At 40.2% G+C, this 261,719-nt stretch overlaps 4 protein-coding genes, 1 long non-coding RNA gene and 1 other non-coding gene across 20 annotated transcripts; 5 read left to right on the top strand and 1 right to left on the bottom strand.

Moving 5' to 3' along the window:
* Positions 1 to 18,384: 18,384 nt before the first annotated feature.
* Positions 18,385 to 132,139, top strand: LOC131245687 (uncharacterized). Its single transcript, XM_058245298.1, has 12 exons — positions 18,385 to 18,507; positions 18,995 to 19,076; positions 19,333 to 19,432; positions 79,853 to 80,212; positions 80,299 to 81,012; positions 83,196 to 83,327; positions 83,903 to 84,103; positions 84,197 to 84,252; positions 84,339 to 84,432; positions 85,697 to 85,787; positions 98,946 to 99,053; positions 131,653 to 132,139. Exons 1-12 carry the CDS (start codon positions 18,385 to 18,387, stop codon positions 132,055 to 132,057), a joined length of 2,466 nt encoding a protein of 821 aa, XP_058101281.1. The 3' UTR covers positions 132,058 to 132,139.
* A 22,863-nt stretch (positions 132,140 to 155,002) lies between these two features.
* Positions 155,003 to 155,947, top strand: LOC131245694 (uncharacterized). Its single transcript, XM_058245311.1, has one exon. It carries the CDS (start codon positions 155,003 to 155,005, stop codon positions 155,945 to 155,947), a length of 945 nt encoding a protein of 314 aa, XP_058101294.1.
* Positions 155,948 to 164,825: 8,878 nt separating this feature from the next.
* On the top strand, positions 164,826 to 170,085 carry LOC131246742 (probable ubiquitin-like-specific protease 2B). Of its 14 annotated transcripts, none has more exons than XR_009171492.1 (4): positions 164,958 to 165,319; positions 167,313 to 167,728; positions 167,815 to 169,300; positions 169,425 to 170,085. XR_009171492.1 is itself a non-coding variant. In XM_058247125.1 (4 exons), the coding sequence occupies exons 2-4, from the start codon at positions 168,434 to 168,436 to the stop codon at positions 169,627 to 169,629; spliced, it is 426 nt and encodes a 141-aa protein (XP_058103108.1). In that variant the 5' UTR covers positions 167,336 to 167,355; positions 167,815 to 168,433; the 3' UTR covers positions 169,630 to 170,085. The 14 variants fall into 14 exon arrangements, 1 of the variants encoding a protein (XP_058103108.1); XR_009171495.1 differs by having other exon boundaries at positions 164,959 to 165,414; positions 167,313 to 167,400; positions 167,572 to 169,300; XR_009171498.1 differs by having other exon boundaries at positions 164,959 to 165,414; positions 167,313 to 167,355; positions 167,572 to 169,300.
* Positions 170,086 to 213,046: 42,961 nt separating this feature from the next.
* LOC131222830 (small nucleolar RNA R71) lies at positions 213,047 to 213,153 on the bottom strand. Its single transcript, XR_009160197.1, has one exon. It is a non-coding gene; the product is annotated as a small nucleolar RNA R71 (small nucleolar RNA).
* A 22,788-nt stretch (positions 213,154 to 235,941) lies between these two features.
* Positions 235,942 to 238,745, top strand: LOC131240982 (uncharacterized). 2 transcript variants are annotated; one of them, XR_009168918.1, is made up of 4 exons: positions 235,942 to 236,097; positions 236,446 to 236,483; positions 236,849 to 236,994; positions 238,162 to 238,745. It is a non-coding gene; the product is annotated as an uncharacterized LOC131240982 (long non-coding RNA). The 2 variants fall into 2 exon arrangements; XR_009168929.1 differs by having other exon boundaries at positions 236,866 to 236,994.
* A 1,291-nt stretch (positions 238,746 to 240,036) lies between these two features.
* Positions 240,037 to 242,815, top strand: LOC131245775 (kinesin-like protein KIN-12E). Its single transcript, XM_058245462.1, has 8 exons — positions 240,037 to 240,159; positions 240,237 to 240,356; positions 240,481 to 240,594; positions 240,688 to 240,780; positions 240,874 to 241,001; positions 241,444 to 241,598; positions 242,362 to 242,441; positions 242,553 to 242,815. The coding sequence occupies exons 1-8, from the start codon at positions 240,037 to 240,039 to the stop codon at positions 242,634 to 242,636; spliced, it is 897 nt and encodes a 298-aa protein (XP_058101445.1). The 3' UTR covers positions 242,637 to 242,815.
* The last annotated feature ends 18,904 nt before the right edge of the window (positions 242,816 to 261,719 follow it).

The following is a 261,719-nucleotide window of genomic DNA, read 5'->3' on the forward strand; positions in this document are numbered from 1 at the left end:
AGGTTGGATGCAAATAAACATTTTGGTGGGCCCCTGGTCCATGTGACCTCTTAAACAGGTTGGGTGTAAATAAACATTTCCATGGGCCCCAGGTCTGTATGACCTTATCAATAGGATTGGGTGGAAAATAAACATTGTGATGGGCCCCACGTGGGACCCACTGATGTGTGTGCTCCACACCTTCCATCAATGTGGTCCCTACCATGAGGTATGTGTATTATCTATGTTATCCATCCCTATCGGACCCACCATAATGCATGTGTTGCATCCAACCTGTCCAACCATTTGAAAGCTCATTTTAAGGCTTGAAATTAAAAATAAGGTAGATCTAGGATTAGGTGGGTAACATTTCAGGAAAGCAGTGGATTTAAACGTCCATTATTAAACCCTTGGAAATTCTAATGGTGGAAATCCTTATTATCACTCATTTTTTGGTGTGGCTCATTTGATATACGTGTGGCCTATGTGATGTGGCCCACTTACCTTAATTATGGACCATGTTATTTGATGAGGATTGGTATACTTGAGTTGCATCTCACATCGCATGGTCTTGACATGGCTGATAGCATTCATATCTTGCACCGCATAGCCTTGGTACGGCTGCTTGCATTCATGTACTCATCAGCATGATTCCGCATTACTCTGACCTTGCATTCTGAGCACGCTTATATTGCGCACACACTTACACCACCCTCTAAGCTTTCTATAAGCTTATGCACGATTGATGTGTGCAGGTAACGCCAGGACGCAGCCATAGTCTCGCCGTACTTGGAGCATGCAGCCGAGTCTCTGGAGTTTTTGTTACTTTCATTATATTGTATTTCCCTTTTATACGCACTGTATTTAAAAGTTTTTGATCATAGTGGATTTTATAATGATGTTCTTGTGGTTATTGTTTGTGGGTTATGCTTGTGGTTATGCTCATTACGAATCAGATTGATGATTAGAAATTCTCCTTGTAGTATCCCAGGCTCAAAACCTGGTGTATGGGTGCCAGGAGCCAAGAATGGGGTACTATGGAGGCTGTTGGCGCTGGATTCGGTGATCGAGAATTTTGTGAGCCGGTTTCCAAGTTCGAGGCGTGACAAAAGTTGATAACAGATCATAACTTGGGAATAACAGAGAACGGCATCACATGTTTGTTATGAGTTTAGGATGATTAGGTTCCGAGTGCGAAACCTTCCAATTGAGTTCTCTAACGTGCGATTCTCAAGGTTGATTGGTATCATTGTTCTTTCTTATAGGACATGCCGCCCAGGAGAACGACTCGAGCGCACCCCGCTCCACCACCTGAGGCTCCAGCTTTACCACCTGTCTCTCCCGTTCTACCGCGAGGCCAAACCTGTCATATGGCTCTACACGAGCCAAGCTAGCTCGAAAAGCTCACTCGGCTTGGCTCAATTTAGCTTAGCTTGACTTGATTTAAACGGCGACTCGAGGCGAGGCAAGCGTCCAGCTGTTTCTCTAGCCCAGGCCAAGTAGGAGCACACGAGCGCCCTTCTCCATGAGTTTAGACAACTCGATCCTCCGCGTTTCCAGGGCGAGCTAGATCCGACTGCAGCCGAGAGATGGCACTCTGATGTGGAGAAGATTTTTGATACTATGGCATGTACGACCAAGCAACAAGTTCGGTTAGTAGTATTTCTTTTCCAGGGCGAGGCCGAGCACTGGTGGACCTCTGTTACCCGTATTGCAGGACCTGATTATATCTGGACATGGGAGGACTTTATCGATCGATTCGAAGAGCAGTACTTCCCTAACCACGTTCGATGTCAGAGAGCACTGGAGTTCGAGACTCTGGTGCAGGGGGGCATGACCGTGACGCAGTACACGGCCCATGTTGTGGCGTTATTGAGGTCCACACCATATTTGGTTGATGATGAGGGGCAGAAGGCCTGCCATTTCAAGAACGGCTTACGTTACGGTCTTCAAGGTCGCGTTATTGAGCATAAGATCCCGACTTTCTAGGCGGTAGTACGGAGGGCTCAGATTTATGAGAGCGAGTGGGCCGGCATGCAGGCCGATCAAGATTAGAGGAGGGTTCAGAAGAGGCAGGCCCCCTCTAGTAGCTCTCAGCAGCAGCGACGACCACAGAGGTACAGGAGCCACCTACCGACTAGAGCACCAGCAGCCCCAGCAACACCTCCAACACCACTGCAGCAGCCATTTGTAGGGACTTATTTTGGATGTGGTGGGATAGGGCACCACCTGTCTGAGTGCCCTTGCCCTCATCTGCAGCAGTCGAGAGGGCCACAACAGCCTTCAGCGCAGCAGCAACCTCAGCAACAGCCTCCAACACAGCAGCGACCACAGCCACCTCAGCCGTCGAGGCCCCAACAGCAGCAGAGACAGTAGCACAGGTCACCGCAGAGGTAGCAGTAGCACCAGGGACCTAAGAGGGGACAGGCACCTCCCCAACCAGCTCAGGCTAGGTTCTACACGGCTCAGCAGGATCCGCAGTCATCTGGAGGAGTCATTAAGGGTATCCTTTCCGTCTCTGTATGTATCGCACGTATACTATTTGATTCCGGTGCATCGCATTCATTCATGTCCGAGGATTTTTGTTATTCGACTGGATTGTTGATAAAGTGTGCTTGCGAGGGGTTGACCGTATTGACGCCCTTGGGGAAGACTACAGTGTTGGGTCGTTTCTGTTCATCTTACCCGATTCTGGTTGGTGATATCTTTTTGCCCGCCGATTTATTTGTGCTACCGATGTCAGATTTTGACGTCATCCTAGCCATGGATTGGCTTGCCGAGTACCATACCATGTTGGACTGTTCCGTGAGGACTGTCATATTCTTTATACCCAGCTTGCCACAGTTTTAGTTCGTCACCGAGCCTAGAGGAGAGCCGATGTCATGTTTGATGTCCTGCGCCGTTGAGGAGCCTATTGCAGCATGTATTGACCAGTTATCGATTGTCTGTGACTTTCTCGATGTATTCCAGGAGATTCTGGGATTGCCGTCGCGCCGTCATATTGAGTTCCAGATTAACCTTGTGCATGGTACCGCATCTATCTCGAAAGCCCCATACCGTATGACACCGATGGAGTTACGTGAGCTACAGCGACAGTTGGACGAGTTGCGTGAGTTGGGATTTATTCGTCTGAATAGCTCTCTGTGGGGAGCACCAGTACTCTTCGTCAGGAAGAAGGATGGCTCGTTGAGGCTCTGCGTGGACTGTCATGAGCTCAACAAGGTCACGATTAAGAACAAGTACCCACTCGCGAGGATAAATGATTTATTTGATCAGCTACAAGGTGCAAGTTCTTTTCAAAGATTAACCAACGTTCCAGTTATCATTAGATTCGTGTCCGAGAGGAGGACATCCCGAAGACGGCTTTCAGGATGCGTTACGGTCATTTTCAGTTTCAAATTATGCCCTTTGGACTGACCAATGCACCCGCGGTCTTCATACAGTTGATGAATGAGGTCTTCCGTCCATATCTCGATCAGTTTGTTGTGGTCTTCATCAACGACATCCTGATATATTCGAGGACCTGTGAGGATCATATGCAGCATCTAGAGATCGCCTTATAGACCCTCCGTGCTCACCAGTTGTATGCGAAGCTGGAGAAGTGCAAGTTCTGGTAGGAGGTGAAGTTCCTTGGTCATGTGGTGACAAGGGAGGGTGTCACAGTGGACCCCTTGAAGGTTGAGGTAGTGCATCAGCGGGGCCAGCTCACGACTGCGTCTGAGATCCGTAATTTCCTTGGTTTAGCGAGATACTATTGGCATTTCATTGAGGGGTTCTCCCGTATTGCAGCCCCGTTGATCAGGTTGACTCGGAAGGGCGTAGATTTTATCTGGACTGACGCATGTGAGCAGGCATTCATGGAGCTAAAGGACCATCTGACGTCCGCTCCTTTCCTCACTCTTCCCTCTGGGAGTGATGAATTTATTGTATTTATCGATGCCTCACGTATTGGTAGGTGTTGTCCTGATGCAGCACGGTAGGCCTGTAGCCTTCACGTCCCGTCAGCTCAAGGTCCATGAGCTGAATTACCCCACGCATGATTTCGAGCTTGCAGCAGTCATCTTCGCACTGAAGGTGTGGAGACACTATCTCTATAGGGTCAGGTTCAAGCTCTTCTCTGACCACAAGAGCTTGAAGTATCTATTCTCTCAGTCCAAGCTGAACATGAGACAGAGACGCTGGATGGAGCTTCTGAAGGATTATGATTTTGATCTCCAGTACCACCCAGGCAAGGCGAATATGGTGGCAGATGCCCTCAGCCGTCAGCCACGAGGCCTGGTGGCACACATGATGATTCAGGAGTGGAGGATGCTCAAGGATATAGCAAAGTATGACTTCGATTTTGGTCTGCAGTCTTCTATCGTTTAACTATCGAGCCTGTTGATTCAACCCTCTCTTGTCGTAAGGGTGATTGAGGCTCAGCAGGCAGACGAGTCGTTGCAGGATTACCGAGCAGAGGTAGCATCTGAGAGTCAGACGGATTGGCAGATTAGTTCTGATGGTGGACTTCGCTTCAGAGGCCGATTATATGTGCCAGATATTTCTGAGTTGCACAAAGATCTTATGACTGAGTTACATCGATCGTGGTTTTCTATTCACCCTGGCTCGACGAAGATGCATCGTGATATGAGGAGACAGTATTTTTGGGCGGGGTTGAAGCACTGGATTGCCAATTTTGTGACCGAGTGTGACACACGCCAACGTGTCAAGGCCAATCATCAGAGACCCCCTGGTCTATTGCAGCCGTTGAGTGTCCCGACGTGGAAGTGGGAGTACGTATCTACCGATTTTATCATGGGTTTACCGAGGACTCAGCGTGGTCATGACGCCATCTGGGTTGTCATGGACCATCTGACGAAGTCGGCACATTTTCTTACGATTTGTGCAACTTGGCCTTTGGACCGGCTTGCGAGGTTATTCATTGAGGAGATTGTGAGACTACACGGTGTTCCAGTCTTGATCGTTTCTGACCAAGACCTGAGGTTCACGTCTCAGTTTTGGAGGAGCTTTCAGAGAGTGATGGGCACTGATTTACAGCTCAGCATCATATCCTTGAGGACATGCTTCGAGCCTGCGTGATTGACTTCAGGGGTAGCTGGGATGAGCATCTGCGATTGGCTGAGTTCGCATATAACAACTGCTATCAAGCGACCATTATCATGGCTCCTTTTAAGGCATTGTATGGCAGACCGTGCAGATCTCCGAGTTGTTGGACCGAGGTCGGAGAGCGGCGTCTCCTAGGTCCTGAGCTTATGCAACAGACGTCAGAGGTTATCGATATCATCAGGCAGAGGATGCGCACAGCTCAAAGCTGGCAGAAGAGTTTTGCTAATCGCTAGCGTTGTCCCTTGAAGTTTGATGTACGGGATCATGTGTATCTCAAGGTCTCACCCATGAAGGGCGTAGTTCGATTTGGAGCGAAGGGTAAGCTTGCCTCGAGATTCATAGGACCTTTCGAGATCACTGAGTGCATTGGCGCTATAGCATATCGGCTTGTCTTGCCATCTCTGTTGTCTGGCGTCCACAACATTTTCCACATCTCTATGTTGAGGAAGTGTAGGTCAGACATCGTTCCTGTTAATGATTGACAGCCGTTGGAGGTTCGTGAGGACGCTTCTTACATTGAGTAGCCAGATCGTATCCTTGATTGGAAGGAGCAGGTTCTCCGGACCAAGGTCATTCCCTTGGTGAAGGTTCAGTGGAGTCATCATTCTGTTGATGAGGCATCTTGGGAGCGCAAGGCCAAAATTCGAGAGCATTATCCTCATCTCTTTGATGATTGATGATATGTTGTATCTTAATGTTGTCTCCGATTTTATATGATGATACTATGATTCATCTTCCATCATGAGTTATGTTTACTTGCAAAGATCGTATAAATTTCGAGGATAAAATTTTTATTTGGAGGGGAGAGTTGTAAGACCTGTATCATAGTCTGTACCGTTTCATGGACTTTTGCGGTCTCCCGGTCAAATTTCGGTAACCCACGACCTGTATCCGACGTTTGCACGCAAACCTAAGCCGAGTCCTACATACCGAAGTCAGCTCGACCTGAAATTTATACCTTAGCGACCGCGCCGTCGCCGTGGTTCTAATGCCATGACTCGCATACCGAACTGATACCCAGGCCAAGAGATGTGGGTTCGTGTTCAATTCGAAGAAAACATCACGTGTTGCGAATTTCGAGAGAATCTCTACAACATGTCCCATCAATCAATCAATCACTCATCTCAAGTACAAGTCAAGTCACACCTTACCCCAAGTACAACCAACCCATCCCTCCTTTTCCCTTAAGTCAACTCTCTCTCCCCTCACCATCCCTCTTTTACAAAAAAAATCAAACAAACCCATACCTCTTCATTACAACCACCACATCACTCATCCCTTTAATATTTTTTTCTCTCTTTCCCTCATCCTATCTCTACTCTCCCAAGCTCCATACGTCCAAGCCTTCCCAAGCAATTCCAAGAGCAACAAGTGTGCCCCATTTTTTCACCCTCTCATCCCTCATCCCCACCATCAAAATCCCATCATCCACCATCAAAGGTTAAGCATAGGAGCTAAGGAGGCTAGCGGAGCAAGAAGGAGGCTTAGAGGTGGGTGATCCACCGTTGATTTCTATTTTAAGGACTCACTTATTGTGCGACCCACAATGATGTATGTAATGTAGTGAGGGGCCCATAGTGGCGGGGTCCCTCTATCTCACCGGTTCTCTCTCTCTCTCTCTCTCTCTCTCATTCTTTGGTGTGATGGCTTGTAGCCACCAAGTGCAGAGATCTTGGCCGCCCGATCGTGAGGCCCACCTTGCAGCGGGTCTATTGGACGGTCAAGATGAAGGAATAACACCAGTATCAGATTAGTTCCAATTAGGTGTGCCACGTTCATGTGGGACCCACCTTGATGTGTGGGCCACGTCCATGTGGGACCCACCATAATGCATGTGTTTATCCATGACCGTCCAGCATCTAGACGGGTGTGGCTAACATGGAGGCATGTGCTGACATGGGTGTGTACTAACAGCTATAAAAAAAATTAGCTTTTTAAAGATTGGGATGGGCTGCTTATCCAGGCCGCACCTTGATGTATGTAGATAATCCACGCCATCCATTCTGTTGCTTAGCCCATTTTAGGAGTTGAGCCGAAATTTGAGACCAACCTGATAATCAAGCGGGTCATACCATAAGAAATAGTAATGTTTACAGTTAAAACCCACCTGATGATTCTACACACCGAAACATACCCAATATTGGGCTTGTTTTTGTCAGTATTGAGCCATGGAATGCAATGGCCAGGGCGGATTTCCCTGATGAGGGCCCCACCTAGGAAATTCCTTAGAAAAATGCATTTTTCTTTAAAAAAATTTGCATGTGTAGCAGCTGACACTGCTACTGTCAGAACACACCGAGGCAGCGCCTACGCGCTGACGTGCGGACAGTCGTGGCAAGGATGCACGGTCCCAGCCGTGGGCCCCACCATGATGTGTGTGGGACATCCACTCCATGCATCGGGTGGGCCCCTAGGGCCGTGGCCCCCCTCCCAGAAATCAGCCCCTCCAGGAACTCAAGTGGCCCATGCCACAGGGAACAGTGAGGATTGACGCCTACCATTGAGACCCTTTTTGGGGTCAGAAGTTTTGGATCAATGTGAAATTTATTTTTCCTCTTCAATCCAGGTCCACGTGACCTTATGAACAGTTTGGATGGCAAATAAATATTTCGGTGTGCCCAAGGTCCACGTGACCTTATCAACAGATTGGAGGAAAATAAACATTTTGGTGGGCCCCTGGTCCGTGTGACCTCATAAACAGGTTAGATGTAAATAAACATTTTGGTGGGCCCCTGGTCCGTGTGACCTCTTAAACAGGTTGGGTGTAAATAAACATTTCCATGGGCCCCAGGTCTGTATAACCTTATCAACAGGATTGGGTGGAAAATAAACATTGTGATGGGCCCCATGCGGGACCCACTGATGTGTGTGCTCCACACCTTCCATCAGTGTGGTCCCCACCATAAGGTATGTGTATTATCTATGCTATCCATCCCTATCGGACCCACCATAATGCATGTGTTCCATCCAACCCGTCCAACCATTTGAAAGCTCATTTTAAGGCTTGAAATTAAAAATAAGGCAGATCTAGGATTAGGTGGGCCACATTTCAGGAAAGTAGTGGGTTTGAACGTCTACCATTAAACCCTTGGAAATTCTAATGGTGAAAATCCTTATCATCACTCATTTTTGGGTGTGGCTCATTTGATATACGTGTGGCCCATGTGATGTGGCCCACTTACCTTTATATATGGCTCATGTTATAAGGCCCATTGTGATGTATGCAAGGCCCACGGGCTATGGCCCATTGCAATGTATGTAAGGCCCAATTAGGATGGCCTATTCGATAAATATATATATATATATATATATGAGAGGCCCTCGTGAGGCAGCCCATTTGATATATTTGAAGCCCTTGGGTTGAGGCCCAATGAGATGTACATAAGGCCCATTGCAATGTGTGATTCCACCATGGTTTATGTGATGATGCCCTAGGAGCAATGTTGGTTTGACGTCCACATTGTAGGATGATGTTGGTTAAATGTCCGCATTGTCACTCTCACTAAGGCCCATTGTTAGGCCCATACTGATAGTGTAGGCCGTCTAGGCCCATCTTCATTATGAACAGAGCCCATCACCACATAACATGTTTAGTATAGATCCACGATTCATGATCATACGCATCATATGTATGCCTGATGTAAGTAGTGACTGATCATAGCATATTCCTTCGGGCGGATCGTTTATGGGCTCCCTGATAGGTGGAGTTGCCCTACATGAGCGCACGGTACGCGCAGGGTTGTTGCATGACTGGTAGTATGATTCATGCACTTGTATTTGTGTGATTGTGATTATTATATGCCCTAACAACATCAGGGCCATAGCCTCCACAGACACATCGTGGATGGCTGGGTTGGATATCGGAAATACTGCTTCTAACATCGGAGCGTCATAGATGTCCCTGGGTGAAAATCTCTAAACCCGATGGTACCAGAGGATGACTCCAACGTCGAGACAGAGTGGATATATGAGCACACGAGTGCTGAATACCAGAAGCCGTGTCTCCCACTGTGTCGTGGTCGGTTGGAAAGGGGTGTGGCCTTACTCGCCCGAGAGTAGGGGTTAATACTAGGCTGAGTTTGACCAGCTCGTGAATGGGTCCGCTATCAACGTGCCGGATAGGTATTAGCAGACTATTGGCCAGGCGGATAGTGAGGTTTCTTACGCTCACTTGGACTGTGCAGCAAGGAGAGCGACAATGCCAATTGGAGTGTACTAAACCCCGGTGATTATCAAGAATGAGAACTGTACTAATATTTGATGTGGATTGGTATACTTGAGTTGCATCTCGCATCGCATGGTCTTGACATGGCCGATAACATTCATATCTTGCACCGCATAGCCTTGGTACGGCTGCTTGCACTCATGTACTCATTAGCATGATTTCGCATTACTCTGACCTTGCATTCTGAGCACGCTTATATTACGCACACACTTACACCACCCTATAAGCTTTCTATAAGCTTATGCACGATTGATGCGTGCAAGTGACGCCAGGACACAGCCATAGTCTCATCGTAGTTGGAGCGTATAATCGAGCTTCTGGAGTTTTTGTTACTTTCATTATATTGTATTTCCCTTTCATACGCACTGTATTCAAAAGTTTTTGATCATAGTGGATTTTGTGATGGTGTTTTTGTAGTTATTGTTCGTGGGTTATGCTTGTGGTTATGCTCATTACGAATCAGATTGATGATTAGAAATCCTCCTTGTAGCATCCCATGATCGAAACCTGGTGTATGGGTGCCGGGAGCCAAGAATGGGGTACTATGAAGGCTGTCGGCGCCGGATTCGGTGATTGGGAATTTTGTGAGCCTGGTTTCCGAGTTCGGAGCATGACAGGATTCCTTTAAGCTTACCTTAATTCAAGTAGATATAATTTATCCTATCTTTTATATACCTTGTTATAATGCTACTATGATTCTCTTCCTGCGATAGTTTTATTTACCACTAACAACTATTTATTCTTTAGGAATGATGGTTAAGGCCTGAGTTTAATTATGTGTACCTTTATTAATGTAGGTGATGGATACAAGCCTTGCCCTTGGCTTTACCAATTTTGTGAGTTAGCCATTACTACTCTCCTCTTTGTTATGTTAGCCATTGCTACATTCCTCTTTGTTAAGTTAGCCATTGCTACTCTCCTCTTGTTGAGTTAGCCATTGCTACTCTCCTCCATATTTGTTAGCCTTCCGCTATCTACCTTTATGGCTTAGGCAGGTGTCTTGGAATTTCAAAACTCCCATGATTCAATTTATTTTCCCTTTAGTGTAAGTGATGTGTTAAAGGTATCACAACTAGTGACTCAAATATTTTATCATGGACGTAATGCGCTATGGGTAGAGACCCTCTTAGTCGACGCGTAATTCTATAGGTTTGGGTAGTGTGCACAAATCGATGTAAGTAATTCGCAATGGGTGTTATATCACTTCGAGGATTGGATGTCGCAAATAGTCGCTCCATGAACAAATTTGTCATGTAATTCATCGGACTTATATGTTGTGCTGCCTCGATGTGTTCACGTAAATCCACAGTAGCGTTGGACATGTCGGCGAATCTCCGTAGTGTGAGAATGCGGGGCTTGCCGGGTTTACTATGAATATTATTCCACATTGCGATGATCACAACTTATGATGAGCCACACACACTTTGCTAGGCATGCAATCATATATATATTGGTCACGCATACTGATACCTCACGTAGTGGAGTACGTGACATATCAAAACCCTTACATTACTTTTATGAATCTCTTAAATTATTGTTAATCTTAAAGGATAACCATCACTATGAGTAGGGCGTTGACCCTCTCCAACCGTACAGATGATGCAGGTGACGTACAGGTTGATGAACCAGAGGACCATCTCCTAATGGAAAATTATGTTGAATAAATAGGAAAATAGTTTATGATTTATTTTTTTATTCATACTTCTACTGCGAACTTAATTGATGTAATAAGCTCTCATTGTGAGAGCATTAGAAGTTTTGAACTTATATTTCACTCTTATGAAATAATGAAATTAGTTAATTTTCATTCTCATAAATACCCAACCTTATGAATGAGGAATGGCCATTGGTTATAAATTAAATGGTTTAAAGTAAAGGGTGCAAGGGAATTGACATCCGAGATCTCCATGCCATACGTTAGACTCATGTCATGGAAATTTCGGGATGTTACACTATCTGCATTAGAGGAAAAAGTGGAGTCTTTGCATGTATCGCAGGCTTCATTGACCCAAACCCAACAGTCTACAATGAAGTACATGAAAAAGTACTTCCATCACATCAACCGGAGTTTACGGCTAAATGATCCCTCGATACATGCTCCTTCTTCCTCTGGGTCGAATTAAGCTAGATTTATTTATTTTTCAGACTTACGCTGGTTATGTACTTAAAACTTATTTTCATACTTGTCTTAACACTTTGGATGCTTTGATGATGTGGTTGCTGACAATTGCCTTTTTAGATAATATTGTTGACTGTTTCATATGCTTATTTTGACTTTCTTCCTACATGCTCCTTCTACTTATATTATTTCTTCTATTCTTCCTTTGTCAAATTGTGACAAAAAGGGGAGAGAATGATTAGTTAGTAATATGCAATGTTATATAGTATGAGGGAGAGAATGTATAGATGCTATATGTGCATGGAATGTTATATGTGTATTCCATAGGGGGAGTGTTAGTTGAGCATCATTAGTTGTGAGCTGAAGATTACAAGCTTCAAAGCTTCAAGGGTAGCTTCAAATATCTAAAGATGTGTATGATTGATCTTATAGCAGAATGCGTATTTGTAATACTAAGTGTTTTGTCACGAAATTGACAAAGGGGGAGATTGTAAGTGCTAGGATGTTGAGCACACATAGGTTGTCAAATTTCGTAAGACAAAACTACTTCAATGTAGATCCTCAAGATCGGTTTATGTTCAAGAGAAAATCAAGCTCAAGATCAGTCTATGTTCAAGAGAAGATTAAGCTCAAGATCGGCTTATGTTCAAGAAAAGATCAAGCTCAAATTCAAGATGAAGTTCGAGACAAAGTTCAAGCTAAAGTGAATCAGATATTCAATATATCTCAGGTGGCATAAACCCTAGAACGACCTTAGGACTAGGTGCTTTCAAAAATGTTTAATCATATGTTTTTACAATTATTTTTGCCTGGAATTCATCCAGCTTAACTTCTAGTTCGGCCAGCCTAACCTTCCTCGGTCAGCCCAACTTCAAGCCTAATGCAAATAACAACTTTTGTTGCAAATTCGGCTAGCCTGAGTTTTGGTTCAACTAGCCCAAGCTTGAAATTCGGCCAACCTGAGAAAGTTCGGGTCATCTCCGCCATCCAATCTACACCAAAGAAGGATCCGACCCCAACCAATAACACCGAAAATGTTGGGAGAGTTCCACGATTCTAGGAAACAGAGAGTTCCTCCACAAGCTGCAGGAAAAATGGACATGCGCAATGTCACAGGACCCACCAACCTGACAAATCCGAGCCCTTGTTTATAAGAATCCTGAGATTTTTCGGTAAATCCAGATCACCCACGAGGAATCTCTCGAATGAACGCAAAACAGAGGACGTTCATCTCCCTCATCCAAGACAGCGATCTAGGTGGTGATCGCGGACTCAACCAGAAGATCTGAGAAGCCTATATGATGGCCCGTCTAGATCCAATGGGATCTACGGAGGAAAGAGGAAAAGATCTGGAAGAAGAACCGCTAGTCACAAACAGCAATTATGTCATTTCATTTTTTTATTACGAAAACAGAGGCTGCGTAAAGAAATCCTCCGTGTTCTTGGCTGCGTAATAGGGGTTGCGTCAGGTGTTCACAAGAAGAGTCTTGAGACTTATGCCCCTATAAATTTCCTCCCGTCCGACGATTAGAGAAAACATAACAAGAAAGAGAGAGAGAGAGAGAGAGAGAGAGAGAGAGGAAGAAAAGAGAGAAGGAGTGAAGACCCTCGACTTTGGTTCAACTCCACACTACAACAAAATACGGTTTAGCCGACTGATGGGCTTAACCTTTGCCCGCAGCCCGTTTTAACAACTGCGGGTAAAGGGTCCCTTGCTATTAAAAAAAAAACCCTAAAGCCGTATCTCCCTCTTTCTCTGCCTCTCCCTTGTGCCGTATCTCCCTCTCCCTGCCTCTCCCTCTCCACTGCATCTCGCTCTCCTTCCCTCTCCCTCTCCCTATCGCACGCTCTCCTTCTCCCTCTCCCTCTCACTCTCGCGTGCTCTCCCTCTCCATCTCCCTCCTTCTCTCTGCCTCTCCGGCCCACTCCCTCTTGCGCGCTCTCCCTCTCCCTCTCCCTCTCCTTCTCCGCTCGCTGTCCTCTCACTCTTTGAAGTTTCAAGTGTTCCTTCATCTCCACGGCGGAGATCGGAGGAGTTGGTAAAAAACAAAAAAAAAACCCTAGATCTCTTTCGCTCGCTTTCTGTGAGATCTCGATCTTCCTTCGATTCCATCGTAAGCAGGTGATTTTCCCATCTCTGCCCTAATTTTTCTATTTTCTGCACTGGATCTTCTGTAGATGCGTTTTCTTGATGCGATTTCCAACTTGAGGCTATTTTCTATGCACTGAGGGTTTCTGTATTTGATTTTGCAGAATTGACAACTGGAAACGTGAACATATACGGCAGTTCCTGAGAGAGAAGGTGAAGCTGGTGCATCAGCAAGCTACGATTTGAATCTCAGGTTCTGTTTCTCCTCTGTTAATTGCTATATAGGAGTCTCTATCCTATTTGATTTAGTTTCAATAATTAGATTTACTCAAAATTTCAAATTTGCAATAATTAGATTGTTGACTTGAAAGATGTGTTGCTGTAGGGGAATAATCTCCGACTATTGATTCTTTTCTCGTGTAAAGACTCTGCTAGTTTTGGTTTTGATTTGGCTATTCTCGTTGTGTGGGAATTCTCTTTGGACAAAAAAACAAAGTCTTAAAATTTTAGGTGTCGGGTCTTGGTTGCCAGACCTGCAACCTCTTGATTGATGCGGCTTCCTTCATACAAGACAGCGCCTTGGAGATTTGCTTCTCCCTGACATACCCTTCAATCTGGCCGAGTCAAGGTATTTTTTCCTTTTGGGCAATGCTCATGTGTCTTCTTGTTTGTAGTTTTTGATGCTATCTCAACGCCTCTTTAATGAAGCTTGTTGTTATGTTTCAAAAAAAAAAAAAAAAAAATGGAAAAGGTTTAATAATTGCTCTGGGAAGGCCATGTTCCTACTGTAATTTAGATTTAGCTCTACCAAGCATTGCCTAAAATAAAAGCCATTGTGGGCTTCTATCCTTCAATCCTTCAGCTCATGGGAGTGAATTTGGTGGTTCTATGCTTGTCATGAGCAGTGGGTTTTAACTGGGTTTAATGGTTCCTCTGTTTTTTTTTTTTTTTTTTTCATGCTTCTTAACTGGTACTTCTGTATGTAATAAGTGATGAAATTTGGACAAAATTCTCATCATCTGATATGTAACCGAAGTTGAATTTTGGAAGTATTGCATTTATGTAGAGCAATAGATGACTATTCCCAGGGATCTTTTAGGGTTATATTCCTTTTTGCCTTCTCATTGCATCTATCAGTTGGCATTGATGTTTTGTTTGGAGCTGAACCTTTCTGATTGTCTTGCATTAGTGTGGATCTGATACTTGATGCGGTAGGAAAGTCCATAATAATGATTTAAATGATTGAGTGATTGAACTGATATTTGGAATAAAATGTCTATGAACTTGTGCACATTTGATGAACTTGTGCACATTTGATGTAACAAGACCGTCCAGTGTATAGACTGCTCATTGTGAAAATTAATTTCTGCAGTTCATTTTCCATTGGATCAGCTCTTTTTTTTTCTGAAAGATCCAATGGATCAGCTCTTATTTTATTTTATTTTTCCTGAAAGATCCAATGGATCGACTCATTCTCTTCCTTTTTATTAAAACTTCCCAGATCGGATGATTCTAACCCTTGAATCAGTGGCCAACAAATAAATTGCTAGGGATAACAATGGTACAAAATAAAATCCATGGATGAGCTGGATGGGATTGTCTAATATGTAAAATCTGAGGGTCATTATCTTTCCACGGTAGGTCCATCTTATCAACTGTTTGGATCATTTGAGGTTCATTTGCATGAAGATGCTGATATGGGGCTAGAAAAGTTTTGGATCCCTTCGTCCAGGTCTGTTTGACCTAATCAATAGGTTGGATGGCAAATAAAGATTACAGTGGGCCCTAATCTCAAGATGCCTTTGTCTACTACTTGTCTAAACCATATTAAACCTGAACTTTCCATTCGCTGAATTTTGGTGTTTCTATTATTTTACCATTCTCAATGACTTGCAATGGTCATCCTTTAATCACCCATTATGAAGGATGGGTCACTTTAGTTCGTGATAGAAACAGAAAAAGGCCTATAATTAAATAACGGCTATTATTTTCAAAACGATGTCCACTTTTTCCTCAATGGTGACTTTTATGTTATGGAACAATGCCCTGTTTTTCACCATTGTTTGGAAATCATGAATTGGCTTCACATATTCGCCTTGCTTAGTCTTGTAAACTAAGCAAGTTATGGTTGTGCCAGCTCACACCATGCAAACTAAAATTTCCGTCTCATAAAGAATTGCCACTGCTACCGCTACCCTTGCTAGAACCAACGGCAAGTGAATGCACGACGTACGCATGCCATGAGCTTGTTAGCTTCGGCCCATGATCTAAAAGGAAATAGTAACAAGATAAAGAACTATCTTATAAGGAAAACCTCATACAAAAATTTTATATGTTGTAGGCAATTAATTCAAACTAAACCATTCTCAATGACTTGCAACAATTTAGAAAAAATAGAAAACAAAAATCAACTTCCCCCTCCAGTCTGATCATCTTTGTTTCGGGATGCTTTGGATATTTTTGATATTAGACACTGATTATTTCTGTTGTTGGTTTGGTTGATTTTGAAATCTGGGTTTTTTTAGGGGAATGAGAGGGGAAACTGGCTTCAGAACCTCAAATATGGTGTTTTTGGGCTTGGAAACAGGCAGTATGAGCATTTTAATAAGGTTCGGGGAAAAAAAAAAGACATTAAATATTACGGGCTTTTAGTCAACACTTCTTTTACCTTTTGGCTTCTGCTGACATTTGGTTTATGCTGTGTTTTAAAAAATAGATAGCTAAGGTGGTGGATGACTTGATTGCAGAACAGGGTATGTGTTTTGGATAGCCTGATTCCCTTTTCTTTTTCTTTATTATTTTTTTCTACATTTGGACGATATGGGCTTGTTGAGGTCATTGAAATTGATTAAGTGATATGTGACTTTGTCATCTTTGTATGCATTGCTAAATACCTACCTATTTCCATGAATTAGTTACAAAATCCCATCTTAACCAATGAACTTGCCTCTATCAATGGTATCTGCCTTACATTTGCTGGATTAATTTTATGGTTTACTTCAATTGATGAATTCATGACCCATTGTAATTGGTTGGAAACTTTGTGTCCTTTTCTGTTGAAATAAAAATTGCAGCACTGATTCAATTGGGATTTTGATCAATTTAGTGATTTGTTAAAGATTAATAAATATGATTTGTATTAAGTGCCATTCATTTCTCCTCATTATGTTACCTGTTAACGTCATGAGGAAAATGTGTCTTTTTAACCGATATAGGGCAGGGTCTTGTTCATTAGCTTCGTATTTTTTTGTTTTTAATATTATGTTTACTGAGTTTTGGTGATGCTGCTATGCTCACCCCTCTCCAGATGCACCTTTATGTGCAGCACGTGTGCTAAAAAATTAGGATTCAGTATGGTGCATTCATATTGGTCCACAATTATATGTTGAATGGGCACTTTGGCAAGTGTATTTTTAGCCATACAATCCTTATGTTGTATGCATTCATCTGCATGGTGGGGATCACCTTATGCATTGTTGGATATCCCATGCACTTGCCAGGTTGGCACTTGTGCTGTGTAAAGATGTGTTTGCAGGTGATTTTGCTTGCTCATTGATATTTTAAGTTAGATAGTCTTTAAAATGTTTCTGTATAATGTGCATAACAGTACATTCAAATTACACTACAAAAGAGGTGTTGTATTTATGGAGTTCTAGAAAGCTTGACCATTATCTAGAAACAATTGCATGTGAAATATGTGAGTGCTCATGTGAGTCACAATAGGAAAATTTATGCAAATCCAGTGCTCATGTGAGTCACAATAGGAAAATACAAATTTGGGCGGTATGCTTTATATGTATTACATTTTTTTTCTTAAATTATTATTGTGACTTGTTAATTTATAATTGTGACTTGTGATTGTGATTTGTAAGTTAGATAATTAGTTACCCGTTTGAGGATTTCTATGTGGCCATACATAGATATGGTGTGTTTTCTATGTGGCCATACATTGTAATTTCAGGTCATTCAATTGACCTTGGTGTTTTGAAAACCTTAGATTGATTATCTACTTGGTAGTTTGGTTTGATGTTTGTGTTTTACTGGTCCTTCAATTTAACAATGTTAGAATTGTCTACAGTCTATTTAATATTGATTAATATCGTGTTCTCCAAACATTGTGGATCTCATGTTGAAAGCTATCTATCAGGTGGATGGTAACTTATGATCGGATGCCATCATTTCTCATACACATAAGCACATGTACACACATGTATATTGAAAATGATCAAGTGCAAACATTTTCAATACCACAAACTTAGGTACAAATGACTTGTGTAACATTACTTCGGGAATTTGGCATGCAACCCAATTTCAATTTGTTCCTTGCTACAATACCTTGTTTTGGCATGCAACCCTTTGGCACTTAGCAAACTAGATTTCTGAAAAAGACAAATACGAGTAAAGACTTGCAGTTACTCTTTTGTTCAGCTGAGAAAACTGAAAGGGCATTTATTCAGCTGAAAAAACTGAAAGGGCATTTATTCATCAATTGTTAGGGACTGCCAATTCCAGCACTAGTAAAGACTTGCAGTTACTCTATTGATAATTTATCTTCCGAGATTTTGATTGTTTTGGATCTTCCAGTTTCACATTTTAGATAACTAGCCTGGTTTTTGGGATAGGTTATCTACAATGGGGCCAACTGATTTTCGTATGTTCCACATCCTCATCTGCATGTGAAGATGTACATGTGAGCTAGCAAACATCCACTATTTTTTTTTTATCTTTAAGCAGTTCTAAGTTCTTTTTTGTTATCTTCTCCACATGTTTCATTTACTACAATTTGCAAGCAGGTATTGTATTTATCGAGCTTTTCATTTCTTTCAGAGCTGTCCCGCATCTATTTCAAAGCTAGTCAGCGAGTGCATGGGGAGCCCATTGGAAGATGTCAGTGGCATGGTGTCTTCTTTGTTGTCATTTGGGGCATATGGAATGAGAAAAATAAGAGAAAATTTCAAGGGAAACAATTCCCAGTCTGTGGCATCCTTTGTAGGATCAATGGAGGCCTAGATTGGGCGACGACCATCCAGCACTTTAGAGGATTCTCAAGGAGGATGATCTATCAGGGCATGCACTAGCAATGGTAAGCAATTTTATTAGGTGGTAATTATTTAGACATTATAGGGAACTATACTATGAAACTATTATGTTCCTTAGTGTTGTATTGTTATTCGTGAATTGTAGGTGTTCTTCTTTCTTACTTTCCATAGAAACCAAAATCAAGCCTATCCAAAACATGGAGGGCCACAAGGATGCCTAAGTAGAGTATCTTAATATCACATGGTGGACTAACCAATTGCCAAAATGTCTAAGTTAATATCTGAATGCCAATGGCCTTTTGAGGAAGGGAAAAAAAATTTGAGTTGAATTGAGTTTTTTCTCCAGCTTTTCCTGTTTGTGTTTTTGTATATTGAGTTGAAGTGATTTGATCATTCCTCAATGCCGGGGTATTGAACATGCTAACTCTTTTAAACAGGCCCAGAAGAAGCTGTCGGCGATTGGATCGTGGGAGAACACAAAGAAGGCTTCTGTGGAAGCTCAGTTGAAAAAGATAAGAGGTAAGAAAGTTATGCTTTTGCATTAGATGTAGAGGAATGATCCAATACTAAACATTCATAGCTAAGTAAGTTAATCAAGCCTTCAATCTTCTTACTCGAGGGGCACTTGTACAAGATCTGGGCCATTCATTTATTTTGACCCAATGCAGATGGGCCATGTCGCTGAAAAACAGTCCAATTTCACTTTTATGCATTTATGATCTTCTTCTTTTATTTTTCATTTTCTTTCTTTCATTTCTTTCTTTTTAATCTGTAGATGGGAAATGCTGCAGCTGCATTTGGTGGAGGCTTGCCTCTTGGAATGACAAGAGTGAGAGAGGCAATGAGAAACAGAGGAGTTCAGAAACCAGAGCCAGGTAACAGCCTCATCGAGCTACATCCAACAATTTAGCTTGAATCAGAATTTTCAAGGACTGTTGTGGATGCATTTCTTTCTTGTGTAGCAGATTTTCTATATATGTTGTTAGACTTCCCTCTTCTCTTTCTGTACTTTTCTCTCCCAACTTTTCTTTTCTTTTCTTTTATTTTTTTCATTTTCTTTCTCCACCTGATTTGAAAATAGAAAGGGAATTCATATATATTACTCTCCTTCCACTGATAGACAATTCACTTTCTAGAATAAAATGGTAAATTCAATAGAGCTATTGCATCTATTTGTTTTTTTTTTTTGGCACCATTTAAAAATTGGCAGTGACTCATCCACCTTACATATCAGATTGATTTACAGCTATACACACCATCCATATTGTGGATCTCATTGTTGATGGAGCATTTCTAAAATCAGACATTTCTAAATTACACTGATCAAGCAATCCTAACCATCCAATTAATGTATATCATATGGATAGATGGTTAAAAATAAAAGTGAATGGTCCAAATTTGGAAGGACAAATCTGATGGTTAATGTTATCTTCTCAGTGAAGATTTTTTATTATGCACTTGTGCTCCATCCATAGATTTGGATGGTCTGGATTGCCATACAAGCATGCCATGTGTATGTCTAAAGTCTCACCACCAATTTCTAAATGGTGCAAAACTAACTCTTGACTCCCCTTGCTCAAGACCTGACCGATGACTCTCTTTTTTTTCTTTTTAAATTTATGGGCAGTGAAAATTATAATGATGGAGAAATTCCAAGTATCGCATGGTAGCTTATGCTCTGAGGGTTAAAATATTTCAATGGAGACGTATCCTATGGCAGTAGGATTGCGCCTACAACTAACCGACCGGTAAAAAATGGAAACAAATCTGTTGGGATAGTGCCCTTCATGGTGATGCTAGTTTTTTGAATTGGCCACTTGGATTCTGATTCACCCTAAGCAGAGTAGCAGACCTCCTTGAGTAGTAAACCTTGATGATGGTGATGCTGGTTCTAATTGAAAATAAGTTGGTCCATTTGTTCCACTCAAACATCTTTCTTTGGCAGTCCAGCAGACTATGAAACCGAACCTTTTCTGGGTCAAACAATTTGAGCTTGTTTTAGTTCTTTCATTTAAGCAGAGCAAGTTCGATTGGATCTTGCTTGCAGCCAGATGAATGCATAATATTTCTCAATTGGTTTTGATTAAATTATTGTTTGGTTTTATCTGAATTTTGCTGGATCTGAATTGGCATCAACCAATTCTCATTTTACCTTTGATTTGTTGTAGGAAAAATCAATGAACTGGAATTATCAAATGATAATGCTGAGAGTTCAGCGGATTTTTGTTCCGTAGACTCGGATTGGTCTTCTCCTGATAAGAGATCCATTTCATCAACTAATGTGTATAAGGTGAACTCCCAAGGAAGCTCAACAAGAACTCCAAATTCCGAGTTGTCTACAAGGTGGAGGCATACCCGCAATTTCTCACCCGCTGCAAGCCAATTAACACTCTACAAGGTAGAGAATCTCTTACAGCCTGTTTGAAGGCAAGTAGAGTGAACCTCAATGGCAGCTACACAGCTCACCAAAGATCGACAGAAGAAACCAGTCCCTTGGAAACAATGGCAATCATTGGCAATGAGGAGATCATTGACATTAACCAAGGTATTAGCTGCTTAGATTGGTGTATAATTAAAAAAAAAAAAAACTAGGATACATGTGGGTCACCTTTTCTTTTTTTTAGTACTTTTTTTTAATACTTTTTGATAAGAAAGATTTTCTCTATTGCTACGGATTTTAGGTAGCCGTGATCTCTATAGCTACGGATTTAAACCGTAACAAGATTTAAAGGGGTGAGATCCCATGGCTACGGTCGTACTGTGAGATAGTCATCTTTAGCTACGGATTTTATCCGTAGCTTTTGACCTATAGTCTGGTAGTGTAGCAAAAAACTGATAATTTAGCGGCGTCCAGCACAACTGTCAGTAAAGGTCCTGACCGCCGGTAAAGCCTTTACCGGCTGTTAACTAACCGCGGGCAAAGGATTTGCCCGCAGTTTTCTGGGCCTTTACCGGCGGTTTTGACCGCCGGCAAAGGCCAGTTTTCTTGTAGTGCCAATAGAGAAAGAAAGAGGAGACTGGGTGTTAGCTACACGCCGAGCTACCACCTAAAGCCTGGTTCCAATTCTAACTTTCCTTTTTCTTTCCTTCCCTTCTCTTTTTCCAATCGATCCCTAAACAATAGAATTCTGTTACATCTAACCAAGTCGATGCGATGTTTGGATGGGCCTAAACATGATAAGTTAGAACTTATCAACTTAGGCAACACGTAACTTATCTAAAGCATAATCTAAGTCGAGTTTCCTCAACCCTAATCTAACATCTAACTTCACCAAATCAGGTGGATTAGAGTAGAACCTGATCTTAAAATATGCCTTTGAGCATTCAACTTAGTAAATGACGACACCATAACCTAAGGTGAGGGATTCATTTAAGCTTACCCTGATTCAAGTAGATATAATTTATCTTGTCTTTTATAGACCTTGTTATCATGCTATTATGATTCTCTTCCTGCGATAGTTTTATTTACCACCAACAACTATTTGTTCTTTAGGAATGATGGTTAAGGCCTGAGTTTAATTATGTATACCTTTATTAATGTGGGTGATGGATACAAGCCTTGCCCTTACCTTTACCAATTTTATGAGTTCGCCATTGTAAATGCTATATTGTAAATCTAGCACCCAGTGTTATCAAATTTTGTTATGCCAAATCATTTAAAATATGTATCATGTATTGATAAGATGAATAGATCCACTTCATGCATTTTAAAGTTGTCTAAGTCTTCAATGAACTTCTCTATGTATTCAAGTTGAAGAAGCATTGTCGAAGTTCAAGATTTCAAGCTCTAGTACAAGTACAAGTTCAAGGCTCAAGTTCAAGTTTAATCTTCAAGTTCAGTACTTTAAAGACTCAAGAACTCAAGTCTTTACTCAAGCTCAAGTTCAAGATTTAAAGACAAGCTTCAAGTATTTCAAGTGTATGAATTAGCAGAGCAAACGATGTTTCAATTGTTCAAACTCACAAACAAGGCATGGATGACCCTAAATTGACATAGGTTAGGTCATATTCATTGCATATGCTATGTGGGTCATTTCATAAGTTTATAGGTCATTTCCTCAACCAGTCCTAGTCTTTATTCGACTAGTCCAAGCTCTGGCTCGACCAGTCCAAGATTTGTTGCAAATTTTTAGAATTTTCTGTTGAAACCTCGACCAATCATGGAGACTACTCGACCAGTCGAGTGAACAGTGCTCGACCAGTCGTGCAGGCTCGACTCAAAGTCCAGCAAGGTTTTTTAGTCTCACTCAACCAGTTGAGTGCATTGCTCGACCAGTCGAGTAACGACCTTATCTTATCACGCCAAAAATTTTGAAATTTGGTTGGTCCTTCAACCCGTCGAACTGACCCTTAGACCAGTCGAGAGAACAGTATTTTCACCTATAAATAGAGGACTAATCTCAGAGTTTTTCATTCATTCCAAGCGATATCAAACCATCACCCTGAGAGATAAGTTTCTGCACTTCTTAAGCTATATTGTGTTCATTTTAAATTCTCTTAAATAGCTTTTTGTATTTGATTTTGTGATCTCCATTCAACTCTATTTATTTAAAAAAGGGAATTGTGATTTTACCCTCTTTGAGATCAAAATCAAATCAATCTAGCCGACGCTGAATTAATTTAAAAAACATTTAGATCTAGAACCTTTCATTTGTGAGACTGGACATTGAACGCCTTCGTCTACATCAGATTGGTTCTACCGGGCTTCTTCAAGAAGGAGAATTTTCCAGACAAGTACCATTTATTTTTTGTGTATCTTTTATGGTTTGTGAGGTTGTGCATGAAAATTTCATTTTTAGTTTTGTCTGAGGTGATCTAGAAAATCTCAGAGTGTGGGATTTTTGTAATTGTGTAAGCCCATCTAAAGACACAATTGTGAAGGTTTTAATGTGAACCTTGGAAAACCTTTTTCATAGTGACAGTTAATATCCCGAGGGTTTGGATATTAGGAGTGGAGTAGTTGTGTGGTTGTTTTTCTAACAGTTGGTGTACACACAAACGAACCACTATAATTCCTGGATTTATGGTGGATGATTAAATTTGGTTGTGTGTGAATGTTGTAATTTACTTTATACACTTATGGTGAATGGTGTAATTTACTTTATGCATTTGTGGTGAATGTTGTAATAACTTAGTTTATTTCCTTTATCTTTTTATTAGTTTGGGTTTTTTATACTTACAAATGTTCTAGTAAGGTTGTCCTACCATAAGCCTTTGGTTTTTGGTGTTAGATTATCCTTAGAACTAAGTTTGTATCAACCTCCCAAGACTAGTACATTTGAGGTTGCTATTTACTTATATTATTTTATTATTTGATTGTACTATCTATCTTTGTATTCTGCATTTTTTTAAAATTTAGCATAGTCCTATTCACCCCCACCCCCAACTTTAAACTCGGCCTTTTCACATGGTATCAGAGCCTAATAACTCCTTTTTATTTGAATTCATTTTCTGAGCTAACCGATCTGAGCTTATAAGATGTGAATTTTTGATAGCCTCTCAATTACTAGGCCTCCACCTTTTAATGGCTCCACTTATGCCTATTGGAAAGCTAAAATGAAGATCTTTTGAAGGTCCATATATGAGAGCGTGTGGCAAGCCACAGTGACTAGATGGACCCCTCCTACCACTAAAGTTCTAGGCACTAATGGAACTAAATCTATTAAAGTTACACCTTATTTTTCATAGACCACACTTCAAAAAAATGAGAGTAGTGCCAATGCAAAGGCTTTAAATGCAATCACTTGTACACTATCACCGAATGAATTCAAAAGAATTATATCTTGTGATACTGCAAAGCAAGCCTGAAACATTCTAAAAATGACACACGAGGGTACGTGTAAGACCCACATTATAGTCTGTACCATTCCTTAGATTTCCGCGATCCTCCCTGTCGAATTCCGGCGACCCATGACCTGTAACCGGCATTTGTGCCCGACCTTGAGTCACACGTGTCAACCAAAGTCAACTCAACCAGAGATTTGTACCCTAGCGATCGTGCCATCACCGCGATTCCGATGCCGCATCTCGAGCGTCGAGGCAATACCCAGGCCTGGAGATGTGGGCCCGCGTTCAATTCGAGGAAAACACTGCGCGTTGCAAAACCCAAGAGAATCTCTACCCAAATGTCACCTCAATCAATCAATAAATCCCATCAAAGGTCAAGTCCATGTCAAGTACACACATCACCCAACACATCACTCAACCCATCACAACCCATACCTCTCTTACACAAGTAACCTCAAAAGTCAACAAATTTCTTACACAACCCATCCCTCTCTCCCATCCATCACTCCATCCTATCTCCTCTCTCTCTTATTTCTCCCTTCTCTTCCAAGCAACCCAAGCTCCTACGTATGAACTTTCCAAGCTCTCATGGAGAAGCTCTAGTGTGACCCACTTCCTACCCTCTCATCTCCCATCTCAACCATCATAACTTCATCATCTTCCGTTAAGATCGAAGCCAAGGAGACTACTTTTCCTAGGAGCCAAGAAGAAGAAGATGGTGGGTGAATCTTGGGTTTACACTTTGAGTTTTTTGTGATTCAAGGGCCCACATATGGTGGGACCCATCTAGATGTATGCCTTGTATTAAAGAGGGGCCTATAGTGGTGAGGTCCCTCCATTGCCATACAATCTCTCTCTCTCTCTCTCTCTCTCTCTCTCTCTCTCTCTCTCTCTCTCTCTTCCTTTTCTTTTGTATGTATGGTGATGATGATGAAGAGGTGTATGGCCCACCTGATGTGTTTATGTGTGGCCCACCAACATGCGTTATATCCATGCCATCTAACCGCGGAGCCCACCTTGTTGTACTGTCCAACAGACGGGCTTGCTATCGTCCATCTGGACAGTCCCAGACGAAGGGAAATACAATATCAGCTTGATCTTATTAGCTGGTGGGTCCCACATGTGTGGACCCACCTTTAAATACATATGTTGTATATCTGCACCATCCATCAGGACAGTGCCATGTGGGCCCTTTTATGTATGAAATAACATCCAGACCATGGAAGGCCTGGACGTAGGTAGTTAAATAAATAAATAAATAAATAACATATATATAAAATATAATATATATATATATAATATTTTTTATATATATATATACCATATATATATGGTGGGCCCCACATGGGACCCACTTGTATGAGAGAAGTGGAGTGGGTGGTGAGTCTCACAGTAGCTCTTCAGCTGTTGTTTGACGTCACCAAGTTCTGTGGACCCACCATATATTTATGGATCTTATCCACACCATCCATTTGTCCAGATGGTGGGACCCACTTCAACACATGTATTCTCCATCACCACCGTTCAGAATGTTTGGATGGTGCAGTGGGCTCTAACATGATGTATGTGCCTCAAATCCACACCGTCCAGACCTCTGGATGGTGGGCTGATCACGAGGTATGCGTTATATCTAAACCGTCCACCCATTTTTTTACTAGTGGGCCACCTTGAGGTATGTGCGGTGGGCCCCACATAGGACTCATCTTCCTAAGCTAGATTAGCTAGAGTACCCTCGCACCAGCTAATAGCTGCTGTAATTACGACAGTAGGTCATAGGCCACGCCTTGTTGTACACATTGTGGCCCACACTGTCCAGATGGCTAGACAGTGGGCCACGCCGTGATGTATATGTTATATCCTACCATCTATCAGGTGGACCACACTGCAAAAATCAATGGGATTGAATTCTTATAGAAGCATTTGGGGCCACAGATGTCTTGGATTAATATGAAATTTATTTTTCATCTTAATTCAGGTCTTTACAACCTTATGAACAGATTGGGTGGGAAATGAACATTAGGGTGGGCCCTATGAGCTTTAAACAATGAAAATCATTATTCCCACTGCTATTTATAGTGTAGCCTATATGATGTAGCCCACTTGTTATATATGAGGCCCAGCGTCAAGGCCCATGGACGAGGCCAATGTGATGTATTCGAGGCCCATGAGCGCGGGCAATGTGATGTATTCGAGGCCCATGGGCGAGGCCAATGTGATGTATTCAAGGCCCATGAGCGAGGCCAATGTGATGTATTCAAGGCCCATAGGGTGTGGCCATCGTGTTATATGTGAGGCCCATGAATGAGGCACAATACGATGTATGTGGGGCCCGTTGCATTGTATATGAATCCCTTGTGTGAGGCCATGGGCTCACTATACGTGTGGCTCTATGTGGGCCACTCCTTGGGAGCAATGTTAATTAGATGTCCACATTAATGGGCAATGATGGTTAGATGTCCTCATTATGACCTTCCCTTAGGCCTTGTTAGGCCCATTAGCATCATTCTCTAAGTGGGTTGACCTTAATTATTGGGCCCCATTTACATGCTCCATCTATTCTCATTGGGCTAACCCAAGATGTTGGCCCCCATTAGTTGTTGCTGGGATTACTTCTTTTATTTTGGAGTCCATCTAGGACTCATATGGGTGCCCTAGGGCATCTAGCAGGCCATGCAATAGTATGGTGAAGGAACCCTTTCTGGATCCCTAGGATTGTGGGTAAGCTGCTTAGGTTCAACATTGATATAAGGGGAAATACATGTTCATCATATAATATGCTTAGTATAGCTCCATGATTCATGCCCATACGCATCATATGTGTGCTTGATATGAGGGATGATTAATCATAGTACATGTCATTTGCAGATTATTATGGGACTCCCTGATAAGGGGAGTTGCCTACATGAGCGCGTGATACGCGCTAGATTGCTGCATGACTAGATAGTGTAATTCATGCATCTCGCATTGTGTAACATGACTACTGTACGCCATAGCGTCATCAGGGTCGTAGCCTCTATAGACATATCGTGGTTGGCAGGATTGGACACCAAAAATCTTATTCTACATGGGGTGCTATAGATGTCCCTAGGTCAAATTTTCTAAACCCTTATGGTACCAGGAGCTTGCTCCAATGTTTAGACCAAGTGGATGCATGAGCATCAAGTGCCAATTACTAGAAGGTCATGCTTTTCACTGTGCCATGGTCAGTTGGAATGGGGTGCGGCCTTACCCGCCCGAGAGGAGGGGGTAAAGCTAGGCTGAGTTTGACCAACTCGAGGAACGGGTCCGCTATCGACAAGCTGATCCCGATATTGGCAAGCGAATAGTGATGTCTCTTCCACTCACCTTATTGCATGCGATGGGCCAGCAATCTATTTTAAAGTGTACTAGACCCCGGTGATATTTCAGAATTGAGCTATATTGATATGTGGACTTAGATGAGGATTGGTATTCTTGAGTTGCATCTCGCATCGCATGGCCTTGGTATGGCCGACATCATTCATGCCTTGCATCACATAGCCTTGATACGGCTAATAGTATTCATGCATTCATCAGCATATTCAGCATTACTCTGATACTGCATAATTATATTACTACCTTGCGCACACACTTTCACCACCCTCTAAGCTTTCCATAAGCTTATGCATAACTGTTGCGTGCAAGTGACATTGGATCGCAGCAGCGCTGAGGTAGGAGCACATAGTAGATCATCTTAGAGCTTTTGTCTATCATCATTGTATTTCCCTTTATGCACACTGTACTTATAAGTTTTTAATCATAGTGAAAATATGATGGAGTGTTTGGTTGTTGTTTGTGGGTTATGTCTTTGATTATGCTTATTACGAATTAAACGGATGTTGAAAATCATCCTTGTAGGATCTCAGGATTAAAACCTAGTAAATAGGTACCAGGATCCGAGAATGGGGTACTACGGAGGCTGTCGGTGTCGGATTCGGCAATCGAGAATTCTGTGAGTCCGGTTTCTGAGTTTAGGACGTGACAGTACGACTATTGTCAAGAAATCTAAACTTCAAATCCTCACCACTTGGTTTGAGTAGATACATATGGAAGAAAGTGAAACTTTCATAGAGTTCTATACTAAGTTAAATGACATAGTCAACTCTATGTGAGGTCTTGGTGATAATATCCCAGAAAATAAAGTCTGTGCAAAGATATTGCGCTCATTGCCGGATAGGTTCAATTCTAAGGTCACTGCCATTCAGGAACTTCGTGCTACAGATAATATGAGGGTTGAAGAGCTTGTTGGTTCTTTACAAACCTACGAGTTAAATTTTAAGGCTCCTAAAGGTAAATCCATAGCCCTTAAGTCTACTAAAAATATTTCTCAAAATAATACTGGTAATTCTGTTTGTGAAACTTCGGAAGATGATATGGCACTATTAGCCAAGAAGTTTTATAAAATTTTCAAAAGCAAAAAAGAGGGTAGATTTTCAAAAACCTTTTGAAAAGAAAAGGACTAGATCTAGAAATTGGAAATCTATTAAAGACTGCCAATGTTTCAACTGCCAAGAATACGGGCATTTAGCAAACAAATGTCCAAAAAGGGACAAACCTAAGAAGAAAGGTATGATGGCCACATGGGATGAGTCATCTTGCTCTGAAGCTTCTTCTGAGTCAGATGATTCTAAACCCGAGTCTACTAATGAGGTCAAGGCCTTAATGACTCTAGCCAGAGTAACTTCCTCAGGCAGTTGTAATTTAACTTATGATAAAAATCTAAGAAGCAACCCTGAAAATGATGATGATTTACAAGATGCCTATAATGCCCTATACAGGGAAAGTTGCAAGATAGTTATAAAACTAAAACTTCAAAAAGAAATTTTTTTAAAGTTAATAGAAGATTTTGATAACCTAGTTGTAGAAAAATCATATTTTTTTGATTATTTTAAAAAAGCTATGTGTAATTTAGATTTCAAAACATCCCAAGTTGAAAATCTTAAATCAGAAAATGAAATATTAAAACTAAAAGTCTCTTCTCTCTTAAGTTTGAAGGATACTTGGAGGTATGCCTAGGGTGATCCTAAACTAGAAAGACTGCTAACCGGATCAAGGAAATGTGGCGATAGATCTAGTCTGGGCTATGATAAGAATACACCTCCTAAAAGTAAGTCCACTCCACCTAAGTTTGTTAAAGGGGAGTCCTCTAACTCAAAAGGGAAAATTCTGAATCAAAATAGTTTCAAAAATCCTAAAACTTTTCAGGCTATGAAATTTAAAAGCAACCATATCAATTATAGAAATCAGAATCATAACCCCCTTAGCTGAGAAAATTGTAGATTTACTCAAGGAGCTTCTAAAATCTAACTTGAATGGTAGAATATATAACAATTACAAGCGTGGAAAAACCAACTATGCTCTAACCCAAAACAGTAATGAAATGGGTCCCTAAGGTTGCTTGTCTGGTTTCCCACACCACTTTCAAGGCTTCAAGTCAATCACAGTGGTACCTAGACAGTGGTTGTTCTAAACACATGACAGGTGACAAAGATTTGTTCACCAATCTTAAAGATGTGACTGATGGCTTAATCACATTCGGTGATGGTAGCAACTGCAGAATTGTTGGTCAAGGTACGGTTCAACTCTTTAATCTTCCTCCATTTGAGAATGTTTTGTTTGAAGAGGGCCTTAAGCATAATCTCTTAAGCATTTCTCAAATTTGTGATAATAAACATAGCGTCAAATTTACCAACCAAGGGTGTGAGATTTCTAATAAGAATGGTTCTGTGATATTAACTAGTCGCAGAACATCTGAGAACTACTATATAGTCAGTGATTCAAGCTCGTGTAAGTTATCGAGTTACATGGTCCAAACCAATGAGACCGAACTATGGCATAAACGCCTAGGACATGTACACTACTGTAATCTTTATAGACTGAGTAAAGGTGAAGTAATAAGAGGTCTACCCAAGTTAAAGAAAATGGATAAAATTTGTGGCGAATGTTAGATTAGAAAACAAATTAAGAGTGCTCACAAGAAAGTGAACTCCAATGCCACATCCAAATCCCTTGAACTCCTCCACATGGATCTCGTTGGACCTACTAGAACGGAGAGTCGAGGCAGTAAGAAATATATTCTGGTAATAGTAGATGATTTTACCAACTATACATGGGTATTTTCATAAGAGAGAAATCTGAAACTCTCGATGAACTGAAAAGGGTACTCAAGCGTATCTAAACTGAGAATGAATCACACGTCTCTAAAATCCGTAGTGATCATGGTTCTGAAATTGACAATAGTAGTTTTAAGAAGTTCTGTAGCAATCATGATATATCGCATGAATTTTCTGCTCCTAAGACACCTCAACAAAATGGGGTTGTTGAAAGAAAAAATTATGTGCTTCAAGAAATGGCTAATGTGATATTAAACAGCATGAAACTTCCTAAAAAATTTTGGGCTGAAGCAGTGAACACGACTTGTTATAATATTAACTGTGTTTATACTAGAGAGTCAATAATAAGACTGCATATGAACTGTGGTTAGAAGAAGCCAATAGTCAAATACTTTCTAGTTTTTGGCAGCAAATGTTATATTCTACGTGACCAAAAAAATCTGGAAAAATTCGACACTAAAAGTGACGAGGATATTTTCCTAAAATATGCACTAAATAGTCGAGCGTATCATGTTCTCAACAAGAGGACTGGTGTAATTCAGGATCCATTAATGTGGTTATAGATGATCACCTGAATACACCTGTCTTGAGTTCAGAAGATGATAAAGTCTCTTTGTTTGATAAACCAGACTCTTCATCCAATCAAAATAATACTGAACTGCGGTTAGTTAAAGACCATCTAACTAATCAAATTCTGAGGAACCCTCTCACTAGTGTGCGCACTCGTAAACAATTAAAAAACATTTGTAATTATGTGTGCTTCATATCCTAGATTGAGCCAGCCAATGTAAAAGAAGCACTTACTGATGAAAACTGGATAGTGGCTATGCAAGATGAACTTAATCAATTCATAAGGAATGATGTATGGTACTTAGTTCCTAAACCTAATGATAAACATATTATTATAACTAAATGGATCTTGAAAAATAAGTCTAATGAATTAGGTAATATTATAAGAAACAAGGCTAGACTGGTTGTACAAGGGTACACTCAGATAGAAGGCAATGATTATGATGAAACCTTTACCCCAGTAGCTCGTCTTGAATCTATCAGAGTGTTCATTTTCATTGCTTGTTAAAAAAAATTTTAAATCTATTAAATGGATGTCAAGAGTGCTTTTTTGAACAATAATCTGAATGAGGAAGTATATGTAGAACAACCTACTAGTTTTGAAGATCCTAAACATACTGATCGTGTTTATCGCCTGAAAAAGGTACTCCTTGGATTAAAACAAGCTCCCAGAGTGTGGAACGAGAAATTGACTAAGTTTCTACTAAGTCATAACTTTGTAATGGGGAGTGTTGATAAGACACTGTTTGTAAAGAAACACAATAATCACATATTGATAGTACAGATATATGTTGATGACATTATTTATGGATCTACTTGTTCTAACATGTCTATTGAGTTTGCAAATTTGATGACGTCCAAGTTCGAAATGAGCATGGTTGGAAAACTGAATTATTTTTTAGGTCTACAAGTGAAACAACTTGTAGACAGGATCTTTATTTCTCAAACCAAGTATGCTCTAAACTTAGTGAAAAAGTTTGGATTTGAGAGCGGTAAAAACTTCAATACTCTTATGAGTACAACACTTAAGCTCTCTAAGGATTTAACAGGTAAAAGTGTAGATCCTAAGTTGTATCGCAATATGATAGGTAGTTTATTATATTTAACTGTGAGCCGACCTGATATTACATTTAGCATAGGAATCAGTGCTAGATATCAATCTAACCTTAAAGAATCCCACCTGATTGTTGTTAAGCATATTTTGAGATATGTCGCAAGTACGACCAATCTTGGTCTTTGGTATCCTCATGATACTAATGTTCAATTAGCTGGTTATACGAATGCTGATTAGGCTGGTAATATTGATGACCGCAAGTCTACCAGCGGTGGATGTTTTTATGTTGGGAACTGTCTTGTTTCATGGCATAATAAGAAACAGAGCTCCGTATCGCTTTCCACAATTGAGGCTGAGTATATTGCAGCCGGTAATGTATGCACTCAGCTTGTGAGGATGAAGAGAAAGTTAAATGATTACGGATTTGCGCAAGATTCTATGGTTCAGTATTGAGATAATTCTAGTGCAATCAACATTTCTAAAAATCTGATCCAGCATTCACGAACTAAGCATATTGACATTAGATATCATTATATTCATGAATTAGTGGAAGATAAGATTATTTCATTGGATTATATTCAAATAGAAAATCAACTTATAGACATTTTCATAAAACCACTTGACAGAAACAGGTTTGCTAAATTGAAATTAGATATTGGTATGTGTAATGTGATCTGAGTTAATTATGTTTGCTTGTACTATATTGTATGTGTTTATTTTTTTAAAATAAAAAATTGCTGAAAAAATGGACATTTTAAAGGTTGCACGACCAGTCGAGTAGCTCAGGTTTGGGGGTTTTAAATGTGCAAAAAGTAACTTTTTCTTCATTTCTCTCCTCTTCTCCAACAAACCCTTCCACGACCGATCGAACCCACCTTCGATTGATACTTGGTTAGTGCATCTTTTCTATTTTCCTTTTGGATTTAGGATCTTTGCACTTCTATTTTCTTGATTTTGTGGTTTATTTCAAGTTTTCTTGTAGTTTCTTTGGTTTTTTAGCATAAAATTTGATTTGGGAGAAATCCTCCATTCTTTTCTTATATTCCTTTTGTACATTGTGTAATGGAGAGTAGATACAAGAAGAGATCCTCTCGTGATCCCTCTTCTTCCCGTTCCGCATCGATTACGGTGCATACTCTTTGACCACCCAAAGAGGACCCCGAATATGTGCAAGATATTTGTCTCCGTAATGTAATTATTGAGTGGATAGTTAACTCCAATCATTTGATTCCTTTCAATATCGTTCCCCTCCTCGAAGCTATAGGATGCTCTAACATTTTGAATTGGGGTGGTCCTGCATACCGGTCCATTACACAAGCCATGTTTGCTTATATAAGTGACTTCTCTATTGAAAATTTAACTTTTACTATGATAACTAGAGAAGGTCCAGTTGATGTAGACCATCACTCGATATCTCGTTTGATGGATATTCCTGTGAATGATGAAGGAATACCTATCTCTACGTTAGTTGTGAGACCGTTTGAATCTGAAAAACGTATGCTAACTAGAGTGTTATGCAACATGAATGCGGAATGGAACTCTGGTATTGTGCTCGGTTTCAAAAATATGTTACCCAGATACAGGATTCTTCATCATATTTTCATTTCTAATGTGTATCCTCGATCTGGTAACAAAACTAAGTTAACTTCTTTCATGGCTTGCATACTTCAATCAATTGATTCTAGTGTTCAAATATGTCTTCCTTCTCTTATTTGTTATATCATTATTTAGTTTCGTCTCCATCCTAGCCATAGTGATATGCCCTTTGCATATCTGATGACCACGCTAGCTATTCATAGTCTTGTGGTTATGCCTGTTGGAGAAGCTCATATTTCTCATCTACCCTTCAACAATTCCAACATTAATAAGATGAATCTAAGGTAGGTACCCGGCCAAGTTGATAGGGATGATGTAGGAGCTGGTAAAGAAGCTGGAGATGAAGATGCTTTACCTGCTAATGATGTAAACATGGATGATTTATTTAATGAGTTAGAATCTGATTTGAGGCTGATCCTGATGAGCGGTTGAGAACCCTAGAGGAGGAGGTGGAAGGTTTGCATGTATCCCAAGAAACTTAATTCAAATATATGTGCAAATACGTTGGGCGCATTAACAAAAGATTACATCAGATTGATCCTTCTATCCCTGCTCCTTCTTCTAGTTCTGATTAGACTCTTTTCATTTTGGGCATGTATTAATTTTTAACTTTTATTTGCGCTTGGATAGTATTTGAGCATGTGAACATGACTTTATGTTTCCTGAATATATTTTACTGATCGTGTTTATGTTATTTACTTTCTTATTTCTTACACTTCTCATATCTCTTTGATTATATCATCTGATTGTATTTCTTTCCTTTGTCATATTATGACAAAAAGGGGGAGAAAATGTCGTATTAATGCTTTATAATGATTGGGGATGTGTGATTGTAGATATGGTGTATTTTTCTAGATTGGACATGTATTTAATTTATACAGGTTCTACATATGTGAGGGAGATTATTCGTTACACATTTGGTGCACGATTCTTTATTTAGTTTTGTCACAAATTTGACAAAGGGGGAGATTGTAAATGCTATATTGTAAATCTAGCACCTAGTGTTGTCAAATTTTGTTATGCCAAATCATTTAAAATCTATATCATGTATTAATGAGAAGAATAGATCAGCTTCGTGCATTTTAAAGTTGTCCAAGTCTTCATCGAACTTCTCTATGTATTCAAGTTGAAGAAGCGTTGTCGAAGTTCAAGATTTCAAGCTCAAGTACAAGACAAGTTCAAGGCTCAAGTTCAAGTTTAATCTTCAAGTTCAGTACTTTATAGACTCAAGAACTCCAGTCTTTACTCAAGCTGAAGTTCAAGAATTGAAGATAAGCTTCAAGTATTTCAAGTGTATGAATTAGCAGAGTGAACGATGTTTCAATTGTTCAAACTCACAAACAAGGTATAGATGATCTTAGATTGACCATAGGTTAGGTCATATTCATTACATATGCTATGTGGGCCATTTCATAAGTTTATAGGTCATTTCCTCGACCAGTCATAGTCTTTGTTCAACTAGTCCAAGCTTTGGCTCGACCAGTCCAACATTTGTTGTAAATTTTTAGAATTTTCTGTTAGACCCTTGACTAGACAACGAGACTACTCGACCAGTCAAGTGAACAGTGTTTAACCAATTGTGCAGGCTTGACTCAAAGTCTAGTAAGGTTTTTTGGTCCCACTCGACCAGTCGAGTGCATTGCTCGACCAGTCGAGTAGGCCACTCGACCAGGTGAGCAAGCAACTCAACCAATCGAGTAACGACCTTATCATATCACGCCAGAATTTTTCAAATTTGGTTGGTCCTTCAACCAGTCGAACCGACCCTTAGACCAGTCAATAGAACAGTATTTTTACTTATAAATAGAGGACGAATCTTAGAGTTTTTCATTCATTCCAAGCGATATCAAACCATCGCTCTGAGGGATAAGTTCCTGAACTTCTTAAGCTATATTCTATTCATTTTAAATTCTCTTAAATAGCTTTTTGTATTTAATTTTGTGATCTCCATTCAACTCTATTTCTTTAAAGAAGGGAATTGTGATTTTACCCTCTTTGAGATCAAAATCAAATCAAGCTAGCCCAGGCTGAATTAATCTAAAAATCATTTAGATCTAGAACCTTTCATTTGTGAGACTGGACATTGAACATATTCGTTTACATCGGATTAGTTCTACCGGGCTTCTTCAAGAAGGAGAATTTTCCAAATATTGTATATCTTTTGTGGTTTGTGAGGTTATGCTAGAAAATCTCATTTTTAGTTTTGTCTGAGGTGATCCAGAAAATCGCAGAGTGTGGGGTTTTTGTAATTGTGTAAGCCCATCTAAAGACACAATTATGAAGGTTTTAAGGTGAACCTTGGAAAGCCTTTTTCATAATGAAAGCCAATAACCCAAGGGAGTGCATATTAGGAGTGGAGTAGTTGTGTGGCTATTTTTCTAACAATTAGTGTACACACAAATGAACCACTATAATTCCTGGAGTTGTGGTGGATGATTGAATTTGGTTATATGTGTGAATGTTGTAATTTACTTTATGCACTTGTGGTAAATGGTGTAATTTACTTTATGCATTTGTGGTGAATGTTGTAATAACTTAGTTTATTTCCTTTACCTCTGTAAGACCCGTATCCTAAACCGTACCGTTCCGTAGGTTTCCGCGGTCCTCCCGATCGAATTTCGGCAACCTGCGATTTGTCACCGGTATTTGCACATGATCCTGAATTGTGTCCCGTATATCTGAGTCGACTCAACCCGAGACTTGTACCAGTGCGACCGCGCCATTACCACGGTTCTGATGCCGCGTCTCGCACGCCGAGGCGATACCTCGGCTAGAAAATATGGGCCCGCGTGCAGTTCAAGGATAAATACTGCACGTTGCAATCCCTAGAAAATATCCCATCAATCTCATCAATCACATCAATCAAGTACACATCACTCCCATCACTCACACCCATCATCAAGTACAACCACCCCCCTTAAAGTCAACTCTTCTCTTACACAAGTACTCCCATCACTCACTCACCCATCACTCACATTTCTCACCTATCACCTCTCTCTCTCTCACTCTCATTTCTCTCTCATTTCCTCCTAAGCTCCATGAGAGCAACCCACGTCCAAGTTCCATGGGAGTAAGCTAGTGTGGCCCACCTTTCTACAACCTGATCCCACCATCCTAAGCCCATCTCAACCGTTGAAATTGTCCCATTGGGACTCTATCATGCATTGGCGGAAGAAGGAAGAAAGAGATCTCAAGGTGGGTGATATTATGATTTTCTATTATTAATTTTGTGATTTGAGGGCCCACATGTGGTGGGACCCATCTTGATGCATGCATTGTATCAAAGAGGGGCCCATGGTGGCAGGGTCCCTCCATCATCATCTGATTTCTCTCTCTCTCTCTCTCTCTCTCTCTCTCTCTCTCTATTGTGATGAGTGTGGCCCACTTGATCCATGCTGTACAGAGATATATGGGCCCACCTGATGTATGCTTTTCATCCATGCCTTAGGCGGTGGGGCCTTGATTTGTGTTCCATCCATGCTGCCCATCTTGGATGCTGGATGAAGGGAAAAAATATAAATGGCAGCTTGATCCTTGACGTGGGGCCCACTCTTATGCCGTGCTGCATCCGGCACGTGGGACCCACCCTACTGTAGTGATTGCACCCACCACCGTCCAGTCTCTGGACAGTGGGACTGGCCTTGATGTATATGTTCTATCCCCACCGTCCATTGCTAGGACGTGGGGCCACCTCGAAGTCTGTGTATGTTGATGGTGGGCCACGTGTATGTGTACCCCACCTTGATGGACGTACGGTATACACCGTACAGTCGTGGATCGTCTAACAGCTGAGGCTGCTAGACTACATGAAAGGAAAACACAAATGTCAACTGATCCATTACAGGTGGGCCATATCCACGTGGAACCCACCAGATATATAGCTGATGTTGACATCAGCAAGTGCTGTGGGTTTCATCCACACTGTCCATCTATGAGGACCCCGTGAAGCATGTGTTCTTCTAGCCGTCCCTTTGCAACGGTCCAGATCATCAGCACTGTGATACGTGTATTCATCAACACCGTCTATGTGGTACCCACACGTGGGGCCAGTAACATCCAAACCATCCAGTTATTGGATGTCTAGCAGCAGATGCTGCTAGACTGTACACAGGGAAAACACAAGTAGCAGCTTGATGCTGTAGCTGGTGGGCCACTCACGTGGACCCCACCTTGCTGTACGTGCGTACCCCACACCGTCCATTTGTTTTGGCAGCATCTGGACGGTGCTGTGGGACCCACCTTGATAGGTGTTTTATTTAAACCGTCCATCTGTATGGACTTCAGCAAGTCCATGGATGCTGATGCTGTCTTGATAAAAGAAAAAAAAGAAAGGAATAAAATATAATAATATAATATATATTATATACAGATATATATATATCATTGTGGTGGGCCCAATGTGGGAACCCACCTTACTGTATGTTTCCGTATCCTCACTGTCTACTATCTGGGACGGTGGGACTCACCTCACCATGATGTATGGTTTTTATCCATAGCATCCATTTTTGGGACGTGCAGACCCACTGCCACGTGGGCTCCTCTGTGATGTACGTGCAGATCCTCACCGTCCAGCAGATCTGGAAGTGGACCACATCTGAATGTATGAGTTTTATCTTTGTTGTCCACCTATCTGGCTATTATACTAGCTGCTGCTTAGACGCAGCATGTTCCGTGGGTCCCACCAGATGTAACCATCCAGCCATTCATTTGTTGTGGGACGCCACCGTGATGTAGTGTTTTATCCTTGCGGCAGCACATGTGGCCACACCCATGTGGGACGCACCTCGCTGAAACGTATCCATGCCGTCCACTATGTGGGACAGTGTGACCCACTGTGATGTACTTGTCTTATATCCACCGTCCAGTGATCTGGACGGTGGACACCTCCATGATGTATTTTTTTCATCCACACCATCCACAATGTTTGGATAGTGCTGGCAATGTTGGGACGGTGCTGACAATGTTTGGACAGTGCTGGACAATGCCTGAATGATGCTGATTTGCATGGATAATGTTTGGATGGTGCTAAATCACCTAGACGATGTTTGGACGGAGCTGATCATTATTAGTGGGCCATGTGCCTCATGGAATGATAGTGTACAATGATACACATGTTACACCTACAACCATTGAAATAATTTTGGTGCGGTCCAACCCAATTGAAGCCCATTGGTGTGGTCCATCCATGAGACCCATCATGATGCATTTTTGGCCCATGTGCGGGACCCACTTTTTGTATTTTTGGCACATGTGATGGGGCCCACTTATGATGTATATTTGAGGCCCACTTATGATGTATATTTGAGGCCCACCTATTTGAATCTGAGGCCCATGGGCAAGGCCCATTGTGATGTATTCAAGGCATATGGGTAAGGCCCATTGTAATGTATTCATGGCCTATGAGGCAAGGCCCATTGTGATATGTATTAGGCCCATGATGTGTGGCCCCTTTTGATGTATACGAGGCCCAGATACGTGGCCCATTTGATGCATATGAGACCCATGTGTAGGACCCACATGTTATGTATTTGAGGCCCATGAGCAGGGCCTACCTGTTATATATATGAAGCCAATTGGTGCGGCCCGTGGATGTGATCCACTTGATGCAATTGATGGCCCATGGGTTGAGGCCCAATGTGATGGATATAAGGGCCATGAGTAAGGCCCAATGAGATGTATATGGGGCCTTTGTATGGGGCCAAATGTGATGTATATGAGGTCCATTGCGATATGTGATTACTCTATGATGTATGTAATGATGATTATGGCAGGCCATGCCTTGGGAGTAATGATGGTTTAATGTCCACATTAATGGGCAATGATGGTTGGATGTCCGCATTGTGACCTTCCCTTAGGCCTTATTAGGCCCATTCTCATAATTCTCTTATGGGTTAACCCAGATAAGTGGGCCCCATTTGCCATAAACGGATGGTTTCGCGCTATCGGATTTGATATAACCTCGGCCGAGGGCCAATCCTTATATTATGGTTGATCGTTTGTTCCTCTATGACACCGCCTTATTTACATACTGATTATCGATGCCGATTATCGATGCTTATTGTCGGTGCCGATTATCGACGCTGATTGTCAGTGCCGATCATTGGTGCCAATTATCGATCATTGGTGCTGATTATCGAGGCCGATTTCGATTGTCAAGGCTGATTGTTGAGGCCGATTCCGATTCTGATTTTGATTGTCGAGGCCTATTGTTGAGGCCAATTCCGATTCTGATTATCGAGGCCGATTGCTGAGGCCGGTTCTGATTACCGATTCCGTTAGTTGAGGCTGATTCCGTTAGCCGAGGCCGATTGTCGAGGGTAATTCTGATTGCCGATTTCGATTATCGAGGCCGATTCCGATTGTCGAGGCCGAGTCCGATTGACGAGGCCAATTCCATTAGTCGAGGCCGATTCCGATTGTCAAGGCTGATTTTGATTGCTAAGGCCAATTGTTAAGACCCATGTGATGTATGTCCAATCCGTGTTTGAGGCCCAATGTGATCTATATGCGGCCCGTGTTTGAGGCCCAATGTGAGGTATATGCGGCTCGTATTTGAAGCCCATTGGGATGTGTATTCAACCCGTATTTAAGGCTTAATGTGATGAATGTGAGGTCTATGTGAGAGGCCCATCGTGATGTGTATTAAGCTCTTGAGTAAGGCAAGGCCCATGATGTTGTATATTAGGCCCTTATGCGAGGCCATGGGTCCACTATATGTTAGGCTCTATATGGGCCATTCCTTGGGGGCAATATTGGTTAAATGACCATAGTGTCAAGGCCGATTGTTGATAACGGTTATTAATACCAATTATAAGTATGTAATAACATAGCATCATAATACATGCCCATACGCATCATCTGCATGTTTGTTACGAGATGTGGTTGACCATTGCATATGTCATTGGGTAGGTTATTATAAGACCCCCTGATAGGTGGAGGTTATCTCACATGAGCGCACGATATACACAGGATTGATGCATGACTGGATCATATGACTCATGCACCTTGCATTGTGCGTTGTGACTACTATACGCCCTATCGATTTCAGGGTCATAGCCTCCACAGGCATATATGTGGATGGCTAGATGGGACACCGAAAATGTTTGGTTCTAACATACGGGCGTCATAAATGTCCCTGGGTGAAAATTTCTAAACCTCCATGGCCAGGAGACGCTCCAACATCGAGACCGAGTGTATATTTATGAGTGCATGAGGGTCGAATACCAGGAGGCCGCGTCTCCCACTGTGTCGTGGTCAGTTGAGAGGGGGAGTGACCTTACCCGCCTGAGTGAGGGGGCAATGTCTAGATTGAATTTGACCAGCTTGAGAAATGGGTTCACTATCGACGAGCTGGGCCCGATATTGGTAAGCAGATAGTGAGGTCTCTTCCACTTACCCAGTTGTGCGCTCGGATAGGGGCGGTAAGCTAGCGTAGAGTGTAATAGACCCCGGTGATGATCCCAAAGATGAACTGTACTGATATGTGGACTTATTGAGTAGAAGTTACATACTCATTCATTCACTATCGACTGGGCTGGTGGTACGTACTATTTAATATGTGTACCTTCGTAATGGCCAGAATTTCGGTTGGGGCACGCGACTAACCTGAGATTAGGAGTTTACCACATTGAGTCTAACTATCCAAATTTAGGTATGGGACTGGTTTGGATAGAAGTCCCTTGTGATGGACCCCATAGCCTGCGATACTATGTACTATCATCCTGACTTCACACTTCAGCATGGTCATTCCATTCGCACTGCATATTGCATTACATCCACAGCATATTGCATTTTGGGTTACTGTGTTTCTGCATTTATATGGTCTAGATACGACTGATGGTATTCGTGAACTCATCAGAAATTGTATATTACATTGCATCCTCGGCATCTGATATTTGGCTCTTTATGACTCCTCATTTGCATAGCTGATCTACATTGCTTCCTAAGTATATGATATTGGTTTATTATGTTTTTGCATCGCATAGCCTGGATAAGGCTGATGGTATTTATGGGCCTATCAGCATGTTTTCGCATTATTCTGATATTGTATGATTTATAGGCCTGTCAGTATTTCCGCTTACTCTAATTACTTTGATATTGTTTACTTGGTACTTACCTTATACACACACTTTCACCACCCACTAAGCTTTCTATAAGCTTATGCATGATAGATGCGTGCATGTGGTATTAAGTTAAAGCAGCATTGAGCTTGGAGCATGCAGCGGACTTATGGAGCTTTGATTGTGACATATGTATTTCCCTTCAGCACTGTACTTAACTGTTTATATTAGTGGATATGTGATGATGATGTTGCCTTTATGATTTTGATATACTTGTGGTTATGCTTATTACAAGATAAATATAAAAAAAAAATCCTCCTTGTAGGATCGTAGGATCGGAATCTGGCGTATAGGCGCTAGGAGCCGAGAATGGGGTACTATAGAGGCTGTCGGCACCAGATTCGGCGATCGAAAATTTTGTGAGCCCGGTTTCTGAGTTCGGGGCGTGACAACCTCTTTATTGGTTTGGGTTTTTGATACATACAAATGTTCTAGTAAGGTTGTCCTGCCATAAGCCTTTAGTTTTTGGTGTTAGGTTATCCTTAGAATTAAGTTTGTATCAACCTCTCAAGACTAGTACATTTGAGGTTGCTATTTACTTGTGTTATTTTATTATTTGATTGTGCTATCTATCTTTGTATTCCGCATTTTTTTTAAATTTGGCATAGTCCTATTCACCCCCCCCCCCCCCCCACACACACACACAGGACTTTAAGCTCAGCCTTTTCAGCCATTACTACTCTCCTCTTTATTATGTCAGTCATTGCTACTCTCCTCTTTGTTAAGTTAGCCATTGCTACTCTCCTCTTGTTGAGTTAGTCATTGCTACTCTCCTCCCTATTTGTTAACCTTACGCTATCTACCTTTATGGCTTGGGCAGGTGTCTTGGAATTCCAAAACTCCCATGATTCAATTTATTTTTCCTTTGGTGCAAATGATGTGTTAAAGGTATCAAAACTAGTGATTCAAATATTTAATCATCGACGTAATGTGCTTTGGGTAGAGACCCTCTTGGTCGATACGTGATTCTATGAGTTCGAGTAATGGTGCACAAATTGATGTAAGTAATTAGCAATGTGTGTTATATCATTTCCAGGATTGGATGTCGCAAATAGTCACTCCATGAATAAATCATGTCATGTAATTCATCCGACTTATATGTTGTGCCGCCTCGAGGTATTCACATAAATCCACGATAGCATTGGACATGCCGGCGAATCTCCACAGTGTGAGAATGCGGGGCTAACTAGGTTTGCTATGAATTATATTCCATACTGTGATGATCACAACATATAATAAGCCGCACACACTTTGTTAGGCATGCATTCATATATATATTGGTCGCGCATACTAATACCTCGTGTCACGCCCGGAACTCGGAAACCGGGCTCACAAAATTCCCGATTGCCGAATCCGGCGCCGACAGCCTCCGTAGAACCCCATTTTCGGATCTCGGCACCCAATCACCAGGTTCCGATCCTGGGATACTACAAGGAGGATTTCAAATCATCAGTCTGATTCATAATGAGCATAACAAAAGCATAACCCACAAACAATAACCACAAGAACACCACCACAAAATCCATTATGATCAAAAACTTTTTAGTACAATGCGACAGAAAGGGAAAATACAACGTAGTAAAAGAAACAAAACTCCAGAAGCTCGGCTGCACGCTCCAACTACAGCGAGACTATGGCTGCGACTGCGTCCTAGCGTCACCTGCACGCATCAATCGTGCATAAGCTTATAGAAAGCTTAGAGGGTGGTGTAAGTATGTGCGCAATATAAGCGTGCTCAAAATGCAAGGTAAGAGTAATGCGGAATCATGGCGATGAGTACATGAATGCAATCAGCCGTACCAAGGCTATGCGGTGCAATATATGAATGTTATCGGCCATAATACGGCCATGCGATGCGAGATGCAACTCAAGCATGCCAATCCTCATCATGTATCAGTACAGTTCTCATTCTGGATAATCACCGGGGTTCAATACACTCCAAATGGCACTGTCGCTCTCCTAGCCGCACAGTCCAAGTGAGCGTAAGAAACCTCATTATCCACCTGACCAATAGTCTGCCAATACCTATCCGGCACGTCGATAGCGGACCCATTCGCGAGCTGGTCAAACTCAGCCTAGTATTGCCCCCTACCCTCGGGCGAGTAAGGCCACACTCCTTTCCAACCGACCACGACACAGTGGGAGACGCGGCCTCCTGGTATTCGGCCCTCATGCGCTCATATATCCACTCGGTCTCGACGTTGGAGTCATCCTCTGGTACCATCGGGTTTAGGGATTTTCACCCAGGGACATCTATGGCGCCCGTATGCTAGAACTAAATATTTTCGGTATCCAACCCAGCCATCCACGATGTGTCTATGGAGGCTATGGCCCTGATGTCGCTAGGGCATATAGTAACTACAATCACACAAATGCAAGTGCATGAGTCACACTATCAGTCATGCAACAGTCCTGTATATACCATGCACTTATATGAGGCAACTCCGCCTATCAGGGAGCCCATAAGCAGTCTGTCCAAAGGCATATGATATGATCGGTCACTCCTCATATCAGGCATACATATGATGCGAATGATCACGAATCATGGATCTATAATAAACATGTATAAAGAGGTGGGCTCTGATCAACATGAAGATAGGCCTAGACGGCCTATATACTACAGACATGGGCCTATTAATGGGCCTTAGGGAGAGTCGTAATGCGGACATTTAACCAACATTAACCTTACAATGTGGACATCAAACCATCATTGCTCCCAAGGCACTGCCGCTATAAGGGTCAACACATAAATCATGGTATGGGCCTCATGTACATCCCATTGGGCCTCTAATACATCAAGTGGGCCTCATGCATGGGTCTCGTATACATATATCTAGGTAGGCCTCAATGACTGGCCACAAATGCATCCACATGGGCCTAGTCATATGGGCCTTGCATACATCACAATGGGCCTCATAAAATGGGCCTTAAATTATCTTCAAAATAGTTGGACAGTCGGATGAAACACATGCATCATGATGGAGCCCACTCTAATGGAGGGTATGGTTTACAGCACATACATAAGTGGAGCCCACCATAATGCTTATTTTCCACCCAGCCTAGGGTCCAATAAAATGTTTACTTCCACCCAACTTAGGGCCCAACATAATATTTATTTTCCATCCAACTGTTCATAAAGCCATGTGGACCAAGGTAGGGCCCACTGGACTGGGGCCCACTGCACTGTTTATATGACCCCAAACAGTTCATGAGGCCACTCAAACCTAGGGCCCGCTGTACTATTTATTTGACATCCAAACTATTCACAAGGTCACGTGGGCCTAGATAGGGCCCACTGTAGTATTTACTTGCCGTCCAAACGGACAGGACCCACGGTGATATATATTTATTTTTTTTAATATTATTATTATTATTATATTCATGTCGACAGGGAGTCCACTGGAAGGTGGTCCCCAAATCTAGTCCACTCATTATGTGTGTCCCACTGGACTGATGGTTCAGACCAAGATTCAGTCGCATTCAAATTACAGGTAGGCCCCACAAGTGATTTCATATGTTTTTGGCATGTCTTCTCATGATTTTAGATGGTATGGCCCACATGAGTTCCGTATAAGGCTGATTTTTTGAATGGCCCAGGGCCAGGGAGGGGGTCAGCGAATGGACGGTGTGGATGTGCAAAATACACATCATGGTGGGGCCCACGGCTGGACGTGGATTCAGCCCGTCCGCCCGCCCTCTGGCGTCCCTGACAATGGCAGCAGCAGGCGCTGCTGCCTAAACTTGTCTTTTTTTTTTTTGAAGAAAATCACTTTTTTTGCAAAATCTCTTATGTGGGGCCCGCATCGGATGAATCCACTCCAGCCATCGGATTCCACGGTCCAAGACCGATCAAATGAGTCTAATATACGGCCTGTTTTTGGCGAATAAAGGGATCTAGGTGGTTTTCAAGGGTGATACTGCTTTTTCCTATGGTATGGCCCGCTTGAGAACTGGATTGGTTCCAGAATTTGGCTCAACGTCTAAAATAATCCAAGGAAGAGGATAGACGGATTGGATCAAATACTTGAATCAAGGTGGGGCCTATATGAAGGGTCCACCTTAAAAGTAACTTTTTCCCCTTTTTTTTGTGTTTGCTAGTACACATCCACGTCAGTGTACAAACTTCACTTTCCAACGTCCAGCGTCCCCTGGACGCTGGACGACACTCCTAAACACATTGCTATGGTGGGTCCCACGTAGATGTGGCCCACCATCATATATGTATATAATATATATTATGTTATATATATGATACATATTATATTATATATATATATTATATAAAATATAACATATATGTATATACATATATATATATTTTTTAAAAAAATGCATTGGGCCATCCAAACAATGGATGGTGTGGATCATCACCTGCAATAGAGTGGGCCACACCGTCTGATGTAGATGGACGGGGTAGATGTAACACATATTGGTGGGATCCACACCATTACAAAGAAAGAGAGAGAGAGAGAGAGAGAGAGAGAGAGAGAGATACGGTGAGATAGAGGAACCCCGCCACTATGGGCCCTCTTGATTAAATCACATACATCCAGATGGGTCCCACCAACAAGTGGGCCCTGAAATTTAAAATAATGACAAAGCACCCACCTTATCTTCCTTCTCCTTGCTCCCTTGGACTCCTTAGCTCCTTACCTTCACTTTTAATGGAGGTTGATGAAAGATGAATGGTTGAGATTGGAGATGAGAGGGTGGGCCACACTTGAAGTTGAGAGAGTGTGTTGGATGTGTGAAATTTCTCATGGGATTTGAAAAAATTGCTAGAGAATGAGAGGGAGAGATAGAAATAATGGATGGAGGGATGGGTGGAGTGATGGTTGTAAGAAAGGAGTGATGAGAGGTATGGTTTAGTTTGAAATTGGTGGAGAAGAGAGATGGTTGTGGTTGAAAATGAGAAAAAGAGGAATGGTGAGGTGGAAAGATGGCGGACTTTTGAAAAAAGAGGGAATGGGTGAAGTACTTGATGTATGGGATGCATTAATGGTTGATTGATGGGACTAATTGTGTAGAGATTTCCTCGAAATCCGCAACGCGCGGTGTTTCTTCGGAATAAACGCAGATCGGCATCTTCTTGCCTGGGTATCAGTTCGGTGCGCAAGTCACGGCGTTGGAACCGCGGCGACGACGCGGTCGCTATGATACAACTTTCAGATCAAGCCGACGTCGGTGCCCAGGACCTGGCTTAGGATCGTGCGCAAACACCGAATACGGTGCGAAGGTTGCTGAAGTTTGACCGAAAGGACCGCGGAAGCTAACGGAACAGTACGGATTAGGACACGGGTCTTACAGCTCGCGTAGTGGTGGAGTACATGACGTATCAGAACCCTTATATTACTTTTATGAATCTCTTGAATTATTGTTAACCTTAAAGGATAACCATTACTATGAGTAAGGCGTTGACCCTCTCCAACCGTACAGATGATGTAGGTGATGTACAGGTTAACAAACCAGAGGACCATCTCACAATGGAAGATTATGCTGAATAAATAGGAAAATACTTAATGATTTATTTTTTTAATTTATACTTCCGCTGCAAACTTAATGTGTAATAAGCTCCCATTGTGAGAGCATTAAAAGTTTTAAACTTACATTTTACTCTTTTAAAATAATGAAACTAGTTAATTTTCATTCTCATGAATACCCAACCTTATGAATGAGGAATGGCCATTGGTTATAAAATAAACAGTTTAAAGTAAAGGGTGCTAGTGAATTGACATCCGGGATCTCCATGCCATTAGACTCATGCCATGGAAATTTTAGGATGTTACACTGTTTACATTGGAAGAGAAAGTGGAGTCTTTGCATGTATCGTAGGCTACATTGGCCCAAACCCAACAGTCTACAATGAAGTACATGAAAAAGTACTTCCATCGCATCAACTAGAGTTTACGGCTAAATGATCCCTCGATACCTGCTCCTTCTTCCACTGGGTCGGATTAAGCTAGATTTATTTATTTTTTAGATTTACGCTGGTTATGTACTTAAAACTTATTTTCATACTTATCTTGATACTTTGGATGCTTTGATGATGTGGTTGCTGATAATTGCCTTTTTAGATAATATTGTTGACTATTTCATATGCTTACTTTGATTTTCTTCCTACATGCTCCTTTTATTTATATTATTTCTTCTATTCTTCCTTTGTCAAATTGTGACAAAAAGGGGAAGAGAATGATTAGGTAGTAATATGCAATGCTATATAGTATGAGGGAGAGAATGTATGGATGTTATATGTGCATGGAATGTTATATGTGTATTTCATAGGGGGAGTGTCAGTTGAGCATCATCAGCTGTGAGCTGAAGATTACAAGCTTCAAAGCTTCAAGGGCAGCTTCAAATATCTAAAGATATGTATGATTGATCTTATAATAGAATGTGTATTTGTAATACTAAGTATTTTGTCACAAAATTGACAAAGGGGGAGATTGTAAGTGCTAGGATGTTGAGCACACATAGGTTGTCAAATTTCGTAAGACAAAACTACCTCAATGTATATCCTCACGATCGGTCTATGTTCAAGAGAAGATCAAGCTCAAGATAAGTCTATGTTCAAGAGAAGATCAAGCTCAAGATCGGCTTATGTTTAAGAAAAGATCAAGCTCAAATTCAAGATGAAGTCTGAGACAAAGTTCAAGTCAAAGTGAATCAGATATTTGATATATCTCAGGTGGTATAAACCTTAGAAAGACCTTAGGACTAGGTGCTTTTAAAAATGTTTAATCATATGTTTTTATAATTGTTTTTGCCTAGAATTCGGCCAGCCTAACTTCTGGTTCGGCCAGCTTAACCTTCCTCGGCCAGCCCAATTTCAAGCCCAACGGAAATAAAAACTTTTGTTGCAAATTCGGCTAGCCCGAGTTTTGGTTCAGCTAACCTGAACTTAAACTTCGACCAGCCTGAGAAAGTTCGGGTTAAATTCTAGCAACATCGACTTTTGGATTTCATAGGAATTCGTCTAACCGAAGGGCAAGTTCGGCTAGCCGAATTGTGCTGTTCAGCCAGCCGAACTTGACCTCGGGCAAGCCAAATTTTGAATAATTCTTATCTCGCGCAATCCAAAATTCGTTGAACTCAGGCCAGTCAAAGCCTATCTCGAGCTGGCCAAAGTTCTAACTTCTTTGCCTATAAATTGAGGTTTTCTCTCATTCCGAATTACACAATTTAATTATCAGAATTCTTCTGCAAGAGAGAAAGAAGCTTAAGTCATTGGCAAGCTATTGGTTGGTATTTATAATTTCTTTTAATAGCTTATTCAATTTCCTTTAGTCTCAGATCTTTTATGTTTAATTAAAGAGAGTAAACTATACTCCTCTTTGAAATCTAAGCGAATTGAATTAAGTAGCATTTAGGTTTAACAAAATTAAAATCTATAGAACCCTAGACCCTTTCTATTTGACTGAACACGGCGCCATCTACATTCAAGAAAGAAGTCCCTCTGCTACAAGCTTCCGTTACGTTTTCTACAATTGAAGATAAGTATACCTTCTAAAACTCTTTTTAGGTTTTTCTGAGATTACCTGTGAAAATCTCAGTTAAGGTTTTGTCTGAGATAGCCTGTGAAAATCTCAGTTTGTGTTTTTATTGTGATAGCCCATGAAAATCACAAGGAACTATATCAGGTTATTAAGGTGACCCTTTGAAAACCTTTTTATAGTGAAAGCCAAAATTACGAGGGAAGTAATTTTAGGAGTAGAGTAGGTGTGGTTGTTTTTAAAGCACCGAACCGCTATAATTCTTTGTGCCACGTGATAAATGCCTAATTTTTATTTTTGGTGGATTAGATGTATTTAATTATTTCAGTTGTGTGGTGAATGTCATAATTCTTTAATTTACTCATACTAGTTTGAAGTTATGATTTTGAAAACATTCGTGAAATAAGGTTGTTCTGGCTAAAATTTTAGGTGAAGGTTGTCTTACAAATTATTTATAATCCAGGTTTTAATACTCAAGCAATTGAGATCTCTGTATTATTTACATATTCAGCATTTATCTCAATTATTTTTCATTGTCCTATTCAACCCCCTCCCCCCCCCCCCCCAAAGTTCTAGGAAGTCGTAAGCTCTCCTTTTCAAGTGGTATTAGAGCGGGTTGCTCATTTTATTTTTTGGATTTACCTCCTAGAGCTACATTCAGAGCTTTAATATGTCAAATTTCGAAAGCCTATCCATTACCATGCCACATCCTTTTGATGGCTCTAATTATTCATACTGGAAAGTTTAAGCTAAAGTGAATCAGATATTTGATATATCTTAGGTGGTATAAACCATAGAATGTAACACCTTGTACTTTTCAATACTCAAGTGTTACCATGAAGACTTAAATTAGTATAAACACAAATTTAACTTAGTTGAGTGTTCACCCACATCTGGCTTAAGTCTAACCATTGTAAGTAATCTCCATCCATTGGTCAAGCTATCCATCCATTGCTTTTCAAGATGAATTATCAAACCATCAGATCCACCACTCATCGGGTTTACATCGGTCTATCCTTTGAAAACACACATCAGATTATCTGGTTTCATACTCAACTCACAGATCTCACTTAAACATTCTTAAAATTCCTAGGATTATTAATGGCTAAATACGGGTCAATCCAACCTTTACATCGTTTAAACAACCAAGAAGTTGAAATTGGTAACTATACGTTCATGTGTTGTGGCCCACTAAATAGTTAAAATACTTTAAGAATTAAGCACACAACTCATAGATGTTGATCTACTACATGGGCAGCTCTGTTTAGAAGTAGACCCTACAATTTTAAAATTGTTAATAATAATGGGAATAAGATTGTAATAATGATAATTAACATTACAAATACGTATTGAGTCATCTAATCCCCAATAAATCAGTTGATTCTTAGCTAAGTGGACCCTTGGACCCTTTTTAACCGTTGATATGAAAATTGGGAATGATCTGACCATCAGACCAAAAGAAATCCACAATTTGAGTTAAAAGTTAGAAGTATGGACCACCTTATTGATAGATCTGCCCCATCTATGAACCGGGACCCTAATAGGACTAGTAAGAGCCACTGAATGGAATGGATCTCTCAACACATCATTGTGGACCCCACACTGATGATGTGAGTGTACACCAATGGGTGCACACACGCGACACACCAGTTTGCAGACCCAGTCAAGCGAATGCTGACCCGATGGGTTTTTTTTTAAGAGGACTTCTCCTCTCTCTCCTGTATTTCTACTGCGTGCGTATAAAATGGAGACCGTCCATTGTCTTGTTTAGTGGACAACCATCATGGTCGATCAGACCAATCCAGACTGTCCATCATGTGAGGACAGGAGTTTCAACCAAAACCCAATCTATATCTCGCCTAGTGGCTCGTTCACATGCACACAAACACGAGTGGAATTCGAACGAACAACATCCCTTTTTGATCAGCTGTAGCCCATCATTCGTTTACGTCTGGAAGATCCAAACCATCCATCTTGTAGAACTCTCGATTTTAAACAGAAAACAACTCCCCTTGCACGTTGAAACACGGGTATGTGTTCATGAATCCAAGCGCAAACAGAGGTAGTGTGCATAATTTTTTCGGGAATGGAAAACGTTCTTGTTGCCACGCTGGCAATCTGAGTCAGGATTCTTTACATTATCTCAACCCTTCATTTAGGAATATCCTAGCCTTTCATTTGTTTCCTTTAAGGGTTCTTTTCTTTAACTAGAAGAAAAGACAGAAAGAATCTTTCTGTTAAAGGGAAGAACCAATCCCAACCGCTGGGACGTTTCTAAAAGGCGCTCCAAATGCATCGGGAGCATCCGTTTTAGGGCAAGCAATGTCCCTATCTAGTGGGATGAGAAGTTTCCACGAGAAACTCTCCCTTGCATGAGAAATTGCCACGACCGAAAATATTAAGATCCCTCATTAGTGCGGGGATAGTGGCAACAAAAGATAGGTCCCACAAGCTCTTTAGGACAAATCAAGACCCTCCAAATGCCTCAGATCTAAGGATGACCCATTAAACCAAGGATCACCATAACCAACTGGGTCATCTCCACTGTTGACTGAAAGAATCCATCACTTGGTGATGGGGCCCATTCTCTGATCAGGGTCGTCCATCTGGGGACCATGATGCTTGAAGATCATCCATAACCGTAGATTGTAGCCATGTAAGTTGAATTCGCTAATATCCTCATTAAAACTTAACAAATTACACCACTAAAACCATAACTAATCTGACAATTAGTTGGGTTCGAACCATCTAAAAAGGGGTTAATAAAACTTATAAAAGGCCACCCATTTAGGGCAACCCTTCCCAAAAATATAAATTTACAGAGAAAAGGAAATGGTGCCGTCAACTATGCCACACAAGGTTGAGTCAATTCAGTTCGAGTTGTCGCGGGTCGAGCCAAGCCGTGCTCAGTCCAGTTGCCAGACATGAATTGCAGAAGGGAGAAGATGGAGAGAAAGTAGAGAAGAAAGAAAAGGAGGGAGAGAGAGAGAGAGAGAGAGAGAGAGAGAGAGATTAACCGTGTCACACTGAGTCAACACAGTTTAGCCGAGTCGAGATGCTAATCTACCCAGATCTATAGCTGGATGGTCGTGGAAGAAAAAGAAAAGAAAAGAAGAAAGCAGATAGAGAGAGATGGAAATGGAGGGAGAAGGTAGAAGGGAAGAAGCATGATATCACATTGGGCCCTTCACTGAGTCTACCAAGTTTGGTCGGGTTTCCTTTGCATCGACCGAGTTTGGCCCAGGCTGATCTACAGGTTGGTCGAGTCCTAACTCTATTAAGTCGGATTGTGGGAGGAAGAAGAGAGGACGGCGAGAGAAGGTGGGATCTAGCGCGAAATCAGTCTCACCATTCATCTCCGGGATGAGTCAAAATTACATGAAATCCCAACTTACTAAGTCATGCAGTGTTGAGATTTGACTCAGGTCCAGATCTGATCCGTCCCTCAATTGGAAGGAGGAGGAAAAGAAGAAAAGCTGAGACAAGGAACGAAGTCATCCATGCTGCGTCACTCCCGACTCGACTCAGCTCGACAAAGGCCGAGTAAGTGTTTAGATGGGTCCAAATTTTACTAGATTTTGGACTGTTCGAGTTAACTCGGCCTAGTCAATATAAATCTTTACATCGTATTGATGGGTCATTATTAATTGCACGCCCTACCCCTGACCAGTTCTTATCTAATGTAAATGGATATTTTAGTTTGTAATCGGACCCTTGTTGAAAAGGCCATGCCTCCAGCAGGTTTGGGGTGAAACTCGCATTAAGTTTATGTTGCATCTAAGTCTAGTGATAGATCTGATCTATATTTGGTCACTCCTTTTTAACAGACTAGGTATGGGTTAAAAGTTAGTTCCAGTTATATCAAAATTTGAGAATTCCATCATGTCTCTGAATTCATATTGCATTTATTTGAGTCGAGCTCAAGTTTTTGTAATTAAATTATGGCGGCTCAAATACGGAGGTGAGTCAAGCCCTTAGGCTCTTATTGAAGTTTGGAATAAAATCTAATTTACTTTCATTAATTAGTCTTAAGTGATGTAGGAAATTTGGTTATCTCTAATTCAACTTTTAAATCCATTTGTGTTGAATTGAATTAGACGATTTAAGTGAGCAATTTAGAATTGACAAAGTTATTTTACTTTAGGGATGTTTGATTCTAAATTTCTAGTTTAAATATAGGAAATAGAGCTTTCCCAAAAGTTCCACATTTAGTTCCTTGGTCAAGCAAGGCTTAAATCTATGCAAGTTCAATATCATAAGGTGAGGATTACCTTCAAGCTTTTCTACATTATGATAATTACCTTAGTTCATTTATTTCACTAATCCCTTAATTTAATATTCAGTAAACATGATGATGAATGCTAGTTTATGTTTGAGTGAATTCTTCCTAAATGACTAATCATTGGATTTACATTCAAGTATCTGAACATGTTATACATCGCAAAATCTCTATCTCGCTTTAAATGAAACATTTCATATGGATTAGTGTTATTGAAATTTTTCGTGGCTTCTTTCACCACTTGTGATTACTGTATGGATGCTTGGAGAACCTCATACTAATGGCCATATTGACTAATAAATTAAATGGAGTTTTTGTTGTGGACTTACCATCTTATGGACCATTTGTTGCCTATGCGGCTTTTGAAAAATCTATTTTTATCACATCCTTGGGATGGACTGTTTGCCCTATGTGGCTTAATATAATAATTGCCCTATGTGGCTCAAATGAACCGTCTTTATCTAACTTTGCAATGGTAAGTTCCACTTATAGAACCATAATTGGCCACTAGTTTAGTAAGTTACCTTTAAACATCCTATTTGTTAGTCTCATAAGCTAGGGATGGTGGAATGGGACACTATACCTAAGCTGTCAGCCTATGCTAGGTGACAAACCCCCTATAGTGACCTTTGAGCTTCCTTAAAATAGTCATTTGAAATTGGAATAATCATGGTTGGGCTAATCATGCATCTTCATGGCATATGGACTTTACCGAGTGGTCGATATAAGATGCGGAGTTTTCTTGGGTCACTATGGGCTGTACCGTAGTGTATTTTTCCTGGTAATCCTAAGTTTTCGTTATGCGCATTCGACTACCATGGGTTGTCCTTTTCGCATGGACTTTTTTGGGTATCTAGTTTCCTTGGACGTATCACAAAATACTCTTCCACGAAGCTAGCTTACCTTGGGTGTCCTCGTTGCAAGGTCTTTTTCGGGTGGCTAGTTGTAACACCCCATACTTTTTAGTAATCGTGTGTTACCATATAACCTAAGTATAAATACAAACATATCCTATTTGAACATTTTCTTTCATTCTAATCTAAATTTGACCATTAAAAGTTATCTTCATCTGGAGAATTGACGATGAATCTGAAGAATGGACCATGCTTCTATATCATAGCGACTAAAGATCTCAAAAGAGACTCGATCCACATCTATAGGAGATCTAACTGCTCAATTAAACGTATTATAAATATCCACCTCAAGTCAATAAACATGGAAGTAAGTTTATACTGTAAGACCTGTATCCTAGCCCGTACTGTTCCGTAGGCTTCCATGGTCCTCCCGGTCGGATTCTGGCGACCCATGACACGTAGATAGCATTTGCGCGCAACCCTGAGTCGTATCTCATATTTTAGAGTCGGCTCGACCTAAGACTTGTACCCTTGCGACCCCGTCGTCACCGCGGTTCCAATGCCACGTCCTGCACGCCAAGGTGATACCCAAGCCAGGAGATGTGGGCCCGCGTTCAGTTCGAGAAAACGCTGCACTTTGCAAAACCCAAGAGAACCTTTTAAATCAATCACATCACATCCCATCAATCAAGTACATGTCTCATCCCCAAAAGCAACTCCTAAAGTCAACTCTCTCTCTCTCTCCACCCATACATGTTAAGTACACAACCATCACTTCCCATCACTCCATCACTCACTCACACCCATCGCTCTCTCTCTTACACCTCTCTCTCTCTCATTCTCTAAAGCAACCCCAAAGGAGAGAACCGTCCAAGCTCTCCATGAGAAGAGTTAGTGTAGCCCACCTTCCAACCATCCAATCCCACCCTCTATGATCAATCTCAACCATTTAATCATGTTCCATTGGAGATAAAGATGAGGAGAAGTCCAAGAAGAAGCAAACGATGGGTGTTCATATTATTTGATCTCATTTTTTTATTTAGGGTCCACATGGTTGGACCCATCTTGATGTATGCCTTATATTTGGGGGCCTATAGTGGCAGGTTCCCTCCGTTACTCCGATCTCCCGCTCTCCTTCTCTCTCTCTCTCTCTCTCTCTCTCTCTCTCTCTCTCTCTCTCTTGATGTGTGTGGCCCACCCTCATGCACCCCACCATGAAGTATGTAATATATCCATGCCATCCATATGGGGCCCACCTTACTGGACCGTCTAGTGGCAGGCCCGCTGGCCTATCCGTCTAGACAGGACCAGATGAAGAGAAACCACAAATATTTGCTTGATCCAAAACTGTTGGTGGGTCCCACACGTGTGGACCCACGTCATGCATATATGTCATATCTGGGTCGTCCATCTGTTAGATGGCCAACAGCCTACAGCTACTGAATTGACGCAGCAAGTTCTGTAGGTCCACCTCAATGTATGTATTCCTCCATGCCATCCTACAATCCATTCATTTGGCAGTTGTGGGCCCACCCCACATGTGCTGCACTTGTGAGGGGTGGGGTCCACATTGTCTGCATACATGTTATGTCCAGACCATCCAAACGTCTGGACGTGGTCTTAGACCACTATGATGTATGTATATTATATTCAAACCGTCCATCCATTAGATGTGGATCCCACCATGGCATCGTGTGGGGCCCACCTTGTATTCATATATGTGTTTCATCCAGCCATTCATCACTGGAAATCGTCCAGGCCATCCAACGTGGCCACCTTGATTTATGTATTTACCTCCACCGTCCAGATCTGCTGGACGATGGTGCCTACCTTGATGTCTTTTACCTGCACCGTCCAAGGTGTGGACAGTATTACGGTAACCACCTGGTCCAAATGCTGCCTCCATCACGTGGGGCCCACTTAATGATGTGTGTGTGAAAATCCACCTGATGCAATCTGTGTGCTTTATTCACGTCATCTACCTATGTGGGCCACACCCGGTGAATAACTGATGTGTTGACGTCAGCAAGAGGGGTCTGATCATCGAAACCGTCCATCTATGTGGACCCCACCTCCTGCTGCTGATGTACAGCGACAACAAGTTCTGTGGGCCACCTGGATGTATTTGAATCCAAACATCCAGCAGTGGGTCCCACTGCAGGACCTCAGCAAGTTCTGTGGCCACACCTTGATGTATTTATTCTATATCCATCCACCCATCTGTCCAGATCAGTGAGCCCCACATGATATATATGTTATATCCACACCATCCAGATTGTGATGGATGGTGCTAGACAATGTTTAGACAGTGCTGATTTACATAGACAATGTTTGGATAGTGTTGATCATCATTAGTGAGCCATGTGCCCCATAGAATGATAGTGTATAGTGATACACATGTTGCACCTGCAACTATTCAAATCATTTTTAGATGTAATCCAAGCTCCCGCTTGAGGCCCTTTGTAGTGGATATAAGGCCCATTGGTGTGGTCCATTGATGCGGCCCACTTGATTTAAGGCTCATGGTTTGCGGCCTATTGTGATGTACTAAGGTCCATAGGTCATGGCCCATTGAGATGTATTAATGGCCCATGTGCAGGGCTCACCTGTTATGTATTTGAAGCATGTGCGATGAGGTCCATGTGACGTATTTAAGGCCCATGTGTAGGGTCCACCTATTGTGTATTTGATAAGGCCCAATGAGTTGTATTTTCAGCCTAGGTATGTGGCCTGTTGTGATGTATTTGTGGCCCAGTTGATAAGGCCCATTGTGATGTATTTGTGGCCCGTATGGCGAGGCCTAATGTGGTGTGTATGTGGCCATTTGATGAGGCCTGATGCGATGAATGTGCGGACCGATGTAATGTGTGATTTCACTATAATATATGTAATGATGTTTATGTGGGCCACTGCTTGGGAGCGATGTTGGTTAAATGTCCACATTGATGGGCAATGATGGTTAGATGTCCACATTGTGACCTTCCCTTAGGCCCATTGTGAGGCTCATTCTTGTTATGAGTAGGCTGTCTAGGCCCATCCTTGATAAGAGGAGAGTACACTATCATCATATAACATGCTTAGTAAAGCTTCACGATCCATGCCCATGCGCATTATATGTATGCTTGATATGAGGAATGATTGATCATAACACATGCCATTGGGTGGATTATTATAGGACTCCCTGATAGGAGTTGTTCACTTGAGCGTGTAGTACGCGCAGGCTTGATGCATGAATGGATGGTATGACTCATGCATATCGCATTTTGTGATATGACCACCATACGCCCTAGCGACATCAGGTCGTAGCCTCCATGGGCATATCATGGATGGCTAGATGGGACACCAGAAATCTGTTCTACATGGGGTGTTATAGATATCCCTGGGTGAAATTTCCTAAACCCTCTTGTTCTAGAGGTTGCTCCAACGTCTAGACCGAGTGGATGCATGAGCGCATGAGGGCCATATACCGTTAGGCCGCATCTCCCACTGTATTGTGGTCGTTTGGAAGGGGGTACGGCCTTACCTACCCGAGATGAGGGGGCAAAGCTAGGTTATGTTTGACCAGCTCGAGGAATGGGTGAGCTATCGACGAGCCGGGCCCGATATTGGCAGGCGGATAGTGAGGTCTCTTCCACTCACCTTGTTGCACACGATGGGGTGACAATCTGGTTTGGAGTGTACTAGACCCTGGTGATGATCCCAAAGATGTACGGTACTGATATGTGGACTTACTGAGCAGGAGTGGTATACTCAGCATTTTACTCTTTCATTCATTCATTCACTATCCACTCGGGCTAGTGGTGCGCAACTAATTGTTATGTGTACCTTCGTAATGGCCAGGATTTCGGTTAGGGCGCGTAACAACCTGAGATCAGGAGTTTACCACATTGTGTTTGACTATCCAAATTTAGGTATGGGACTGGTTTGGATAGAATTCCCTTGTGATGGACCCCATGCCTATGATACTACCTACTATCATCCCGACTTCACTCCAGCTTGGTCATTTCATTCACATCGCATATTACATTACATCCACGGCATATAGCATTTTGGGTTGCTATGTTTCTGCACTTATATGGCCTAAACGGACTTAGCAGGATTTGCACATTGCATTGCATCTGCAATATATGATATTTGGCTCATTATGATCTGCATTGTGTACTCTGATATGATATGACTCGTGGACTTACCAATATGTTTCCGCTTACTCTGATATCGTATGATTCATGATCTTGCCAGTATTTTCGACATTATATGATTACGGCGTTGTATTTGTGTGCTTGGCACTTATCTTGTGCACACACTTTCACCACCCTCTAAGCTTTCTATAAGCTTATACATAATAGATGCGTACAGGTAGCATTAGGTTGCAGCAACGTTGAGCTTGGAGCGTGCAGCTGACTTCTGAAGTTTTGATTTCGATATATGTATTTCCCTTTCAGCACTGTATTCAACTGTTTATATTAGTGGATATTTGATGATGATGTTGCCTTTGTGATTTGGGTAAACTTATGGTTATGCTTTTTACGAGATAAATGTACATTGAAAAATCCTCCTTGTAGGATCCCAGGATCAGAATCTGGCGTATGCATACTGGGAGCCAAGAATGGGGTACTACGGAGGCTGTCGGCACTGGATTCAGCGATCGGAAATTTTAAGAGCCTCGTTTCTGGGTTTGGGGCGTGATATACATGGTCCAAATGTTCCTAACCATCGGATCGAGATCGATCTAATAATTCTTAAACCTGATCCTCACCATTGAGTCATATGGCCCTAAATCATTATAGACTATCACTAAAAACGGAGCTTAGAATACCTTGGAGCGTTGATGTTTAGCTTCAGTTCGATCTGACCGTTAAAACTGTTAGTAAATGTTAATAAAAATTACAAAAGTAAGTAGTGTGGCCCACTTGAGCTTCTTACCCCCTTAATCTTTGGTTAGATGGCGCAATAAGGCTGGTAGAACCTGATTGATGGTGCAGATCTCATCAAGAAGTACTATGGGCCCCACAAACATGGTGTGCGTGCACCAAGGTCCCTTGCACTCGCTGTGTACCTGACCAGGGAGCCTGATCAACAAGGGTTGACCTGATCCCTCCCCGAAAAAGAGAGTTTTCTCCCTCCTTTCTTTCTTTTCCCGCCAGCGATGAACGGAATCTGTCCATTTGAATTTAAGCCCACCATCAGGTTCTAAATCGATGATCCAAACGTCTATCATGCTCAGCCCTTAAATCCACCAAAAACTAAGTTTTCCCCGCACGTTGAAAGGCACATACGTGCTTACAACCACTAACACTAAACGGGCGTGCGTTCAGCATTTTCTAAAAATGGAAATTCCGTTTCTTAGACGAGCTGGCAATTCACATATAGCTGTCACAGGCAATCACAGCCCTCCATTTTGAGAGATCCCTACCCTCCATGCATTTCGCATTTTAGGGCATCCACAATTATAAAAGAACAGAAAGAATCTTTTCATTTCCGTTGCTGGCACGATCTCAGCCGCTGGGATCCTTCTAGAAATAATCCTGGATCATCCCAGGCATCGAAACTAGGGCCTTAGGAAACCCTTTTCGCTCATGTGCGGAAATCTCGGGAGAGAAATTGTCGGCCCGAGAAAACGACATTCGAAATGAGAAAATTTCACGTTATCGCTAAAACACCTAGCCGTCCATCTAAACGTGAGCTTCACAATGATCTGTGGGTCCATCTAGACTGATCAGAAGGCTTCGATTGAAGGGTGATACCTTAGATCAAGATCCACCATGAATAGGGTGGTCATCTTCCTCGATTTGGCCGAAAACTGCACATCTTGGGTAGGGCCTCATTTCGTTGATCTACATCATCCATTAGATGGACCAACAGGTTAGAAGTGCATCTGTAAGGTTAGTTTAAAACCATACTGATAAGAACCCGAGTTTAATAACCTAAGCTCGTTGATTAGATTAACGAGTAAAGCCACCGATTAGTTGGATAGAAGCTTCTATAATAAGTTAGTAAGGCTTATAAAAGGCGCCCTTTTAGGGCAACACTTTCCATAGGAGGAAAGCGAGAAAAGAAAGAGAGGAAAGAGAGAGTATGAGGGCAATAGCAGCGCCGCAGCTCGAGTGGTTATGTTATGACTTGGTTCGAGTCGCGGCCGAGTCCAAAGTCTATCTGGATGAATGGTGAGAGTGAGAGAGAAACAGAGGAGTAGAAGGCAAAAGAAGAGAAAACGAAGAAGAAGGAAATCAGAGTAAAGAAGAAAAAGTTGGGACGAGTCACGAAGTCGACTCGTTTCCCTGATAAACGGTGAACTCCAGCGCCATTGCTGGCTTGTTGAGTTCGGGGGAGAGAGAAGAAAAGGGGAAAGAAAGGAAGATACAGAGAGAGAGAGAGAGACTTGATTGCTGCACCGATGCCAAATCGGCTTGACTCAATGGAGTCGCTGCCGAGTCAAGCTCGTGACTCGTTGGTTCGAGTTACTGCCAAGTCGGGGCTCGAATCCAGACTTGGGTCTGGTCCGTGTGATACAGAAATCCCAGTAAAGAAAGAGAAGGAAAAGAAGAAGAATATGAGAGAAAGAAGAAAGAAAGAAGGAAACATGGAGGAGAGTTTGTGCTGCTAGGCCGCTGAGTCGACTCAGTCCAGCCGAATCGAGTCCTGGACTGAGTGGTAGTCAAATATAGGTGTTGTCAGGCAGGGCAGCGGAAAGAGAAAGATAAAGAAAGAGGAGGAGGAGGAGAAGATTTGGGGGAGAGATACTGCAACTAGTTCAATTGGTGTCGTTGAGTCAACTCGGTGAGTTTTACCGAGTTCAGCCCGATTCTTAACTTTTGGGGACGTTTCATTCAGCGACTCAGGGAGGTCTTGCTAGAGGGATCTCAACTTCACCAGGTTAAAGAGAACTCGACTCAAGTTATGTCAATCCAATTCACCACCTCCTTGCATTGAGTCAACTGAGTCTAGCCAAGCCATCGACTAGGTGAGTCACTTTCTCCAATTCATTCCATTGAAGTTTAATTCAATCTTAATCTAAACCTATTGATCCTCTTAAATCTAAATTGATATGTAGAAAATTAGACTTTCCCAATCACTTCATTTGGTTTTGCCTCGATTTGGCTCGAGTCGAAACCAAGACGAATCAGTCTGGTGAGGTGAGGCTATCCCTCAAGTTTGTTATTAGAAATTAGATTAGTGATTAACTGAGGTTTAATCAATTTTTATCACTAATATAGGGAATTGGAATCTTCAATCATCCACACTCACACTCGAATATAAGATAAGTTGAATTAGGCGATCCGATCTAGAGGTGAGGATTACCTTCAAGCTTTTCTACATCATTATATTTATCTTAGTGCATTTATTTCGTCAATTGCTTAATTTAATCTTCAGTCAAAATGATTATGAATGCTAGTTTGTACTTAAGTGAATTCTTCATAAATGATTGGTCATTGTATTTATAATCAAGTATCTGAGCATACTATGAATCGTTAATGTCTCTATCCTAGTTTAAATGAAACATCTTATAAAGTGCTATTGACATTGTACATGACTTGTTTTACCATTTATGATTACTTTACAGCGTATTTAGAGGTCTTCAAATTAGTGGCCATTTGTGTAATGAATTAAATGAAATTATATAGTGGACTTACCATCTTATGGACCATTTATTGCCTAAGTAGCTTTTGAGATAATATTCTTTTATTACATCCTTAGGATGGATTATTTACCCTTTTGCGGCTTGTATTTGCCCTTTGTGGCTTTGATTGGCTATTTGCCCTTGTGGTTTTGCTTGGTTATTTGCCCTTATGCCTTCGATGAATTATTATTAAATAGTCCTTTGATGGTAAGTTTCACTCGTCAAACTACAATTGGCCACTAGTTGAAGAGGTTACCCTTAAAACATCATAATTGTTAGACTCATGAGCCAAGGATGATAAAATGGGACATTATGCCTGAGTTGTCGGCCTATGATAGGTGACAAACCCTCCATAGTGACCTTTGAGCTTTTTTAAAATGATTGTTTGAAATAGGAATAATAATGGTTGAGTTAATCATGCATTTTCATGGCATATGGTCTTTTTCAGGTGGTTAGTTCTCCTTGGGCATACTTTTGTGTACTTTTCCTGGTGACTAATTCTCCTTGGGCGATCTATAGTACATGGTCTTTTTCAGGTGGTTAGTTCTCCTTGGGTGTACCTTTGTGTACTTTTTCGGGTGACTAATTCTCCTTAGGCAATTTATTACATGGTCTTTTCCGAGTGGTTAGTTCTCCTTGGGCATACCTTTGTGTACTTTTCCGGATGACTAATTCTCCTTGGACAATCTATATTATATGGTCTTTTCTGGGTGGCTAGTTCTCCTTGGGCGACTTTTTACCAGCTGGATGTGCATCCTCAGGTCTGTGAGCATGTGCATGCGTTTATGCATTTAAACAAGATTATCTTTGTATGATTTATTTAATGAATGCATATCTGATGAACCTTATCTGATTTCCATGATAATCATTGTGTAATATTTGTTATACACTATCTCTGATGACTATGCTTAATTATCTTGATGATACGATAAATCTTGGGGGTTATACCTCACTAGATAGCCATCGACGCTATCAAACCGTATTTCGTGTGCAGGAGACGCATATGATGCGTATGCTGGTGTTCAGTGGAATGGGAGGAGCTAAATGATCTTACGACTCTCCATTCCTGACTTCACTTGTATTTAACTTAAACTGTTATATTTTTGTAATAGTTAGGACATTGGTTTGTATAAGTTTTTGGGTAACCACTTGAAATCTTGATTAGGTATATTTGGACTCCCTCTTGTATTTGAATTGCTCATATTCCGTTAGTTTATTAACTCTGATAAAAAGAAGAAAAAAAAGATGTACGTGGAATTTAGGTGTTTTCAAAGGTTAACGCTTGGGTTTTGGGAACCAGGGTGTTACACTAGTTCTCCTTGGGCATATCTTTGAGTACTTTTCCAAGTGGCTAGTTCTCCTTGAGTGGCTTTTTTACCAGCTGGATGTGCATCCTCAAGTCTATGAGCATATGCATGCATTCATGCATTTTAATAAGATTATCTTGGTGGAATTTATTCAATATATGCTTATTTGATGAACCTTATCTAATTACTATAATAATCATAATAAAATATTTGTTATACACTGTTCTTGACCACTGCGCTTAATTATCTTGATGATACAATAAATCTTGGGGGTTATATCTCACTGGGATAGCCATTAACGCTATCAAACCATAATCAGTGTGCAAAAGATGCAGAGGATATGCATGCTGGTGTTCATGTGGAATAGGAGGAGCCAGACTACCTTGCGACTCTCTATTCCTGATTTCATTCGTATTTAATTTGTACTGTTATGTACTGTAAATAAAAAAATAATAATAAATTAAGACATTGATTTGTACAAGTTTTCGGGTAACCGCTTGAAATATTTGATTTTGTATATTTGGACTCCCTCTTATACTTGATTCACTTCTATTCCACTAAAATTGTTAACTCTGATAAAGAAAAAAATGTATGTGAAATTTGAGCCATCATTAAAGGTTAACACCCGGGTTTTTGAAAAACGAGTAGTGTACTTGGGTTTTGAGAACCAGGGTGTTATATAGAAAGACATTAAGACTAGGTGCTTTCAAAAATATTTAATCATGGGTTTTTACAATTATTTTTTTCTGGAATTCGGCCAGCCTAAGCTTCCTCAGCCAGCCCAACTTCAAGCCCGAAGCAAATAACAACTTTTGTTGCAAATTCAGCTAGCCCGAGTTTTAGTTCGACTAACCCGAGCTTGAAATTAGGACAGCCCGAGAAAGTTCAAGTCAAATTCCAACAACATCGACTTTTGAAATTCGCGAGAATTTGACCAGCCGAAGGGCAAATTCGGCTAGCCGAATTTTGTTGTTCGACCAACCGAACTTGACCTCGAGCCAGCCAAATTTTAGATAATTCTTATGCCGTGCAATCCGAAATCCATTGATTAGAATCCGCTGAACTGGAGCTAATCGAAGTCTATCTCGGGCTAGCCGAAGTTCTAACTTCTTTGCCTATAAATTGGGTTTTTCTCTTATTCTGAATTACACAATTTAATTATCAGAATTCTTCTGCAGGAGAGAGAGAGAAGATCAAGTCATTGGCAAGCTATTGGTTGGTATTTATAATTTATTTTAATAGCTTATTAAATTCCCTTTAGTCTCAGATCTTTTAAGTTTAATCTAAGAGAGTAAACTATACTCCTCTTTGAGATATAAGAGAATTGAATTAAGTAGCATTTGGGTTTAACAAAATTAAAATCTATAGAACCCTAGACCCTTTCTATTTAACTGAACACAGCGTCATTTACATTTAAGAAAGAGGTCTCTCTGGTACAAGCTTCTACTACATCTTCTACGATTGATGATAAGTATACCTTCTAAAACTCTTTTTAAGTTTTTTTGAGATCTCCTGTGAAAATCTCAATTAAGGTTTTGTGTGAGATATCCTGTGAAAATCTCAATTTAGGTTTTTATTGTGATAGCCCGTGAAAATCACAAAGAACTATATCAGGTTATTAAGGTGACCCTGTGAAAACCTTTTTATAATAAAAGCTAAAATTACGAGGGAAATAATTTTGGGAGTGGAGTAGGTGTGGATGTTTTTAAAGCACCGAACCACTATAATTCTTTGTACCATGTGGTAAATGCCTTTTTTTATTTTTGGTGGATTAGATGTATTTAATTATTTCAGTTGTGTGGTGAATATTGTAATTCTTTAATTTACTCTTGCTAGTTTGAAGTTTTGATTTTAAAAACATTAATGAAATAAAGTTGTCATACCTAAAATTTTAGGTGAAGGTTGTACTATGAATTATTTGGAATCAAGGTTTCAATACTCAAGCAATTGAGATCTTTATATTATTTACATTTTAGCATTTATCTCGATTATTTGGCACTGTCCTATTCCCCCCCCCCCCCTCTCTCTCTCTCTCTCTCTCTCTCTCTCTCTCTCTCTCTCTCTAAGACATTGCAAGCTCTCCTTTTAAAATAAACCAGGCCCGACTCCAACTAGCCAGTCGGACCAAGCCAGAACACTCCCATGCTTAACAGCCCACAAGAGGCCTTAGTTTGATGCTCAGTCAGTCTACACACTACCCCCTCCCTCACCAAGACCGAATCCCTTAGCTACGGTTCGTACCTACTTGTAATGTGGCAAGATTAGCCACTCGATCCCGTAAGATGCAGGACAATGGCATCACTCCCCCTCAACAAGCAAATCATTCGCAACAACAAGCCATCACGGTTCCTCTACTACAAATGATGTGCCCTCCACAACAAACAGGTCATCCTCCTTTACACCCAAATCACCTAGTTTAAAGACTGGTTGCCACGGGGACAAACAGGGTGCAACAAACAAGAGTGCACGCGCTATTGGCGCAGGAGTCGGCTATGGTTGAACCTCTTCCATCGACATTTGAAGATACGACATTCATCCAAGGCATTCCAGTATACTTGTTGATATATACAGGATACACTGCATCATTTATTTCTTACGGGCTTGTAAAGCACTTGAAGTTGGACACAATAACCATACCAAGTAGGATAGTGCTAGCTGCTACAGGGGAGAGTTCAGATACAAATAAGATGTGTCCCCGATGTCCTATCACTCTGGGGGCAGGGAGTTTTGAATTGATTTGTTGGTTGGGACAATCTACCACTTCAACGTCATCATTGGTATGGACTGGCTGACCCCGATGAAGGCCAAAATCAATTGTGACACAAGGATCGTCACTATGTAAATAGAAGGGGAGCCCCCTTTCACTTTCTCAATAAATGTGAGATTAAAACACCATGAATTTATATATGTTATTCGTGAGTAAGAATGTGATAGACCAATATTATCCAAAACACCGTTAGTGAATGAATACGAATATATTTTCAAACCCATATCGGGTTTGTCGCCTTAACGCGAGATTGAGTTTATGATCAACCTCATGCTAGGTGTGATGCCTGTTGCATAACTGTCACACTAGATGCCTCCAAGTGAAATGGAGAAGTTGAGGTCTTAGATCGATGGTTATTGGGCTATGGATTTGTCTAGCCCAGTGTGTACCGTTGAGCTCTCGTCCTGTTTGTGAGCAAGAAAGATGGTTCTTTGTGGTTGTGTATCAATTACCGCAAGTTGAATAATCTAACAGTGAAGAATAAGCATCCGCTGCTAAGGATAGACGGCTTGTTTGACCAACTCCAAGGTGCCTATTACTTCTCCAAGATAGACTTACAATTGAGATATCATCAACTACGCGTCAAGGAGGACGTACAAAAGACCACATTCAAGACGAACTTCGAGCACTATAAGTTCCTTATAATGCCATTTGGTCTTACGAACGCCCCAGCGATATTCATGGATCTTATGAATAGGGTTTTCAGGCTATACTTATATCAATTCGTTATGGTGTTCATCGATGATATTTTGGTGTACTCAAAGAGTCGCGAGGACCATAGGGAACGTCACGGTGGATCGTGCCAAGGTCGCAGCTATGTGAGATTGGGAACAACCTGCCTCGATTATCGAGGTGAGAAGTTTCCTAGGTATGGTTGGGTATTACCATTGTTTCATGAAAGACTTCTCCAAGATAGCACGGCCCATTTCTCAGCTAACCCACAAAGATATTAAGTTCACTTTGAATGAAAAAGTGGAGGTGGCATTCCAAGAGTTGAAGGATAAGCTGACATCTGCCCCTGTACTAGTTATGCTCAAGAAAGGAATTAAATGCACGATATACACGGACACATCACATGTTGATTTGGGTGCATCCTCATGCAAGAAGATAAGGTGATTGAGTACACTTCCCAACAGATGAGGAAACATGAAGGGAACTACCCCACTCACAACCTCGAGTTGTTGGTTGTCATCTTCGCATTGAAACTTTGTAGGAACTAACTCTAATGGGAAGAGTTTGAGTTGTTTTGTGACCACAAGAGCCTCAAATACATCTTCACTCAACGAGATTTGAATATGTGGCAATGGTGTTGGATAGAAACACTGAAGGACTTCAAGTTTAACGTGTCCAGCCACCCAGGCAGAGTAAATCTGGTGATAGACACTTTGAGCCGCAAGAAGGCCCATGAATTAATCGCACCCCTGATGCTTAGGGAATGGAACATGTTGGAGTTCATTAAAGACATCGAGTTAAAGCTCAAGGTCGAGGAACCGTATGAGAAGATAGCCCATCTCTGCCTAGCTGGCCATTACGGTCAAATCATTACATCTCAAAGCCAAGATGAGCTATTAATAAAGATGAAAGTAAAAGCAACTGAGGAAGAGAACTCTGAATGGAAGATTGGCACTGATGGGGGATTATGTTTCTGTGGGCTCTTGTGCGTTTCAAGCATGCACGATCTTAAAACGAGAGTCCTAGATGAGGTGTGTCAGTCGAAGATGACAATTCACCCTGGTAGTACCAAAATGTATCAAGATATCAACTGCACGTATTGGTGGGACAACACGAAGAGTGGGATCACAAATTACATGTCAAGATGTCTTAAGTGCTAAGAGGTGAAAGTCAAGCATCACATACTGCCAGGACTGTTACAGCCGATTGCTGAGTGAAAATGGAATTTCATTTCTGGTTTGCCAAAAAATAGGAAGGAACACGACTCCATTTGGGTGATTGTGGATCATTTGACAAAAACAACCCACTTTCTACCCATCCATGTGACAACCTCCATGAAAGACTTAGCCAAGATGTACATCAAGGAAATCGTCCGACTGCATGGCGTTACACTAGAGTTCGTGTCAAACCGGGACACCAAATTCACGTTTATTTTTTGGTCATGTGTTCACAACCTCAAGTGTAGGGTCGCGATGTAATAATAATCTCGATAAGACCGAGGTCGAATCCATAGGGACTAAACTCGTGTGTATTCTGAAAGTAACTAGAAGTAGAACTAGAAGAAGATATAAACCTAATTCTGGTAGTGTAGAGAGAGTAATTGTGATTAAAGTAATTAAAACTAATAAATTTAAAGGTGGGAACTAGGGTTTCCAAGGATCCACTTGTAGTGATCAGGGAGATACTATATTTGATTCAAGGACATAACTGGAATCGAAGTCCTATCTTATCCAGTTAGAAGATATAGTAATAAAACCAAATCTGAACTTTCTTTGACCTAATTCTTAATGAATGAGAGTTGTGAGGATTGGAAGTGATTCCATCACTTAGCCATGCCCAAGAGACGATGGCTCACAATAAGATATACCAATTCCACAACCAAACATAAGAGAATCATGAAGATTAGAAGGGATTCCATCACCCAATCATGCCTAAGGGATGCTGGTGAACAACAGGATTTCCATACTCAAAGCTATTCCAGATTTATTGTAATTTGAGTCACAACAAACCATTAAAAACTGAAATTATTCCTTATAATCAAAGTAAAATCGAAGTAAGTTCAACATAAACATGAATCAAAGCAATGAAAACATCCCATCATACTACAAGCTTCACCTCTTAGCCCTAACCAAGAGGTTTAGCCAACCATAAACATGATTAAATCTAAAACCCTAGAAGAAAACATTAAAACTAAGGAAGAAAGGAAAAAAATGCTTGGCGATGGCTCTCCACCCTTGTGCTTCGCTCCTCCAAACCCTATATTGATTGCCTAGGAGTGCCCTAGAGACTCCTATTTATAGTTGAGCAACACCTCCTTTCGCACCGACTTGGAAAAATCCGAAAACCGCCTCAAATTTACGCACTTCTTGTAACTCTGCATAACTTCGCGCGATTCATTTGATGACATTGAATGGGCTTCGATGGCATCAAATTCGCCTTTTTTTACGTGCTTTTTCTATGATTTTATAGCTTCATCCGGACTTTGTTACCTTCTATTCTTCAAACCCACCTTCGATGTCATCGAAAGTGTCTTTGATGTCATCGAGCATTATTCGAGGAATCGAGAATGCGTCCAAAATAGTCCATCGAGCTTTTCCAAAAATTTCTAAAAAATTCAATGTCATCGAAGGGGTCTTCGAGTAATCGAATAGGTCTTCAATGTCATTGAGGAGAGCTTCAAGTAGTCAAACATTGTGCCCAAGATGTCCAACGAGTTTAGTCAAAAATTCAGAAAATTCGATGTCATCGAGCAGAGCTTCCAAGTCATCGAACAAGTCTTCGATGTCATCAAGCCAGTCTTCAAGTCATCGAGCAATGTCTTCAATTTGTCCAGCGACCAACTTGATTTTCATGTATAAATTCGATGTCATCGACTTGTGTTCGATGTCATCGAACAGTAACTTCGATGTCATCAAACGGTGGTCGATGACACAGTCAGTGTGAATTCTGCACTTGTTCTTTTGACTTCATTCCTTCTCCACTTGGTTTTCTTAAATCTTGGGACCTTGAAATCTTCAATCTTTGTCTCCTAAGATTCATTCTTTGCCTTAGTGACTTTGGAGCATTAAATCCATGCTTTTAACATTGTTTTCAATCTAAGCTCTTAAATTCACCTTGCAATACAAATATGAGTAAAATATAATATTAAGGATTATCATGTTCATTAAACCAAGAAATAAATGGGGTTCAATATGCAATATTTGACCCTCAACATCATGCATCTAACTCTATAACTATAGTGCGATATTTCACCCTTAGACCCATGGTTAGACCGAGTAGGAGAATAAGGTTTTAGAGAATATGTTGTGGGCTTGTGCATTGGATTTTAAAGACAGTTGGGATGACCGTCTTCCATATGCTAAGTTTGCATATAACAACAGCTTTCAGGCCAGTATTGGCAGGGCGCCCTACGAAGTTTTGTATGGATGTCTGTGTCGCACTCCATAGTGTTAGACTGAGGTTGGAGAACAGATAGTGATTGGATTGGAGTTAGTCCAGCTAACATCAGACAAGATCGACGTCATTAGACAACGCCTCTTAACAGATCAGAGTCAGCAAAAGAGCTATGCAAACAAATGGAGGAGACACTTGGAGTTTGTGGTGGGAGACCACGTGTTTCTAAAGGTCTCCCCCATGAAGGGATTGCTTGGGTTTGACAAGAAAGGGAAGCCAACTACACGATTCATAAGCCCGTTACAAATTCTAGATCGTGTCGGTGCCATCACGTACTACCTAGTCCTCCTAACATCACTTTCGAGTGTGCACAACGTGTTTCACATGTCTATGCTAAAGAAGTATGTGCCAGATCCATCACACATTATCAAATGGGAGCAAGTGGAGCTACATGAGGATGCCACCTACAAGCTCCGACCAAGACACGTTCTAGACAAGAAGGAGCAAGTCCTACGCATCAAAGTTATCACATTAGTAAAGGTGTTGTCCGACATGCATTCTGGATAAGAAGAAGCATGTCCTATGCATCAAAGTCATCCTATTAGTAAAGGTGTTGTGGACCCACTACACCGAGGAGGAAGCTAAGTGGGAGACCGAGACCGAAGCGGGCAAGAACTACTCATAGATACTTGAGTAGTATAAGTAGGTACAAATTTTGAGGATGAATTTTTCATTTAAGAAGGGTAGATTGTAACGTTATATAAAATTCCATACAGAAACCCCAGTATGTACGTGAGCGGAACTGTCAGTGGGTTGTACTAGTACAACTAGGTATCCTAATTATACTAGAAATAATGGATTTAAGGAAATTAGAGTCAAATACTCGTTCCTGTGTATCACGAATGGGTAGGGTCATGAACTTAGACAAGTTCAACACTAGTTGACACCTACGAGAAGTCTCGAGGGTTAACATATCCCATAAATGCCCCAGTTAACCAAATTAGGGCTAGTCTGCATGTTCTAAGTCCATTAAACTCGAAACTATAGATAAATGTTTGTCTTTCCGAGCTTAATGTCCATTGCAGATATTGAGCCAAGGTGGTACCTTGGATCGCTCAAATTTAGCCTGCAATCTGAGCGCATGGGATGTGTGAGTGCCTTAGTTGATAACCTGAACTTAACTGAAATGATCACCCTGCGCTCTTTGCCGAAGTTGTGACTTTCAGACCGTTGGATTATGATCAAACTTAAGACACTGACTTAAGACATTTCCCTACACATATCTGTAAAGCCACGCCCCCGATTGACCATCGGTGATTGTTAAACTAGATTAGGACCATATCCGTTGATCTACATGTCTAACCATCAGATGGTTATATCCAAACATAGATCTCCTGGTGAGGCACATATCCCCTAACTTAGATTGACCCGTGCACCTCCCTATGGGCCTTAATGGTTGGAAACAACCTCCCATAAGGTTAGCATAATGAAAACTTAGTCTTTAAGGCCATCTACACACATTGGATCCTTCGTCAGATCTCCTTCATCAACAATTGAAGGTAGACTTCGAGGCAAATTTCCTAAATTTAGATATTTAGGGTTGAGTTATCTCAAACCTTACAAAAGGCTTATTTGAATTGTTTAGGTTTCAGTGATCCTTCCCTAAACCCTAACCCTATAAGCAATCTAAGTCGGGCGAACTATCACAAGGTGCAGAATATTCTCTTAGGTTGCTGTTTATCAACCCTTAAGGGTGGTACACTATGATCTCTTCTGATTTAGTAGGAACCCTTAAGTCAATTATGCCCTAAATGCTTTTCCCTAAAAATCCTTAATTTTGTTAGTATTGGTAGCTAACATGTATGACGAAATGCATGCTCATTTTAATGCTTACCTTGTTAGTGATTGATTAGGGTTTGCAATGATAATGGTAGATTTCAAGGGTGTTTACTGTACATTTATAGCCTTGGGCATGTTCTTTGCATATTTTGTTGTGACTTGAATATGGGTACTTGTAAATTCCGATTAATGTTTGCATTGAGATACATTGCTTGGTTAGAGTTAAGTTGGAGGTCCCTGTTAATGTCAAGTAAATGTTATATCACTTATTACTCATATTCTATAAATTAGGTTATGATAGAAAGAGGTTGAGCTCTGCCTTACCTTGAAACATGGATGGTTGTCGAATTCGGCCATCCTAACTCATGTGGCTGACCGAGGTGAAACTCGGCCGATCGACAATAGTTGGAACTATATGGGATGCTTGCACTCAATGTCGGTCTGTCCAGGGTTCCCCCTTGGCCAATCGGATCAATCCTTTCAGCGACTTGATCACATATATGACCAATGTTTGCGACATAATATGGAATCCGAGATATCCTGTTTACCAAGGAATGAGGTTCATTTATAATCATTAGCACGAAATGATTTGTCGAGACCCGAGGGTCGGACATAGTGGTATGAGACACCATGTCCGAGCTGTCGGTCTATGCTGGGGTGACAGGCTTGTCACATTGGAAAAATATTGAGTGACGAGCCCGCCATGTTGGTAAAACACTAGGTGATGAGCTTCCCCGTAGTTGACTACCAAGCACATAGGAAGGCCGTGACCATATCATGATGATGATGATATGGGTGGTGTGCCTTCTCCACACTGGGGTCGGGTGACAAACTTTACCCTAGTAGTGGTCGTCCCTAGGTGATTAGCCCTACTATAAATCTAATTAAGTATAAGGGCTTAAGGGTAATGAAACTTAAAGTGGATCAAGGAATACTGGTGAGGAGTTGCCTAGTGCCGTAAAGAACCATGTGATCCGAATAGAGACCCGAGATTAGACGACAATATCCTTGCTTTGCCAATCGGCTGTTTGACCGAACATTAATAAATACTCTACTAATCATGCATTCCATAGCATTTGTTGGGTTGTGATGTGGGTCAACCATTGCACATATGTTGACGTCCTCACTAGCGATAGCCTTGATGTGGTTTTATATTGGTATCATTGATCCCGGGCTATGCATATGCATTTCATGTCATTTATGCATTTAAAGAACCAAATATAGAGTTTTTGTGTTTTGATATGCCATCATCACCTATGTCTATATCTGTTTAACAACATATGAAACTTCGATTAATAGTAGCATTGAGTTGATCACTTACTCCCACCTGTGATGGTGTTTTAGCACCAATCAGATGATTTCATCGATGCATGTGCTTTAAAAGAGGATACACCTATTCGGGAGTACATGGACCCTACAAAGGAGTTCTCATATTTCAAGTGTGCAGACGATTAGTTGTAGCTTTGTGCCTTCGAACTGCCGCTTTGTATTTCTTTTAAGTAGGGCTGTACACGAACCGAGTTAACTCAGTTTGCTTCCTTGACTCGACTTGAAAAAGCTCGATTTGACTCAGTTCGAAACTGAGTTTAAGCCGAGTCAAGCTGACTTTTTGAGCTCAAAAAAATTTCGAACCGAGTTCAAGCTTGGTCGAGCTCGACTCGACTCAAATCGAACTTGAATCGAACTAGTTCGGTGACTCGGTTACTTTGATATTGATGTTGCTCACCAAGTGTTTGATGAAATAACTCAACGAAGTGTGGCTAGTGGCAAGGAAGGTATGCATATGAAACAAATACCCTTTTTTTCTTAATTTTTATATTGCTTACAAGGTGTTTAATGAAATACTTGTAAAACCACTGCTGCTATTTTACATACAGTGAGATTTTGAAGGTACAGTCCATGTGTTTGTGAAAATGCTGCATAGGCGAACTCGACTCAATCTTGGCTTGAACTCAGCTCGAACTGGCCCGAGCTGCACCGAACCGAGACAAGCTGGCCAGTCAGGCTCGAGGACCAAGCCGAGCCGAGTTTGAGTTGGGGTATCTTGCTGGCCGAGTCGAGCCAAGATGGGCAAAGATCTACTCGGATCAACTCATGTACACCTCTACTTTTAAGGATAGGGATGCACCTTACATTGTATTTTTGGAAATGTATATTAAGTCTCCAGCTGAGTAGACTCTATAACCTATTTGTATGTATGGTCATGGATGTATGTTTGGAACTTCTCTTTTTGTACACTTTGATAATAATTATATACACTATTTAGTTTACCTATTACGCATGCTTATGATATACTTGGTAACCGCTTAACTGAATCATGATTCCGCAAGGCATAAGTAACACCCGAAATATCGGGGGAACGAGTAATTGCTCGACCCCTGAAATTTAGGGCGTTACAGGACCATACACAGTGACTTCTAAGTGAAGGAAGTTTAATCAATGGGCTCTCCGTCTACAGTCGAGTTAGAAAATTTATGAGTAGTCTTGTATCATCACAAACTATGGATGTGAATGCTCCAAACATGTTTGTGCAAGAGCCACACTTTGATTAGAATGTCGATGTTGATTCTAACACGCCCCCGGCTAGGATAATGCGTGAATGTAGGTTATCTAAATTTCAATCTGGGAGTGATCCAACTCCATCCTAAAATCCATGGACTTGATTCAGAAAGTTCATATCTACATCTCCAAGAATTTAATGAGATTGTAGCAACCTTGCATTACAATAACGTATCTCAAGACGTCATTAGACCCAAGTTGTTTTCCTTCTCTTTAGAGGAAAGAGCCATGCCATGGCTCCATTCTTTCAGACTGAGATCTATAGGTACATGATCACCTAAGATGACCCATGAGTTCCTTAAAAAGTTCATCTCGGTTCAAAAGACGAACTCATTGAGGCGTGGCATTATGAATTTCTTCCAAAAAGAAGATGAGACATTTCTTGAATGTTGGGAGAGATTTAAGAAACTTTTACTCCCATGTCCACACCATGGTTATGAAATATGACATGTAATTAGTTTCTTCTATGATAAATTAAACTAGAATATGCATGAATTTGTGGAGATGATATGTAATGGCGAGTTCATGACCAAGGATTTTGAAGATGCATGAGATTACTTTGACGGGTTGGCTAAAAATACACAATTATGGGACAACATCAACAAATCAAGCAATACCAAGCCTATGCCTAAAGAGAAAAGGGGATATATGTTTCTAAGGAAGATGACGATGTAAATGCTAAGATTGGTCTCACTTGAAAAGTTGAAGCCATGGAATTGAGGAAGGTAGAAGCAATCCAATAAACGAATGCAGCCATTAAGAGTGCTTGTGGTATATGTGAGAGCAATGCACACCTTACAAATGATTGTCCCATAATCCTAGCTTTTTTAGGATGTGTTGCAAGCTTAAGTGAATGCCATAACGCTTATCAACGCCCATTTAGTGCGCCTAACTCCAATACGTACAATTGTTGTTGGCATAATCATCCCAACTTTAGTTGGGAAAATGGGTCAACCACTAATGCGAGCACTGCTCCCCAAGGGTCTCCCCTTGCACCTCAAAGTGCACCATAAGTGCAACCATAAAAGTGGACCCTTGAAGATACGTTGCAAGCATTCATGCAAGCCCAAATGTAATTTAACCAAACTATCATATAGGCCATAAGTGATCTTAAAACGTTTGTTTCTAGAATTGAATCACACTTGACTATTAGGGAGAATGGGACCTTTCTGGCCCAACCTCAACTTAATCCAAAAGGATAATATGAGGTGAGTGATTCGAATCCTTATAATTCATATGTGAAACAAGCTAAATCTCTATCAGCACTCTTAGAAGTGGAAAAGAGATTGACAAGACTATTCCGACAAAAGCCGACCCGGTTAAGGATTCGAATAAATCAAAGTCTATGAAAGTGGTTGGTCTAGATGGACTGACTATAAAAAGGTATGGTCACTTTTGAGTTCTCACCACGGGGCCACCTTTGATCGCCTATCACCAACGAGAAGCACTTTATCTAAGATTCTAAACATATGTTCAATGATAGGAAAATAGACTGTCCATATTGATTATACAGGAAAAAGGCTCACTGGTTTACATATTCCATCCACCATGCATCCCCACCATTAGTTGCGCAGGTCAAATTGATGCAATGATTCAGGCTAACCGCTCAATGGCCAAGGAAAAATATTCAATCGGGGGTGCTCGTCCCCTGCCAATCCCCTTAACCCCCTCCAGTACCAAGGTCTGATCGGTGCTGTTGGGTTTTCTATTTAATTGTATGAGCTAAAAAAATAAGACAGATCCAAATCTCAGTTGAACAAGGTAAAAAAAAAAACAGATGATTGAACACCCATCATTAAAACCTTATTAGGGCCACAAAAGTTTTGAATCAAGCTGATATTTGTGTTTTACCTTCATTTTGGTCCTTGTGACCTAATCAATAAGTTGGATGGCAAACAAACATTACAGTGGGCCGTACGAAGCTATTAATTGTAAGTGTTCAATCGCCACTGCATTGTCTACTTGAGATTTAGATTTTCCTCATTTTTAGGAAAAAAAGGGCAGCATGGATAAAACACATACAGTGGGGCCCACAGATCATGGACTAGTACTGACCTGATTATTCAATGGGTTACTACCGAATCCGAATTGGGTTCCGTGGGTCCATGATGTGGCCGTCCACCATTTTTGTTAGCGCATGGCTTAGTGGAGACTGACAAGAGTTTCAATACTAAGGTTATGATGGGTTGAGTACCCATTGTGGTTGCAAGGATATGTACCGTAATTTTTTAAAAAATTAATGGAAAAAAGAAAAAAAACAAACTCATTTTAAGAGATGATCTCATTTTTCTAAATCCAAAGTGGACCCACCACGGAAACGGTGGTGATTAAACTCCCATTATTAAAAACTACTTAGGCTCCACTAAATGTTTATTTGTCAGATTGGGTTACGTAAGGTCACGTAATCCTGGATGAAGGGGAGACACAAATATCACCTTGATACAAAACTTCCATAACCCCCTTTAGTTTTCAACGGAATCATCATTGTTTTCTATAGTGTAATTCACCTGAGAATTAAATCTACCTCATTACTCGGCTCGTGCGCTAAAATGAGCTGGCAAAATGGATGGATGGCGTGGCGTGGATAAAACTCGGACACGGATTAGATAGTTGAGTAGTGAGACCCACTAAAGTGACATCACCAAGTTCTGTGGGACCTGCCATGATGTATGTGTTGTATCGACACTGTCCATTCATTTGGAGAGATCATTTTAGGGCATAAGACAAAGAAGGAGTCAGATCCAAATATGGAGTGGACCCCACCACAGAAAAAAGTGGGGAGAGTGACACCCACGGTTGAAACCTTCCTAAGATCCACTAAGATGTTTATCTAAGATCCAACATGTTTATAAGTTAACACAGGCGTTAAAGAAGGGAAAACACAAATTTCGGCTTGATCCAAAACTTTTGCAGCCCTTAGAAAATTTTAATGGTAGGCATCACTTTCTCCATTGTTTTCTGTGGGGGGGGTACACTAGAGCTTTGGATCCGACGCAGGCCCTGAAATGATATCTCTAAATGGATGGACGGTGTGGATACAACACATACATTATGGCGGTTCCACATAACTAGGTGACGTCACTTCAGCAGCGAGTCTCGCTACTCAACATGTCAGTATCCAATCCGCGTCCATGAAACACATGCATCATGGTGGGGCATACACCTTTGACACTAGCTCGCTCGTTGCTGTTGGAGTCACCCGACAAACCGCGTCCTAAGAAAAAAAGCACTTGCGCTCCTTTTCTTAGTTCCTCTCGACTATTTTTCAACGCGGAAACTTTGGTGAATGCACGATTCCCAGTTGGTCTGATAACCCATCTTGCGAACTAAAGGCCGGAAAGATTTTGAATCACTCTTGGCGATCCCAAGGATTCCATTTCCACGGGAAAAGGTACGGACATTTCTTTCTCCTGTTTCCCTTATTTCTTTCTTGGTATTGTTTCGCGTTCTCTCCTACTTTATTTGAGCTGAATTCTTCATTTTGAGGTAACACCGGATGATCTTTGATGCAGTACCCCTCTCTCAATTGAGGGTTTTACTTGTGTGTGTGTGTGTGTGTGTGTGTGTTTTCCACAAGAAAGGTGGGGCACACCACCTATATTCCATAGATAGGAGCAAAAGATAATACATACATGGGAAGATGATTTGCCTAAAAGAAAGGAAGCTATAAAACACACCTCAAACGAAAAGCCATTAGGACCAGAGAGGGCTGCTACAAAATGCCCTCCCTAAACATAACACACCCAAACCAAACTCAAGAAATCCGAAGCTCCCTTCTCTAGCGTGAATTTAGAGTGTGTTTTTTTTTTTGGTGTGTGTGTGTGTGGTTGTCTGTTGTTTTCTATGGTCTAACCCACTTAATGATTTGATAAGCCTGATTTTAAAGTGTATCTTATCGTCATGGTGGAATCGCTTAATGCACGGGTTTGATGGCATGCACACAACATGGTGGGCTCCACATGAAGGTAAATAAGCAGGTGAATAACCTTTTACATGCAGGTGAATCCCTTGATGGTCTATGGTTCAAAAATAAAAATAACTGGTGATCTTAATTCTGAAGCCATCCTAACAATGATCTTCGATGCCCCTCCCCCCATTTAATTTCATGGAACCGTCAATTTGGGGAGACTCCCACAGTTTTTTAAACCTTTTTCTGTTTTTGCATCTATTGATGGTTCTCTGGAAAATTGGAATTAGATCTAAGCCATTCTGCTTGAAATCTGAGATCCGATTTCTCCCATTCTATATCTGAATTGTATGGTTTGTTCCATTGCATCCTTGCTCTAAGGACATGGATATTGTATCGTTCTTCAATTCGTATAAGTAGCCTCATGGATGGATCTTGTTTTGAAGTCTCAATTGGATGATCATGACCCCTTGATTGGTGATCCCAGTGGTCAGGCCAGGGTCCTAAGATGTGATGGATACTTGAAAACCTGATCAAATTCAGGTCTGGGTTGTTAAAAGATGGTACCTAAACCTGCAACGGTCCTGATAGGACCCTGACCCGCCCCCTTGACAATGCTACTCCCATTGAATTATCTTCTTCATAATATAGGTGACCCTTTTCTTAATGTGGAACACTGGAAAATTTATGAATATGGAGTTTACTGGTTGCAACAATTAAAATCATTCGATAGAAGTGATTGTCATAGCAGAACCTACTCATGATGGCCCACCATAGTGGTGAAAGGTGGGTCGAACCTGCATGTTCTGCTTCATCGAGAATCATGTGATACTTGCATTTGGAGGGTTTTGGGACAATAGCATGTGCAGTAACCTGGAACGCTCTCACTGTACAAGCGGGGACCATGGTTCGTGATTAAGACTCATGGTTTTGGCCAGCTATATTGGACCATGCTCCAAATATCTTCAGGATGGGAGAAATTCTAACTCTTCAATATGTGGCTTGTGAGTAGACAATAATGGAAAAGGAATGCAGCATGCACCCTGCTCAATAGGAAAACAACTAAACGTTGGAATGATAGGATTTTCTAATCTGGGCAAAATTTAGGGCATGTTTCATCCACTATGGGGCCCATGAGGTCCTTGTCCTCGAAAACCAAATCATGCTCTTTGCTTGTTCAAATAAGTACACAGGGAAACTATGATATAATTACAATGGAAGTGAGGTTAGATAAAAAGTAAACAAATAAGTAGACAATAATTTAGGTCTTTTCTTTTCTAAACATCCATGTAAAAATTGTTGTTCTTGAGCTTCTTAATCATGACAACATTTATCTTGTTGTGAGATTTCAGTTCATTACAACATACCCAAATGATGTCTACGAACAAGGTGCGGCTACTCTGTAGATTTGGGGGCAACTTCATTTGTGAATCAAATAAGGTTTACTACAAGGGAGGCACGAACCGCATTGTTCCTGTCGATCGAGCAATCGATTACCTCAATCTTTTATCCAAAGTGCGCGGGATTTGCAAGTTGACCTATGTTAGCAGCATAAAGTACAAATATCCTAGTCTAGATCTGGATTCACTTGTATCGATTGAGAATGATGATGACGTGTCCAATATGATGGAAGCTTTTCCTCAAACTAGTGAGCTTATTCACCTTTATGTTTTTTGTGCCCAAAACCTTTCAATCCCCATTCCAAGTCCCAGGTATTACTTCAATACAAATTTGTTTGTGTTCTCATTTATGTAGTTTACTGATTATTTCTCACTTGTTTTTGTCTTTGTTTCTTCAGTAATCTGATGCAGAATGCTGATACTAGAAAGGTTCAAGCATCGTTGCGATATTTACGTGGAAGTAATGAATCACTTGCACCTTTCTCACACGATGCTAATGCCAATAACAATGATGTTCTAAGTGCATCAAATGACTTGCGCGAAACGGACCGCTTGTTGCTAGATAGTTGTGTCAATGACATGCCAAAAACGATGTCAATTTTAAAACAAGACCAAGAATTTGAAGATGCAAATGCTTTCGACAAGGCTTTAAGAGAGTACGCCATACATTCGAATTTCCAGTACAAGCGAACCAGGTCCAGTGGTGGCCATTATCAGGCGAAATGCATAAAATGCGATTGCTCATGGCGCATACATGCATGCAAGCTTCCTGACAAGCCCACATTCAAGATAAAATCCTTGAAGGGAAACCATACTTGTAATGCTGCGAATGAGTCAACAATGCCAAACACAACAACGCATCGACAAGCTGGTAGGAAACGGACTGTTGCTTCGGTCAAGGATCGACTCCAGAAAAATTTGCGCAGTACACCCAAGGATATTGTTGATGAGATTAATCGAGAACATGAGATCAAAGTAAGTAATGATAAAGCTTGGAGGGGTAAAGAATTGGCAGTAAAAGAGATTCACAATGAACAATCCATTACAACTCTTGTGATGATTTGTGACGAAATACCGACAACAAAAACAAGAAGCACGACAAATCTTAGCAGGTCATTAGACGACTCCTTGAGACTTTTTTTTTTTTGTGCATATAAGGCTGGCATTTGTGGTCTCAAGCAAGCATGCCGACCACCTGTGATGCTTGATTGTATAAAGATAGAATGAGAATGCCTAGGTGTGTGGCTCTTTGCCCTGGCCTTAGATGCGGAAAACAACGGGTTCGTAGTCTCATGTCCATTTGTTAAATTGAAGAAGTAGGGGGTTGGAAATGGTTATGTGGTGAGTTGGCTCAAGTCCTGGGATGCATACCTAAATTAACATTTACATCAAATAGGCGGGAAGGGATTCTTGAAGTGGTTAGTGGTATCTTTCCATATGCATGCCATCAAAATATATGGTTGGGCATGTTTGTCGAAATGCCTAGCTGTGAGGTATAATTTAGCATTTCACATTAGAGCCAACTCTACACAGATTTTGGTAGTCTGCTTCCTTTCATTTTCCCCCTTCCCATTAGAGCTTGGGTTATTGATGCGATCTTTTTTTTTTTTTTGAAATGTTATAGAGACTTTCATTGAGAAGAAAAAAGAAGCGCTGAGATGGCGTTAGCTGCAACCCAAACAAAAACATACACAAACCAGAAAGAGAAAAATAAAATTAAAACTTTTCAAAGCAACCCAGGCCCACAGCCCATTCAATTACAAGAAACATTGCTCTACTAGCGACCCACTCCTCCTGATTGCTTTCACTTCAGAAGCACCTTCCATTTCTTTCTCCCTAAATCGTCCACGAGCCAGCCAATAAGCGAAGTCTCCATAAGACTTACTTCCTTGTGAAAAGACACACCACACCAAGCCAATAAAAGATTCTGATATCAAAAGGCATAGACCAAGCAAAATTGAATCTTCTAAGGATAGTGGACCGCACTCGGCTTGCGAAAGGACAATGGATGAATAGATGATTGATTGATTTGGCATTAGACATGCACATGAGGTAGATATTGATTCGAAAGGACAATGGATGAATAGATGATCGATTGATTCAGCGTTAGACATGCACTTGATGCAATCATGATCCTGTGTGGTGAAACCGTGTGAAGCATGAATCGGTTAATGAATTATGTGATAGATGTCCCTACATAAATCATAATCAAGGAAATGACCTATGTGATAGATGATCGACTATTTTGGGGATTTCCATTTGCTTCAGAGGCTTTTTTATTAGTTGGATGATTAGTAATCAATTAATGATATCGAGGGCCCCTCATGGGTTCTTCAAGGTATATTGGCAGCTATAATTAAAATATGGAAAGCTGGCCCATTTAAGAAGCATGGAAATACACTCTAGAAGGTGCTTCTCATGGCTGTCTTATAGGATTTATGAAAAGAAAAGAAGCAGCATTTTTGAGAAAAAAAACAAATCGAGGTTGCTTGAAACTTTCGTGGAGAACATTGGGGGGCAATGTAGCCACTGGGTTCTCGTTTGCAAAGAGTTAACTGATCTTTTGATCATGGAAATTCTATCGAAGTGGTCGTAGTGGCCTTTTCAGGATCTTTATATATCATCTTACTTTGGGTTGTTGATTCTTTTTTATGGCCTTTGGATCCCCTTGAGGTTTAGCAGCTCATTGTCCTCAAGGCTTGAGCTATTGCAGCCAGAGACATTCATCAAACAACACTATGATGATCAAATTTTCTTGTGATTATTGTTTGTGACTGTTGTCGATGTAATTTTTAGTGAATCTGGTGTTGCAAATCTGGCACATATTTGTTAACACGATGTCCTTGGTCATTGTGTTTTGTTGTCTTTGTGTATCTCTGATCCTTTCTGGCCTTTCGTTTTAATGAATTTTACTCATCCATAAAAAATCTTTTATATTCTCTTAATTCTCCATAGATTCATTTTCCACTGATGAAAATGCATATGTAATGGTACATCACTTTTCATTAGGTTTTATATATATATATATATATATATATATATATATATATATATATATATATATATATATATATATATATATTCAGTATTCTCTGGATCTTTACCCAATCATGTATGAAAACATATCTAGGTATTTAACCAGCTTGCATCATGATTCATTGTTAGTTTCACTTTCGCTAATTATTTCCCATTTTAAAGGCTGATAATGACATCATATTTCAAATTTTAATAGGAACTTCTGGTTTGCCCATTATTCTTTTCATAGTCAATACACTGACTAATTTTAAAATTACAGTATGGATGAGCCTCTTGAAGATGTTATCTATCCAAAAGGAGATCCTGACGCTGTTTCAATTAGTAAGAGAGACGTTGAGCTATTGCAACCAGGGACATTCATCAATGACACTATCATTGACTTTTATCTTAAGTAAGTTGAAATGCAGGAACTTCCATGTCTCTTCTAGTTGAGGACTAAAACACTTGTTTTCCACATCCACTGTTCCTTTTTAAAGTTATTTCTTATTACTATGGAGCAAAAATTGATCCTTGCTAGGTGACAAAGGTTTGTCTATGAAGTTTCATTTGTATACATCATGCTTGTTCATTCCATTTAATCACTATTCAGACAGTGCATTCTTCAGTTTTACCATTATCAGACACACTGTAAGTATGTGTTTCTCTTTCAAGCCTGATATTTTACCCATGTTGCGGCTGCCACATTGCTTCATGATTTGTGCAACTATAGGATGACTATATGTGAGAAATGGGCTTATTTTGATGGAAGGAGAAAGAGGATCATAAATTAAAGAAATTTTGACTGCATTCCTCGTTCAATCTGGTCTCTCTTTTGTTCCTCGAAGTTTTCTAATCATACCCATTTTGCTGTGTATGCATACTGTGAGCTTTTTCTTTTTTTTCTTTTTTTTTTATTATAATTATTACATGAGTGCTTCAATTCAACTTTCCAGAGATGTTGCTTATGATAGTTTACTTGAATGGCAGATACTTGAAGAATAAAATGCAACATGAGGACAAGCATAGGTTCCATTTTTTCAACTGTTTTTTCTTCCGCAAGCTAGCTGATCTAGACAATGATCCAGGAAGTGCAAAAGAAGGGAAGGCAGCTTTCCTACGTGTTCGTAAATGGACACGGAGAGTAGATATATTTTTAAAGGATTACATCTTCATACCTGTAAATTTCGAGTAAGAAAAGTTTCGCTTGATGCATATTTTCCGCTTATGAATAAGTTAACTTTGATAGTCCAAATTTGTGAATTGGTGTATGTTGAATGACAGTCTTCATTGGAGTTTGATGGTTATTTGTCATCCTGGAGAAGTAGCTTATTTTAAAGGCAAGCGTCCAGTATTTGCAGAATCTCCATTTCTTTCTCAAGCATGAATGTCTCTCTATCGCTCATGCTATATTTTTGTCTTTCAGATGAAGAAATTGAAAAGGCACCTAAAGTACCATGCATATTGCACATGAATTCTAGAAAAGGAACGCATGGAGGTTTAGAAAATCTTATGCGAAGGTGAATGGTCTCCTTCAATTTCTGTCCTAGTTTATGTAGGGTTTCTTATCCTTTTATTTAAGGATGGGTTTTTTTTAATCCATTGCCTTGACGGATACTTGTAATCTTTAAGCTTGTTCTAATAAAATTGCTTCTGCCAATCACCATCACTATCACTATCAAAGCCTTATCCTAACTAAGTTACCATTGGCAGTTTTTTTTTTTTTTTTAAAAAAAAAAGAAGAAGAAAACAATCTGTCTGATCTGGATGATAGGTTCCTAAAAAGTTTCTGTAGAAACACCTGTTTCCATATAAAAAATGCAGTATATGTTTTCCTTGTATGAAAACTGTTTTAGAAAGTAAATGCATATGGAACTTCCAGAATCAATGTTTTCTCCATATGGTTTCTAATCCATGTTTTGATTCCCAGCGTAAATGCTTAGAAGGCAATTTTCAAAACAGTTAGTAGATTATGATTTCTTTATGTGATGGAGGTTTCTCCTTGGCCAAGGCTTTTATCATTTGTGAATTTTCCACTTAGGCAGTTTGATGTTTCATGCAATAGTGATTCTTTTCTATGCCACATGATTCATTTGGTTGATATCATTTTAGCTAATGCCTGAAAATTCTATTACCAACTGCTCAGGCATATCTATTCTGGATTGGAAATAGATCTTCATGTTGTTTGTCATTTTGTAGTGGTTCAAAGTGAAGTTGCAGCAAAACTTCTAGTATCACATTGTATACTTAATGGTAGCCAGCATTTCATCCAATTTGGGTTTTCAAGCTAGATTTGGTCTCAATTTCAAATCATCTTTCACTTCTCTTCCGATTTTCAGGAGTCAAACCTTTCTGATTTTGCTCTATGCTACAGCAACCAGATATGATGCAAGCACATAATTAGGTCATGAGTATGGATTTTACACCTAAAATTGAAGAGTAGGACACAATATTATATGAATATGTTAACCATTTTGAAGTATTTGTATCGTAGGTTATATGACATGGACCCTTTTTTCATGATTGACGATCACCATTTTTGTTCTAAAGATAAATCTTGTTTGATAAATTATATATTTTGTTGTGTTTAAAGTTTCTAAGAACTATTGTTTACTTTCAGTTCTTTATCTTGAGAGGATAGTTGTGTATTAGTCCTCTTTTGCATTATCAATGATCACCATTTTTGTTCGATAAATAAATCTTGTTTATTACTTGTATCTTTTGTGGTGTTTAAAGTTTCTAAGGATTAGAGTTGACTTTGACTTCTTCATCTTGGGAGGATAGTTATCTATGGGAGGAGTGGAAAGAACGACAAGGGGAGTCATCCAAAGATGTTTCTTTAAAATTCTCAAACCTGCAATTTGTCCCTCCAAAGGTTTGTCTCTCTTTTTTGGTCAGTATCTTAACTCCTTATAATTATATTTGTTGATCAGGGAGAATCGCCGTATGACTTGATTGTAAATATTTTCTTTTCCTTTTTCTATGCTCTTTTTTTTTTTTTTCTTTTCGTTTCTTTTCTTTTAAGGAAATGAAAGACAGTACTAAATATATTACAAATGCGGGGATTGGCCAATATTGAGTGAACCTCTTGTTTCTCTGATTTTGACTAGGGCATGCCATCCTTCTATCGTAACAATGGAGAACTGATTTCCAAATTTGTCCAACAAGACCTTCAATTCAGCTATACAAGGAGCTAGGCACCAAGGGCCTTGCCAAGACTCCGTTACCCACCGAAAAATTGCTTGATAATCTCCCTCCACAATAAGATTCCTGGAGAAAAAATGTGGGAACCTCTAAGAGCGTGTATGTTTGCAGATATTGAATCCTCTGCACTACAAGGACCTAAGAAGGCCAGTACTAAACATTTATCATTTCTCACCACTCCAATCTAAGCTGGACCACAACTATCAAAGACAACTACCATGTTCAACTTTAGTTGTGCCTGCGGCAACAGGTTTCATGCAACCGTCATTTTTTCAGCCCTTCCCTCCTAAACTTAGATCTGGAGCCTGAGACTTCCACTAAGCTTATGATACTTAAACACAACATTCCTTTGAATTCCAATCTAGTGGCAGCCCATTCTGTCATCATGGTAGAAATTTGCCAGATAATTAGATTTATTAAGGCGGGTTTTGTGGTATCTTGTGTCGACTATCTTCCTTGGATGTGGGTGTCACTCTTGACATTGAAATGTTAATAATTTGTGATCTCAAAACTGTGGTAATCTTGTCCTAGCTTTTTTGGACCCATTAGGACACCAATAGGGTTTCTCTTTATCTTATTGAGAAGATCCATGGGGGCCAATATCATGTTTATCTCTACAACAACCTGTGGGTAGGATTGACAGAGCACAAATAAATTCTCTATAAATGCATTTGAAAATGTTGGCATGTAAACCAATATGGAAGCATATTCAGTTTTATGGAGAGAGAACTCCTTGAAGGTTATTAAAGTCAGTCATAGAGCAAAATGATTAAATATTGGGATAGCTTTTTGGTTTTGTAAAGTCAAATTAGGAAATTTTGGATTTCTGTTTTGCATGGATTGAGAAAAAGCTGGCTACTTCATCATCATCATCATCATCTAAGCCTTATCCCAACTAATTGGGGGCAGCTACGTGAATCGTGTTCCTTCCGCTTGTTGATTGTAATGAATCTATGCAGTAGACTATTAGATAGCACTTGATTGCAATCAACCTATGTGATAGTCTACTGCGTAGTGCCTATGTCCAAGCCCAGATAAAGGTGGGTGCGTCAGGTTGGCAGTTGGCAACATACTTTTGCCATATATAATGAATCCAGATAAACTGACTACCTGGAAAAGAAATTACCTGTTCTTGGGGGATAAAATAGCTTTAATTAAGGCAATTCCGTCAAATCTTTTGGTCTACTATTTCTCTCTTCCAAATGCCTATGGCAGTGGCTAGAACAATTGAGTGATTGCGAAGAAACTTCCTTCTAGAAAGAAGGGGCAGCTGCCATGCATTTTAGATTCTCAATTGGCTTGATGTCTGGCAATTAAAAAATGAAGGTGGGATAGGCATTGAGAGAGTTTTGAAAGAATTGGACCCTGCTTGGCAAATGGTGGTGGTGGAGATTCGGGGAAAATCCAAAAGATCTGCAAAATGTTATGTTGAGAAAATATGGAGTATCTAATGGAGGTTGGTTCCCTGGCTTGCCTCCTAGAAGATTCAGACAAATGTCTTGACTCTTGAGAGCTATTAATTAGATTGGAAGGAGTCAAGAAATCCAAATTCTCGTATCGGTAGTGTTATATCCAAATTCATTACTGAGTTCTGTATAGGTTGGCAGTGTATGAAGGAACATCAGTGCAAAAACATATCACTACAGTGGGAGGTCAAACGGTTTAGAATGATGGCTTGAGAATAAACCTTAGGGAGGAAGAGATCGGGGATTTTACGCCCCCTCCTTGCAATGGCTTAAAGTGTTTTCATACCCAGGGATGGTATTGACAGATGTAGATTGGCCTTAGAAATGCATAAGAATTCTTGTTGAGATCTTTCTATGCTCTCCGCGAGGGTACGAGCTCCAATGTGAGTTATACAACTAGAATATGGAAGATTTTGGAGCCTTATATGGGATTGGTTTTCTGTTTTATGGCGGGCCTTGACACAATCCTAACTGTTGATCATCTTCATCACAAAAACAGCTTTTTTATATTTACAGAAAGATGGGAGCACGCCACCCATAGCTTTCTTAAATCAAAATTGCTTGTACATTCATTTGGGCAGGCTCCACAAAAGGAAAATGGGCCTCACCTATCGTATATTGCCCCTATACGGCACAGAAATTATACAAACAAAACATCACATGACATACTTGGGATCTAGTCAGTTCACTGTAACACAACCATCCGAAATCCCAGTAGCACCCATAGATAGAGAAGGCACCCAACATCATCTAGCTATTTCCCCAGCCATATGAACAGATAAAAGGATCTCAGCCACCTTGGCTTCTAAGGTACCCAACCAGTGACTGGGAAAAGGCAGCCCAAGCAGGACCAGAGCCTCGTTCCTGCACTAAACTGCTAAGGGTCCTGTATTAAAAGCGCCTCGCAACTTCAAGTGGCAACTGCCCCAACTCAACCTAGTTTCTCACCCTCCAAGCCAGCAAGCTTTTGCTGAAGCTGTGTCGCTGATCATGTCTTAGCAACTGAAGCTCAGGCTGTAAGTTGCCACCATAGCTTATGTTACTATGGACAGGAATCAGACCAATCTTCACTTCTGCCTCAAGACAAACACACTGCCACCACAGCAGGCCGCCTACATTGTGACCAAAAGTCGCCTACAACATATACTCTTCCACCGCAGCAGGCCCAGGCCAGAAGCATCCTGTGCTCAGAATACCAAAAGGAACTGCCAATAAACACCGCTAATCAATCTGCCTTCTAAGAAAAGCCCAACCAGGTCAACCTAACCAATCCAATCCCACATCGACTGGTAAAGAGTCTCCAGCCAATGCCACGCATGACAAGCTAGAATGGAGAACAGAAGCAAAGCTGCGGGGAAAAGCTCCACTAAGACGGACAAACTTCTGAGACTCTCCAGCATACTGCCGCATACAAACTGCAACCAGAAGATATGCAGCGTTCAGCACAACAGAGAGGAGAACCGGAATGACAGGATTCACCAGAATTTGCCAGAGAGCTCCAACCACTACATTTGAATCTCTAGTAGCCATTGCAACAAAGACCGCACATAGCTCCTTTACCCTCACTCGTGCGCGTAGAGCTAGCATCTGATCGCCTCACTCCAAGCCAACAACTCCAATAGGAGAACCAACTCGCTTCCTCATCTGGGCCTCTACACAAATGACTCCCACAAACTATACAGAGCTCTTACAGAGTTGGCAGCACCGAAGGAAACCTTCCCAATTCCCTCACCGACTGCTTCTGGAGATCAGTATGTCTTTTATTTGAGAGACTAAACCCCCCACTGAGGTTGCAATAGCAAAGAATACACCCAGGAGAACTGAACTAACTGAAGTTGCAATGCTGGTGCTGTTGATATTCAGAAGCCTGGTGCTGCTATAGCTGATGAGACTGTTGAAGGTGATAGCCATATCCCGCATGCGAGGCCCTACACACAGCATCCAAACCTCCGACAGAAGCCAATCAACACCCCGTGGCCAAACTCCCTCACAGATCCACACAGAAGCAGGCACCATGCACCACAGATCAGCTCGAAGACACCTGAAAGCAGAGAAGAGTGGACTTGGGCAAAGATCTGAAGTAGGGGCTAGCAGAATCCTGGACTGAGATGGCGCGAATTGCAAACATCCAACCAGGATAGAACTTTGAATCCCAAACAGCAAGCTCAGAACTGGCCAGCCATCAAACAATGCAATCTTCATCCACCCCCCATGAAGAGCCTACCATCTGATAGAGCTGAGGCCCCTACAACAAGGAGGGTGGATTTTCCACCTCTGAACTACTATCCTCAAAGGGCTTTAAGTCTGCTCCTCACCCGGATATTTGCTAGGCCTACTTGATCTAGAGTCAACGCTCCCCGTACCAATTTTGGAACGTCCTCTTTATTATGGATGATCCTATTTCCTCTGTTTCTGCTGGCAATCCTGGTGAGACTGCCTGCTACCGAATTGCTTTATCTTGGGATATGGGATGTCATAAAGGAGACGGTTTCCAATTCCTGTTTTAATTCCCCCAAAATGTACCAAATCTTCCATGATGGATCTCCTTTCTAACATAGTCCACGATGATTTGGGAGTCGAGCTCCAACATAACATTTCGTAGTCCGCAGATTTACGGAGCTTGATCCTATCGAGAAGAGCTAACTTTTGTGACATTGTTGGAGAGACCTTGTCATATTGATTGTAGAACGTGAATAATAGGTTCGTTCCCCTCATGATCTCGGTATATGCCACCTTTGACCCCATCTGTTGGGTCCCCTCTTGCTAAGCTGTCTGTGTTTAGTTTCACCCAGGCTATTGGCTGCTTCTTCCATCTAGAGATAAACACTTCCCTTTTCTGATAAGCCTGGGCCCTGCTTATTCCTTGCAATTGCTTGGAGTCCCACAAGTTCACTGAAGTTGATATGGTTATCCTGTGGCATTCATCTTGAGATTTCCTTTAACCGGATCTTGACTCTAGAGATGATGCAACCCACTGAAGCAGTTTTTTCCTTCATACATTTTGCAATTTCAGGCCATTCATAATTCCCACACAATAAAGTTGGGAATGATTCCCCAAAATGTTTTGAAAAATGATGATTTCCTTCCCAAGCTGGTCCATTGCTGAATTCTTTAGGCTATGAATTGATTAGGAATACACTGGACGTCTAAAATTAGGCTGAAATGACTCCATGCCTTCAAGGTGAGGTGACTTCTACAGAAAAGGCCATTTATGAACTCTACTACATAAGAATCCTGATCTGGAGGCCTTGGTTGCCTTTTTATGGGGGAGCTGGGGCTGAATTGGGGTCCACTGGGGCATTTTCTGCTTGGAAATGAGTGTGATGGCTGGGAGGATGTCTATTTAAGTCTTCTTGCTAAGCGTGGTCTGATCTGTCCAAAGATTGCGAGTCTGAGGCTTGGCTGTGGATTGGGGCTTGCACTCTGGTTTCACCCCCAGCTCTGTCCTCACCCCCACTTAATCTTCCTTCAGGATTTTGTGGAGCCACAATCATGCCATTACCTCCTTAAGCAATCATCTGATTTCCTTGCTCTCTATTATCTGCATTTTCTGATTATGGGCCACAGTACGAGCACTTTGAAGCCGGATGTACACCGACCTTTTGGACAGCCGTGCCCACTGGGACCATGCAATTGAGAACTTTCCAAGTCATAATCGATATCTTCAGAGTAACGTATTTGTTCCAAATCCATTGCGCCCATTGTTTTTTTTGCTTCATTTGCTTCTAAGGAGATTCTAAGCGAATTTGGTAGTGAAGTTCCCTGATGGGGATGCTGACTAGATTAGCTTATCTTCTCTATTGCTGACCTTGATTTTGCTGCCTCTAACTCGGGATAACAGTTCTCTTGGAAGTTGGAACCAGCCCCCTTCATACTTGTCAGGTCCCAATCACCTTTGTCAGTCCTTAGACTAGCCACCGTAGCAGAACGGAGATCCTCCGGTATGCAAGCTCCCTCCATTTCGTTGAGCATGCCCTCTCCTGTCCAGTTATGGCTCCATAAGTTCAATTGGCCCCTGCCAATCAGCCATCTGGAATACTGAATAGTCAAAGGGAAATAACACAAAGGGCTACTCCACAAAAGCCCTTTGGAGGTTGTAGCCTGTCTTCGGGAGGAATTTCGCCTTCATAAATTTAGCCCATAGAGATTTTCCAAGGATTACAGAGAAACATATTTTAATCCTAAGACTTTTCATAATCTCCCTCATACGCCTAATTCCTAAGCCTCCTTCCACTGGAACACATAATTTTTTCCATGCTACCCAATGGCTTTTGGTTTTGCCTTCATATTCCCCCCAAAAGAATTTTGCAAGGGCCGCATCATCTTGTTGATGGTTTGCATTGGAATATTGAGGGTGGCATAGTATGGATGGGGTAGGTAGAAAGAACATGTTTGATGAACATTTGCCTCCCGGCTGGAGAAAGAAGCTTCCATTTCCATCCCTCATTTTTTTCCGGTCACTTTTTAGGCGAGATGCTAAAAGAAGGTTACCCTCTTCCTGCCTTTAATTAATGGGACTCCAAGATACATGAGACGAGTCGTCTGCTTTAGGCCCGTAGCCCTCTCTATTTTTATTTTTTTTTTCCACTTGCTCCCTAGATATCTTAGCTGAAGATAGGAAGCAAGTCCTAGCCAAGATTATCCGCTGTCCCAAAGCTTTTTCATACGTGCAAAAATTCTTCCGTCTTCTCGATGGACAATTTCCTACCATTCAAGCGTGTTACAATATCAGCAACAAATAATAGATGGGAAATGGTAGGGCACGAGCGAGGAAGGTGGAACTTTTGGCGTTCCCCTAATTCCATGAGTCTTCTAATTCTACGACTTAGGGATTCTAGCGCAAGTATGAAAAATCCTGGGGATAGTGGTTCCCCTTGGCGAAGCCCCTTCGATGGCTTGAAGAATCCTAAAATCCTCCCATTGAACATGATTGACAACCAGCAACAATCCCAACATCTTCGAAGGATCAAGGCTGTTAACCCAAGAGATGGAAAAACCAAATCTAGCCAACACCTGGAAGATAAAATTCCACTCCATTTTGTCATAGGCCTTTTCCATGTCCAATTTGACTATTATGTTGCCACCCCTAACTTTCTGATCGATTTCCACTATCATTTCCTTTGCTAGCGCCATTTTCTCTGCTATATTCCTTCCACTCATGAAAGCCCCTTGTTCTTCTAATATTAGTGTTGGGAGAATTGCGGACAGTTGGTTAGCGACTATTTTCGAGAAGACTTGATAAATGCAGTTACACAGGCTAATGGGTCTGAAATCAGTCTTCTTTTCGGGATTTGCCCTCTTTGGAATCATTTACACTATAATGCTTCTGATTGCCCTCGAAATTTGTTCCCTTGAGAAGAACTCGTAGGTGGCTCTGTGCACATCTTCTTCAACAATGTCCCAACAAGCCGAGAAGAAGCATGTAGAAAATTCATCCGGGCCCAGCGCACTATCACTCGGAATGGAGATAATCGTTTCCTTAATTTTGTCAATTTCTGGAGGGTGAAGTAGTTCCTCATTATCCTATGTTGTGACTAAAGCTGGAATGCAATCTAGGAAATAATGCGGGGTGGAATTTCCTTAAGATGAAAATAACGCCTTGTAGAATCTTTCCACCTCCTCTACCATTTCCTCATGAGTTTCTAAGGTAGCCCCCAATTCTGTTTTAATGCTTGTCATGGTGGTTCTCTGATATCTTTCTTGCACCAAATCGTGAAAGAATTCGGTGCTCCTATCCCCCTCCTCAAGCCACTGATTTCTTGACTTTTGTTTCCAGAAGATTTCTTCTTGTAGGAGCACATTTGCTAGAATGGACCTAGCTTCCTCAAGGGCTGAGATTCCTTGGTTGATGGGGAAGATAATTAGTCGTTTTCTACCTTCAGGACCTCATCCTCTACTTGCTTAACCTTCTAGAATATATTGCTAAATTCCTTCTTATTGCATTCCCTTAGGGCAAATTTGAGCCTCGGGTTAACCAATACCAAGTTCATTAGGGTGGTGATGCAGGACATGGAAAATTAAATATGATATACAAGATTTCAGGCTTAGATCCTACCAATTTAGAAACAATCAAACAAATTCCACGTCCCACATGAAAATCCAAACATTTAATTAAAAAGGAGAATCTATGCGGGTCCAAGCCGACACAGGCTAGGACTGGACCAATAAAAATTATAAACCAAACGATGTCAAAGGGAAATAAAATCAACTACTCATGTATAAAAATCAGTCCCTAATCCAAGGGATTCTCTAATTTCAATTCAAGGAACCCTAAGGTGATAAAAAGGGGCAAATCAATTAGGGATTATGTAACCTAGGGTTAGGATTCATGAAAAACGGCTATGAGAGGATAAAAGAGGATAAAAACCTGAGCCAAAAGATGATCCCGCATGTGGACAGCAACAATGGCCCAAACGGACGTGCGTGTGATCCTGGCCGCACGTGTGTGGGGCCCACTATTCAGAAAAAGGCTACCTTGGCCCTGGTCGGCCAGGGATGGACTCCAAAACCCCAAAATCTCAGCTCGATCCGATGTACGGTTTGTGCGTAGTGCTCCGCCGAAGTTTCAGCTCGCCTGCGGGCCGAAATCTGAAAACCTGCTGTAATGAAGAAATCTGATGCAACAAAAGGACAAATTCGAAGTACGGATGGTGGGGGAAGATGGAAAAAAAGATGATGGAAGATGGGGGTGAATTAGGATCGATGTGGCTTCGCACCGCGGTAGTTAGCCCTTCGAAAAGGGAGGGCTTCGCACCCACTTTTGAATTCTTTCACAACTCACGAAGAGAGCAGAAAAATAAAGCAGGAATTTTTTATTAACTTCAATCAATCAAAAGAACTACAAAGGGTGCCTATTTATAGGGAAAATCCTATACTCCAAAACTCGCACCATGTGCACAACCTATTACTTGGCGATGAAGTAAGCTAAAATAAAAACCAAACAGAGAAATCTAAAGCGTTCACATTGTTCTAAATAATAACAATAAGCAAAACCTAAAATATGAAATCAATCTGACGAGTGGGCCACAATCATGAGATCCCATTATAGGATTTTCTTGACTATCGGGCCCACTTTTCTGAACCAAAACTTGTCTTCTAGCTAGGAGGCGCTCTCTGGACGTCGTCATCGAGCCAGATCGATGGCGGGGTCCTCCTTTTGCGTACGTACGTGCGTAGGGGTGGTGGTGTGCGGGCGTGCGTGTGCACGATGTCCTCATCAGGTGGCCTCCACATCTTGGGTCCACCTTTTTCGTACTGTTTCCAAAAACGTTTCGTGCGTGGTTGACATTCTCTGGAACATGAAAGACTTAGGGATATTGTCCTTGGCTTCATTAATAGATAGAAGAATGGAAGAGTGATCAGAGTGTCGTCGATTAAGGTGGGTTGCTTTGAACAATGGGAATTCCCTTAAGCAAGACATATTTGTTAAGATCCTCTCTAGCCTCGCCTAAATCCTAGATTGAGCCTGCCTGTTGTTGCACCAAGTATATTTTGAGCCTTCATAACCCGCATCAATCAAACCTGCATTGTTTATCACGTTTGAGAAATCTGCAATCGCCATTGCATCCAGATCATGTCCTTCCAATCTTTCACTTGGGTCGATAACTGTGTTGAAGTCTCTGCAGACTAGCCATGGGCCATTGACTTGGGACTCTACCTGGCATGATTTCTCCCAAAGCTGATCCCTTTCTCTTCGGTCACATCTCACATATACCGCCGATATGAAGGTGACCTTATTTCTACCCTGCAATACAATTTTAAGAGACACACTGCTGTAATGCCCCAACCACCCTTGACTGCACTACATCCTTGTGCATGATCCAGATTTTCCCTTCTGTAATATTATCATAAATGGTTGTTTTGAGTCCCAGACTTCTTTTGACCCTTGGTAGGTTAGATGCTTCTAACATAGGTTCTTGTATCACCACCATACTTGCTTTATGCTCTTTAATCATCTTCTTAACATACCTAACTGATGGGGCATTGCCTAGTCTCCTGGCGTTCCCATAAATGAGACTAATCATCGGTAACCCCACTTGGTTGCCCAGCCTGAAGGCGACGCTGCTCGACTTCCAGTTTTTTTTTTCTGGATCAGCAGCCCCTTGTCCTTGTTTGCCTTCGCTCTGCTTCTCAATGTCATGCCCCTTTCCTTGTCCGCTTTGCTCATAAAGTGATAAGAACCGTACGCAACTGAATCCAGCTCTCCTCTCAAGTCTACCCATAGAATTGGGTTTTCTGCTATGACATCGTCGACCAGAGTGTTTTCATCATGGTCCAAATGATCAGCTGGGAGTTCTTTGGAGTCCATGTTCTCAGCAGTCCATAGAGCTTGTAGTCCACTATCCACTGATCTAGAACTACACATACTCAATAGAGTTCTATTTTCCCGCATTATACCAATCTGCCTTAGTACCTCTTCCTCAAGATTGGGTGGCTGAATAAGCTTTGAAACCCCTATTAGCAGGTTTCTGTTTGACTCTTCGTCGTATAAGTTTTGAACAGGTTCCAGGCTGTTTTTCCGGTTAGCTAAGCTTCCACAATGAAGCTTACTTTGTTGCCCTTCATTCCCAGACTATCTGTATTTCTCGGATCCTGTTGATTTTGCTGTGAAATTCTTTTGATTGCAACTATTGCTATGGGTTTTTGCCTCCCTACCAGGATCAACTTGCTTGTTCCACTCTTGGGATGTGTCTGGGCAAATGGATTCCAGCTCGCACCCCTTCAAGTGGTGGATGGGCCGGCCCTTGAGGAATTCACAAAGTTATTTCCACTATCATCGGTTGCCAGGATTTCAACTGACTTGCTAGGTTCAGTCTTACTGGCATTTTGTTGAGCACCAGGACTGCTCTCGTTGGGCTCCCATGATTTCACCTGTTGAGTTGAGTTTTTATCCTCTGGGACATTACTACGAACGTTTGTCTTACCATGCACTGTTGCCCAGCTGGTGCTTTCATCTAATTCTCACCTTCTTTTCCTCTCGCCCTTGGTATAGGAGCATTGCCTGCCACAATCATCAAGGGTTGTTCCATGAAGACGCAGATTGGGAAGGATAGCCCGTCAACTTCTTGATTGACTGCGATAGAAAGGGGAGAACTGGGGTTCGGGATTACTCTAGCTCTAGCAAACATCAGGAATGATTTGTCTCTGCATTGGTCTCCTAATTCCACTACCGTTCCTATTCTTGCTTCGATTTGGGTGGTAGTTTCATCGCTCCGGGCATGGATCAGGATTTGACAGTTTTATCATATTTGTGGAGAAGGGAATTCAAAAGCAGACTCCCAGTTTTGAAGAAGATCCCCTAACTAATGAGTCCTTGGATCCTCTCCTTGTAGGTCTAGCCTCTCCCTATTGTAGTTTCTTATGCTTTTTTAATAAATAAAAGTGTTGTCTTTTGAAAACATTCATGAAACTCTTTGACCCTGGAATGCCCTTTTGTTAATGTTTTTAATATTGTTATTGTCAAGAATTGGAAATATCATGGGATACATTGGGAAATATCATGTAAAGTTTTATAGTGTGAGGGAAACTTAAGGAAAATGGGGGATTTTTTTGGGGTGAAATTTCAGGAAATGTTAAAAGAGACATGATTACCCACTTGAACTCAAAGCATTCCGAAGAAAAAAGAAAGAAAGAAAGAAAGAAAAAAGAAAGGAAGACTTTGGTCAATCTGTACTTTTTTCTACTCTTTATATAACAATTTTGAAGGGTGAATGAAAACTGAAGAAACTCGGATTTACCCAATTCTTCTGTTTTCACCTTGAAAATCCAAATTGCTTGCTTGAAATCCATTTCAAGGCATCAAAGTTAGCATATGCATGGATTTCAAGACATTTTGTTGCTAATTTGTTGGAAGAAAGAACAAATTTAAAAACATGATTTTCTCACCTTTGGGGTTCCGTCCCAAAATCCCACTCCAATCACTTTCTCCACCAAATATGTGTTCTAATGCAAATTGTCTCAAGTGTTGTTGTTAGAACCAATGTTTGAAATGTCGGTATCGCGTTACGTATCGCATCCTTGGGATACAGATACGTATCGGTTATCGCACGGAATATATCGTTTGTATCAGGTAATTTATCGCACTTTTTGGGAAACATGGGAAAACATTGAAAAAATGGTTATATTTTTCAATGAAACTTTAGGGATTGTTTAAAAAGACCTTAATACACACTTTTAAATCATAACATCTCAAAAAAGAAGTGCACATAATAGGTTTCCTTTGTATGGGGTCCTAAGCTATGTGTTGTCTGATTGAAATAATGCAACTATATTCAAATTGAATGTATAACATTTAGAGTGTATGTGATGATCATTTCATCTAAGTTCAAATACTACAAAATACTTCGAAATTAGTCTCAATTGATAGCTAGTTGAAGGGAATTAAAAATAATAATAATAATAATATTTCAATAAATTTTTATTAATTATTAAATAAAAAATGATTTTATTTAAAAAAAATTAATAAGGACTTAACAAATCAGTATATCAGCCCTCAGACATGCTTGATTCCATATTTGGAGTGCAACGTTGTAAGCAATTTATGAGAAATAGGGAAATTTTGTTTTTTTCCCAATTTTCCTCAAATCGGACCACCTACTCTCAAAATTTGAAATTAGAGTGTATGTGATGATCATTTCATCAAATACTCCAAGTACTTCGAAATTAGTCTCAATTGACAGTTGGTTGAAGGAAATTTTTGAAATAAATAAATAAATAAAATGGAGAACATGAAGAACCAGTGGATATCGAAATCAAAGCTTCAACTTCATGATTTTTCATGCAAAACATGAACCAATGGATTTATAACCATTTGATACTGATTTAACATGATTTCAAAAACAAAAAAAAAGATTTTAAATTAAAAATGCTCAATGGATCGAACATGTGGGATATATCAGCACTACCTGTGCATTTCGTATCGCACAAGTGGGATACAAGATATATCGTGGGATATATCAGCCGATATCATCGATATTTAAAACATTGGTTAGAACACAACCACAAATGGAATCCCTAAAAAATTTTGGCAAAAAGTTTTTCTTTCTTTGATTTTTTCTAATTTATGCTTATTTATGCTATTCCGGTTGAAACAATGTTATTGTTGTCATATTGTAGAATATCTATTCCAATCATCAATTGTATCGCATCTATTGGAGAAGCGATATATCGGCCAATATCGTGGATATTTAAAGCACACCCTTTTGTTCATAATGTGGGGAATGGAGCATGGTTTTCTTATTCGATTTCTTTTTCAAACTTCTCTATAATTATTTCTACTTTATTCTAGTTAAATCATTTCTTTTCTTTTGTTCATTGAAAATGCATGGAATATTTACACGTTATCATTTTCCCATGTATTTCAGCTGCCACAACAAGAAAATCCTTTTGATTGTGGTCTCTTTTTGCTCCACTATGTGGAACTGTTTTTGAAGGAAGCTCCAGTTAACTTCAGCCCAAAATTCTCAGAATTTGTAAGTGATCCTTTCTCATTCTACAAAATTTATGATGTTTTAGTTTTACTATCTCCCATGTGTAGGACCTGATGACCGTGGTGTTCCATGTTCTGGTTTTTTCTTGAAGTTAAATTAATTTTCTCGCTGTATATTTAGTTTCAATAATGCTAAGTGCGCGGTGTGCTCAAGGTAACGCCATTGTTTGGCTCTCACCTCTCAAGAAAGATCCAAGCCGGTCACCAAGTCCCATACTGTAGTCAGGCTAAGCTAATCATCAGGAGGGCTACATGTGTCCAAAAGAAATTTGTGATTAAGAGAAATTGATCATTGGTCCACATTCAGTGTACACTTGTGGCCCACCTGATGATCAGATCGGCATATTTCCCAGATAGGCATCTAGATAGTAGGGCCAACACAATCAGCAGATTCGATCTTTCACACTTGTGAGAGGCCTGGTGTCAGTGCGGTTGCCATTCCTCAGTGTTCTATAAACACCAACATCATCTAAGCCTTATCCCAATTATTATTCCTCAGTGTTCCATGAACGTCATCATCCTCATCTAAGTCTTATCCCAATTATTATTCTTTAGTGTTCTATAAACCTAATGGACTGATTATATCTATGCATATTCCATTGAAACAACCTCTTGTTGGTGTCACACACTTAATTGAAAATGCTGATCCTCTTGTCAAGATTCATGGTATCTAGGATTTTTCATTGACTTGTTGTAGCTTTTAGGCTTTTTCCATGAAATTTGAGGGAAATTAGACGAATTTTCATTGAACTGTTGTAGCTTTTAAGCTATTGACAACTTACGAAAAAGGGGGACGGTGTTATCAAATCTTCCTTGTTTGAAGAATGAAGAATCAATGGAGCATCATTTTATTCACTTGCCCTTTTGTGAAGGGGGCTTGGGACAGTGTTCTCCCTGTTTTAAATGTTCCTTAGGTTATGCCTAAGTCTGTGGAAGAGTTGTTTCTATCTTGGCATGAAGGAGTTCCTCGTGCCAAAGAAAGGTCCAAGCATCTTGCATTGCTCATGGTCATATGATCAATCTGGTTGGAGAGGAATAGGTGTTTAGGAGTGAATCTATTCCTATTGTTGTAAGAAAGGTGTCATCTCTTATCAAGGAGCTGAATCATAAGTCCCAACATCTATGAGGAAACTTGATTATTGATTCAAATGAGCTCATTGACCTCCCACTAGGTGGGGGAAGCTTCATGTGGACGAATAAACAAGATCGGCAAGTCATGTGCAAGTTGGACAGGTTCATTATCTCAATGGACTGGGAAAGCCACTTCATGGGTGTGTCAATTAGTGTTGCCAAGACAGGCATCGGATCATGTCCCTATCTGCATCGAGTTGAGGGGTATTGTGTGTGAGCCAATTCCTTTCCAATTCCAGTATTGGTGAGTAAAGCAAGGAGATGGTGGCAGAGTGGTGGAATGGATGTGTGGTAGAGGGGTGGGCTGGATATATATCATTGCAGAAACTTGAATTCGTTAGGATTAAGCTGAAAGAGTGGAACAAATCTAAATTTGGAGTTGATAGGTTGAGGAAAGAGGAGTTGCTTGGCAAGATTAGTGACGTTGATGGAAAAAGAGTGAGTAGTGTGTTTAATGATCGAAGACACTTGGAGAAAGATGCCCTTGTATCATCTCATCAAGCAATCCAAGCTAGAGAAGAAGCTATGTCGAGACAAGCTTGGGGCAATTTGGTTGAAAGAGAGATAGAAATACCTCTTTCTTACATAAGATCACAGATGGGAGTTGGAGAAACCAAATTCATAAGATCCATCGTCATAATATTTGTGGGAGGATCCCACATGTATTGAAATAATTGTTGACTTTATAAGTGCCCCTATGCGAAAGAAGATTGCATAAGACCAAGATTGGATGATGTAGGTTAGGAAAGTTGTTTGAGAGATGGATGCAAACGAGGCGACGGGTCTATATGACTTCTCCTTTACTTTCATCTAAGAATGTTGGGAAACTATAACAGAGAAGTTATGTATTCAATGAAGGAGTATCATGTCAGAGCTATCCTGAGCAAGGGTATGAATTCATCTTTTATTTCCCTTATTCCAAAGATTGAGAACATATTGATCGTGAAGACTTTAATCTTACAAGTTTCATTAGGTGAGTCTACAAGATCTTGGCTAAGACATTGTCCTTAAGACTAAGAGAGGTGCCAGAGTCAATTACATCCTCACTACAAGGAGCTTTTGTGAAGAAGAGAGATTGGACGGTATTTTAGTAGTGAATGAAGCAATTGATTCTAGAAAGAGGAGGGAGGAGACTGGATTATCATGCAAAGTGGACATGGAAAAGGCCTACAACCTTGTGGATCGGGACTTTTTGATGCATGCTCTCAAAAGGATGGGGTTTGGTTTACTATGGATGAAATGCATAAAAAAATGCATCAGTGCTTCTCTCTATCTTGTTAACGGTTCTCCCTCAGGCTTCGTTTTATAGTTTGAGATGGCTAAAGCAAGGGGATCTATTGTCCCCCACTCTTCACAATCGTGGCGGAAGGGTTGTGTATGCTGATGAGAAAGGCTATTTCTTTGACTTTGGCTGAAGGATTTAGGGTTGGAAGACCGGAGATGATTGTTTCTTACTTGCAATTGGCTAATGATATGCTCATATTATGTGAGGCTTTGAGAAATTAATTAAAAATCATTAAAGGGGTGTTAGGATTTAAAGTGGTCTTGGGCCTAAGAGTAAATTTAAGAAAAGGTGTGGTGACAGGGGAGCTATGGAAGGTAATTTAATGGCCTCTTTCGCAAAGGTCTTGGGGTGTAAGGTGTAGAGCCTTCCAGTGACATATCTTAGGCTCCTTTAGAAGGAATGCTAACATTGCATCTTTGTGAGACACGGTTGTAGAGAAGATTGAAAAGCATCCTTATAATCTCAGCCCTCTCTAACCTCCTGGTCTCCTTCCTATTCATGTTTAACATGTCAGTTGGAGTTACCAAAAGGATTGTAAAAAATCCAAAGGGACTTCTTGTGGGAAGATAGGGCAGAGGGTCATAAATTCCACCTTGTGTGTTGGAAAGATGTCCAAAAGAAAAGATCGGAAGGTGGCCTTTGTTTGGGACGGCTAAGGGGTCATTTGGATGCCTATAAAGTTTTAAGTTGTAAACACTTTACACTTGAAAAGAGTTTTAGGTGTAAACTGCTTACATGCTTTTTTTAAGGTAAGAAATGAAACTCTCTTATTACCAACCAGGTCAGAAGCCCAAAAAAAAAAAGAAAGAAGAGGAAACCCCCAACACACGAGGAAGAAAGAGAACACTAACACCCTAGGTCAAGGAAAAAACCTACAACCCGGTTTAGGGAAAGCCCACACCTTGGGCCAGGGGCAGGAGCTGCCCACACTCGGGCTAGAAAGAAAAAGCCTACAAGAAAATAGGAGAATCAGCTAAAGACAAGAACCGCACATGAGGCCCACAATATGAGACGTGGGCAAGCTTCTCCATGGCGTTCCTACGCAAAGAGGCAATAAAAGAAATTGAAGCTTGAGCTTTGGAGAACAGATTGCTTGTAAATTTAGCATCTAGATGCAACTTCCAAGGGGAATCCGAAGGAATCAAAATGATCTTTTGCAAATCTGGAGTGGGCACCTCCACCCAAATACTTGAAAGATCAATTTCAAGGAGCCTCATCAAACCAAGAGAAATGGAAGGCAAAAAAGAACTAGTGATATCCTTCCTTCCAGCTTCTGAAATGATTCCCCAGCAAAGAATGGGGGAGCATCACAAAGGAAACAGTTACTAGAAAAATGAGAGTTGTTAGAAACTACAACCCTTTCCTGATCAGAGTAGGGATAGTAGGAGGAATATCATGATAGTGGGCAAGTTACTACCAATCCTCAAGAATAAGATGTGCCTCCTAATATCCTCAATAATGAGATTAAACAAGAATTTCTTACCAACTCTTCTTTAAGAGAAAATACAAGAATTTCTTTCCATCCAAATATGCCACACAAGTGCAAGAAAACAAAGCTTAGCAATAACAAAACAACCATAGGTAGATGGCACAGAGTTAATAAGAAAAGTAACAACATCAAATACATTAGAGTGAGTCGGATTACCAACATCAAGCTCAATATGTAAAATTTTCCAAATCCAATAGGCATATTCATAGTCAGAAAACATATGCTTGTTTGATGCAATTATATCAGGACAAAATCTCGACAAGCGGCAAGGATGGAGGCAAAAGAGGGCTTCCCAATAGATTTGGGCTTCCATATGATTTCATCATCAAATTGATAAATCTTTAATGCTCTAATTTCACTAATAATTTGAGCTAAACCCCTCGAAGAACTGTTAGGGAGATTCTAATTTTCATTTAAGATGAGGTCATTAACCTTAGTATTTTCCCAAATGCCAAGACCATAAACCACCCTTCTGCCAAAGCAGTTAATAAGGCTACCATTGTCTAGCTAGGGATCATACTAGAAATTAATAGACTCACCATTCCTAATAAGAAATTTAGTATTTCCCAAAGCAAGAAGACGAACTGAGAGAATACTTCTCCAAGCCCAAGAAGCAATTGAGGGATCTTCAGGGACCAAATGGATCTATCATGAATATAAATTGAACCCAGGATCCCCAAAGACTTTACTCTTTAGTGAGGATTTTTCAAATTTGCTTTAAGAGATGAGCCTGACTAGAGAGCTCAGGAGAAGTGACTCTATGGCAAGGTGTTCTATATCTGTTATGATACGACTGTAAAGGCCAATACGTATAGGTAACAACCATGACAGTTACGCGATATGGGGGCGAAACGGGGTAGTTGGTTTTATGGGACTGTATCAGTCATTACAGGGGCCGTAATGGCCATTACAGAGCACATCTACTGTTAACCTCGTAATGATCGAAAAAAGACCACTTGTTTTATATTTAAATCCATGTTTCTCCTCGTTTTTCCACTTTTCTCATTCTAAAAACTTTCCTAGATTATTCTACAATAGATTTTTTACTACTCTTACTATAGTTTTTAGGATTAAAGTCGTATATTGAAGCAATTTGGGTGAATGAAAGCTTCGAGGGCCATTTTCAAAAAAATAGTAAAATGTGGTATTTATGCATTTTTTTTTTTCAATTTCTAATTCTAATGCTTGATTGTGATGTGTAAATATTAGAGACCCATAACCATGTTCATAAATTCACCAAACAACCAGATACAACACTCTTACAAAAGAGTGGACCGTTACACTGCCATAAACATGTTAAAAGTAAAAAATGAATACATATTTGGAATATTTACATTGTTCTACATTTTCTAAATTTTTTTTTCAAAATTTTTCAGGCAAAAAATAAAATCAAGCTTTACGAAGGTCATAATGGAAGTTACGCTCCCATATCGGCCGTTACGGTCAATACCCGCATCGGTAACGGTGGTGATTATCATGGCCATTGTTACCGACATGGAATACCTTGCTCCAAGGCCACCCTTCCATTTGGTCTTATAAACAACTCCCACCCACCCCACAGAGTTGACTTTGAGTCCGGCCCAAAGAAATTGCCTCATTCGCTTTTCCATAAGAGATACCTTTGGGCAACAGAAAGAAATTACTCCAAAAAAGATGCAAGCTAGATGTGGTAAATTTAGTAAGATCAAGATGCCCTGCAAAGGAGAGGAGCCATTTTCCAACCTCTTAGCCTCTCATTCAACCTGTTATTAAGAGGCTAGCAGTCTCTCAAATGAAGCCTCGTGGAAACCAAGAGAGGTCATAGATATCTGATTGGAAGTTCACCCCTTTTAATAGAGAGAATAGAAGATATATAAGCTCCTTTCAATCACAAGAGTTTGAAAAGATGATTTCACTCTCATCTAAATTAATTTGTAATCCTGATTGAAGACTGAAATTATCAAGCATCTCTTTGATATTCACGGCAATGACGGGATCAAGATTAGAAGATATCGTTAAATCATCAACAAAAAGAAGATGGGAAATGGTCACCACTCCTTTAGAAAAGGGAGACCTAATAAAACCATTGTTATGGCATTTGGAAAGCAAAGCAAAAAATATTTCCATAACAATAGAGAAAAGAAAGGGAGATAAAGGATCTCCTTGACGAAGACCCTAATTACTTTTAAAGAAATCACAAGCTTCTCCATTAACTAAAACAGGAAAAGAAGGATATGAAATGCAAAATCCACTTTATCCATTGAATATGAACTTCCATAGCTTCAAGGGATTTGAAAGAAACTCCCAACTAACATTATCAAAGGCCTTATGAAGTTCAACTTTAATGCACATCCCAACGGGCCCTTAATCGAGCTGAATCCTATAAATAAGATCATGACTGAGAAGGATATTATTTGAGATATCCCTCTCATGGATTAAAGTGGATTGGGAATGGCAAATGATATGAGGCATAATAGATTTCATTCTACCCACAAGGATTGTTAAAATTTTTTTACAGAGTTCATTTATAAGCGATATGGGCCTAAGATCATTGATGCTTCAATTTTATCAGACTTGAGAATAACCGCAATGAGTGTTTTTCACTTGACTAAGAAGAGACAAAGATGAGAAGAAATTGGATATCGCTTCGTAGACATCAAGTCCTATGATTGGCCGACACACTTTATAAAAGTGAGCATTAAAACTGTCAGAACTAGGCACCTAACCCATTCAATTTCCTATTCAATTTCCTCTTTGGAGATAGTCCCACAAAGGGAAGCCCCTTGCTCATTAGAAATTTTAAAGAGATTTTCCATGGAGTTAAAATCAATCTTCGAATAGGGATAATTAGGGGTAAGAATTTTGTGGAAATAGTCAATCAGAGCATCTTTAATTTGACTTTGATCATAACATAGATGACCATTCAAATTAGAGATCTCTCAGATTCTGGAGGACGATTGCTTGGCCTTAATCATAGTATATAAAAAAAACTTAAAATTTTAATTTTTAAGATTAAGGTTTCAAGAGCAGGCTTTTTACTTAAGAGTGAACATCACAAGAGATTAGAGATGGACAAGATGATTCTTAGCATCCCTCTCACTAACCAGATTGGAAGCAGAGGAATCCTATTGAATAATAGTCTGGACGTTCTTAAGAGAGATTTTAGCATTCTGAATTTGAATATTGATTAACAGTTTTGCCCTAAGCCAATTCTTAAGAGCGGTCTTCACACACCTAAGCTTGGAAACCACCACATACATGGGAGTCCCCACAACTCTACAATTCCAAGCACTCTCAACCACCAAGAAAAAATTATCCATTTTGCACTAGTGGTTGAAGAATCTAAAGGGAGATGTAGGACTAAATTGGCAATTGACAAGATCAATGAAGATAGGAGAATGGTCTGTGAGACCTAGATTAAGATCAAAAGCCTTGAAAGATGGAAAAGATGTGAGGAAGGTTGAATTACCCATAACCCTATCTAATCTACAACTGATTCTATCTTTACCAATACTTGAGTTAGACCAAGAGATTGTTTCCACTACTAGCAATATCATCAATAGCTGTCATATTATGGCATTCATTAAGTTCCTCAATCTGGGTCATTTTTGGAGGGGCACCACCTTGCTTATCGCCAATAAATCAAATGCAGTTTAAATCACCTGCAATAAGCCAAGGATGATTGGTAATACCCCAGATTTCCTCCGGTGCCGGTAGAGTATTCGTACATTGGACCCGACAACCCGTGCGTAGGCCCTCGTACCCATTCTAGTGTCTCGATATCTTACATCTAGTTTTCGTGCGCACGCGTGCATTTTCGGTCTTCCTAATAAGACCCTGACTGGCCGTGCACAATACGCGCCTATATGACCTGAACCTCAAGACCTCAGAACCCCCGTCATATCGACCGACCCATCGTTGCGGTTGCAGAGGTACCTTTCGTTTGCCCATGCGGCACTTGGTTTAAGTGTTATACCGCAAAGAACATTGGACCACGCATGAGCGCAAAGAATCGCGCACCGCACCCTTAATGGGCTTGGGCCCATGAAAGCCTTAGTGTAGAATGTCAACATCCTCCACTCACCATGAATTAATGGGAATGACAACATCCTCCACCCATTTAACCATGATGTCATCGTCCACTCATCCCTCATGCTCTCTCTCCATGTGACCTCACCTGCTCATGCATCATGTAAGAATGACACCTCACCTTAGCTTCTCTCTCCATATAACACCTCACCCTAGCCTCTCTCCTCATGACACCTCGCACAAAACCCATCTAACCATCCATGGCTAGTCATTTCTAATTAGAAATTCTAGAGAATAAGAGAGAGAGAGAGAGAGAGAGAGAGAGAGAGAGAGAGAGAGAGGTAGGCCACCTTTGGAGAGGAGATCCAAGCCATTCATCCAAGGTGGTTAGATCTATCCCTTTAGTTCTTCCTTTCTTTTCTTTTTGTGGACCCTGCCATGAGATTATGGTGGTATTTGGGTGGCCCCAAACCACATCCAAGTGGGCCACCCCTTTAAGAATTTATGGGAATGAAATCCCTTTGAGGAAGTATGGGAATCCAACATTGAATCTCATGATGCCCACTTTCGTGCATGTGTTTCTACATCATTCTAATTTATTTTGATTATGTTTTTTAGGTCCGAATTTTCTAAGATGATGGTATACGTGTTGAATATTGTATGTACCAAATTTAGGGTCAATCTGATTTGTCTAACCTATTCATCTAATTTATGCAATCTGGACCATGTTTGATGTCCAGGTAGTGGTCAGCACTGGTGCCCTTCTGAACGGCCTAGATTTATGATGTCTCCACAAATATCTAATGGGGCACAAAATTTGTGTTATGATAGTATACTTAATGAGGAATGTATGTACCAAATTTGGAGTTAATTCGATCTGTATAACCCATTCATCCAATTTATACAACTTGGGCCATGTTTACTGTCTAGATTTAAGGTATCCAAAGAGATCTAATTGGGCCCAAAATTTGTGTGATTATAGTATACTTGATGAAGAATGTATGTATCAAATTTGGGGTCAATCTAATCTATATAAGCTATTCATCCAATTTATGAAATTTGGGTCATGTTTGCTATCCAGTGCAGTGGTTAGCACTGCCATAGTTTTGAACGGTCCAGATTTAAGGTGTCTAAAGAGATCTAATTGGGCCCAAAATTTGTGTGATGATAGTACACTTGATGAAAAATGTATGTACCAAATTTGGAGTCAATCTGATTTGTCTAACCACTTCATTTGATTGATATAACTTAGACCAGATTTGTTGTCTGGTGCATTAGTCAACACTAACACCCCTCAAAACAGACCAGATTGTGGGTCCCACAAATATATGATAGATTCCAAATTTTGTATGATAGACGTAAACTTGATAAAATAAAAATAAAATGTATGTATCAAATTTGAAGCTAGTTTTTTATGTATAACTCCTGATGGGGGGCCCACCACGATTTTTTTGCAATTCAACCCATCCAAATGGACACAGACCCGGACGAAGGACCACACAAATATCAGCTTGTCCTAGAACCTTTTTGTGGGACCCACCGTGATGTTCATATGCCACCCGAACATTCACATGGGTTATATCTACTAAGCCAGACTTGAAACAAAAATATTAGTTTGATCCAAAACTTAGTGGGTGACACCGTAGAACCCATTTGATATATACGTTGCATTATTACGATAGTTGGTTTGACCATGGGCCCCACCTTGATGACTATGCTTGGGTAGGGAGGCCCACATTCATATATGTGATTATATTTGTGCAGCCCATAACCGTGGGCCCTTTGGATACGAGTGTTGGGCGACGATAATGTTAGGTTACATTGATGTATGGTTATGATGATGTGTGGCTATGATGATGATGGTTGTGATTTTATAGTTCATTCGGCTCATTAGGCATGTTGTAATATAATAATTATGCATGTAGTTACTTATCAATTGTTTATTGGGCTTTGGAAGGGCCCACTTGCCTATTGGGCCTTAGGAAAGCCCATTTTCCAATCGGACCTTACGAAAGTCCACTTGTTCACAGGCCTTGTGGAAGCCCACTTTGTTCATGGGCCTTGAGATGTCCACTTGCTTACGGGTCTTATGAAAGCCCGCCAAAAGAATTGGGCCTTTCCATAAACCCACTACAAATGACCCATATCCGATTGAATGAATGATATATATTGATTTGCCAATGATAGGATAGTACATGCTTTTTGCATACATCCGACATTATCATAGCATATCCATGTGTACATCCCAGGAAGAGGAAGATCGAACTTTGGCCCTCGTGTTGGTCAAAGGAAATATTAGACCCTTGTTTTCGCCAAGTGAAATATGTGATTTGATATTAGGCCCTCGTGTTGGCCAAGGGGAATATGTGATATGATATTGGGTCCTTGTGTTGACCATGTGAAGTATGTGATATGATATTAGGCCTTCATGTTGGCCAATGGGAATATGTGATTTGATATTGGACCCTCGTGTTGGCCATGTGAAGTATGTGATATGATATTAGGGTCTCGTGTTGGCCACGTGAAATATGTGGCATGATATTAGGCCCTCGTGTTGGGCAAGGGAAATATGTAATATGATAGTAAGCCCTTGTGTTGGCCAAGTGGATTATAGGTTGCATTGTATGATTGTCGGGCGACCCAGGCCCGAGGGGGTGCTCTGCCCAGGATTGATTCCTAAAAGGCCGAGTGGCCCATCTGTGTGATGAGGTAACAAGGCCTGAGGGAGTGCTCTGTTCGTGATTGATTCCTATGTGGTGCAGTGACGAGACCCAATGACTGTGTTGTATTGCGGAGCGACCCATCATATTCCCCCGATGTGGTGATAGGACCCGAGTAGTGTGGATACGTGGTGACGGTCCTCGTGTTGGTCTAACCAAATTCGTCGATGGTTTGATCTAGACTTAGAACCATACAAACGCCTTGGGGGACGTAGGAGTAATCTTCCATGCGAAAAAGCCCTACTTTCCAGCTTGGGGAGGCAATTGGTCCCTAGGGTACGATACCCGACAATTACCCCAGTTGGGCACTAGGAAGCCCCTATCTTCATGTGCATACCTGCTAGGAGCAAGGGAGAGAGTGGCGAACCTACCGTTGGGGAACGGTTGCACCCATCCCCTAATCTTATTAGGAGGGATGTGAGGTTGTCCTTGATGTTATTAATTTTTGAAGTATTTGGAGTATTTAAGAGATGGTGCACCACATGCATCTAGCTTTTGTACACATGTTACATTTCATTTACATCCATTATACATTACTCACTCGAGTTGGTAAATGTGCAACTAGACTATCAAGTGTTTATTTGTAGTCGCAAATATTTCGGTTAGTTATGGGATTAACCTAAGATTAGGAATTTACCACCTTAAAACTTACTATCCAAATTAGGTATGGGACTAGCGTGGATATAAGTTCTTGGTGCTGGATCCCACAGCTCACAAAACTGCGCACTACTATCCCAACTATACCATGTGTTGGTTATATCCTCTACTTGTTGTAACAAGATGATAACATGCTTAGTTATTCACTTTTTATATGTGATTATCTGTGCTTTACTCTATTTAGTTGTAAATACTACTTGGTTATAATATGACATGATTACCCGCGCTATGCTTTGATCCAGCAATGTTATGCCTTTGTTTTGGCCGAGTACGCCACTTGATAAAACTACCCACTGGGCTTCCCTAGCTCATACCAATGCTCCTCTTATACTTACAAGTAGGACTCGTTAATGGATGCATGTAAGCGCAACTTCTTTTGGGTTCCATTTTTCATAGCGTATTGTTATTTTGAAACATCGAGGAAGGTACTTTGAAATGGACATTTATATATGAGTTTCATGTTCTTTGATTATTTCCTATGTCATTCATGGCTATCATTCGAAAAAATAATAATTTACAGTGAGTTTTATAGTGGTGTTGGACCCCACAACTCACTGTAAATCCGAGAAATTGGAGAGCTCGTTCGACGAGTCCGGAGCACGATAAAGTGGTATCAGAGCATGCTCTTGGTAACACCTAAACATAGGATTGTCATTTGAGAACTTAGTCAAACTTAAAGTAGGATTCCCAGTGTGATAACCTAGATTGAAGAATAGAATCCTGTTTGATTGGGAACTTAGAGACAATAAAAGCAGGGCTCCTGGTTTGCGAACCTAGTTGGAATTAGGATCCCCATGTGCAGAACATAGAGATGATGAATCTCAGGAATCCAGTGTGTGAACCTAACCAAGTTAGGATTCCTAACTGGAGAAGAGATTCCGAACTTAGCATCCTGGATTGCAGAACATAGAAATGTTGGACTCTAGATCTCCTTTTTGTCACCTAGAGGGTTGCCATGTTTCTGAGATTTTGATTGCTTGATTGAAATGTTTTGTTTGAAATTTCGAGGACGGAATTTTTGTGACGGGGCTAGATTGTAATACTTTGGATTTCCTCTGGTGGCCGATAAAATGTCTGTACATTGGACCTGGCAACCCATGCGTAGACCCTCGTACCTAGTGTTTTAAATATCGACAATATTAGTCGTTATATTCCACAATATATCTTGTATCCCACCTGTGCGATACGAAACTCACAGGTAGTGCCGATATATCCCACCTATTCGATCCCGTGAGCATTTTTTATTTTCGATCCATGTTTTTGTTGTAAATCATATTAAAGCAATGTCAAATGGTTACAAATCTATGATTCTTCATGTTTTCCATGAAAAATCATGGATTTGAAACTTCAATTTCGAGATTTGGGGGAGATGGGTGAAGTTGTGGAAAATTGAGAACAAAAAAAAAATTTCAATTTCTCGCAAATAAGTTGCCATCTTTGTATCCAAACACAATTAAAAATGTATATAACCTGATCTAGTGATTCTTCTTTTGCTTTTGAATGTATTGCTTATGTTTCCATACATGTCTTCTAACGTTTATAAATTATATTAATAGACTTTGAATATACTTGCATCAGGTCAGTTGGAAAGCGCATATATTAGGACCACATACAAAGGAAACCCATATTATGTGCATTTTTTATTTTTTTTAATGTTTTAATTTCTAAGTGTGTATTAATGTCTTTTTCAACAATCCTTGAAGTTTCATTAAAAAAATCGACCAATTTCCCAATATTCCCGTGTTTCCCAACAACAACGATACATAATGCGATACAACCGATATATCCCATGCGATAACCGATATGTATATGTATCCCAAGGGTGTGATACATTACATGATAATGATATTTAAAACATTGCTTATACCCATTCTAGTGCCTCGATATCCTACGTCTAGTTTTCGTACATACATGCGCATTACGAGGTCATCCCATAATTTCTTTGTAATAATCGATCATTAAACACTCTGGTAAAATGGCAAGGTGTTTCGTATCCATTACGATACGCCCGTAAAGGCTGATATGTATAGGTAATGGCCATGACTGTTAGGCGATACGGGGGTGATAAGGGGCAGTTCGTTTTTTGAGACCGCATCAACCGTTATGGTGACCGTAAAGGCCGTTACAGGGCATGACGACCGTTACTCCCGTAACGGTCAAAAAAGGATCACCTTTTTTTCTATTTAAATTCAAATTTCTCCTCCTTTTCACTTTTCTCATTCCAAAAACTCTCCTATATCATTTTACAACAAATTTCGACCACTCTTACTATAGCTTTTAAGATTAAAACTGTGGATTGAAGTGATTTGAGCGAATAGAATCTCTGTGGGCCTTTTTTTCAAAAAATTGAAAAAGCAATATTTATGTATTTTTTTGATTTCTAATTCTAATGCTTGATTGTGATGTATAAACATTTGATACACAATCATATTAAACAATTCACTAGACAACCTGATACAACACTCTCACCAAAGAGTGGACCATTACGCTACCATAAACATGTTAAAAAAAAAAAATGAATACATATTTGAAATATTTACATTATTCTTGATTTTCTAGATATTTTTTCAGAAATTTTCAGGCAAAAGAAAATTTTCAACCGTTACGGGGATCATAATGGTCGTTACGGCCCCGTATCAGCCGTTATGGCCAATACCCATATTGGTTATGGTGGTGACTATTACAGCCACCGTGACCGATACGGAAAACCTTGTAAAATAGAGAGATCCCGAAATAGTAGATTGTAAGGAACAATGGATAAGCTGATCCTTAGTTATAAAAACATTGAGAGAGAAATATTCCAAGCAATAATAACACTACTATAAAAACAGTAATCCACATTTGAGTCATATTGCCATGAGCTAGGAAGGATGAAATTTCAAATGCTATAGAGATTGGGCTTACGGGTACGCAATTCAATTATGCAAATAAGGGATAAATTAAAGCTAACAATGCTATCCTTAATTAATGTCCTTCTGCATAAGGAACCTATTCAACCCCCTCACGTTTTAAGTGTATCTTCATGGTTAACTATTGGATGTCTAGGAGAGGAAGATGAGTAGGTCGAAACACTCCGAATAACGTGCCTAATGGATTCATTTAGTTCAGCCAAAACCGTGGCATCTACATGTGTTGCCATCTAGGTTTGATAACATTTTGAAGGTGTTCGAATGAACATTTAAGGCTTCTAAAACACTAAGGGGTCGTTTGGCACCATGGATTTGGAGGGATTTCAAATCCCCTAGTTATTTAGCACCATAAAATAACTGGGGGTTTCAAATCCCCTCAAAGAGGGGTTTTGAAATCCATGGCGAAAGCTTGGATTACATCTAAAATCCTTCCAAGAGCTGCATGTGTAACATGTGTGTCACTAGACTATTAATCTATTGGGCACATGGCCCACTAATGATATCCCAAACAAATAAATTATCAATTGCATCACTACAATTACTTCAATATAATGATCAACATCGTCCAAACATTGTCCATGTAAATCAATGGTTAAAAATTGTTGGTTAGTCACTCGGACATGATCTTGTGCTTGTGGCCCATCTGAGACATGGAATTTCATTATTTTCGGGCTAAGTTTATATTTCAGCAGGCTTATTACAACCATTGTGTCAAACATTACATACGTTCACTAATTAGAGATATTAAAGTTGATTTAGTAATTAAGTTCAAACCCCTATAAATATACCATGCATAGCTACCTTTGGATTAAAGTTGATTCCTAATCTAGGGTGCCAAACACAATAGGAGGATTTCAAATACAGGGGGTTCCAAATCCACACTCACAAACAGGCCCTAAGTGTTCTTTGCCTTGGTGATCTAGATGATCGAGGATAGAGTGATGGTTTCAACCATGGCGACTTGCTCCGCCCTGGAATCAGGTGTGGAACCTTGCTCTACCATATGGCCAACCCTAGATGAAGAGGCCACAGGAGGAGGACCAGATGAATTGTTAGAGATGGAAGATTTCTCAACCCAAACTTGTTTCTGAGTTCCAAGCGGGTCACATGAGATCGACTACGATTTTAGCCCTAAGTTGGAGAGGGGTCACTTGGTCGAGTGGATTGTGAGTTTTCCTTAGGTGTAGTGGGACAATCAATGTCCAAATGATTAAGGTACAACATTTCACACAGAAGGCTTGCAAGCATATTCTTCTCATTGGTTTATAACCACACCCCGACATTCTATTTCAACTGAGGGAAGCAATGGTGAGTCCACTCCAATCTCTACACAAACTCTAGCATAAGCTGGCCGAGACCTGGAAGCAGTTGACTTGTCAGTAAAGAAAGGTTGTCCAATCAAGCTTGCTTAGACCATTATTTGTGTGGTAGGTGTAGCGCAAGTTAGGAAACTTGATCCAAAGGGGAATAGAGTTAAGATCCTCTTTTTGGAGAGAAGTGGTAGCGGTCCATCTCTTGAGGATGAGAGGATGACCATTCACCGACCAAGTTCCATTCTCTAGCACTTCTTGACTTTTGTCAAAATTATTAATACTTGCATAGATAGAAGCCATCATCAAGAGTGATAAAATCAATACCAGATTTGACCTTTTCAAGGAAGTTTTTCACAGCAAGGAATTGGGGTTGTTTTCCAGCAAAGTATCTAACAAGCACACTCCCATTGCTTTTCCACTAACAATGCTTCACTTTCGGTGAACGTAGCATGTAGGGGAGCTTCTGGCTTAGGCAGAATAATTTTTAAGGCCAAAGATGAGTCAGCCTTTTTCTTAAACAGATTGGCCCATCCCCCTGTTTGCCCGAGACCCGGTCCATTTCCCAAACTCAAAAGAGTCCTGAAGATGGGTGTAAGAAGGATTCTGTTAAGGGGCCTGAGGTCAAATTGGGAGAGCCAGAAGAAGACAGTCCAGAAAGGGACGCAACGGCTGCAGACCTTTGATGGAACGGCCCAGAAATTAGACCACGCACATAAATAGCTGGCTGAGAAACTGGACCATGCACAGCTGCAGGCCCTTGTTGGCCTGTCCCAATTGTTCACGAGCTGGAACTGGACCCATTTCCAATTTGTGTTGCCTACTGATCATGGGCACCAGGCTCACTCTGCTGCTGCCCTTGAAGTCCAAGCCTAGAGCTTGGCCCAGTATCAGTCACCACCTGCTGAGAGGTTGAGGTAGGTAGGGAAATAGATCTAGGTGTTCCCCTAGGCCTAGTTCCAGGCCGACTTGCAGCACGACCAAGCCCAGAAATAGCAGGCCCAGGAAAAGGAGATGGGCCCAATATAGATGAAAGCCCACCAATAGTTTCAGACCCTGTCTCTGTAATGGTCGGATTTCTGACCGTTAAACCTGCAGCAGGGAGAGAAAAAGGTTATCATTGGAGGGAGGGGGTTGCCGGTGACTACCTGAGACATCCTTGCCCGCAACTTGCTTCGAGACACATGATCAGTTGTAGCTTGCATCTCCGGCAATGGTAGATTTGGTGTAGCAGCTATTACCATTGAAACAGGGAGTGTAGAACAGCTACACAGGAGTAGATGTATCTGCTTAGGGAGACTTGCAGATGTTGAAGAAGTAAAGTCCGATTGAGAAGGCTGATTCTCTGCAGGCCCGAGCTGCTGCCAATCAACTAGAGGTGAATCTCCATTGATTCTGGTGGTTAGAACTCTCCTACGGCATTGCAACAGAAATTTCGCCTCTCATCATTTCCTGCAATGGGTCTCGAGGAAGGATATATGTTTTTTGGGCAATGATAGCATCTGCAATGATCTCAACCTGCTCAGCCCGATTCATTTTCAGATATTGCTTCAATGTCAATGGACAAATCATCTTCCTCTGTTTCAGACGGCAATGACTATTTTCCTTCACAAAACTTGAGAGTGCTGATTCTCTACCATGTTTATGGAAAGAATGGCATAATGAATTTTCTCCTCATTTCTAGTACAAAATCTGTAGGACCCTTCCAATGAGAAGTCAGTGTTTAGATCAGAGATGGCTACCTGGTTTCTGTTTGCTGGACGTCACCTAAACATTGTATCATCAATCAGAGAAAGATTTCAAAGGTTCCAGGAAGATTGAAAGCAAGAGGGGATAAAAGAGGGGTGGAGGAAAGAAAGGAGAGAGCAGAGAGTAAAAGAGAGAGTGGTAATCTGTTTGGCTTTTAAAGTGGTCAACAGATTATGCATTTGGCTAATTCGTAAAGTGTTTACAATATATTAAATAAGTATTCACGCCATAGAGCTTGGGAAGGTAAATCCCGCCAAAATCTGCAAATCACATAAAAAGGACTTGATGTTATAGGGCCCTAGGAGAGCATCAAAGCATGCATGCATTGGACGGATTGGATGTCCTCCACCCATCATAGTGGGTCCATATGCAATCTAGAAGTTTTTAATGGTGGACATCCCATCCTTCCCTCTCATGTGGTCCGTTTGATGATCAATTAGGTTGTTTTGAGAACCACAGGAGAGCATCAAGGAAAGCACATTATGGATAGCTTAGATGTACCGTGCACATCATGGTGGGCCCCACACATCATGAGTGTGTATCAACCTTGGTGTTTTACTATGTATAATATCTTTTTAGCTTTAAAGACTTTACCTGTAATCTGAAACATAGCTTTTTGCTGGGTTTCAGATTACAGCTAAAAGTTGTAATAAGTGTTCGAAATATCGGTATCGCGCAATGTATCATACCCTAGGGATACAGATACGTATCATTTATCGCACGGGATATATCGGTTGTATCGCGTAATTTATTGCACTTTTTGAGAAACATGGAGAAACATTGGGAAAATGGTTGAATTTTTCAATGAAATTTCAGGATTATTATAAAAAAAAAAAAAAAAAAAAAAAAAAAAAAAAAAAAAAAAACCTTAATATACACTTTTAAATCATAAAATCTTAAAAAGGATGTGCACATAATATGTTTCCTTTATATAGGGTCATAAGCTATGTGTTGTCCAATTGAACTAAAACAACTATATTAAAAAATAATGCATAACATTTATAAATGTATCAAGACATGTATGAAAACGCAACCAATGCATTCAAAAGCAAAAGATATAGTAGAAGACATACATCATGGTGGGGCCATAGAGCTCCATCCAATAGGCAGTAAGCAATTCAAGACAAAAACGCATGCAATATATAGTAACACACCAAAATTGGATAGTCTCATGCAAGTAGCCATTTTCTTGGGAGTAATTTGATAGTCCCATACATCATGGTGGGCCCCACAAAATTTTTAGATCAAGCTGATCTTTGTACATTACCCACATTTGGGTATGTTTGACCTTATTAACGGGTTGGATGGAAAATAAACATTATCGATCTACTTAAAGTGGGCCCACAGAAGTTTTTATTGGTGGGCGTTCAATCACACCCCTCGGATAACACCTTAGTGAGTGTTACTCTAACGTGTGGGGCCCACCTCGATGTACTTTTGTATAACCACGCCATCTATCTGTTTTCCCATCTCATTTTAGGGCATGATCCCAAACTTTAAGAAGATCCAAATCTCAGGTGGACCATCCCACTAGAAACAATGATGAATGACCATTAAAAACTTTTTATGGGCCACAAAAGTTATGAATCAAGATGATCTTTGTATTTTCCCTTTATCCAGGTTGCATAAGTTTTGGATCAAGATGATCTTTGTATTTTCCCTTAATCCAAACCTTCTATGGTGTGGTCCACTTGAGCCTTAAAAAGGACTCATTTTTTGGACCGATGCCCTAAAATGATCTTCCAGAATGAATGGACGGATTAGATAAAACATATACATCAAGTGGACCCCACAAAGCCCATGATAGGAGCGTTCGTCTCGAGCTAGCCCCACGCGACATGAAGCGGATTGGCTACGTACCACACACCGCCAATGTGGGCGGTGTGTTGACGTCACCAAGTTTTGTGGGTCCCATCATAAGGTATGTGTTATATCCAAACTGTCCATCCATTTGGCGAGCTCATCATAAGGCTTAAACCGAAAAATAAGATAGATCCAAAGATCAAGTGGACCACGCTATAAAAAGTAGTGGGGATTGAAAGTCTACCATTAAAACCCTTTTGGGGGTCACAGAAGGTTTGGATCAATATGATATTTGTTTTTCCTCTTCATTGTTTGTGTAACCTTAAGAACAGATTGGATGGAAAATAAATGTTATGGTGGGCCCTACGAATGTTTTAGCGGTGAGAATCGTTGTCCCCACTTCTATTTGTGGTGTGGTCTACTTAAGCTTTGGATATGACTCAATGTTGGGCTCCTACTCTAAAATGATCTTGGAAAATGGATGAACAGTGTGGATATAATAAATACATTATTTTGGGGGCCATTTTGATTTCCTTTGGACCATTCGTACAACTCGGAGCTCGAGGAGTGTCAGTGCTCGTCTTCGCACAACACGTACCCACGTCCATAACAGACACAGATTTCCTGTTCATGCACAAGGATGCTGGGTGGGGCCCACCTCCATGTATTTGAGAAATCAACCCCATCCATTCTATTTGAGAGGACATTTTAGGACATTTGATAAAAAATGAGGTAGATCCAAAACTCAAGTAGGCTACACGAGAGGAAATAATTGGGATTTAGTTAGCACCGTTGAAATATTCTTCTGGCCATAAAAGTTTTGTATCAGGCTAAATTTTTTGTGTTTTCACTTCATTCGAGTGGGAATGACCTTATAAATGGTTTGGATGACATAGAAACATCAAGGTGGAGCCCAAGAAGGTTTCAACGGTAGAAATTTCTTTCCCCAATTTTCCCTCTCATGTGACCCACTTGGATCCACCTAATTTTTGTCCCATGTTCTAAAATGACCTCGAAAAATGGATGGATGGAGTTGATTTCTCCAAAACATGGTGGTGGGCCCTACCTAGCATCCTTGCACACGAACTTCCTGCCAAAGGCTATAGCAGGAAATCCGCATCCCTCCATCACAGTTGTGGGCCCCACCATAGTGTATGTGTTGTATCCACACCATCCATCATTTTGGAGAGATTAATTTAGGGCATGAGCCAAGGAATGAGGTAAATCCAAAGCTCTAGTGGACCCACCACAAAAATAGTGGGGATTGAATGTCCACCATTAAAAACAAAAGGGGGCCATAGAAGTTTCCAATCGAGCTGATATTTATGTTTCCCATCGTTCATGTCCGTGTAAACTTATTAACAGGTTAGATCTCAAATAAACCTCATGATGGGCCCTAGGACAGTTTCAACTGTGGGCATCACTATCTCCACTGTTTTCTATGGTGGGGTCCACTTGAGCTTTGGATATGCCTCATTTTTTGTATCATGCACTAAAATGATCTCTCCAAAATGATGGACAATGTGGATACAACACATACATCATGGTGGGGCCCACAAAACTTGGTGACGTCACTTCAATAGCGAATCTCGCTGCTCAAAAGCTAATCCGCTGCCATTTTCAGAGGAAAGGGTTCTGGAAGGACATGAACCCTAAAATCTCTCCAAAATTTTCATTTCTTCTCATTTAAACCCAAATCATTAAGGTTTTTTTTTTTTTTTTTTTCCAGATTTCTTGCCGAAATCTCCCGGCCAATTTGAACCTAGCTTCGCTGTGGATCGATCGATCGAAAAAATTGTGCGATATCGTGTGATATATCACACGATACTTCGAAATCTATATATATTTTTTAAATCTCTGAGGAGTTTCAGATGGTTATCGTATCGCTGACTAGCGATAACGATAATATCGGCCGATATTATCGATATTACGAACACTGGTTGTAATGTGTTTATAGCTCGTAAAGCCTTTACAAGCAAATGCAGTTATCCAAACAGTCCCTACAATCCGATTACTAGTAATCACTTTACAATGTAAGGAATTTTTGGGCATCTAAACAAACCCTAAGGGAAAAAAAGGGCTTTGCTTGGAAATTGTTGGTGGAGGTATGGGGAGGAACTGGAAGCTTTATGGAGAGATGTCATTGCTTGAAAGTATTGGGGGGGGGGGGGGGGGGGGGTCATCTTCTAATTGATTGTCATAATTTTGGAGGGCCATTAGCAAAGTCGGGAGGAATCTAGGACCAATGAGCATTCAAACCCAAGGGAAGTTGGTCGCTTGTTTAATGAAGGATTGTGTTTTGGGGTAGGGAGAGGCGATAGGATATGTATTTGGAAGTAGTGTTTTAAATGGCAAAGAGCGTGTAGCATAGCGTGCACTCTGAAGCATGAGGCATAAGCTACATGTTCCTATTAGATTTTAGTTAAGGTTGCCCTTGGTTGCACCAAATATCATGATATTTAGCACCAAATTAGACTTACTAATAACGAATTTCATGATACGTGGTGCAACCAAACATGACCTAAAATAATAGGAAGAATAGTGCAAAAAATTAACTAAAAAGAGAGAGCAATAGAGCTATTTTAATACTGTTACATTTATTATTCTACGAAAATCATTGAAAATGCTAATTGATTTTTGTTTGATTGAAAAAGAACTTGTAGTATAAGCTATGTAGCATGTAGCATAGGATACATGCAACTTAAGCTATCTTCATGAGCTATATAGTGTTAAGGGTAACCTATATTGCATAGTCTAAGCTATTTAAAACACCGTTTGAAGGGATATTTGGACTGGGGACCACCCTTTGACAAGATCTTTTCCCTCTTGTTTACTCTCACAATGCACAAGGAGGCAAAGGTGGCGGAGTGCTACCGGTCTTTGGGAGGTTCTATAGTACTCAAAAGGAACCTTGGCCTACGTGGGATTGGGTGGTATGGAATTGCATTTTCTCCCATGCAAATTCCATCTACGGTTTGGAAACTACGGGTTGGATTAGTATATCCAGGCATCATATCATCCAGTTCCAATAGCTGATAGTGAGGGATTTGTGGTGGATTTCGAAATCCACTTCATATATGGGCCCCACATTGATGCATGTGTTTTATCACTATCCATCCATATGCGCCCTTTATACGTGACATTCGAGTTGCATATGCTTATAGGTGACCGACATCAGTTGTGAATTTGGTTTGTTGATTACAATTTCATGGTCCACCAAACACAGGTTCACTTAATTTAGTGTTTTCCTAAAGGAAGAATTTGATCACAAACATAAGGTCGGACAGTCAAAATACCATGGTCTTTCCAAACATGCAATCATTGTGCAATAATGGTGTTAATTCCATCTAATGCAATTCCATACCATTTAATCCCGCAAACCAAACAGGCCATTAATGATGATTAAGTGAGTATACATCCCTATTGTATGCTCTCAAGAAGGTGAGCATAGATGGGGATGATGATGATAGGAGGAAGTGGTTAGCAAATGGTTACTTCTCTTCCAAATCCCTCCTCTCGAAATAGGGTGATATTGGCAATTATCATACAAGGGTTCTTATGTGTGGAAGCTCCCCATTCCTCCTAGGATCCAAGTGTTTCTTTGGATGATGGTCATTGTTGTTAAATTGCATATGCAATCTTGTGTCATCCAAGGGGCCTAATCGCTCATGCAATTGCATATTCATATAAGAGATTGCCCACTTTTTTTTCAAGGGAAAAAATTTGTAGAAAGTTCAAAAAAATTAAGAAAAACTGTGTAATTACTACAATTGATCCAATTTTTATTTTTTTAACCTAATTCATTATAAATTATGTTATTACCTAATTACTACATGATTACATTTAAATGACTATTAGACTATCTTAGTTATATAACTAAAGTATAACAATCAACAAGTTACACACTTATACTAGGTCTCTTTTAAGTCACTAACAAATAACAACTTAATAAAAATATAGAAATTTTATTGATAACTTGATGAGTTATTTCACTTGATGTATAAATGGTACAAACTACAAACAAACAATGAAAATAAACTACAAGTTACAAGCTTAACAATTACAATTTACAATTTACAACATCTAGTTATGTTTTACAAGTACAAAACAACTTACAAAGTTACAACTTATACTTGTGGCACATCACCACCGCCATCATTATCATCATTGTCAGAGTCATCTCCTTCTTTAACATATACTTCATCTTTTTCCATTTCTTCATCACTGGTTCACACCGGTTGCTCATCCACATCTAATGATTGATCATCTTTATCTTCTTCTTATTTCTCTTCAATCTCTTTCTCAATTCGTCTTGTCCTCGACTTCTACTAGACCTTGTGCTATATCTCTTCAATAACGATGATCGACCCCAAAAAAAAAAAAAAAACAAAGTTCCACTATTCTTTTTCAACATCTATCCCTCACTCTTTCACTCACTCTTTTAAATTCTAAACTCTTATAATTACCATTATGTCCACCTCCCCACTCTTAATTGTTGAAGGCTTGTTGATTCTAAGTTCTAACAATTCTCTTTAAGAAAAAGAGACTAAGAAGGAGATCATACATTCAATGTTTTAAATATTGATGATATCGGTCGATATATCTCACGATATATCTTGTATCCCGCTTGTGCGACACGAAAACACACAGGTAGTGCCGATATATCCCACATGTTTAATCCGATGAGCATTTTCAATTTTTGATCCTTTTTTTGTTGAAATTATGTTAAATCAATGTCAAATGATTACAAATCCATTAGTTCTTCATGTTTTGTATGAAAAATCATGGAGTTGGAGCTTTGATTTCGATAACCACTAGTTCTTCATGTTCTCCATTTTTTTTTTCAAAATTTTCCTTCAACCAGCTGTCAATTGAGACTAATTTTGAAGTATTTAGAAGTATTTGATGAAATGATCATCACATGCGCCCTAATTTCAAATTTTGCGTGTAGGTGGTCCAATTTGGGGAAATTTGTGAAAAAATCAAAAATTTCTCAATTTCTCCCAAATTGCTTGCAATGTTGCACTCCAAACATGAAATCAAGCATGTATGAGGGCTGATCTACTGATTTGTCAAGTCCTTGTCAATTTTCAAAAAATAACAATTATTTTTTAATTAAAAATAATAAAAAACTATTGAAAAAAAATTCTCAAAATTTCCCTTCAACCAACTTTCAATTGACACTAATTTCGAAGTATTTAGGAGTGTTTGATAAAGTGATCATCACATATACTCTAAATGTTGTGCATTGAATTTGAATATAGTTGCATTAGTTCAGTCAAACAACTCATAGCTTAGGTGCACTTCTTTTTTGAGATGTCATGATTTAAAAGTGTGTATTATGGTATTTTCTAACAATCCTTGAAGTTTCATTGAAAAATTCAACCATTTTCCCAATGTTTCCCCATTTTCCCAGAGAATGTCAATCAAAATGAAGGAATGAGAGAAAGAAATAAAATAGATTAGAGAATGGGAATGAATTGAGAGAATAAGAGGAGAATGAGAGAGGAAAACAGAGAATGAGGAAGAAAAAGAAGAGAGAGAGTAAAGTGAGAATGAGAAAGAGAGAATGAGAGAAGAAATAGAGGCTTAGAAAGTAGAGAAAGAGAAAGAAAAGAAAGAGAGAGCCTTATAGGTTAAAGAGAGAGAGAGAGAGAAGAAAGAAGCATAGAGTAGAGATCCTTGATTTCCTTCTCACACAATCAAGTCAATGTATGATCTCCTCTTTTGCTTCAAGAGAATTGTTAGAACTTAGAATCAACAAGCCTTCAACAGTCAAGAATGTGGAGGTGGACCTAATGGTGATTATAAGAGTTTAGAATTTAAAAGTGTCATGGAGAGATGTTGTGAAAGAATAGTGGATTTTTATTATTATTATTTATTTTTTTTTATTTTTATTATTATTATTATTATTTGGGGGGGGAGTGATACAGAAAAAATAGTTTTTGACCGTTGGACATGCGATCACATATAGCAATATGCGATCGTTCGTTTGCATATCAATCGCATAATGCTACATGCAATCACATATAGCCCCCATGGCATATGTAATTTCCATGTAAGCATGCGATTGTGTGATCGTGCATGACACCAATGATGATGGTAAAGAAAAGAATTCTTATGGTTAGCAATCTAAAGAAAAGGAATATGATCAATGTTGAACATGTTCCTCATGTGTAGAAGAGATGAGTAGTTTGTGAACCATCTCTTCTTCCTTCATTGCCAAGCTGCTCGAGAGGTTTTGTGACACCAGAGATTTCAACTCTCATGGACAACACAATAAAACGAATTCCAGGATATTAATTTGAGTATGTTGGAGTATAAATACTCCACATATTCTTTACAATCATATAAATTCGCATTTTCATGGTGATCATGGCATAAATGACGTGAAAATTAAATCTCATTCCATTAAAATAACTACTCTAAGTTCCATTCATCACCGTTACATTACATCAACCACAAAAATATAGATGCTCGGTCCTTCCATGGGATTTATTACAAATTCAAAATTCAAGTAACTACTACTAAGAAAGTGAAATAAATAAAAGAAAAATCATGTCCAAATCATCTTGGCTTCATCATCTGCCATCCGTCACCATGCACCATCATAGTTCTCACCTTGAAGCTTTGGATCATTCATTGGATTGACACCTGCATAGTCTATGGTTGTTTTTCCACACGAGGAATGAGTTGGTTCAACTTAGTGCAGGCATCCCCCTAAGATTATCTCAATAATAACATAATCAATTTATGTTATAACTTATAAACAAAGCAAAACATCCATAGGAAATCTTAATTAATGTGATGCATGATATGCATGCTCTGATGAAGGCACCTTGACTAAATGAGATTGGAGTAGCCTGTCACTCTCATTAGCCACTAGTCATCAGAGTTTACTGAGCCACATGTGAGACGGGAGTAGCCTGTCACTCTCACACGCCCTAAGAACCCAACTAATGAAACAAGAGTAGCCTGTCACTTTCATTAGATAGTCTACAAATAGGGAAACGAGAGTAGCTTGTCACTTTTTCTATTGTAATACCCAGAGAGGTTGATCCAACTCCTGAATTCCAGTGAATGCATGAAATTAGTTAAATCCTTTAATTAATCCAATTTAACATCCAACCAGTTTAATAATGCACACACTCTCCAAGTTACCACCACATTCCACCCTCATGGTGCACCACACCCTAAGATAGCCATTACCCTTCACATGACACCATTCATGGAGGGACGATCACACCTTAGCCGTGATGCTACACTTGAATCTAACCATTCATTATCCATACATGGATCCACAATCAATGATAATCCAACCACTTGGATCCTCCATAATTCACATCAATCCAATACACATGGATTTTCTATAACCAATCAACAATCCAACCACATTGGAAGTTTGTAATTATACTGAATTTTTAATTCCAAATTTTCAATAATAAAAGCACATGAGGGTGGATATCCAACCCTCATTGGATTTTGTGATATAGTAAAAATTAAAATTTAAAATTTAAAGAGAGAGAGAGAGAGAGAGAGAGAGAGAGAGAAGCTCTTGCTTTCTTCTCCCATCTTCACGTGATATAAAGATACTTCCATGCAATTTGTAAGGAAGATTGGTGCGAGGCTAATCTTCATCAATGGAGGCACGAGGTCTCCATTTATCCCCACACCATCTTCTCTTTTCTTCCCCATCCAGGTATTTTTCTCAGGTTCATCATTCTCCCCATCACAGATCTTCATCTTCTCCCAAACCCAACTATCTCATACCCATCCACAATCCAGATCCTAACCGACCTAAATCCATCCTCCCACGCCACACCTGTGACAGTATGGCCACATGTGTGAATCTCACCTGCTCCTTTTGGTTTTCCACCATCATTATATCAAAACCCTTTTCTTTCATCCCTAAAACCACAATGTTGGTAGCTTAGGTCAGGATTATGCATTATTTTCTTTTGATTTTCATGATATTTGTGATGAATATAGTGATGTTTGTGTTTTTTTGTTAAATATCTTAATTCGGTTATTTGATCTCACATGTTACTTAGATTATGCATCGGTCTTGCATCAGTTTTCCATAATTCCTCGCTATATTTCCATTAACCATGGAAGGGGTGGTTCCTTGAGATGCGGCATTCACAAGTACATCATTTCCATCATCACACCATCACACATGTTCATCATGTCCATCAACGTATGTTTCTCATCATGAAACATCCATAGTTTCAACTTAAGTTCATCTTCCACATGGAACTAATCTCAAATCCATGTCCATACATTCATACACATAATTCTCATTATATTAAAAAAGTCCAGCAATATATCATTGCAGAAGCATCATGATAATCACCATCCAACAATCCACAAACATTCCATCAAGCAGGCTAACCCAAACTACAACGTATAGGGTTCATATCGGCTAATCTAGTGGGCGCACCTTGTAGACTCGGCGTTTAACTCGTCACAATGGTTTAACTCACTGATCTACACATTCCCATGTAATTCACCACCATTGCACATCATTCTCAACATCATGGCACCACACGCGCACATCCTAGGTAGTTCTCAACGTCCCACATTCAAGAATCATGAACCCTTCTAAGTGTAGTTTAGTTTTAGACCTAACTTTGATCAAACTCCATATCAAACAATAATATTGATGTCATTGATCATCCATCATGCAATTTACAACGTATAATCATCACAAATCAAAAATTAAAAATGGTATTTATAGATCTAAACAAACATAGAAAACAATGCATAGTTTAGAAGAAAAACATGTTAGCATTGAAGAAAGCATGAAGGGATTCCTCACCTTTGCCTATTTGAAACCCTATATTGAATTAGAAGGAAGGAATGAGCGTTCACACGTCCTAGGGCTGGTGAAGATCACACATGCAAGAATGGAGAAGTTGGAAGATGTCTAAGGTGGACGTCCACTCTTCTTCTTCTTCTTCTTCTTCTTCTGCTGCTGCTGCTGCTGCTGCTTCTTCTTATTATTAATTAGGGCTGGATGTGTGGGGTTCGAGAGTTATAGGGAAAAGAGGGGCATGTGCATTGTTTTGTTGTATAAAGGGTTGGACGTCCACACTCGTAAGGGAATATGGATGGTCCACTTTTGGGTATAGTGGCTTATGTGTTTGGAAATCCACTCCAATCACCTGATTTGGCATGAAAAATAAAGTCAGGATATGAAATTTACTAAGTGGTGCACCACTCACAATGGGTGATCTTGAAAAAGGCTTAATGGACGGTCATGGTGCATTGATCGGGTCCACTCTTTCCACCGAAACTCAGTCTTTCTAGACAAATCACCACTTGAGATTTCATCCTTGATAAATGGTGGGAATATAGTTAACTTGGGGTCCACTCCATTGAAATTAAGCTTAATATTAGGTTTATCTCTCTTTAGCTTGGATTAGGAAACTAGTTACTGCTTTTGTGCATGTTATAACTTGGATGATGAGATCTCTCACTTGGTCCATGATCTTTGAGATCTAAGACGCTCATTAGATAGGGAGTAATTGGCTACAGATAGTAGTTAAGTTTTTCCTCACGAGTGTATAGATTAGTTCGCGATTGGACACCCCCATTGGCCTATGGGTCAAGTTCTTGATTAATGATTGATGGGGTTGAAATACATATTCCCACTTTTGGGCCTTTTAGGAGTTGTTGATCAATTATATAAAACCATAGAAACGATGAGTGTATGTCTCAGTTTGATCATAGGACACCCAGGTGTGCCAACATGGACTTGATCTTGATTAAGGGTCCACTCCTGATGATCGGGGTCCAAAATTGGAGGAAATGCGTAGTAATGATAGGAAAACGATTGGGCAATTTTTTGTCGTAGATCGATGGTGGGAAAGGCCTCAATTTGAGATTCCACCTATTGTGCCAAAAGGCAGAGACTGGCTTTAGGGTAATCATCATTCGATAGTGTAGGAGCATAGATCGGGGTCCAAATTTTGTATAATCTCATAGTAAAATGAGGCCAGGTGTGGTCAAAATTTGGGTTGTGATTGACGATCGGAAGTGAGTCAATTGGAAGGTCCACCTTATGGAATTTGGGGAGATTGGGGAAACTTGGTTATTTCCAAATTTAGGGTAACTTGGAGCTTAAGAAAATTTTTTATCAAGGTGAGACACTCATATCATACATTCAGTCCATGTGATGGGCAATCCAAGTCACTCAAATGAAGGAAAATATTCGACTACAACTATCCATTAGCTTTCCTCACTCGATGGACACAAAGGGTTAAGGGGCTGATTTGGAAGTTGGTCACTTCTACTATAATCCAAGGGCTGAAAATTGACATGTACAATTCATTTATGATAGATAGGCATGTGATAAAATCTTAAGTTGAATGGATCATAGAAACCATGTAATCTAGAAATCAAGGGTCTAAGTTAATGGCATTTTTGTAATTATTTCTAATTTGAGAATTTTGGGAAATCCAATGGTTCTACATGGTTCTACGCATGTTTTTAAGAAATCTTATAAAAAAAATCCTCATATAAATCATTACAAATAAAGAGTTATTCAAGTTAAAATTCACATTAATTAAAGGAAAACACACATAACAAACGATATAGTGAACTTAAGCTAAAACGGAAACATCCAGGATGTTACAGGTTTGGACTTACATTTTCAAATTTTTAAGGTCATCAGGTGACAAGCACCTCAATGTCAAAGATTGTTGAGGACTGGGGGGCTTGGTCCTTCGCAAGGTGTAGAAAAATGACCTAGACGATGGTCCATTTTGCTAAGTTTGTGGGCCATATGGAGAGAGGAATGCCAAGATCTTCGAAGGCAAACCCCCTCCATCAAATGGGGTATTACTTCCATTGTTCTTAATTGGGCTATGGTGTTATTGGAATCCCCATGACGGTCCTTTGGGGTGATGCTTGGGGATTGGGATTCTATTATATTTAGCTAGTTCTGTCTCTAGGAAGGCATGCTTTTTTCCTTAAGGCCTGTTTGGATTTGCAGAAAAGGTGGGAAAAGAAATCAAGAAAATTGAGGTCTTTTTCCAAATCATATGTTTGGCAATATATATATATATATATTCTTTTGGTTGCAACTCATGCGTCTTTTCCTATGTATTTAACAACTAAGGCATAAGTTGATCCAAAACTTGGGAAAGCCACCATGTGACCGATGATCACATAAGCCTAACTCCAAAAAAATACACCTATAGAGTGGCAATCTCTTGATCAACGACTCCCATCTATCGGACAACATGATTAGGAGAGCAAGTTTAAAAAACAGTATAATCTTGTGGATAGATCTCGTCATAGCTACCATGAGGGGCTTGACACACATTTAAGCAATCCAAAGCATCCATCGGGTTACTGTACATTGTGATCATGGACAAATTATATTTTTTTGTTGATCTGATAGTAGATCACACCAGTGTGAGGAAGGATGGTTGTGATCATGGAATGAAAAATAAAAAATAAAAAATCCAGTTGTAGATACACCATTTGAGAAAGATGGATGGATAGAAAAAAGTGTCCAATGGTCTAACTTGAACACGCCTGCTGCTCACATAGTTTCTTATGGCGTGGCCCACCTGGGTTGTGGATCAGGCTGATTTTTTGTCCTAGTGCGTAACATTGAGGAGTGATCATGCTGGATGGAGTGGATTGGACATTGAGAGCATGTTGGGGCCATGTGAAACTCAGCGAGAGTTACCCCGCTCCTTAATTTAGGAAAATTCCGAAAGAGTTAAATCAGGATACAATAGTGATGCCTTCGATAGGAATGATATTGGTAGGTGCTAGAAAAAGAGATGTGGGGCCACCATAATGCATCCACATCGTCCACCCATTTTGCCAACTCCTTTATGGCATGAGCTAAAAAACGAGGCAGATTAAAATCTCTAGTTGACTGCACCACAGGAAGCAATGGTGTTTGAACACCCACCACTAAAAAGTTTCTAGGGCCCATTGCAATGTTTAGTTGCCATTCAACTTGTTAATTAGGTCACACAGACCTGTTTGAAGGGAAAAAAATATATCAGCTTGATCTAAGACTTTCGGGGCTCCCAAAAGGTTTTTAATGGTAGGCATTCAATCATCACTGTTTTCTATGGTGTGGTCTACCTGAGATTTGGATCTGCCTCATTTTTAGGCTTATGCCTATAAATGAGTTGGCAAAATGGATGGACGGCGTGGATAAAACACATACATCACGATGGGCCCACAAAGATTTTTCAACACTGACCGGCACCCACTTGGTAGCAGAGGGGGGAGCAAATTAGGTGTGGCCCTTATTTTGGGGCCCAACTTGATGTATGTATTCTATATCCACGTGTTCATTGGTTTTTTCAGATTATTTAAGGGCATGAGCCTAAAAATAAAGAATATCCAAATCTCACGTAGACCATACTAAAGGAAATAGTGATGATTGAACACTCTACCATTAAAAACTTCTTAGGGCCCACTGTATTGTTTCTGTAATGTTTATTTGCAATCCAACCTATTGGTATGGTTACATAAACCTTGATAAAGGCTGAAAACAAATATCAGCTTGATCCAAAAATTTTGTGGTCCATTAATAGTCAATCACCAATGTTTCCTATGGTATGGTGCACCTGAGAATTGGATCTGCTTCATTTTTTATCTCCTGCCATAAAATAATCTGACAAAGCAGATGAACGGTGTGGATATAGAATACATACATCAAGGTGAGCCCCATAGAAAGGGCCGCATGAAGTTGGATCTGCACTTAATCCACTCTCGCCGGAAGGGTCACTACCGAATCCAAGTTAGAGAAAGTGTGGGAAAGGAAACTTCCTTTCCGAAAGGTCTGGCTGAGAAAATAAAAAGCCACTTTGTGGGAAAATATGCCACGTGTGGAATTGAATTTCCTATCTTTTCCTATAGCTTTTGTATTTACAAATGGAGGAAAAATGGATTCTCGAGAAACTTTTCCTTTCCCACCATTTCAGTGAATCCAAACAGGCCCTTAGGATTTGTTTGGCAGTGTGGAATCGGAGGGATTTGTGGGGATTTGATTTTTATTTTATTTTATTTTGTGCGGTTGGTAGCTAGGAATTGGAGAGATTTGGATTTGAAAGGAATCCGAAATCCTCCAAAAGAGCTCTTTTTGAATTCCCACCTCAAAGCTCTGATCCAAATCCACTCAATTCCACAGGAGTTCAAATCCACACTACCAAATGATCCCTTTGGCTTTTTCGTTCCCTTTTTTTTTTTTTTTCCTTTTCTTTCTGGGGCTTTTGCAGCCCTTTTTTTCTACACTTGTTCAGGGCAGGGTGACGAGATGGTCACCTCTGCTGCTGGTTTCAAGTTCTGTTTGCTTTCTTTTTGTTGGCCTTAATTAATTAGTCTTCTCAATAAAAGAAAATAAAACTCTGCATCTCGAGTTTTGCTTGTTTGAGGCGTCCAATGGCAGCATTGCAAAGATTCAATATTCAAGCATGCTATTTTTTTTCAAACTAAAATATAGATGCCAATTCAGCTCATGTATATCCGGTGTGTTTTTCTTTACAGCTCAATGCAGACTGGTTTCCACCTTCTAAGGCTTCTCACAAGCGTTATGTAATTCAGAAGTTAATCTTTGAACTTCTAAATGACCATTCTCTAAAAATTCCTCCAGCTGCATGCAGCAGTCAGCATGGTTCTCCTAAATTTCAAGAAATTGGTGCCCCAAAAGAACAAGCTGTGGAGTTTCTTTTTGAGCAATGCAGTCCAAACAAAAAGAGAGATCTTGGTAATTCATTTTGCTCCACTGTCAATGGAAACATTGAGATCGAACTATTGCATCCATCATCTCCTCGCAGGGTTCAGCGTGATGAAGAATCGGGCATCACATTCAGAGAGTTTCTCAAGCAAGGAGATATTGTAGGGTCTTCCCTGGATGTGGAATGTGAACTTTTTTACCCAACTCTTTTTTAGAGCTCAGTACTCTGATGTCGCCGATAGAGGTATTTTATTATTCTTTTGTATTACCAATAAAAAACCACTTTCCATCTAATAATAGGGCCGTGCTCCAGTGGTACTAGTACCACCATAAGCTATAATCATATCAGTCAGACGTGGGGCCCATGTTATGCATGAATGAAATCCCACCTGTCCAGATGCGTCAAGCATGTTCATCTCAGATCCGTAAAATCAGGCTGATCCGTGTATCCGGTGGGCAATGCCACAGGGTGCATGTCAGAAGGAATGCCGACCCTTGATTCATGCAAAGGGCCCACCATGTTATTTACATAGAATATAGGCTGTTACAACCATACGACTAGCCTAGATGAAGGTCAGGCCAAAACTCAGGCGTCCCCTCTCACATTGTTCCATGTTGTGGCCCACCTGAGCATTCAATGGGGCTGATTTTTGGCACCTGGGGGTAATATGAGGTGGCTTGTCCGATGGACTGGTTGGATGGCCTGCATAGATCACGTGGGCGCACATTTGTGCAGTACCAGATTAAGTTACTGGGGTACTAGCACCACTTGAGCATGCCTCTTAATTATAACACCATGCCTCCTCTATCTTTGGAACTTTAAATTGTAAGCATAATTAGTTTGATAGCATAAGAACCTCTTAATATTAGTAGTTATGTGTGTTCCTTCGTGTGGGTCCTGCAATTAATGTGCTAGGACTGAAAATCAGGCTAAGCCACTCATCAGATGGAGAACGATGCATGTCAAATGTGGATTGTCTGTTATCCTTTACTAACTATCCAACTCCATACACGTGTAGCCCACTTGATGATTAGGCCAGGCTGGTTTCTTGGATTAGGCATATTCACCTTGGAGACTTCCTGATCAATGGCCTGGATCTCAGATGTGTGCAACCATGGCATGTTTGGGGGAGTCGGTTTGGCAACTGGAGATGTACGACTGGTCTTAGCAGTCCTCATTGAATGAATCAAAACTTGGCTTATTTGCCTAGCCCCTGAAGAGGCTCATTTTCGTCAAGCGGCGATTGCGTCGATGCTTCATCATATGCGTTGAAGCAGTCAAGTCAGGCAGACCCCAGATTCTGTGCTTTCTTCTGCTGTCAACATATTCCTTGTTTCAGATTTTGTATTTTGGTTGAAATCAGTAAATTATCGGTGCAACTCGGGCCAGACTCAAACAAAGGATCGGCATTTTTACACAATCCGCTTGTTGCCCGCTAATTGATTCTTTAGTAGCCCTTTGAAAAACCAAACAGAAAGGTGGATTTAAAAGGACAACATCTGCTGTACATTTTGCGTTTCTGAAAGTTAAAAATTGCTTGTGATTTCATTTCCTTACTACTTTGCCTGCATCAGGTGTTTTCTCCAACAGGAAGATTCTGAAACTGGCGAGCAGTTTGTATTCTTGCCTTCAGATATCGGTTATAAGCCATGGGCTGAAATTATGGTTGAAGTGTCTGGCACCATATTCATCCAATGACATTGCAGGCTTGCAGTGCTTGAGACATGTTCCCAAGAGATCTCGTTGCAACCCGAGCAGCCTCATCTGAGTCATTGAGTTGTGGGTCCCAGAATTCGATTGGTGTTGGGGTGGACAATCATGCCATACCCTTTAAAAGTAGAGATTTTGCAGGTTCCAATGAGCAGGTAGAAGAAACAGTGGAAAGCCGAGGTCGGTCTTGCTGGAGACTTCTGGGGTTGACCCTGATAACCCAGCTTTGGCTTCTGATGAGAGGCTGGAGACTTGCGCGTTTGAAGATACTCAGGAGCGGGATGCTGTTGCTGAGAGCAAGGACAATTGGGATTTGTTTATCCCCTGTCAACAAAACCATCCTTCTCGTCAGGATGTTGAAACGACGGAAAATAGCGAGCCTTTGAGTGATGATGGCGTGCAATTGAGCGGTGAAGGTTTGGGGGGAAGGAAACAGCAGGCCCACAAACCCTTGATTTGGTTGATTAGATGGTGTGCAAATGCTGTATAGCCAAATAGTCTGAGAATTCAGGTCAAGTGCAAGGATTGACTATGTTTTAGTATCAGTGATTTGGTTGATTAGATCAATGGTACAAACAACTTTGCTCTTATAGAGTATCATTGAGGATGTGCTTTTGGAAGCTCTGTTTAATTTTTTGAAGCATTGTATTCAGGTTCCGCACCATAGTTCTAGAAGCTGGTGATTTGACTTTAAACTCGCCTGAATCAACGCAACTCAACAAGATCTTGAGCTGAGTCACTGAAACTCACCAACAAGCAAGACTCAGTTGGAACTCGGTAAGACTCATCGAGTCGACTCCTTCCAACTCTGTTGACATGACTAGACGTAAGTGGAGTTGAGTCACTCGCAGATTGAATGGCGTTTTAGGAGCGAAAAAGTCATTGCAGGGGATGAGGATCAAGCGCCCAACCTTACGGGTGAAATTTGCCTCTAAGTAGCATCTTATCATTCATTGTATTTGCAACATGATGAGCTCTTCTTTTCTTTTTCTTTAAGGGACACCGCTTCTTGCTATAATCATCAGGGATTTTTACAAAAGGTGACCATGTTATTTTGGAATTGGCATCCTGGTTCCTTTTTTAATAAGTTTTTTGTTATATACTTGTTGGGGGGAAAATATTGCGACTTATGGAATGGACCAACTCTACAAACCAACACTGACCCAATAGGGCTTGTGCCTTAAGAGGCATCTACCGGCAAGGAAGGGTCGACCTTCAAGTAGGACGATGCAATTGTAAGGTTACTCAAATAAGATGTAATGGTAAGTCCACTCAAATGGCTTGTTGTTGACCTAAATCATAGGTTGGCTATAGGTCGATCTAAACCATAGGTCGGATATAGATCGGCCATATGTCGGCTACAAGTCAACCCGACCATAGGTCGGCATAACTTCTGACAAGATAAATTCTGACCTGATGAAAGGCTCGGTATTATTTACGTCTACTGTATCTGGCGCCTCTACCACCCAACCTTTTCCCGAACTAAACAGTCCGGGAATCCCTCTAATGGCCCAAAAATCTCTCCCCAGATCTTCGGGAGATAAAGTTAGATCTCGGGAATCTCGGACAGTCATAATCTCAGGAAGATCTCCGACATATCAAGAATTCTAAATGAGAAAGACTCCTTACAGTGTGATCTTCCCTCTCATATAAATAGATGTGTTTTTAAGCCAATGAAAGGTATGCATACCAATCATAGTACTCAACTGGAGACTCCTTTCTTTAAGATTATATCCTACACAAGACCCAAGGTCCTGACTTAGGCATCGGAGGGTCCCCTGTACTAGTCAGGATCTCCTTTGTCTCTTACGTTCTCCTGTGCAGGTCCCAGAGGGTAAACCAAGGAGGGTCTACTGGAAAACTGTATCAACAGTTTGGCGCCGTCTATGAAAAATCGAGATCATAGTCGTTAACTGCTCTACCATTAGAAACTACAATGGCCAGAGGAAAGAAGAAAACCCGAACCTCCCCGGTTGCAATCCCAGTTGTGTCTAACCACACGCCACCCCCGGAACAGCTTGATAGTCGTCGGGATTTTGCGTCCCAACATCAAGCTGACTCCGGCTTAGAGAGGCAGGGTCAACGGTCCCGCGCCAAGGGAGGACGGTTGAACTCCGTCGAACAGCAGGTCGAAATGCTGAGAGAGAACATGGGCTACATGAAGTAGATGCTGGAATAACTGCAACCTTAGCATATGCAGAGGACCAATAGGGAGGATGAACAAATGGGCAACAACCCTTCTTAACCTTCCTGTACGTGCGGCGCCTCTCAGACGAGTCGAACTCCCTCCCAGAGGAGCCAACAGCATAGCTCGGCCAAACTAGCCCCATCTCATGTTTCAGAGACTGCAGCCTTGCCCGCTTCCGATCTACGCCACGAGCTAGACCGAAAGAAACACGGCAAGGCCCCGGTCAAGGCTACTGCTGAAAGCAGCAAACCCTGGGAGGCCGAGCTCAAAGGTCTGCGAGATCAGATCGAAGATATGCGACAAGCCTACCGAACTACCGCGCCGACTCCAATGGAGGCCATAATGGAGGAATTCGATCCTCCATTCACTGCCGATATTATGAAGGCGTGGCTACCGAACAGATTCCGTCTACCTCGGATCACTCCGTTCTCGGGAAATACTGACCCTTTGGAACACATGGAGTCTTTCAGAATCTACATGGAGCTCCACGACGCATCTGACAGGTTATGTGCCGAGCTTTCTCTTTAACCTTGACTGGAGCTGCTAGACTATGGTTCAAGCAGTTGAAACCGAACTCCATTAGCTCGTTCTCTCAGCTCAACCACGACTTCATCATGAACTTCATCGGGGGGAAGAAAAAGCTTAAACCATACTCCCATCTCTCTCACGTTGTCCAGAGGGACGACAAGCTACTGAAAGACTACATCAGATGCTTCAATTTGGAAGCATTACAGGTTCGAAAGCACTTGGAAGAACTCGCCTTAGCCGCGATCATGGGAGGATTGAGAGGTCAACAGTTTCTCTTCTCACTAGACAAAAGTTCACCCACTACGGCCGACCTGTTGAACAGGTCACAAAAATATGCCAATGTTGAAGAAGCACGCGTCCTCCGGAATGCCATCCAGAGCAAAAACTCCCCAAACAAAGAACAACAAACGAGGATAGAGCCGAGCTCGGCCACCACGAGCAGAAAAAGGAAGGACGATCAATCTCGAGACAATCATCACCCGAACAAGCGGCCCGATAGTAAGTTTGAAACTTACACTCCTCTCGACTAAACACCAGAGCGAGTTCTGATTAATATCCAAGACAAGCGTATCCTCCACTAGCCGAACAAGTTGAAGTCTGATCCCAAAAATAGAAGCAAAAACAAATATTGCCTCTTTCATTGGGATCACAGACATAACACAAGTGACTGTTTTGACCTCAAACAAGAGATTGAGGCACTCATTCTCAGTGGCCATCTTCAGGAGTACATCAATCATAGAGGTGATTGGGTCGTGGCGAAAGATGAACAACCAGTCAACAACGAGCCGACCGGGAGATCCGCATGATCTTCGAGGGCCACGGAGGTGGAGGAGACTCAAATAATGCTTGGAAGGTACAGGCGAGGAACATTGGTCACCCCAAAGATAAAATTTTACTTGTCGGAAGACCTTTGAAAGAGCAAAAGATGAAGACTCATAGCCCAACCTTCACCGAAGAAGATGCCCAAGGAATCCACCATCCGCATGACGACGAGCTTGTGGTCACCCTAACCATAGCCAATCATAAAGTATTCTGAATCCTTGTGGACACTAGATCATCAGCTGATGTCCTCTTCACTCAGGCTTTCGACAAAATGGGAGCTGGTCGTTCTCGACTTCAACTTATTAAAACTCCATTGCTCTGTTTCTTGGGCGGACAGGTCATACCTGAGGGAGCAATACAGCTCCCACTTACGGCCGGAGACGGACAAAACCAGGTCACTACAATAGTTGATTTCTTAGTAGTGGACTGTCTGTCTGTCTACAATGCAATCCTTGGCCGACCATCTCTGAATGCCCTGCAAGCTGTGGTGTCGACCTACCACTTAGCCATGAAGTTCTCGACCAAGCAAGGCGTCAGATCAGTGAAGGGTGATCAACACAAAGCTCGATAGTGTTACGCGATGGCTTCACACCAAGCGATAACTATCACTTCTTTAGATCCTCGTGAGGATTTCGAAGAAAGATGTCGTCCCACGAAAGACCTTGTTCCCGTCCTGCTCGACAAATCTGACCCGTTTAAAACTGTCCAAATTGGGTCATCCCTAACAGCACCACTACAGGACAAGATGATAACTCTCCTCTGACGTTATGCGAACATCTTCGCCTGGTCTCATGAAGACATGCCCGACATCGACTCCAAAATCATCGTGCACTACCTGAATGTCGACCCAACTCACCGACCAATCCGACAGAAGCGTGTCGTGCTCAGTCCCGAGAGATATGCAGTGATCGAGGAAGAAGTCGGCAAACTCCTCAAGACTAGATTCATCGAAGAAGTTTATTATCCAGACTGGATAGCCAACATTGTGTTGGTCAAGAAGGCTAAAGGAAAATGGAGGCTTTGTGTTGACTACACAAACCTGAACAAAGCTTGTCCCAAAGATAGCTTTCCTCTTCCCCGAATCGATCAACTTGTCGACAGTACCGCTGGGCACGAGTTACTTAGTTTTATGGATGCTTATTCTGGTTATAATCAAATTGTAATGCACCCACATGATAAGACAAAAACTACCTTCATCACTGACGAAGGTCTTTATTGTTATCGAGTCATGTCATTTGGTTTGAAAAATGGCGGAGCCACTTATCAGCGGCTGGTCAACAAAATGTTCGCCCACCAAATAGGGCGAACAATGGAAGTCTACATTGACGATATGCTCGTTAAGAGCATCAAAGCTGCAAATCATGTTACTGATCTCGAGGAAATGTTTCTCATCCTTCGTAAATATCGGATGAAGTTGAAACCGAACAAGTGTGCCTTCAAAGTTAGCTTGGGAAAGTTCATCAGTTTCTTGGTCAGCCAACGAGGAATCGAAGCGAACCCTAAGAAGATCAAAGCTTTGCTCGACATGAGTTTTCCAAGGATGATCAAAGATGTTCAACAGCTTACAGGAAGGATTGCCGCACTCAATCGCTTCATATCCCGAGCTACAGACAAATGTCTCCCCTTCTTCAAATAGCTAAATGGGAAATAGGTAGTAAACTGGGTAGAAGAATGTGAGGCAGCCTTCCAAAAGCTCAAACAATATCTTGGTTCACTTCCGTTACTCTCCAAACCCGAGTAACGTGAACCTTTACTGTTGTATTTGACTATTTTTGAGGCCGCAATTAGCTCGGCCTTAGTTAAGGAACACGAAGGGAAGTAGTTCCCGGTATACTATGTCAACAAAGCCTTAGTGGCAGCCGAAACCAGATACTCAATCTTGGAAAAGTTGGCATTAGCCTTGATCATCTCTTCTCGACGATTGCGAACGTACTTCTAAGCGCACACCATCGTCGTCTTGACCGATCAACCACTCCGTCAAGTGCTCCAAAAGCCCGAAGCCTTGGGAAGACTGACCAAGTGGGTGATTGAGTTAAGTGAGTTCGATATCCAGTACCGTCCTCGAACAGCCATTAAAGGTCAGGTAGTGGCGGACTTCATTATCGAACTAACTCACACATCTGGGCAAGATACCGATCGACCTAGGTTGGAGCTCATCCCAGATGTTCTGCCCAACCAAGCATCCCCAGCTACCCCTGACCCACCCAAGTGGACGCTCTATGTTGATGGCTCATCAACTCTAAGGCAAGTGGGACCTGGATAGTCCTAGAGACCCCAGACCATATATGTATGCAAAATGCCTTAAGATTCGGATTCCAAGTCTCCAACAATACAACAGAATAAGAAGCTTTGCTCATCGGACTTAAACTAGCAGCCAATATGGGAGCTTAGCACCTCGAAGTCTTCAGTGATTCCTAGTTGGTCATCCATCAAATAGTTTAAGCATACCAAGTTAGGAAGGAACGCATGAAAGCTTATTTACGGAAAGTTAAATAATTGATCGAAAAATTCTAAAAATGCAGCGTCGCTCTAATTCCTCGAGCGAAAAATTCCAAAGCTGACATGTTGGCAAAGCTAGCCACGGCAGACGAAGACGATATTCCAAGATCAGTCCCAATCGAGTTTCTTACTAAACTGAGCATCGATGAGGCCGACCTCGCGACAGTTCTTCCAGTAAGCTCGGAACCTACTTGGATGAATCCAATCGTTGATTACCTCGAAAAAGACAAGTTACCCAAAGATCGAATGGAAGCACGCAGATTGCGAACTAAGGCAGCTTGCTACACCATGCTCAACAGTATCCTCTACAAAAAAGGGTTTTACCTCCCCTATCTTAGATGTATCCGACCAGAGGAAGCAGAGTACGTCCTAAGGAAAACCCACAAGGGGATCTATGGAAACCACTCTGGAGGCCGAGCTTTAGCCCATAAAGTTATTCGGCAAGGTTATTATTGGCCGACCATCCAAACTAATGCTCGACAATTTGCTCAGAAGTGTGACAAGTGCCAGCGCTTCGCAAATATACCTCGGCAGCCTCCTAAAGATCTCACTTCTATAACCAGGCCATGGCCATTTGCCCAATGGGGAATCGACATCATTGGTCCTCTCCCCAGCGGCAAAGGTCAGGCCAAGTTTGTCGTAGTAGCAGTCAACTACTTCACGAAGTGGGCCGAAGCCGAACTTCTGGCAACTATAACCAAGCAAAAGATCACGGACTTTGTTTGGAAGAACATCATATGCAAATTTAGGATTCCTCGAACGATCGTCTCCAACAATGGAAAGCAGTTCGATAACAAGCAATTCCAGGAAATGTGCAAGAACCTGGAATTCTCAATGTCTACTCTTCGCTGCAACACCCGTAGGCAAATAGACATGTTGAGGTAGTCAACAAGATCATCAAGCATCACCTTTAGACTAAGCTCAAGAAAGCCAAGGAAGCATGGGTCAAGGAACTCCCTAAAGTCCTTTGGGCATACTGAACTATTGCTTGAACGACCGAACAAAAGCGGTCACCCCAGTAGAAATCAGGCTACCAACAGCTCTAACAGAGACATTCGATGAACAAATGAATGCCGAGCTAATGGCGCTGAGCCTCGACCTTCTCAAGGAAATGAGAGAACAAGCTCAGATCCGAACCGCTATCCGCTAGCGACATGTGACACATTTCTATAATGGCAGGGTAAAAGTCAGGAGATTCTGAGCTAGTGACTTAGTCCTTTGAAGAACCTTCCAAAACACCAAGGAACCATGATTGGGAACTTTAGGCCCGAACTGGGAAGGATCCTATATTATAACGAGTACAAGCCGACCTGACTCATATTGACTGGAAGATCTAGATGATCAACCCCTGCCCCATCCCTGGAATGCTGAACATCTTAAGATCTATCGTCCTTAGCGGATCAACGCGAAGTTTACTGTATGTTGATCAGTCTCAAGATAGAACTAATAGAGATTTGTTGCAGCCTGATTCTTATCTGGCCTATCTATGTGGTCCGACCTATATACAAAATTCGACCTACCGGATTAAATCCAAATCGAAGCTCATCCATCTACCAGATCCGACTTGCCTATTGAGTGCGATCTACTTAGAAAAATCTATAAATAAACACATTATCTCAAAAAAAGGATAAATTCCATTGATAAAACCCCAAAGGGCATGTTTACATCGATCTACATTCACAAAAAAAAAAAAAAGAGGGAAAGGTATTGCAAAGAGAGGTCGATCTTTAAACCTCGAGGGGCTGCTCAGATGGCTGCTCAGGAGTTGCTTTGTCGCCAGATGCGTCAGAGCCTGACTCAGAATCATCAAAGCCAGAAAGGTCTAACTCCGGAAAGGTTTTCTTCATTGTCTTGACGCACTTCGAGTAGCCTAGCCGATACAAAAAAAATTGTCTTCCATGTACGTCTGGGAAGACTGATATTCTTTGATGGCATCCTCTAGAGCTAGGGCGATAGCTGCTCGAGTTCCTGCCTTAAGTTTCTTGAGCTTCACCTCGGTCTCCCCAAGCTTCGTCCCAACTTCCTCAAACTTCGCCTCTAGCTTAGCCTCCCGTTGAGCCAACTTTTCGGAAGCCTTTGTAAGAAGCTTCTTTGTGGCTTCCAGCTCAGCCTCTATAGAAGAAGCACGAGCTTGGGATTAAGCGACCTCAATCTCCTTTTGTGCAAGCTTTTGACCAGTCTCGCTTATCTGCCCCTGCAGCTGATTAATCTCACGATCCACCTTCATCATGCAAGGAGTGAGCTGCCAAGGAAAAGAAAGAATGAGCGAAGCTGAACAGTTAGAAAGAAAGATGAACCACTTATGGAAATGCATTTACCCCAAGAAAGCTCGTCTCCTCGAACGCAAGGACCAAGTTCGCTGGAGAATCTAACAAGCCAAAGAATTCTGTCTTGGGCACGTGCTGATCCGCACAAGGAAGGATATCCTCGATAGCTCGGTGGAGGCCTCGACCTTCCTCCTCCTGAACTCCTGAAGGATCAGCTAAAGAGCGGCCAGTCTCTTCAGTCTCTACAGAATGAACCTCCACAGAAGGCTTGGCAACTCCCGGTGCCTCGGCAGGAGAAACCTCTTCCCGAACGGCCGTCCTAACCATTGCAACAGTAGCATCAAGGATGGGCTCCATGGCTGCTTCCCCTTCTTTGACCTCCATCATGACGGGGAAAGAAGGGCGACCTTCCCCTTACTTTTGGTGGAGGTCTTTTGCCGCTTCCTTTTTGCTGCCACTATTTCTTCTAGGGAAGGCGTCTGGAGCTTGGAGGCGGGCTGTAGCAAATGACGAGCTGCAAGCATTTCTGCATCAAAACATGAAGAAATTCAGTTATGGAATTCCAGGAAATTTTTCTAAGTGCTAAAGCTTGGTTAAGGTTCTTACCGAAGTTCTTACGGGTGAGAGTGAGGTCTAAGCCCAACTTAAGAAGCAGTTCAGGCTAGAAAAGTCTCTCCAAGATCTTTCCTCCTTCCCTAGTGCTTTTGCCCCTCTAATCCGAGCAAGAGATCCATTGTCTGTAGGGGAGGGTGCTTGGGAATAACTGCGATAGAAGACATGTGCGAACAAGTCAAGAAAACTCGAAAACCGACCAACCAAGCAAGAGCTGAAGTATAACTAAGCCCGAAGAATACCGACCTGGGTTGGTAAATGCTGTGGGGACCAAGTGTTGATCCAAGGGTAGGTTGGCCACTTCCCAACATCTAGAGGCCCAAAACCACTTGTCCCTCTAATTCTTATTAGATGATGGAGGGTCGGTAATGAGGCTCCCTCCAGTCCCCCGCCAAGCAGAGAGATACTACTAGCCGGGGTGAAACTTGTTCGGCTTCAACTGGTATAGATGGAGGAACTCCTCGAGAGAAAGCTCGGGTTGCTCTAACTCGGACCATAAGACCGTGTAGCCGATCAAAGCCCTCCATCCATTGGGGATCATCTGCCTTTGAGCCAAGTTCAGGCAAGCAAGTACCCACCTTACCAGACCTTGTAGAGGGAGCTTAAGGCCGTATTGAAGGGTGACCTGAAAAATGGCAACTGCTCCCTTTGGAGGGCGATCAGGAAGCTCGTCTGGCGAGGGAATTCGAAGGATTACGGATTCAGAGATGTGATACCCCAGTCTAATCTGAGCTAATTCAGCCTCAGTAAGGGTCGAGGGCACAGGACCTCTCAGACCCTCCTCGCCAAAAGACTCCTTTAGATCCCCTTCGCCAGACAGTCCACGGCTGACCCTAACCGGCCTCTCTGTCAGGGACCTCTCCATCGCTTGCAATGCCTAAAACTCAGCATCAACCATTATTACCAACGACGACGGTGGGTTCGACATCATCCAGAGGCTACTCGCCCCAATGTCGTCGCCAGAAGCCCCCCTCCCATGAACTCAAAGAGTCAGACATGGTAGCTTTTATAGATATTGAGAGTCGCTTTAAAGGGAAAAAGAATGGAGGGAGTGAGTGAAGAATGAAGCTCACCGGAGAAGAAAAGGATGCCCAATCGCTGGTAAAATAAGTCGCCGAAAGTCGCTTCTCCAAGCTAAGGAAGACGACTGGGAAGGGGAGAAAACGTAAAGGGGCTCCTGGATTACATTAGGGCTTTCCTTATATAGAAGAGTCACGTGGCCTCTCTTGAGTACGCCCATTAATGCGGATTCCATACGACGTCCCCTCAACTACCCCCTCTCGACACGTGGCGCGACCCCATGCGTCACTTGACCCTAATATCAAAAATTGGTCACGCGTCACATTCTCGTTGGTCTGACACCAAAACGGCGGCTTGGCAAACCACGTGACCTCAAGCCACGAAATGCCATCTCGACTACATCGTACTTGATTATTGACACGCCACAACTACCGTGCTAGCCGCCATACCTGGCATTTATGACAACTTAACCCGACCTAAGCTACATTTGGCTTACTTTCCGAGCCTCCGAAGATCGGCTCGAAAATAAGGGGGGCTTACTGTTAGGAGAAAAATAGGACGACTTATGGAATGGATCAACTCTACAAACCAGCACGAACCCAATAGGGCTTGTGCCTTAAGAGGCATCTACTGGTAAGGAAGGGTCGACTTTCAAGTAGGTCGATGCAACTGTAAGTCCACTCAAATGGCTAGTTGCTGACCTAAATCATAAGTCGGCTATAGGTCGACCTAAACCATAGGTCGGATATAGATCGGCCATATGTCGGCTACAGGTCAACTCGACCATAGCTCGGCCATAAGTCGGCATAACCTCTGACAAGATAAATGTTGACCTGACGAAAGGCTCAATATTATTTACGTCTGCATCTACCACCCGACCTTTTTCCGAACTAAATAGTCTGGGAATCCCTCTCACGGCTCGAAGATCTCTCCGTAGATCTTCGGGAGATAAAGTCAGATCTCCGGAATCTCGGACAACCATAATCTCGAGAAGATCTCTGACATATCAGGAATTCTAAATTAGAAAGACTCCTTACGGTATGATCTTCCCTCTCATATAAATAAAGGTGCTTCTAAGCCAATGAAAGGTACGCATACAAATCCTAGTACACAACTAGATACTCTTTTCCTTAAGATTCTATCTTACAAAAGACCCAAGGTCCTGACTTAGGCATCGAAAGGTCCCTGTATTAGCCAGAGTCTCCTTTGTCTCTTACTTTCTCCTGTGCAGGTCCTAGAAAGTTAACCAAGGAGGGTCTACCGAAAAACTGCATCAACAATACCTATCTAGTTAAAGCTATTTTCTTTCAATACCTTCATTAGAATTCCTTAACAGTAATTAGATCACGTAGATTACTTTTTATAAATGATGAAATTTCCCTTAGTTTTTTCAACGTTGATTATAACAAACATCCAATGGTCCTATTTCAACAAACTACAGTTCACGAATCAAAGCATAGTCCATGGAAGGAATCATCCAGCCAATCGTTTGGACCAGTGAAACTTGAGTACACTTATCATAACTTTAAAAAAAACAAAAAAACAAAAAAAACAAACAAACAAGAATTTCATTCAAGGTTTTGATTGTTGATAGTTATTTTTTTACACATGCACTCGGGCACTTGCACCACAACGGATGCTGGAAGCCATGACCTTGTGTTGAAACTTCAGAAAAGTCTACCACTGATTGTTGATACTTTAGTACCTCGGTTTTTGTTTAATGTTTGTGCAATAATTTTAAATTGTTTGTCATCCCGTCTATCCGTTCACCAGGTGATACATAATGAAATATTCAAGTTGTTCACCAAATGGGTTCCACCATGAAGATTAGATGGCCAAAATCAGGCTGTCCATTGCTTCTAACCCTATGGCCCACTCTATGAGAGGAATGGCTCAACTTTCAGTTTCAGATATCAAAATTTACATAATGGACCCACTGATGGACAGTTTGGATTTGATACACATGGAGCACGTCAATACATCTGGTGGCTTGTAGAGGGCCCGCCTTGTACAGTACATGTGCCCCAGATAGAAAATGTTTGATTTTCTGTTAGTACAAGTTGCCCACCATTCTGCCATCCATACCTACTGGTCTTGGGTTCGATACCCATAGGTGGTGAAATCCCACTACAGCTTGTGTGGGTGTGTGGATGGACTAGATTTCAAAGCAACATGGACGGCCGGTGTGTGGGCATTGCCTAATGGAATGGCCTAGATCAATCACATGTTCGGTAGTGCCCCATTTCCATACCATGGGAGAGAGTACAATTCCCATTTTCATCTATAAGCCAATGCACAGGAAGTTGTTTTCGCTAGGTCTTCTAGTGATTGGTCGATTCACGGAGGCTCAAAAGGGCAATTATATCATTCACGAAACTTTCCTACTTAATGTAGCATCGCTTTAAAATAATCTAAAAGAGGGTACTATAATGAAAAATACCTAAATCGGTTAGGTAGGTTAATGAAAAGCTTTTTAAAACAGGTACTGGGATGTAAATTCTGAAATGATGAGGTAGTCTTTTATAAAAAGACCCAATTATTAACGGCCAGTTTGGATACCACCTAATAAGTTACTTTTTCTACTCACGGCACTAGATAAGTGACTTATCTCGGACATACAAGTTTGGTTTATGATTTATAAATAACTTTTTTTAAGTACATAATCACTTCAATTAATTTTTTTAGCTTTCCTACATTTTATAAGTAATGAAAAGAGGCATCATGAGAGATAGAAGAGAGGAGAAGCTGAACATAGAGTCAAGTTTTCAGGTTTTTGAGCAATATTAAGTGAACCTCTTACAACTAATAAAACTTTTATGCATCCAAACACCGCTTAAACCTTTCAATCCTTTAATTATTCAAATTTCCTAGAAATTGTCTCCATATTAACTGAAAAATGGTCAAATGATCGGCGGTTGAAATATCAAATGGAAGATTTTTTTTTTTTTTTTTCTTTCCTTCTCTTTTTTTTTTTTTTTTTTTCTTGGCTGACCATTCAAGGTAAGTCCTGAGATATAAACAGTCTAGATCATTGGAAAATGAAAGCAGATCACAAGGCTAAGTCGTCTTAATGCAAAATGTCAGGTTGTATTAGCAAACCTCAAATTCCAAATTTTGCAATAATGATGTTTTCATGACAGACGCCAAAGGGCTGTAGAAGTTGTTTTGAGTACCCTTTTCTAGTCCACCCTAAAGATGTGGCCGAAAAATCAGGGTTGTCCACTCATAAGGTAAGACATGCATTTATAGAAAAGAACGGCTTATGTTTCACATGCTGGCAGGCTTCGCATTGATGCACGCTGCCATGATGATGGGGCCCACCTTTTACATGGAAATTTATGACCGCATAAACGGTGAAATGTAATTGTTATTATGCACCACATGCATATACTTATCTCCCTTATCATGGCACGTGCCAAATATCTGATCTGCCGGGCTTCCACATGGGTGGGCCACATTGCCCACTATGAAACCGGCATAACTCACAGCAAGGTGAAAGTTTTCCAATCACTGCAAGATATTGGACTACAGCTTATTACCCAATGGACCACTAGATCCGACAATCCCAAACACCACACGTATACAGACTATAGTAGCATCTTGCGACCGTAATATCCATCCGTCCATAACAGAAGCAGCCATGGCCTTCGTTGTCTAGGTTGGCAATTAGACCATGTTGATGTATCCAAGACTAGCCCATAAGCCAAGCACCAAACAGAATCCATGACCCATCCAGCCCAATTGGGCTTGGGCGGTCCGGGCCCACCACCAAATCAATCCACTAGTATTAATAAGTGGGACCAGGCTAGGCGCACTTGAGGGACCTTCATAACATACAAGCCCAATTAGTTACTCTTATTAGATACTTTGGCATCATAGATTCTTTGATACACAGGCACCTGGAATTGTACACCTTGAATGCATTACCTAAGATTACACGCACTAAATGAAGAAATCCACTGTCGCTGAGTCATGATTCTAAAATTAAATTACTTGAATAATCCTACCCGCTTATTCTTAGGCACTTGTTTGCCGAAGGTGGACTCTTTATATCTTCTTCACTTTTAACCATACGATTAGTGTCCACCGATCATGATACTTGATGATCAAATAATTATTTGGTTAATAGTACATTTTAACTGGAATCCATTATTTAGACAATATAATTAGAAGTAGTTGCATGCCATGTATGACATTATTAATGGTCATTTGGCACCTCTACTAACAAGAGTTTATTTGCTTCTTCTTCTTCCCTCTTTTTTTTTCTTTTTTTTTTTTTAATTTTTAAATAAGTTTTATTTTAAAAAATGAATGTTATTAGAAATCTATTAATTAGCATGATTGTGGATGCTGAGATCTCGGGCCGGACTCGACCCAAGGGTCACTTGGCTATACAGGTTGCCTCTTTCGAAAGCTTTTGTGTTGTAATTGATAGATTATGTTTGACTAGAATTGACACTAGCCAATTTCTTCATTTTTATTATTTTTTTTACAGTCGGCTAGACCCTATATAAACGTTAGAGTATGGATCTGAAGATTTTCTACCCTAAGATAACTCTTTAGTTCTGCGATCAGAGATTTTAAGGGACCATGGTTGTAGAGAGGGTATGTGTTAGGCACCTGCACTGCATATACAGATGTACGGTCTTTACTTCACAGGATCTGACTGTTCTTAAGGTTGAGGATTCAATTCTCGATATATGAATGTATGCAACATTGGTAACAAAATCTGAAGTAATTGGCAGGTTTTATGTTGGGCAAGATCCGATTAAATCGACAAGCCTCAGAATATACTTTTGAGACAATTTAGTGCAAAGCTGGTTAGATAATGAGGTGAATGTTGCTCTATACAAATGATATGTGGTAGATGAAACTTGATTGAAAATAGTGGGGTGGGCAATAGTGTCACAATGATCATATCGAGTGGCTTGCATTAAACTTGCGCCGATTCAAGAGGCTAGTATTAGGGTTGGACCTAGGATAGGCTCTCTTCCTCACTCTTTCCTCTCCTTGGTGGAGGGATGAAGTGGCTAAACTAAGGGCTTAAGGGGGTGAGTGAAAAGGCTTGAAAATGAGAGTGGATGATTGAAATGTGAAGAGAATGGGGGATTTATAGCCCTCCAGCCTGCTTTTCTAGTAATTCCTGCAAAGCTTCGAGTTTAAAAGGGTTTAGATGGTTGGGATTTGAGATTGTCATGTAGCAAGATCTCATGTGTTAATTTGGATGGCATGAGGTGTATTTTTTGCTCAAGGGAGGGACATTGGAGTAATTTTCAAAATTTGCACCTGTATGAAGCAGGGAGGACAGCATCACATGATTAAGTTCCTGTACACGTAGACAGCTTTGGCTCTCCAAATCTGCCTTCTTGTTTCATCTCTTCTTCGAATTGGGCTTTGGAATGGGCTTGGACCAAAATGGGTTATAGGCTTCGTTTGATAAGGTAAGTTAACTGGATAAACTATGTGGGCTGACTAGGTGAGTTGACTCAATGGGTTGACTTTGTAGGTTAGGTTTTTCTTAAAGATGAGGTCCGGGACCGATTTTAGGGTTATGTCGGGTTATTATAACTGGGTTAAATAGGTTTTTGGGTTTCCAAAGTCCTAGGGTTCATATTAAGGTTGGACTAGGGTTTAGGGTTTGGATTGGGGTTTTGGGTTTATATCGAGGTTAAGGATATGGATCAAGGTTTCTGTTCAATCAAGCTTATTGGCCAGAGGTGGGATGTCTACAAGATGTATCTACATTTTTAGTTAATTCTTATGAAACATGTTTGTGTCGATTTGAGAGGTATATCCTTTGACGTTTTGGGCACTTGAAATTAGATACAACAACTTGATAATTAGAGGAGAGTCGTATTCCATGGATCTCGTTGCTCTAATCATAACCATACAAGTTATTGACCATACATGTGATGTGCTTGAATGGTTATCTCATATGAGGGGATGTGTTTGGTGTCAAGATGGACAGTCTTTACCTATCGAACCAGACTTGGTGTTAGTTTGCCTTATTCCCTACCCCACATGATTGTATAAGTGTGTTATGGATGGATCCTTGAATTAAGCCTTTGGTCACTAGCATTAGCATTGATCGCTTACAAGTATCAAGATTAGGAGATCCATTATACCTAGACTTAAATAGGCTTGTGATTGTATTGGCTCTGTCAAAATCCCTATGACCTGACGATGTGAGGATGGAGAGGCCCTGATTGATCATGCTTTCTCTTTTCTTACAAGGTTTCTGTATAGACTTCTAAAAGTGGGTGTAGCTGAGTTTCTTCATTAGGGTCCTTGAAGTATACAGAATTTAATATGGGATCCATTTGGTCTTTCGAAGATACAAATGACACATAAATATGTGATTGATCTTAATGTTTGGATCATCCATCAAATGTTTAAAAGGCTAACTAACACCTCCGAGGTTTTCAATTGGTTAAGATCTGACATCATCCATACCCTAAATGACATGGGAATTGTTCAGGGATGGTGACCATTGATAATGAAGGGATTTATACGATTTGAGTGCATGGATTATGCAAGTATATGGACATCTTTCACGCTAAGGTCCACAGATATTTCATAAAGTAGTGGAGCACCATATGGTATGTATCCTCCTGCAACCCAAAAAACCTCCTTATAAGATTATACTCAAGAGCATGGGGAGAGAAAGCCTTAGACATCTACACCCACCCACCCAAAGCGAGAAGGAAGAGAGGAAGTGAGCCACGCCTAGGCCTTTTCTGATCTCACACTATAACAATCCTAAATGCTTGTATGTATTCACGTAAATGCGTACAAGTACACTTGCATTCATCCTAGCATACATGCATATATCCATCTATTCATCCATACATTTATATATTCTCGCATTCATCCATCCAGCAATCCATATATTCATACATGATCATATGTGCATTCATCGATCTGTACAAAGAAGACTATTAATTTGTATATTAAAACCACCTAATTTTGACCATTTTTTATGTATTAAGCTTGTACAAGGTATGGCCATTTATATGTGTGTTAGATCCATCTAGTGTTAACCATTGACATGTGCAGCAAAATTAGCCCACATATGACTGTAAATCTAGGTGCTAAATTAGCTCAATTTTGACCGTTAGTTTCCACATTATATTTCTTTAATAGTTACCATTGATTCATGCATTAGATCTTTCCAATTGGGATTGCCAATCCATGCCCTATACCCATCTAAATAGGAACATTGATTTATGTGTTAAACTTTCCCAAAGAAGCTCATATATTTGGCAAAAGAATGATCAATTATGAAGCAAAGAATATTACAATGACTGTAAGAAGTAAAATCCACCTCGGTTGGAACTTATTCGATAAATTTTGTCCCAAAATACTCATGAAACCACATCTGGATAAACCGAATAGGACCACAAAAATTATGAAAGCCCTTGGTGGTTACTTAGAACATGCAACAATATATGTGGGCAAGCACAAAAGGGGCAAGGGCAAGCTGCCGTCCTTGAGTGAGTGCATTGGCCAGGTGGATGTATTCCTTAGTAATCTGAAGCGCACTCACACAAAACATATATTGGCAGATCCACATCAAAAGGAAAGCTGTATGCTCTTGGCTGTCATTAACTTCGTCAAGGGATTTGGGATAAAAGGCCATAAAAGTAGAATAAGCCTTGCCAATCTTCTCTGAAAGAGTGAAGGGATATGAATCCTTCAGAGCAAAACCGGGATAAATAGGCTTACCAAATGGCAGAAGATGACGAAGGCACACACATCCATGATTGTTGGACCCATTGCCCCACATCCAAAATGGAATGTGTTAGTCGAAGGACTCTAGAAGGTCTATGCCACTACAAGAAGAAGAGTATTGGTTAGATGTTAATACAGGGAAATGTCAATGCATAAAAAACTTCAGCCTGCTTCCAAGTCTCACCATGTTCTGCTTCTATCCGAGCATGCCATTCTGCCCAACCATTCATCAGCTTCACCCATGCTCTTAGAGGTTTGGAGGCGTTGGAAGGGTCTGAGAATTGATCGGATTGGATAAGCAAAACTTTGTCAGGACACCTTGGGAAGCAAGAATCGATCTCATGAAGCTATTCATAGGTGACATCGAGATGAAAGGTTGGGTCGAGTATCAAAAATGCCCTATTTGATTCAACAAGAGTCTTAAAAAGAAGGTCATTGACCACTTCCGAAGAAAGGACATCTAAGTCTTTGATGAAAAATGCCATGTGAAAGGTTGAAATGGAAGAAGAAAAAGCAACCATGTCAATCAAAGGAAATTAGACAACCGATTTTGGAAATGTGTTTATATGAATCGGTTGTAACACGTGCGCATTAATGAAAGTGCAATCATGACTCCTCGTACGAGACGATTGTGTGTTACATGTCATAAGGAAAGGCGAGAAACAGACAACACAATCCGTCATTCGTTTTAGCCTCAGTCGAGTAAAATCAACGGGGAGATGACATGTGTCATAATGGCCGATTACATTAATTGCGTCGAGCAGTGGAGCAACGTCACTTTCACCTTTTTCCCAAAGGTGGGGGCAATGTTGTACAACATTTCTGGCAATCCCTATAAAAACCAATAGGAGAACGACATGTGGTGTTGCATGAGAAATAACATGTGTATGGAAGGATCTTCAAGATACTTAGAGTGCTTTTTACAGAATCATAGTTGGCAAAGAATTAATATTACATGTCATTAGACAACTAACAAAAGCAATGTGACTGATTTGTGGTCGATGAATGATTAGCGACCGAATAAAGCAGAGCTTGGTGGAAAGAAGAGGAACAATCAAGAAGAAGAAATGTATCAAAAGAAAGATTTAGAGAAAGGATCCTTGACTACATTAACTGCTGAAGTAACGACATAAATATCTAGAAGAATAAGCTGCACAACAGAAATTATAAATTGCCAAAGGATTAATAGGAGTAGAAACCAATCCAATAACATCAAATCAATTAAATCACAAACCAAAACAAATTTATATTTTATCTTAGTTATCCTACGAGTAGCTATAATCTAATAGCAATAATCCTTAGTTTTTAGTTGTAATTTAGGTCTACGCTCATACGCGGGACTTGATCCTTATCCAATATCAAGTAGTTCTTTCAAAAGATGCATTCTTGTTGTCGCTCTTAACAACTGATCGTGAGCTTTTTTATTTTTATTGCACTAGTATTTTGAAAGGTCTTCTCTTGTGAAAGGCAAAACATAGTTCACTTCAAGGGAAGAACCCCGCCCTTCGACAATTACTTGATCATTAGAAAATTCTATGAGTGGTGAGTAAGTGACTAATCTTCACAAAATCTGGTTATATATGTTCACATCGAACATATCTGCTTATGTTGGCACTTAGGGCCGAAAGCTAATTTGATGTAGAGAGGGTCGAAGGCACTTTCATGTCCAAGAGGGATCAGAGAAGGTCCGATCGAAGGCAAAAGTCATGAAGACCGTCTGAACCTTAAAACAGGCATATCTCGCAAACTGGATCGTATAAGTTACTTGACGTGTCATATATGGTTTTGGGGTAGGACGAGCTACTTTATCCAAAAAACTCGGCAACGCCAGGTTACCCACGCCGAATTTGCGAGATTCTACCATATCAAGGGTCAAATTCTATGTTTATTTCAATTTTTACTATTTTTAGTAAGTTTTAGTTTAATTATAACTCTTCATCCGTTGGGCTTTAAGAGTTGTGTCCAACAGGAAAAAATGTTTAGAAAAATTAGGAGAATAACATGGTTAAGCCATATAGGACATTTACTATAAATAGTAAATTTACTATTTATAGTAAATTGCGAATTTTAGGGAGATTTAGTTATAGTTTAATTCCTAAACTTATTCCAAGTCTTGGTATACTTATTTAAATGATTGTAAATTCATTTATTTTATCTATTAATATTCAAAAAATTTATTTTGACTTTTTAAAATTATTTTTAATTTCAATTTTTACTCGTGGATTCGAGAAGTCTGTGTGAGGAGTCTAGAGAAGCTTCATGGATTCGAAGTAGTTATCCCCCTTGAGGAAGAAGGTGATCAACCTCGTTACGTTCATCCTCATAATCCGAAGCTTAGTGGATTTGAAGTAGTTATCCCCCTTGTTGACTCATCAACCCCCGAACACACACACAAATCGTAAACAAGCATAAGAAGTGCGAATGATTAAATTTGCTTCATTTTTGGCATAATGTCCATAAGTGATATGAAAAAATAGAGGAATAATGTGTGTTATAGGAAGATCCGAGCTCCCGAAGATTCAAGGGCTGACATCATACTAATCCGATCAAATGTGAACTTCCGACGTGATACACAAAGATTCACTCAGAGTCAAAGCAGCACCCCTACCCTGAGGTGCCGAGTCCCTCATCAATACAGGCCAGTACTCGGTTCGGACTAGAGATATGAACGAAAGAAAGCATCAGGTAAGGCTCAGGCACAACCCTAAGTTGGCCAAGCTGATTTATCGTCCTCGTCCTCATCCTCATCTTCATTCGAAGGAGGTTGGTCGAGTCAAGGTCTCGTCTTCGTCCTAGCCAAGCCGAGTTCTCGTCCTTGTCCTCATGTTCACCCGAAGGAATTTGGCTAAGCCGAGGCCTCGTCCTCATCCTCATCTTCATCTCTGTCTGAAGAAAGATGTGAGGGTGAATCTTGCGCCAAACTAGGAAACTACCTTAAAAAGAAATAACCGACTGTCTCGCCCGCAAATACGCACGATATGTTACATGATCTCCGAATTACGAGCCATATCTCCACGATCACAGAATCCTTCTGATCGAGCGAATCGTGCCGAGATTAACGGGCCCAGATCGTCTGACAATCAGGTATAAATACGATGAGACCCCACTGCTACAGGTACACAATATCTTACGGTCTCCCTTGACTCCTCAACTTAGACCCAGATTCCCTTGACCTGACTTAGGCATCGGAGGGTCCCCCAGCTTAGCCAGGGTCTCCTTTGCTTGTTAGTGTGCAGGCTTGAGACATTGAAACGGGTCGGACCTCGAGAGTTGAAGTGGAGAGCCATTCAGATTTTGTCTTCAACATTTTTGGTGCCGTTTGTGGGAATCTGTTACAAAAGGTCAGGTTCCTGTTCTCGAGCATAATGGCTAGAGGAAAGAAGAAAGTAGTAGCCACAGAACCAGAGCCAGATGAGCAGACTCGCTCCTCCTCACTACTTCATGCTGAATCAGCCCTGGGGCCTTCCCAGCGTTCTCGCAATCAGGCAAGTAAATATCGAGCCATGCAGAACGAGATACAAGCCCTAGGCGACGAAGTAAACCGGATGAAGCAACAACAGAAGTCACAACCATGCCCGACTCAAAAAAATCCTGTTCCTGAACCAATCGGTCTTGTCATGGAAGCTCACTTCACGCCAAGGAGTGTGAGGCCTGAGGCGCCTCAACACCCCCATATACCAATTTCGGGTCAGAATCCTCCTCCAACCTAAATCCGAGTCTCGGCTCGCAATACAACCACTCGAGCTTCGACCAATGCTTCGGTCACTTCAGCCCTGACACCAATGGATCTCCGTCATCTGTTAGAATGGAGGAGCGGAAGGAAGACTCCAAAAATAGAAAACACCCAAGAAATCGTAGCGGAAAACAAGGACCCTTGGGAGAAATGGTTCGCGGAGCTCAACGACAAATTCCTGGCTCTGAAAAAGAAGCAACAGCTGACGTCAGTTCCCGCCGCTATTCAGGCAATGATGGAAAAGACCGAGCATCCCTTCACCTCAGAAATCATGGACGAGGTGATGCCTCAGAGTTTCCAAATATCTCCTATCATCCAATACTCTGGGTCCGGAGACCCATCCGAGCACGTGGAAGCCTATCGCTCATGGATGCAAATCCAGATGGCGACGGATGCCATGATGTGCCGAGGGTTCTCGATCACGCTCACGGGCTCTGCTCGGAATTGGTACCTACAGCTCAAGTCAAATTCCATTAATTCCTTAACAGAGTTGAGTTGGCTATTCCTTACCCAATTTATAAGTGGTAAGAGAAGTCGAAAGCCCAACACTCACCTATTTGCTATCAAGCAAGAGCCGAAGGAGTCCTTAAAAGATTACATCACTCACTTCAATGAGGAAGCACTGTCAATAGAAGATTACGACGATAAGATACCGCTCGCAGCCGTGTTCAGCGGCCTAAAAGAAGGAAAATTCACCTTCTTCATTGGAAAGAACCCACCAAAGACGTTTGCAGAACTCATGGCTAGAGCTCAGAAATACACTAACGCTGAAGAATTCTCCAATGCCCGCAAAAATGTCCAAGTGGCAGAGCCGAACGGTAAAGGGAAGAGGCCTAGGAATGAGGGATCCCAGCCATCCAACATGGGCCTGATGACCGCACCCCTCGCGATCATCACTCGAGCAGAAGGCTGGAGGGAAAGTTTCGCTCCTACACCCCCCTTAACACATCCACCAAGCAGATTCTATTGGACATCCGATGAGAAAAGCTGCTGAATTGGCCCGTTTGTATGAGGCCTGACCCGGATCATCGATACAAGCGTAGGTACTATCGCTTTCACCGAGATCACGGCCATAACATGGCTGACTGTTTAGATCTCAAAGATGAGATCGAGACCCTTATTCGGAAGGGACATCTACGCCGATACACCAAAGAAGGAAAAACTCCTTGGAAAGAAGCGCGAGAGCAGTCGAATAACTCCTTGGAAGAGCCAACTGAAATTCGCACCATTTTTGGGGTTCATCCGGTGGGGGAGATTCGAACAGGGCTCGGAAAGCCCACTCTCAGAAGCCTGATCCGGAACATTACGTTTACCTGACCAAGCGGCCTAGCAAGGAACTTTGGGTCAGCCCATGCGGCCTGACCTTCACCGAGGACGATGCCGGCAGAATCCGGCATCGGCACGATGATGCCCTGGTGGTTACCATGACCATAGCTAATCACAAGTTGTACCGTATTCTGGTCGACACCGGTAGCTCAGCCGACGTGGTCTATTCTGAGGCTTTCGAGAGAATGGGGATTCCACGGTCACACTTCCGACCTGTGAAGACCCCTTTACACGGCTTTGCTGGAGAAAGAGTGATCTCCGAGGGAGCCATCTCCCTCCCGGTAACTACGGGAGAAGGGCAACATCAGGTCACCCTTATGATAGACTTCCTTGTTGTTAATGTACCATCTGTACCAATGTCATCCTGGGCAGACCCTCTCTCAACGCAATGAGGGCAATTGTCTCCACCTATCACCTAATGATGAAGTTCTCAGCCAAGGGTAAATAGGCTACCTACGAAGCGACCAGCGTGAGGCTCGGAGATGTTACGCAATTGCCGTAAAAAAGGGATCCGTGAAGCAAGCACTTATCATCAATGTTTTGGATCCCCAAGGACCCATAGAGAACTCATTTGTAGAAGACTTGGAGAAAGTACCCCTTGATGAGGTAGACTAAGCAAGACCGTCTAGCTTGGGACGTCACTAGGTTCCGAGCAACGGTCCGAAATGCTAACTTTCATACGACAACACAGGAACGTCTTTGCTTCGTAACACGCGGACATGTCGGGGATCTCTCCTAACGTCTTGGTCTATAGGCTGAACATGGACCCAGGCCACAAACCGGTAAAGCAGAAGAGAAGACCATTCGATGCCAAGCGGTACGAGGCCATTGTCGACGAGGTCTCCATCTTGCTCGACGCTGGTTTCATAGAGGAGGTATATTGCTCCGACTGGATTGCAAATGTGGTACTTGTTAAAAAAGCTAATGGGAAATGGCGGGTCTGTGTGGACTACTCGGATCTAAATAAGGTCTGCCCGAAAGATAGCTTCCCATTACCTCGGATTGACCAGCTGGTGGATAGTACGGCAGGTCATGAGTTACTCTCCTTCTTAGATGCCTACTCCGGGTATAACCAGATTGTGATGCATCCCCCATACAGGCAGAAGACTCCTTTATCACGGACAAGGGACTCTACTATTACCGGGTCATGCCATTTGGCCTGAAGAATGCTAGGGCCACGTATCAAAGACTGGTAAATCAGATGTTCTCCAAACAGATAGGACGCACCATAAAAGTGTATGTCAACGACATGCTGGTGAAAAGTATCAAGGCATCTGATCACCTGACAGATCTTGAAGAAACGTTCACCGTCCTCCGAGAATACCAGATGAAGCTGAATCCAACAAAGTGTGCTTTTGGAATCGGCTCAGGAAAATTCCTCAAGTTTCAGGTCAGCTAGAGAGGCATTGAAGCAAACCCTGACAAAATCAAATCACTCCTTGATATGAGTGTACTTCGGACTATCAAAGAAATAAAATGTCTTATGGGACGAGTCGCAATACTCGGACATTTCATATCCAGAATAACAGATAAATGCCTCCCCTTCTTTCAATAGTTAAAGGGTCATAAAAAGGGAGAATGGACGTCAGAATGCGAACAAGCCTTCCAGTAATTGAAACAGTATCTAGGCTCACGCCCCTGCTATCCAAGCCCGAAGAAGGTAAGCCTCTGTTCCTATACCTTGGAATCTCTACCAAGGCCATCAGCTCGGCCCTAATCAGAGAGGTCGAAGGCAAGCAACACCCCGTATACTACTTGAGCAAGGCTATGGTACTTGTAAAAATAAGATATCCGCCCCTGGAGAAGTAGCGCTCGGCCTCGTCGTTTCAGCTCGGAGATTACGTCCGTACTTCCAAGCTCATTCGGTCGTTGTGTTGACCGACTCCCCTCTCAAACAAGTTCTCTAGAGATCCAAAGTTTCAGGTTTGGTAACCAAGTGGGCCATCTAACTCGGAGAGTTCAACATCCAGTTTCATCTAAAGACAGCAATTTAAGGCCAAGCCGTGGCCGATTTCATTGCCGAATTCACCACTTTGAGTGTAGGAGAGGACAACGCCAAGGGCGAGATTATTCCACCCGAGCCTCCGTCCAACCCAGGGACTGTATCGGAAACCGGATGGATCCTCTATGTAGACAGATCATCCACTGCTAAGCGAGCTGGAGCCAGGATCGTCCTGATCGCACCTGATTCTACGTCCATCTAATATGCGATCCGACTCGGCTTCAAAGCCTCAAACAATGAGGCGGAGAATGATTTACTAGCTTGACTTAGTTTGGTAGCGAGTTTGGGTGTTCAAACTCTCCAGGTCTGATGTGACTCTCAGCTGGTAGTGAATCATATCTCCACCGAGTACGAAGCTAAGGAGACGAGGATGATCCCTTATTTAGATGAGGCGAGAAAATTCCCAGAGCATACAATTCATGGGCCAACGCTTTGGCGAAGCTGGCCTCAGCCTCAGAAGGGAGGATCTCGCGGATTGTTCCTATCGAATTTTTAGAACATCCGAGCATCGACCAGGCTGAGAAGAAAACGGTTAATCCATTGCAAGCTACTCTAAGCTGGATGGACCTGGTTTTCAACTACCTCACATCTGGTGAGGTCCCTTCGGATAAACTGGAAGTTAGGCGCCTAAGAGTCCGAGCTGCGCGGTACATCGTCCTCGACGGTATCCTATACAAGAAAGGGTATTCTCAACCCTACCTTAGGTGCCTCCGACCCAACGAAGTGGACTATGTTATTCGAGAGGTTCACGAGGGAATCTACGGAAACCATTCTGGCAATCGAGCCCTGGCCTTGAAGATACTTTGGCAAGGATATTTTTGACCGACCCTTAAGCAGGATTCGAAAGACTACGTTTAACAATGTGATAAATGCCAACGCTATGTTGCCGTGCCGAGGCAGCCAGCAGAGGAAATGACTACCATGAGCAGTCCGTGGCCATTTGCCCAATGGGGAATTGATATCATCGGCCCCTTGCCCACATGGAAAGGGTAGGTTAAGTTTGTTATCGTCGCAGTTGACTACTTCACCAAATAGGCTGAGGCCGAACCGGTTGCGAAGATCACAGAACAGAAAGTAATTAACTTCGTCTGGAAAAACATCATCTGCTGGTTCGGGATACCGCACACCATCATGTCAGACAATGGCCGGTAGTTTGATAATGACAAGTTTCGAGGCATGTGTCAAGAGATCTACATCACAAATGCGTAGGCCTCTCCTCGGCACCCCAATCCAATGGACAGGTAGAGGCAGTCAATAAGGTTATCAAACATCATCTTAAAACAAGGTTGGAGAAAGCGAAAGGCAGTTAGGCCAAGGAGCTCCCATTCGTCCTCTGGGCCTACAGGACCACAGCTCAGTCCTCAACTGGAGAAACCCCATTCTCACTCTCCTACGGCTCAGAAGCAATGGTACCAATTGAAATTGGCCTTCTTACTGCTCGAGTAAAGAACTACCAAGAAAACCAAAATTCCGAGCAAATCGCAGCTAACCTGGATCTGCTTGAAGAAGTTAGAGCCATCTCAGAGCTCCGAGTCGCCACTCGGCATCAGCAAGTGGCACGATTCTACAATTCCAGGGTCAAGGTCAGGCAGTTTCATCCAAGCGACTTAGTCCTTCGCCGGGTCTTCCAGAACATCGCCAAGCTGGGGGCCAGAGCACTCGAGCCTAACTAGGAAGGGTTGTATCGTGTGATCCGATCAACTAAATCGGGCTCTTATCACTTAGAAGACCTCGAGGGCCGCCAGCTCCCTCATCCCTAGAATGTCGAGCACTTAAAGGTCTACTACCCATGATGAAATAGCCTTCTAAGGCTCTCAATAAGTGTATGCCTCCGAGCAACTAGCTTTTAAGGCTCCCAATGAAAATGACTGTTTCCTCTCTACATAATTGGATTATCTACTAAGAAAAAGTTGCCTTTCATATGCAAAGGCGGATTGAACGAACCGATCCCGTAAAGAAGGGGTTAGGGCGTAATCCCACGAAAACTCAACAAGGCATCCCCTCTTAGGTCAGGGGAAAAGCTAAAAGATGACTCGACTCCCCAACAGAGGAGTCGGCTCATTGCCCGACTAACGGATGGAGTGGAGGTTTCTCGCCAATCGTGGGACGAGTCGACCCCCTAGGGGTTCGGACTCAACAATGATCAGGCCATAAAGGCTTAAATGTTCTACGAGACATCATTGAAAGGGGTTGACCCACCAAAGGGTTGGCTCGGCCATGCCCTGAAATAAATCGACCTGCCAACGAATCAGTTCAATAATCAACAATCACTATTCAACATCCAAAAATTAACTACGGATTAACATGTATAAAAATAAAAATCATCATCCACATGCCCTCTCTAGAGGGTCAAAAAATAAAATCCATACACAAAAAAAAAAAGTTTCTAGTCAACTACAGGAGAAATATTAAAGTCTATACTGTCGGAAGAGCTTGGGAGTCGGAGGCTTAATCTGAGCGAACATCTTCAGCTGGTACCTCTCCAGTGTCTTCGGGCAACAAAGGTTCGAGGTTGAGGTCCGGGTACAAATCCTGGACTGCCTCAATACAAGCATAGAAGCCATAGTTGTAAAAATTGGTGGCTTCGACATCCATTTCCTTTGAAGCCTTGAAGGCGTCTACTGCAGTGGCCACTGCTCCAGCTAGGGAGGCCTTGTCTTCAGCCCGCTAAGCTTCCATTGCTTGGGAAACGGCTCGGCTCCATTTTTTCTGCTGCCTCGGCTCTAGTCCGATCTAGGACTTCACCTAGTAGGGTAATCTCCTTAGCAAATGAACCCACATGAGCCCTAGCTTGTGTTAACTCAGCCGCCACCGCACCACAACGGGCCTCGAGATCACTTACGACCTCTTGCAGCTAGAGCTCTCTAGCTTGCCTATCCTGCTCTCTAGCCTTCCCTTCCTCAAGCTGCCGCGCAGCTCGACCTGCTCCAATTAGAGAAAACTGGCTTCGTCTCACAAGATCCCTGCTTCGGTCTTGAGGACATCCACCTCTGAATCTCTCTTTTCCAGCTCCCGCAGCCTCTCCCGAGTCAAAAGAATCTTCAGGATGGACTGAATAAGAAGAAAACACGAAAAGTTTGAGCGCACGAATGGGAAAATAAGAATGAAAGGTTAGAAAGAGTAGAAGAAGAAGATACGCTGTAAAATACGGAAGCCATGTCGTTTAGAAAAGAGTCGTCCGATTTAGTAAGGAGGCCAGCTATCTCCTCCTTCGGAGCATGCTTGGTGGCCCAGGGAACCAGGCAAGACATATGATAGGCTGACTCAAACCTCTCGCCACTCGTCCCCACCTAGGTTGAGCCCACTGCTTCCCCAGCCTTGGTCCGGCTGCCTGCCGAGCCTTGAGCCTCGGCTTTGAGATCATTCCCATCGTCAGAAGGGGAAAGCATGTCATCAACCATCCGAACGGCCTCATCCTGTTCGGAAGAAGAGGGTACAACGATGTAAGGTCGGGGGCTGGAGGAGGGGCCTCCACGGTAGGGGGAGTAGCGGTAGGCGGAAGGGAAGGAGTTATGGTTGCTGGGGAAAGAGTTATGATTGCTGAGACTCAGGCTTGGCAGGCACCACAATAGGAGTTGCAGCAACAGAAATTAGAGCTGTAACTACAGAAACCAGACCTGAGAGGCCCTCCCTATGAGGAGCAACCTGCCTTCTCCGAACGGTGGTCTTCGTCCAAGACTCAGCCCTCAACATCTCCTCTGCCGTCGGAGCGGCTTTCCTCCTCCACGAACCAGATGCCTCGGCCATGCCTGCACAAAAAATGACGGGTCAGCAACTAAGTTAAGAAAATTCAATCCCTCCCAAAGAACAAAAGAAAGACTTATTGAAGGAAGTAGGGAGTGACTTGGACTTGCACAACCCGAACCAGTGAAGTTTAGCAGCAGTGATCAGTTCTGACTAAGAGTGAAGCTCCCCTGATCGCACCTTAGCCTTGGCAATACGGTTCTTCTGGTCCGAATCAAGGAGTGGCGTGCCCCTCGGAAAATCTATAAGGATAAAGAAAATCTCAGACCAACTGAAGTAAAAGAGAGAGGCGCAAAAAGAAAGGGGAGGAATGTCTAAAGTCCAACCTAGTTTGGAGAAGTGGGTGGGGACCCAAGTCGTCAGAGTCCCAAGCTCCGTCGCCGGTGCTTCCCATTCACCCGCAGCCCAGAACCACTTATTCTTCTAGTCTTTGTTGGAAGACGGAAGGTTCATCACTAACCCCGACCCTTCGCTGCCTTGGGTTGCAAAATAATACCATGGTTCTTGGCTGTCATGCTTGACCAGGTACAGGCTCATCAACTCCTTTGGGTCAACTCTGAGTTCTCAACTTGACGCCAAATGATGAAAGCAGAGATTAACACCCTCCAAGCATTGGGGGTGAATTGTCCGGGAGCCAGTCCCAGATGGGCAATCAATGCTCGGATGAAAGGGTGTAGAGGGAGTCAGAGCCCGCATTGGAGAGAATAAAGAAAAATGGCGACTTCTCCCTCAGAAGGCGCGCCAACAGTATCAATGGGGCTCAAGGGTCCTTATCTGAACGGAGTTTAGAATATCAAACTCCGAACAGATCCATTCCATTTGAGACTCCGTTAACACGGAGCCTCTAGAGATGGCCTCTGAGGCCCGTCCACTTACAGGCATCTTAACAGCCTTGCCAGTTGTGGCCTGGAGGGTTCGAGTAGGTTTCCTCTTATTGACCCTCTGAGTCTGAGCCCCAGCCCCCTTCTGTCTATGGGGCTGGAGATACAAGGGCACGGCTTCAAAGGGGCCTTCAGAGGCCCCTCTCCCACCATCAGAACTCCCCGGCTCAGAGGAGTCATCGTAACCCCGGGCAGTTTTCAGGTCAGACGACATCTTGAAAGGAAGGAATGCAAAGAGGCACAAGGAAGGAGACTCACTGGACGATCACCAGGAATCACTTCTGCCGGAAATGCCTGATTGGTCGGAATTGCCTGTCGGAAAACCTTGATTGGTCGGAATCACCCTCGTTGGAAGTCGCCTCCTTCGGTATCAACTCAAACACAAAGCACAGAAGTAAACAGAGGTTTCCAAAGGAGGCTTATATAAACCTTGCCAAATCTCTGCATTAATGACAAGAAATGATGGCCGCAGCTGAATCGTCGAGAGTCAACTTCGGAGCTTATGTGGCCACACACTATTGGCTCAGACTTTGCCAAGCAGTACGCCTCTGACATCGAGCGGCGTGCTCTGAATAAACAAAACGACCCTTGAGTAAGGAAAGCTCCGCCCGAAAAGGTACTCAGGGTATACGTGGCAATTGGCCATAGGCGGACGACAATTCGAAATTTTAACCGTCGCCACGCGTTCACTGAAGACTAGCCTATGAGCAGGAAATCCCAAAGATGCGACTCTTCAAATATTCATGATGACGGCGACACACGTGTAAGAGCGTGGCAGAGGAAGCGAGTGATCTTCCAAATACTATTACTCTCCGAGTCCGTGTTCGACTTCGAAGAGTAGGGGGCTTCTGTTATAGGAAGATCCGTGCTCTCGAAGATTCAAGGGCCGACATCATACTAATCCGATCGAATGTGAACTTCCGACGTGATACACAAAGATTCACTCAGAGTCATAGCAGCACCCCTACCTCGAGGTGCCGAGTCCCTCATCAATACAGGCCAGTACTCGGTTCGGACTAGAGATACGAACGAAAGAAAGCATCAGGTAAGGCTCAAGCACAACCCTAAGTTGGCCGAGCCGATCTACCGTCCTCGTCCTCATCCTCATCTTCATCCGAAGGAGGTTGGCCGAGCCGAGGTCTCGTCTTCGTCCTAGCCGAGCTGAGGTCTCGTCCTTGTCCTCATCTTCACCCGAAGGAATTTGGCTGAGTCGAGGCCTCGTCTTCGTCCTCATCTTCATCTCCGTCCGAAGAAAGATGCCCCGGGCTTGACCCAGGGTGGAATGAGGGTGTATCTTGCGCCAAACTAGGAAACTAACTTAAGAAGAAATAACCGATTGTCTCACCCGCAGATACGCATGATATATTACATGATCTCCGAATTACGAGTCATATCTCCACGATCACAGAATCCCGCTGATTGAGCGAATCGTGCCGAAATTAACGGACCTAGACCATCTGACAATTAGGTATAAATACGATGAGACCCCACTCCTACAGGTACGCAACGTTTTACGCTGTCCCTTAACTCCTCAACTTAGACTCAGATTCCCTTGACCTGACTTAGGCATCGGAGGGTCCCCTGACTTAGCCAGGGTCTCCTTTGCTTATTAGTGTGCAAACTCAAGACATTAAAGCGGGTCGGACCTAGAGAGTGGACCTCGAGAGTTGAAGTAGAGAGCCGTTCAGATTTTATCTTCAACAATGTGGATAAAGAATATATACGTCAAGGTGTGCCTCACGGTAACGGCCGCACCGTATTGGGTGACTACATGGTCTCGCATGATCCGCTCGGACCGCTCCCCACTTGTGTGACTCGGGTTACACTTATCCGCTTACTGGTGATCTTGGACTGCCTGTACCCTGGGCACCAAGGGTTCTGTACCCGAAGCTGTATGGGGTACACGGAGATTCCCGTTATAAATCCAATCTGTCCATTTGTTTCGAAAGACGACAATAATGTGGGAGTCAAAAATCAATCGGATCCAAACCTCGAAACTTCCATGTAGCGACCATTACGTTTATATGCCATCCAACGGTTCATGTGGTTCATTACCACTCAGATAATCTGTAGGCACAAATATCACCGTGATGTAGCCCCCAAAAGTCTACAACGGTGGGCATTCAGTCCCCGCTATTTCGTGTGGTGTAGCCCATAGGAGTTTTGGATCTGCCTGAGCTTTAGCATCCTCTCCTATCGTGGTCTTACGAAACTGATGGACGGAGTGGATTTGTCACGAGCATCTGTTGCCCCTAACAGCTTCCGGGGCACAGTAACTTTCCCGTGCCCGCACTCCGCGTCGGTTCTGTTGTAGGTCGAGAGCGTGGAAAGCTTTTGCGTCATATCATTCAAGATGTTTCCGCTCAAAAACCATCTCTTGTCGAACCCCAGGATTCCATTTCCACGGGCAAAGGTACCGACGTTTCTTTCTCCTCTTTCCCTTCTTTCTTTCTTCATACTGTTTCACATTCCCTATTGCTTTATTCCAGCTGAGTTTTTCATTTTGAGGTAACACCAGATGAGTTTCTTAGTAACATGGACTAAATGATATGATAGTGGCATTATATATGTAATATGGAAGGCACTCATCTCAACCGTGCCTGGCAGAGGGTATATTTGAATCAATATCACCCTCTTTCTCTCCATGAGGGTTTGATGTACATTTGCATCCTACTCGGCAATGAAGCCTTGTATAGATCTCCACCAATGTCAAGTGATCCAAGGCCTCTCTGATCTAGTCTGGAGATCATCCACAATAATCATTTAGTCACTTTCCACATCTGATTCACCTATGCCCAACTCTTCACAAATTTAGGACTTTACCTAGAAAGATCGATTCCTCTATGATTCCCTGTGGAATAAGCTTATTCTACTGGGGTCGCCTGGTGCGTACAACATGCAACCTGTCCATGAGAGTCATCCCAATATCAAAGTTCGATGCTATAGGTGAATTTGGAGGTTATAGGTGGTTGTCTGGTGTTTTTCTATGGGGTAACCTCACCTAATGATTTGATAAGCCCGATTTTTAAGGCATCTTATCATCATGGTGGCCTCACTTAATGATCAGGTTGGTTGACATACACACAAGATGGTGGGCTCCATGAGAAGGTAAATAAACAGGTGAATAATTCGTTACACTTAGGTGAATCCCTTGATGGCATATGGTTCAAAAATAACAATAAGGTGTGATCGTAGGCCATCCCAGCAAATGACCTTCAAAACCCCACCCACCATTTAATTTCACAGAACTGTCAGTTTGGGGAGACTCCCACAGTTTTTCAAATCTTTCTGTTTTGTACATCTATTGATGGTACTCCGAAAAATTGGAACTAGATCTGAGCCATTCTGATCGAGATCTGAAATCTGATTTCTCCCATTCTAGATCTGAATCATGTGGTTTTTTGCATTGCATATCCTTGCTGGAAGGGTATGTATATTGTATCCTTGGTTCTCCAATTTGTACAAGTGTCCTCGTGGATGGATCTTGCTTTGAAGTCTCAATTGGATGATCATTACCCCTTGATTGGTGATCCTGATGGTCAAGCTAGAGTCCTAAGATGTGATAGGTACTCGAAAACCCGATCAAATTCAGGTCTGGTTCATCAGAAGATGGTATCTGAACCCAAAACAGGCCCCAATAGGACACTAACCTACAGCCTTGACAATCCTACTTCCATTGAATTAACTTCTTCATAAGATAGGTGACCCTCTTCTTAATGTCAACCACTGGCAAAGTTATGCATCTGGAGTTTACTGGTTTGAACAATTAAAATCATTCAATAGAAGTGACTGTCGTAGTAGAGCCTACTTATGATGGCCCACCATATTAGTGAAATGTGTGTCGAACCTGCATGTTTTGCTTGATCAAGAAATCATATGATACTTTCATTTGGAGAGTTTTGGGACGAGAGAATGTGCGGTAACATATAGCTCTCTAATAGTACAAGCGGGGACCATGGTTTGTGATTAAGACCCATGATTTTGGCCAGCTATGATTGGAGACCGATGCTCCAAATATCTTCAGGATGGGACCATTCTAACTCTTCAATATGTGGCCTGTGAGTAGACAGTAATGAAAAAAGAATGCAGCAAGCATCCTACTCAATGGGAAAATAGCTAAATGTTGGATTGATAGGATTTTCTAATCTAGGCAAAATTTAGGGCAAGTTTCATCCACCGTGAGGCCCATGATCTCCTTGTCCTCGAAAGCCAAATCATGCTCCTCACTTGTTCAAATAAGTACAAAAGGAAATTGTGTTATAATTATAATAGAACCAAGGTTAGATCAAAATTAAACAAATAAGTAGACAAGAATTTGGGTATTTTCTTTTCTAAACAAGAATATAAAAATTGTTGTTCTTTAGCTTCTTAAACATAACGGCATTTCTCTTGTTATGAATTTTCAGTTCATTACAACAAGCCCAAATGATGTAAACGAACAAGGTGCAGGTACTTTGTAGATTTGGGGCCAACTTCATTTGGGAATCAAATAAGGTTTTATACAAGGGAGGCACGGACCGCATTGTTTATGTCGATTGAGTTATTGATTACCTCAATCTTCTATCCAACTTGCAAATTCCATGCACTTTGGATAAAAGATTGAGGTAATTGATTGCCCGATTGTTAAAAAAATATTTGCAAGCTGACCAACATTAGCAGCATCAGGTACAAATATCTTGGTGTAGATTTGGATTCACTTGTGTCGATTGAGATTGATGACGTATTATCTGATATGATGGACGCATTTCCTCAAAGCAGCGAGCATCTTCACCTATATGTTTTTGGTGCCCAAAAATCTTTCAATCGCCATTTTGATTCCCAGGTAGTACTTCAATACAAATTTGTTTGTGTTCTCAGTTATGTAGTTCATTGATTATTTCTCACTTGTTTCTGTGTTTGTTTCTTCAGTAACCTTATATAGAATGTCGACACTGGAAATGTTCAAGTATCATTGCAGGATTTATGTGGAAGTAATGAAACACTTGCACCTTCCTCACATAATACTAATGCCAATAACAATGATGTTCCAAGTGCATCAAGTGACTTGCATGAAACATACTGCTTGTTGATGGATAGTTGTGTTAATGACATGCAAAAACTGATGTTGATCTTAAAAGAAGGCCAAGAATTCGAAGATGCAAATGCTTTCTACAAGGCTTTAAGGGATTATGCCATGCGTTTGAATTTCCAGTACAAGCAAACCAGGTCAAGCAGTGGCCATTATCAGGCGAATGCATTAAAGGCGATTGCTCATGGCGCATACATGCATGTAAGCTTCCTGACAAGCCTATATTCAAGATAAAATCCTTGGAAGGGAAACCATACTTGTAATGTTGTGGATGAGTCAACAATGTCAAACACCACAACACATTGACAAACTGGTATGAAGGATTGCTGCTTTAGACAAGGATCGACTCTAGAAAAATTTACGCTATCCACCCAAAGATATTTTCAATGAGATTAGTCGAGAATATAGGATCAAAGTAAGTAATGATAAAGCTTGGAGGGGTAAAGAATTGACACAGAGATGAACTATGGACCACCCATTATGACTCTTACGGCGATTTGGGAAAAAATACAAACAACAAATCCAGGAAGCATGACAAAGCTTAGCAGGTCATTAAACGATTCCTTGAGACTTTTTGTTGCATATAAGGCTGCCATCCGTGGTTTCAAGCAAGCATGTACACCACCTGTGATGCTTGATTGTAGAAAATGAAAGCGGACAACCGCAATCTGTGGTGACTTGGCTCTAATGTGGAATGCTAAATTATAGATCACAGCTGGGTATTTCGACAAACATTCCCAACCATATGTATTAATGACATGCATATGGAAAGATACCATTAACAACTTAAAGAATCCCTTCCCGGTTATTTGATGTAAACGTTAATTTAGCTATGCATCTCAAGACTTGAGCCAACACAGCACAGAACCATTTCTAACTCCCTACATTCTTCAATTCAACAAATGCACATAAGACTGGGAACCCATTGTCTTCTGCATCAAAGGCCATGGCAAAGAGCCACACTACTGGGCATTTATTGTGGTTTCACTTTCACTATTTATTTCCCATTTTAAAGGCTGATAATGACTTCATATTTCAAATTTTGATAGGAACTTCTGGTTTGCCCTATATTCTTTTTGTATGCAATCTATTTTCTGATACACTGACTAATTTTAAAATTTCAGTATTGTTGAGCCTTTTGAAGATGTTATCGATCTAAAAGGAGATCCTGATGATGTTTCAATTAGTAAGAGAGATGTTGAGCTATTGCAACCAGAGACATTCATCAATGACACTCTCATTGACTTTTATCTTAAGTTGAAAAGCATGAACTTTCATGGCTCTCTTTTGTTCCTTGAAGTCTTCTAATCATATCCATTTTGCTGTGTATGCATACAGTTGCTTTTATTTACTTTATATATATATATATATATATATATATAATTATTACATAAAGGCTTCGATTCAACTTTTTCGAGATGTTGCTTATGGTAGTTTACTTGAATTACAGATACTTAAAGAATAAAGTCCAACTTGAGAACAAGCATAGGTTCCATTTTTCCAATAGTTTTTTCTTCCACAAGCTAGCTGATCCAGACAAGGATGCAGGAAATGTAAAAGAAGGGAGGGGAGCTTTCCTACATGTTCGTAAATGGACATGGAAAATAAATATATTTGGAAAAGATTACATCTTCATACCTGTAAATTTCAAGTAAGAAAAATTTTGCTTGATGCATATTTTATGCTTATGAATAAGTTAACTCTGATATTCCAAATTTGTGCATTGATGTATATTGGACAACAGTCTTCATTGGAGAAGTAGCTTATTTTGAAGGAAAGCGTCCAGTATTTGCAGAATCTCCATTTCTTTCTCAAGTACGATTGTCTCTCTTTCGTTCATGCTATGCTTTTGTCTTTCAGATGAAGAAATCGAAAAGGCACCAAAGTACCATGCATAGTGCACATGGATTCTATTAAAGGTCTAAAGACTCTTATTCAAAGGTGAATGGTCTCCTTCAATTTCCGTCCTAGTTTATGTTTATGTAGGTTGTCTTATCCTTTTATTCAAGGATGGAATTTTTTTTTTTTTAATCCATTATCTTGATGGATACTTGTAATCTTTAACCTCGTTCTAATAAAATTACTGTTGTTGATCGTTATCGCCATCACAACCTTACTAAGTAAGTTACTGTTGGCAATATAAAAAAATAAAAATAAAAATAAAAAAAAATCCGTATGATCTAAACAATAGGTTCCTAAAAGTTTTTTCTATAGAAATGCACCAATTTCCATATAAAAAATGTAGTATACGTTTTCCTTGTATAAAGAATGTTTTTAGAAAGTAGATGCATATGAAGCTTTTCAGAATTTACTTTTGGGATTTTGACCGTACTAGCATTAAGGTATGGTAAAAATCTCTAAATGGATGGGAAGTTTCAAATATTTTGAGGGTAGTCATCTAACATGCTTTTGAAAGTTTTTTGGACTATTGCCCGTCCTTGGAACTTGGTCTATGTAAGGAGCCTTTTTTTTTCATAAGGCTTATTGCTTTTCAAAATATTTTCTAATGACCCACCACTCATTTCAACTGCATTTTCTAACGTATGTTCATCATCATCAACTTCTCCAGCATATGGGCAAGCCACTGATACGTGGAAGTCATTTTAAATGAATTCTTTATTTTATTTTTTTAGAATATTATTTTCTTATAGATGGAAGCCACTTTTGGTTGTGGATAGAGAGGGATGGCAGTGGTTGTTGTTGTCATGGGGAGAAGCGATTGTCAGAAGGGATTTGAGGTAGATAAGGATGGTTGTGGTTATCATGTGGAAGACAATGAAGGAGATAAAATTTGGATTTTGTAATGCATTAACTTGGAAGACAATGAACATATATCATTTTTTAAGGATTGAGGTTGTGTTAAAGGTTTGGGTCGTGGTTCTCATGTTTTAAGGGCTGAGGTTGTCATGTGTTAAGGGTCGAGGTTGTCATGTTATAATGGTCGGGGTCATGCGTGTAACGTGATAAGGGTCGATGTTATCATGTGTTAAGGGTTTAGGTTGTCATGTGAAGAGTAGATATTGTTGTATGATATAGGGGTGCACACGGGTCGGATCGGTCCGATTCTGGGGTGAAATCGGAACCGAACCGTTCTTTACGGTTCTAGGATTTTCGGAACCGGAACCGGATTATTAGCACCTAGAATGGAACCGGAACCGAACCGTTCTTAATGGTTCTAGGATTTTCGGAACCGGAACCGGACTGTTAGCACCCTAGAATTGAACCGGAACTGGACTGTTAAAAGTTCGGTTCCAGATCGGTTCCATGGTTTTGGGATTTATATAATTCAGCCCAATTGCCATGGGATTTATATAATTCAGCCCAATTGCGAGAGAGAGAGAGAGAGAGAGAGAGAGAGAGAGGACTGGCAACAACAATGGGCAGCCGCAGCAGGGACTTAGGGTATTAGTTTTTTTTTTTTTTTTTAATAGTTTGGTTCCTAGTTCGGTTCCAGGTTCGGTTCAGTTCTACATACCCCCAAACCGAGAACCGAACCGATGTAATCGGTTATTTGATTTTTGGAACCGGAACTGGAACGGGTGCACTCTAGAACCGAACCAAACTGGACCGTTTGGTCGGTTCCGGTCCGGCTCCACGGTTCTACCGGTTCGATGTGCACCCCTAATATGATAAGGGTCAGGGTTGTCATGTTATAAGGGTCGAGGTTGTGGTTGTAATGTCGTAAGGGTCAAGGTCGTCATGTTATAAGGGTTGAGGTTGTGGTTGTAATGTGTTAAGGGTCAAGGTTGTCATGTTATAAGTGTTGGGGTCATGGTTATAATGTGTTGAGGGTCTAGGTTGTAATGTGGTAAGGGTCGAGGTTATCATGTGTTAAGGGTTTAGGTTGTCATGTGAAGGGTAGATGTTGTCATGTTATAAGGGTCGATGTCTTGGTTGTAATGTGGTAAGGGTTGAGGTCGTAGTTGTAATGTGTTAAGGGTTGAGGTTATCATGTTATAAGGGTGGGGGTCGAGGTTGTCATGTGCTAAGGGTCGAGGTTGTCATGTTATAGGGTTGAGGTCATGGTTGAAATGTGGTAAGGGTTGAGGTCGTGGTTGTCATGTTATAAGGGTCCGGGTCGTGGTTATAACATAGCAAGGATTGAGGTTGTAATGTGTTAAGGGTCGTGGTTGTGATGTGTTAAGGGTTGTGGGTCCTGCCGTGGGTTGTGCCAAATCCACTCCGTCCATTGGATTTAGAATTTAATTTAACATCATGTACCAAAAAATGAGTTACATCCAAAAATTTTATGGCCCTCAAAAAGTTTTCAATGGCAAGTTTTCAATCTCACTGCTTTCAATGGTGTGATCCACATGAGCCTTTGATATCCCTCATTTTTGGGCTCATGCCCTAAAATAATCTTTCAAAATGGATGGACTGCGTGGATAAAATATATACATCACAGTGGGCCCCACAGAACCATCCATCCCTAGATAGGTCTGGTTACCCGATCCGATGCCCTGACTTTTGATAGCTATTATTAGTAAGATTGGTAGGAATCAGGAAATCCAAATTCTCATATTGTTAGAGTACTGATATCGAAATTCTCATATCGGTAAAGTAGTGATATCCAAATTCAGAAGTTATTGAGTTCTTAATGGGTTAGTAGTGTTGTCTTTTTGTAATAAAAATAATTTTTTTTAAAAGTTATTTTTAGAAAGTAAATAAACATATTAATTATTTAAACTTTCTATAAATAGTGTGTATAGTCGGTCGGTAAGAGAAGGGGTTTTTGCTTTTGCAACCAGGGTTCAAATCTCCTTAAGGACAGTGCGAAGCACCGTCTGTGCGCGTGGCGTGGGCCGTAGGGCTACTTGGGCGCTTTTTGGTGCTTTATTAAGCGCACTTAGCACTTCACACGTGCGCATCGTCGTAAGGAGCAAAAAGAGCCTTGGTCTTTTTGGCATAAGGTTCAAATTTTTTGGGCCATAGTGCAACTAGAATTGAACTAGGGTCTACCCTGAAGTTTTATTACCTTTGTGTTGATTGAGAGTACCTGTGACATGATTGTACATGTGACACCTATGCCACGTGTCGTTCATGTGGAAACAGTATTATATTGTTGGATGACTTTTTTTGTTTAAAAGAAACAGAAATAACTTCCATAGGACAAAGGGTCATGTCCTTTCATGGAAGAATACTGTTTACTGCGAATGGGTGTGGATGCCTTGAAGAGGCACATTGTTATCTCTTTAGGAAAGAATTCCATGACCATTCAATTGCTATAAATCTTGGATACAATAATCCAGAAAAATCATTACATTCTCTCCATTTTCAGATATATCATCCATTGTGAAGTTCTCTCGAATATGATTTATTGCTGTGTTTATTCAGAATCTTTTTTAAGGCATATCGCTGTCAAAACTAGAGATTTGTTCGACACTTAAATGTGCAAATTTTCGTGTTGAAATTCAGATTGAGAGTTCATTGTATCCTGAAGACAATTTGCAGATTTCCTTCATTTGCACTAGCTAGAACTACCAGAAAAAGGGCAGCAAATCTGTCTTGAGAAATTGACTATTCAAGTCAAGCCTTGAACCCGATAGATCTGATTATCTCATTATCATTTTCCTCTATCCTCTTTGTGTTCTAGATTGTATTCTAGTAGTATACAAGGAGACATTGGTGCAACAACATATCACTAGCGTGGGACGTCAAACAGTTTTGAATGATGGCTTGAGAAGAAACCTTGGGGTGGAAAAGATCGGGGATTTTATCTCCCTCCTTTCCTTGGTTGAAAGTGTTTTCGTACCTAGGGATGGCATTGACAGATGTAGATTAGCCTTAGAGATGTATAAAGAATTCTTCTCGAGATCTTTCTATACTCTCCTCGAGGGTACATGCTTCGATATGCATCATACAAAGAGAATTTGGAAGATTATGGAGCCTTCTATGGGACTGGTTTTTTGTTTTATGGCAGGCCTTGACATGATCCTAACCATTTATTATCTTCATCACAAAACAACTTTATCGTCTATGGTTGTTATATTTATTTGAATGATGCAGAAACAATCAATCATCTATTTATTATCTAAAATTTCAATCTTGCGTTTGTTGAAGATCATGTGTTGGTTTACCCTTGAAAAAAAATATATCATGGGCTGGTTTTGGGGTAGATTAGGTCCTGCCAACTTTGATTGCTGAAATGTTGCAAGTATGGTGATTCGGGTTTCCATCCCCTAGGGGTCATATCCTTTTAGATCTTTTCCTAGTAGCCACTCTTTGGTCCTTTAGAAAGAATGCAATGCATTCAAGCACAAAGCAGAAAGAAGTGACCTATAGCATAGCAAATTTAAAACAGGGAACCTTCATGGGTTGAGACGTGATGAATTTGCAGGTATTAGAAGTGTAGATCTACTGAGATGATGGTTAGAATTTGCTAGGGATGTGAATCACAGAACTTGCACATAAATCCAATGGAATCCTCCCCCTAAGGAGATGCTCAAACTCAACTTTGATGGTGCTCAAGAGACATAGGACTTGCCGCTGTAGGCGCCTCGTTTGTAATGAAATGGGTGAGCTCAACAAATTGCATGTGACTCCTGCGATTATTGATGCCCAAGGTTGATTTATCGGATGTTACCCATTTTGAATATGAGATGGACTCTTATTTTCTTATCCTGGAGTCTGGTTGATTGGTTTGAGGAAATTTGGGAGATTGTTTTTGTTTGTTCGTTGCAATTTTCTCGTATTCGTGGAGAAGGTAATTGAAAGGCAGACTCCTGGGTTTGCTTAAAAGAAGAAGATGATCCCGAGTACTTGGATCTTCTCCTTGTAGGTCCAGCCTCTCCGATGTATAGTTTTCTATGCTTTTTAATAAATAGAAGTGTCTTTCATAAACATCAATGGAACTCTTTGACCCTATAGTTTAACCCGAAAGTACCGAGTTAACGATGAACTTAGCAACCAAAAACTTGTAAAAGAGAAAAGGAATAGAGAGGGTTTTTCATACGAGCAGAAATTTTTTCATATTTTTGAAATTGAAATGGAAGTCCTTATACCAACTCCAAAGTGGTTTCTCCTTTCGAAAGGGTTTCGGTCCATTGGATTTAAACCTAATAAGTGGAATCAACCGACTAGCCCATTTCTTTGTTTCAAAACAAAAAGGTGCAAGTGCGAGTACACGCATAAAATAAAGTCCTGCGAGTACTGTAACGTCTCGGAAAAATCCGTACAAAGACCCGAGTACCACCTCAGGCAGAAATCACTAAAGACCAAATCCTTTAGAAATTAGACGAGAATTAACTAAGTGTTAAACTAGATTATCTGTAAAATTAGCTCTAACCACTTTAAATGCAAACTACAAGACCCAAAACTAGTAGAATTGCTAACGCTACATTACCTAAAAATTTAGGATCCATCTCAAAACCCAGTTGCTCTCGGGAGCATCACGAAACTCTGTATCGGACCTGGACCGCGCGTTGAAAGTCCGATTACCGCGAGACTATACGAATATGACCGCCTTACTGGGCTTGACGACCATCTCGGAAATCAAGTCCAGATAGTATCCAAAAATGCACAACTTTAGCCCGGAACGAAGTGTGTGAGAAACGTGAATATCTTTAGAAAATGTACTCAGATTTAAGTAAACTGGGCCGTTCGCTTGCGAGCCAATTCTAAGGTTTTAGACCGTCAGAATTTGACCCAAATACACCCTCGGATCAGGAAAAATTTCATACGCAGGTCAGTGTACTTGTGGCCCTGATCGAGTGGCAATGATCGTTGAACTGAAACTGGTCCTCTGCGGTCGTTCCGTAAATCCGATCGGACCGAAAACTTAACTTGATCTAGATCCAATGTCAGGGAACTTTCCCCAGATCGTATGCAAAAAATAGGCCTCCAGATGTGCTCCGTTGGACCGAAACAGCCACTCTTTGGCTATAACCTAAGTATACCATGGCCCCGGGGCCATTCCCATCAGTTCTGGGCCTATATTAAGGGCCTTTACCCACCCCTCTCTCATTCCATACGAATTCTAAACCCTAAGAGAGAAAAGAGAGAGTGAAGGAGAAAGTGGAGAAGTGAGAGAGCGAGTGTGAGTTAGTTCCTGGGATTTGATGCCACTACTCCACGTGCGTAACTACCGCTTCTGTGTCGCTATACCGGGGATTCTGATGCCGTTCTTGGGTAAGAAACCCTAACCCTAACCTATTTTAGGAATCCAAATACGTAGATCGGTGAAATAGCTAACCTGTTTTATTGATTAGGTATCCAAAGTCTAGTTTACAAGCGAGAGTGTTCAAACTGAATCCGTTACGAGTTTATCGGCGAAAGGTGCGGACTATAAACGTTTAGGTTATGGTTTTCAAGGCTGTCAATGTTGGTTAATGATTTATAACTGACCTGGTTGCCATTTCTCATGCTAGATATGATGTTTTCCTCGCTTTACAGATATATATGAACTATGTTGAATATAGTATAATTCATGTGTTTGTTGAAATATTTGAATGGGTATGGAATTTGGACTCGTGCTTGCCATGATTATCCGTCGTGGATATATGATTATTGTATAGGTGACAACTCTTTGGTGAAAGTATTTGCTTTAATAAATGTTATGACCAACATACGTCATGTATGTTGAAGTGTGTAGTCTAAGTGTCTGTTGAAATGTTTGAATGAGTATGGAATTTGGATTCGTGCTTGTCATGATTATCCGTCGTGGATATATGATTATTATATAGGTGACAACTCCTTGGTGAAAAGATTTGGCCTAATACATGTTATGACCAACATACGTCATCTATGTTTTAGTGTGTAGTCTAAGTATTTGTAAAAATGTTTGAATGAGTAAATATTTGGTAAATTGTATTTTATATGGGTATTGAGATAAGATTCTCAACTACCTTAGCTATGTGTATAAATCCGTTCATGTAACTTAGATTATTTGATGTGATATACGTATGAAATGTATAGGTGTGAAAGCATGTTTATTTGTACTTCATAACAAAATGCTCAAGTGGTTCCCTTGTTTGAATTAATTGTTTATGGTTGATATGCCTATCATATATGCTTTCCTGTTATGTTTAAGTATGTTTAGGACTGCTATATAGTCCAGGCTATCGGTAACAACTCCCGATCGAGTGGCTGAGTTAATTTCGCCACCACAGATGTGTTCGACGAATCCGAGTCGTACGTTGTGTATCGACAGTGGTTAGGTCACGCGGAGTGCTTATGCACTCCTTGTTGATTAACTCAACGTACGCTCGTACCAGTCGAGCTCGTCAAGTAACTCGATTGGCCCAATGTATGTTCACCATGTATGGACGCTACTGCTTGAATCTAAGGTACCAAACTCACCAGTGCAAAGCCCGTTTAACCTTGGTACCTCGATCCGCTAAGACTCATGAGATCGGGCATGGTGGTATGGGACACCGTAGTCGTGCTGTCGACCTACGCTGGGGCGACGAGCCTCCCCGTAGTGTCCAATGAGCAACCCAAACTTGTGAGCCGAATACAGTGGTATGAGACACTATATTCGAGCTGTCGGCCTACGATCAGGTGACGAGCCCGTAGTGACCTCGAGAATACACTAGGTTTATGTTGAGGTAACAAGCCTTTCCGTAGTAACCTTGAGTATAAACTAGGCCTGTGCTGATGGTGACGAGCCTCTCCGTAGCGACCTAGAACTGCTATCGTATGCGATTTAACTAGGATTGACGACCCTAGATGGATCATTGTTTGGGTAAATGATATAAAGGGAGGTGCCTTAGCTTATTAATCCTGTTGTATGAATATGCTTAATTAAGAATTGGCTAACACGATCATGCACCGCATTGCATGTGCTTTGGCGAGGAAGCGCACATTTCGGGAGGATGCCATGCGCGAACGTGAGATGAAGTCGTTGAGGGAGTGTAGGCGAGGGCATGCATCATTATTACATATCATGCTTGCATTAATAAGAGTACTTAGGACATGAGTATTGTATTGCTTTATCATTACTGCTTGACTGAATTGATAACATGTTAACCTTTGCCTTATAGTTCCACTGAGTTGATCACTCAATCCCACGTTCTGGGACGGTGTTTTAAAACACCAACCAGACTCTGTCTTAGTTGCAGATGACGGCGCGGCTTATGAAGCGGAGCTTGATTTTGATGTCACTGAGGAGGAGTTCTTGTATATGCGGTATTCAGGCGGGTTCATGTGGGCCGCATTCTAATCGACGGGGATTACCGGGATTACAGAAATACAACTAGTTGAACATTATACTGTATCATTTTGTGAATTTTGGAACTATACATGTAATCATTTGACCTGGTAATTTGATCATACTCTGGAAACTTACCACATTTATATGCTTATATATGTATCACAGTCTTCCGCTTGCATAAGTTAACTGTCTCTAGAGTATGATATATATTGTTTTGGTATAATCCCACTTATATATGATATATAACAACCCCCCCCCCAACTCATATGAGTACACTCGCACCTACAGCCATGGCCAAGCCCAGCTCGTCCTGTCATGCACATGAACATGGGCTCGGCTCGACACGACACAACACAAAATGGCTCGACATGGCCCGGCTCGGCGCTCGCCTTTGTGGTCAATGGTATAGATTAGAGCTATTAGCATAGCCCCTCACAAGACCAAATTCACATGCTCCTTGAATGAGACTCAGGTCCCAAAGCAAAAGGCCTATCTTATATACAAGAAAATTTTCTTTGGCAAATCCGATGAGGAACTAAACTCACAATTCAAAAGCAACATAAATTTCAAATTTAGAGGGAAATTGAAATATTTGAATTTTTTTAATATATATTTTGAAACAAAATACAACATTCCACCACATATTTCAAAATAAATAAATAAAAAAAAAACTAATAAAAAACCTTTCGTGATAACCCGTAATAGTTGTGCAATGGTGCCGATGTCACCATAGACTTGAACCGACATTAAAGCAACTGATACATGTTTAAAGGAATCAGGTGACATCATAGTCTTGAACCTGAATCATTTTTGTGTAAATCGCAAGTACATGCTACTTACACAACTCTTCATCTGCAAGTGATTCTACGGTTCAGTGCTTTTCAACCATACACCATTACCTGGATTTCGTGAGTGCTATAGAAAATTCACATAGATTCTCATACGAAGCGACCTTCACCTCCACAAGGTGAATTCCATCAAGTATATACAACAACCGTATACACCACCAAATATATAGCTAAAAATTCAGTAAGAGTTCCAAAAACTCATTCTTCTACGTTGTTACTCGTACTATTACACCATAAAATGGTCTCATTCATATTAATATAATCGTATACCTCATGTCTTGTTGTTTACCCATTAAACTTATCTCATGGGATTCAAGGTTGCTGACATTGACAACTTATATATTAGGCTTGGACTCATTCCATTGGATGTATCATTGACTAATATTTTATATAGTCCTTTAAGTAGAGAATCTGCCAAATTCTTTTCTGACCTTATAAAGTCAATAGATATGACTCCATCACCCAACATGTGTTTCATTGTGTTTTATCTTAGTTTAATATGCCTGCTCTTTCCATTGTATATTTTACTCTTTGATTTTGTTATAGCTGCATGATAATCACAATTAATAGACACGGTCGATACAGGCTTTGGCCACATCGGTACATCAGCCAATAGATTTCTAAACAATTCGGCTTCAGATCTAGCTTTTCCTAAGGCAATAAACTCGAATTCCATAGTTGACTGAGTAATACGCGTCTGCTTGGTAGATTTTCAAGAGACCGCTCTTTCACCCAAAGTGAGGACATATCCATTAGTGGATTTTATTTCATCTGAATCAGTGATCCAGTTAACATCATTTTAATATAACAGGATAACCATTATAATGTAAACTATATGCTATACTGCCCTTTTTAAGTATCTTAGAATCTTAGACATGGTATTCCAATGCTTTTTTCAAGGGTTGTGTTTATATCTACTTAGCCTTCTTACTGTAAAAGTTATATCTAATCCAGTGAAGTTTTTAAGATATATGAGGCTACCAATTATTATAGAATATTTCAATTGAGACATACTACTACCTTTATTTTTCATGAGAGACTATATTCATTAGGTGTACTGAAAAATAAATAGTCAAAATGATTAAACTTTCTCAATGGTTTCTCAATATAATAAGATTGTGATAATACAATACCATCATATTTCCTGGTTACTTTCATGACAAGAATTGCTTAATTGTATTAACTACTTTAATATTAATTCAAAAAATAAGCATGTCGTCAACATAAAGGCAGATAATAATACTATCATTTTCAAAAAATTTTTACTATGTACATTTATTTGCATCATTTATATGATAAATATTTGATTTCAAAACACAATTAAAATTTTCACGTCATTGTTTAGGAGCTTGTTTTAAACCATATAGTGACTTAATTAGTCTATACACTTTATTTTCTTTACCTGATATCTTATAACCCTCAGGTCTCTCTCTCTCTCTCTCTCTCTCTCTCTATATATATATATGTGTGTGGGAAAAGGTACTATGCGCTCGACCTCACGATAAGCTCTCGTGAGGTCGACCTGTGTGGGCCCCATCGTGATGCGTGTCGACCATCAACACCGTGCATTTGATGGGTCCCCTCTAAATTATGGGATATACCAAAAATCAGCCGTATACGGAACTCAGGTGGGCCATACCATCTAAAATCATGTGAAGACACCGTTAAAACATGTGAAAGCACTTGATGGGGCTCACCTGAGTTTTGAATGCTGCTGAAACTTGGTCTGAACCCTCATCCAAGTGGGACACACATAATGCTTGGGCTGGATTTGCAAACCACATCTCGGTGGGCCCAAAAAATGATTATGAATGTTTTAATGGTGCACGGCTCCTCCCCACTTTTGTATGTGGTGTGGCCCACACAAGTCACGAATTGACTTGATTTTTGAGACCTAGGCCCACGATGGAATGGTGCATCTAACTGATGGGGTAGATGTTCGAAACGCATCAAGGTGGGGCCCACACAGCTCGACCTCATGGGACGGACTCATGAGGTCGAGCGCATAGTACCTTTTCCCTATAATATATATATATATATATATATATATATATATATCCTCTTCTAAGTCTCCGTTTAGAAAAGTTGTCTTAACGTTCATTTGGTACCACCAATTTATATTTGGAAGTTATTGCTATTAAGACCTTCATTGTTGTAATCTTAGTTACATGAGAATAGGTATCAAAGTAATATATTATTTCCTTTTGTTTAAAGCTTTTTGTTACCATCCTAGCCTTAAAGTTATCAATACTCTCATTTAATTTTAGTTTCTTTATAAACACCCATTTACAACCTATTGGTTTGTTTTTATGTGGTAGATTTATTAGTTTCCAAGTGTTATTGAATATAATAGATTTTAACTCATCATTTATTACTTCATTCCAAAATATTGTATATGGAGAATTAATTGCTTCTGTATATATTATAGGATCTTGTACTAAGATGATAAAAAATTTATCTCCTACGTTAGTTTTTCTTAACTGTAGTGTTTTTTCTTGGTTCTATCTTTTTTACTACATTCTCATAAACACCTTTGTTAGTAGATGCGATATCGGATCCACTAACTTCCGCTATTATTATAGACTTGGATTGAATAGGAAATGTTCTCAAAGAACTGTGCATCCCTACATTTTATAATTGTATTAGGATTTAGAATATTATCCTTACTCTTTAGAACTCGAAACCTGCAGGCTGCACTATTTTATGTCTATCCTATAAATACACAGTCAGTTGTTTTAGGACCTAGTTTTCTTTTCTTAGTTTCAGGCAATTCTATTTTGGCAAAACATCCCCACACATTAAGATATTTATAACTAGGAACATGGTTCTTTTGAAGTTTGTATAATATCTGTTCAGAAGACTTAGAAGGAATCGTATTTAGGATATTGAAAGCTGACATAATTGCTTCTCCTTTGAGGGTAAGTCTGAATTGTTTAACATAGCATTATTCATCTCCTTAAGAGATGTATTCTTACACTTTGCTATTCCATTCTATTCTAGTGTGTAAGGAGTTATAGTTTCGTGAACTATCTCACTCTTTTCACACAATTCTTTAAATTAAGAAGATTTATACTCCTCTATATGTTTTAAATATTTTAATATATATATTTAACTAATTTTCAACATTAATTTTATACTTAAAGAAAACTTTTAAAGTTTCATCTTTGTTCCTTAATAAATAGAGTTCAGTGAACCTAGAGTAGTCATCTACGAAAGTTATGTAATATTTGTTTTCACCTGTAGACATGTGATTTCTAAAATCGCCTAAGTCACTGTGTATCAACTCTAATAGAATAGAGGATCGTTCTATTTATTTAAATGGTTTTCTAATGAATTTTAATTCTACGCATGTTTCACATTCATTGAATTCTTCATTTGATACATTAGGTAATAAATCTAACATTTTCATTTTCTTCAAAGATGCTGCATTCACATGACTTAATCTATTATGCCATAGATAAAAAGTTCAACAACATAAACAGAACTGAATGTCTTCTTCTTATTATCATTGGGTATATTTAAAATGAATGGACCATCACTACAGTATCCCTTACTCATAAAAGTTATGTTCTTACTCATTACAAGCTTGTTTGAACTAAATACTAATTTGATGCGAGCCTTATGAGGAGCGAACTAAAGATCAAGTTTCTTCAATTGTCAGGCAGATGTAAGATATCACTTAACATCAGAGTCTTCTTAGAAGTAAGTTTCAGAAGTACTTTCCCTTTCCCTATAATTGGAAAAGTTCTAGCATTACCCATGAACACTTATTCGTTTTCTTTTGATGCTTAGTAGGAGGTAAACATACAACGATATTTGTATATGTACCGAGTTGCACCAGTGTTTAACACCCATTCCAAGTTAATTGCAAAAAAGACTTTTGACACCATAGTTGGTAACATGTCAGACTCATTGCTCGTTTTTGCAAGATTAGCCTGAGGCTTATCTTTATTTTTTTAAAGCATATAGGTGTTAATGTAATAGTTTTTTTTTTTTTTTTCATTAGATTTCTTATTTTATTGTGACCAGTCGTACAATCTATACACGCAAACTATGTCTGCAAAAGAATTTTGAACCGCCCTAAAGTTCAAATACAAGGCTGAAGAAAAAGGTACTAATAAGTTCTTAATAGCCAGGTACTTCGACTTTAACATAGTAAATAATAAACTATTGTTATACCAAATCCAAGAATTACAGGTAATTGTACATAAAACTAAGACCCTTAAAATTGATCTTCCTGAATCATTCCAAGTCGGGGTTATAATCGTAAAATTGTCCCCAATGTGGAAAGATTATAGGAAGAAGTTGTTGCATACAGCCATTGATTGCATGCTAGAACAAATCTAGAAATATTTGAGAATAGAAGAAGAATCCCGTAACTGTGATAAAAAAGCTGAAATGGGAATTCCTCGTCTAAGGTACAAGGAGTAGAAAAGACCCAAAATAATAATTCTGAGAAAGATGATTCCCTGAAACCCAATAAAGAAAAATTCAAGAACACACAAAAGAAAAATGGGGACTTCAAAGGACTTTGCCATGTCTGTGGAACAACCGGGCATTATGCTCGAGTGTGCCGATTTCACAAATTGAAGCAAGAAGCAAGTGCAATTAAGGATGGAATAGTTGCAATGATCACCAAGGTTAATACGATCTAAGGTGAAGTCCCTAGTTGGTAGTACGATATGGCTGCCACAGACCATGTCTGGTACGACAGGTCAGTATTCAAAACTTATGAAAATGTGACCGATGGTCAAGAAGTCCAAATGGGTAATGAAGTCCGATCGAAGGTCATGGGCAAATGAACCGTGGAACTGGTGTTTACATCTGGTAAGAAGGTGGTCTTAACTAATATGTTGTACGTCTGGTGTCCCAAACATGAGGTGAAACTTAGTTTCTGGGGATCTTTTGGAAAAACTTGGAATATTGGAAGTGTACAAATCGGGCAAGTTGATTATATTAAAGAATGTGAACTTTGTCGAAAAAGGGATATGCTTGTAATGGCAATATTTAGTTTTCTTTAAATGAAAGTAACACTTCTGCTTATATGGTTAAATTTGTAGCATTATGGCATGGTAAATTAACACATATAAGATATAATACCTTAAAATTCATGACTAAGAATGGTCTAATATCATACATTGATAATGAGAATAATAAGTGTGAAGTGTGAATACGGTTTTAAATGACAAAGAAACCGTTTCCAAGTGTTGAGAGATCATCTCAAGTATTAGATCTTGTGCACACTGGTATCTGTGAGTTGAACGACATTTTTACTCATGGAGGTAAAAGGTACTTTATAACCTTTATTAATGATTGCTCTATATATACACACACACACATACACACGCACACACATACTGAGGAACAAAGATAAAGAATTAAGTATGTTCAAAGTATATAAAATGGAAGTAGAAAATTAATTAAATAAGAAAATAAAAATTCTCCGTAGTGATAGAAGGGAAGAATACTTTTTAAGTGAATTTTTCAACTTTTGTGAAGAACCTAGCTTAATATACTAGTGCAATGCACCATACACACCACAATAGAATGATGTAGCAAAAAGAAAGAATATGACCTTAGTAGAGATGGCCAACTCAATGCTAATACAAACAAAGTTACCACTAAATTTATGGGGTGAAGCACTACTTGCAGCAAGCCACATCATAAATAAGATATCTTCTAAGAAAATTAAAAATTTACCATATGAGGTGTGGAAAGGTGAGAAACCTAACCTAGGGTATCTTAAAGTTTGAGGGTGTCTCGTGTATTGCAGGACAACTGGTTCCAAAGGAACCAAGTTAGGACTCATAGCTATCAAGTGCGCCTTTGTAGGGTATGTGCAAAATTGCAAAGCCTACAGACTCCTAGACTTAGTGTATAACACTATCATAGAATTCAGAGATGTCGAGTTCTTTGAGAACCCACTATCCTTGGAGTCAAATGATAATGAAATCCAAACTCCTAATGAGTAAAGATCCATAAGAGGCTGAAGCTCGAAGCAAACCTCATAGGAGACAAGGTAAGGGTAGAGAAGAATCCTAACTCTGAACATATATACTCTCAACGTATCTTTTTTCATCTCGTAGAATGTGGTAAAGAGAATATTATCAGGAAGATACATATAGTAATGACCATAGAAGATGGCCCTAAACCCTTTACTCAGGCTATGTCTTCTAGAGACTCAGCTTTTTGGAAAGAAGTCATCGGCGATGAGATAGAATTGATAGTGTCAAATCAAACACAGGAATTGGTGGACTTACCTCCAGGTTCTAAACACATAGGGTGTAAGTAGGTATTTAGGAAGAAATACTACACTGATAAGACTATCCAAACCTTTAAAGCTGAATTAGTAGGTAAGGGGTTTAGACAAAAGAAGTGATAGATTATTTTGACACATATTCTATAGTAACTAGAATAACATCCATTAGGATTTTATTTGCGCTAACATCCATACATCAAATGTGGGATACGCCAGCGAATCTCTGTAGAATGGGATGCAGGGCAAGTCGGATAACTCTAATCATATTTCACATTGTGGCGATCGCTAAGTGTGATAAACCGTATATACTTTACTAAGCATGCATCTTATATAGGTTTCTTGTGCATATTGATACCTCTCGTAGTTGTGGAGTATGAGATGTATCAGAACCTTTACGTTACTTTTAGGAATCTCTTGAATTATTATTAATCCTAAAGGATAACTATCATTATGAGTAGGGCATTGACCCTCCTCTCCAACCGTACAGATGATGCAGTGATATACAGATTGAAGACCTAGAGGATTATCTCCCTATGAAAGATTATACTGAAAGAATAAGAAGATAATTTTGTGATTTATTTTTATACTTCTGCTGCAAACTCGATAAATGTAATAAACCCCTATTGGAAAGGCATTTGATTATTTACTGAATTCTTTTACTCTGATAAAATAATCAATATAGTCAATTTTATTCTCGTGAATGTTACCTCAAAGCAACTTTTCTAAATGGTGACCTTAATGAGGAGGTATACATAGAACAACTCAAAGGGTTCGTTCTACCGGGAAATGAGAATAAAGTTTGTAAATTGATTAAATCTTTATGTGGATTAAAATAAGCACCCAAATAGTGACATGAGAAGTTTGATTCCAAAATACTATCTCATGGTTTCATGCATAATGTAGTTGACAAATGCATATATTCTAAAATTGGTGATAATTTTATAACTATTATTTCTTTGTATGTTGATGACATGTTGATAATAAGTAATAAAATAGAAGGTGTAATTGGAACAAAAAAGTTTGTCTTCTATGTTCAAAATGAAGGATCTTTGATAAGTGGATACTATCGTAGGTATCAAAGTTGAGAAACATAGTGGAGGTTATGCGTTGTGTCAGTCTAATTACATTGTGAGGATACTAAACAAGTTTAACTATCTAAAAATAAAAGAGGCAAAAATCTCATTTGATCTAAGTATCAAATTAAAAAGAATAACGGAAGAGCAATTGCACAACTTGAATATGCAAGTTCTATAAGCAGTCTAATGTATGTTATGCAATGCACTAGACTAGATGTTGCATATATTGTGAGCAAATTAGTAGGTTTACTAGCAACCCTAATGTGGAACACTGGAATGTAATCAGTAAAGTCCTTAGTTACTTGAAAGCAACCAAAGGTTTATGGTTATTTTACTAAGAGTTTCCTGTTGTATTGGTAGGATATACCGATGTGAGTTGGATATCGAGTGCAGGGTAAAACAAGTCTACTACAGGGTGTGTCTTCACCCTAGGAGGTGTAGTTATATCTTGGGGATCCAAGAAACAAACCTGCATAACTCACTCGACTATGGAGTCTGAGTTCATAGCCCCTGGCCGCGACATGCAAAGAGGCTTAGTTAAGGAATCTTTTATTAGAAATCTCGTTCTGTGTGAAGCCTATACTGTTTGTTTCACTACATTGTGATAATGAAGCCGCATTAGATAGAGCCTACAACGACACTTATAATGGAAATTTTAGATATATAAGTATACGATATGACTATGTGAAACAATTGATTCAAGATGAAATCATTGTAATTTTTTTTTGTGAAATCAAGTAATAACTTGGCTGATCCTTTTACTAAACTTCTAACGAGAGAGGTAGTGAGGATAACATCTAAAGGGATGGGGTTTAAACTCTTCAACCAAAGTTCCACCAGTGATAGAAACCCGACCTAAAATTAGAAAATTTCTAAGTATGAGTTCAAATGATAAAAACAAGTTACTGATATGTAGAAAGTTTCAACACTTAAATTATATATAATCTCATCCAAAATAGAAAATATTAGGTGTTACAAGTAGAGGGTTGAGTTTTAGAGTTATTAATGAAATCCAGTTTAAAAGGACAAGTGTCTTAATAGTAATGGAGACACTGGAATGATTTCACTTATGTGAATATAGAGGTACACACCTCTCATGAGAGTTAGAGTTTCTCTTGGGATCGTTTATGAAACAGGATAAGCACATGGCTATTAAATGTGTTGAGTAAGATTTGTGGAAACTTAAATAACACAAAGTGAGTATGTGTATGGTATTTCTGACTCTGTCATTTAAGAATAATTGGTTCAAAGTTACGGCTACCGGGAATTTTGATAGAACTTTGAGATACTTACATTAAGGAAATATCAAATCGAAAAATATCTTTCTTTATGCATACATAAGTTGTATCTAGTCTTGTAGGTGTTTTTTCTTTTAAAATATTTTTCAACCAAGTGTGGGATTGTTATGGAAAATGTTTTGGTTAAAAATATTTTAAATAAAAAATATATATTTATAAATATATAAGTGTTTGTGAAAAAACTTGGTATAGATCAGGTGGTAGGCTGAGTGAAAGATACCTTGTTTCAACATTGATGTCTTGGTATCGATCCTGATCCATAGCCTGATCCATAGCTCAAGTGGTAGACTGAGTGAAAGATACCTTGTTTCAACACTGAGGTCTTAATAACGATCCCTAGTGGGGGTGGCTAACAATGAAGTGTGAACTGACATTGGGTGTACTAACAAGCTAACCGATTATATATATCGAGAAGGAAAGAAGAAATTTTTTTCTTAGTAAGTAGGGTGTTGAGTACCTTACTATTTGCTTGGTGAAACAAAGGAGTATCGAGACTTGCATGTTCTATTGTAAAGCACTGGAACACCCACGGACTCGGGCTCAGTGCGAGGGTGTGGGCATGTGAGGCAGTGTGTCTGTAGAGGAGCTAGTGATGCACTTTGCACTTCGTACGTACGCATCGTGTCGCAGATGGGTCGCTCTCTCGCGACCTTATGCGAACTGGTGTGAGGCAGGTGTAAGCTATAGTGCGACAATGGCTAAAAGAGATGGGTTAGGTGGTTGGATTCAGAGTGTTGTGGGTAAGAGGTCTAAGAGAGACCTCTCTGCCTTATCAAGGAGCTAAAACTAGCTGTTTAAGAAGCTTGGTATAACTGCTCATACAGTAATAAACCAGACCATACAGAAACTATTGCATGTGGCTAGCCCAACAATCATAAACGGCTAGCATGCAGTTGGTCTCCCAAATGCAAAACGGTCAGAAACTGCCAAATAATGGCTAGTTTCTCACCAACAATAAGAAATTGTCCATTGTAATAATGACTCTAGACCAAAATGTCCAGCCACCGTTGCCTATATAAACCGAGCTTAGCTGGTTCATTCCACCATCTCAAGAAAATCATTTCATTCTCTCATTTGAACCAACAAGCTCCACCTATTCTCTGATCAAGCCAACAGGTTCAATACAAACCTAAGACTACCAGGACCAACAGGTCTACAAGAACCAAACCAGTGTAATGGTCTAATCTAGCAAAGCTAAACTTCATTCTCTCTCTCTCTCTTTCCAATTTAAGAATTTTCCTTTTATTTCTCATCTGCTAGCAAAGTTATTTTTACAGAGTTCCATTAGTGGTTCCTTAATTCTTGATGAATGCAGAACCACACACAGGCTCATCGTATCCTAGAAGCGATTTGCCTGCAACCTGGTAACGGTCTCCATTATTTTGAGAAGGGGCAAATAATGCTTTAAGAACAGTGTAATTACATGCGCTTCAGCCTATCCTTAATCTTATATTTTTTCGATTTCCTATTTTCTTCTATTTTATAGTAATTATAAATATGTAATTTAATATTATCAATTTCTCAACACTTAATTTTTTCTAATGATAGTTCATGAATTAGATTTTAAAAATTGTGAATTTGATTTGTGACAGGTTTATCATTTGTCATTTCATAGTAAAGGAAATTAGGGATTGCATGTTTCTTAGCGCCTGCATCTTCTACAATGTACTTCTTTTTTAAAGCAGTCCATATTTCCTTAGTAGACTCATAAGAAGCATACACATTATATAACTTGTTGGACAAAGAGTTTAAAATATAATTTTTATAATTATTTCCATCTGCTACTTCAGTTTGATTTGTTGGATTTATAGTAAATGATTGAGACGGTCTGTATGGAACTTTAAGGGTGGTCAATGCGAACATAAGCTTATATTTCCACCATTTAAAGTATTGTCCAGCAAACGATTCAATTTTGGCTAACTCGATGAAAGCATTAAAAGTTACGGTAGTCATAGTCTATTTAATTCAATAAATTCGATTTCAAGATTGTTGGAATATTCGATTTCAACTCGAGATTGGTAACGTGGCATTGGAATGCTGTCTAACTCGGTGGCAAACTAGCCGTATCCTCTCTCTCTCTCTCTCTCTCTCTCTCTCTCTCTCTCTCTCTCTCTCTCCTCTGGATTCTTATTCTCTCTCTCACGAGTTCTCTAGAGTCTATAAATTTGTCCTGGATCTCCGTTTTCAGTGTTTGGGCTACACTAGGTTGCTAGTGATGGGTTTGAGAAATGAGTGCAATCGGTTATCTGGATTATGCATATTGCCTCAACTCTATATGATATCTGTTGATCAAAACAGGTTCAGGTGGGCCTCATGTGACATTCTAACCTTAAAAGTTAAGCTTTGCAGCAGACGGACAGTGATGGGTTCAGTCAAAGGATACAATCATGCTTCAGTGGTGGATTTGGCTCTAGAGATTATTCTTTGGATTTAATGAGTAAGGACGGTCTAGATTCGTGTACTGGAGCTTTAGGAAACAAGATATCGATGGTTCAGATCATATTACTTGCTGGTTTGATGCTCGTGAAGTTTGGGTTGTTGTACGTTGGATTCAGATTTCTGAATAGGAGACGGATGCTCGAAGTGTCCTCATTGGTTGTTGGAGATGGATTTCGTTGGAGAGAGGAGAGAGTTAGATGAGAGGGAGTGTGTGAGAGTTGGATAGCTGAGATTTAAGGGGAGGAGTTGAACACGGATCGCCAGCGCAGCAACACCGTGTGCAGATTCCCTGCTACCAAACGCAAAAAGAGACACTGTTATAGGGAGTTCCTAGATAGCTGGGTTAACTAGGTGGGGCCTACTGGAACATCTTCAAAGAGATCTACTCCATCCATCATATTTCATAGGGCTAGATTGGATAGGAGCTTGAAAACGAAGCTGATTAGAGGTTCGAGTGGGCCACACTGGTTGCAAGACATGGTGAGATTTCACCAAACGATGTTTCTCATAAGTCCCGCTTTGATGAACAACTCAGATATAATGGTGGGCCTCAACATGGTGGATGGCGAGAACATTGGGTGGTGTGGACGGAGTGAGAGAAGAGGAAGCTGGGTTAGGCTCGGCTTAGACTCGGTCAAACGCGGTCAGTGCTCGGAGCTTACCTCACTACTTTATTATTATTAATTAGATTTTGGCCCTAATGTCACTGAATATGGTTAAATTCCTGAAAAGGAAGGAATGTTTTAAATACTCCCGGACTAATCATCTAATAGATTTTGAAAATATTGTCAAATTGCCCCTGCATACCAAAAAAGGTTATGATGACGGAAAGAGGATGATAGCTCCTAGTCTTGTGTTGGATGGTAATGTACCTAGCTGTGGGGCCCACTGTCATTCAAGTTTTTTATCTACATAGCCCATCAGTTGTTTGAGCTCATCATAATATATAACCTCAAAAATGAAGCTTACCTATAGATGAAGTGGACCACACCATAATAAACGGTGTGAATTGCACGCAGTCGTTGAAAACTACTAGTGGGCCATAGACCTTTTCGATAAATATGATATTTGTGCTTTCTCTTCATCCATGTAGCTGTGATATTATGAATATGTTATATGACATATAATGTCAGGCCTGTGTCCTAGTATCTTGCCGTTCCGTAGGATCCCACGGTCCTCCCGGTCGAATTCAAGTGACCCGTGGCCTGCAGATATTGTTTGCGCGCCACCTTAAGTCGCATCCTGTAAACCTGAGCTGATTTAACCCGAGACCTATGCCATTGCCACCGCGTCGTCGCTGCGGTTCCGACACCGCATCTCATGTGCCAATCCAATGCTTAGATCATAAGATGTGGACCACGCATTATAATGGTCGTGGACCGCACGTTGCGGAACCCACCTATCCCATATGACACTATTCCCTAGGTAATCATGAGGGTGATGACATCATCCTAGCTATAGCCACCCTACCCTAGCCCCTAGCCCCATGCCTCTTACAAACCAATAATTGCTAGCCCTCATGCCTTCTTACACCCCTCTTACAACTAATGATTGCCTAGCTAAGAGAGCTAGCAATCACTCTCTCTCTCTCTCTCTCTCTCTCTCTCTCTCTCTCTTATCTCTCTCCCTCTCCCTTTCATTTCTTATTCTCCTTAGCAAGAAGCCATAGACATCCCACCCTTCTCCAAAAATCTAGCAACTCCCTCTCTTTAGTACCCTCAATCCAACCCTCCAAACTTCATCTCAAGCATTGAATCCTGTTCCCTTGGAGCATTGGAACTCATTTGTGGAAGTAGCAGATCAAGATCCAAGGTGGGTGCATGTTTAGGACTAGGTTTCTTGTTTTCTTGTATGGATCTTTAGTTTTTATTGCATAGGATCATGTAGGACCCACCAATCAATGGTGGAGATCCTACTTGACCCTTCGGATGTGGCCAACTACCCATCCTTGATGCATGCATGATCCATGATGGGGTCATTCTCCATGGACCCCATCATGATGTTTTTATTGAATCCATCCTATTGATGGGTCATCTAGACCCTTGATTCATGCACGGGCCATTGGCCACATCCAAAGGGTCAAGTAGGATCCTTTGGATCATACTTGTTTTTTGTTTTTTTATTTTTTATGTAGGGCCATGCAATGCATGGGACCCATCTTGATGAATGTATGATGTATGATGCATATATTGAGGGACCCATAGTGGCGGGGCCCCTCCATCATACTCTCTCTCTCTCTCTCTCTCTCTCTCTCTCTCTTATTTTCCCTATTGATGGCCCACCATCATGATGCATGAGTTTTATCTACGCTGTCCATGATCGGGCCCACCTTGCTAACGTCCAGCGGATCGGCCCACGCTGGCCGTTCGTTTTGGACAAACCTTGATGAAGGGAAAATACAAATATCAGTTTGATTGGTGGGCCACACGTGTGGACCCACCTGACGCACGTACATCATCCACCATGATGTATGTGTTCTATCCTAGCCATCCGGCCCAGCTGGATGTGGACCCCACCCACGTGGCCCACCTTGATGAATGTGGTGTACCCACACTATCCAGCAAGGGACGGTGAGTCCCATGTTATTCATATAGCTATTGTTTTAACGTTAGTAAGATCTATGGGTCTGATCATGAGGTATGTGTTTCATCCTAACTGACCATCTGTGTGGGGACCCACCTTGATTGTATGTATTCTACGGCCACGCCATCCATCTATTTTGGACGTGGGACCCACCCCGGGGAGGGGGAACCTTGATGTACATGTATATTCACACCGTCCATCTCTGGACGATGCTACGTGGGGCCAGCTATGATGTATGGGTGTTATCCACACCGTCAAGCACTCTGGAGGTGGGACCCACCTCAACATGTGTTGTATATTCACACCGTCCGTCCTTGGACGGTGTTGCGTGGGCCCACCATGTTGTAAGTGTTTCACCCACGCCATCCAGATGGGCTGGACGTGGGCCCACCATGTTGTAAGTGTTTCACCCTCGCCGTTCGGGGCAGACGGCCTACCAAAACGGATGTGTTGTATATCTAAGTTGTCCATCTGGTGGGGGCCCATTTGGAATGTGCAGGGCCTACCTTAATGTGTATGCTGTACATGCTGCCCCTCCATTTTTTTTACTGAAGTATAGGCTGCCCCATCAGGCCTACTATGTTATATATGAGGCCCATGTGGTAAGGTCCAATGGGATGTATATGAGGCCCTTGTGTGAGGCCTAATATGATGTATTTGAGGCCCTTGGGTGAGGCCCATTGTGATGTATATGAGGCCCTTGAGTGAGGCCCAATGTGAGGTATATGAGGCCCATTATGATGTGTATGAGGCCCTTGTATGAGGCCCATTGTGATGTGTATGAGGCCCTTATGATGAGGCCCAAAGTGATGTATGTGAGGCCCATATGATGAGGCCCAATATGATGTATGAGAGGCCCATGTGTGAGGCCTAATGCGATGTATGCAAGGCCCTGGTATGAGGCCCAATGTGATCTATGAGAGGCCCATGTATGAGGCCTAATGTGATGTATGTAAGGCCCTGGTATGAGGCCCAATGTGATGTACATGAGACCCATGTGATGAGGCCCGTTGCATTGTACATATGTGACCCAATTGTGATACGTGGGTCCCCCATGACGAGTGTGATGATGTTTATGATGCCCATTCATCTTCCTAGTTAATATAAAGACCATGGACCCCATTATAGGATAGACTTTAAATGGGGCAAGCTCTGGGAGCAGTGATGTTTAAACGTCCACATTGTAGGAGCAATGGTGGTTAGTTGTCCACATTGTGATCTTCCCTAGGGCTAGTTGTTAGGTCCATTCTCATCTCTCCCTAGTGGGCTAACCCAAATTGACGGGCCCCCACTATTATTAGCATGACCCACCTAATTGGGCTTACCCCAAACCGTTGGCCCCCCATTGTTGTTAATGTTTCCATCATGCCTTGTAGACTTGTCCAAGGTCATATAGCCCACCTTGTGCATATCGGGCCCATTGGGAAACCCAATTTGCCACGTATCAGAACGGGCAAGGAAGCCCATTCCTTGTCCCTAGGCCCATCCTTGTCATGATGAGAGTATATCATTATCGTAGATGGTAGGATCTGTGATGTCAGATTTGGTATATCCACAGTTGAGAACTGACCTTCATGTTATGGATCTATTGTCCATATATGGACCCCGCCTTGTAGATAGGCCGATTATCGATACCGATTATAAGTATGTGATAGCATAACATCATGACATATGACCATACGCATCATTTGCATGCTTGTTACGAGGAGTGACTAATCATTGCATTATGTCATTGGGCAGGTTGTTTATGAGACTCCTTGCTAAGCGGAGTTGTCCCACATGAGCGCACGGTACGTGCAGGATTGATGCAGGACTGAATGGTGTGACTCATGCATCTTGCATTATGTGTTATGATTACTGTACGCCCTAGCGATACCAAAGCCGTAGCCTCCGCTGGGATAGCATAGATGGCAGGATTGGATACTAAAAATACTTGTTTAAGCACGTGGGCCCCATAGATGTCCCAGGGTGAAAGTCACCAAACCCTTATGGCACCAAGAGGATGCTCCAACGTCGAGATCGAGTAGATGTATGAGCGCACGAGTGCCGAATACCATTAGGCCGCGTCTTCCACTGTGTCGTGGTTGGTTAGAAGGGAGTGTAGCCTTATCCACCTGAGGGTAGGGGTAATACTAGGCTGAGTCTAACCAGCTCGTAAATGGGTCCGTTACCGATGTGTCGAGTAGATATTGGCAAACTACTGATCAGGCGGGTAGTGAGGTCTCTTCCACTTCCATGGTTGTAAATCCAATTGGGGCAGCGATCTGGTGTAAAGTGTATTAGACCCCGGTGATATTTCAGAGATGAGTTGTACTATTACGTGGATTCAGATGAGGATTGGTATGCTTGAGCTGCATCTCGCATATGACATTGGCCATGTAGGCCTTGCATCGCATGGCCTTGATGTGGCCGATGGCATTCATGCCTTGTATCGCATAACCTTGGTACGGCTAAGAGCATTCATGGACTTACCAGCATTTCCACATTACTCTAATATTGCATACTTGCATTTCTACCTTGCGCACACACTTTCACCACCCTCTAAGTTTTCTATAAGCTTATGCACGATTAATGCATGCAGGTGATGCTAGGATATAGCTGAGCAGGAGCAGGAGCAGGAGCGTGCAGCTGAGCTTCCAGAGTCTTTTTGTTATCACTGTATTTCCCTTATGCATTGTACTTCAAAGATTTTGATTATAGTGGATTTTGTGATGGTGTTCTTGTTATTGTTCGTGGGTTATGCTTATTATAAAACAAATTTATATTGAAAATCTTCCTTATAGGATCCCAGGATCGGAACCTGGTATATGGGTGCTAGGAGCCGCGAATGGGTTACTACAGAGGCTGTCGGCGCCAGATTCGGCGATCGGGAATTTTGTAAGCCCGGTTTTCGAGTTTGGGTCATGACATAAATATCATGTGGGCCCCACAGAGTTACGTGTGTACCGTTCTTAGTCAATCGCATGTAGATACAACAAAAACTTATGTGAGTGAGAAGCTACGACCATTACGCTTCTCTATGCCCATAAAAAAGATAGATTTAATCTGTTTAATCACAAGGCCCATCAAAAGGTAGATCAAATACTTTGATAATGTTCATGACTTATGATTTTTATAAGAATATATGAACTTTACACTGTTTCAAGCTATCAGTGGCATATAACGAGAAAAAATAATCAACAATTTACTAGAATAATACCTACTATCTTGTTGTGTTGTGGGTCACCAGATCTGAAATTTTCAGTCATTCTTTCGACATTTACCTTCTTCAAAATTTCGAAGAGAATGGACAAACAGATTTGACCAAAAGCCAAATATTAGACCTAGAGATGTCATACGAAAATGAGTTTATAATGCCAAAAACAGCCACAAGGTCCCATTTCAAATCCCGACCTCGACCCTACCTCTCCCTTTCGAAGTTTCTTCTCTAATACTTACCTCCACCCCCTCTGTCTATATTATTTCATCGTGATTATCTTCATCATCATTTTCTCCAACTCTAGCTTCCTATACTTCCGTAAAACGCCTTATTTCACAGTAAAAAACTGTAGAAATGGAAAACCAAGGTATGTGGACAATATATGATCCTTTTTTAAAAAAATTTAATTATGGGTTGTGATGATGTGCTTCAGGAATGATGACAACCTGAATCACTTCAGATCGAAGTTGTCAATGGTTGGCACAGTCGAGGTTGACATACAATAACAATCGAGGTTGTCAACATTTTCTTCAGATGGAGGTCGCTAAGGTTTAGCAAGGTCAAGGTTGGTATACAATAACGCTTGAGGTTGTCAATATTTGGCACGGTTGAGGTTGCCATACAATAACAGTCATGGTTGTCAATATTTAGCATGGTCGAGGTTGGCATACAATAACGGTCGAAGTTGTCTTACAATAATGGTCAAGGGTGTCAATATTTTGAACGGTCGAGGTTGTCATCCACTATTGGTCGAGATTATCAGTGTGACAACCTCAACCTTAATGGAATATTGTCAATCTCGTCCCTTATATGATGATAATCACGACCATTAATATCCACTGTTAACCTCGACCCTTAGTGGATGACAACCTCTACCCTTAACTAAGTGGATGACAATCTCAACCCTTAGTGGATGATAATCTCGACCATTAGGGGATGATAATCTCAACCCTTACTGTCCCACTGTCAGCCTTGACTCTTGGTGGATGATAACCTTATCCCTTAGTGGATGACAACCTCTACCCTTAATCTAGTGGATGGCTATCTACCTTTAGTGGATGATAATTTCGACCCTTATTAGAATACAAGTCGAAAACAACCAAGAAGGACCGCCTGCTTAGATTATAAAAAGGCAACAGTCTCTCCAAAGAGTTTCATTTCGTTTTTGAAGGAATACATGCTAGATGATTTTGACAGCAACCCTACTAGAAAAGAGATGTTTAGGAAGGGTTGTTTTAGACATCTATTGGATTTCTCAGTGACTGGGTGGATGGTCCATGGTCAAGTAATTCATTATCTAATGCAGAGGTATATTGGTGTCCTAACTTTCGACGTTCAGATCACCATCATGAAATTAATCGAGCTGGACTTTGCTCTCATTACGGGTCTGAGGTTTGGACCTGTTAAATTAAATGAGTCTGGAGAGAGTTAAACAATAAGTGAAAAGAAAAGAAAATGAATTAGGGAAACTTACTTGAAAGAAGTGTGACGAAGGAAAGTTTGAAAGAAGCTTATCTCTTGCTCTGCGGGAAAAAAACAACACGAGGATGTGGTGATGCTGGCACTTCTGATTTGTATGGAGAATCTGGTAGTTGTATCTCCATAAAAGAATAACTATGTAGATAAGTACATTGAAATGGTCAATAACTTAGATCAATTCAATATCTGCCCCTGGGGTAATGTGGGGTGTGAATATTTGAGAAATGGGGCTAATCATGAAATTGGCAATGTTAACAAGAACTGTGAGTACCCCTCTTCATACTACATTTGCGGATGCGTGTATGCGATACAAGTAGCTTATTGCTTCTTGTTGTCCCCATTAAGAGAGAGTATTTTATTTGTTGTTTCTTATTTTTTAAATATTCAATACATGTCCTTACTAATGTTTAATGCATCATATTATCGGTTAAATAGATATGGGCATACGAACGATTACCCAAGCTATCGGGTGATGGGGGTGGGTTGCAAGAAGATTCTCCATCCAGATTCCTAGAATACTCAACTACAATCCTTACAATGTAGGCCGGTATGAATCAGTCTTAAAGATCTTCAAAATCGTCCTGGTAAGTGTGATTCATTATTATTGTGTTATAAAAATGCATTATGATTATAAATAATAAATTACCATTGCTCCTACAGGTGGTAATTGATTTGGAGCTTACATCGATGGATGAGGAAGAAGAGACCGGGGTTGTTAAATCCCCAGAAGATGAGACTTATACGAAGGACAAGGCTATACGGGTGAAAGTTAGGACATGGGAGTTGGTAGAGAAGGTTGTCTAGAAATATGTTGTTAGAAAGAAGTTGGAGAGAAAACATAGAAAATGAGCTAAAGAAGTTCGAGAAAAAAGAAGTTGAAGTGGAAGGAAGTAGATGTGGGAGAGGAGTTGAGAAAGGAAGTGAGAGGGAGGGGAAATGAGACAAAAAGAAGTTGAGGAAGTGCGAGGGAAAGGAAGTGATGCATTGAAACTACAAGTGGAATTGTGTGCCTTAATTGAGAAACTTACGGCAAAAGTATTCAATCAAAATAAGAAAACAAGATTCTCTCTAAAGAATTTTGACCATAAACTGGAGAACATCAGGAAAGACGTGCAACAATTAAGAGGAGATGAAACACGTCGATGCTTTAGGAGACGAAATGAAGTGTCTCAAGGAAGAGAATGCTTCATTATGTGCAGAGATGAAGCTCTTGATGGAGGAGTTTCAAGATAGTAAGATATGTGAAATTGCATTTGGTTTGATTTTCAATAACGCGTTATGGATTCCATTTCTAATATGTGATTCCAATACAGACTACTAACACATCACCGTGATTCGTGAAGGAGGCTCATTCCATTGCATATAACTGTCTGGAATATAAAAGAAACTTTGATGCTTCCTACTTGTTGGCTAAGCGACCCGAAAGAAGAAATCAACAAAAAAACCAAAACTTTAATGATATTATAAATTGTACTTTAATGATGTTGACTTTCAATGTATTTCATAGTGATGTTGCAGCTCCACCCAATACGATATTTCCAATCAACTTATAAAGGTTACTACTCTGATGTGCTTTCATAACAATGAGTGCTCCCTTTAGAACTTTAGGACATGATTAAAACCAGTGAATTTGCACCCTATTGCCATGAGAGACCCCAAAAATATTAGATTTTTCCTTATATCTGAAATGTGTCTCACTTCCGTCAGGATATGATCAATCCCATCAAACATCTTGATGCGCACTGATTCAATACCAACCACCTTATAAGCAATGTTATTGCCGATAAACACCAAGCCACCATCATACTCACTGTAACTAGTGAACCAACTCTAATGAGAGGTCATGTTGTATGAAGCCTGAAAATGTGGTTTTACCGCTACAAGCAAAGCTTGAATATATGGCTAATGTCCTTGAGGGGGTGAATATGACTTTTTTAAATTTAACGAGATAATAAGGATGCACTTGCTTCTAAACACTAATATATAGTAATAAAAATAGGAAGTGCAACTGTAAAGTCTACTCAAGTGAAAACATTATTAATGCATTCTGTCAAACATGTTTGTTGTAGTAAGTAATGTATATTGTTCTACAAAATGTAATAGATAAGAATTAAAATATTCAACACATTGCACAAGATGTATAGTGGTTCGGTTACGTGCCTACTCCACTCCCGGCTGATGCACTCTCTCCTAGAGTGTGCCGAATTTCACTATTCAAATGGTTTTAAATTAAGTTTACGATAAACCTTCAGAACCTACACAAGGTCTACACGGTTTTCATCCATTGATGGCGTACACAAGTCTTACGAAGTCCTGCACAAGGACGACGAATGTACTCTCCTGTCAGAGGCCCACACAAGGACTTGTCAAGTTTGGTAGTTCAAACTCTGAAATGCAATCCTACATAAGGAATGGTTTCCAAATACAATAGACTCAAAAATATTTTCTTACCCAAAGTGGATGAGCCCCATTAAAGAACCTTCGACGAAAATCTTCTCAAATTGTGAAGCATGTTCAACTCCCTTGTACCACAACCATATTGATGATGTGCCTGAAAGTGCCCTAGTTTGTCAATTAGCCTGAAATCAGAGTCTTAGAGTCAAGAGAGCCCCAAAGAGGACCCAAGATTGAAGACTCAAGAGGTTAAAGGCTTCAAGTTCAAGATAAGGTAAGAAATCCTTATGACCTTGCCAAACCCTATACCTAAACCCTTCTATCATAGCCCATACTTAACCAAAAACATCTAAGAAGAACCATTACCAAGTATGTTAAAAGGTTATGGAAGTTGATGTCTGTGTAAACACTAGACTTTGAAATTTAGACATTGTTGATGACATTGAAGTTCCATCGAACAACCTTCAATGGCATCGAGGGCATCTCGATGGGATCGAGCCAAGAGGTTAGTTTGTCCACCAAAAATTGATGTATTTTCTGTATTTTTCTGATGGCATCGAAGCCTGTTTGATGACATCAAAGACCCATTCAATGACATTGAGAAAGAGCACAAATAGTCCACAATGATAAAACAAGGAAATTTTGAAATTTTCCAATGGCATTGAAGCATGTTCGATGGCATCAAACTTAGGCTTTGATGACATCGAAAAAATGCTCAAACTGTCCAACAAGAAATCATATAAATTCTTGATTTTTCCGATGGCATCGAACTTAAGCTTCGATTGCATTGAAAAAATGTTCAACTGTCCAGCAAGAAAATGATATAATTCTTGATTTTTTATATGGCATCGAACCATCCTTCAATGACATCGAAGGTCATTTCGATGGCATCGTAAAAGGACCCAAATTGTCCAACAACATCAGGTCATATATTTGGAATTTTCCGATGGCATCGAAGGTCCCCTTCGATGACATCGAAGGATGCTCAATGGCATTGACAGAAACTGTCCAACAACTATTTGAACTTCTTATTGCTTGGGTTCGATGGAATCAAAGAAGGTTCTATGGCATCGGAGGTCACTTCGATTTCATTGAAGACCCTTTGATGACATCGAACCTGACAGATTTCTGCCCATTTTTTATTGTTGGGAATTCGTTCTATATATCTATGGGAGTTATTTCTTGGCAATTTAGTGAGTATTTGAGAGAGCTTTGAAAGAGTTAACAATAGGAGTTAATTCAATCTTCTCAAGCCCTCTTTACTTATGGAGTTCATCATTCAATCCTTGTCTTAAAGGTAATCATTGAAATTTTCAAAGCTTGTATTAAACAATGAACTCCGGCATTCATTGATGCTCTAACAACCTTCTTTATTGGCAAATATATATGCTAGGAAGCATTGAATGCTTAGCCTTGATGATCCTTTTATAGTTCTTAAAGACCCATCAATACCTAGATAGGATTTACCCAAACCCTTAACCCATCAACCTTAGGATCTTCATTAGAGCATTACCATTCGGTTGTGGTACAAGGGAGTTGAAGACTCTTCAACAACCTAGAAGATCTTCATCAATGTGCTTAATGAGGCTCACTCACTTGTAGGTAAGTACAAGAGTCCAATTATGTCTGAAAACCTTTCCTTGTGTAGGATTGGAATTCAGAGTTGTTTTTCCCAAACTCGCTAAGTCCTTGCCTAGGCATTCGACGGGAAAGTACATGTTGTTATGTCCTTGTGTAGGACTTCTCAAGTTCTTAGGTAGGACTTGATAAGACTTTGTGCAAGTAAATGGTAACCTTGTGTAGGTTGTGAAGGTTGATGGTGAACCTCATTTAAAACCACTGGATAGTGAAATCTGGCACACTCTAGGAGAGAGCGGGTCAACTGGGAGTGAAGTAGGCAAGTAGTCAAACCACTATATATCGTTGTGCATTATGGTGAATGTTTTGATTCGTTATTTGTGATGTTTGGTTAATTATATACTCTATCTATTTTCTACACTAAACATGTTGTCAAAATGCATGAATGATGTATTTCATTGTTTTAAATATGTTTATGCACTTCTTCACATTTAGATTTTCTTACTTGATTGTTTAGAAGTAAGTGCATGTAATTAATTTAATTAAAATTTGAAAAGTCCTATTCACCCCCTCTAAGACAATTAGACATATTCAAGATTCGCTTGTAGTTTGTTAAGCCACAATTTCAATGCCTTTGGAGATGCTGAGGTTTGGGCCAAGGGTTTGGTAAATCCTAACTTAATAATGATAAGTCTTTATGGTTAAGTCTAAGATTCCCATGGTTGAGCATTCAATGCTATCTAGCATAAAGGATTTACCAATAAGTGTGGTTGTTAGAGCAATAATGAATGTTGGAGTTCGTTCTTCAATCCAAGCTTTGAATGCTCAATGAATGTCTTTAAGACATGTATTGAACGATGAACTCCCTGTTGGAAAGTATGGTATTGACTAGGGTTACTCACAAACACAAGACTCTCTCTATTTCTCACCAAACTGCCAAGAAACCCCTCTTTCGTATATGTAGAGAAGTTTTGTAATGGCAAAAAAGAAAAAGAGCAAAAAACTGTCAGAATCAATTTCATTGATTGGTCTTCGAAGGCATTGAAGTGTCCCTTCGATGGAGAAGGACCTTTGATGTCATCGAGAAAATCAGGATTCTCTTCAATATGTTGCTAGATAGTTCTGTCCATGCCATCGAGTGACCTTCGATGTCATCGAGAAAATCAGGATTCTCTTCAATATGTTGCTGGACAGTTCTATCCATGCCATCAAGTGACCTTCGATGTCATCAAAGAGTTCCTTCGATGCCATCGAGAAAATCACTATTTTCGACTTGAGGTCGCTTGATAGTTTGGTATTTAATTTTGATGCCATCAACTGAGCTTCGATGCGATCGAGGGTGCTTCAATGTCAATGAAAAATTCCAGAATTTTAATTCTAAGTTGCTAAAAATTTTTGGAGCTCCCGTTCGATGCCATCAACAATGCTTCGATGCCATCGAAGTGATGCTTCGATGTCATTGAAAAAATCTAGAATTTTAACTTGAAGTTGCTGGACATTTTGAAGCTCCTGTTCGATGTCATCGACATGGCTTCGATGCTATTGGAAAAATCTAGAATTTTAAATTTAACTTGCTGGATAGTTTGGGTCTCAAGTTCGATGGGATCGGAATTTATCTATTTCAGTGATTTTATTTTTTAACAGATTTCTTCCCACACTTCTTACTAGCACTCTTTGAATATGTTATTTCTATGGGGTTTAGGTTAGATGGAAGGTTAAGTTTTATGGGTATAGGTTTTTGAGGTCCCGGTACTATACCATGTACTTAATTTTCAGTGCTTTTGACACCTTCGATCTTTGAGTTTCAATCTTGAATCTTCATTGGGGCTCTCCAGACTTGATAACTCACAACTCACGTAGATTGACAAACTAGGGCACTTACAAAGCCCCCGAATCTATAATCCATTCGTTGCTGAGATACACGGATTTGGATGCGATCAATAATCACAACCACTCGCCTCCCCACTAGATTCCGCTGTGTTGGCCTCCCTCAATGAATCTTCTACCTTCTCTACTTTATGGGTTTTAGGATTCCGACAATCCTTCTTTATATGTACTATCCTCTCATAATTCCAGCACTTCATCTTTCCTTTACCCTTTGACTTAATCTAAATAAAGGCTTTCCCTTCTCTTGCTCAGACAATCTACCTTAGACAAATAGTGCGTCAGTAGAAGATCCTTTGCCACCGCTTTTCTTTCTTAATTGCTTCAATTGAAGGGTTGAGATAAAGGTCTCGGCGTCCAAGTTTCCTTACTAATGCACAGAGTATCCACCAGATACTCATAAGAATCCGGGAGAGACGTCAACATGATTAGGGCTTTATCGTCCCACCCATCTTTACCTCCACACTCGTTAACTTGTAAAGTAATTGATTGAACGTGCTAATGTGTTCATTAAAATTCGATCCTCCTGCCATCTTCAAATTATAGAATTGTTTCTTTAAATATAAATGATTACTTAGAGATTTCATCATGTACAAACTTTCTAATTTCGTCCAAAGTCCTTCAGTGGTCATCTGATCAATGACATTATAAAAGACATCATCCATCAAACATAATTAGATTGAGGTAATAGCCCTCTGATCAAGTTCTTCCCACTCTTCATTGTTCATAGTCACAAGACGCTTCCCTATACCAAGCAATTCCTGTTGCAATCCTTGCTGAACTAAAAGGTCTCTCATCTTCACCTTCTATAATTGAAAGTTATTTTTCCCGATGAACAACTTTGTCTCATACTTTACGTTCAATCCATTTATCGTCATGTCTCATATTCAAACTCAAATCCCAATGTATGGCTCTGATATTACTTGTTGAGAGCCGCGAAAGCAAACTCCGAGTAGAATCAAATAAACGAAGATAAACGCAAACAAAACAACTATAGATAATACACCATTTTACGTGGAAAACCCCTCGTGGGGAAAAAAACCATGGCACAAAGCGACAAGTAATCCACTATGAAAACGAAAGTACAAGAGATGGAATTAAGTTTTATATGCGAAAAAACCTAGTTTCCTCCTTTCCAAACCCTTGAAATGATTTGTCTCTCCTTGTTCTACCCTAATCTTGCATTACACCCATATATATTGTGTTACACCTGGAATGGAAAATAAATGCAATTATCCAAAACTGCATGCATCGTCAATCTAACCATCGATTGAGCAATCCTCGATCAACCTCCATGTTCGATCAACAGAACATGGCCAAAATTCTCCATCGAGCAAACTAGAAATTTCGATCAATGACCTAGGTAATTCATCGATTGAGGACCCCAGTTTCAGCATAGATTAAAGGCACCCAATTTCAATAAAGATAGCCCCTAGATCACAATCATGGTTTGGATCGTCTAAAGGCAAACCATATAAACAAAATAGTCCATCATAATTCCCTCCCTATTTTGTCTTTAGAATCCTTCTTGTTTGTGATACCCCAATAAGGGATACTTTCATGTTTTATGAAGGAAAGAATTGAGAGATACTGGAAGAGTTTAGATGAGGTAGGGCTTATTCGCATCTCACTTAGTCTCTCCCGTGTCCCTTCTTCTTTTAAAATTAAGTTTCAAATTAAAAGGAGGAATAACAGTCTATAAAGAGAAAAATAAGATAAAATCATGTGAGACTGACCCACTAGTAGTTGCCAACAATTCAGCCCTCGGGGTTCATATCCAACAAAAATCAATGCTTAGACTTCTCTGATATGCTCAATATGTATCATTCATTTTCAAACTACTAATTAGATGGTTAAGATCATCTAATAAAAGTGATTTAAGAGGCATGGGCCAGCAAGATAGGACACATGATGTATATATGTACATGGCTTAAGACCTTCTATTTTTCTTAGTATGGGCCATCCATTTTTGCAACCACTAATCGGATCAAAGGATCATCTAACTAGGGTGATTTTAAATCGATAGACAATAGAAGGTAGGTGCCACATGATGAACAATCCATATCAAAGATTAGCTCTTTTGTATTATAATCAATATGTATTGTCCATTTCTAAATCTATTGATCGATTGGCCAATAGCATCCATTTAGATGGGCCATCAAGGGTGGGCCTCACATGATGAACCGTAAATATTAATGATTAGAACATTCAAGTATAATCATTATCGATCATCCATTTCTATAGCCATTGATTTGATGGTTAAGATATCCAACCAAATTGATTTGAGAGGCATATCTTTAAGGGTGGACCCCGATGACGGATAGACCATAGTGATCTGATTAAACCTTTTCATTATTATCAATATGGATTTCTATTTTCATAGCCCTTGTTTTGACTGTGTTCATTTTCTAGGCAGATCTGTATAGTGGTCCTGCACCCATTGATATATGTTGTTGGGCACAAGTTATATTAAAGCATTTATTAATTACCCATGCATCTCAGAAATCAGTTCATCCAGATGATCAAACCTTCTTATCAACCGCTAAGAAAAATGGACAGTCATGACTGATTATATTTGAAAAGGACCAATCATCAATTTGTACCATCCAACATATATGTACTCCACCTTTGATTGATTGTAAATCTCAATAATGTTGATAGTTAGATTATCAAAGCATTTGATTAGTGACTAAGAAAATCAGCGACCTATATTGATCATATCATAAAAATATCTTACCATGTCTCTCATGTCTCTTATACGCATTATCTTAAATTTCCAGTGCATTATATATATATATATATAGGAAATTGGCTGATCCTACACAACTATATATCAGAAAATATGACATTACTGATATAGCCCTTCCATCATTTCAATTCCTCACCTTTCAATGTTTGTTCTCTCCAGATGCAATTTGATCAAAGAGTTAAAAACCCATCTACCTTTTGGTCTATTTTTGAATAAATGCCTACTTCGCTGTATTTTGAGTCAGCTGCCTACCTTTCATGTGTCATTATTATTTTACTGCTTGACGTCTACAGCCATGTAGTACTCATATGATACGAGGACCATATTATTTTAAAGACCAAATTGCCCCCACATGAATATATGGGGAAATTAGTTTTTACCATCCTATCCTCCCTCATGTGGGGATATTAGTTTTTATCATCCTATCGTCCCTCCCTTTCTTGGATTGTCTCAACATCGCCGCCTCCCAAAGGATCCGCTGCCTTTGAACAAGTTATCATTGCCGCCTCCCAAAGGATCCGCTGCCTTTGAACAAGTTATCATCTCAGCTCTCTCTCTCTCTCTCTCTCTCTCTCTCTCTCTCTCTCTCTCTCTCTCACGATCTCTAATCTCAGTTGTCCCCTTGTAACGATCTCTCATCTTGGCTTTATCTCTCTCACGGTCTGTCTTCTTAGAACATTTTTCTGCATAGCTCGGAATTTTGATTGGAGATCCTACTCACGTTTTCTCATCTCAGCTCTCTCGATCTGTCTCCTCAGAGCTTGAAATCTCAATTGGAGCTCCAAATAGTCGACATACCTCAAATCCCCCTCTCATTCTCTTCCTCTCATCATAAAAGGTAAAAATCCCAACCCATATGGCTGTAATAGCATAAAGCGACAATATTTATAGAGTTGATGTGCACCTGCAGTGCCTATGTACTTTTGAGCAATGGTTGTCTTCAAGATTTGTAATTTTTTACTATTTATGCAGGGCCCTTTAGACTTTTCTATTTCTTTACATCGTAATGTGTCGGGTGTTGATCCACAATCCCAAATGTAGGACGACGAAGCAGGAATAACTCGGTGAGACTGGGATTGTTCAACAGGGATTTATGGTTAAGAACGCAAAAAAAAAAAAGAAGAAGGGATTGTCTAGGTTTTTAGTTTAGCAAATTTAAAAAGGGCTTAAACAATAATTAAAATGAACTAAAGATCCAAGAATCCCCACTTAACAAATTGTCAAACTAATTTATCTTCTTCAAGTATAAAACTTAACTAGAACTGGATTTCATTCAATTCTAATTGGAAAAATAACTCTGTAAATCCAATCACAAACCTCCAACAAGATATATGAATCGAGATATATTGATCTCTCATGAAAATATATGCAATTAATGGCAGGAAATCAAAAACATCTATTATACCCGTAGTTAACAATAGATCAATCAATTTCACAAATTAATTCCTTCTCCAATCTATGAATTCAATCAACACAATCACAACTCAACATTAAAAACCAATAATACTAGAATTTAAAATGAATTAAATAGAAGAATTCATTAATAGGCTCATCCCTTATCCTAAGCAAAGAGATTAGCTTAGCATGGCTAACATCTCAAATAAAAATAAAGAAACACAAAGTATGAAGAAAGGATTGAGAAGGAAGAACGGCATTGAAAGAGCTTTGCCTTCCCTTGGTGTCTCCCTCAAAACCTACTTCGTATTTTTGAAGTCCTAAAAGTGCTTGCTTATGTAAGAAATTCCGAACAGACTCTAATTTTTTTGTAGTTGTGTGAACCATCGATCGATCAAGTCAATCAATCAATCGAACTCCTCCAAAAACGTTTAGTGACCAAAAATTAAAAATCTGTTAATTGTCAATCGATTGTTCGATCGAGCATGTCATGAAGTGTCCAATGAGTTCCAGAGAAAATTCAAATTTTCTTTGATCACTTTTGTCGATCGATCGAGATAGCTCGAGGATTCCTTGATTGATTAAACCCTGTGCTCGATCAATCAAACTCCGATGTATTCTTCGTTTTTAATGCACTTTGATCTTCGGTCATTGTCTTCACTTTGGTACTTCAGATCTTATATTTCATCATTAATTTTTCATTTCTTCCTTTAATTTCTTTTTGGACTTTAAATCATCACTTTAAGTTCATATTTGACTCAGGCTTCAAAATCATCCTACATGTTGAAAATATATGTAATCATATTGATTTAAAACATATATGTTAGGCGGACTAATGCATAAGAGGGAATAAATATGCAATATTTAAGTCTCATCAAGTGCATGGGACATGATGACCCGAGTACACTAACAAAATGAAGAGGGGACTTTTATAAAAGAAAACCCTATTCCAATTTGGGGTTTATGGTACATTAATTCCAATTTGAATTTAAGGATTTTTGTAACCCGATCCCATATCAAATTTGCAAGTTTTTGAACTTGGTGATTTTGGTACTCTAATTCCAAATCGAATTTGGAGGTTTTGAAATTAGAGATTTTGGTACCCTACTCCCACTTCGAATTTGAGGGTTTTTTAAATTTGTGGAGTTTGGTACTTGAATCCAAAAATCGAATTTGTGTGTGTTTGGATTTGTGAGTTTTTTAAATTAGGGATTTTGGTGCCCTAATTCACTTTAAATTTGGGGGGTTTTGTAATTTGGGGGTTTTGAATTTAGGGTTTTTTTAAAAAAAAATTGGGGATTTTGGTCCCCTAATCCCAAATTGAATTTGGGGGTTTTGATGATTCATTCTTAAAATGTGTATAGTTTTAGGTGTATATACTCTAGTGGTTTCCTGCCTCTGTATGCAGTTCATATTTACCTTTTTGTAATTGATAACTAGTATAGACATGCCATATGTGCCTCTTTTAATGCATACTTGGTATGCAGTCCATATTTGCATCTTGTAACTGATACGTGGTATGCAGTCTATATCTGCCTCTTATAACTGACACCTAGTATGCAGTCCATATCCGGTTCTTGTAACTGATACCTAATGTACAATCCATATATGCCTCTTCTATTGAGACCCGCCCAACGTCGTTGCAAACCATCAAATGCAGTCATTATAAGGGTCTTGGACATAATAGGCGAACATGCAAAAGCCTATCAATCAACAATAGGTACTTCTTACATTGAATGGATTTTCATTTAGCTCAAAAATCATTGATACTTGTTTATATTGGTTTATACATGTACACATGCAATGTTGATGCAGATCCATATGGAAGAGGATCTCGTGCTGGTGGAATTTGAATCTTAATATTTTTTTTTGGCTTATATATGTTGGGATGACAATAGAGGAAACTGTTAAAATAATTTTTGGGAAAGATAAGTTAGATCACAAATTGACTTTAAATATATGACCTTTTGTTGTTATACACATGTCGCTCTTGGGCTTTATAGACTGGATTTCTACACTCAATTGATACTATTTGCACTCTTTTGTTTGGATTGTTTGATTGTTTTGATTTGTATGACTTCTCATCTTAGGATTCGGTATTGATTCTTTATTTGTTTAGCTACTCATTTCAGATTTACTTACAGTTTGAAATTTGTTTGGTTATTGATTTTATGATTTAGGTTCAATTATAGATTTACTTGGTTGCTGATTTTATGATTCAGGTTCAATTTGAAATTTGTTTGGCCACTAATTTTATAATTCAGGTTTAGTTATAAATTGTTTGCCTACTGATTTTATGATTTAGGTTCAGCTTAGCTGCTCATTTTATGATTCAGGTTCAGTTTGAAATTTATTTGGCTATTGATTTTATGATTTAAGTTCAGTTATAAATTTGCTTGGCTGTTGATTTTATGATTCAGGTTCAGCTATAGATTTGTTTGGCTGTTCATTTTATGATTCAGGTTCAGCTACAGATTTTTTTGGCTGCTAATTTTATGATTTAAGTTTAGATTTTTATTTGTTTAGCTACTCATTTTATGATTTTGGTTTAGTTTGAAATTTGTTTGGCTACTCATTTCATGATTTAGGTTCAACAATAGTTTGTTGTGTAACCTCACAGTTTGTTGTTTCAACAATTTATTTATCAGATTATTAACACTTTTTATAAGCACTACGTTTTTTAGATGAACAAAGATATTCGGAAATGATTTTGCATATGCGGCGCAGGGCCAATGAAAATCTTAATGGCAAAGACACCTACCAATTATGGAAGATACTTCTATAAATGTACAACTGGGTTGGTGAGTGATGCTATCCTCCTCCCTACTCCTTCCAATTAATAATAGGTTCATCTCTTTATTTTCTCTTACGGTCTAATATTAATGACAAAAACATGAGGGTGATTTTGTATGGGTTGATTCCCCCCCCTTTCTCTTCATTATAGGTTTCTACTTCCATCAGAACTACATCTAGAGGACTTTCAAAGAGGATGTTTCGTAACGTTGCAAGACAAACGTTGAATGAAGTAAAATCAATCAGTATCCACCCAACTATGGAAGATAACATGCGTTGGGTGGTATATGTCGCACGTGGGTGTTGTGTAGGGTTTTTTTTTTTTGGTGATGCTATCCATCTTCATTTCTTTCACTCTACTATTCCAATGATACTTTTCATTATGTAATATTGTGGATGGATTTTAGTTGACTGTTATATTTGTTTACTTTTATGTGGCTTTAAAGAATGGCTTTGTAGAATTAGTTGATATAATGTACATTCTTTTGTTTAGACTATTTGGTTGAATATAATTTTGGATATGTTTGATTTCATATAGTTTTGGATGTTTCATTCCATACAATTTTGGATAACTTTGATTCCATACAATTAAGGATTGTTTGATTGGTTGTAGTTTTGGATATGCTTTTTAATGGTTGGGTGTTGATTTTAGGATTCAGGTTCAAAATTTTTTATGGCTATTGATTTCAGGTTTGGGGTATTCACTTTTACATTTGTTTAACTGCTCATTTTAGGATGGGGTGATGATTCTAGATTTGTATGGCTGCTCATTTCGGGTTTGAAACAATTGTTTGGATGTTCATGATTTGTTTAGATGCTCATTTCAGTTTGTAACATCTTATAGGTTTGAGGTTTACATGTGTATGTTCAAATTTAAATTTGTTTAGTTGCTCATTTCATGATTTAGGTTCAATTTTAGATTTGTATGACTAATGGTTTCAAGTTTGGATGTTAAATCATTATTTGGATGCTCATTTCAAGTTTTGGTTCATATCATCATATAAGTTTGAAATGATTGTTTTGGTTGTTCATTACTGTTGAGTGGCTAGTGTTTATCAATTTAATTATGTATGTTTTCATGTGCGAGGTGATTTTGAGAGCTTAAGGTGAAATTGATGTCAAAAGGAAGATTTATACTCAAAAGATTATTAAATAAAGATTTAGATATTTGGAAGTCATTAATGAAGAATTCACATGCCAAAGATCCAAGAAAACCAAGGGAGGAATGATGAGAATCCAAGATTTGAAGTAGAGAAAAGGAATCCTGAAATTGTCCCGAAAACAAACATATTCCTAAAATTGTCTTGAAAAAGCATATTCTGAAACTCCGAGTCTATTTTGGGAAACCACATAGAGTGCGTAAATTTGTGGCGGTTAATTGTGCAAAATTCGTAAATTTGAGGCGGTTTTTAGATTTTTCCAACTTGGTGTGAAAGTTGGAATTCAACAACTATAAATAGGACTCCCTAGGATGCTCTAAAGCATCTTCTAGGGTTTCGAAAGGTCTCAAGGAGCATACACAAGGGTGGAGCAGTTGCCTAAGAGTTTCTTTTTTCCTAGTTTTTTTTTTTTTTCATGCTTTGTTAAGAGATTTAGTTTCAATCATATTTATGGTTGGCTAAACCTATCAGCTAGGGCTAACAGGTGAAGCTTGCAACATGTTTGAATGTTTATTTTGCTTTGATTCTTATTCTTATTAAACTTCATTGATTTCTAGTTTGATATTAAAGGAATATTTTTAAGTTTCTATGATTTATTGTGACTCAAATTACAATAGATATTGTGATAGCTTTGGATATCTTCTTTTCCTGTTTTGAGATAGTGAGATTAGTAAATCTCGTTGTTCACCATCGTCTCTTAGGCATGGTAGGGGGATGGAATCCCTTCCAATCATCACAATTCTCTTTCATTGAGAATTAGGTCAATGAAAAGTTCAGATTTGATTTAAATTTCTTTATTTTCCAATTGGATAGGATAAGACTCCAATTCCAATTGTGTTCCTTGAATCAAGTAAAGTAGCATCTTGATAGCTACAAGTGGATCCTTGGCACCCTAGTTCCCACCTTTAAATTCAAAAGTTTTAATCAACATTATCCACCATTACTCTCAATTATTCAGATTTTAATTTAGATATTTTTCTAATTCTAGTTCTAATTATTTTCAAAATACGTATAAGTTTAGTCCCTGTGGATTCTCTAATTGATTTGTTTTAGAATTAGGTTAAGATCAGGGTTAACTTTTTGTTTTGCTTTTAAGTCAGGATTCTTTTCCTGAATTTTTTTTCTTTTAGAAACTAACATTGTTTTCTGTTTTGTAGGATCTTAACATAGCAACTCTTATTTATTTATTTATTTTTTTTAATGTTTAGTTGTTTAGTTACTTGAGGGCTGAGAGTGTTTCATGTCTAAGTGGGTCTGTAATAACACTCTACGTCTTTTGAGTGAAGGAAGATTAGTTAAAGGGTTGCCTATCCATCGCAGGATTAGACACTACTTGAGACCCTCTGAGTCAATAGAAGTGATGGCTGCAAATCAACCTCAACTTCCAGTTGAGGAAGTTTAGGATGAGCATGAGGTGCATCATGCACCCCTTCCTCGTACTTTATGAGATTATTTACAACCGGCGGGGGTGAGCACACCTTCCTGAATGATTTTTCCAAACAATGCAGGAAATACGAATATTAAACCTGGGGTGATCCAACTTCTTCCAAAGTTCCATGGACTTGAATCTGAAAGTCTATATCTACACATGAAAGAGTTTGATGAGATAGTGGTCACTTTACACTTTCCCAATGTGTTTGTGGACACAATCAGGCTGAAACTCGTTCCCTTCTCCTTAAAAGAAAAGCTAAGACTTGGCTTCATTCGCTACGACCACGATCCATTGGCAGATGGAATGACATTACAAGGGAGTTCATGAAGAAATTCTTCACATACCATAAGACGAACACTATCAGGAAGTCGATCATAAACTTCACCCAAAAGGAAGATGAGGCATTCTTCAAATGTTGGGAGTGGTTCAAGGATCTTGTTAGTTCATGCCCACAACATGGCTTTGAAACGTGGCGCATAATAATTTTTTTCTACGTTGGACTGGCATCTTCCATGCGTCAATTGGTCGAGATGATGTGCAATGAGGAATTCATGAACAAAAATGTCGATGATGTGTGGGATTACTATGACAAACTTGTTAAAAACGCACAATCATGGGACATCTCCCCAAGACCTACACCACTTCTAAGCTTACTCAATCAAAGGAGGGGCAGAATATATATTTTGAAAGTAGAAGATGATATAAATGCTAAAGTGGTCAATCTCACAAGGAAAATTGAGGCCATGAAACTTAAGAAGGATAAGGCAAAGGAAGTTGTTTGTTGTATTTGCGCTTGCAACGTTCATACAATTGAAAATTGTCCAACAATACTTGCTTTTCAAGAAATATCGAATGAGCAATCGAATACCATGAACAATTACCAAAGACCTTTCAGTGGACCCACCTCAAATACATATAACTCAAGTTGGAAGAACCATCCAAATTTCAATTGGAGGAAAGAACAAACTGCTACTCCTCAAGGGATCCTTAACCAAATTCTGAATTAAAGGAACCGTCAAGAGGATCTGATCTTGAAATATATTCAAAATCAAGAGTTTTTTTAATCAGGGTATGTTACAAGCCTTTCAAGGCCTTACAAAGGCCATGCAAGGGCTTCAGATGAACAAATCGATTTGGGAGAAAGGGATCCTTCCAGCCCAGCCTCTCCCTAACCCTAAAATGCAATATGAAATAAGTGACCCAAGCTCTTCAAGTCAAATGAAGCAAGCTAAGTCTATCACCATTCTTAAAAGCGGGAAGATTATTGAGAAAACCATTAGAGCGAGGGCTGAAAAGCCTAAGGACCTAGAAGGAACTGAGAATGATGGACCTAACAATGCCCCATATGAGGAAGAACCGGAAAAAGTGAGTAAGCCGATTGTGCCATTTCCTTAACAGTTGATTGCACCAAAACCTCTAGCTAACTCACAAGATATTCGAGAGGTGTTGAAACAAGTGAAAGTCAACATCCCTCTAATGGATGTTGTGAAACAAATCCCCTCTTATGCCAAATTTCTGAAAGATTTATGTACAACCAAGAGACGACAGACTATTCAACAGAGAATTTTTCTGACAGAAAAGGTGAGTGTCATCCTCAAGCAAAATATGCCACAAAAATATAAAGACCCTGGTAGCCCAATTATCACCTATATAATTGGGAATCACCAGATAGATCACACACTTCTTGACTTGGGAGCAAGCGTTAATTTGATTCCTTTCTCGGTATACAAACAATTGGGTCTAAGTGAATTAAAACCCACCCGGACCACATTACAACTTATTAATCGTTCGGTCCGTGTACTAAGAGGGATAATCTAGGATGTGTTGGTCCAAGTTGACAAATTCTACTATTCGGTAGATTTTATCGTCCTAACCCATTGTAGATATGAGCACTCAGATCCCTATCATCCTTGGTCGTCCATTCCTTGCTACATCAAATGTCATAATTAATTGTAGGAATGGAGTTATAAGTTTATCTTTCATAAATATGACGTTGGAGCTCAATATCTTTTTCAACATGAGCAAACAGTCAAAAGATGTTGACGATATCTACGACATTAATATGATCGACTCTTTCGTGGAAGATAGAACAACCCTGAATCTATACTTTGATCCTTTAGAGATGTGCTTGGCCCACTCCCCTAATTTGGATGATGACACGATTAGGGAGATGGATGTCATGCTTAATGTTGCACCGGTACTTGAAATTAATCGGAGGAGGCCACAATTTGAGAAATTGCCCCAAACCAATGTAGTGCCTCTACCGTCTAGCCTCAAGGCACCAAAGCTTGACTTGAAACCATTACCTGCTGATCTTAAACATGTTTACTCAAGTCAAGATAAGACATACCTAGTGGTGATTTCATCCCACCTTGAGAAAGAACAGAAGAGTGTGCTCATTTTTACTCTCAAAGAAGATGGAGTCATTGGGCATATTATCACAAACCTCAATGTGGAGAATGAGCCCCTTTCAGCTGAATGTTTCGACTCTTTAGAAGTTTGTTTGGCACATTTTGAGAAATCTAATGACTATATGATTCAGGACATAGTGAATGCCCTGCGAGAAAATACCTTGGTAGTTGATACTGACCGAGGGAATCATTTCTCTGAAGCACCTCCTTTCATAGATCCTGAGTGTTTATCATCAAAGGAGGAGCTGAAAATTGAACCGAAGTCTAAAACTTCAGAATGTGTTGAGACTACACTACCTAATAAGATTTTTTTATGAATTTCACCTACTTGTAGTCTCTGATTCACCATCGTGCACTAACATTGAAAATTTTTCTGTCACAGTTGAATTTTATCTACTTTAAACACCTCAGGAGAACAAGAGAAAACTTTATGCTGAGGTTTATAAATTTCTCTGGGCATTCATGCTCTAAGGCATCCAAGCCTATTTCAAAAAGGGCTTTTGGATGATCATGTTGAGAAACCTACTAAGAAATTTATCGAGATACTGGCCAGAGGAGGAACCTAGCTGCATGATTAAGTAGTTATTCCTTGCTTTTTGGGTTTAGGATTAGGATAGTTTGCTTTCATATGGTAAATCCCATTGTTCACCATCGTCTCTTGGGCATGGTAGGGTGATGGAATCCCTTCCAATCATCACAATTCTCCTCCATTGAGAATTAGGTTAATGAAAAGTTTAGATTTAATTTAAATTGCTTTATCTTCCAATTAGATAGGATAAGACTCCAATTCCAGTTGTGTTCCTTGAATCAAGTAAGGTATCATCTTGATAGCTACAAGTGGATCCTTGTCACTCTAGCTCCCACCTTTAATTTCATAAGTTTTAATCAACATTATTCACCATTACTCTCAATTATTCAGATTTTAATTTAGTTCTTTTTCCAGTTCTAGTTCTAGTTATTTTCAGAATACGTACAAGTTTAGTCCCTGTGGATTCGGCCTCAGTCTTACCGAGTTATTACTACATCGCAACCCTACACGAGGGGTTGTGAACAGTGACAGGTTTCGCATTTACATATGTATGCTAAATTTTTAATTTTTTTGGGCTACTCATTTCAAGTTACAATTTGTAACATCTTATAGGTTTGAACTCGGATGATGGTTATTCATTTCGCCTACTCATTTCAAGTTTTAGTTTGTAACATCTTACAGGTTTAGCTTGATCATTAAAGGTTTAGTTTTAGATTTGTTTGGTTGCTCATTTCATGTTTGTATTTATGAGCAATTTTTGTTCTTTTCTATAATAGTTGTACATACGAGCCGAGGGATGAACATAATGTAAGAGCGGAGTGATTGCCAAATTTTCTTATATTTTCTATTATTGTACATTATGTAATTCGAAGCAAAATAAGTTGTGCTTATTTTTTTAAATTTTTTTGTTATTGATTACTTTCACAACAACTACTTTTGGATGTATTTATTCTCGTTATCAATAAAAAATATTTTCTTGATGTGCATTTATGTGTGTGAACTACTATTGAGTGAGACCCATCACTGTGTATGTATATGATCGTAGTCGACCATCTATTTTTGCATCTCATATCAAGCCCTCGTGTAGAAATCAACCATATCAGAGCCAGACATGTCCCACCAGCCAAATTATATCCGGCAAGCCCTTGCCCTTTCGATGGGCCCCACCTTTATGTATGTGTGATCCACCCCATCCATCTACTTTGGCAACTATATATATATATATATATATATATATATATATATATATATATATATATTATGGCCTGACACAAAAAAATCAGCTAGATCTGATCCAGATGTGGCCCACAACAATAAAATCAATTTCGAATAATGAACAATGTTGAAACCTTCCTAGGACATAGGCGATCGGTCCATGAGATGACCTTGCAAAACAAATGGACAACATGGATCACTTTATATGTTAAATGTGAGCCCTAAACTCTCTGACGAAAGCAAGTACAAAATTTTGTGGTCTAACTATGAATATAACTAGAAGCAGGAGTAAAATGGTCTTTCGGATACCTTAACGACGCCTTTTAGATTTTCACAATGTAGGATACCAGGGGCAATGCTTGCGGAAGCTTGGTGGAGCTATAGAATGAAGGTTACATCCTTGGGGGATGGTGGTGATTAGGACTAGATACCAAATAACGTTTATGACAAATTAAACACAATTGCCTACTTAACTCATTTTCAATTAAACATAAACAAAGCAATTAACTCTAAGGCTTCCAAGCCAATAGAAGGTCCAATCACATAAAATACAAAAGATGTGGCAACTAAGTAACTAGTCTATAAATATGATAGTGTACATGTGTGTGTGGGATGTGTTAACTATCAACACCTAGCATTTATCTAATCATGCATACATATAATTCATCTAAACAATTACATAATAATTAAACAAGTGATCAAATAACAATCCCAAACACAAGCATATATAGTGGTTCGGTTTTCCTACTTCACTCTCAACAGATGCACTCAACCCATGAGTGTACCGGATTTCACTATCAGGGGTTTTAAATCAGGTTCAACTTTAACCTTTATAGCCCTACATAAGGACCCCAGCATACACTCCCTCTAGAGGCTCCCACGGGAGACTTGAGTTGGTTTTCTATCTGCTAACCGACAACCTCGGTCCTAATCCAAGGACCTACATTTATTCTCATCGGAGGCTCCCTTTAAGACTACTACATACACACTCGTGTCTAATGGCCTACATAAGGAGTTTGATTTATGTCCTATACAAGAACCAAGGTCTTACATAAGAACGTAGTCGAATTAGGCAATTCAAACTCTTACACTCAATCCTACACAAGGAAGGAGTATTCATGGACTCACTAAATGACAACTCACTTGTCAGATTAAGCCTTGTTAATGCACCTTCTCGGGTCGCTTGATTAATGTCCTCCCGTGTTTCAATTAACTCCCCTTTACTCCCCCAATCATGATGTTAATGCTTTGTCAAGACTTCAGCTCCAAGATCAAACACCTTACATGAAGTGCTCCTTTGAGGTGACCAAGGTGATGGGAGGTGGATAGAATCTCCTATAACTAATGGGAAGTTGTAATGTTTAGGGATTCTACTAGATGGGTCTCCTAGAGAGTTTAGGCAAATGATATTCCAATAAGGTTGAGTCTAATGTCTAGAAAATTGTGGAGATTGATTTCATCTTCAACATTGAGATTGGAATCCTCATTAGAGTAGTAAAGTTCAAGAAGATGAATCAAATCTCAGGGAATATGAGACTTAGAGTGTGGAATATGATTGGGGATTCACCTAAGCTTCTATTTCACTAAAAACCATCAATAATGCCCAAAGATCGAATCTTCTATATAAAAGAATCGCGTTCTAATGGTCATAAAATAGGCATAAATGGCTAGTCTTCGATCACACTGAATTAGACAAAGAAGCTACTGGACAACCTTGGGCACTTTCGGTAGCATCTAATGTGGGCTCTGGCTGCACCAAACATGGTATTCGGTGGGACCGAATGTGGCATTCGATTACAACCAAATTACCTAGAATTCTGCCACAATATGGTATCCTGTTTTATCCAATTTCGGTCAGACCGAAGGTGAGTTTAGTGGGATCAAAGGTTGCTGAAATTGTACAGATTTTTCAGCAACTTAGAACCTCTAAAACCAATCCAAGTATGATCAATTAAGGCTCTTATAGCTTAAGGGATGATCAATAAAAGGTTTGCTTATTAGAGTTAACCATATAGTGGTTTAAGTTATTTTGGGTCAAGAGTCAAGGTCACCAAAGCACCTCATATATATATTTTTGCTCCTTGATGCTCCACCTCAACTTTTGTCTTCGGTCTTCAGCTTCCAAGGGCTCAACTGACTACAAGACACATGAACTCATGTGATAGACAAACAAGGTGTACAAATTAGTGCACTAACACCTTTCTATCAGGAACTGTCAGTCAAAGTCACACAGGTTGCTTTTTCGCCGTATTTTTAAATAGTAGGTGTGTATTCATAAGTATTTCTAAATGAGGCATGTATTCGAAAATAGACCCAAAGATAGATGGGTTTTTGTAATTAACTCTTGATCAAATGATCCTAACTAATTGATCAAAGTCTAGAAAAGTGGATGGTCCAACCAGATGGATAGACTATAAAAGGCACAATAACTTTTGAGTTCTTTTCACATAGGGCCACCTTTGATCGTTAACCAATCACGAAAGAGAAGACTTCATGTAAGAGAATCTGGTCCATGACAAGAAAATGGATGGTCCATATTGATTATACAAGGAATGGCCTAATTATTGACGTTTTCCATCCATCATAGGGGCGCAGATTGGGTGCTACCCCCACCAAGATGTTCTTGTTAAGGGTTTTGCGGGGCCACCATGATGTATATTTTATCCATCCATTCTAACAGATCATTTTATCATTTTAGGGAATGAGTTGAGAAAGGAGGTAGATTGAATGCTCAAGTAGACCATATGACAAGAATCGGTGGGGATTAAAATCCTACCATTGCAAACTTCTTAGGGCCCACCATGATCTTTATCTTCCATCCAACCTATTCATAAGGTCACATAGACCTGCACGAAGAGAAAACATAAATATTAGCTTGATCTAAAACCTTTGTGCCATCCAAGAAGTTTTCAATGGTAATCTTTCAATCCCCACTACTTCTTGTGGTGTGGTCCACTCCAACCTTCAATCCACCTCCTTTTGGTTCTTATGTCGTAAAATGATCTATCGAAATGGATGAATGGCGTGGATAAAACATATATATCATGATGGGACCCATGGATCCCCTAAGAGGATTGTCTATCTCTAGCTAGGTCTTGGTGGGGCACAGATTGGATACTACCCCCACTAGGACCTAGCTAGAGACGGACGGTCTTTTCAGGGCTCTATTAGGCCCACTGTGATGTATATATTTTATCTATGATGTCCATCCATTTTGAAAGACCATTTTAGGTCATGAACCCAAAAAGAGTTAGATTGAAGGCTCCTCAAGTGGACCACATCACAGGAAGCAATGTGGATTGAAAACTTGTCGTTGAAAATTTCTTGGGGGCCACAAAAGTTTTGGATCAAGCTGATATTTATGTTTTCACTTCATATAGGTCTATGTGACCTTATAAACAAGTTGGATGGCAAATAAACATAACAGTGGGGCCTAAGAAGTTTTCAACAATAGGAATTTAATCCCATTACTTTTGTGGTGTGGTCCACTTGAGCCATCAATATGCTTCCATTTTGGGGTTATGCCCTAAAATGATTTGTCAAAATGGGTGGAAGATGTGGATAAAAAATATACATCACAGTGAGTCCCACAAAGCCCCTGACAAGACCATCTATCTCTAGCTAGTCCGGTGGGGGTAGTATCCAATCCTTGCCAGTCCTAGTGGGGGTAGTACCCAGTCTACGCCCCTGTTCAAAGACCTGCACAACCAAAGAATATTGATAATGGGCCTACCATGATATATATGATCTGTGGGGCCTATTATGATGTATATGTCATATCTACACTAGTCATCCATTTTGACTGATCATTTTACAATCTAAGTCTAAAAAAAAGTCAGATTGAAGGCTCAAGTGGACCACACCATAAGAAACAGTGGGGATTGGAAGTTGACAATTGAAAACTTCCTAGGGTATATACAAGTTTTGGATCAAGCTGATATTTATGTTTTCACTTTATAGAGGTCTATGTGACCTTATGAATAGGTTGGATGGCAAATAAACATCACGGTGGGCCCTATGATGTTTTCAATTGTAGGAATCAAATCCCTACTACTTCCTATGGTGTGGTCCACTTGAGCCTTAAATATGCCTCCTTGTCAGGCTCATCGTCTAAAATTATCTATCAAAATGGATGGAAGTCGTGGTTAAGACATATACATCACGGTAGGCCCCACAAATCCCCTAACAGGACCATTTGTCTCTAAGTAGGTCCTGGTGGGGGTAGTACCCAATTCGGACCCCTTTGAATAAGTTTAGCCAACAATCCAAGTGTGGACGCTGGATTACAGGCAGATCGTATTTTTTTCACAGGTTGCCTTTTTCAAGAGCTTTGCGTTTGTGCATAGTGGGGTGTTATATTTGACTAGAATTGCCACTAGTCAATTACTTCGTCTTCACAGTCGCTAGACCCTGTAGAATCGCTAGGAAAGAGGATATGAGGATTCTCAGTCCTAAAGTGACTCCTTAATCTGCGACCGAAGATTCAGATTAAGGGACCACAGTTATAGAGAGAGAAGGTGCTAGGCACCCACTATGCTCGTACAAATGTACGATTTCTAGTTCACAAGATTAAATGAATTTTTGAAGATTGGGATAATTCTTTCGCACAGATGATGCAACATTGTGTGTAATGCCATGTCGAATGCAACACCTATGATAGACTTGGGTTTGGGCTGGATAAATCCACCCTAACTTTTCCACTTACCGAAGAAATAAACCAATCAGCCCAAATTTTTTATGGTACGATCTGACTATGTTGGCAGGCCATAAAGTATACGTTTATACTGATTAGGTGTTGGGTGCTATGTATGTGATGCGATGAATGTGATGTTATGTATGTAATGTTGTGTGTGTGATGCGGTGTTGAATGCAATGCCTATGACAAGCTTTTGTTCAGGCTAGATAAATCCACCATGACTTCTGAAATTGCGGTAGAACCGCTATTACTGAAGTATGAGGTATGTCCAAATGTCCTAGAAGGGGGTGAATCGGACTTTTTCAAAATTATTTTCAACTAAGAACAAATTATGCCTAACTTTAATCCAAGGAGCAAGGCAAAGTAACTTTATGGCTTCCAAGCCAATAGAAGGTCCAATTCACATAGGCTTATACAAGATTTGTATATAAAACATCAAAGCCTGAAGGATAGTGTATTGTGTGGGGGATGTGATTTCTATCAATACTTGTACATTAACTAAATCACACATCATAAAAGTCACTTGATGAACATAAGCATAATTAGAGCAATGCACCAAAGACAATCCCAAACACAATCATATATAGTGGTTCGGCTACTTGCCCACTCCACTCTTGGCGGACGCACTCTCTCCTAAAAGTGTACTGGATTTCACTAACCAATGGTTTTTAATCAGGTTAACTATGAACCTTCACTATCCAATGGTTTTAAATCAGGTTAACCAAGGGACCTACACAAGGTTCCCTTAAGTGCCTACACAAGGCGACGAGTCCAACACATGAACACAACTGGGACCCTACACAAGGCAACCCAAGCCTACACAAGGCAACTCGTCCTACTCAAGGACATTGTATTCTCCTGTCAAAGGCCTACAAAGAGGTCTTGGCGAGTTTGTCACTCAAACTCTAAGTCCCAATCCTACACAAGGAAAGGGCTTCAGACTCGATGGACTCTTTATACTTACAAGTGAGTGAGCCCCTTTCTCGCATGATGTGAAGATCTTCGATGATGACGAAGAGCATTCAGCTCCATTGAACCGCAACATGTTGTTGATACTTTCGCGAATGCTTTGAGGTTGTGAGGTTTAAGGTTTTTTATCTTCTCTATGGATATGATATTATCTTAAATACACACAAAGAAGGTTCCCATGAGCTATACATTCTGGAGTTCCAATAACATGATTAACCTACAAAGAGGTTTGTTGGAATCTCACTGAATGCTAGAGTTCATAATTCGATCTTAAGCACATAAGATGTTGAGTTAAAGCATATGCAAAGATTGAATGATGAACTCTAATAGGAAAGAGGGTATAATGTATGTGAAGAAACTCTCTCAAACTCTCTTAATTTTTAGCTCATTTTACTAAGAGGCAACCTGAGGTATTTATAGTAGAAGAATCCCAACGGTAAAAAAGGGGCAGAAATCTGTCATATTGTCGATACTATCGAATAGTCTTCGATATTATCGAAATTTGAATTTTGATGATATCAAGTCTCATTCGATTATTTCGACTTTTTACACATATATTGTATCGAGTACCATTCGATGTTATCAACGTGCACTTCGATGTCATCGAAAGGTAGTTCGATCCCATCAAATCTTTTTTAGATAATTACTTTTAGTTGTTGGAAGATTTTGTCCAGATATTCGATGTTATTGAATTTTGAAGTTCGATGGCATCGAATAGTATTCGATGTGAACGAAGATATGTATTCTCTTTAATGGCTTGCTGGACAAAATGTTCCTAATATTCGATGTAATCAAGCATGATTCGATACAATCGAGAACTTACTCTCGATGTAATTGAAGATAACTTGATTATATCAATGAACACTTTTGAGAATGATTCTATGTAGGAGTTCCCAAAGTCGATGTTATCGAATAGGGTTTGATTCTATTGAATTTTGAATTTCGATGAGATCGAGCTATATTCGATATGATCGAGATTTCCTAGTAGATGGTTGTGTTGTTGCTGGACAGAGTGGGCCTATTATTCGATGCAATCAAACCATGTTCGATAGAATCGAAAATGACTTCGATTGCAAATTGATGCTATCGAGTTTATCTATATAATTCATGTTTAACTCATTTATCATTCTAAGTGTTCAACACTTCAAGTAACCAAAGATGATTTTCAAAGAATTAAAGGCAAGACTAAGTTTTAATGGGGGTCATTTACCTTAGGGGTTTGGTTAGGGAAGTGAAGCTTCATCTACTTGTTTGGAGCACTCGATCTTCTTTCTGGTTGAGGTCTTGATCTTGTAATCTTCATCTTGAGGCTCACTTGAAGACTGACTCAACATTCACGTAATTTGACAAACCAGGGCACTTTCAACTTCTCCACTTGCCAAAGCATGAGCTAATTGACCATAGTTTCTGATGGGTAGGATCCGATTATATCGCCAAGCCATAGAGCATACGCTCAAGTCAATTAGGTGCACAATGCTTACGACACAATGCAATGAGATAAGCAGGGGAGTTGAGAAGGGAATAGGTGTTGCACAATGCTAATATAGGAATAAATGAAGCTAGTTGAAAGTTGGACGGCTGGATGGACAATTGTGTCGCAATGATTGGGTTGAGTGGCTAGGATTAGGGTTTTGGTGGCTTAGGAGGCTAAGGATTAGGCCGGACTAACTTGACCTTGGCTGGATTCCTTCCTATCGCTCTCACCTCTCTTTAACAAAGGGATGAAGATGGTTAAAGGGAGAGGCTTAAGGGACTTCGGGGTTTTGGATGCTCGAGGGATGCTTGGAAATTATAAAGAATGGGGTATTTATAGGTTCTAAGGCTGGTTTTTCTATAATAGTTGGAGAAGTCTAGGGGTGAACACTACTAAATGGCAGAGATTTAAGATTGCCTATGACAAGATCTCAATTGTTGAATTGGGTGAAAAAATGGTAATTTTGCGCCAAGGAGAGGGCAACAGAGTCTTTTCCCTATTCTCGCGTGATTAGGGTTAAATCGAGGCCTCCTCACCTTCTATGGACCTCTCCTGCCGAAGCATAAGAGCTACCACGTGGCGGGACAACGCCTACTACATGGATCGGCCTCAGACTTCACAGGGGTGGCATCATCACCCCACTTAACCTCCTTGTAAATTTTGGAGAAAATACAAATGGCAGGCGGCACCCTAATAGTTGCCCAGATCATGGGTCAACCCTGATTTTTGCAAGGGTGCTCCCAGGGTGGTGTATAGGCTCCAGTTCACTTGGTTTGATTTATTGTGGACCTAAATGATAATGGGCTTGGGTTTGGGCCTAAATTGCGCTTGGACTAGGCTTGGATTTGAACTAGAAGTTGGGCTGATTGGAGTTGACTGGTTTGACTGAATTGATCAGGTTTAACTAGGTTAACTATGTTTGACTGAGTTGACTGGGTTTGACTGGGTTATCTAGGTTTGATTGAGTTGATTGGATTTGACTAGATTGAATTTAAATGTGTTTTATCTGGTTGAATTTGTTTGATTGAGTTGACTAGATTTTATCTGGGTTGAATTGGCTGAGTTATGACTACGTTGATTGAGTTAACTGGGTTTTGACTCGATTAGGTCTAATTGGATCATCTTGTTGGCTTGGGCTGGGTGTCCATACCAAGCTATCCTGAAAAAGATCTCTTAACCCACCATGATGTATGTGTTTTATTCACTGTCCATCCATTTTCCCACTTCATTTTAGGCCATGATCCTAAAATGAGGTAGATCTAAATTGAGATTTTTCCGACTATAAATCTCACCTTTTACCCACCGGCTTTTCTGAATGCTTCCAAACTTTACTTTCCAAGACTAAACCATTGCCTTTTTCTGGATGAAAATACCCCTGCAATACAAACCCATTTTCTGTAATCTTCTCTCCTCTCTTATTCTGCAAAAACCCATTTTGTACAAACACCCATTTTCTGGAATCTTTTCTCCTCCTCATACAGCAATAACCCTCTACCTAAAACCCATTTTCTTAAATCTTTTATCCTCTTCACACAGCAATACCCATCGACCTAAAACCCATTTTCTAAAATCTTCTCTTCTTCATATAAGAATACCCTTCTATTTGTCTTCGTTTTAGTTTGTTAAGAAAGGATTAAAATGGTGCTTTGCAATATATGTATATATATATATATATATATATATATATATATATATATATATATATATATATATATATATATATATATGTATATTTGAACAAATTACCTTAAACCCTAAATTGAAAAAATTTCTTGTGGGCCATAGAAGTTTTAGATCAAGATGATATTTGTGTTTTCCGTTCATCCATGTCTACATGATCCTATGAACGTGATGGATGACAAATAAAACATTACTGTGGGGCCTAGCAAGGTTTCAATGCTGGAAATGATCATCCCCATTGTTTCCTGTGGTATGATTCCCTTGATCTTTGGATATGCTTCAATTTTGGGCTAAACCCCTTGAATTAGATGGAAAAACGAATGTACAACGTGGATAAACCACATGCATTCATTTGAAGCTCGCTCAATTTCATGTTAGCCTCGCTCAATTTCATGTTAGGCTTGTTCAATTTCATTTGAAGCTCACTCAATTTCATGTTAGCCTCGCTCAATTTCATGTTAGGCTCTTTCAATTCCATTTGAAGCTCACTCAATTTCATTTTAGCCGTGCTCAATTTCATGTTAGGCTCATTCAATTTCATTTTAAGCTCACTCAATTTCATGTTACCCTTGCTCAATTTCATGTTAGGCTAGTTCAATTTCATTTGAAGCTTGCTTAATTTCATGTTAGGCTCGTTCAATTTCATTTGAAGCTCGCTCAATTTCATGTTAGGCTCGTTCAATTTCATTTGAAGCTCACTCAATTTCATGTTATCCTCATTCAATTTCATGTTAGGCTCACTCAACTTGCTCAATTTCATGTTAGACTCATTCAATTTCATTTGAAGCTCGCTCAATTTCATGTTAGCCTCGCTCAATTTCATGTTAGGCTCGTTCAATTTCATTTGAAGCTTACTCAATTTCATGTTAGGCTCGCTAAATTTCATGTTAGGCTCGTTTAATTTCATTTGAAGCTTGCTCAATTTCATGTTAGCCTCGCTCAATTTCACGTTAGGCTCGGTCAATTTCATGTTAGGCTCGTGCAATTTTCATATAAGGCTTGCTCAATTTCATGTTAGGCTCCTTCAATTTCATTTGAAGCTCGCTCAATTTCATTTGAAGCTCGTTCAATTTCATGTTAGGCTCGTTCAATTTCATTTGAAGCTCGCTCAATTTCATTTGATGCTCGTTGAATTTCATGTGAAGCCTGCTCAATTTGATTTGAGGCTCGTTGAATTTCATGTGAAGCTCGCTCAATTTCATTTGAGGTTCATTGAATTTCATGTGAAGCTCGCTCAATTTCATTTGAGGCTCGTTGAATTTCCTGTTAGGCTCATTGAATTTCGTGTGAGGCTCGCTCAACTTCATATGAGGCTCATTGAATTTCATGTGAAGCTCACTCAATTTCATTTGAGGATCGTTGAATTTCATTTTAGGCTCGTTGAATTTCGTGTGATGCTCATTGAACTTCATGTGAAGCTCGCTCAATTTCATTTGAGGCTCGTTGACTTTCAACTTATACTTGCTCAATTTCATATGATGCTTGTTGAATTTCATATGAAGCTTGCTCAATTTCATGTTAGGCTCGCTCAATTTCATTTAAAGCTTCGCTCAATTTCATGTTAGGCTCGCTCAATTTCATTTGAAGCTTCCAAATGAGTCGAGTTCCAGAGACGAGGACATCAGTGGTGTCATTGCCAGACGGTCACCATGGAGATGAACGACTAGATTATGTGAAAAGAGACTATCAAGATAAGGTAGAACTTCCCCATTTTAATGGCTTATTGTGTTTCGAAGACTTCCTCGATTGGGTAGTTGAGGTAGAGTTGGTATTTTGATTGCATGGACGTGGCGAAAGAAAAAAATAAAAATGAAGTTAATTGTATTCAGTGGTCTATGCATTGTGTTTACAACCCCAAGTGTAGGGTCGCGATGTGGTAATAACTCATGAGAACGAGGTCAAATCCATAGGGACTAAACTTGTACGTATTCTGAAAAGAACTAGAACTAGAATTAGAAAAAGATCTAAATCTGAATTCTAGAATAAAAGATAGTAATTGTGAATAATGTTTAAACTATCAATTAAAGGTGGGAACTAGGGTGCTAAGGATCCACTTGTAGCTATCAAAATGCAACCATACTTGATTCAAGGAACACAATTGCAATTGGAGTCCTATCATATCCAATTGGAAGAGAAAGCAATTTAAATCAAATCCGAACTTTTCATTGACCTAATTCTTAATTGAGGAGAATTGTGAAGATTAGAAGGGATTCCATCACCCTACCATGCCCAAGAGACAATGGTGAACAACCAGATTTACCAATCTCACAATCTCAAAATAGGAAAAGAAGATATCCAAAGCTATCACAACATCTATTGTAATTTGAGTCACAATAAATCATAGAAAACTGAAAATATTCCTTTAATATCAAACTAGAAATCAATGAAGTTGAATAAGAACAAGAATCAAATCAAGATAATTATCCAAACATGCTACGAGCTTCACCTCTTAGCCCTAGCTAAGAGGTTTAGCCAACCATAGACATGATTGAAATCAAATTTCTTAAACAAAGCATGAAAAATAAACTAGGGAAGAAGAAAAACTCTTTGGTGGTTGCTCCACCCTTGTATTATGCTCCTTGAGACCTTTTCAAAACCTAGAAGATGCTTTGGAGCATCCTAGGGGTCCTATTTATAGTTGTTGAACTCCAACTTTTGTACCAAGTTAGAAAATTCTAGAAACCACCTCAAATATACGCAATGTGCAGTTTCCAAAAATAAACTTGGAGTTCGAGAATATGCTTTTTTAGGACAATTTTAGGAATATGTTTATTTTCAGGACAATTTCAGCGTTCCTTTTCTTCACTTCAAATCTTTGATTCTCTTCATTTCTCACTTGGTTTTCTTGGATCTTTGGCATTTGAATTCTTCATTAATGACTTCTAAATCTTCATTTAGTAATCTTTTTAGCATAAATCTTCATTTTGGCATCAATTTCACCTTTAAGCTCTCGAAATTACCTCGCACCTGAAAACACGCATAATTAAACTGATTAAGCATTGTCAGATTTATAAAAACAAGGTATAAATAGGGGGGAATATGCAATATTGCACACTCAACACACCCCCTAACCAGCATTTTGCTAGTCCCGAGCAAAACATGTGTGAAGTGATCTTCAATCTTCAATGTTCAAATCACTTTCAGAAAATAATCTTTTGTGCAATCAAGTATGAATGAGTACAATCTAAAGAAGCGAGAGTGCAATTTTGAAAACCTAGGGCCGATTCACACTAGCAATCAATCAAAGAGTTTCTTTATCAATCATTTAAGAGCTTAAGTTCATATATCAAAATTTTCCAATGTGCTTAGTGTATTCTATTTACTTTCCATAATATACAACCATTTCATAATGTTAGCCATACTCATCACCTCAAGTTTTATTGAATAATCAAGTACTGATTCCGAACCTATCACATTTTCCTTCTTTTTCCAATTTTTGATTTTATATCGATGGTTCCTTTTATTTATTCATTCTTTTCAGATTTTTCATTCATTTCCAGTCTTTTCATCATACATGACATTTTTGTCGATCTCTCTGTTTTTTAACTGGTTCTTTTCATCTTTTTAAGGTGAATAAAATTCTCCAGACTTAATTCTCAATATCTATCAATGATACACATACTAACAACGAGAAATTCTACTATAATTCACAGAAAGCAATTTGAATGTGGCTTGTGACTTAGATTAACATGATATTCAAACTTCCTCTTAATCAATTAGATGCGAGAATTTAGACGATGGTCTACTCGGTTGATCAAACTCTAATAATTCGAAGTTCAATCTCCATCTTATCATCATACTCAAAGCATTCTTAATTCCACAAATTATCATTTCCCAAACATGTTTTTAACTTGAAATTTTGAAAATATTCACAATATTTGCTCAAAACTAAGAAAACACTGATTAGTTTACCTAATCCATACCCCCAAACTTAAAACCTACACTGTCGTCATTGTAAAAGATATGAGCATGCAATGCACATGAGAAAATAAAAAGAAATGGGAAGTAATGGTAAGATAATACTTGAAGAAGGAGAATTGAAGCTTTTCCAAAGTTCTTAACATGTAAATGGGTTAGTACAAAGACTAAACAAACTGAAATCAAACTATCATAATCCTAAATTCTATGAAAGCAATAAACTTAACTACACCTCCATCAGACTAGGAGGTCAATCCTGGTACACAGGATCAGTCAGAGGCATGGACATGTCATCTGAATCAAACTTCTCAACAAATGGCTTGAGACGATATCCATTCACTTTGAAAATATTGTCATTTGTCAGATTCTTTATCTCAACGGCCCCATGAAGATAGACATTAGTAACAGCGAAAGGGCTGATCCAACGAGATCGAAGTTTTTCCAGAAAAAGATGTAACCGAGAATTATACAGAAGGACTTTTTGACCGGTTACGAATGATTTCCGAAGGATGTTCTTGTCATGGAACACCTTCATCCTATCCTTGTAAATTTTCTAGTTCTCATAAGCTTCGTTTCAGATTTCCTCAAGTTCATTTAGTTAGAGCTTGCGTAGCGAGCCAGTGTTGTCCCAGTTAAAGTTTAGATTTTTGATAGCTTAGTAAGCTCTATGATCCAGCTCCACAAGCAAGTGGCAAGCTTTCCCATAGACGAGTCTAAAGGGGAGACATTCCAATGGAGTTTTTTAAGATGTACGGTAAGCCCATAAAGCATCGGTCAAACGTATTGACCAATCTTTACGTTTTTTTCCAGAATTTGTTTAATTTCCTTGTTGGAAATCTCAGCTTGCCCGCTTGTTTGCGGGTGGTATGGAGTGCTCACTTTATGAGAGATGTCATATTTCTTCATTAAATTCTCAAATGGCCTATTACAAAAGTGTGAACCTCAATCACTAGTGATGGCTTGAGGCGTTCCGAACTGGAAAAAGATATTTTCTTTTAAGAATTGAATGACCATTTTATGATCATTATTCCGGTATGGGATCACTTCGACCCACTTAGTGACATAGTCTACTACTAACAAAATGTAAATATTTCCAAAGGATTGGGAGAATGGTCCCATGAAATCGACGCCCCAGCAATCAAACGTTTCAATGATAAGAATGGGGTTCAGAAGCATCATATTTCGACGAGACAATCCTCCCAATTTCTAACAACGCTCACAAGCTTTGCAAAACTCATGAGTATCTCTGAACATTGTGGGCTAGTAAAAGCCGCACTGCAGAATTTTAACCGTGGTCTTTTTAACAGAAAAGTTACCACCACAGGCCTAAGAATGACAAAAGGAGATGACACTCTGATGTTCATTGTCTGGCACACATCTCCTTAGAATTTGGTCTGGGCAATATTTAAACAAATAAGGATTATCCAAGAAAAACTTACGTACCTCAGTAAAGAATTTTTTCTTATCTTGCGCAATCCAATATGTTGGTGTGAAACTTGTAACAAGATAATTTGCGATGTCAGCAAACCAAGGTAGTTGGGAGAATTTAAATAATTGTTCGTCAGAAAATATATCGTTTATCAGTGTCGGCTCAAGGGGATCAGGGAGGTCAAGTCGAGAAAGGTTGTCGGCCACTGTTTTCTACTCCTTTTTTATCTCGTATTTCAATATCAAATTCTTGGAGTAAAAGGATCCATCTTATTAGGCGAGGCTTGGCATCCGTCTTACAAAGAAGCTACTTTAACGCCGCATGGTTTGTGTAGATGATGATCTTAGATCCGATCAGGTAGGACCTAAATTTTTCCAAAGCGAACACTATGGCTAAGAGTTCCTTCTTTATAGTAGAGTAGTTCAATTGGGCAGAATTTATAGTTCTACTTGCATAGTGAATGATGTAGGGCTTGTTTTCTTTTCTATGGCTTAACACTGCCCTATTAGTATAGTCAGATGCATCGCACATAATCTCAAAAGGGATAATCTAATCAGGTGACTACATGATTGTAAGGCCCGTATCCTAGACCGTACCATTCCGTCGGCTTCCGCGGTCCTCCCGGTCGAATTCCGGTGACCCGCGATGCGTAAATAGCAGTTGCGCGCGACCCTGAATCGTATCCCGTATTCTAGAGTTGGCTCGACTCGAGACTTGTAGCCTTGCGACCGTGCCGTCGCCGCAGTTCTAACGCCGCGTCTCGCGCACCGATGCGATACTTGGGCCAAGAGATGTGAGCCCGCGTTCAGTTCGAGGACAACGCCGCGCATTTGCAAACCAAAGAGAACATGTCCCAATAATCAATCACATCCCATCATGTCAAGTACAAGAGCAACCCCAAAGTCAACTCTCTCTCTTACAACCCATACATGTCAAGTACACACCCATTACTTCCCATCACTCCATCACTCACTCACATCCATCCCTCTCTCTCTTTACATCCCATCCTCTCTCTCTCTTTCTCTCTCATTTCTCCATTTTCAAGCTCCCAAGCAACCTTCCAAGCTCCATAAGAGAGAGCTTTGTGTGGCCCACTTCCTATCTCCCATCTCCGCCATCCAAGCTTCATCTCAACCCTTAAACCTTGTTCCTTTGGAGCTAAAGATGAGGAGAAGTCCGAGAAGCAAGAACGGTGGGTGTTTTTTTAAGGTTTTGTTTGTGTGGATTTGATCATTTTAGGGTCCACATGATTTGGGACCCATTTCATGTTTGTAAGCAAGAGGGGCCCATAGTGGCGGGGTCCCTCTATCTCACCAACCTCTCTCTCTCTCTCTCTCTCTCTCTCTCTCTCTCTCTTCCTATTTTGTGGACCCCGCTATGATGCACGTATTTGATCCCTACCGTCCATCCATTTTATTGTCCAAGTGGTGGGACGCACCATGTCGTGCGTGTTATATCTACGCCGCCATCCATCACCGTGGAGCCCACCTTAATGTGTTTCATCCATCCGTCTAGCTGGGACGGTGGAGCCCACCTAATGCATGTATTTGATCCAGCCGTCCAGCTGGGATGATGGACCGCACCACATTGAATATGTTTCATCCACACCGTCCAGTGTTTGGACGTTGCTGGACACCGTTCTAGATGGTGTTGTGGACCCCACGCTGATGTATGTGTTCTAGATCCACCCCGTCCATGCATGGGATGTGGGGCCCACCTTGTGCTGCCACGTGTGGCCTGCCATGATATATGTATTTTATATCCTAGCCGTCCATCCCTTCCTAGACACTGGATCTGAGCATCACCCCCTTATATATATATATATATATATATATATATATATATATATATATATTATGGTGGGCCCCACGTGGGACCCACTTGATGGGGGCGGATTGGCTGGGGTACCTCCCACCAGCTAGCACTACAAAAAATATAGCTATTAGGGGCGTTTTTAGCACAGGCGGCCACAACAAACCGCCACTGTAGATGAAATGAAGGGCGTTTGTATGTGGCCGCCCATGTACAAAACAGGCCACCGCCGCTTATTTGAAATTTTTTTTTTTTTAAAAAAAAAAAACCAAAGTAAAGCCCTATCCCGCGCGGCGCCCGATCCCCAAATATCCAAAACGCGTACGCGCACCTATCCCAAATCCATCGTGCCTCTTCTTCTCCCTCCTCTTTTCTACCAAAACCCATCTCCCCTTTTCTCTCCTCCCTGCAATATCCTACCGAAAGTCTCTCTCTCTCTCTCTCTCTCTCTCCAACGTCTCTCGATCTCCATTTTCCACTTTGGCTTCTCTTGATCTGGCTTCCATTTCCATTGTTGGTTGAAGACGCTGATCTCTCGGCCGTTGCTGTCCTTCTCGCCAGAACACGCCACAGTCTGAGAAGGCCCACAAGAGGAAGTACACTGATCTCTTGGCCATGCCCTCCTCGTCATACACGCCTCTCTCTCTCTGTATCGCCTAATCCACGGAAGCCATAGTTGCTGCTGTCTCAACCATTGGAGCTGTCAACAGAGTACTGGTATGTTGCTCTTTTTTTTTTTTTTTTTTCCACCATTTGATCCGTATCTATGCTTTGGAATATATGGATAGGATTTCTTCTTCTTCTTCTTTTATTTATTTATTTATTTGATGGGTCCTTTAAATTTTCTATCTTGAGAAATGGGTTCTTGGCATTTTGATTTTTGGGTCTGTTTTTTGCTTGATTTTTTAAGAAGATCCAGTCCATTCCTTTCATTTTACTGCATATATGGCATGTGTTTGATGAACCGAACTGTTGGTTTATTGTGGACAAACGTGAATGGATCATAGGCTGAAAATTACACTGACCACACAATTCTAACCATGCGAAAAAGTAGTGTATAAAATCACTAAACTGTAGTTAGTGGCTAGGATTATCTGATCAGGAGAGCACTTCCAGGAAAAACACTTCTGTTACCCTTAAGCTTGTTCCTGAAGCTGCTACAGTGGCCGCTATAACTGCAGGAACATTTGCTGTTCGAATGCCTGTCCCACTATCATTTTTCCCAATAGAAAGGCGTATCTCAGATAAAACAGAAACAACCTCTGTTTTATTCTGTGCTGTCTGCCACCTGTTTAGCTTACAAAAGTTCTCCTGAATAAAAATAAATAAATTCTTACAATACTGTCAGAGTCCCCACACCTTGAACATCTCAATCTAGCAACCGCAACTAGGTCGACAATGTTGCTGCTTCCCTTCAGGCAATAATGCGTTATAATATGACAAGCCGCTGAGTGATAGCCCTTGGTAGCTATAAACTTTACTTGAGGTAGCAAACGATCACAAAGCGAAGTTACAGCTTTAGACAAAGAGCAGTAGAGAAAACCATTAGTTTTATTTTGTTGCTGAGATATGCTTATTAGTATTCCAACAATGTTGGTGCTTCCCTTCAGGCAGTAATGCGTTATAATATGAGAAGCAGCTGAGTGATAGCCCTTTAATAGCTACACTCTTGACTTAAGGTAGCAAACGATCGCAAAGTGAAGTTACAGCTTTAGACAGAGCAGTAGAGAAAACCACTAGTTTTATTTTGTTGCCGAGACATGTTTATTAGTATTCCAACAAGAGCTTGAGGATCCATCCATTTCTCATAAAACCATAAAAATAGTAGGCCAAACACTCTCACCTGGTAAACAGACAAATATTGTCCATATCAGTTGTTAGATCTTCTTTTCTTTTTCTTTTTTTCTCTTTTTCTTCCTGAGAAGGTTAAGGATGATTGGGATCACTAAACGGAATGAATACAGAAAAGCCTATAACTGTCAGAGCTGCCACTACACAGAATTCAAGGGGAAAGTTCCAATGTAGATCAACAATATACCATGGATTCGCTAATTCTTTCATGAAGGAAACCTGTTAGAAGAAAAAGGAAGTTGTTCAGGTCTCAGTTATGAACTAGAAGATCCATGGATGGTTGAGCGATATTGAATTTAAAGAAGGAAAAGGGACCTCAAAACAAAAGGAATACGAAAAGAACCTACAAAGGAGGCACTCATGAGTCAACTACTGTCAAAAGGTACGCAAGTGGTCATTCGGTTCCGAAATTCTGTCTCCTCAATTAGTCATTAATCCTTTACAGAATAAAATGTAATACATCAAAAAGTTGCAGATCCAACTACTTTGACAATAACAGACACTACGAATGTTTCATTTTTTGTTTCTTCCAAATTCCCTAGACGACATGAGGGTAGTTACATCATGAAACTTCCACCCACGTGCCACTCCTGCTTCAAATTAGGCTATGAGCACTCGCTGCTGCTCCCTCTACTGCTTCCTAGATGTTCACATACTTGCTAACTTCTAGACGTGAACCTTTCGTATAGAATGAACTCCAACTAATGAAGCAATAAATTTCCCCACAAAATCAGCAAAAAAAAAAAAAAAAGAAAAAAAAAAGAAAAGAAAAGGAAAAGAGATTAAAATATGGAATCGAGAACACCATCCAAAGTGTTGATATATGATGGGAGCCATCATGGATATACCACAGCTCCCAGATTGGTAGATCTAGTCCAATTGATGGCTAGCAAATGGACAGTTAAGAAAGAAAATATAGCAATGGTCCACATTCAACCCTATCGGAACTGAGATGATCCATTAGGGCTAACACAGATAGTTGAGGGGGAGCTTGCCACAGTAAAGCCTGGTGCCATTAATGGGCTTGATCATGGAGTTCCTGAGATCTCAATGCTTCTACATTTGTTCTTCCTTTCCTCACCGAATTAGAGTAGCTAATGGATCCTATTCCAAAGTGGTAAAGGATCTTAACAGCTTAGTTTTAACTTTTTGTTGCCCTATGTTCTTCATGTCCCAGCTTTCCTATCAATTTTATTTATTTTTCTCAGTACTTTTATAAAACAATTAAATTGTTCATCACCTCTTTTTGACATTATTTGTGGTTCAGGATTTGAAGATCAAGAAGAGAATTGGGGATGGACATGAGGCTAGAGGATTATATCTGTTGGATGTAGACCGGTTATTTTCTACTCATGTGGCTGAGTATGGGTTGAACAATCCGAATTATATGCATCATTAGCATGCCCAATTAGCATACATTTCGGTTCGTACATTTGCTTCTTTTTCTCTTTCTTTTTTCCTAATAATTTTAGCACCATTGTTTCCTTTGATCATGAAGCTTGCCTTGCCTATTATCTAAACACGCTTGTTCTGTTTATATTGTTGCTGAAAATAAATCAATTCCTCCATTTGCACCGATCCATTCTTATGTGTGGGGAGGGTCTGCTACCGGATTTTTCTCTATTCAGATTTGTATACAACCACCACCATATTCGCCATGGCCACCTCTACCACAACCTTTATAATTTACATGGCCATGATTGCATTTGAAATGGGTCCCACCTACTTCAACGGTTCTTGGTAATTGATGCATTTGCTTTATGTTTTGCAGTGGTTTGTTTATCGGAACCTCGTATTTACGCCGGAAAGGTATGTAGTTGTAAGCATACTAGCTACTGAAATATCTCATTCTCCAAATTTTCTTAAATTTACAAATTTCTCATGAGATTTTTAGGTTTCACTTAAGGGCTTGTTTTAATTTGTGAGAAGCATGGGAAAGAAATATTAGTTCTCGGAAAACTTCATTTCGAAGACACTTGAGGAAAAGAAAGCATAGTTTTTTCTCTTTTCTTTTCTTTTCTTTTTAACACACTCACTCACACCTCACGCACACTCACGCACTCACACCATCGATGCTTCTTCAATGCTTTTGAATCGTGTTCAAAATTCTTTTCCAGCAGCCTTATTGCTATATTTATGTTGAATGGAAGTAAATTGACTGGATAATCATTTAGGGGTGGTTATGGGCCAGGTTATGTTCAAAATTCTTTTTTAGCAGCCTTATGATTCACCTCGACAGATTTTCATGTCTTTTGGAAAGCCAGAAAGTGTTCCTTCTACTGGAAAATTCTCAAACATGCTAAAGTTCATTGTTAAGGAGGTAATTGTGCTCCACTTTTCTACTTGTTGGTTGATTATCAACGACATGAACAAAAACTGGTGGCAGTCGAATTTAGCAATTTAAGGAAGTGTACTTGCTTGTGGCATTAGAATGAAAAGCAATTTGATAGGCCCAAGATGCAGGCAGAGCATCGATGTTCCCACCACGAACAGAGGTGGGCAATGGTGATTAGATCTTCCTGCACAAAAATAGGTTGTTTCGCTCCTTAATGGGGCACAAAATCCTTGATGAAGACTATGTTCCATTTATGCCATATGGGGCAAAGATTGTGATTCAGTCCTTTTTGCTCTTGTTTTGTAGCTTAACAAGCAGTGCCAGCAAATTTTTTCTGATATAGATGATGGATGTGGGGCAGCATCTGCACTGCACAGGTCATGCACCAAGCTAGCAAAGTTCCCTACTTATCGGGCCTTGATTCTCATGACCTATTGCAGCTGGCAATCCAGAATTTTTGAGTTTGCCACTTGAGAGTCTTGTGTATGTTGCCAAATTGGATAAATCACGAGGAACACATGCAAGACCAAGTCATTGGAATTTTTGAGTTTGCTTCTTAGTATACTTGTCACTGTTTTGATAGTGGATCGTTTATGATTAAGATATAGGTTTCTTTTTGATAGTGGATTGCTTCTTAGTATACTTGCTTAGCTACATTTAGGTTTAGAAAACACTGATGTTTTAGTTAAATTACAGCGGCAATTTCTTTGCTCATGTGTCTGTAAAATATGATTGCTTCTTAGCTAAATTGCAGATCCAAAGCTCAAGTGAAGTCTGTGGATCAAACGAAACTTGTGCAATGATCAGAACGAGTGAAGTCTGTGGATTTGCATCCAGTAGAACCATGGTAATTTTAATTATATTAAAAAAGATATCTCTAGCAGGTGTTCGGCTGCACCAAATATCATGATATTTTGCACCAAATCAGATTGTTTAATAATGAAATTTCATGATATTTGGTGCTACCAATGCACCATAAAGTATTTGCAGTACTATGGGAAATTTCCTTTTTTTCCTTTTCTTTCTTGAAATTGTCTTCTTTTTTTCTTTTTTCTTTTTTTTTCTTTTTTCTTTTTTTTTTTGCAGTAATTATGCAGAATCACTGTTAAGGCTTCTACAGTTTAACTTATACATGTCTCATTGCTAGTGTAGTTGGCATTCTTCTTACGGGAACTTATCTGTTGGTCAGAAATACACAAGTGGACCCCAAATTCCATTTGTGATCAGGATCATTGTTTAGTGGGCCACCACATTCTGAGTTGTATATCACAAATGAACCAAATATGAGAACTTTGCTTAAATTTATCAACGGTATGTCAACCTTCACCCAAAATTCAATCATGTGCAATTTTTGTAATGTGATTCTTTTGCAGGTTCTTCTACTTCAACATCTGTAGTTGTCTCCACTGAAGGTGCAGCAAAAATCAGTTTTTCTGGTTCTGTTGCCACTACAGTTGAAGTTCTTGTTTTTATTTCTTTTTAAAGGCACCCTTGGATCTATACTGACGTTGCTTACTCTCGCAAGCATGCTTCCAACCATCACAAGAAATTAGAGGTATCTTTATTTCATGCCTTTGGGCACATGATTGAATTAGAGGTATCTTTGTTTCATGCCTTTCGGCACATGATTGAATTAGAGGTATCTTTGTTTCATGCCTTTGCAATTTGAGTTCTTTGCCTTATCAGGTTGTCTTTAATTTTATTTTATTATTTTTTTATGCATGACTTAGTTTCTGAGAACCGCATGCAAATTGAATTTCCAATATGAGTGCAAGTAAGAATTTCTTATCATTCACTGAGCTTGCAACATTTCAATTAAATGATTGTTAGGCCATGCTGTATCCATGATACGCCTGCAATTTAACTGCTATGCATAAGACTATGCAGTTCATGATTCTCCACCATAGAAACAGTCATGTTTTCCATGCCAACCTGGAATTTGTAAAATGGACCTGCTATCTGGTGGAACACATGTATACATCAAATGTGCCATGAATAAGGTTTTCTTAACTATCTATTCTTGTCTACACATGAGGAGCACATGATTAGCCCATAGACCCGAGTTTTGGGCCAGCACATCTAAATTGTGGCTCCACCTGATGAACAGTCAGGATCTCAATCACATGTGGATCAAGAGTCCCATTGGAAAATTCTGAAAAAAAAAAAAGGAAGAAAAAAGAAAAACTTAGCCAAGCAAGAAGTAGTAATTAATTAATTATTTTTTTCTACAGATTTTTTTCATCCTAATGACAAAAAAAAAAAAAAAAAAAAAAAAAAAAAAAAAAAAAAAAGAAGAAGAAGAAGAGAGAGAGAGATGAAAGATAAAAAAAAAATTGAATGAAAAGATAAGAAGAAGAAGAAAATGAAGAGAAAGGGGAAAATGAGAAAACGTAAGTACTCTCTCACATCTCCCCTTATTTTATTAGAAATGTCTTATCATAAGAAATGACATAAATACCTTCAAACACATGTACGTATACTAAATACACCCAAAATACCCTCAACAATAATTCCTCTCATACAATACTACCATATCTTTTGTTTTTATTTTTTTTAATGACCATCAGGTCTATCTGTGATGTTTTGTTTGGTATCAAACTGTAACTGGAGATTCCTGTTAGTATGGAGGAAGTGATTGCCATTTTATTTTATTTTTTCATAATTTGGTTAATATTGGGATCACTTTTCTCCCTGCCTCTTTTATTATCTTTTCTTATGTTTTGAGTACTATCGGCATGTTGGTTGTTATTAGATATCCTAGATATCACAAAATGATGCCTTGGAGTGAACCTTGTGTTTAGGTTTTGATAAGGGTTCGACCTATCAGTAGTACAGAAAGGGCTTTGCAAGGGTCTGCTAGATGCTTGAGGCAGGAGAGTGCACAGACTTTAACGTGGCTAGGGCATCCGGAGACCAGATTTACCTTTGATCATGTAGCATGCGAGACTATAATATCACAAGTGCGGCTTGATAAAAATATCAGATCGTAGGATTTTGTACATTGTCTTCTAACAATATATACTTTGAATGGACTGGTATCTAATCAATGGTTTGAATTTTGTAAAGGAAAAGCTTTTAGAGGTTGCAGGCCTGCCAATGTTGGAGAATTGCATGTCTGGGTATAATAGTTGCATGTTTGCATATGGCCAGGTAGGTCCCACTAAAGCTTTTGGTGGTTGTAAAGGTATTGTAGGAGAGCTGATGAGTTTTTGGATGTCTTCATGCAGACTGGGAGTGGGAAGACATGTACTATGATGGGTGACATATGTGAGATGGACAATGAACTTAGTGAAGATTGTGGGATGACACCTCGTATTTTTGAATATCTATTTATGCAAATTAGAGAGGTAAGATACTCATCAACTTAGTGGTTGCCTCTACAAGAGCATTCTAAGCTTCTCTCTCTCTCTCACACACACACTCAGTCACTCACTCATTCACATACATACACACAACTTCATTTGGGTACAGGAAGAGGAGAACCGGAGAGATGAAAGATTGAAGTATAGTTGCAAGTGTTCCTTTCTTGAGATATATAATGAGCAGATAACAGATCTCCTTGAGCCAGCATCAACCAATCTGCAAGTAATTTGATATATAAGATTGAAGTATAGTTTCAATTCTGTTCCATGTTTTCATTTCCACATATTGGATTAAAGCCTTTTCCTAATGCTGTAGCTGAGAGAAGACATGAAGAAAGGTGTACATGTTGAAAACCTTAAGGAATACAAGGTGACAACTGTCAGGGACGTTCTCAAACTTCTCTTACAGGTGGTTATTAGTGGAATGTTTTGTACTTTATAGCATATTACAAAAGCCTCAATCTGCTGACGTGATATTATTTGTGCATTAATGTCTTTCCAGGGTGCTGCAACCAGGAAAATTGCAGCAACCCACATGAACAGCGAGAGCAGTCGTTCCCACAGTGTCTTTACTTGTGTCTTTGAGAGCCGATGGGAGAAAGATTCCATGGCACACATTCACTTTGGAAGGTTGATTTTTATCTTAGTTTTTGAGTTTTGTGTTTTCCCTCTATAATCTCAGGAACTTTCTGTGACACGTTGTCTATTCTCTGAGGTGACTAATCCCTATGCATTGTCACTACAATCACCTCAACAAGCCCATAATCTCTCGTTTATTGCCATTGATATGTATTCAAAGCTTTTCTTTCATCATTATGTGTTTTTACACCTTATAGATTTGATGAACTTTTAACCATTTTTGCTTTTAGCCCTGTTTGAGGGATACCATTCCGATGATAAAAATGCAATTGCCATAGTAATTTTCAGTCTGTCCAGATACATAAAGATCCATCAGAGGGATGTTTCAGATCATCAAAATAGACAATCATGTGTGCTTGGCTTGTCCATAATTTGCTTGAGCCAAGAAATGGACCTCAACCACTAATTATCCTTACATCGAATGCTTACACAGATGCATTGAGGTCGAAAAGCCTCGAGCTTGTGCAACCCAGCTCTCTTACAATCCAACACAAGCCTGGATGGAAGATGTGCAATATCCAAGCTTTCCATCAGGTGGTTCCCCACTTCTTAATGCCACCGTCCAAAAATCAGGCAAGTCCACTCCATGTAAGGATCACCAAAAGCAAGGGCCCCACACCCTTGGATTTTTATTATTTTTTTATTTTTCTTACCAATCTTCATTGCTTCCATGTAATGAAGGGTTTCCATAATGTTTGACTTGTATTATATATTTATCTTTGGTTGTAAGATGCTTATTCAAAGTGGAAGTAACTATATAGAGTGTAGGCTCAGGGGTCCACAATGCTTACATGGATGCATGATCAAAGCTGCTCATCAGGTACAAGCCACTATATGGCTTTCCTTGTGCTGAATTCAGGTCCATCCACTCATCTGAAGGGCCAAACATTTATATTAAATGCCGATTGTCCATTTCTTCTGCATATGTTTAGCTCACCAGATCTGTGATTGACCTGATACTTGGATCCAAGGCATAAGTTTTGTGTGAGGTTAACTTCAAAAAAAATAAAAATAAAAATAAAATTAGGTGAGGTTCGTAAAGATCACACATTTGTGGAGCCTTGCCAACCACATGCACCAAAATAGCATACAGGTGTGAGGTAAGAGCCTTCCATCAAATTGACCATTGTGTATAAAACAAATGGATGTCTAGAATAAACCTGCATCTGTTTTTTTTTTTTAAGTTTTCTTTTTTCTTTTTTCTTTTTTTTCCTTGTTAGCTTGTTAGTACACCCCACTCTCAGATCACACATCGCTAAAAAAGGTATTAATTGGTTCCTTTTATTTTATATCAAATTTGTTTTTGGTTATTTTATTTTGTAAACTTTTGTCTCTGCATTGGTAATTGAAGGTGGAGCATTTGGGGTGAAATGTGGTAGCCCAGAGGGGGGCTTTGCTGCTTCATATGGGGATGGATATGGACTTCATTCGGTATGGTTGTTTTTGCAGGAAAAATTTATGACTGAAAATTTAATTTTAGATGGTGTAACTCAGATTATAAGTGTACGTACTGTTTTATTAGCTGATCTCTACGCATGGCAGGGTGCTGCTGACAAAGGTCCTCTATATGGCATGAGTTCTTGTTCTTGGGGTGCATTTGAGAAGTATCGCATCGGGTGTCGCTGAAATCCATTGCTTTTTTTTTTCCTCTTGCTTTTCCTTGTGTCTCAATCTGTAAATTTTCTGTCCATTATGTAACCTTTCATTCTCAGGCCCCCTGTAAATGAGGCTGGTTGTAAATGATTTAAAGGTTGTGTTTGAATGCTAATTTAAGCCCCTAAAGGTCTTTTGATTTAGAAGATTCAGCCTAGCAGAATTTTTAATTGTTTCTTTTATGTTTTCTTTTACACTGTAAATGATTTACCGGCGTTTTTTAATCCTTCATTAGCATTTGTTACAGCTTTTACCGGCGTTTGATACAAAATTTACTTGTGTTTGTCATATATTTTAGTGGCGTTGTTAAAGTTTTTAGCGGCGTTTCGTAGAGTTTTTACCGTTGCTTTTAGAGTTTTTACCGGCAGTCAACAGAAGTGCCGGTAAAGTTTGACTTTAGCGGCGGCCATAAAAACGCCGCTAAAAAGGAGAGACCCCCGGTAACAGTACAGTGACGACCCTGTTAGCGGCACGCGTCCGACCGACGGTAATTCATATACCGGCAGTTTTTAGGACTTTTAGGGGCGGTTTTAGCCGCCGGTAATGCCTATTTTTCTTGTGGTGTTGATAGCTACTAGAACAACATGAGCAAGTTCTGTGGGACCTCACCTTAAATGTATGTTTTATCCACACCGTCCAATTGGACGGTGCTGGTGAGGCCCTAGCCTGATATATGTGTGTTTATCCATGCCATCCATCCAGCAGCAGATGGCTACCGAGTTAACGTCAGCAAGTGTTGCGTGGACCCACCATGATTTATGTATTTTATCTACACTGGCCATCTATTTTGGTAGTTGTGGGCCCACCCCTCACATGTGAGGGGTGGGGCCCACCTTGTTTGCATATGTGTTGCATCCACCCATTTGAGGATGTGGACCCACCACCCTAATGTATGTGTTTTATATCAAAACCGTCCAGATTGTGCTGGACGGTACTGGATAATATTTGGACAGTGTTGATTTACATGGACTATGTTTGAACAGTGCTGATTTACATGGACTATGTTTGAACAGTGCTGATTTACATAATCCAGCCCACTTGATGTATATGATGGCCCATTGGTGCGGCCCATTGATGCAGCTCACTTGATGTATATGATGGCCCATTGATGCGGCCCACTTGTTGTATATGATGCCCATTAGTGCAGCCCATTAATGTGACCCACTTGATGTGTATATAGGCCCATTGGTGTGGCCCATATTATGCGGCTCATTGTGATGTGTATTAGGCCCATGTCATGTGACCCATTGTAATGTGTATTAGGCCCATGTCATGTGGCCCATTGTGATATATGTTAGTCCCATGTTATGCAACCCATTATGATGTGTATTAGGCCCAGGTATGTGGCCCGTTGTGATGTATTTAAGGCCCAGGTATGTGGCCCGTTGTGATGTATTTGTGACCCAATTGATAAGGTTTATTGTAATGTATTTATGGCCCGTATGGTGAGGCCCGATGTGGTGTATATGTGGCCCTTGAGTGAGGCCTAATGCGATAAATGTGCAGACCGATGTAATGTATGATTTCACTATAATATATATAATGATGTTTATGTGAGCCACTACTTGGGAGCGATGTTGGTTAAATGTCCACATTGATGGGCAATGATGGTTAGATGTCTACATTGTAACCTTCCATTGGGCCCATTGTGAGGCCCATTCTTGTTATGAGTAGGCTGTCTTGGCCCATCCTTGATATGAGGAGAGTATACCATCATCATATAACATGCTTAGTATAGCTTCATGATCCATGCCCATGCCCATCATATATATGCTTGATATAAGGAATGATTGATCATAGCACATGCCATTGGGTAGATTATTATAGGACTCCTTGATAGGAGGAGTTTTCCACATGAGCGCGCGGTACGCGCAGGTTTGATGCATGACTGGATGGTGTGACTCATGCATCTCGCATTTTATGATATAACCACCGTACGCCCTAACAACATCAGGGTCATAGCCTCTATAGGCATATCGTAGATAGCCAGATGGGACACCGGAAAACTGTTCTACATGGAGTGTTATAGATATCCCTGGGTGAAATTCCTTAAACCCTATTGGTTCCAGAAATTACTCCAACGTCTAAACCGAGTGGATGCATGAGCGCATGAGGGCCGTACACCGTTAGGCCGCGTCTCTCACTGTGTCATGGTCGGTTGAAAGGGGGTGCGGCCTTACCTGACCGAGAGGAGGGGGCAAAGCTAGGTTAAGTTTGACCAACTCGAGGAATGGGTCCGCTATCGACGAGCCAGGTCCGATATTAGCAGGCGGATAGTGGGGTCTCTTCCACTCACCTTGTTGGGCGCGATGAGGCGACAATCTGGTTTGGAGTGTACTATACATCGGTGATGATCCAAGAGATGTACGGTACTGATATGTGGACTTATCGAGCAGGAGTTGTATACTCATTATTTTACTCATTCATTCATTATCCACTCGAGCTGGTGGTGTGCAACTAATTTGATATGTGTACCTTCACAATGGCTAAGATTTTGGTTATGCGGAAACTAACCTGAGATTAGAAGTTTACCACATTGAGTCTGACTATCCAAATTTAGGTATGGGACTGGTTTAGATAGAAGTCCCTTGTAATGGACCCCGTACCCTACGATACTATGTACGGTTTGGATAGAAGTCCCTTGTGGTGGACCCCATGCCCTACGATACTATGTACTATCATCCCGACTTCACTCTAGTTTGGTCATTTCATTCGCATCATATATTGCATTACATCCGTAGCATATGGTATTTTGGGTTGCTATGTTTCTACACTTATATGGCCTAGACGGACTTAACAGGATTTGCATATTGCTTTACATCCTCAGTATATGATATTGCCTTATTACATTTTTGCATCGCATAACCTCGATATGGCCGTTAGCATTCATGCCTTGCATTGCATAGCCTTAGTACGGCTGATAGCATTCATGGATTTATCAATATGTTTCCGCTTACTCTGATATTGTATGATTCATGATCTTATCAGTATTTCCGACATTGTATGATTATGGCGTTGTATTTGTGTGCTTGGCACTTATCTTGTGCATACACTTTCACCACCATCTAAGCTTTCTATAAGCTTATGCACGATAGATGCATGCAGATAGCATTAGGTTGCAGCAGCGTGAAGCTTGGAGCACGTAGCGTCTTCTGGAGCTTTGATTTTTGATATATGTATTTCCTTTTCAGCATTGTATTCAAATGTTTTTATTAATGGATATGTGATGATGATGTTACCTTTGTGATTTGGGTATACTTGTAGTTATGTTTCTTATAAGACAAATGTATGTTGAAAAATTCTCCTTGTAGGATCCCAGGATCAAAATCTTGCTTATGGGCGCTGGGAGTCGAGAATAGGGTACTATGGAGGTTGTCAGCACTGGATTTGGCAATCAAAAATTTTGTGAGCCCAATTTCCGGGTTTGGAGCGTGACAATGATAAGTGCGGTGGTTAATATGCCCTTGAGCTTAATGAAAGCTTCTTAGAATTGTTCAATTCACTCATATGTTTAATAAACCATACGTTGTATAAAAACATTTCAACCATAATAAAAATCCAAATGTGGCACCCATATAGGATATATACAATCCCAAATAACAAGGTTCATATAAACAAAAATAGGAATCTATCAACTAGTGGTGGAGCCCAATATGGGCCGCAAGGACCCTGTCTAGCTCCTCAGTTACCCGATATGCTCTAGCATCTAGTGAACAGCATCGGCTTGCTCTACACTTGCATCAACTGATATGGTTTGATAACGTCAATAGCTATTACAATGAGGAGTATCTTCTAAAATTGCACACTCATCATTCATAATCTAGCATAGATCGCAAGTCATAAGAATAGGTGTATTAAGCAGTGTAATTCATAGTCTTAATCATATACTTAAAAATTAAGACAATCAATCTAATCTCTTCATAAGCAAAATAAAATAGCAATCGCAATGCAATGGAATATGTCCAAATAATCAAATAATCAATCATACAACTTTCTATTACACCTGAAAATCGCATTATATGTGAACTCTGTAAGATGGCTAGAAAATCGATAAGCGAACTTCAGCTCCACCCGAAAATCATAGTACAAGTGAAATCCGCAAGGTGAATAATCAACCTTTAAACCTCTACTTCACCCGGAAATCATATCGTACGTGAATACCGCAAGATGGCTAGAAAATCGATAAACGAACTTCAGCTCCACCCGGAAATCATAGTACGACTAAACACCGCAAGATGAAGAGAGAATCTACATACAAACTCTAGACCACTCGAAAATCATATCATATATGAACATCGCAAGATGGCTAGAAAATCGAAAAATAAACTTTAGCTTCACCCAAAAATCATGGTATGACTGAACACCGCAAGATGGCTAGGAAACCAACATACGATCTAGACCACTCAGAAATCATATCATACATGAATACTGCAAAATGGCTATAAAATCGATAAACGAACTTCAACTCCACTCGAAAATCATGGTACGACTGAACACCGCAAGATGGCTAGGAAACAATATGGTATGCGAATATAACCAAGAAGCTACAAAAGGGCACCAATAGGCCATCAAAGTCATGAGGGCAAATATATGATCCAAGTCACGTAGGACAAATATGCAATCCGAGCCATGTAAGGCAAAGTGTGATCCAAGCCATGTAAGGCAAACGTGGACCGCAAGATAGTAAGTCCAAGATAGGTTCCATTCATTCCATGATTTAAGCGCGAGTGATAGCATATAGTTAATTAATACATGAACAACAAAGATAGCATGTTATTATCAATTCCTTTATGCATGGTATGATTTAAGAGATGTATTCATTGTCTAACACAGGAATTAAGTGCGCAACATGTCAACATATTCACACATTCACATAATGAGTTAAGCAACTCAATCAAGTAACTTGGGAGATACTAAATGGAAGGGATTTAGGCAACATCTATGATTAGATCAATGAATTTAAGTGGGAAGCTCAAAGGGTGAGTCCTCACCTTAAACGGGATCAACTTGAATTCAATCGTAATGTCCACACCGACTTGACTTAACATGGGGGATCTAAAGTAGCCTATACTGAATACCTATACTCCACCAACACAAGCAGATTAATAACCCATCTTATTATTATTACTATATACATGTAAAATATATTTTTACTTAATAGAAGGTGATTAGGGAGTCAACTCACTTTTGAATAACCCCAATCTGGATTAAACTCGCCAGACAGCCGAGTCAACTCGTGTGGTGGCCCTCAACTCAAACGCGCTCTCTTCCTCCTCTCCCTTTCCTTCCTTTCTCTTCCTATCCTCCTCTTTCTTACCGTTCTCTTTATATATATATATATATTTGCTGGAACGTCCAGCAAGAACCTGGACTGAGTCAATCTTGTACTCACTCGGCAGCGAGTCAGGGTTGCGAGTCGACTTGACTCCCAACTCTCTCTCTCTCTCTCTCTCTCTCTCTCTCTCTCTCTCTCTCTCTCTCTCTCTCTCTCTCTCTCTCTCTCTCTCTCTCTCTCTCCCCCTCTTCTTTCCCTCTTTTTCTTTTTGGCCCCTGGAACGGACCAGCGCCTGGGTCGTGCTGGACTTAGTGAGTCGGGTGTGTGAAATAGGCACCGACCCAAGCTCTCACTCTCCTTCTCTCTTTTTCCTCTCTTCTTCTTCTCTTTTTACACCATTCCACAGCTGGTGGATCAGACCAGGAGTCCGAGCTCGAGCTGGTGCGGCTATGGCAGCGGCGGCAGCAACATCAACACTTCCTCTCCCTCGTTCTCTTTCTTTTCTTTTCCTTTCTACTGCTTTCCTTCCCTCCACACCATGCTCAGCGGCATGACCAAACGAGCCGTCTAATGAGCTTCCCCGATCTCTGAATGGGACCCACCATTGATCGCACGGACTCGTTCTTCAAGCGAGGAAGAAGAAGGATGGACATGACAGATTTCATATCGCCAGATTTTCCTTTGGTCTGGTTGTCATGGAGGGTGTGGATGAGGTCAAGGGAGCTCGGAGAATACTTAGATCGAAGCTTAAGGGAGGTTTCTTCAGTGGGTTCGAAGCATGAAGGGTGCGGCTATTTTCTAGGATTTTCGAAAGAAACGAAGGAGGCAATGAAGTGGAATCTGATCCTTCCTCTTTTATGACTTGCTCCAGCTCTCCAGAGCCATTGGATGAGGTATGGATGGCCCGGATTGCACACGGTTGACAACAACCTTCAAATATGGCCGGTAAAACTGAAACCGGCCGTGGTTTTCGGTTGCTAAAGGAGCCCTAAACCACGTGGAAACGCACGGTCGGGATGAGCTCATTCCAACGACTAAGATGCATGGATCTAGCCTCACGCGGATCGCCAGCGTGGAAGAAACACGACTTTCCGTTTTTGGAAAGAGAAGAAACACAAACAGCTTACTTGCACTGGAATTTGTGGTCACACGAGTGCGTTTCATGGGGTGAACTAACCATGGATTTGGTCAGGACCTGCTGCGTAACGGATCAGATCACTCATATGGGAGATCATGGTGGGCCACAACACATCCCAAACGGACGTTGTCCGTCTGTCAGGGCGCGGGCGGGAGAATTTCAAAAAAAGGAAAATTCCTTCCTTTTTCGGACGAGCACGGGTCAGCGCTCGTCTGACCGTGCCAGAGGTCTGGTGCACTGCGGGTGCACTTGTAAGTGTTGCACATCCACTCTCGTGTGGGGCCCAAAGTGGTGTGTGAATCCGATCCACTCCGTTAATCTGCTTCTTCAACTCATATTAGAGCCCGGCCCAAGGAACAAGGTAAATCTTAAACTCAGGTGGGCCATATATGCCAAGTTCGTGCTTGATTAGTGGTTTGTGTGACCCATGGTGACGTTAAGTGAAATCTGGCCTGTCCATTAGTTTCAACATTAGTATAAAAATAATATATCATGTAATACTAATTACATTAATATATAATAGAGTATACATTATAAATATATACACAACTTATAATAGCTTTATTGTGTTATTTCATATTTTATATTAATAATTATTTATCAATTAATAAGGCATTTGATTTGTAATATTATATATATATATATATATATATTATTTATTCAAAGCGTACTATAACTAATTAATACAATATTATCATATATTCATTATAATAATTATTAGTAATTAATGTTTTAGATTATATAATGAAAATACATTTACATATTTGTTTAGCATAATACATTAATAGTTATAGATAAGTATTTATTTACAATAATTAATATTTATAATGTATTTTTGTGATTATATATGCATATGTTAGTATAGTAAAATTTATGTTAAGTGATGTATATTTTATATATATAATATAATACAATAATATATAGTTAAAAATGTAAATATTAGTCAATGTACATCAATTATATGATAATGTGTTGGCATACAATTTATTTTGTATATAGTTTAAATAATATATATAATTTAAATAATTCAAGTAACATATGTATTATTACAAATAATTATAAAATTACTTTATATTATAGTATATATATACAATTACGTTATATTTAAAATGAATTATTAGGGTATCAACTTAAGATAGGCCACCCATCTGACTTTGAGGTAGATCTATAGCTATAGATCTAACGATCACTCCTACAATTAGATTCCCCTACATCTCAGTTGGATGGTAGATCTCGAATCTCGTAGTTGCTCCACCATCTCAACGGTTAGATTTAGGCCAGAGTGTGAATGTTCACATAAATCGGGATCGTATTTATATTAAGTCAGGTTTTCATGGTAACACCCAAGTACATAAAAGTATGGGGGTGTTACATAGTAATTCTTGAATAGGTATCCCATGATTGTGCATTTTCAGCAAGTTTATCAAAATAATCTCACACATCATCCGCTTCCTTATTCATGAATTCTTCATTACACATCATCTCCACAAATTGGTGCATAGGTGAGGTCAATCCCTTATAGAAAAGCTTGTTATACACCATGTTTCATAGCCATGTTGTGGACATGAATTTATGAGGTCCTTAAATCACTTCCAACATTGGAAGAAGGTCACATCCTCTTTTTGCGCAAAATTCACGATTGCTTTCCTTAAGGTATTTGTTTTATGATAGAGAAAGAACTTTTTAAGGAACTTCCTTGTCATCTCAGCCCATGTGCCAATGGATCTTGGTCTTAAGGAATGTATCTATGACTTAGCCTTTTCTTTCAAAGAGAAAGGAAACAATTTCAATCTAACTGTGTCCTCAAACACGTTTGGGAAGTGTAATGTAGATATGATTTCATCGAACTCTTTCATATGTAAGTATGGACTTTCATATTTTAGTCCATGAAACTTAGGGAGGAGTTGAATTACCCCTGGTTTAATATCCACAATTCCTGCATTCAATGGAAATATCATGCAGGAAGGTGTACTCACCCCCCCCCCCCCCGGTTGTAAATAATCTCGTAGAATACGAGGCGGGGGTGTATTATGCACCTCTTTTTCATCTAAAATGTCCTAAACTGATAGTTGAGGTTGATTTGCAGTCATTACTTCAATTAACTGAAAGAATCTCAAGTGGTGTCTATCCTTTGATAGATAGGCAACCCTTCGACTAATCCTCCTTCACTCAAGAGACGTTGAGTGTTTTCACGAACCCACTTGGGTATGAAATACGCACAACCCTCAAGCACCAAACAACTAAAACCTAAAAGGAAGAAAAATAAAAGAAATAAGAAATTTAGAAATGAAAGAGAGAATTGGAAAAAGGTTACCAGATTGGAGTTTCTATGTTAAGATCCTATAAAATAAAAAATAATGTTAGTTTTTAAAAACAATTTCAGAAAAAATCATAACCTAAAAAAAAAAAAAAAAAAAGGAGTAAAAAGTTAACCCTAATCTTAACCTAATTCTAATACCAATTAATTCCAGAAAAACATAGCCGTAGTCTCTGGCAACAGCGCTAAAAACTTGTTCACAACCCCAAGTATAGGGTCGTGATGTGGTAATAACTCGTGAGAACAAGGTCAAATCCACAGGGACTAAACTTGTATGTATTCTGAAAAAAACTATAACTATAACTAGAAGAAGATCTAAATCTGAATTCTGGAATAAAAAATAGTAATTGTGAATAATATTTAAACTATCAATTAATGGTGGGAACTAGGGTGCCAAAGATTTACTTGTAACTATCAAGATGCAACTTTATTTGATTCAAGAAACACAATTAGAATTGGAGTCATATCCTATCCAATTAAAAGATAAAATAATTTAAATCAAATCCGAACTTTTCATTGACCTAATTCTCAATGGAGGAGAATTATGAAGATTGGAAGGGATTCCACACCCTACCATGCCCAGGAGACGATGGTGAACACAGGATTTACCAATCTCACAATCTCAAAACAGAAAAAGAAGATATCCAAAGCTAGCACAACATCTATTGTAATTTGAGTCACAATAAATCATAGAAAACTGAAAATATTCCTTTAATATCAAACTATAAATCAACGAGGTTCAATAAGAACAAGAATTAAAATAAGATAATCATCCAAACACGCTACAAACTTCACCTCTTACCCTATCTAAGAGGTTTAGCCAACCATAGACATGATTGAAACTAAATCTCTTAAACAAAGTATGAAAAATAAACTAAGGAACAAGAAAAACTCTTTGGTAGCTGCTCCACCCTTGTGCTATGCTCCTTGAGACCTTTTCAAAACCTAAAAGATGCTTTAGAGCATCCTAGGGAGTCCTATTTATAGTTGTAGAAATCCAACTTTTGCACCAAGTTGGAAAAATCTAGAAATCGCTTCAAATTTACGTACTCTGCGTAATTTTTGAAAATAGACTCGGGGTTTCAGAATATGATTTTTAGGACAATTTCAGGAATATGTTTATTTTCAGGACTATTTCAGGATTCTTTTTATTCACTTCAAATCTGTTATTCTCTTCATTCCTCACTTGGTTTTCTTAAATATTTGGCATTTGAATTCTTTATTAATGACTTTCAAATCTTCGTTTAGTAATTTTTTGAGCATAAATCTTTCTTTTGGCATCAATGTCACCTTTAATCTCTTGAAATCACCTTGCACATAAAAACATGCATAATTAAATCAATTAAGCACTATCATGTTTATAAAACTTAGGTATAAATAAGGGAAAATATGCAATATTTCACACTCAACACATTGGTTATAACTTGAGCTCAATAGGATAGCTCGATGACAGGAAGGTTTGTATACCAAAGCAATTTAATAATATTCGTAAATGCGAGAGATGATAAAGAGAAGGTAAGTAGTCTCATGTTAGTGTATTTCATTGATAAGTCTATTACTAGTAATATTTTTGGCATTTTTAGTCACTGATTTATTTTTATAATTCATCATCATGTGTAAATTAGCGACATGAAATTTCATTTCATTTAAAATTTTAAAAAAATTATTAAAATTCTACAAGTACCTGCTGCCCGAAAGTAATAGTTTTCTATATAGCTTCTAAAATGTCCTAAAATTAACCTATTTTAATTTTATTTTTAATTTTTTATTTATTTTTCTATAAAACTAGACTCATCAAGGTTCAATATAGCTTTTGAATTACCTCAATCGAAGTTGTAAAAAAATATATATGAAAATTTGAAGTCAATACACTGAATTTGTCCACAATTGTCCATAATAACTGTTGTTGACCAGCGGTTCGGGGTCGACCGGGTCATGATGGGGTCGACTAGTTACCCCTTTCAGCGATTCAGGGTTGGCCGGGTTAAGTTGGAATCGACCGAGGCCCCCTTTGCCATTTTTTCCAGCAACATGGGGTCAATCGGAGGTAGGCTGCCGACACTTTCATGGCAAAGATGGACAAAAGAAGGACTGATTGAAGGTGGAAGTGATTAGGACTATTAGAACCTTAAAACAGTTGTTTGTTGCAAACCGGAATGAGTTTTTCAACATATCATTTATGATTTTTGGGTAAGAGAAGCTGATTTAGTCAATCAACCAAGCAAATTTATGAGATTCCATTTTATATATTGTCGAAAGTCCATTTTATTTTTGTTTTTATTATAAATATTAAGTTTTAGTTCTATTAGACTGCCCGGACATTCTTCTCAACTTAAACTTGAAATTTTTAAACCCATGTAGTTAATCACTATAGAAGATGTTAATATTAGCTTTTGAATTTAAAATATTCGATGATTTCTTTTTTATTTTGTTCCCTTAACCCTTCGGGCCGATCTTTTTTTGATTTTTTTTTTATTTTTTTTTATTACTTCCAGAACATAATACAAGAGAATGACTTGTATTTTATTTCTCAACATCGGTCAGCCTTATAAGGAACTCAAGTGGGGCCCACCTGAATTTTGGATGCAGCTGAAACTTGGTTTGACTCCTCATTTAAGTGGGACACACACAATGGATGGGTTAGATTTGTGAACCACATCACAGAAGGACTAATAAATAATTATGAATGTTTTAATGGGGGTAACCGCTCTCACCGAGTGCGTTGTGCAGTGATGTGGAGTCGACTTTAAGTATACTATAGAAAGGCTCGAGCCAAGGATCCTATAATTCCTAAATCCATGCATTATCCCCTCATTCAGGTCATCCATTGATATAAAGAAACTAAAGTCAGTGATTCACATGATGGATGGGTAGGAGGATGGGGATAATAAGTTTAAAGTTTTCAAGTTTGAGTTGAAAGAGGGGATCTAATGTATACCAAAGCAATTGAATAATATGCATAAATGCAAGAGGTGCCAAAGAGAAGGTAAGTAGCCCCATGTTACATTTAGGTTTGATGTCATGGAAAATTGACTAAGCCTCACATGAAATTCAATGAGCATCACATGAAATTGAGCGAGCTTAACATGAAATTCAACGAGCCTCAAATGAAATTGAGCGAGCTTCACATGAAATTCAATGAGCTTTACATGAAATTGAACGAGCCTAACATAAAATTGCACGAGCTTCACATGAATTCAACAAGCCTCAAATGAAATTGAGCGAGCTTCACATGAAATTCAATGAGCCTCAAATGAAATTGAGCGAGCTTCACATGAAATTCAACGAGCCTCGAATGAAAATCAACGAGCATCACATGAAATTCAATGAGCTTAACATGAAATTCAATAAGCCTTATATGAAATTGAGCAACCTTCACATGAAATTCAACGAGCATCACATGAAATTGAGTGAGCCTAACATGAAATTGAGCGAGCTTCACAAGAAATTCAACGAACATCACATGAAATTAAGCGAGCTTCAAATGAAATTGAACGAGTATCATATGAAATTAAGCGAGCTTCAAATGAAATTGAACAAGCCTAACATGAAATTGAGTGAGCTTCAAATGAAATTGAGCGAGTTTCAAATGAAATTGAGCAAGTCATTGCTTCATCGCTCAATTTCATTTGAGGCTCGTTGAATTTCATGCGTAGCTCACTCAATTTCATTTAAGGCTCTTCGAATTTCATATTAGACTTGTTTCATTTCATGTGATGCTCGTTCAATTTCATTTGAAGCTTGTAGAATTTCATGTGAAGCTCGCTCAATTTCATTTGAGGCTCATTAAATTTCATGTTAGGTTCGCTCAATTTCATGTGATGCTTGTTGAATTTCATGTTAGGCTCGCTTAATTTCATAGTAGGCTCATTCAATTTTATGAGAAGCTCGCTCAATTTCATGTTAGGCTCGCTCAATTTCATTAAAATGCCGTTCAATTTCATGTTAGGCTTGCTCAATTATTAGTAGGTGTACGTACTTTTAGCTACAGAAGAAGTGGCTAATTATATCTGTAGCCATAGAACTAATGACTACCAATCTAATGAACCAATGGCTATAACACAAATGGCTACGGCCTTTACTACTGTTATTATTGGTAGCCATGTGTCTTAGTAAGGTTATTTTCATTTACAAATAGTGTGTCCGTGGGTAATGGTTTAATCTTAGAGAGTAAAGTTTGGAAGCGTTCAGAAAAAGTGAGATTTGGTAAAAATCTCATTTAAATTTCAAGTGCACGACGTTACACCAAACAGTGTCGATTGCACCCCCACGGCTAAAAATTCCACGAGGGCTACAGAAGTTTTGGATCCAGTTGATGTAGATTAGGCCATACAGACATGGATGAAGGTATATATATATATATATATATATATATATATATATATATATATATATATATATATATATATATATAGTGGGCCTAAGAAGTTTTTAATGGTGGGCGTTCAATCGGTACTGTTTTTTATGGTGTGGTTCACCGGTGATTTGGATCTGCCTCATATTTGGGCTCAGGCCTAAAATGAGCTGGAAAAATGGATGGACGGCATGGATAAAACACATACATGATGGGGCCCATAGAGATTTTCCATTACCCAGTACGGACGTTGGTTCTGTGTGCCCCACTACGCAATTCGTGTCCGTCCACAAGGGACTCCGCTTCAGCAGATCCCTGACTGTGGGACCCCTGTGATGTATGTCTAATATCCATGCGGTCTATCGATTTGGCCAAATCATTTTAGGGAACGAGCCCAAAATCCCAGCAGATCAAAATCTCCAGTAGACCCCACCACACCAAGGTGATTAACCATTAAAAACTTGTCCCCACAAAATTTGGATAAGCTGATATCTGTGTGGTCTCTCAAGAAACGATGGACGGCGTGGATATGATAAAAATTCACGACGGTGATCCACCGAAGCCGTGTCTGTCCAAAACGCGTAGAAGAAAACGCACCTGTCCACCTATTCTGCCTCTATGTATTTCCTTCCGAGAAATTTCCTACTGTACGACCCATTTATGTCCCAACCGCCATTTTAAGCCCACTTCTTTTTAAGCTTCCAGGAATACTCCCGTGTACGGGCGACTTTTCAAGGGACCAAAATACCCTCGTATTCATTCCTTCCGGAAGTCGATTGGCTGGTGTGCAAAGACGAGCGCTGACGCCCCTTGATATGGGCCCCACAAAGATGTATTTATTATATCCACACCGTTCATCCGTATTTCGAGATCATTTCAGAGCATTATGGGAAAAAAAGAATCATATCCAAATTTCAACTGGACCACACCACAAATAACAGTGGGAAACTTGATTTTCATTGTTAAAAATTTCGTAGGGCCCACCATAGCATATATTTTCCATCCAATCTCTTCATAAGGTGACAAAGACCTGGATGAAGAGGAAAAACAAATTTCATATTGATCTAAAACTTCTGTGACCCTAAAAGGGTTTCAATGGTAGACGTTCAATCCTCCACCACCTTTTACAGTGTGGTCCACTTGATAGCTAGATCTGTCTTATTGCTATCCCACTTGTGTAAATTTTTATTTTTACAAGGAAAACTTTTTCTCTCCTACATTTTTCTCTAATACATATTTATATAAATATGTATATATAAGCATATAAAATTTTTTTCTCACTTTTTAATCATTTCTTTTTTTATTCATTGATAAACATCTCTTAAACCAGAATGAGTTACTTGACATACTATATAGGATTTTGGGGTAGGAGATGCTACTTTAGCTAACTAACCTACTTATTTTTCAAGATTCCATCAGGTCGATGGTCGAAAATCCATTTCATTCACTTCGGTCAATTCCACCGCATTTCACGGTCAATTCCGGCGATTCCCCTACACTTCATGGTCAATTCCATGCATTTCATAATCAATTTGCTTTACTTCGCAGTCAATTCAATGCAGTACACGGTCAATTCCCTTCACTTCACGGTCAATTCCATGCATTTCATGGTCAATTCCCTTCACTTCACGGTCATTTCCATTCATTTCACGGTCAAGTTCGGTGATTCCCCTTCACTTTACGACCATTTCCATGCATTTCACGGTCATTGCGCTTCACTTCACGGTCATTTCCATGCATTTCACGGTCATTTCCAGCGATTCCGTTTAGATTCACGGTCATTTCGATGCACTTCACGGTCAATTCCCTTCACTTCACGGTTATTTCGATGCATTTTATGGTCATTTTGTTTAACGTCATGGTCATTTCTATGCATTTCATGGTCATTTCCAGTGATTCCGTTTAGATTCACGGTCATTTCGATGCACTTCACGGTCAATTCCCTTCACTTCATGGCCATTTCCATGCATTTCACGGTCATTTCGCTTCACTTCACGGTCCTTTCCATGCATTTCATGGTCATTTCGGGCGATTCCGTTTAGATTCACGGTCATTTCAATGCACTTCACGGTCAATTCCCTTCACTTCACGGTCATTTCCATGCATTTCACGATCATTTCGCTTTACTTCATGGTCATTTCTATGCATTTCACGGTCATTTCCAGCGATTCCGTTTAGATTCACGATCATTTCAATGTACTTCATGGTCAATTCCCTTCACTTCCTGGTCATTTTCACGCATTTCATGGTCAATTCGCTTCACTTCATGGTCATTTCCATGCATTTCACGGTCAATTCCAGCGATTCCGTTTAGATTCACAGTCATTTCGATGCACGTCATGGTCAATTCCCTTCACTTCATGGCCATTTCCATTCATTTCACAGTCATTTCACTTCACTTCACAGTCATTTCCATGCATTTCATGGTCATTTCCAACGATTCCGTTCAAATTCACAATCATTTCGATGCACTTCACGGTCAATTCCCTTCATTTCACGGTCATTTTCATGCATTTCACGATCAATTCGCTTCACTTCATAGTCATTTCTATGCATTTCACGGTCAATTCCGACTATTCCGTTTAGATTCACGGTCATTTCCATGCACTTCACGATCAATTCCCTTCACTTCATGGTCATTTCCATGCATTTCATAGTCAATTCGCTTCACTTCACAGTCATCTCCATGCATTTCATGGTTAATTCCGACGATTCCGTTTAGATTCACGGTCATTTCCATGCACTTCACAGTCAATTCCCTTCACTTCACGGTCATTTCCATGCATTTCACGGTCATTTCACTTCACTTCACGGTCATTTCCAATGATTCCGTTTAGATTCATGGTCAATTCCCTTCACTTCACAGTCATTTCCATGCATTTAACGGTCAATTCGCTTCACTTCATGGTCATTTCCATGCATTTCACGGTCAATTCCGGCAATTCCGTTTAAATTCATGGTCATTTCGATGCACTTCACGGTCAATTCCCTTCACTTCACAGTCATTTTCATGCATTTCATGGTCATTTCGCTTCACTTCACGGTCATTTTCATGCATTTCACGGTCATTTCTAGCGATTCCGTTTAGATTCACGGTCATTTCAATGCACTTCACGGTCATTTCGCTTCACTTCATGGTCATTTCCATGCATTTTACGATCATTTCGCTTCACTTCATGGTCATTTCCATGCATTTCATGGTCAATTTCGGTAATTCCGTTTAGATTCACGGTCATTTCGATGCACTTTATGGTCAATTCCCTTCACTTCATGGTCATTTCCATGCATTTCACAATCATTTCGCTTCACTTCACGGTCATTTCCATGCATTTCACAGTCATTTCGCTTCACTTCATGACCATTTTCCATGCATTTCATGGTCATTTTGCTTCACTTCACTGTCATTTCCATGCATTTCATGGTCATTTCCAGCGATTCCGTTTAGATTCACGGTCATTTCGATGCACTTCACGGTCAATTCCCTTCACTTCACGGTCTTTTCCATGCATTTCACGGTTATTTCGCTTCACTTCATGGTCATTTCCATTTTCACGGTCATTTCCAGCGATTCCGTTTAGATTCATGGTCATTTCGATGCATTTCATGGTCATTTCACAGTCAATTGGATTTCCTTTAATTTTGGGTTCATGCTCTAAAATGACTTGGCAAAATGGATCGACAATGTGTATACAACCAAGTCAAGTTGACTTGGCCAAGTTTTGAGTCAAGTTAACAAGCTCTAGGGCTATGAAATAAGTGCTACACTGGAAAGTTTTATGTGCAACTTCCAATGTTCCTGGAATTATCAAAGGTTCGGTTGCATGTATAGCTTCTTAGATTGATTGCTTGCACTCATTAATGTTATTGTCTAAAGCACTATAGGGCCTTCTTCTCCTTCTTCAGCCCATTGCTTGCACACATTAACTTGTTATTATTGTCTAAGGAACTATAGGGCCCTCAAGCAGAAGAACATGTATGCTGCTCTGATGCTGTCCATATTACTGGGCCCATGTCTTGGAGCCGTAGATTGTTTTGCTTGCCCATCGTGGATGGACTATTCCCAAATATTCCAGATCGGAAGTTCCCAACTCTTTGGTTAGTGGCCTACAAATGGGTAATTGACAACAGAAAAATGGACAAGGACTTGGATAGCTAGGGTCTTCCTATTTGAAAGATTCTAGGCCACCCCCCATCTATAATGAAGTGAATAGCTGAATGAAGTGAAAGCACAAATATCAACTCAATACAAAACTTCCGCAACTCTTAATAAGTTTTTAATAGTGGGCGTTAAATGGATGGACAAGACTGGATAAAAAAACATAAATCATGGTGGACCCCAACCTGGTCTACCCCGAATTTGTGTCCAGTAACCCGATCAACCGGGTTGGGACCCGGTCGACCCCGACTACCTACCCCACAAAGAAATGGGGTCGACCGGGTTACTGGACAGCAATTCGGGGTTGACTGGGTTGGACCCGGTCGACCTGGTTGGTTATGTTTTTTATCCGGTCTGTCCATCCATTTTACAACTTGCGTAGGTCTTAACTCAGACTCTATGGGCCCCACCTTGATGTACATGTTTGATCCATGCCGTCCATTAATTTTGCAACATCATTTTAGGTCATGAGTAAAAAAATGAGGTAGATCCAATACTTAATGTAGTCTTTTATAAGTTTTCAATGGTAGGCATTCAATCTCCATTGTTTTCTATTATGTGGCCCACTTGAGGTTTGGATCTACTTCATGTTTGGGTCTATGATCTTAAATCATTTAAACAAATGAATGAACAACATGGATATATAAATCATACACCAAGGTGGGCCCACAAGGTTTTGGCTTGGACTAGTTTGAATTTTGGTTTTTGAGGTGAAATTCCACCACCATTCCAACCTCCATTCCAAACACGCGTGAAGAAAAATAATTACCTATTTACCTCTAATTTATAATAGTTATAGTAAATCAAACAGGCCATAAACCCTTGATTGGTCTGCTTTGACTGTCTAGTTCTTAGATGATCTTTCCAATGAGCCACAGCCAAAAGATTACACCACCGGTTGAGACAATCCAACTCATCACAGTTTTTGTATGGTCTAGGGGAACGATAGTGTGGATCCAACGGGTAGGATTAACTAATCATTGGAACCTTTTACCATTGGTTTATACTTGATGTGTTCGAATCGGTCAAAACATTCGATGATCTCCAAGGTAACTGGGTTCTCACATACACTATGATCTGTCAACTGCAGTAATGTGACAAGTATCACTCAAAATTTGAAAATATTACAAAAATATCTTGAAAAATACACCAAAAGGTGTTATTAAGATATTTTTAAGATATGGGTAGATTTTAAAATATGACATTTTTAGTGCAATTTTCTCGATCATTTCGCTTCACTTCACGGTCAATTCCATCCATTTCCCTTCACTTCACGGTCATTTCATGGTCATTTCACTTCACTTCACGGTCAATTCGATGCATTTCACGGTCTCCCTTCACTTCACGGTCATTTCCATGCATTTCATGGTCAATTTCGGCGAATCCGCTTCACTTCACGGTCAATTCCATGCATTTCACGGTCATTCCCCTTCACTTCATGGTCAATTTGATGCATTTCACGGTCAATTCCCTTCACTTCACGGTCATTTCCATGCATTTCCCTTCACGTCATTTCACGGTCATTTCCCTTCACTTCATGGTCAATTCGATGCATTTCACGGTCAATTCCCTTCACTCACGGTCATTTTCATGTATTTCACGATCAATTTCGGCGAATCCGCTTCACTTCACGGTCAATTCCATGCATTTCACGGTCATTTCCCTTCACTTCACGGTCATTTTCATGCATTTCATAGTCAATTTCAGCGAATCTGCTTCAGTTCACGGTCAATTCCATGCATTTCACGGTCAATTCGATGCATTTCACGGTCAATTCTCTTCACTTCATGGTCAATTAGATGCATTTTAGGTAGCC

The sequence above is a fragment of the Magnolia sinica genome, chromosome 1 (assembly GCF_029962835.1).
Source record: "Magnolia sinica isolate HGM2019 chromosome 1, MsV1, whole genome shotgun sequence".
Lineage (NCBI taxonomy): Eukaryota > Viridiplantae > Streptophyta > Magnoliopsida > Magnoliales > Magnoliaceae > Magnolia > Magnolia sinica.

What these genes read in the sequence shown, in the direction of transcription:
- LOC131245687 (XM_058245298.1), top strand. Translation starts at nt 18,385, where the DNA reads ATGGGGAGCCCATTGGAAGATGTCAGTGGCATGGTGTCTTCTTTGTTG. An exon ending in CCCAGTCTGTGGCATCCTTT is followed by an intron (nt 18,508 to 18,994) that starts GTAGGATCAATG and finishes TCTTTTAAACAG; the next exon opens with GCCCAGAAGAAGCTGTCGGC. An exon ending in AGTTCAGAAACCAGAGCCAG is followed by an intron (nt 19,433 to 79,852) that starts GTAACAGCCTCA and finishes GTGAGATTTCAG; the next exon opens with TTCATTACAACATACCCAAA.
- LOC131245694 (XM_058245311.1), top strand. Translation starts at nt 155,003, where the DNA reads ATGGATCTCCGTCATCTGTTAGAATGGAGGAGCGGAAGGAAGACTCCA.
- LOC131246742 (XM_058247125.1), top strand. Translation starts at nt 168,434, where the DNA reads ATGAACTATGGACCACCCATTATGACTCTTACGGCGATTTGGGAAAAA. An exon ending in AGCATGACAAAGCTTAGCAG is followed by an intron (nt 168,523 to 169,098) that starts GTCATTAAACGA and finishes TTAAAATTTCAG; the next exon opens with TATTGTTGAGCCTTTTGAAG. An exon ending in CTCATTGACTTTTATCTTAA is followed by an intron (nt 169,231 to 169,424) that starts GTTGAAAAGCAT and finishes CTTGAATTACAG; the next exon opens with ATACTTAAAGAATAAAGTCC.
- LOC131245775 (XM_058245462.1), top strand. Translation starts at nt 240,037, where the DNA reads ATGGACTGGTATCTAATCAATGGTTTGAATTTTGTAAAGGAAAAGCTT. An exon ending in GCACACATTCACTTTGGAAG is followed by an intron (nt 241,002 to 241,443) that starts GTTGATTTTTAT and finishes ATGCTTACACAG; the next exon opens with ATGCATTGAGGTCGAAAAGC. An exon ending in ATGGATATGGACTTCATTCG is followed by an intron (nt 242,442 to 242,552) that starts GTATGGTTGTTT and finishes TACGCATGGCAG; the next exon opens with GGTGCTGCTGACAAAGGTCC.